At 49.5% G+C, this 243,793-nt stretch overlaps 3 protein-coding genes and 1 long non-coding RNA gene across 16 annotated transcripts; 3 read left to right on the top strand and 1 right to left on the bottom strand.

Annotated features, from left to right (window-relative positions):
- Positions 1-56,645: 56,645 nt before the first annotated feature.
- Positions 56,646-114,013, bottom strand: OPA1 (OPA1 mitochondrial dynamin like GTPase). Of its 8 annotated transcripts, none has more exons than XM_083612753.1 (31): positions 113,802-113,937; positions 110,239-110,557; positions 107,632-107,728; positions 105,745-105,852; positions 104,966-105,019; positions 103,891-103,958; positions 99,038-99,151; positions 95,227-95,280; positions 94,181-94,285; positions 93,719-93,805; positions 93,247-93,360; positions 93,031-93,111; positions 92,257-92,331; positions 92,021-92,092; positions 90,556-90,655; positions 89,040-89,170; positions 87,790-87,862; positions 87,596-87,668; positions 85,769-85,884; positions 84,380-84,444; positions 83,803-83,879; positions 78,795-78,960; positions 77,566-77,718; positions 76,416-76,524; positions 76,060-76,139; positions 75,086-75,226; positions 73,691-73,807; positions 71,591-71,684; positions 70,241-70,351; positions 59,632-59,712; positions 56,646-58,593 (listed from the first exon to the last, which is right to left on the bottom strand). In XM_083612753.1, exons 1-30 carry the CDS (start codon positions 113,828-113,830, stop codon positions 59,645-59,647), a joined length of 3,051 nt encoding a protein of 1,016 aa, XP_083468879.1. In that variant the 5' UTR covers positions 113,831-113,937; the 3' UTR covers positions 56,646-58,593; positions 59,632-59,644. The 8 variants fall into 8 exon arrangements, with proteins under 8 accessions (XP_083468879.1, XP_083468880.1, XP_083468878.1 ...); XM_083612754.1 differs by having other exon boundaries at positions 56,646-58,596; XM_083612752.1 differs by lacking the exon at positions 104,966-105,019 and having other exon boundaries at positions 113,802-114,013.
- Positions 78,969-82,856, top strand: LOC310762292. The gene is made up of 2 exons (XR_014547932.1): positions 78,969-79,592; positions 81,669-82,856. It is a non-coding gene; the product is annotated as an uncharacterized lncRNA (long non-coding RNA).
- Positions 114,014-117,762: 3,749 nt separating the features above from the next.
- LOC310762152 (putative cation-transporting ATPase 13A4) lies at positions 117,763-171,157 on the top strand. Of its 2 annotated transcripts, none has more exons than XM_083612735.1 (30): positions 117,763-117,834; positions 125,509-125,682; positions 126,866-127,003; positions 129,402-129,472; positions 129,556-129,636; positions 130,776-130,845; positions 132,656-132,790; positions 133,784-133,856; positions 138,546-138,677; positions 139,627-139,791; positions 142,350-142,507; positions 148,004-148,192; positions 150,082-150,143; positions 151,385-151,535; positions 151,895-151,972; positions 152,543-152,702; positions 154,546-154,657; positions 155,996-156,120; positions 157,775-157,953; positions 159,548-159,667; positions 160,074-160,153; positions 161,807-161,849; positions 163,080-163,189; positions 163,866-163,962; positions 164,335-164,407; positions 164,515-164,689; positions 164,805-164,998; positions 166,998-167,086; positions 168,405-168,485; positions 170,390-171,157. In XM_083612735.1, exons 1-30 carry the CDS (start codon positions 117,772-117,774, stop codon positions 170,624-170,626), a joined length of 3,615 nt encoding a protein of 1,204 aa, XP_083468861.1. In that variant the 5' UTR covers positions 117,763-117,771; the 3' UTR covers positions 170,627-171,157. The 2 variants fall into 2 exon arrangements, with proteins under 2 accessions (XP_083468861.1, XP_083468862.1); XM_083612736.1 differs by having other exon boundaries at positions 157,775-157,947; positions 159,545-159,667.
- A 15,257-nt stretch (positions 171,158-186,414) lies between these two features.
- LOC310762149 (putative cation-transporting ATPase 13A5) lies at positions 186,415-243,306 on the top strand. Of its 5 annotated transcripts, none has more exons than XM_083612722.1 (31): positions 186,418-186,659; positions 198,703-198,876; positions 200,709-200,852; positions 205,844-205,914; positions 206,007-206,087; positions 207,920-207,989; positions 210,268-210,402; positions 211,254-211,326; positions 212,581-212,712; positions 214,371-214,541; positions 217,929-218,086; positions 218,395-218,583; positions 220,373-220,434; positions 222,850-223,000; positions 224,417-224,497; positions 227,686-227,775; positions 228,356-228,512; positions 229,063-229,180; positions 230,522-230,646; positions 232,050-232,210; positions 232,357-232,476; positions 233,589-233,668; positions 234,897-234,939; positions 235,143-235,252; positions 236,369-236,465; positions 237,513-237,585; positions 238,092-238,266; positions 239,671-239,858; positions 240,935-241,023; positions 241,253-241,333; positions 242,734-243,306. In XM_083612722.1, the coding sequence occupies exons 1-31, from the start codon at positions 186,597-186,599 to the stop codon at positions 243,028-243,030; spliced, it is 3,759 nt and encodes a 1,252-aa protein (XP_083468848.1). In that variant the 5' UTR covers positions 186,418-186,596; the 3' UTR covers positions 243,031-243,306. The 5 variants fall into 5 exon arrangements, with proteins under 5 accessions (XP_083468850.1, XP_083468848.1, XP_083468849.1 ...); XM_083612725.1 differs by lacking the exon at positions 186,418-186,659 and adding an exon at positions 194,936-195,230; XM_083612724.1 differs by lacking the exon at positions 240,935-241,023 and having other exon boundaries at positions 186,415-186,659; positions 239,671-239,788.
- The last annotated feature ends 487 nt before the right edge of the window (positions 243,307-243,793 follow it).

A 243,793-nucleotide genomic window follows, 5' to 3' on the forward strand; every position in this document is an offset into this window, starting at 1 on the left:
TGTGGATGCAGCCTAGAATAGCATCACTTTTTCATAGAATCATAGAATCATAGAGTTGGAAGAGACCACAAGGGCCATCGAGTCCAACCCCCTGCCAAGCAGGAAACACCATAAGAGCACTCCTGACATATGGTTGCCAAGCCTCTGCTTAAAGACCTCCAAAGAAGGAGACTCCACCACACTCCTTGGCAGCAAATTCCACTGTCAAACAGCTCTTACTGTCAGGAAGTTCTTCCTAATGTTTAGGTGGAATCTTCTTTCTTGTAGTTTGGATCCATTGCTCCGTGTCCGCTTCTCTGGAGCAGCAGAAAACAACCTTTCTCCCTCCTCTATGTGACATCCTTTTATATATTTGAACATGGCTATCATATCACCCCTTAACCTCCTCTTCTCCAGGCTAAACATGGCCAGCTCCCTTAGCCGTTCCTCATAAGGCATCGTTTCCAGGCCTTTGACCATTTTGGTTGCCCTCCTCTGGACACGTTCCAGTTTGTCAGTGTCCTTCTTGAACTGTGGTGCCCAGAACTGGACACAGTACTCCAGGTGAGGTCTGACCAGAGCAGAATACAGTGGCACTATTACTTCCCTTGATCTAGATGCTATACTCCTATTGATGCAGCCCAGAATTGCATTGGCTTTTTTAGCTGCCGCGTCACACTGTTGGCTCATGTCAAGTTTGTGGTCAACCAAGACTCCTAGATCCTTTTCACATGTACTGCTCTCAAGCCAGGTGTCACCCATCTTGTATTTGTGCCTCTCATTTTTTTTGCCCAAGTGCAATACTTTACATTTCTCCCTGTTAAAATTCATCTTGTTTCTTTTGGCCCAGTTCTCTAATCTGTCAAGGTCGTTTTGAAGTGTGATCCTGTCCTCTGGGGTGTTAGCCACCCCTCCCAGTTTGGTGTCATCTGCAAATTTGATCAGGATGCCCTTGAGTCCATCATCCAAGTCGTTGATAAAGATGTTGAATAAGACCGGGCCCAAGACAGAACCCTGTGGCACCCCACTAGTCACTCTTCTCCAGGATGAAGAGGAACCATTGATGAGCACCCTTTGGGTTCGGTCAGCCAGCCAGTTACAAATCCACTGAGTGGTAGCATAGTCAAGACCGCATTTTACCAGCTTCTTTACAAGAATATCATGGGGCACCTTGTCAAATGCCTTGCTGAAATCAAGGTAGGCTACATCCACTGCGTTCCCTTCATCTACCAGGCTTGTAATTCTGTCAAAAAATGAGATCAGGTTCGTCTGACATGACTTATTTTTCAGAAATCCATGCTGACTATTGGTGATCACAGCATTCCTTTCTAGGTGCTCACAGACTGTTTGCTTAATGATCTGCTCCAGAATCTTCCCTGGTATTGATGTCAGACTGACTGGGCGGTAATTATTTGGGTCCTCTCTTTTCCCCTTTTTGAAAATAGGGACAACATTTGCCCTCCTCCAGTCTGCCGGGACTTCGCCTGTTCTCCAGGAATTCTCAAAGATGACTGCCAGTGGTTCTGAGATCACACCTGCCAGTTCTTTTAATACTCTTGGATGCAGTTCATCTGGCCCTGGAGACTTGAATACATCTAAACTAGCCAAGTATTCTTGTACTATCTCCTTATTCTGGGCTGTGTTTCCTCTGCTGAATCATTTGCTCCAAATTCTTCAGGTCGGGCATTGTTTTCTTTATCGGAGAAGACTGAGGCAAAGAAGGCATTGAGGAGTTCAGCCCTTTCTGTGTCCCCTGTTTGCATTTCACCATCTTCTCCTCTGAGTGACCCCACTGTTTCTTTGTTCTTCCTTTTGCTACGAACATGCTGCATCACACTGTTGACTTGTGGTCCACCAAGACCCCTAGATCATTTTCAAGCCAGGTGTCTCCATCTTATATTTGTGCATCTGCTTCTTCCTGCCTAAGTGCAGAACCTGACGTTTGTCCCTACTGAAATTCAGTTTGTTAGTTTGGGCCCAGAATCATAGCTACTTGGTTGTTTCTAAATAGGAGCTTCATAACCCAGAAGAACTCTTCTCCCACCCCAAAAGCCTCCATTTGTTCATCTCTATTGCTACATAGAACTTGCTCCCCTCAATTTTCTGCCCACGTTCAGCATTTTGCGAGCTGAAAATGCCTTAGCAGGGCAGTCCCCATGGATGTCCAAGGTAAACAGGCTGGATCCTTTGCTGGATTTGTGTTCCGGCAGTAAAAAGTGGGCTGGGTGGGGGGCACAGGTGCCAAAAGCTTTGGGGAGGGGGCAAGTCTCAAGGAGAACACAGAGCGCCTGTTCAGGAGGTCCTGATCACCGTCTGCACATTAATTCTGACCTCACTGTTTACAATCCTCCCCTCCAACTATATAGATCTGCCACTCACAATTAGGGATGTGCATGAAGTTTGCATTTTTGCAAAATCACTCGTGAAATATCACATAATTCGCTCTTTCGCGTCCTCATAGAAGCAAGTGAGATTTTGTGGGTGTTTGAGGAATCACAATGCCCTGGACTGTCCCAAAATTCATGAAAGATGTTTTCAGATTTTTATTTTGAAAACCTTTGCCCGTGATAATAAATCCTGCCCTGTTAGCTTCCCTTTATGCAACTCATTTCCCTTCCAAAGCTGGTTTCCAAATGGACTGAGGCGCCTGCACCCCCTTCCTCATCGGTTCAGGTTCCGATTACGGGAGTTAAGTGCTCAAGGTCTCCTTCCCTCTTCCCTCTGTCAAATGGGGTGCCCTGGATTTTCTGGAAGGGGGAGCCGGGCGGAAAAACTATGCAAACCCAAACGTGGTATTGCTTATGCAGTCAGGATTCCTGCTCCAAAGCACACATTGAAGCTTTTGAAAGCCATTGGAACATCTTCTGCAGGCGAGGGGCAGAGGGAGGAAAGAGCTTCGCAAAGAAGCCATGAAGGAAGCAAGATGAACGCTCTCAGAAAGCTCTTCCTCTTAGGATATAGTTCCGTTCCACCTTAAAAGGAGCAGGCATGACTGGTGTGTCACCTGCCTGTTTACTTCCAGCACTTGCTGGGAACTTCCCTTTGCGTATAGCTTTTGTGTTTCTGCTGTTTTGCTGGAGACGAAGGGAAGCAGACATGTTTTCCTTTGTTCCTGAACTATGCTGAATAAATGCTGTGAGAAGATATATTCACTCTGCTGACAGAGCGTGCATGAGTCTCTAAATGTATCTGAGGCTCGTTTCGCTGTTTGATGCTGCTCCAAGGGAGACCAGCTGCCAGCTGGTGGCTGGAGCCAGCTGGGGGCCTGCCTGATGCCTGCCTAATGCCCCCATCTTCCCGGCAGTATCCCAACGCTTCCTGATCTTGAGTTAGAACCTCCTTTCTTGTGACCTGTAACTGTGACTGGTATTGACAAGATGGAAGGTGTGCAGAGGAGGGTGGCGCAGATGGTAAAGGGGCTGGAAGCCAAGCCTTATGAGGAATGGTTGAGGGAACTGGGTACGTTTAGCCTGGAAAAGCAGAGACATGAGAGTCATCTTCAGGTATCTGAAGGGCTTATTACGTGAAAGATGTTGGGAAACTGTGTACGTGCAGCTATTCACACAGAGTCAATTAAGGTTTGGCAGACAGCCAGAAGGCAAACTGAAGGAGTAAGTCTGCCTGGTGATAACGAAGGCATGGAGACAGCTCCCTGATTGGTCAAGCTCTCTCAAGGGAGTGATAATTAATGGCCTACTAACTGGAGTTAGTTAGTTAGTTAGTTAGTTAGTTAGTTAGTTAGTTAGTGAGGTTACAGGTTGGTTGGTTGGTTGGTTGGTTGGTTGGTTGGTTGGTTGGTTAGTTAGTTAGTTAGTGAGGTTATTAGTTAGTTAGTTAAGAAGTGAGGTTACAGGGAACCAGGCACAAGGCCTGGAATTAGTTAGTTAATTAGTTAGTTCGAAGTTCAGTAGTTCAGTGTGGGAGTTGAGAGTTGTGTGAGAGAGAGCTAGCAAAAGATCCGTGTTCTGTTCCTGTAAATAGTCCACTGTATATAAAAACACCTAACTCCAAGTTCCTGGTTCCTGCTTCGCCTATCCTGTCTGCAGCCAAGTTGCCAATTGCTTCTGTGGATTCTGCGTGTACTCTGCTAGGTTTGGCTAAGGTCCTGCAACTAGTTGGAAAGTTGTGAAACACCAAATAGGTTTTACAATAAAATATAGGATAGCCAACTATCTGAAGGGTTGACCCATGGAAGATGGCGCAAGCTTGCTCTCTGCTATTCTGGAGGGTAGGACTCGAACCCATGTCTTCAAGTTACAGGAAATGAGTTTCTGACTAAAAGTTAGGAAGAACTTTCTGGTGGTAAGAGCTGTTTCATGGTGGAACAGACGCCCTCCGAAGGCTTTCGAATCCTAACAATAGCAAATTGGGGGGGGGGCGGTGCAGACCTGCAGGTTGTGTCAAAGAGCCTCTTCTCCAGGCCTGATTTTGGTACCCCGGAAAGGGCAACTGTGTCTTGGGCAGCTCAGTGATAAGCGAAACCTTTATCATCAGGAGTATTCAATCTGCTCTGTGGAGCAGGAAGGGGGTTCACTGGCATCCAGGAATGAGAGAGATCCCTTTCCAAGGCCTTGTTTGGGCCTTTCCACCTCCATCATTCTGCCCGGACACGGAGGTCCAGCACTGAGGGCCTTCTGGCGGTTCCCTCCCTGCGAGAAGTGAGGTTACAGAGAACAAGGCAGAGGGCCTTCTCGGTGGTGGCGCCCACCCTGTGGAACGCCCTCCCTTCAGAGGTCAAGGAGATGAGTAATTATATAACATTTAGGAAACATCTGAAGGCAGCCCTGTATTGGGAGGTTTTTAATGTTTGATGTTTTTATTATGTTTTTAGATGTGCTGTAAGTTGCCCAGGGTGGTTGGGGAAACCCAGCCAGGTGGGCGGGGTAGAAATAATAAATTATTATTATTATTATGGCAGGAGATGCATGCCTGGCCCCCCACAGCCCAGCTCTCCCCACATGCCTCCCTGTGGCTGATTATCACGCAAGAGGATTAGCACTCTCTTCCAATATCTGGAAGACAGAGCAAGCTTACTTTCTGCTGCTCCAGAGAATAGAAGCCGAACCAAAGGATTCAGGCTGCAAGAAAGAACTTTTGGAGGGTGAGAGCTGTTCCACAGTGGAACGGACTCCCTCGGAAGGTGGTGGCCTCTCTTTCCTTGGAGGGTTTGAAGCAGAGCTTGGACGGCCATCTCTCAGGGATGCTTATCCAAGATTTCTGCATTGCAGGGGGCTGGACTGGATGACCCTTGGGGTCCCCTCCACCTCTATGATTCTAAGCCTTCCTTGGACTCTCAGCACAACCTGTTCTTGGCTAGATGGGCCTGTGGCTTGATTCCGCTCAGCAGCAGAATGCAGCTCTTCCTGTCAAGAGTGCGTGCAGGAGCCAGGCCCTGTGACCAGTAGAGCTCCGCAGGACTGGGCCTTCCTAAGTTTGTTCTGGAGTGGTAACTCACAGCACCTGGTGGCTAGAGCTGGAAGGGATATAAGGTCAGCATTTCCCTTCAGCTCTTTGCCACAGCAACACATTTCCTGCCTTGCTGCATTTGGCTCCTTGCTTCTCGACCCTCGGACCCTTGATTTTGTGACTCCCTGCTTCCTGACTCTCGGACCCCTGGCTTCTGGACTCTCATTCCTGCTCCCACCCCGCCGTCTTGCCCCTGGTCCCAAAGTCCTCAGCCGGGACTTTGATCGCCCGTAGACCGGACCGTGACACTTCCTGTCCTTGGGGGAAAGAATCCCATCCCCTTGGCTCCCTCTCTGCCGACAACCAAATAAGAGCCCTCCTGAATTTCTCTCATTCTCGCCCTTCAACCCAGATTCTTTGTTCTCTTCCACGGCTGTTCCAGGAAAGCTGCTCCAGAGCTTGAAGAATGAAGCCCCCTGGCCACAGGAAACGCTGAACCTTCCTTACAGCCTAACCAGAAACCAGCCAGATGTTCCCAGCGCTCGCTCGTAGGGATGCTGAGAACATCTGGTGGAACAGCTGAGGAAGGACGAACCAGACCAACTTCTCCCCCTCTGGTTCCGAATCCAGGAAAGTTTATGCCGTCATAAATCTGAGCTTCTGGCCAGGCATTTAGGAGTGCAGAATTGGTGCAAATGTCTGTGTCGGTTCACAAGAAAAATCCAGAAATCCCCATTAGGGCAACACCTTCATTTGTTTGGCTGAAATGTCACATAGCCTTGTGTGAGCTTTTGAGCTCTCTGGAACTTTTCATCAAGCCTTTCACAGAAGCACAGAATTGTGAGGTTGGAAGAAGGGTTCCCATGGGTCATCTAGCCCAACCCCCTTCCCATCACCATAAAACGGTCGGCACAGTTTATGCCTTAAAGCTCCATCCTCCTCCTCCTCCAGAGCTTTCCCCCACAAAAACCCGCTCTCTGCTGCTGAATTTATTATTGAGAAATAAATCAAGTGGGTAGAGAAAAGATTTCCTCTTTCTCTCATAACACTGGAACTCACGGATGGCCAAGGAAGCTGAACGTTGGAAGATTATGGGCAAATAAAATAAAAGTCCTTCTTCACGCAGTGCACAGTTGAACTATGGAACTCCCTGCCACAGGAGGTGCTGAGGGCCACCCGCCTGGATGGCTTCAAAAGAGGATCAGGAAGGTTCATGGAGGAGAGGGGTCTCGATGGCCGCGCTCTCCCTTCACACTCAAAGGCAACGGTGCGTCTGAGTCCCAGTTTCTGGAATCTGCAGAAGGGGAGAGGGCTCTGGGGCTTGGATCCTGCTCCCTAGTCTCCCCCAGGCATCCGCTTGGCCACAGTGAGAACAGAAGGCTGGACCAGATGATGATCTTCTGATGTTCTTGTGCATGTTATGCTCCAAGAAGAGGGAAGTTGGAGTTTGCAGTCCCTTTCAGAGCAAGGAGACCTTCATCTCTTTCCAGCACAGATTCCCCCCTCCCTCCCGCCTTGGGCTCCCGCTTGCCCCTGATAAAACACAAGGTGCTTAAAGCCCCCCACCTTTCTTTTCCCAGGGCAGGTGCAGGCTGTGTGTGCAAGGAACATAAATCATTCTCATTCAGGACCCTCACAGACTTTATCTGGTTTTTATCAGCCTCAAAGAAACACCCAGGAGACCAAAAAGAGCAATTTTCTAGTTAAGCAGTAACTTATTCCTTTTCTCCCTGGAAATATGGCTCCTCATCCCCAAGTTTGGCTTGCTTGGGAAGAACAGTTTGTAAAGGTGTTGGGGAGCGAGGAGTTCCTCATCCACCGAAGGTTTTGGGGGCCAGAGATGGCCATGCCAGGGTCCTCAGGGGACGCAGAGCAAAATCCCAGGCCTCCCTGCTGCTCTGCAATGCCCAGTTGCTTTTCCTGGACGCGGCAGGCAAGAGAGGGGGCAGGGAGGGGGCAGAGCATTCTCCCGGCCCCACTGTTTAGAGAAGAAGACATTGCACTCTGCATTGCGGGATCCTTTCCCTCTGCGAATCCAAAAGCATCTGTGCTGGCAGGACCAATGACTGAGCACCGCCGGACAGGCTATGGGATTTTCCCAGGGGTCGCTCTACTGTCTCAAGCAGGGACCTAGGTGCACATGGCAAGCTTTGTGGAGCCAGAGCCTGGCCAGCGTGACTAGCAGAGCCGAGTCCTGGTCGAGAGGACATTTTAAAGTATATTTTCTTATTTGTGAATTCAACAAGCGGGGAGGGGAGGAAAAAGCTGCAAAGAAAATTCAGTGGGACCTTGGTTGTCAAATACCTTGGTACTCATACATTTTGGCTCCGAAACACAGTGGACCTGGAAGTACCGTATTTTTTGCTCTATAAGACTCACTTTTTCCCTCCTAAAAAGTAAGGGGAAATGTGTGTGCGTCTTATGGAGCGAATGCAGGCTGCGCAGCTATCCCAGAAGCCAGAACAACAAGAGGGATTGCTGCTTTCGCTGTGCCGCGATCCCTCTTGCTGTTCTGGCTTCTGAGATTCAGAATATTTCTTTTTCTTTTTTTCCTCCTCCAAAAACTAGGTGCGTCTTGTGGTCTGGTGCGTCTTATAGAGCGAGAAATATGGTAAGTGTGCCGGCTTGTGAATGTTTTTCGGTAGCCAAATGTCCAACAGGAAGCTCCTACAGCCAATTGGAAGCCGCGCCTTGGTTTTCAAATGGTTCTGGGAGTCGAATGGCCACCTGGAATGGATTAAATTTGACAACCAAGGTACCACTGGAATGGCGATGAGTGAACTCCGATTCCTGCATGGCAGGCAGTTGGACTAGAGGAGCTTTTTGGATTCTGTCCTTATTCCAAGCCAAGCTGAGCTCCTGCTTCCTGGCCACCCTTAGATGCTCAGCTTGGCCAGAGAGCAGGTGGTCTTTGAGAGCTCCTTCCTTGCAGGGGGAATTAAGAATAGCCAACTGAAGCAGAATTGCTCATGTCAGCAGTAGGTTCAGTTCTGGGGAGGGGGGGGCTTGCCTATATGACCTCCTGGGTCTCTCTCCCCCCAGAGGATCTCTCTGACAAGGAGCAGGAATTCCTTGATATTGTAGGAAGTTGGAGGAAATGAAAACGGCACTGTTTCTTTTCACCCGTGTGGCCCTTGTTTTCACTTCTCTGCCTCTCCCAATGCAGAGAGGGGTGGGGTGGGTGGAAATCAAATAATTTTCAAAACCCCGCAGATGTCCGGCCTGTTTGATCTCGGGCCCTGAATAGAAACAAAAGAGTTTGAAGTCCCTGATTATGGAAAGGCTGTTGCAGAAGCAAAAGAGAAAGGAAGAAAGGAAAGGAGGCTGAGAATATTTGGGAAGGGAAGTCGGGAAGGAAGGCTTCCGCCTTTGATCTCCCCATTGAGAGCGCTGAGTGGGGGCTGCTCCCCCTTTATCCCTCCCCAACCCCTGCTCTCGCCCCCTTCGCAGGGTCTTGGGAGCAACAGTCTACATTGTCCGCTCAAAAGGAAGTCACTTGAGATGAGAGCTCCATCCTTTTGACGGAAGAAAATATGATCCCGGCCTGCCATTGATGGAGGCCCTTGGGAAGTCAAGGAGCCCTCCCCCCACTGCAACCTGTTCCCCCTCTTCTGCCCCTTTGCACCCCTTCCAAATCCTCCTTTGCACACCTCTGGACCAGCCCAGACCAGCTGACAGGTGGCATTTGCTAGAGCAGCGAAGGACCAGGCCACCCTGAAACCTCTCGTCTTCTCATCAGCTTGCCAGCCAAATTCTATCAAATGGTCAGAATGGCATTGCCAAGTCAGGCCAACTCTCCATCTATACCAGTTCTCCATATTCCATAAGGGGACCAGCCAGCCTAATGCCCAGAAGTTCAGGGCGGCAGCAGCAGCCCCAAAGATGACCTTTTCTGTGGCTGCAGTCGCCTCTGTGTGGTGGTCCTCCCTCTCCACCCAGTTGCATCTGGCCCCTTAAGAACATACAAAGAGGCTGCTGGATGCGGCCAGTGGCCCATCTGGTCCAGCATCCTGTGCTCACTGTGGCCAACCAGATGCCCCAATGGGAAACCTGCCGCAGGATCTGAGCCCAAGAGCCTCTCTCCTCCTGAGGTTTCCAGCAACTGGGATTCAGAAGCATCGCTGCCTCTGACTGTGGAGCCAGAGCAGAGCCAGGCTGGCTGGGAGCCATCGATAGTCCTCTCCTCCTCCATGGATTTGTCCAGTCCTCTTTCAAAGCTACCCAAGTTGGTGGCTGTCAATGGCTCCTGTGGGAGGGAGTTCCATAGTTCAGCTATATGCTGCATGAAGGAGGACTTGGTTTATTCACTATTCAGTGACCAGCGAATGCTGAAGATGCATCTCCATGCCTGGGCCTTGGACACCCGAGAGGTATATTTGAGGACCATCCCTACCATTGTGACTGTAAAGGTAAAGGGACCCCTGACCATTAGGTCCAGTTGTGGCCAACTCTGGGGTTGTGGCGCTTTACTGGCCGAGGGAGCCGGCGTACAGCTTCTGGGTCATGTGGCCAGCATGACTAAGCCGCTTCTGGGGAACCAGAGCAGCGCACGGAAATGTCGTTTACCTTCCTACCAGAGCGGTACCTATTTAGCTACTTACACTTTGACGTGCTTTCGAATTGCTAGGTTGGCAGGAGCTGGGACCGAGCAATGGGAGCTCACCCCAGCGCGGGGATTCGAACCGCCGACCTTCTGATCGGTAAGCCCTAGGCTCTGTGGTTTAACCCACAGTGCCACCCGCATCCCAGCTGCCAACCTAGATGGCTTTAAAAGAGGATGATGATGAGAAAAATTGATGGCTCCTAGCCAGGCTGGCTCTGCAATTGTTGTATTAATGTTGTTGTGACCTGTCTTAGAACCTTTGGGTGGAGGGTGGGTAATACCGTATTTTTCCACATATAAGATGCCCCCTATTTTGGGGGACTAAATTTAAAGAAAATGAGGGGAGGTGGCCCAAAGTTGTTGAGCATTTTTTAGAGGGAATTGCATGTGTGCCGTCAACCCAGCAGGGCCGTTGCTGGGGGTGGGAAAAGTGGGCAGCTGCTCCCCCCTTGCCACTGTGGGTGAGAAACACTCCCTAGAGTCAGGGGTGAACAAAGGCATCATGAAACCCAGGGCAGGGCATCGCCACGTAGGGCGCATGTGTGGCATCATTACGTACGTTGCATGCGCTGTATGTAGCAATGCCGCACATGTGCTGTACATAGCAGTTTGCTGGCGCCGCTGCTCCAGCACCATGCGGACGGTGCCAGCATCCTCTGCTCACGACTGCAGCCGCAAATGGAGTGGCGACAGAGGGATCCCACCGCTGTCTGTATGGCGCTTGAGCGGCGCCAGCGGCAAACCGCTATTTACAGCGCATGTGCCACATCGTTACATACAGAGCATGCATGCGGTGCTGCGCATAGCGGCGCCGGGATCCTCTGCTTGCGGCTGCAGCTGTGGGGTAAGGTGGGTGGGGCTGGCCGAGGTCTACACTTCGTCCCCACCAGATCTGCAGGTGGCCAACATGGATGGCTTTAAAAGAGGAGAGAATGGAGGAGGAGACGGCCCTTGATGGCCCCTGGCCAGGACGGCTGTCCTTGTTTCTGAGTCCCAGTTGATGGAAACGACAAGAGGGGAGAGTTGCTCTTGTGCTGTGGTCCTTCTTGCTGGTTCCCCACTGGGGCGGCTGGTTGGCCACTGAGAGACCGGGAGGCTGGACTAAATGAGCCAGGGGTCTGATCCAGCAGGACTCACCTGGTCTTCTTGCGAAAAAGAGGAGTTCTTCTCCTTCTCTCCTAACTCTAGAACTGGTAGGCATCCAATGGAGAGTCAGGGCGGATAAAGGAAAGTTAAAAGATGTTAAACTTTGGAACTCCCTCCCACAGGAGACAGGGATGGCCACCAGCCTAGATGCCTTGAAAAGAGGATTTGATAGATTCGTGGAGGAGGAGAGGCTGTCTTTGGCTCCACAGCTGGAGGCAGAAATGCTTCTGAAATTCAGTTGCTGGAAACCCCAGGAGGGGAGAGATGCTTCTAGGCTCAAGTCCCGTTTGCAGGTTTCCCATTGGGGCATCTGGTTGGGCACAGTGAGAAGAGGAGGCTGGACCTGGTGGGACACTGGGCTCCCCCAGCAGATGCTCTTCTGCTCTTCTTGGTGGAAGGATGTGCAGGCGGCTCTCCCAGTTGCGTTTCAACAAATCCAGCCAGTATTTGGGCTCCTGGGCCCTGGGGGCATGTCAATGACTCTCCCAAGACTCCTTACAGATTGTTCTTTGCTGAAAGAAAATTACATGAAAATGATGTATAGATGGTATCTAACACCAGTGCAGATAGGAAGAATGTATAAAACTGCTTCAAATATATGGTGGAAATGTAAGGAAAAAGAAGGGACTTTTTATCATATGTGGTGGGATTGTAGTAAAATAATTTTTTTTTTTTTGGGAAATGATATACAATGAGTTGAAGAAAATGTTCCAATTAACATTTGTAAAAAAGCCTGAAGCACTCTTGTTAGGGATTGTAGGAAAAGACCTGCCAAGGAAAGTGAAAAACATATTCATGTACGTGACAATGGCGGCAAGAGTCTTAATAGCACAAGGATAGAAATCCCGACCAAAGAACTGTGGCAAGAGAAACTGATGGATTAAGCGGAACTGGCGAATTTGACACACAAACTACGTGATAAGGACAACTGTGATTTTAAAGAAGAATAGGAACCTTTCACAAATTACTTAAAGAAACAACAAAATGAACTGGACTCCTTGGCAGGTTTTGAATAAACATACACAAACTTTTTATTGGTAACATTTATATATATAGATAAATTGAGGATCTTTACAATTTTATAACATGCAGAGAATTACAAGTGCTGAAAAACCAGAGAGAGGAGCTGAGGGAAGTTGGGAGGGGGGGCTTTTCTTTTTTGGGGAGGGGGGGATGAGAAAGGGTGTTGCCTGGTAAACACTGTGTGCTGTCTCTCCCCCCCCTCCCTTAAAGAGAGAGAGAAAAGAGCCTGTGATTAATGGATCTCATTATCTCCCTCCCTCCGCAGACTCCATTCCGGCTGGATATTTAATGGCTTCAAAGGGTCCTTGTGCCAACAGACCAACCCAAACTAGGATACAAGATAATCCCCTCCCCTCCCCTGCAAAATCTCCTCAGTGGGGCCTTCCGGAGAGTCAATATTGACAAGACCTTCCCCCCCCCCCACGCCCAAATCCAGGGGGCTGCGCTGGGCCTCTCCAGTGAATGGGGAAGAGATTCTCCAGGAACTGCTCCAGGTGGGTGGGGGGCAGAGAGCAAACAGGAGGGGTCTCCGGGCATGTTATACTTCAACTAGCAACCCACAAAACACCCCCTCCTCGCCCCCCCTTGATGCTTCTCAAAAACTAAGCCAGGTTTCCTCTCAAGAGACGGTGGCTTCAGGACAGCCAAAGGAAGATGAGAGATGGTAGGAAAATAAGAATATCGGGAGAAATGGCAGGATCAGGCCAGTGCCCCCCCCCTTGCAGCTGAACAGAGAGAAACCTGCAAGCAGGATTCAACCACAAGAGCACCTCTCCCCTCCTGTGGTTTGCAGTGAGTCAGAGCAGGGACATCCTGGCTAGTGGCTGTGCATGGGCTTTTCTTCCTCCATGAATTTGTCCAATCCTCTTTTAAAGCCGCCCAGGTTGGCAATTGGAAATTGCCAGTGGCGTAGCGTGGGTTGTCAGCACCCGGGGCAAGGCAAGTAATTTGCGCCCCCTAACCCGTGGATTTGCGCCCCCTAACCTGTGAATTTGCACCCCCTAACCCGTGGATTTGCGCCCCCTAACCCTAACCCCCAGATGTTGCGCCCGGTGCGACCGGCCCCCCCTGCACCCCCCACGCTACGCCACTGGAAATTGCAAGAAATACCGACAACAGAAGAATGGCAGATGAAGATGATGGGCTTTTCAGAGCTGGCTGACCTGACTGGAAGAATCCGCGACCAGAAAGAGGAGGAAACACAAGAAGACTAGAAGAAATTTAAAGAAGATTTAGTGAGACACTGTAATATAAGATAATTAGGAAAGATAATTAGGAAATCCCTAGAAGTAACAGATTAGGCTAAGGGATAGAAAAAAAGATTAATAATAAAGATTATTATGGATGACAATTGGAAGTAAGGTTAAGAAGTTTGTAATGAAAGAAGATACTGATGTTATAAATATGAAATTGGGAACTGCTAAATATGTAATATGATGAAATCCAGATTGGAGGGTGTCGAGGAAGTCTTTTAGCAATGTAAATACACCAGGGAATAAGAAGGAAAAAAATTATTTTGTGTATTTTTATTGTTAAGTTTTTATGTTGTGTCAAATGTAATGTTTTTCTTTTGTGTTTTTGTCTATGTGTTATAAGAGAAAACTAATAATTTTTTTGGAAAAAAATAATAATAAAGCCATCCAGGTTGATGGCTCTTGCTGCCTCCTGGGTTTCGTAGTTTAACTGTGCGTTGCATAACTTCGGTGTTTGGGCACATTTAATTTTGAGAGAGTAAAAGCGCAGCATGCAGAAAGTGGATAGAGAAAAGCTCCTCTCCAAACATGAGAATCTGTAGACATCCGAGGAAGCTGAAAGTTGGAAATTCAGCACCGACGAAAGAAGAATGGCAGACAAAATTGATGGACTGAGCAGAATTGGATAAAATGACAGGAAGGTTTCAAAACCTGTGGGACCAGAGATTTACAGAAGATTGGAAGTATATGAATTATTTGAAGAGCAACTGTAATCAACAAATTATGCTAGTAGGACTACAAGAAGTTTTGTAAGGAGAAATATATGAAATATTGCAAAGAAGAGAAAGAAGAGAGATATTAGTTATGAGATTTAAATGTAATAGTGAAAATAAGAAATGTATATCAAGAGAAAAGATTGGAAAATTTTCAGATGTGATTGACGGAAGTCAAAAAAATTGTATAAGATATAAAAGTCTGTTTAATAATTGTTGAAAATGATATCTTAAAAAACTAATAAAAAATATTAAAAAATAAAGAATGTTGGAAATTTAGCAGGACAGGACAGATAAAAGAAAGGACTCCCGGGGGGGGGGGGAGGAACCCTGACATTCGGAAAAACCTTCTGACAGTAAGAGCCATTCGGCAGTGAGAGGTTGTGGACTCTCCTTCCTTGGAAGTTTCCAAGCAGAGGTTGGATGGCTTGAGCTGAGATTCCTGCATTGTGCGGGGTCAGACTGGATGACCCTTGGGAGCCCCTTCCAACTCCACAATTTTATTTTTTTAAAGTGTTTATTAATTTTCCAATAAGAACATGTAATTAACATATCAAATCAAATCTAATAAAAATAAAAAAGTAAAATAAAAAAGTCTAATTGTCTTCCAAATTGTAATCTTAATTTTCTGACTTCCCACGGTCTGACTTCCAAAGTGTTTCCAACATCATAGTCCTGCGTCTTGTCCAACTCCACACTTCTATGGTGCTAGGCAGCATGTAGTTCAGCTCTGGAACTCCCTCCTGCAGGAGGCAGGGATGGACCTTCACCTGGAGCTCTGCTCTGCTTCCGCAGTTGGAGATGGTAACACGGACATAAACTGGCCCCGTCAGCATGAGCAAGAGTGCAGGAGCCATTTTTCCAGGAAAAGACCTGCCAAGGAAATTGAAGAATATATTCATGTACGCGACAATAGCGGCAAGAGTCTTACTAGCACAAGAATGAAAGAACGAGGAAATCCCGACCAAAGAACCGTGGCAAGAGAAACTGATGGACTACGCAGAACCGGCAAAACTGACACACAAACTACGTGATAAGGACAACTGTGGCTTTAAAGAAGAATGGGAACCTTTCACAAATTACTTAAAGAAATAACAAGATGAACTGGACTCCTTGGCAGGTTTTGAATAAACATACACAAACTTTTTATTGGTAATATATTGATAGATTAATTAAGGATCTTTACAATTTTATAACATGCAGAGAATAGCAAGTGCTGAAAAACCAGAGAGAGGAGCTGAGGGAAGTCTGGGGGGGGGGTTCTTTTGGGGGGGGAGGGAAAAATGGGGGGGGTGAGGATGATGCATTTTTGATAAATTGTTATTTTGAAATTCCTAATAAAAAAAATTAATTAAAAATAATTTTATAAAGAGTGGAGGAGCCAGAGGGTTGAGCTCTGGAGAAAGGGAGGCTGGAGAGCCATTTTTGTGTTAACTGTGCACCAGAAAAAAGGGGGGGGGAGGAGGCGTTGCTGCTTCCAGGCCTGGCTTTGAACTGCTGGAGCCTCCGGAGCAGAGAAGCCGGCGCATTAACACCCCACATGAAAAGCAGAGTCCTCTTCCACGGCTCTGCTGGGCAAGCTCACCGCCAGCCAAATATTATTTTTGGATCCTGGCGGCTCCTGCCCCTTCCGCTCCCAGAGCAAGGACACGGGCAGACTCCAGAGGCTCCGCTCTCTCTGCCTTAAGAAGAGGAGCCTGGCTGCAGGATCAGGCCCCAGGGGGCCCATCTAGTCCAGCCTCCTGTTCCCACAGGGGCATATTCTGATTTTCCAGGAAGAGTCCCGGAATTACGAAAGCCACCCTGGCTTCCAATTTGAACCCAGAATGCCCGTATTTTCCTCACCAAAGCTGCCTGCTAACTCTAAAGTTCTGTGATTCTAGGACAGGCGTAGGCAAACTCGGCCCTCCAGCTGTTTTGGGACTACAACTCCCATCATCCCTAGCTAACAGGACCAGTAGTCAGGGATGATGGGAATTGTAGTCTCCAAACATCTGGAGGGCCAAGTTTGCCTGTGCCTGTTCTAGGACTTTAACTTCCCGGTCTCTTTCATGCCCTTTCCCATAAGGGAACATTTTCCACAGTAAGAGAAGTAAGCGTCTTGATTTGTTTTTCCTTCCTTCCTTCCTTCCTTCCTTCCTTCCTTCCTTCCTAAACTAATCTATCTTGAGTGGTGACTTAGCTGCCTCATTTCCTCTTCTGCTCACAGCACCCCAAAGCCCTGGGCTGGAGCCACATCCGTTTCCAGATCTGTCACGACCAGATTTGTCTCCTCCTCTCGGTCATGTCGAAAAGAAATGTGTGACTTTGGGCTTCCTTCAAGTCTCCTCCCATTTCATGTCATGTATTTAGGGATTTAGCTGTGATTCCTGCACTGCAGGGGCTTAGCGGAGCCACGTGGATCTAGTCCAGCCTCCTCTTCTCACTGGGGCCAGACAAGTGCCCCAAAGGGAAACTCGCAAGCAGGACTCGAACACAGGACCGACTCTCTCCTTCTGTGGCTTCCAACAGCTGGGGTTCAGAAGCATCGCTGCCTTCGGCTGTGGAGGCAGAAGAGAGCCGTCCTCGCTAGGAGCCACTGATATTCCTCTCTTTCTCCTCCTTGAATTTGTCTCTTTCAAAGCCATCCAGGTTGGTGGCCATCACTGCCTCCTGTGGGAGAGAGTTCCACAGATTAACAATGTGCTACGCGAATAAGTCCTTTCTTGTATCTGTCCTGATAGTCTAACATTCTAGCGTCATGAGAAATGGAGGCATTTGGGGAGTTGATTTCTCCTCCTTCTCCACCCTACTGATGCTTCTAGAGGCCATAGAAGGAGGGACTAAATGGGCAGATTTCATTCTTGACCATCTGGTTAAATATATATATATATATATATATATATATATATATATAGTCTTGAAATCTCACGGCATCCCTAGATGGGGCTGGGGGTGGTGACAGTTGAGGGAAGGAAAGCAAAGTGCAGCAGTCCAATTTATGGGAGAATTCCTTCCCCCAATCCCTCTTCCCTCCCCATCCCATAATTCCAGCAGAGGGAGGGGAGGGAGGGATGGCAGACCCCCTTCCACTGGACTGGAAGAGCACTAACCATATTGCAGCCCCCCTCCCCCCTCCTGCTCCTCCTCAGGTGAATGGCCAGGTGCCCAGTGTGGCAAAGTCCAGGGTGGCAGGAGAGGATATATTGTTTATTAATATTCTTCCTAACTTGCGCTAGCAAGTTCCTTTACTTAGCAGAGTTTACATTCCCCTTTTTACATGCACAGCAGATAGCTGGTTGCAGGCTCGTGTAAGCCTCTCACTATTATTCAATTGAGTCTGTCTAAGACTGAATTGTACGTTCCTGGTAACTTCCCTTGAATCCCTCTTAAAAGAATAAAGAGACCACAATCTTATTCATTATTTTTTTTTAATATAGATTTTTATTAAATTTTCTTTTACAAATTAATCAACACATCCTAATCTCATATTTCACATTTTTTGTACTTCCACCAGCTCCTCCACCAATCATCCATGTTATCTATTCATTGCGCATTTTCCATTTCTCATATTGCCAATTAATACTAACTTGTTAAGTATTTTTTCTTTTACAATACATCTTTAACCTTCACAAAGCTTCTTTAAAAGACCACAATCTTATTCAAAGTCAATAAAAGAAGTTTACTCACATCAGTTCACAGTTGGATTCCTGAAGGCAGACTTAGTTACAAATATGTACATGTGAATCTACCCCATATGGGGGAATAATCCCAGGGCCTCTGCCAGCTGAGAGCTAGCAGAGCAGTCCTAGCTAGAAGCTGGTCAAATGTAGAAGGAAGTCAAAGAGAGAGAGAGAGAGAGCTGCGTGACTCGTTCTTTTGTTACCTGGACAGGTAAGGTCACGCCCACCTTCTATCACATGCAAAAGGAAGGATGCTCCAGCCAGGAGGAACAGGAAGTTTCAACTGGCTGGACCAACACCCCCTTGCATGTCCACTCTAGGAAAACAAGGAATGTTGTGCTTGACTGCCTCTCATGGATCACATCCCACACCAGGGACGTTTTAGCAGCAATTCCTGCCTGCCAGGGGGTTGGGCTAGATGTCCTTCAGCGTCCCTTCCACCTCTACCATTCTGGTTCCTCCTTTCCCTGCTCCTACAGGGCGGCTGCATTTCCCCTCCCTTCCCCACCAACCCCCACCCCGGACGGATCCAGTGACAGCCTACAACCTGCTGCAAAGCCAGCGGTAATGGAGACACGAGCTGAGAGGGAGCGAAGAAACCAGAAGCCTCTCCTGGCACCCGGGAAAATAATCCTCTCTTCTCCCAGCCTCCCCCCCCCCGCCTCCTCCAGAACTCGACAGGCCAGCAGGTGCAGAGGACATTTGTGCCACTTCATGGACATCTTCGGGGGGGGGGGGGCGTGCTGTTGAGAAGGGAGAGGCTTTTGCCTCCTTGGCCAGGATATTCCTTGCTGAATATTAGAGATTCAGGACAGTTAGAAGAAAGGACTTTCTTCACGGAGCACAGAGTTAAACTGTGGAACTCCTTGCTGCAGGATAGTCACCAGCTTGCAGGCCTTTAAAAGAAGACAGGGAAAATTCATGGAGGAGGAGAGGGCTGTCGATGGCCGTGTTTTCTCTCCGCAGTTGAAGGCAGCCATGCTTCTGAATCCCAGTCGCTGGAAACCACAGGAGGCGAGAGTGTTTCTCGCACTCAGGTCCTGCTTGTGGGCTTCTTCCCATGGGGTCGGTCCTTTTGAGAACAGGATGCAGGACTAGATAGGCCGCGGACCTGATCCTGCAAGCACTTCTGGCGCTCTTCACAGGTCCCTCTGTGGACCACAGGGCAATGGCAAGGGCAAGAACCTTTCCTCTGGAATTATTCCTCTTAGCTTTATTTCAACAGCACTTTAAATTTTGAAGAAAACAGTGACCAGAGATTTACAAAAGATTGGAAGAAGTATATGAATTATTTGAAGAGCAACTGTAATCAACCAATTACGCTAGTAGGACTACAAGAAGTTTTGTAAGGAGAAATATACAAAGTGTTACAAAACAGAAAAAGATAGAGATATTGGTTTTGAGTTTAAAATGTAATAGGGAAAATAAGAAATGCATACTAAGAGATTAGACTGGAAAATGTTCAGACTGATGGAAGTCAAAAAAATCGAATAAGATGTAAAAGTATGTTTAATTACTGTTGAAAATGATATGTTAAAAAACTAATAAAAAATTATATATATATATAAATTTTTTTTGAAGAAAATAACAAGCATCAAAGCGGTTTATAATGAAACATTCCGAAATAACACTTAGCATGGAAGGTACATTTTTTCACCTATGGTGGACGTGCCCAAAGATCAAGGCCTTCTGGGAAATGATTTATAATGAAATGAAAAAGATATTTAAGTATACTTTCCTGAAAAAACCAGAGGCTTTTCTCTTGGGTATAGTCGGCCATTTGGTGCCAAAGAAGGACAGAATCTTTTTCATGTATGCTACAACGGCAGCAAGAATACTTATTGCAAAGCACTGGAAGACTCAAGATTTACCCACTCTGGAAGAATGGCAGATGAAGTTGATTGACTGTATGGGACTGGCAGAAATGACCGGCAGAATCCGCGACCAGGGAGAAAAGTCAGCAGAAGAAGATTGGAAGAAATTTAAGGAATATCTACAGAAATATTATAAAATTAATGAACTTTGAAAAGATGTTGGTTTGAACTTTGGTGGTCTCCAGCTGTTATGATAAAGATAATGGGGATTATAATGGTTTTTGTTACTAAATTTAAAAAAAAAGTTGAGTGGAAAATAAGGTGATATTTTAAAAGGAATGTTAAGAGATTAGGATTTGCTGAATTAACAAATTGAACTAGAGAACAAGAAGGGGAGGTATGAGGAAGTCAAAGAAACATGGGACTGAAAAACTGTTACTGAAACTGAATTGTTTTTAATATTTTTCTTTTTCTTTTTCTTTTTGTTGTTATATAAAATTGGAAAATTTAATAAATATTCATTTAAAAAAAAACACGAAATAACACTTAGCGGAAGAAGATCAAATACAAAACATACGTTCAAAGCAACCTAGCCAACAGGAAACCGAAATATTGTCTTAGAAGATATCAGGAGGAGACCTGGAAGGAGACACAGCACAACAGAAGGAGCTGCAAGAACTCTCCCTCCCTTCCTGGTTGGATTTGTGTGTCAGGGACCTGCTTCTCCCAGGATCCTGGCCTGCCCAGGTGTGTGCCTGTGCCCTTTGGCTCCTCAGCAGCTGCGAGGGCATCTCTGCTGCCCCCCGGAAAGCCCCTTCTTGGCCAGTCCAGGCGGCTGATGGCAAGAGTCAAAGGCCAGTCCATGCCCAGGTGGACAGAGGATGGTGAGGGGTCAGAGCAGATGGGCAGCCCCCATGTTGAGGGGTGGGCGGAGGGGGTGGCACACAAGACCATCCTACGTTTGAGAAGGACTGATCGCCAAATGACCAGCGGGTCCAAGGGGGGGGTCCTTTTATGGTGCAAATCAGGAGAGGGGGCCGCCTCCGCCCCCTCTCCCCCAGCTCTGACGGCTGCCACTCATCTTCAGCTGCAGCAGCTCCAGAACGGACAACAATGGAGATGTTTCTTATTTTGAAAGCACCTCCCGTGCCTGCAGCAAAAACCTCCAATTGCCTCATTGTCTCATGTTGCCAGAACTGTACGTTTAGGTCCTGCTCTGAATCGCTTTGCTGGTTGTCGCTGTTGCAGCTGTGCTCAGCCTGAGCTGCTGGTCAATGGCTCCCCAGGTCTGTGGGGAAAACCCTTTGACTGGGCAAAGCCCTTGCCAGCTCTCCGGTTTTGCCAGGTGCTTGGACCCGTGCAAGAGCACTCCGCAAGACCTTTTAAAAACACAACTAACTTTTAAAAATAGGATGCTTTTTGAACGAATAGTCTGCAGCTCCCCCCCCCCAAAAAAAAACCCCAGACCAGTTGGCTCTGGTCTTCTTCCACAGTCCGAGGCAGCGATGCTTCAGCATCCCAGTGGCTGGGAGGGGAGAGGAATCTTGCGGTCGCATCCTGCTTGAGGTTTTCCGACTGTGAGAACAGGATGCAGGACCAGACGGGCCCCTTTGGCCTCATCCGGCAGGCCCTTCTTATGTCCTCCAGTTAAGCACACCCCCTGTGAAGAACATGGTCTGAATGGTGCCCACCTCCTGCCTCCTATGGAATTTGCACAGAACCCTTTCACCATTAAAAAAAAGAGAGAAATGTTCCAACAGACATGGAGAAATGAGGAATATCACAGGCAGGAGACTTGGATGCGGGGGGGGGGGCGAGTTTCCCCCTTTCCAAAGTAAATACATAGAGGGAAGGGAAAACAGAGTGAACAGGGTCACGTCTATGCGAGGGCTAGACAGGATCCCTCCTCCCTCCAGAGATCCAGAGGAGGAGAGGAAAGCTCCGAGCACCATCCACTTAACCCTGGCAGCTCAGCTCAGCTCCCCAGAGGAGATTCAGGTGATTCCTCGGCAGCCCTCAATAAAAGCAAGTCCTCTGCCGGAGGAGGAGGCTGCAGAAGCCCAGGGGCTCTGGGGGGCTTTTGCCCTGGGCAGGTGGGAGGCTGAGCATCCCTGAAAGCGACTCATGAGCTTTGGCGGGCTCCGCTGCCCTCTAGTGGGTCTCTCTGCCCCTGCTGCTGCCTGCCTGGGAAGGGTTGCAGAGAGAGGCAGGCTGACCTTCCTGGAGAGCAGGGTGGGAGGAAGCAGCAGCAGCACACAGGGGGGCAAAGGAGAGCTCCTCAGCCCCCCCCAACCGCGGCCCATCTGGGAACTGGGGGACCAGACAGGAGCAGCTGACTCAGAGACGGGGGCTGCCATCCCGCCTGCTCTGGGGACAGAAATCCTCTAAGAGTCATGGAACTGTAGGGCTGGAATGCTTCCTGACAAAGCTATTGTACTGCCAACCATACTGTACGCTTGTGAAACATGGACCACTTCTAAACACCATCTCCAATTCCTTGAAAGATTCCATCAACGGTTTCTCCGAAAAATTTTATGCATCACTTGGGAAGACAGGCGAACTAATATCAGTGTACTGGAAGAAGCAAAAATCACCAGTGTTGAAGGAATGATTCTTCAACATCAACTTCGTTGGACTGGTCACATTGTGTGGATGCCTGATGATCGTCTTCCAAAGCAACTACTCTATTCCAAACTTAAAAATGGAAAGCGTAATGCTGGTGGTCAACAAAAGAGGCTTAAAGATCTCAAGGCAAATAAAAAAAAATGTAGTACAAACACCAACAATTGGGAAACACTGGCCTGCAATCACTGCAGTTGGAGAACAGCCTTGACCAAAGGTGTCCTGGGCTTTGAAGACACTCGAACTCAGGACGCAAGGAAGAAACGTGCTAAGAGGAAGACACGCTTGGCAAATCCACACCGTGATCAACTCCCACCCGGAAACCAATGTCACCACTGTGGAAGGATGTGTGGGTCCAGAAATGGCCTCCATTGTCACTTACGGACTCATTGTTAAGACCGTGTTTATGGAAGACAATCTGGCTCGGCTACGAGGGATCGCCAAAGAAGAAGAAGAAGGGTTGGAATGAACACCGAGGTTCATCTAGTCCAACCCCCTGCAATGCAGGAGGAAGAAGAAGAAGAAGAAGAAGAAGAAGAAGAAGAAGAAGAAGAAGAAGAAGAAGAAGAAGAAGAAGAAGAAGAAGCCATCATCATCTACCCCCCCCCCATGAGAGACTTCCTAGGGCGCCCTGGGAAAGCCCCCTTTGTGGTGGTGCAACTCCTCCACGGCAGGAGCAGCAGCCCCCGCCTTTCCAGCCCCCAAGCTTCTGCCTCTGGTGTCCACCCCACCCCACCCCCCACCCCCCGCCAGCAGCCAGCTGAGCTCAGCCACAGAATCCCCCCAGTCTGCATCCCATGGTTCAAGAGCGCCCTCTGTAGGCTGCAAGGAAAACTGCGTGCATAAGGACCTGCAGAGAGGTGGCTGGATCAGGCTGATGGCAGATCTCGTCTCATCCTGCGGGGAACCTGCAAGCAGGATTCAAAAAACAAGACGAAATCTCCCTTCCTGGGGTCTCCAGATTCTGGGATTCAGAAGCACTGCTGCTTCTGGAAGCAGAGCAGAGCCATCCTGGCTAGTTGGCCCAGATGACACTTGGAGTCTCAAGACTGCAGTCATAGAATCATAGAATTGTAGAGTTGGAAGGGGCCCCCAAGGATCATCCAGTCCAACCCCTGGCAATGCAGGAATCGCAGCTCAAGCATCCAGGACACATGGCCACCCAACCTCTGCTTAGAAACCTCCAAGGAAGGAGAACCCACCACCTCTCGTGGGAGACTGTTCCACTGCCAAATGGCTCTTAGTGTCAGAAGGTTTTTCTGAATGTCTAGCTGGAACCTTTCTTGTAACATCAAGTCCTGCACTCCAGAGCGGGAGAAAACAAGCTTGTTCCCTCTTCCATATGACAGCCCTTGAGATATTTGAAGATGGCTCTCCTATCTCCTCTCAGTCTCCTCTTTTCCAGGCTTTACATACCCAGATCCTTCAACCGTTCCTCATATGGCTTGCTTTCCAGAGCCTTGATCATCTTGGTCGCCCTCCTCTGCACACCTTCCAGCTTGTCAACATCCTTTCTACACTGTTTTGCCCAGAATTGGACACAGTATTCCAGGTGTTTGCCTGACCAAGGCAGAAGAGAGTAGTACTATGACTTCCCTTGATCTGGACACTTCTGTAGATGCAGCTTAGAACAGCATCACTTAGAATCATAGAATCATAGAGTTGGAAGAGACCACAAGGGCCATCGAGTCCAACCCCCTGCCAAGCAGGAAACACCATCAGAGCACTCCTGACATATGGTTGTCAAGCCTCTGCTTAAAGACCTCCAAAGAAGGAGACTCCACCACACTCCTTGGCAGCAAATTCCACTGTCGAACAGCTCTTACTGTCAGGAAGTTCTTCCTAATGTTTAGGTGGAATCTTCTTTCTTGTTGCTGCATCAAACTGTTAACTCACGTGAACCTTGGGGTCCACCAAGACCCCCAGATCCTTTTCCCATGTCCTGCTAGTAAGCCAGGTCTCCCCCATCTTATATTTGTGCATCTGGTTCTTTCTGCCCAAGTGTAGAACTGTATATTTGTCCCTTTTGAAATTCATTTATCAATCCTACAATTCTATTATCTTTTCATTGCATATGAATGCTCAAGGGGTCTAACATTACGTGTAATTTATTGATTGTGTAAATCAAACCATGAAACAAATATTAAACACAAACAGAGAGTGAGAAAACAGCAAGAAAGTAGATCAGGGAGAATTTGCTGGTGGTAAAAGTTGTTTGACAGGGGGAGGGTCTCCCTTGGGAGGTGGTGGACCACAAAAGTGCAGTTTCTTTTCCAAAGCGGATTTGTTGCCCTATCTTCGGCTTTAATTGCGCAAACCAACATTTTCAGGATGCGCCTGAATTCCTCCCATGAAACAATGTCAGTCTGGAGGCACCCAATTACGGCTCTTTCCCCCACATGTCCTCTCCACAGCAACCTTGCAAGGTAGGTTAGGCTGAGAGGCAACACCTGGCCCCAAGGCCATGCCCAGTGCGCTTCATGTCTGGGCTGGATCAGGCCAGTGACACATCCACTCCAGGTTCGTGGCCTCACAGTGGCCTCTTCCTGGAAATATGAAAGCAGGATTCGTGCTCAAGAGCAGCTCTCTCCCCTCCTGTGATTTCCAGCAACCGATATTCAGAAGTAGTGCTGCCCTTCATAGTGGAAACGCGGTCTAGCCATCCTGGCTAAAGGTAAAGGTAAAGGGACCCCTGACCATCAGGTCCAATTGTGGCCGACTCTGGGGTTGCGGCGCTCATCTCGCTTTACTGGCCGAGGGAGCCGGCATACAGCTTCTGGGTCATGTGGCCAGCATGACTAAGCCACTTCTGGCGAACCAGAGCAGCGCACGGAAACGCCGTTTACCTTCCTGCCAGAGCGGTACCTATTTATCTACTTGCACTTTGACGTGCTTTCGAACTGCTAGGTTGGCAGGAGCAGGGACCGAGCAACGGGAGCTCACCCCGTCGCAAGGATTCGAACCACCGACCTTCTGATCGGCAAGTCCTAGGCTCTGTGGTTTAACCCACAGCACAAAGCCCTCTCCTCCTCCATGAATTTGTCCTCTTTTAAAGCCCTCCAAGTTGGTGTCCCTCGCTGCCTCCTGTGGCAGGGAGTTCCACAGTTTAAACATGCCCTGCATGAAGAACGACTTCCTTTTCTCTGTCCTGAATCTTCCAACATCTGGTTGGAATAGGATGCTGTACTGTGACCACTGTGAGAACAGGATGCTGTCCTAGATGGCAGGTTCTTATGTTCTTTGTGCCCTCAAGAGGTTTTTGAATTAGTTTGGGACTATTTTAAAAGAAACCTTTTGGAATTGTCTTCTCCAGCCAGGTCTATGGTGCCCGTCCTGTGGGGCTTCCTTGTGGAAGCTGAGCAGGGTTTTCTCTTCCCTTCCTCTCACAAGTCCCAACTTGGTGTGGCTTTAATTTTTTAAAAAGGAATCTTGCCATTCAGAAATACAGTAAAGTGAACTGCTTTGGTGAGGGGCTGGAGGGGCGTCTGCATTTTAATTCCCCTCATTAAGATCAATGGGTGTTTTTATGCATTTCCACCCAGAGCGAGAGGGGGAAATATCCTGCCTATCGATTCCCAGCACTGGAGAGATGAATAACGGGGGAATGTGCTGGGCGAGTTCTTTGTGGGTCTTGTGAGAGCCGACACCAAGGAAATGTAGATGCATACAGAGGTTGTGATTATGCTAACGAGGCACTAAATTAGTGCATTACACGCCCCATTAAGTCCGACTGTGCCAAACCTGAAAGTACTAATAAATTTTGTTTCTAGGGTCGGGAATAATTAAATGATGGATTCTCTGCCATTACTTAGCCTGGAAATTAAAGTTTGACAGCTGCTTGTCTGTTCCAATTTGCTTAAATGGCAGACTTCCATCGGGAGGGCCGGGTCGGGGCTGGGAGCTGGAGATGTTTCTCAAGGGGGGCATTTTCTCCAGCAGAGATACCCCCCCCCGAAAGACTCAAGGCTCACCCACACTGTCTTTTGTGTATCAGGTCCGGCCTTTCCAAGCGCATGTCCCAGCAAGTTCCTTTCTTGTCCCGGTTATTCTGCAGATTGACTTTTCCTCCACCAGTGCTAAGGAGCAGGTTTTCCTGGGGAAAGTGGCAAGACAAAAAAAATCAAGCTGCTTGGACCTTGACCTGGGAAGGCCAGCTTGTGCCTAGAAAGTGCAGATGAGCCTTTCCATGCTGAGATCTGGTGGATCCATTCGAGGGGCCGCCAGTGTCGTTGCCTCCTAACATTGACCGGCTGCTGGTCCAGCTGCACCCCCATCTGGCTCTGGTAAGCTCTAGGCTGGATTACTGCAACACGTTAGATGTAGGGCTGCCTCTGAAGACAGTTTGGAAACTTCAGCTGGTGCAGAATCCAGTGGCCAGGTTGCTCACAACTGCGCTGGCTCCCCATTCGTTTCTGGGCCCAATTCAAAGTGCAGTACCGCAACACCCCAAGGACCTGAGTTCCCTTCTTCTCTTTCCATCCCCGCATATTTTACAAAAACTATACCATTCAGTCAAAACAAAAAAAAATTTTTCCTTCCAGTAGCACCTTAAAGACCAACTAAGTTAGTTCTAAGTTAGTTAGTTGGTCTTTAAGGTGCTACTGGAAGGAAAAAATTTTTTTTGTTTTGACTATGGCAGACCAACACGGCTACCTATCTGTAACTATACCATTCAGTATTCCACTATTGCATCCATCAAAACTTATTTACACTGTTGAATTTATCTTGATGCTGCCAGTGTTTTCAGCTGTACACAGTTATTTCCCATATTCGGCTACGAGTGATCACCAAAGAATAAGAAGAAGATACATTTTCCAATCTTCTTTAAACATATGTTCTTCTTGTTCTCCTATTCTATATGTTAAGTCTGCAAGCTGAGCATATTCTGTCAACTTAAGTTGATATTCTTCTTTGGTTGGGACCTCCTCATTTTCCATTTTGGGGCTAACAAAACACGGGCCACAGGAGTAGCACACATAACCTTTTTTGACAGCTGGGAATGACAGTCTGAATGATCCCCCACATGAAAGGACTTTGGTTTTTTGGGGGAAAGTACTTTTAAACATTTTTTTCAATTCATTATGGATCATTTCTCAATGCTCTTTTACCCTTTTACAAGTCCACCACGTATGAAAGAAGGTTCCCTCAACCTCTTTGCATCTCCAGCACTTCCCTGATTCAGTCTTATACATCTTAGCAAGCCTACTCGGAGTTGAATACCAGCTGTGAATCATTTCCAAGGACCACTTTCCTATACCTTCTGGATAGCCCAGCTGATAAAGCCAAGGTTGCCAAAGTTGGAACCCTGTACGGGACAGCTGCATATTCCTGCATTGCAGCTGGTTGGACCCGATGATCCCAAGGTCCCTGATTCTAAAGCTTCTATGTGAACTGCCCCAGATCCTGAGACCATCCTCTGAGACCCTTCTTGGTGTGCCCATGAGAGTTCCGAGGGTGGCATCCCAAGAAGGGGCCTTTTTTGCAGGGGCCCCCCATGTGTGGAAGTCTCTCCCCAGGGAGGCTCGCCTGGTGCCTTCACCCAGGGCCAGCCAAAGATAGATGAACATCCAAGGTGTGCATCGCCGCTAGGGAAGAACAAGGGAGTTTGTGGGAATGTTCAGGGAGGCAGGAGACAATATATTGTTTATTACTATCCTTCCTAACTTGTGCTAGCAAGATCCTTTACTTAGCAGAGTTTTACATTCCCCTTTTAAATGTACAGAGGGTAGCTGGTTGCAGGCTTGTGTAAGCCTGTTACTATTATGTTCCTGGTAAAGGTAAAGGGACTCCTGACCATTAGTTCCATTGTGGCCGACTCTGGGGTTGCGGCGCTCATCTCGCTTTACTGGCCGAGGGAGCCAGCGTACAGCTTCTGGGTCATGTGGCCAGCATGACTAAGCCGCTTCTGGCGAACCGGAGCAGCGCACGGAAACGCCGTTTACTTGCACTTTGACGTGCTTTCGAACTGCTAGGTTGGCAGGAGCAGTGACTGAGCAAGGGGAGCTCACCCCGTCGCGGGGATCTGAACCGCCGACCTTCCGGTCGGCAAGCCCAAGAGGCTCAGTGGTTTAACCCACAACGCCACCCGCAACCTGGCATGTTCCTGGTAAGTTCCCTTTATATCCCTCTTAAAAGAATAAACACACCACAATCTTGTTTAAAGTCAATAAAAGAACTTTACTCACATCATCAGTTCACAGTTGGATCCCTGAAGGCAGATTTAGTTACAAAGTATATACGTGTAGATCTATCCCATATGGGAATAATCCCAGTGTCCTCTGTTGGCTGAGAAGCAACAGAGCATTTCTAGCTAAGAGAAGCTGCTCCTACGATGGAGGAAGTCAAAAAGAGAGGGTGTGCTGTGTGCCTTGTCCTTTTGTTACCTGGACAGGTAAGGTCACGCCCACCTCTAGCTACATGCAAAGGAAGTATGTCCCAGCCAGGAGGAAACAGGAGGTTTTTGACTGGCTGGACCAAACATTCCCCTGCATGTCCGTTCTAGGAAAACAAGGAATGTCGTACTTGACTGCTACTTATGTAGCACATCCCACAGAATTAAGATCTTGGGACCAGAGGGTGGGGGTGGGGGTGAAGCTCTGCATGCACCTTGTCAAAAGCTTTTCGGAAGCCCAAAGTTCATTTTGGAAGTGCAATAGGTCACTGCCTGCTCAAAAACTTATGCGTGCCAAATGAATTGTAATCAACCAGCATAAAACTAAAACAGATTAGACTAAGCATGTAAATATAAGCATCTTAATCTGCAGTATGTTTATATGCATATGCATGTATGTATATGAAGAATTTGTAAATGAAGTACTACATCTAGAAGGAATTTCGCCCAGCCCTGACTCTGGTTGTTTCCTAAACTTTTAAAAAGGATGAACTACCACACAATACATTTATGAACTGAATAAATGGGATGCAGCCGCTAGAATCCCTGATGGATTAAGCTTAAACCCACTGCTTCCTCCGTTTATAGGAGGCACAGGAAATAATTGTGGGTTTAAATGAAATAAAATGTTGTTGTCAAACCCATAGGTCAGGGCGAAAGACAAGAGGGAGGCACAGCAAATATGATCAATTCGGAACAATTGCTAGAAGTTCAGAAAAATTGCTGAACAGCACCGGCATCAATTAATAACGCAACCTGTCTCAGTTTTAGTCATGCAAAGAATCAATCATTTCGGCATCTAAAAATGTCTGGTAGAGTTAAGATGCCAAGCTGCGAAAGCAGGCAGATGAAGACTTTCCACTGCCGAGAACAGGAGCAGAATGAACTCCAAATCTCAGCTCAGTATTTCATTTTGACAGATTTCGTTTGCCTGCAATTCTGCATTTCAGGGGGCTGGACTAGAGAACCCCTGGGGGTCCCTGCCAAATTTACAGTCCTGTGGTTCCAAGATTTACCTGTCCGGGACAACGGAGCCAAAGGCTCAGGGTGGAGACACTCAGGAACTTTGGCTCCGCATATAAATAACATAACAGCTAAAACAAAAAAAAAAAATTTCTTTCCAGTAGCACGTGTGTATCTGACGAAGTGTGCATGCACACGAAAGCTCATACCAAGAACTAACTTAGTTGGTCTTTAAGATGCTACTGGAAAGAAAAAAAAAATTTTTTTTGTTTTGACTATGGCAGACCAACACGGCTACCTATCTGTAACTGGAACTATAACAGCTAAACAGAGAGAAAATATTTTCAAGCAAAATGCAATAAAGGGAAGGAGCACTGTGGCAACTGGCGCCACACACACCCCGGCTCATTAGCATATTTTTTCTTTATTATTTGTTCTTTTTTTTTAACGATAATCTTTATTGATTGTATGATTACATACTATACATATACACATTACTTTACATTTACATTTACTCCTAAGATTTGACTTCCCCCCTTCCCTCTTCTGGCTTTTTTATGTCGTCTCTAAATTTTTCGCATTGTCTTTCTCGATTTTGTATATTGTTGTTCCTCTTTCAACTTTATCCATACAGTGTCTATATACAAATAAATCTTTCTGTACATACACATCTTGTTGTTTCTCTATATTCATTTACAGATACAATTAGTTACCTTGATTGTATTTTACATTTGAATTCATATTGTCATTAACATCCAATAAAGGTAAAGGTAAAGGTACCCCTGCCCTTCGGGCCAGTCTTGCCAGACTCTAGGGTTGTGCGCTCATCTCACTCTATAGGCCGGGAGCCAGCGCTGTCCGGAGACACTTCCGGGTCACTTGGCCAGCGTGACAAAGCTGCATCTGGCGAGCCAGCGCAGCACACGGAAACGCCGTTTACCTTCCCGCCAGTAAGCAGTCCCTATTTATCTACTTGCACCTGGGGGTGCTTTCGAACTACTAGGTTGGCAGGCGCTGGGACCGCACGACGGGAGCTCACCCCGCCGCGGGGATTCGAACCGCCGACCTTTCGATCGGCAAGCCCTAGGCACTGAGGCTTTTACCCACAGCGCCACCCGCGTCCCAACATCCAATAAAGTTTCTTTTAATTCCCCATTATAAGGTTTATTTCCATTCTACTTTCACTATTTCACCTTATCGTATGTATAACATAAATTTTTCCCATTCTTTTTGAAATGTTTCATCGCCCTGTTCTTGAATTTTCCCCATTAATTTGGCTATTTCCGCATATTCCATGACCTTGTACAGCCCATATTTGCTCATTATTTCATAGAAATGTAGAATCATAGAATGGTAGAGTTGGAAAGGATCCCAAGGGTCATCTAGTCCAACCCCTTGCAATGCAGGAATCTCAGCTGAAGCATCCAGGACAGATGTTTCCTTAGCAAACAAGCCGACTGTCACGAGAAAAGCCTTTAGCTGCCCCCACAAATATAATTTTATTGATTTATTTATTAAACGTATACGCCACCTTTCATCTAAGGATCAGACTGCAGGCATAGGCAAACTCGGCCCTCCAGATGTTTTGGGACTACAACTCCCATGATCCCCAGCTAGCAGGACCAGTGGTCAGGGATGATGGGAATTGTAGTCCCAAAACATCTGGAGGGCCGAGTTTGCCTATGCCTGGATCACAGGGTAGTTGAACAATATGAAAACATGTTATTTTAACGTTTGTTTAAAAAACCAGAAGCTTTTTTATTAGGAATTATACATACCGAGATTCCAAAATACCAGAAAAAAACTTTTCATGTATGCGACAACAGCTGCACAGATGTGATTAGCCCAGAGATGGAAAAAAAAACAATCCTGACCAGGGGAAAATGGCAAATCAAGTTGATGGACTATGCTGAAATGGCAAAATGAACTGGAAAGCTCAGGAACCAAGAAGACAGGAACTTTAAAAAAGAGTGGGGAAAGTTTATGATTTATTTAGGAGATCTTTGTAAGCAGAAGAAAACATTAGCAGGAGTTTAATCTCGCTTGTAAGGTCACAAAGACTATGGACAATTTAGATGGATAAAAAGGTGGATAACAGACTGATAGGCAGATGTAAATATTGACATACATGAAGGGGATGGGAGGGAGTCATGAGATTCAGAGTAATCTCATTGTAAGGATTTTTAATTGAATTTGTTATTAGTTTATATTTTTAAAATTCAAATAAAATTATTTTTTAAAACAATATAAATCATACCCTCCTCCCAGTTTGTAAGGCCATAGAGTGTTGAATCAGCCCAAGGCCTGGGAGAAGAGGAAAGTTTTCACCTGGTGCCTAAAGATTTGTAACGAAGTAGCCCAAGGGGAGAGCATTCCACATATAAGGAGCCACCACAGAAAAGGCCCATTCTCCTGTTGCCACCTGACGGACCCTTCATGCACGGGGCACGCAACAAAGAGCATCAGGTGACAAGCACAGGATCCGGCTCTCTCTGGGAAGGGAGGATCCTTGGGAAGTAGGGACGTCTGGAGAGTCTGTCCTTCAGAGGAGTATAGCAGGCCAGCTCCCCGCTGCCTTTTCTGAACACCACCTGTCAGGGGCTCCGGAGCAGGAGCACTGGGGAGAGAGGATTGGGAGAGCGAAGGGGAAGAATCCGAGGGCAGCGTAGGGGAGTATGACAGTGACCCGAGAGATTCCATGAGCTTCTCCAGCGAATCAGAAGATTCCCAGAAGGGGGCGCCGATGGTCAGGGCAAGGGGGGTCCCAGGGGGAATGCACCAGAAACAAGGAGACAGAGGGGAACCCCAAAGCAGCAGTGGGGGATTGGGACCAGTTTCCCCACCAGAGCGTAGTGGGGGGGAAGAGTCACATGTGTCAGGACCAGCGTCTCCTCCAGCGGGGAGAGAGAGTGAGTCAGGGCTGACCACGCCTCCAACGGAGGGGAGGTCAGTTGCAGCTAGCCTCCCCGAAGGGCGAAGCAGTGACAGCAGCAGTGAAACGGTCAGGAGGAAAGCTGCTGGCTGGGCGCGCGCGCCAAGTTCAAATGTACAGGCGCGGGGAACAGCAGGAGACCCGGATGGGGAGCCAGCTCCTAAAGCCCGCCGGAGGGAGGGGGAAGGCTCAGGGGATTCAGCGTCAGAAGAGGCTAGAAACCCCAACGGCCAAGCGGAACCAGAGGCGGAAGGAACAGAGGAAGAGGTGGAGCAAGGCTAGAGTCTTAAACTGGTGTCTGGGGGGAGGAGACTCAGACGGAGCATCAGCGGTCTGACAGTTGAGACGTAGAGCTGCGCGCTGCGGCTGTGGAAGTGAAACTGAACTTCAATAAAGACTTTTGTACTTAACAACGAAGCAGCGTTGGTCCTTTGTGAGCTGGGACCTCGGGCAGCTCTGACACCACCCATCTTATTCTTCCCCCCACCTGCATCCAGGGGGAGCTGGACTGGAGTCTGCTAGGACAGAAGAGCGAGAGAAATTCCAACGAAAGAAGAATGGCAGACAAAATCAAGGGACTATGCAGAATTGGACAAAATGACAGGAAGGATTCGAAACCTGCAGGAACAGAGATTTACAGAAGATTGGAAGAAGTATACGAACTATTCGGAGAGCAATTGTAATCAACAAATTACGCTAGTAGGACTGCAAGAAGTTTTGTAGGGAGAAATATACGAAGTGCTACAAAGCAGATAAAGAATAGAGATATTGGTTGTGAGTTTAAATGTAATAGGGAAAATAAGAAATGCATACTAAGAGATTAAATTGGAAAATTTTCAGACTGGACTGATGGAAGTCAAAATATTGAAGAAGATGTAAAAATATGTTTAATTACTGTTGGAAATGGAATGTTAAATATATATACATGACAGAAGAGCAAGAGGTGGGAGGCTCAAGACGTCCCAGGAGGTTTCCCGTCCTCCGCCTTCGCCTGCAAGAGCCCATGAGGGTCTCCAGCCCCCCAGCGTGGCCTCGGAGGTGGCCGCAACCGGCCTTTTGTCTCCCCAAACAAAGCCGCTTTCTGCTCCGGCGGCTCCAAACAATAGTCTCCATTAACTCTGGCCCTGGCTGCAGCCGCACGTGCAAGAGGCAGGCCTTTAGCGGCTCCTGCAAGATGGAGACAAGCGGCCGAGGGGCGGCTCTCGCAGGCCAGACTCATCGGCTGGGTGTCACTGCTGTTAGAAGAATTTAAGGTCTCAAATATCTAAATTAAATGTTCCTAAATGTACAAGGCAAACACATACATGAGTATGTAAACCACGTGTCTGAAATAGTACAGGAGAGAAATCCTGAAGCCATTTTGACTCTCCCAAATGGACCTCAAATGTTTCTCTGCAAGGAGGAAGGAAATGGGAAAAGATTCCCCACTGCCTCTTTGCTCACAAATCCTGTCTTAAGGGCGTATCTGTGTATGAATAGGGTGAGCCTGTGACCTGGACTCAGGAATTAAAGTATTTACCATCACAAAAGTTACTGCCCAAATAAGCAATCAGTGACCATTGTCAGGTATCCTGGCAGACAGGATTTTTGTTGTAGAAAGCCTCTTTCTGTTATGTATGTATGATGTTTTTGGGGGTGGTCTTGAGCTACAGGGTGGCAGTTTCAAAAGTCCATATAAGGGCTTGCGCACCTTTGTTCTGGGTTCCTCCTCCCTCCTGCGTGGGGTGAGTGGGGACCCTGCTGCAACAGTTAATAAAGATCAAGCTTACTAGCTGCTTTGCTTCTCAATATTCTCTGGTTGGCCTCAGTTATTTTCTCCTACCAATAGGGAAGCCACTTAAGGGCCTTCTCGGTAGTGGCACCCGCCCTATGGAACGCCCTCCCACCAGATGTCAAAGAGAAGAACAACTACCAGACTTTTAGAAAGCATCTGAAGGCAGCCCTGTTTAGGGAAGCTTTTAATGTTTAACAGACCACTGTATTTTAATACTTTGTTGGAAGCCGCCCAGAGTGGCTGGGGAAGCCCAGCCAGATGGGTCGGGTATAAATAATAAATTTATTATTATTATTATTATTATTATTGACTCTATATGGGCTCTTGGGTACTCCAGAAGGGAAAAGGAGCAGATTCTGTTTACACCACTGCCTATATTCTCCTCCCCGGGAGCCTATTCAGGGCCCTTTGGGCAGTGGGGTGTCAACATGGAGGGCAGAGAAGGCTGCCTGCGTCGCCATGGCAGCAATGTAGGAGGGGATGGCAGGAGGAGGAAGGGGGAAGAGGGGAGCCCAGTGGGAAAATCCCCAGAGAGCCCCCCACCCCACCAAAGGGCCCACCAGAGTGTTAGAATTCCTGCTCCCTGATTGCAGTCATGGGATTGTTGTCTATCACATGACGGTGTATGTTTTGACTCCACAGAGTGGGAAGTGACGGAGACAGGATGTTTGTGTTACTGTGTTCCGTGAAGTGGGACTATTGTCCTTTGTTCTTTTTCTCTTTGCTTTCTGATGCTAGAGAGAGAGGGAGCCACGTTGCAGTGCTCCGTGTGTTTAGATGTAAATAAAGTAATTAGTCAAAATGCTGAGTTGCTGAGGTCTGTCACGCAAGCTGTGAAGACTCTGCGGATCCCGAAGTGTGCCGATGTCTGTTGGCATTGGTCGCTGTGATGGACGCTGAGACGTTGCTTTCAATATGCCAGTAAGATGATAACAATGTGTTGCCATGTCCGAGTGTCACTATTTGCTTATATCAAGTTTTCTTGCCAATAAAATTCCATAAACTGGAAAAGAAAAGAAAAAAGAAAGGCTCTTGCCCTGGGCTGCATCTTTGTGCCCAGCAGGAGTTGTTGCCAGCTCCCTTCTCTGCCACATGGGCATTCACAGCCACTCCCAGGGCCCACCTGAGAGCCCCCAGTGCCACTGTGTGCCGGGGAGACAACTTGCCATTAAAGCTGACATTGTTCTTGCAAAGAGAGGGAGGGAGGGAGGGAGGGAGGGAGGGGGAAGACACACCAAGACTTTTCTCACATCCAGCAATTTAGGTCACTGAGTCCCCCTTGGGAGCAGGGAAGAGAGCCCTGGCTGAGAAGCTAATGAAGATCTATGTTCCCGGCAAGGCAGCGCTCAGGGCAGGGAGAGGCCTCATCGCAGCCGCTCTCCGCAATTAGAACAAAATGCCAAAAGCCTCCCAGGGCAAGGATGCTCTTTGCAAAAGCTGGACACCCCCAGACCACCCCCTGGAGAGAGATGTCCAGGAGGCCGTCCCCAGAAATCTGAAATCCCCTTTGCATGCTCCCCACCACACCCTGAAGAGCATCTCTGAATTGCCCCGGGTCAGTTTCTGTTCCCACAGGAGGAAAGGGGCGATGCTTTGGTTTCTGACTTCCTTGCATTCCCCCCCCCCCACCTTCCCTTTTTCAGATAGCCCTTTCTTGCTATGCAAAACGAACAGAAAGAAATTAGAGGAAATCAGACAGTCAGGCCACTCTCAAACCTGCTCCCCCCCCCCAAAAAAAGGGCAGGAACAGAAACAGATTGGAGCAATTCATAGAGGCTGTTTAAGGACAATTAATAAGCTATTGTTCATCCAGAAGTTTGAAAAATGGGCTGAACTCTACAGGGAGGAAACTTGGGATTAATTAGGAGCAGGGGTGCCACTTCGCCCTTGGGATTGTGGGTACCCACCAGCGCAACACGGATGTGCGAGTGCGACATCACATGCACATCTGCTCAAAGATCTCCAACGAAGAAGAGTCCACTACCGGTCTTGGTTCCCTCCCTGCAAGAAGCCAAGTTACAGGGAACCAGGCAGAGGGCCTTCTCAGTGGTGGCGCCTGCCCTGTGGAACACCCTCCCACCAGATGTCAACGATATGAACAACTATCTGACATTTACAAGACATCTGAAGGCAGCCCTGTTTAGGGAGGTTTTTAATGTCTGATGTTTTATCGCTTTCTTCTTATTATTATTATTAATATTCTGTTGGAAGCCGCCCAGAGTGGCTGGGGAAACCCATTCAGATGGGTGGGGAATCAATCAATCAATCAATCAATCAATCAATCATCATCATCTGGTAGCCCACAGCCGAAGGCTGGCACAGCGGGATGGAGAGTAAAAGGGAACAGAAGCACTTTCCACTTTTCCAGAATCACAGAATTGTAGAGATGAAAGGGACCCTGAGAGGCATCTAGTCCAAGCCCCTGAAATGCAGAAATGGCAGCTAAAGCATCCAAGAAGACAGATGAGTTAGGGAAACATTCTTTTTTTTTTTTTTTTTTTTTTTTTTTTAATAAACTTTATTGTTATTCCAATAGTTAAAAAGAAAAAAAGCACATACAAAATATTTCATCCATAGAAGCAGCAGAAAAGAAAACAAAACGAAGAAAAGAAAAAAGAACCAAGTTCAAAATCCATACCATCTAAGTACTGGATCATTACTTAGGTCTATAACATTCTCTGACTTCCCACCACCACGGCGCGAGCTGTATTTCAACAATATCTTCAGCAGTATCTATAATACCCGTTATCACTACCTCACAGTTTTTATATTATGCCTACTGAGAATTTAATGTTCCCTAAAGTTGTCTCCATATATACAAAAAATTTGTTCCACTCATTAATAAATTTGGTATTTTTCTGCTGCCTGATCTTCTGCGTCATTATTGCTAGTTCAGTGTACTCAGTTAACTTGGTTTGCCATTCTCTGATTGTTGGGATGTTAGGTGTTTTCCACTTCTTTGCTAACAGTATCCTAGCGGATACTGTTGCATACTGAAACAGGGTTTGGTCTTCTTTCCTGATTTCAGCCCCCACCATTCCTAGAAGGAATGCCTCAGGCTTTTTTGGGAAGGTGTACTTTAAAATCTTTTTTAGTTCCTCATAGACAGCGCCCCAGAACTTTTTCACCTCCTCGCATGTCCACCACATGTGGTGGAAGTCTCCCTCTTTCTTCCTACATTTCCAGCAGGTCTTATCCCCGGTTTTATACATCTTTGCTAGCTTTGTTGGGGTGATGTACCAACGGTACATCATCTTTTCTATGTTCTCTCGGAGTCCGACACAAGCTGTAAATTTCATGTCTTTGTTCCAGAGTTTTGTCCATCTTTCGTATTCTAGGGGATATCCCAAATCTATAGCCCACTTAATCATAACCTCTTTAACCTCCTCATCCATGGTGTCCCAATCTAATAGTTGGTTATACATTTTAGTTAAGAGTTTTGTATTCCCATCTAATATTTCCAGTTGATACTTGGATTTATTCTTACTCATTCCGACTTTTTTATGTTCATTCCAAAGGGCCCCTATTTGATGGTATTGTAGCCACCCCGATAATTTATCTTTTAGCTCTTCATAGGGCCTCAATTTCCAACCTTTATCGGAACTTATCAGAAGGTCTGTGTACGTCAATCTTTTGCCTTCCATATTTAATTTTTTATTGGCTAAAATATCTATGGGCGACAGCCACCAAGGGGTGTCTTTTTCTATTATCCTCTTGCATCTATTCCATACTTCTAACAGCGCCCCTCTTATTATATGGTTTGAAAAACCCCTATGGACCCTTCCCTTATCATGCCATAGGTACGCGTGCCACCCAAATCTGGCATTGAAGCCCTCCAGGTCAAGCAGGTCGGTGTTATCCAGAACTACCCATTCTTTAATCCAGCAGAGGCACGAAGCCTCATAGTATAGTTGTAGATTCGGTACCGCAAACCCCCCTCTTTTCCTTTTGTCGGTGAGCAACTTAAATTTAATTCTGGCTCTTTTACCCTGCCAAATAAATCTTGACAGGGTCTTCTGCCAGTCCTTAAACATTGATGTACCTCTGACTACCGGGATATTTTGAAATAGGAATATCATTCTTGGAAGAATATTCATTTTAATGGCAGCCATTCTCCCCTCCCAAGAAAGCTGTAATCTATTCCAGCTGTCTAGATCTTTTTTGCACTCCCTCCAGATTCTATTATAATTGTCCTCCACTAGGTTTATATTTTTTGGGGATACCCAAATACCCAAATATTTAACCTTTTTTGTTATCTTTATCCCTGTTTCATCTTCGATCTTATTTTTTGAGTTCTCATCTACATTCTTTACCAGCATCTTGGTTTTAGTTTTATTTAGTTTGAACCCGGATAGTCTTCCAAAATCCTCCATTAACTCAATAACTTCATTTATTCCTTTTAAGGGGTCTTCTACTGAGATTATTAAATCGTCGGCGTATGCCTTTAGTTTATATTCTTTTGTGCCAATTTTGATCCCTCTTATTTCAGGCGTCTCTCTTATTTTATTCAGTATAACCTCCAGGACCATGATAAATAACAGGGGGGATAACGGACACCCCTGTCTTGTACCTTTTGTTATTGTAAACGAATCTGTTAGATTGCTATTGATGATCAGTTTTGCCCTTTGATCTGTGTAGATAGCTCTTATGCCCTCTAGGAATGGCCCTCTTATTCCTATCTTTTCCATCGCTTTTAATAGGAAGTTCCACGAAACATTATCAAAAGCCTTTTCGGCGTCTATGAAGATTAACGCAGCCGGGACATCATTCCTAAGTTCTAAGTATTCGATTATATTAACTACATGTCTCACATTATCCTTTAGTTGCCTTCCGGGCAGGAATCCGGCTTGGTCTTTGTTTATTATTTTGTTCAAACATTTCTTTAGTCTATTCGCCATTATCCCTGCAAAGATCTTATAATCATTATTAAGCAATGATATTGGCCTGTAGTTTTTTATGTCAAGTCTGTCCGAGTCTGCTTTAGGTATTACTGTAATATGCGCCTCTCTCCACGAATCCGGAGGCTCCCCACCTTGCAGAATATTATTACTTACATTACATAGTATCGGGGCTAGTTGTTCCTCTAGTGTCTTATAATATTTTGAAGAAAGACCGTCTGGGCCTGGGGCCTTACCGGATTTCATATTCCTGATTACATACCTGACCTCTTCCACCGATATTGGATCGTTTAGAAATTCCTTTTCCTCCTCTGTCAATTGTACCCCTCCATTCCTATCCAGGTACCTCCCTATCTCATTTATATCTTCATCTTCCTTCCCTTTGTATAGGACTTCATAAAACTGGAGGAACTTTGCTTTTATTTCACTGGGGTCTTCTATTATTTGGCCTTCCAATTTAATTTTGTTAATCATACTTTGTTTTTTCCTTTTTCTCAGTTGCCATGCCAATAGCTTGCCCGTTTTGTTTGCCGACTCAAAATACTTTTGTTTCATCTTTTTTATTCCCCATTCTATTTCTTCATTTAACAATGTTTCATGTTGGATTTGTAGAAATCTATAGGTTTGTTTGATCTTCTCATCCCCAGGGTTCCTTGTCAACTTCCCTTCTACGTTTTTTAGCTGTTTAATTATTTCTTCCTTCTTTGCCTCTCTTGTATTCTTTCTATGTTTATTCTGCTGGATCAGGAAGCCTCTAAGTACTGCTTTACTTGCATCCCAGACAACATTGATTTTAGTTTCCCTATTCAGGTTCAGGTCAAAATATTCTTTTAAGGTGCTCTTTGCTTTATCGATGATCTCATCCTGATCCATTAAATAATCGTTCATTCTCCATCTATATGGTCCTAGTGATTTACACTTTATTTCCAGGAGAATTGAGTTATGGTCTGAGAACGTTCTGGGCTCTATTTCGCACTTCGCTGATCTTATCGTAAGCTCGCTGGAGATCCAAATCTGGTCTATTCTTCCCCAGCTTTGGTGTGGCCCCGAAAAGTGCGTAAATTGTCTTCCTGTTGGATTTTTAAACCTCCAAATGTCAGTCAGATCCAAATTTTCTTGGAGGTCATTAAAGGTTTTTGGGAGCTTCCCTTGCTTCCGTTTCCTTATTTTCTCACTTCTGTCTATCTCGGGTTCAGGGACTCCATTTAAGTCTCCCAATAAAATTAGTTTATGGTTTTCTAATTCTAATAATATTTGTTCCAATTTTTTGAAGAACACCGTTTGGTTTGTATTAGGGGCATAGATTGTTACAACATTAAATTTTTCCCCTTGATGGGTGATTTGAATCCCCAAAATCCTCCCCTCCTCATCTTTGCAGATTATTTTAGGATCCAATTTCTCTTTGGTGTAGATCACCAACCCTCTTTTTTTGTTCACATCCGAATTAATAAACTCCATTCCCAACTTTTTGTTGACCAATATATGTTTGTGTTTTTTAGCTACATGGGTTTCTTGACAGCAAACCACGTCACATTTTTTATTCCTCAAAACTTTCTCTATTTTATTCCTTTTTGATTTTTCATTCAAACCGTTAACATTCCAAGATAGAAAGGTTAAAGACATTGTTAAAATTGGACGCCGATTTATATCTAACTATCAATTCCCTGTTTTTTCCGCTTCTTCTGTCCCCTCCTCTTCCTCTGCGCCCTCCTCCTCCTCTACTTCTTCTCCCCCCTCTCTACCCTCCTCCCTCTCCTCCCCCCGCGTCCCTCCATCTCCGTCACCCTTTCTATTTGATACTCTATCCTCCATCTTACCAAGCTCTTTCTCGTATCTTCTCAGGAACTTTTCTACTTCTGATATACTTGTCAGTTTAAATCTCTTGTCCTTGAAGAAAAAAGCAATCCCTTCGGGAAATTCCCATCTAAACTGTATATTGTTTCTTCTCAGGGCGCCTGTTATTTGTCTATATCCCTCCCTTTTGCGCAACAGTCTGACCGGAATTTCCTTAAGGACAGTAATTGGTCTGCTGCCTATTATTAATTTTTTATGATAACTCGTTTTGAGTATCAAATTTCTCATTCCTATTGAGTTAAACACTACTAGGCAGTCCCCAAGGGGTTTGCTAACCCTGTTCTGGTATGTTCTCATTTTAATCCTGAAAGCATTTTCAATCGTACAAGCGACTTCCTCTTCATTCATCTCTAACCACCTTGCTAGTTCCTTAATTATTCTCTCCTTAATGTTCTCTCTCGTTTCTTCTCCTATTCCTCTAAATTTTAATTGTAGTTGTCTCTGTCGCATTTCTGTCATCGCGATATTGTCCCAAATCTGTTCCTGTGCCTTATTCAACTCTCTCATCTCTCCCCTCACTTTTTCCGTCTCCTTTTTCTGTTCCCTCAGGTCTTTTTGAATTTTTTTGTTCGTCTCCTCAACTGTCTTAGTTTTAAGCGCTAGTTCTTGGATTTTATTCGAGAGCTCCCCTATTGCTCCCTCTATTCTCTTATCTATCGTCTCTTGCATTTCTTCTAATTTGTTTTCTATATGACTTTCGTTCTGTTTGAGTTCCTCTTTAATTTTTAACCACAAGTAATCTAAATCTTTGATTTCTTCCTGTCTGGATGCTTTTCTTTCACCTGGTGTTCCTCCTCCTCCCCTTTTCCCGTTCTTCCCCTGCATTTTTCCTAATTCCCTGTTATGTTCTTCTAGTGTTGCGTTCTCTCCCCTTAGGGGCTCACAATCTCCTTGCTCCCACGTCTTGGGACCTTTCCGTCTAGCCCAGCTGGTTAGACCAGTTAAACCGGATATGTAATCCGAGATATGTAGCCCGGGGTTTACGGTCTGTAACGCTTCTTCCCTTCTCTCCAGGGAGTTGTGCGTATCGCCTTCCGCTGCTAACCAATAGTTGACCTTGGACTAAATTACACAAAGGAGGGACCAAAAGAAGGACAAAGTTCCAGTACACTTCCAGATACAAAAGCCAATTCTGACCTACAATCTCTGATAATTATATCAATTAAATATTCCGATTAATTTAAAGGTTAACGTTCCTTCTAGTGCCACTAGGGAGTCTCTATATAATTTTCCCAGACCTCTACCAATTGTCCCTCCACGTTTACCAACGCTTAACAACTTAACCAAATACCACAGTAAGTGTAGACCCCTGAGGACTTAACCAAGTACCTCAGTAAATATTCCTTTTTGGGGTATTAAGGAGGTGAGTCAGTTCTTAATATTATGAGAGGCGGGGGGGAGGTGGAAGTGGGTTAAGGGTAGAATAGGTATGTAAGGTTACAGAGGGGGTAATGATGGCAGAAGGGGTCAAAAGTCAGGTATAACTATAACCAATGAAAAGCAAATGGAGGTGGGGTGAGGAAACCTTGGGGGGGGAAGCAACCAATAAGTACTAAACAAGTACTAAACAATAAACCACTTTGGTCGGCTAAAGTGGGGGAGGGTAATTAGAGTGCTTTAGACAATTATCTGTCTTTCAGCGTCTTTTGCACCGCCCTCTTATAAAGTTATAAAGTTAAAGTTATGAAGTTCTTATGAAGTTTCTTCGTGTGTCTCCAATGTCTTTAATAAAAGTTGGTTACCGACTTTTTATAATCGACGTCCTAGCAAGAGTGTCCGCGGTTGCTTCTTATCTCTGTCCCCTCAGAGTTTTTCTTGTCTTGATTCCCAATTCTGTTATATGTCTCTATTGGGGGTCGGTTAAAGAGACCGCCAGACCTTTAACAATAACCTCAAATCAAAGTCTCAAAAATCAGAGTCCAAACATAGTCCCAGACCTAAATCCACCAATAAATCCGCGCTGAATCTCAAACCGTAGAAGCTCAACTGAGGCACGCAGTTTTATAACGTTCCATAAATAAAGGTTCGTTAAATCTTGTTGGAAAAGATATCTCTCCTCGCTCCGTGCTTACACAGCTCGGCCAGTAGTAATTACTCCCCTTCACTCGCTGCCTGTGATTCTAAGACCTGCGCCATTTTCGCTCTCCGCCGGGTGGGATCCGTACATAAAAAGACTGTACCAACCAGGACTCACCCATCTGTAACCCTTAACTTCAGTATTGTCTTAAGTCCAAACACGACGGGGTGTCCATTTTAAGCCTATGAAGGTTCGTCGCCTTTCTCGGTGGAAGCCTGAGGCATCGTAACTCGGAGACGGGACTTTCCCCTGTTGCGCTTGCGGCCCCGCCCTGAACTCGCTCTTCACCAAGGAGAGTGAGCCACAGAGGCAAAAACGCCGCTCCACGCTGCCGGGAAACCTTCCTCCAGGGGTTCCCCCCCTGGACTTTTATTTTTTGGGGGGCGCAGTGCCCTTGCGACGCCCCAAAATCTCCGAATTACTCAGAAAGCCTTTACGTGGCTTTCCGCGCTTCCTCGGCGTCCGCGACCGGAACCGGAAACATTCTTTAAGAAACAGATAAACGTTCCTGGAGCTTTAAAGAGGCTTCCAGAATTTTCTTTAGTGCATAGGAGTGGCACTCTAGGCTTGATTGGTGTCAGCTGGAGGTGAAAATAAAAGGAGGAAGATGCAGGCTGCTGCCAGGAGTGCATGCAGGAGCCAGGTCCTGTGACCAGCAGGGCTTCGCAGGACTGGGGCCTTCCTAAGTTGTGGAGAGGCAAAGCACGGCCGCACAGGTGAGGCCGATTGGTAACTCACAGCACCTGGTGGCAAGAGCCGGGAAGGGATATAAGGTCAGCATTTTCCGTTTGGCTCTTTGCCACAGCAACACGTTCCCTGCCTTGCTGCATTTGGTTCCTTGATTCCTTGATCCTCGGACCCCTGACTTCGTGACTCCTTGCTTCCTGACCCTCGGACTCTTGGCTTTCTGACCCCTGGCTTCTGGCCTCCCGTTCCTGCTCCTGCCCTGCCATCGCGCCCCCAGTCCCAACGCCCCCAGCCAGGACTTGGATCGCCCGTGAACCGGACCGTGACAGCTGCAATTTCTGCACAAGTAAAGTAAAGTAAGACCATTTGTGCTGCTGGTACTGTGAGTTTTGCTGTGTCGGGATTGTTAATTACTGGGCTGAGATTATACCGTGCTGGAGAGATAAAGAAGGAATGTCAATAGCTTGTATATAAAAGTAGCAGAAATGCTTGTGCAGTGAAGAAGCTCTTGACTGTGAATTTGAGTATGACTCCTGGTCTTGTCCTCTGCCTCCGGGGAAAACTCTGCTGCAAACCGTAAGAAGCGGTTTTACCCAGGTGCCACCACAGAAGCAGTTATGTACTGAGTTGGATAGGATCCAAAAGGCAGCAGTCTGATTGGTCCTAGAACAATAGGATCCAGAATGCAGCAGTCTGATTGGTCCACAGGAGCCACCCAATCCAGCTCCAGGTGGAAGGGAATCCGCAACCTGATTGGCCTACAGGAGAATCCCAGAATTAGCCAATCACATGGGGCCCATTGTGTAAATAATCTATATAAAGCAGACATTCTGGGGGAACTTCCATTCCTCCTCACCACTATGAGCTGAATTTGTTGTTGTTTAGTCGTGTCCGACTCTTTGTGACCCCCTGGACCAGAGCACTCCAGGCACTTCTGTCTTCCACTGCCTCCCTCATGCTGGTAGCTTTGAGAACACTGTCCAACCATCTCATCCTCTGTTTTCCCCTTCTCCTTGTGCCCTCCATCTTTCCCAACATCAGGGTCATGAGCTGAATAAAGAGCATGAAATCCACTCTCAACTCAGGGTTTATTTCAGAAGCAGAAAAGCGCAGCAGAAGTGTGTGGGTGGTAATATCTAAAAAGATGGTCGTTCAGCCTCTGCTTAAATACCTTCAAAGGAAGTCCATTCCATCCTCATGGCCAGAATGTTCTTCCTTGCGTTTAGTTGGAATCTCCTCTTATAATTTGTGCCTGTTGTCTTGGTCCTCCCCTCTGGAGCAGAAGAAAACAGCCTTGCTCCATCTTCCTTGGGACAGTTGAAGGCATCTATCCCATCTCCTCTCAGTCTCTTCTTCTCACGGCTAAACATCCCCAACTTTTCCTTGAAGGCTTGGCTTCCAGACCCTGATTTCCAGCACGCCTCTCCACGGCTGCTTGGAGGAGCATTTTGGAGGCCTCAGGCAATTACCACCCTTCAAGAGTCGATCTGGGCCCCCCGGGAGCCTCTCCCCACACCCCCAGGGGCCCATTTTCCAGCATTTGCCGAGGACGGTAATTGAAAAGGCACGGCTTGCTCTCCCCGGCGAAAAAGGGGAACCCTGCAGCTGCCTGCGATTATCTGACGGGGGGGGGGGGGTGGCAGCACTGCATAACTGCAAGGGCTGGTGGATCATTTTCTGCCTCCCTCCCCCCAACCCAAACAGTTAATTGCTAAATAAACCAAGCCAGCTTTCAAGCTGATTAGGCCAGATTAATGGGCGGCTGGGTCTTCGGCTGGCCGCAACCATTCATCATGCTGAAGCTACAGGCCTTTAACGACGCAGGTACCTGGGCCCACCGAGGGGGTCCCCCAGCCCAGCCCAGTCCGTGGCCTCCAATTGCACTTAATTGCCCTTCGGAGTCCGTGACCTGCAAAAGCCCAGTGACAGCCCCCCATTAGCGCAGGCCAGCTTGCTGCTGTGGGATCGCCTGTCACCGGCTCCTGGGGAAGCCGCCTCTGCGGACTTCATTACCAAGATATATCGGGGTCAAGAGTTTCCCCCCTTGCCTTGCACCGCTGGCCCAGGTTGTATCTCAGCCCAAACAGGTTGACGCAACCTGCCTGCAATTCATTGGGGTCCTTTCTGGCCTCTTCCTCTTCCATCCCCACCCACCCACCCACTGCCTGCAAGCTTTTAATCAGGTTTTTTGAGAAAGGTGCTTGCACGTGTCTGAAAGCCAAGCCGCCCGCCCTTTCCTGGAGGTGTTAATTATAGCCCATTTGCAGCAATCTTGGCGTGACAGCGGCTGCCATTCTCCGCTGCCATTACTTATGAAAAGCCTTTTCATGGCTCTCTCTTGAAAGTCGCTGGAATAAAACCCTTAAGTGGGGCCCTTAATTAATATTAAGCTGGGGGGGGGCTCTCTTCGAGGTGCAGAGTCCCAGGAGCTGCTGTTGCTACTGCTGTAAATGGGGGGGGGCAGACGGGGGGCAGGCTGCCTTTTCAGCCCACCACCCCGTGTGACACAGGTTGTCGACCGCATTTTGATCAGGCTTCCTTAGGAACCTAAGTCTTGCATATGGAAGATGGAGCAAGCTTGTTTTCTCCTGCTCCAGAGCGTAGGACTCGAACTCGTGGCTTCAAGTTGCAAGGAAGGAGATTCCGACTCAACATCAGGAAGAACTTTCTGACAGTAAGACTGTTTGACTGTGAAACAAACACCTTCGGAAGGTATAATAATAATAATAATAATAATAATAATAATAATAATAATAATATAATTTATTTATACCCCGCCCATCTGGCTGGGCTTCCCCAGCCACTCCGGGTGGCTTCCAAAAAAATATTAAAATACTGCAATATATCAAACACTAAAAGCTTCCCTAAACAGGGCTGCCTTCAGATGTCTTTTAAAAAGAAGATAGCTGCTTATTTCCTTGACATCTGATGGGAGTGCGTTCCACAGGGCGGGCGCCACCACTGAGAAGGCCCTCTATCTGGTTCCCTGTAACCTCACTTCTCGCAGGGAGGGAACCGCCAGAAGGCCCTTGGATCTGGACCTCAGTGTCTGGGCAGAATGATGGGGGTGGAGACGCCCCTTCAGGTATACTGGGCCGAGGCCGTTTAGGGCTTTAAAGGTCAGCACCAACACTTTGAATTGTGCTCGGAAACGTACTGGGAGCCAATGTAGGTCTTTCAAGACTGGTGTTATGTGGTCTCGGCGGCCGCTCCCAGTCCCCAGTCTAGCTGCCGCATTCTGGATTAGTTGTAGTTTCTGGGTCACCTTCAAAGGGAGCCCCACGTAGATCAAATCCTGCTTGCATGTTTCCCAAGAGGTGGTGCATCTGGTTGGCTGCTGTGTTGCAGCAAGATGGAGGATCCTTTAGATCTCCTTAGACCCATGGGCATAGCAAGAGGGGGCAGGGGGGCAGCAGTCCCCCCCATCAAGTAAATAAATAAAAATAATTAACTAACTGACCAATTGTGTTGCTGATAACTGGGTACTGGCCCCCCAACAAGAAGTCTGCCCCCACCCAGTAAATCCTGGCTGCTCCCAGGCTTGGACCCCCACCTCCTAGCCAGCCAACATGGGCCAATGACCAGGGACTTCATAAAATTAACACACCACTAGATTTTGTTTTATTATTTCAAAAACCCTCAAAGGAAGAGGCTGGATATTGCTTGCTTTGCAAGGTCACGAAGCAAATATGGAACCTATTCTTTGAAAAGCTTATATATTTTTAACTGCTGCTATACCTGAATTGTCTCTGTTATACCCAATTGCAATTCAATGTATTCCTGTTGTGTTTTATAATTTTCCTTCCAGTAGCACCTTAAAGACCAACTAAGTTAGTTCTTGGTATGAGCTTTCGTGTGCATGCACACTTCTTCAGATACACTTCTGAAGATACTTCTTCAGATATTCTTGCATGCACACGAAAGCTCATACCAAGAACTACCGGTAACTTAGTTGGTCTTTAAGGTGCTACTGGAAGGGGAAAAAAAATATTTTTTTTTGTTTTGACTATGGCAGACCAACACGGCTACCTATCTGTAACTATAATTTTCCTGATATTGTAAGTGAGCCAGAACTGGTCTGTGACCATAATAATAAACTTCAATTCAATTTGAAAAGCTCCTCAAAGCAGGACCCCTTCTGTGTTGCTTCCCTGGCCTTGGGGAAAGAAGCTCTGAGGATGCTGAGCGCCAGAGCAGGATTCTGGGGGGCCAGTGCTATCCCACAGGGCTGCTTCCTGCAATGGGGTGCTTAACATCAGGGGGAGGGCAAGCTTTTCTGCCCGGAGCCCCACCCGGCGCAAGAGACACGGGGAGGGACCTCCTTGCCATCGCTAGACTCTGGGGCTAGGATTTGCTGAGTGCTTGGCCAGAGAATAGGAGATTGACAGAAAGGCCTTAAGGACGCATAAAATATGTGGGGGGCAGGAAAGTGTGAGTGTCTTGGAGATGTTGAGGAGGAAATCCTTTCCAAAACCGCTAGACATTTTCCGTGGCAGGAGCTGCAGTGGAGCAGCCTCCACAGCCATCCTCCATGGTGGCACTGCTTGTTTCTCTCTGGGTAGCCCACCCTGCTGCCCAAATGCCTTCCCACCTGCCTGTTCTGTGCCCCTCAGGACAATGTGGCCCCCCAATAGCCCTGCTGGCCTTGCAGGTGCCTCTCCCCCCTCTCAGCCATCTCCTTTGGCTTTCTCTAGGCCATCATCTTGGACCCCAAAGACGGAGAAAGGATGACAGCATCCGCAGGGTGCTTTGGGGCAGAGAAAGGCTCTTCTGTGCCTGCCTCCAGCGCCCACTCATCCTCTCCTCCTGCCCCCAAATGCCCCCTTTTTATGAAAAAAAGAGGGTGGCTTTGTTGTGGGGAGAAGAGGACCCTTCTCCTCCCCTGGCGGTGCCCTCCTCACAGGGACACAGCCAGCCTTGTTCTCCCCTGAAAGCCAGAGACGCGCTTTGTCCTGGGGGGCCCCCCAAGGCTCCGCAGCTGCTTTGGTGGTCGGAGGAAACGGGGAGACAATGGAGGCAACTCATTGGAAATACGGTTGCTTGTCACTAGCTGCCAAAAGGGGGTGCCCACATGATCAATGAGGGCTGGGGGGGAGCAGTCAGGCCGGAAGAGTGATGGGGGGGCTGCCAGGGGAGGAAGATGGGTGCCTCCACCTCACCCCGGCTCCTGCTTCCCAAGGCCTCCTTGCCACAAGGCAGAGAAGGTTTGTTGCCCAGCTGGGAGAAGATGGAGACGGGCCATGGAAGAGGATTGGGACCAAAGGGGGTGGGCCAGGGACGCTGATGCCCCAGGAGGTGCAGGGGGAGGGGGGCAGAGGCCACAGAATGGCCCCAGCCATTTCCCCATGCAAAAAATCCCCCTGTCCCCATCCTGGTTGCTTGGCACCCAAAGTGGTCTGCCTACCTGCCTGATCCCCTTTCAGCAACACAGACAGGTGTTAACAGAGAAATCTGAGGGCTCCCTTACACACAAAAAAGGACACCAGCCAGGAATACCAGAGCAAAACAGCAGCCAGTAGGCTTGGTCTTTACCTGCCACAAGGTGAAACAAGATGGAAGCCCAGAACAAAAGAGCCCCCAAACTTTTATTAGCTACTAATCCCCATGTTACACCCCCCAAACTACATCACTCATACATCATGGTTACATCATGAAAGGGGAGGTCTGGTGGCCGTAATCTGAGCATCCTGGACCCTGCCCCATGGTTCCCCTTGCCCTCCACCAAACACCCATCAAGTGTAACAAGAGATATTTACATTTCCCTGTTTCCCAGCCAAGTTCATCCCACCCTTTTGTCTTCATCTGGGCTTGTTATTTCTGGAATGGCTACCTGTCTGGCCCTCAGGTATCAGGATGCCAGGGATTATCACTCAGGCAGAGGGGCTCCTAAGTAGCTGAGCTCACATGTCTAGATGAATTTCTGAAGTTTTCCCAGTGAGCCAGTACATAGAGACATTTATCAGTGAATTCTTACATTTGGTATCGTGCAGCAAAGGCCCTTTGAATAGATAGGAAGAAACTGTGATGAAGTGTTTTGTGGGGACAAATCACAAAAGTCACAAAAGTGATGGTGCTGGTTTTGGTAGTGGGCTGCATGCGCATGATATCTGCTGGAGGGGCAACCCCCCCCAACCTATACATCAATTCCTGCAACACAGGGAATGTCCCCTGACCAAGGCAGCAGGCAGAGAGGCTCCCAGCTCCAGCTGCCCACTTCAGGAGCAACCTTGCTCTGCTTACGGGACCCCCCTCCATTGCTAAAGCGCAGGGAACTTCTATTGACATTCCCATAACTTGGCCTCACTGCCCAGTTGCACCTCTGAAAATCCTACCGCTGTTGCTACTAATCAATATTTCTCCTCCTCCTTTTGTTGGTTCTCAAACGCACAAAAAAGGCAGACTGCAGGTCTCTGCGGTGAACCTTCACGCCCATTTGCTGCCAGGAGCGGCTTGTTTCAGGGTTGCTCGGACGTAACCATGGCAGGCCGCAGGGCTGCAGGCGTTTGGCTTCGCAGAGGAGGCGGAAATGTTCTAGTGGGAGAGCAAACATCAGGGGCTCTGCCTGGCCCTCGCAGGGTGTTGACACAGAGAGCATTATTCCAGGATCCATCGCCAAGTTGCACTTCAGGGGGACAAAAGGAGACAACCCTGTAAGCAGGCTCGGGGGGGCAGGACGGGGTTATCAAGCTCAAGATGTTAGTTCAATATTTGCCGCTGGACGGAAGGCGTTTGGGGCTTCCAGGAGTGTTGACATCATGCTTGGCCAGCTCAAGATGAACATATTCAGGAGAGCAGAGAAGGGGCGCCTGAGTGACACACGGCGGCAAAGAAAGGAGGCATGGGTTAATAAAAGCTGTTGCTGGAGCTCGAGGCTGGGTCAGTCTTCCTGCCCTCCCACTTTTATTTTTGCAACAGCCCCGTGAGGTAGGATAGGCTGAGTTAATATGTGCTCATAAGCAGCGATTGTTGTCAATAGATGCAGGAAGAGAGGATGGAGGGGCCCAATCAACCTACAGGGCACCAGTCGCAGGAACCCCTCTTGGCATCTCTACTCAGAGGGATGGAGCAAAAGCTTGCAGGGTTTCAGACTCTTTAGTTTAGAGACAAGGTGAATAAGAGGAGTTGATAAAATTAGGCATGGCAGGGAGAAAGGGGGCAGAGGAACGTTTCCCTCCCACTCCCATAACACAAAAAAACTTGTGGAAGATGCAGGACAGATGACAGTCCTTCTATGTGCAGCACAGAGTTGACTATGGAACTCCCTCCCACATGAGGCAGTGATGGCCACCAAGTTGGATCTCAGTAAAAGAGGGCTGGGCCAATTCATGGAGGAGGAGAGGGCAAGCGAGGGCTTCCAGGGCTTCCAGCGATGTTCTGCTGCAGAGTCAGAGGGAGTGAGGCTTCTGAACCCATTTCTGGAAAGCACCAGAGGGGATGGCATTGCTCCTGTGTTCGACTCCTCCTTGCTGGTTCACCCCAGGCATCTCTGGTTGGCCACCGTGAGAAGAGGATGCTGGACTCCCTGGGCTGATCCTGCAGGCCCCTCTGGCTGCACAGATGTGCTCAGAGCCTCTTCGCATCCCAGCCGAAAGCAGAGCTCTCCTCCAGGCACACAAAAGGCCTCCTCCGGCCGCTAAGCCCCCACTTGAGAAAGCCGAGTCAGATCACCAGACCCCCAGTTGGCGCAGGCAAAGCTCTTGGGGGATGAAGAGACACGAGGAGAGTCCATGAAGCTGGCTGGGATGGGGGTGGGGGTGTTTGTCCAAAGGATGAGGACCCCCCCCCTTTCTCTGTGTGTGACCCACTGATCCTCTAGACCAGAGCCATGAATATTCCTGTAATCTCTTCCAGAGGCTCAACGGCCTCGGGATCTTTTCATGGAGCAAAGCCTCTTGGGGCACCAGCAGCATCCCATGGCCCCACAAGTGTGGGGAGGAGGAGAGAGCCATCAATGGCTACAGGGGCAAAAGAAGACTTCTCCTCACCGTGGCCAAAGACCCAGTTGGGCACATTTGCATCCACACACACAGACACAGGCTGGGAGCCTCAATGGAGCCCCTCGGGATGCTTCACCTGGGCCGAAAATCTGGCTAGCCCCTGCCCCCCCCATAACTATGGCACTGTTCTGCTCTGTCTCCACAGCTGGGGGGCACCAATGCTTCTGAATACCAGTAGCTGGAAACCACAGGAGGGGGGCTGGTGCTCTGGTGATTGGATTCTGCTGGCAGGTTCCTTGCTGGGGCATCTGGCCGGCTGCTGTGAGACCAGGCTGCTGGCTGATGTAATAAACAAAAACCTGCCCTTATTCCCTTATGGGGACACAAGAGCCCTTATAGAGTCCTTTGCAGGTTCTCTATCGGTAGGAGAAAAGAACAGAGGCCAAGCAGAGAATATTGAGAAGCAAAGCAGCTAGGAAGCCTGATCTTTATTGAACTGTTGCAACAGGGTGCTCCCCTGACACGTAGGAAAGGAGGAGGAATAGGACCCAGAACCAAGGTTGGAGTCCAAGACCACCCCCAGAAACATCACACCTACATCACAGAAAGGGGTGGTCTACAACAGAAATCTGAGTGCGTTGTTTACCTCATAATCTGAGTGCGTAGTTTCTCTCCTGTCTGGCAAGTTACCTGTTAATGTTTACTGGGTTGATACCCTGGGGAGCCTGGCCAGTCTTTTGTAATGATAAATACTTAGTTCCTGAGCCAGATCACAGGCTCACCCTATTCATACACAGACATACCCTACAGACAGGATTTGACAATGGGGAGGCTTTTCCATTTGACTTTGCAGAGAAAACACCTGGTCAGTTTGGGAGTCAAAATGGCTTCATGGCTGTTCTCCTGTGCAGCTTGAGACATGTGGTTTATATATTTATGTACATGTTTGCTTGGTACATTTATGAACCTTTATTATATACGTAAGACCTTAATTTCTTTATTTCAATGAGATGGGCTCCTTTAGGCCGGATCCAGCTGGGCTCTCCATGCATTCTTAAGTGGGCTCTTCCCCCCAGACACAGGGCAGCCCCTGTTGCTCACCCCCACAGCTCATGCTCCCTGGCAGAAGGCAGGCAACCTCTCAAAAGCCACCAGGGAATCTCTCCTGCCTTCCCGCGAAGGAACAGGTTGCAGGAGACAAGAGCAACTCTCAGGGTGCATCTCACTCGTCCGCTAGAGGTTTCTAAGCAGAGGTTCAATGGCCAACTGCCGGGGATGATTTTGCCGAGATTCCTGCATGACAAACCACAGCAACTGGGACTCTTCCGGCAGCGTGGGAGGGAAGTTGCAGAGGGCCCACCCAGTAGAAATAAAGAGGAGGGGGATGCCCACTGACATGGGTGGGCCTTCGACTTCCCTGGAATGCAACGGGGAGGAGGATCGGGACCACCTGCCAAGGGAGGGTAGAAGAACAGAAGTTTAGCCCCCCAGATGCAGAGTGGCCACTTGGCTGAACAATATAAGCAAAGTAGTTGCCCACACTCACCGAAACTGCCATTGCCGCAGCTGCTAAGAAGCGGGGCTGGATTTCTGCACCAGCTCTCAGGGATATTCAGCTCTGGGATAGCCAACCTGGTGCCCTGCAGATGTTGTGTGGATTCCAGTGACCATGGCTCAGTTGTCAGGGATGATGATGGGAGCTGGGGGTTCAGCAGCGGCATCTAGAGGGGCCCCACACTGGTGACCCCTGGCTCAGGTAATTAGGCTGCTCATGCCCAAGGCCTCCCTTTTCCACCAGCAAACTGCAAGTCTGTAACTCAGCGGCCTTTGCCAACCTGACGCCCTCCAGATGTTTCAGGCTGCAATTCCGATCAGGCCCAGTGACTAGTCCAAAACAGCTAGAGGGAACCAGGTTGGCAAAGGCTGGATTATCGGTACTGGACTGGGAGCTGTTAATGACAGGTCAGCAAGATCTGGAGGGCAGAGAATTGGGCTATTATTTGGCAGTTGAATCAACCATGATCAACTCTCTAATTCCCCCCACCCTCACTAATGTGGGCGGGGGGCTGTACCTTGTTCTGTGCAGAGAACAGCGGCTGCGATCTGGAAACCAAGCCTTACGAAGAAGGGTTGAGGGAGTTGGGTATGTTTAGCCTGGAGAGGAGAAGACCGAGAGGTGGTAAGAGAGCCACCTTCAGATATCTGCAGAGTTGTGCCCTCGGAAGATGGAGCAGGCTTGATTCGAAGGACCATAAATGAGATTCCAACTCAGCATTTGGAAGAACAGTGAGAAAAGTTCAAGAGTCGAATGGACTCCCTACTGGACTCTCCTTCCTTGGGAGGTTTCATAGAAGGGACCCCAGGGGTCATCCAGTCCAACCCCCTGCAATGCAGGAATCTCAGCTAAAAAATCCCTCACAGGAGGCTGTTCAACCTCTGCTTAACCATCTCCAAGGGAGGAGAGTACCAATTTGGAACAGCTCTTACCATCAGAAAGTTCTTCCTGATGTTTAGTTGGAATATTTTTTTCCCCTTGCCATTTGAACCCAGTGGTTGGGGTCCTACCCTTCGGAGCAGCAGAAAGCAAGCTTGCTCCACCTTCAGTCTGGCAGCCATTTAGATATTGGAGCTCTGTTTTTAAGCAGAGGGTGGATGGCCGTTTTGACGAGATTCCTGCACTGCGGTTGCTTGGACCAGACAGCCCTCGGACATCCCTTCAAACTTCTTTTCCGCCTTCTCCCCAAGCCATCTTGCGCTCTCTTCTCACGCACATCATTCCAAAGGATCTCCTGCAAGGGGACAGGTTGTTCCCCAGATGTGAGTCTCCTTCCAGAGGGCTGGAGTTCAGCGGGGGGAGCAGGAGACGCCTGCAGCCCCGGCCTGTAAACAGGCCATCATTCATCGCAGAGGGAGAATGGCAGGCAGCTGCGGAACAGGTGTGCAAGCCCTTGTGCTTTGCTGAAACCTGAGCAGGGGGCTCTGGGGGCTCCTGCCTGCCCCCCACCCCTTTAACCTGACACTTCCATGCAGCCGCTCTCCCCAGCAGCGCCAAGCGCGCCCGCCTTCTACCCAGGCTGTTTTCTGCTTGGCTGGGTGCAGACATGGCTTGCATTAACTCCCCAACCTGCCAGGAAATTATGGGAAACAAAGGGCCAGAGATGTCCCTCAGCCTCCGACAAGCCCCAAAACAAATGGTACAGGAGCAGGGTCACAAAGGAATCCGACGCCCACCGCCCGCCCTGGAATTAATTTACCTACCTCAGAGCCCATTCAGGGGAGGGGGGGGCGGCTGCGACATGACAAGATCGGACAGGCCTCTGCCCGCCTCTGGGCTCCTTTGTGTCCCCCGCATAATAGACAAGGCGAGTGCATTGCAGGAGGGGTGGGTGGGCACCGTGTGGTCCCCCCAGCGATGGAGCAGGGCCTTTGCAAATGCTAATGGCCTTGGAGCAGGACGGAGGATGTTGGTTTTCACACAAAAACAGAAAAGAGGCGTTGTGGGGAGAGGCTGGCAATAAACGTGTCATATCTGCGCATCAAAGGCTCTTGCAGGCCTCTCTCTCTCTGGGCAAATGATGCTCTCCTAGCGCTGTGCCAAAAATGTCTCCCTCGGTGTGCGTTTTCGTCTTCTTTTACCATTCTCCATTGGTTTGTGAGAAACGATGTTGCATCCGAGAAGGAGGTGTGAACATTTCGGGGGGCATTTTCATGGGTGGAGGGGCTGCAGGCAAGGAGGCGGAAGGAAGTTGGTTCCCTTTGGACTTTCCAAAGCGGTAACCTGGCCATCCTTTGGAAGCCGCCCTCCTCCAGGTTTTGCAAGCAACATATAGAAAAATAGATGCGCCAGGATAAACTTTGCACTAAAATGCTGGCCAGTTTTCACAGGGACTTATTTGAAAAACAAGACATCATAAACTGGATTGAGTTTCTCTCAGTGGATCCATTTGCCCATAAGAAGAGCCTGCCGGATCAGGCCTGCGCCCTGCCTAGTTCAGGATCCTGTTCTCAGACTGGCCAACCAGCAAGCAGGATTTGAGCCCAGGAGCCACTGGGATTCAGATCTGCCTGGAATGAACAGCCCCCCCCCCTTCCGTTAAAAGTGTCCATCAAACTGGTTCTGCAAGTTCATGGGCTGGATTGATGGACAAACTCCCGAGTAATGCACTATAATTTCTGTGTTCAAGCAAATCTTAAGATAATTAGGGTAATTTTGTTTTAATACAGTTTCAAGTAAAATGTAGTCGGCTGCCCTTTTCTTGATATGCTGGCTTGGGATAATTAAAAGGGGGGGTGGAATCCATTTTCTTTGCACTCGGTGATCAGTATGAAATATCCAGCACTTCGCTGTTTTACCAAATGCAATCCATCTTGGCTAATTGAGGGGCTGAAATATGAGTGTTTTAAGAAAAGGCCAAAAGCTGTTGCGTGCTTCTGGAATTCACGAGAGAGAGAGAGAGAGAGAGAGAGAGAGAGAGAGAGAGAGAGGGAGAGGGAGAGAGAGAGAGACGCCCCCCTGCCCACCGCTGAGAGGGGTCCTGTGACAACAGAGCCTTCACTTTTCTAGCACACAAACATGGAGCATCTCCCTCTTGAATTAGGGGGGCTCTTCCAAGATGCAGCTTCACTGTTGGGTCCAGGCAGCATGGCCAACAGCATGGGAAGATGGGCGCTCTAGTCCACCAACATCTGAAGGGCACCACGTTGCCTACCCCTGGTCCGGGCTGACTGGCAGAAAGGGCTCTTGGGGGTTCCCGGCAGAAAGCCTTTTCCCAGCCCTGCCCGGAGGAGCCACGGGGGAATTGAACCGCCTGGGGCACAGCAGGTGCTCTGCTGCTGAGCTGGGGGTCCTGCCCCATCACCTGAGCCCTTGGGGCAGATGGGAGGCATGCAAATAAAGAAGAGAGTAAGGAATTTAAGTGCTCAAAACCTCTCTTTATTTTGTTTTCCTTCAATGACATCTGCATTCAATAAATAACTTCCACGGGATACATCATGCTAAACGTCAGGTCGGCAACAGAGGCTTAAAACTGAAAAGTGGACCAGACAGAAGGAAGTACAAGAAGAGGATTGGGGGGGTGGGGGCAGTAAGAGACGGGTCTCGGTGCAGCACCCCTTTTTGAGAAGGATCCCCTTCTGGGATCCTGAAGTTGCCTCTAGGAAGGCCAGAGCAGCTAAGAGGCTTTTGCGTCATTGAGGGCACAGAATCTCTGGCGTGCGGCCGAAAGCATTTGCTACACACACAAACACACAAAATGCCATCTCATTTTATTTTTTTAATAGCAGAGGAATGAGGATTGCTCTCTCCCATCTCCCTCATTTTGGTTCTTGGCAACAGCTGCCTCTCCCTGCCCATCTTGTTTCCAGATTTCACAGAACACCATGCAGAGGAGGGGGGGGGGCAGCAAAGGCAGCATCCCCTTCGCCGAAAAAAACAAAACAAAACCCCACCTCCCACCTGTGAAGTGCAGCAAGGCAGGATCCCCGGAGGACGAGGGGAGAGAACTTAAAGGCAGCACTGCGTAGCCCATCAAAGGAAGCAGCCCACCAGCAAGTCTCTTGTGCAGAGGTGGAAAGGCAGACAATGCAGATGTGGGGAGAGGGAGGGGGAGAGTGGGCACGAGGACATTTGGAAAGATACCTCAAAAAGCGGGACAGGAAATGTTACTGGTAATGTACATTTCTGCATTTAGGGCTGGCGCAAAACGACAGTCAACCCACAACGGATGCTTGGAGCTGCTCAACGGGGGTGACAAGTGTCTGCACAGAGGAGGCCGTTTCTTCCACGATGTAGAGAGGAGACGGCTGGGTTTAAAGGGGCTGTGTGTGGAGGGCCGTGACCAGCACACGGCAGGGTCCCCTCTCCCGGCCGAAAGCCACCGGAGCCTTGCAGCATTAAAAAACCAAACTGGGCGAGTCCCTGAAAGGAGCTTTCCCTCCAGAGTCTGCCCCTGCCACGCAGGCCAAGAGCAAATTTCTTGGGAACTTCTTCCCCCTCTCTAAGGCGCTTATTCAACGTGTCTCAAAAGCGGCTGATGCGCAATGATTTATCTGGAACCTGCCACTGCCGGTGGGATACTCAGGAAGGAGTCCCTCTCAGCAAGCATAAAAACAAAAAGTGAAATGGAGCTGGCCAAAGTCCCACCCCAAGAGCAAACTGCAGTGAAATGGATAGTGGAGGATGCTGTTCTTGGAGCCAGATGCCCATGAATGGGCCCCGGGTGCCTGTTTGGGCACGGCCTAGGAGCCCCCGCCAGGCTCACTCCCCCTGCCCAGCTTCTCTCCAGTGCCTCAGTCAAGATCTGGCTCCCCAGAAGAGCATTGAAAGGCAGCTGCTCTCACTTGCAGGGCCCCTCAGTGCGCTGCGTCACACAAACAAACAAACATTACGTAGGAGGTGTTGTCGACGTATGTACAAAGGCTAAAATTTTATTTCAAGCCCCTCGGGTTCGCCACGCAAAGGAGCCCCCGACCGGCTAAAACCACTAGAGGCGGCGGAAGGGGTCTTGCCACCCCAGAAAGAAAAACCCCCTACTTCTGGCCCCTCCCTGGAAAAAGAGAGAGAGGGAGCACTTGCAGAATCTGGACACCCCCCTCAAGGCATCATTTCCAGGTAAGAAAGCGTAGGTTTCTGTTGCCAGGCTTGCTTCCCTCGTCATTATTACTGCCACCTTCACCCAAAGGGCAGGTGGCAGCCAGGACCTCTCGTTGCCTCCTGCCAATTGTCTCCTTTCCCTGGGAGACGTTCTGGGACACCCCTAAAAAGTGCAAGAGGGAGGAGAGCAGGACCAGGAGGCGCCGTGTGGCCATTTCTAGTGCTTTGTGTGTTCCAGAAGAGGGGCTTTGTCTTCCTGTAGAAGCTCTGCTGAAACACAAACACAAATGGACTGAATTTGCAGAGAGAGACTGGACAGAGGACACCCCCCTCGTTCCCCCCTCCCAAGTCATTTTTGCCATCCCAGGTTGCTGTTCCCTTGCCAGGTATCTCAATCAAGATTCCTCAAGCCAAACCCAGAAAGGTAAAAGAGCAAGAGGGAGAGATCAGCCCAGATTGAATGTCTTGCCCTCGGCTGGATTTGAGGCACGATTCCGACAGATTCCACATGAAAACGCTTACAGCCCTGTAGAGATGGCAGCACTGAATTGGTGGCGCATGCCCTTCTGGCTTGCACTCTTTTTAAAGACTTGTGGAATGAGATTATCACCTCTCTTTTATCGTCCATTCTGGGTCGCCCAGCCACTGCCACAGTCTCCTTTCTCTTGGCAGATCAAGATGAGCAGGCAAGGTTTTTAGCTGGGGCAATCAGAATAAGGTCCACTATTTGACCACTGATTCAAAACCCCAAAATGTATTTTATATAATTGGCTTTTTATTTCTATTCTTTGGATATTGTATTGTTGTTTTATTGCTATGGCCGATGGCTGACGCAAATGAAGATTCATTCGTTCAGATTGGCCCAGAGCACGGGGCATCACAGGGCACAATGCCCCCCAGCCCCCCGGTGTGCCATGCTGGAACCGGGAGGCCCAGATTCAAATCTCCAATCAGCTAGGAAGCTTGTTAAGGTGGCTGAGGGGTCAAGAGGCGATTCCGACCATTTGGACGGTCAGGACTCTTCAGCAGTGGAACAGGCTCCTTCGCCAGGTTTTTAAGCAGAGCTGGGTGGCCAAGATGACCCTTGGGGAGCATCTTAAAATTCTGTAAGACTTGGATGAAGCAGCAGGAGGATTAACTGAACAACCTTTTAGGGCCCTTCCAGGCAAAGATGGAGGCACACAGTCCCTTGGCAAGATGAAAGGGGCTTCCTGCTTTCTGGCTGTGTTAACAAGAGCAAGACGGGCCCAGTTTGGGCAGTGTCAGAGCGCTGCAGTTGCTCAGTGACCACCCAGAGCTCCTTACCTGTGCGGACCAGCTACTTCTCTTCTTGATGGAGGGCTTCAATGAAGACTTCAAGCTTCTCCTGGATCTCCCGAACCTTTTCTGGAAAAGTTAAGGTGCTGCTGTCAGGACGGATGTTTCCAGGCACAAATGGCTCCTCTCCCAAGTGGAAACAGGCCTGGCCTCCCTGAGGAAGGCTGTGGGGCTGGGCCCCCATCCCTTCCCTGCCCCACAGGTGCCTCAGAGGCCTCAACAAGCCTGCCTCATCCGCAGCCAGGAGCCTCCTCCGAAGCGGAGAGGGTGCCAGCACTCAGACTAAGGACTGCATTGCTGTATTAATAATACTGTATTAACACGTCATAGTTAAACTGCATTAATTAAATTTCCATCTTTTATTGCAGACTATGGTGCTGGAGGAGACTCTTGAGAGTCCCATGGACTGCAAGAAGATCAAACCTATCCATTCTGAAGGGAATCAGCCCTGAGTGGTCACTGGAAGGACAGATCCTGAAGCTGAGGTTCCAATACTTTGGCCACCTCATGAGAAGAGAAGACTCCCTGGAAAAGACCCTGATGTTGGGAAAGATGGAGGGCACAAGGAGAAGGGGACGACAGAGGATGAGATGGTGGGACAGTGTTCTCAAAGCTACCAGCATGAGTTTGTTTGTTTTTTTTTAAAGATATTTATTAGGGTTTTACAAAAAACAGAGGCAGAAAACTCAAAGCAAGGAGCCGCCCAAAGCTTGAGGAAGGGCAGAAGGGCAGCCCAATCTCTGCCCAAGCAGACCAGCCCCCAGGTGCCCAGCCTGCACCACTGGCTTGGACTTGGGGGTATCTCCAGAAAACCTTCTCCCTCGGAGGCTTTGCTTACTTTCTAGAACATTATGCCGTCCTCTGTTGCTGAACGGCTGGACTAACTTAGCCAGCTAGCGCTGGTGATCATCTCATGTTTATTGGATGGATTTCCCCCCTAAATTGATTTTTGAATTCTGAATTTATTGTTATTCATGTTCTATACTGTATTTTATGCTGTTTTTTCTTGCATCAATTAAGTGTTTTAAATTTGTTGTTAGCTGCCTTGAGCCCGGTTTTCTGAACTGGGAAGGGCGGAGTATAAATAAAAAATTATTATTATTATTATCATGGAAGATCACAGAGCCACAGAACAGTAGAGCTGGAAGGGACTCCGAAGGCTCATCTAGCTCAACCCCTTGCAAGACAGGAATCTACGCTTGAGCATCCCTGACAGATGGCAACCCAGCCTCTGCTTGAAAACCTCCAAGGAAGGAGAGCTCACCACCTCCAGAGGGAGACCATTGCTCTGCCAAAGAGCTCTGACGGCCAGAAAGTTCTGATGTTAGGCAGAATCTCCTTTCTTGCAACTTGAAGCCACGGGTTTGGGTCCTTCCATGTAATGGAGCAAGTTTGGTTTCTGCTGCTCCAGAGAGGAGGACCTGAACCCGTGGCTTCAACTGCAGGGGCTGGGCTGGATGACCCTGGGGGTCCCTTCCAACTCTACAGATTCCATGAACTTTCCCACCCCAAACCTTCTCCTGTTTCCTCCCCGAACTCTCAGGGCTCAGCACCCTCTCGCTGCCTTGCTTCCTCCCGACCTCTGCGCCCCAAAGTTGCTCCGATGGCTCCTGCACAAACAACGTCCCCTTTGATAGCTTTCGGCACCGAGCGAGAGATACGGAGAGCCTGGTTCTCGTGACACCTGTTAAACAGCCCCGCCTGCAGCTTTGCAACAATGACGCAGGCCCCAGTGAATGGCCATTCTCCTCCCCATTTACTTCGTGTTTGCTCAAAAGATGAGCCGTTTCCCTCCACCAATTCATCCCGGGGTCCCTGATCTGGGTCATGAATATTCCCATAATCCCCTCTCCCAATCTCCCATAAACCCCCGGCTGACACAGAATGAAGAAATCCTCTATTCAGAGGCCTCAAGAGAGCCATTCATCCTTGCGGGGCTCTTTATCTGCACATGAAACAACACCCACAGCCCCTCTCATTTTCTTTGCATTAATCCTCTGATACCGGCTCCAAAGGGGCTCAAAAACAGACTAATTGATCTGTAATTACGATCTGAATACACACCGTGAACACAGAAAACAGAGGGGGGCGGGAGGGGGGCGGCAAGGTTTGCTGGTAACTGGGGGCACAGGATGGAACAGGATAGAGCGAGGGCTGGAAAAATAAAGAAAAAGCCACCTCACAGCACCCCCGTTCTTAGAGCTACTTCAACCCCCAACTTCTGCAGTGCTGCCCTTTGCTTTGCCTGTTTCAGATCCCGCCCCCCCCCCAGCTGGGGAAGTGGGCAAGGGACCGAGCAGAGGGCTGCCAGACATTGCCATCCATGATGGCATCACGCAAGAACGTACCATACAAAGAGGCTGCAGGATGAGGCCAAAAGGCCCCCCCCAAGCCCAGCATCCTGTTCTCCTATTGGCCAACCAGGTGCCCAGCATGCAGGATTCATGCCCAAGAGCGGATCTCCCTTGCTGTGGTTTGCAGAAACTGGCACTCAGAAGCACTGCTCCCTCTGACCCTGGAGGCAGAGCCATCCTGGCCAGGAGCCATCAAGAGCCCTCTCCTCCTCCATGAATTTGTCTCACCCTCTTTGAAAGCCATCTGGGCAGATCACCATCACCATAAACTTCACTGAACTAGCCAAAGATCATGGCATCATCCACAAACACCACCCAAGCAGGTGCCCATCACGCCTCCTGTGGGAGGGAGTTCCATAGTTTAACTCTGCGTTGAGCGAAGGAGGACTGCCCTTATCCATCTGGAAACTTTCAATGTTCAGCTTACGTCAGGGGACTGCCATCGGAACAGGGCAGGGAAGCAGAGGGGCAGTTGGATTACAGGGAACCTCCAAAAATCTTGCCACGCAGTTCCTCTTCCTGTGGTGAGGAAAGCCACACCTCCAGTGGGGAAGGGACCAGAGGATGCTGCTGGGAGCCTCAGCACCGCTCCTGGCCAAGCCGGTCAGGAGGAAAGCACGCTCCTTCAGTCACCCACCTTGCGCAGAGGTGTAAAATGCAAAGAAGGGAGGAAAAGGCGGGGGGTGACTAAGCTCTTATGTTGGGAGAGGTCCCGGAAACGACCACTCCCGGATTCTGCTAGCGATTGAGGCAGACATGAACTGATGGCTCTGCACTGTGAATAGTTTTGCACCAAAATAAAACCTGTAAAAGACAGGTCGGAGTCCTGACTGATTACTCACGAGCAACCACCACTGCCGTCTGACAGCTTAGTTACAGGTGCACAAGTTCTAGTGTGAGGAGAGAGGGAGGAAAACATGTCTCTCTCCACTTTCTCTATGCCATGTGCAAATTTACAAACTTCTGTCATGTCACCTGCTACCTGTCTTTCTCTCAACCGAAAAGTCCCAAATTCTGAAACCTTTCTTTGCAGGAGAGTCTCTGGATCATTTCGGTTACCCTTTTCCGAACCTTTCCAACCCTACAATATCCCTTTCGGGGCGAGGCGCCCAGAACCGTCCTTGCATGCCTTTCTGCAGCCGCACAGAGAGACTGCAGGCTGCCTGAACCGGGTGATCTGAGCTCGGGTCGTGCCCTACTTCATTTCCCACCCCCTTCCTTTTTTCAGAAACCACTTTACATTAATGCCTCGCATTTTTGAACCAGTTTCCTCTTGCTCACATACCGCGCCGACCGGCAGGAAAAAGCAGAACTTTAAAGAGAAAGCCACCCAGGCTGCCCTTAAAGAGACAGATCTCCATCGATCACTTGCAGAGACAGATTTATAATAAGAGGGCCCCCCCTCTGTTTCTTTAAGGCTGCAAAACCAGATGGGAAGTGAATGGACAGCCAGCGGGTCAAGAAAACACAGGGGAGGTTCCGCTTGTCTGCCGCATTTGTGTTCCCCGCAGAGAAAGGGGGTCAAGACGGAAGCAGCACGGCCGGCGGATGGAAAGGGCCTCCTTTCTTCGCCCGCCTACAAAGGCCGGCGCTGTTCCCCTCGCCCCGCTGTCAAGCGGGGAGAAAGATTGGCTTGTCAAAAGGTCCCCGGCAGCCCCGGCTTCCCAAAGAGGCAGAGGCAGGCAAATGAATCCGGGGAGATTGTTAAACAATTAGCTCATTAGCGCCACGAAAGCGCCAGACAAAGGGCTGCCGAGCGGAAGGCGCTGGAGCGGGATTTATAGCAGTTCAGGGAGAGTCGCCCCATGAATCACGGCAGCGGAGGCTGTTGCGCAGGATTAAAAGGGAAAGCTCGCAGGAGAGGCGAGGGAAGTCCGAGGAAGCGTGCGCGGCCGGCGAGGAGCACGCTCAAAGGGCGCATTGTCAGCAGCGCGCAAGGAGGCCAATCGCTGCCCTCCTGGGAACCCCTGAATTGCAGAAGCAGAACAGAGCAGGGCAGCCACCAGCCAAGGCAGCACAAGGGCGGGCCCAGGTGGGCTCTCCAAACTGCAGCTGGAAAATCAGTCCCCACTCACAGTTTCAATGCGGCTCTCCCCCCTACTTGGCGCCAGCTGGGTGCTTCAGACTACAACGCCCATCCCAAAGTTGCGCAGGCTGGTGCAATTCGGAGAGCACCCAGTGTAAGAAGGCTGATTTAACCTAGGAACCTGCATGCACCTATGTCAACACCACCCCCAATATCCCCTTGGCATCCTGGAAGCCTCCCTAGGGACCTTGAGGAAAGACGGAAGCAAGGAGTCCTGGGCGGGGGCACGAAGGAGAATCACAAAACTGCAGCTGGGAGGGACCCCAAGGGCTGTGCCAACCCCCTGCAATGAAGGAAGCGCAAAAGGAGCTCTGCTTTGCACCGTAAATAAATGGGCCGGTTGTGAAAGGACCCTGAGAAACACCTGCATCTCTGAATCTCTCTTTGCTGCCGCCACCTTTCAGGGCAGGAACAAAGACAGGACTCCCAAGACACAGTCCAGAGCACCTGGGATTCCCTTCCTGACCCTTTCTCTTCCCAATAACCCTGTAAAGGGGGTCAGCTTCATCAGTGAGCTTGGCTCCCTGCCACTCAAAGCCGCCAGCCCCCCCTTGCTGGTTTCCTAGGAGAGACCCCTTCTTGACACCTTCGGGAGCCACTGCTGCCATCCTGAGCTAGTCATACTGTTACAATGCGGCTGGGAACTGAGAGCGGCCGCCGAGACCACATAACACCGGTCCTGAAAGACCTTCATTGGCTCCCAGTACTGTAACTGTGCCCCTGAAGGACCAGGTGCGCAGCCTGGGAGTCATTTTGAACTCAGCTGTCCATGGAGGTGCAGGCCAATTCTGTGTCCAGGGCAGCTGTCTACCAACTCCATCTGGTACGCAGGATGAGGCCCTTCCTGCCCGTGGACTGTCTCGCCAGAGTGGTGCATGCTCTGGTTATCTTCCGCTTGGACTACTGCAATGCGCTCTATGTGGGGCTACCTTTGAACGTGACCCAGAAACTACAACTAATCCAGAATGCGGCAGCTAGACTGGTGACTGGGAGTGGCTGCCGAGACGACATAACATCGGTCTTGAAAGACCTACACTGGCTCCCAGTACGTTTCTGAGCACAATTCAAAGTGTTGGTGCTGACCTTGAAAGCCCTAAGTGGCCTCGGTCCAGTAGACCTGAAGGAGCGTCTCCACCCCCATCGTTCAGCCCGGACATTGAGGTCCAGCGCTGAGGGCCTTCTGGCGGTTCCCTCGCTGCGAGAAGCAAAGCTACAGGGAACCAGGCAGAGGGTCTTCTCGGTTGTGGCGCCCGCCCTGTGGAACGCCCTCCCATCAGATGTCAAGAAAATAAGCAACTATCTGACTTTTAGAAGACATCTGAAGGCAGCCCTGTTTAGGGAAATTTTTAATGTTTGATGTTTTATTGTGTTGGGAGCTGCCCAGAGTGGCTGGGAAAACCCAGGCAGATGGGTGGGGTATAAATAATAATAAATTATATTATTATTCTGAGTTAGTATGAGAGCAGCCTCCCGGAACCACCTCAAGGGCTGTGTCCGAGCGCAAGGGAAGAGCTCCTGCTAGCAGCCCCCGCCTGCCTGTGTGTGGCCAGGCCTCTCCCCGTGGGAAGGGGCCTTTGTGCAGAACAAAGTCTCAACTCGCCTGCGACACCTGCCCAGGTGCCAGCATTTCACGGACTAACAATGCCTTGGGGGGGGGGGGGGCTGGACACCCTCTCGCCGGCACGTCTCAGCTTTCCTGACAAGCTTTCCCTCTCCTGCCCTCCCTTCCCATCAAGCACAGGCCGTTCTACGTAGCCAGGATTCAGAAAATCTGAAGCTGGAACAGTCCCTTGATCGAAAACAGATCCTGCATATTTAGGAAGCCCACTTCCTCTTCACGGCATCGGCAGATAAACACTCTCCCAAACCATCACCACTTCCAAACTAATATCGGAATCAATGCAAAATCTGTGGCTATTGGGAGAAAGCAGAGTGGAGCGGAATGAGAGGAAACCAAAGGAGCTAGACTAATGAGAGACTCTGCTATCAATGCCCTCTTGAAATAGCTCAGCGAGAGGCCAATAGCTCTGATACCTCTAGGATAAAGGCTCCCAATTGGTGGTCTGCGCACCCCCTGGGGTCTGTGGCATCCTTCACATAACAAAAACTAACACAGAGACATAATTTTTTTCAAAAGTATGAGGTCCATGGCTTGGCTACTGAAAAACAGGCACTCTGGAGTACTTAGCTAATTTGGCAACACTGTATTCGGATATCCTATACGCTTCGAACCTAAAATATTCCCACTTGATTATCTGAATGATGTTATTCCAGAAAATGATCAAGAAATACAGTGGTACCTTGGGTTAAGTACTTAATTCATTCTGGAGGTCTGTTCTTAACCTGAAACTGTTCTTAACCTGAAGCACCACTTTAGCTAATGGGACCTCCTGCTGCTGCTGCGCCACCGCTGCATGATTTCTGTTCTCATCCTGAAGCAAAGTTCTTAACCCGAGGTACTATTTCAGGGTTAGCGGAGACTGTAACCTGAAGCGTATGTAACCCGAGGTACCACTGTACTGTTTAACCTTAAAACTGCTGCTCAAATTACAACAGCTAAAATTTAGGGGGGGGGAGCACACCTCAACCCTCCGAAAGGATCGAGGGAAAAACTGGTCCAAGGGAAAGCAGCCCAAACTTTCTCAATAGTCTCCCCCAAAGGCCAGAGGATTTGGCAGCTTGGCAACGGCTGTGAAGGCAAGGCGCAAGCCGCTTGCTGCGTCCTCCCCCTCCAGGAGGAAAGCCTGGGCATGCGATGCAGCTGTGAGGAAGGGCTTCCTCCAGAGAAGCCGGGAAAGGCGGTGGCAAGCCCAGGCAAGCCCCAGAGAAAGGAACTTGGAAATGCACAAGCTGTCTCTGGGGGCAGCGGCTGCCTGGGAGATGCTGCAGCCTCCGCAAGTGACAAAGGAGGGTAAACAGAGGCAGGAGGTCAGCATGCCAGCAAACCCGCCTCCCTCTTTCATGGGGATCCTCCGAAAGGCAGCCACCTGCTGCCCCCTGAAGCGGGGAAAAGGCACTGCTCCTTCTGAGGCATTTCACGAAGGGTCTCTGCCTCTCCGGGAGCAGGAGGAGAAGAAGAAGAAGAAGAAGAGTTTGGATTTGATATCCCGCTTTAGTGGCTCACAACCTCCTTTCCCTTTCTCCCCCACAACAAACCCTCTGTGAGGTGAGTGGGGCTGAGAGATTTCAAAGAAGTGTGACTGGCCCAAGGTCACCCAGCAGCTGCAGGTGGAGGAGCGGAGACTCGAACCCGGTTCACCAGATTATGAGTCCACCGCTCTGAACCACTACACCACACTGGCTCTCAGGAATGACGACAAGAGTGAAAATACCTCCAGTTGACTGCAGAGTCGCACCTGACTCAACTTTTTCTGCTCATGCAAACACAAAAAGGAGCTGAAAAGTTTGCCTGGCATCGCGAAATCCCCACTGAAGCTGGGCAAGATTCTGCACATTGAGGCTTTTCAACCAGCTGCCACCAGGGCTCTGAGCCGCATCCTGCTCAAGTCCTGAGTGAACAGGCTCTCAGACTCATCTCTCAGGAAGGCCTTTGAGAAATTAGGCTGTCCCCCACCCCCCGGCCACTGGGAGAGAAATACGAGAGAGAAACCGCAGCGAAGAGCCTCGCTACTTCCAGGTCTTGGGAAATCTGATCCTTTCCCAGAATAATTTCCAAGAGGCGACTAATTCTGGAGGGAGAGTGAACAAAACAGAGACACAGGAGCAGGCTGCTCAAAAACCCACAACTAGGCATATTGCATGCATGACTGAAATTTAAAAAAAAGGTTTTTAAAAGAATACACACACAGAGAGAGACAGACAGACAGAAATATCAGGACTGGGACTGCAACAGGCAGGTTAACCCTCCTCAGGAAATCTTAGTTATGTGGCAGCACAAACACACAGGGAGGAAATAAATTCCCACCTGGCCTGGCCCTGGAGGGATGCTTCATTCAGCCTCCCAGGGCAAATGGCAGCTTTGGAGGGCAAATTTAGCCAGCACTATGGAGTAGGGGGCGAGGCTCAACTCTTTAAAAATCAAATGCCGTCAGGCGTTTAGCACATGGTTAGTTTGGTCCTAGGGAACCAATTTCTCTCGGAGGCAGCAAGCCCCGGTCTCCATCCTGCAAATGTGTTATGCAGGGCAAAGGCATGGCTAGACGAGCGCGGAGCAGGACCCAACCCATTAAAAGCTAATTCCTGGACAGATGCTTATGTAACTCATTGGCTGTAAGTAGTACAGACAAGCCAGGATGTTTGGGTGAATATTATGGCATGCAAGCATCTTTGCCCCCGCCTTTCCCAGATGTTCTGTGGCCATAAAACTTCATACTTGATCCTGACCCAACAATATTAGCACAGAAACTATTGACATTCCAGAAGGCCACGGTATATTTATTAAGTTACTAAAAATCATATTTGAAGTTTTCATCCTCCCATAAAACACCTGGATTAGTTCTGTGGTATGGAAATTATTTTTAATAGTCTGCGCTCCTTTGCTTTTTTGAGGAATTTCTTCACTAGCAGGGATTTAACAGCCGTCATCGTAAGGGGGGGGGGGGAATTAGCGCCCTAAGAAGAGGGGGCTCAACACGGAAGGCTCCACAGGCCGAAGGAAAGTCCAGAACAAAAGGCTCACATGAAACGGGGCACTGAGTACCTGTCTGCCTCATGGCAGCCTCTTGACAGCAGAAGATGCTGTCCAAGAGCATCTCAGAGCCATGCAAACCATGACAAAGCCCCTCGGACAACCCAGCGTCATTCAGCGCTGACGTCTCCCCGCAGCAGAGCAAGACTTCTGTGTGAGTGCCTGGAGGCGGCTGGAGGATGGATGGCGACTAACGGGTTGATGTTGAATCCTGGCAAGACAGAAGTACTGGTGACTGGGACCACATAACACCGGTCCTGAAAGACCTACATTGGCTCCCAGTACGTTTCCGAGCACAATTCAAAGTGTTGGTGCTGACCTTGAAAGCCCTAAGTGGGCTAAGCCCTGTATACCTGAAGGAGCGTCTCCACCCCCATTGTTCTGCCCGGACACTGAGGTCCAGTGCTGAGGGCCTTCTGGCGGTTTCCTCATTGCAAGAAGCCAAGTTACAGGGAACCAGGAAGAAGGCCTTCTTGGTGGTGGCGCCCACCCTATGGAACGCCCTCCCACCAGATGTCAAAGAAATAAACAACTATCTGACATTTACAAGACATCTGAAGGCAGCCCTGTTTAGGGAAGTTTTTAATGTCTGATGTTTTATCGCTTTATTATTATTAATAATAATATTCTGTTGGGAGCCATCCAGAGTGGCTGGAGAAACCCATCCAGATGGGCAGGGTATCAATCAATCAATCAATCAATCAATCAATCAATCATCATCATCACCAAACAAAAGAGGCGCTTGCTGGCCAGCAAATGTTTCCAATTACTTCCAACCAGAGATTAAAATACAAGTGCTGGAGGAGGCAGGCGAGGGAGAACCTCCCCAATTGCTGCCGCGTGTCACACAGGCCACGTTATCACCTGCGCCTTTACCGCCAGAGGTGCCATGGTCGGCGAAAAAGTATTACGGCCTCCCACCTCCACCCCCTTGCTACAAAGGAAACGTCAAAAAATGCCTTCCAGATGTGATCTGCTCCTGCCGTCATGGAAAGAGGCACAGCATTCGCTCCTACAGCCAGGGAGGCGAAACCCTGACCGATCCAGAGGGCATCTTTTCTTTGCACGAAATGCCTTTACGTGTGTTTTTTTTTCTGGCTGGGCAACCAACTCTAAAGCTTGCTAGCCGAAACTGTCACAGCTGTTGGGGCCGCTCAGTGGTGTCATGGGCCAGGAAGCTAGAAGGCACTGAGCCTGTAGTAGGACAGCTTACTTGGAAAGGAACAGAGAAATGAATAAATGTAGGGGTGGGGCGGTGTTCCCCTGAGCAGGCACCCCAGGGCAACCTTGCTTTGATCAGGTGGTTCCTTTAGCAGGGGGTGATGGTTCTGGCTTTAAATTACAGCCAAGCACTTTCTGGATTTTTAAGCATGCACCTAATAAGAACCAACCAAATCTCTAACCCTAAGCAGAATTTCCAGAACAAAGGACCCAGCTTCTGCAGCAGGAGAGGGCCTTTTCCATGCGCTGCTGCAGCCACTGCAGCTCCTGGGCCAGAGAGATACTCACTGAGGTCCTCGGCCAGCTGGACTCTCTTCCCCGTGAGCAGCTTCATCTTCTTCTCGCAGTCCTCAGCAAAATCCTCCAGCACCTCTTTCACGTTCTTCTCCAGGCGCCTCACTGTCAGGGGGGAAACGGGAATTTAAAATATATTCATTTCTATTTCTACATCTGGGGTTGGGGTGAGGATAATAGTAGAGGGAGCGCTTGTACAAATCTTACATTCACGTGAAATACCTGTTGGAAGGGACAGGCCATGCCTGAACGATGCAAAAACAGCATCACCCCACCCCAGTGCCAACCTCTCCAGAAGGATACCCAAGCTGTTGAGTCCAGGAGTAATCTGAGAGATGGGGGGTTAAGGATCTCCTGGCTCCCTCAAGGCTTGCCATGGGCCATCCCTACTGTCTTCCTGGATTTGATCTCAACCAAACCAGCTGAGCCACAGACAGTGGATACTCAAAAAGGAGCACTGGAGACTTCATTTTACACGTCAGTAATGAACAGCTGAAACAATCTCTTCCAATGAACTTAGGAAAAATATAGTTTTTGAGTCACATGCCTTTTCAGCTCCTTACTGACTATGCTTTTGTTTTTCAATACAGCTTCCAAAAAATTGTGATTCATTTAAGTAATATACACTGGTACCTTGGTTTAAGAACAGCTTAGTTTATGAACAACTTGGATTAAGAACGCTGCAAACCCGGAAGTAGGTTTTCCAGTTTTGAACTTTGCCTTGGAAGCAGAACATGTTCTGCTTTCTGTTGAGTGTGTTCCATTTGTAAATTGAGTCCCCCACTGCTATGGGAAAGCACGCTTTGGTTTAAGAACGCTTTGGTTTAAGAACGGACTTCCGGAACGGATTAAGTTCGTAAACCAAGGTTCCACTGTATGGTGGACCTGATATAATTTCCCCCACTGCTTACTTTCAGTCTCCATCGTGATCCCATCCAGTCTGACCGCATTGACAAACCTTATGCTTGGCATTGTTTTTAATAATAATAATGATGATGATGATGATGATGATAATGACATTTCTTAAATCCCACCCATCTGACTAGGTTGCACCAGCCACTCTGGGCGGCTTCCAACAAAAAGGCACAGGAAAAGAACAACAACAACAACAACAACTACACCATCAAACTTTAAAAACTTCCCAAAACAAGAAACTTTGATGGGGAGGAAAAGGAGGCTTTGGAGAGGGCCAAAACTGCCTGCGCAGCCGGGGTCCGGGAGGCCAACGGCACCGCCAGCATCCAGCCAGGCTTCCACCAAACTAAGGAAGAGCTTGCAGCATGTGGCCGGCCCAAGCAGGCTGGGGCGAGTGGCCCAGCAGGGCAGCCTCCGCAGGCCTCTCACCTTCCGTGTTGGTCAGCTGCTGCCTCAAGGTGTTGGCCGTGATGCCCAGCATCCGCTGAATCCGCCAGAACAGGACCACATCGTTGCACTCGAGCTGGAACCACACAGTGAGGAACAAGGGAGCATCAGGGAAGCAGCAAAGCACCCACTAGGCCACATGGCGTCTTCTGTGGCTTCATTCATCATTTCTTCTCAATCCAAGCCAAAAAACGGTTTGATAGGCAAAAACCAGCACCTGCAATTTGGCCCAGAAGCAGCCAGCAATGCTGGCTGGGTACCTCTCTGTGCTTATTACATGCTCAAACCTTTCCGTGCTTATTGCAAGACCACCTAAAGCATCCGAAAACAATCCTTAGGCAGTCATCCCAGAAACGAAGCACAGCAACTGATCAGTGATGCTGTCAGTGTATGATGTATCACTCTTTTATGGTGCTACACTGGAATGGCTTTTCAAATGCATTTTCAGAATCTGAAGCTGTTTTTAAAAAAGAAAAGTGGCATATAAATGCTTTTTTAAATAAAATATGAACAAGCAAATCCAACAGAAGACAAAGGGCACTGAAAGCTTGGTAATAGGGAAACAGGCACTGGTTATTCAAGGAAGAGCAGCTTAGCTGTGAAGCATTTAAAAAAGGTCAAGGACCCCTGACAGTTAAGTCCAGTCGCAGACGACTCTGGGGTTGCAGCGCTCATCTTGCTTTACGGGCCAAGAGAACCAGTGTTTGTCCGCAGACAGTTTTTCCAGGTCATGTGGCCAGCATGACTAAGCCGCTTCTGGCGAACCAGAGCAGCGCACGGAAACGCCGTTTACCTTCCCGCTGGAACGGTGCCTATTTATCTACTTGCACTTTGACGTGCTTTCGAACTGCTAGGTTGGCAGGAGCAGGGACCGAGCAACGGGAGCTCACCCCGTCGCGGGGATTTGAACCGCCGACCTTCCGATTGGCAAGCCCAAGAAGCTCAGTGGTTTAAACCACAGTGCCACCCACGTCCCTTGAAGCATAAAAAGGGGCACCCAAAAGGCACAGAAGGGCACCATCTCCCTGCATCTCCCAGGGCAGAGGGCATCTCATGGCCCGGGGGCTGCCCTGCAAGGCGGCCCTAACCCTCATGCCCCTCACCTACCCAAGCAGCTAAGCTTCTGCTGGTGGAGACCTCAAGCCTGGTAACATTTAGCAAGGCCCCTTTGATTTTCAGTAGGAAAAGAGGAAAGAGCTGCGGTGTCTGTACGCAGCCTCAGCAAGTGCCTTGCTCACAGCCAGTGGAATGCAGGATCCTATCTAACACCACAAACTGGCATCAAACGCAAAATGTCCTGCTTCAGCCGGCTGGTGGCGCAGCGTTTTCTATGTCCATATGCCTGAGGGGGAAACGAAGGCTGCAAAGCCTCACCCTGCTAGACCATCAAGGGCGGCCATCTGTCAGGGATCCTTCACCTGCGATTCCTGCATTGCAGGGGGTTGGGGGCCGGGCGAGACGACCTTTGGGGGCACCTTCCAACTCTACAAGTTCACAAGGGAGTTGTGGAAACCGAGGGAGGGCACAAACTGAATCAGAACCAGAGATGCCGTGAAGAAGGGCAAGGGCAAGGGCAAAGCAGCAGCAGCAGAAAGGAAAATGCCCAGCGTCTGCAAGAACTCCAGTTCATCGGCCCTGACAAAAGCCACTTCTTCTCTGGCGTGCAAAATACTTTTAGAGTCCAACCCTTGAAGTCTTCCATCTTCTTCTTGGAAGAACTGCGTGGCCCACACAGCAAGGCTTGGCCTTGGGGGCTTCTCGGCCCTTCTACTGCTGCAGAGGACTCACATGGGACACATGTGGGGGACAAGGGGGGCCCCTCAATCCCAGCTAGAGAGCCAGCCCTCTTTCTTGTGAGTCCCAGGAACTCAAGAGGGGCAGCCCCATGGAAGAGCGAGAGGCGCAGGGACCAGATGTTCATCCCAAGACTACCACCTAGTGGAGCGTCCCAAAAATATCATAGAGAGAGAGAGAGACGGGGGGGGGGGGCTGAGTGAGACCCCTCGCCTTTCCTGGCCAGACATCAGGGGAGGGCGGCTGCCGTTTCCTAAGAGCTCGTAACCCGCAAGTTCTTCCACTTACCTCAGAGTCCACAAAATGCCTCTGGTAGTAATAAAAGCCTCTCCGGCAGAGGTTGCAGTGGCCCAGGGCCTTCTTCAAGAAATGCCGCCTGTAAACCTGGTGCCAGGTGTCTTTAATCTGGGACCAAAGGGAGAGAGGAACATCTGGTTATCGTTGGCCCAAATCCGGACGGCCCCGGAGCACGTGCCGGCTGGCAGATGTTGCGCGGTGCTCAGAAGCTCAGCCTTTGCAAGCAGCTGAGAGAGAAGCTGGGCTGTCAGCAGAAGGGGCCCTGCTGGCTCACATGGACACCACCTTCCAAGAAGGGGAGGAGGAAAAGCACCAAGGTCTGCTTTGGGGTGGTTGTTTTTACTGAAACCTGTCCAGCAGCCGCCTATTCCCTGGGGGGAAAGTGCTCCTGCAAACGGAGAGCGCGGAAGAAACGTGCTCTCCTGAATCACGGCTGAAGCAGCATCTAGCACAGGGGTCAGCAACCTGTGGCCCGTGGGCCATGAACAGCCCACGGGGGTCGTTTAAATGGCCCCCGAACTGCGCCACCCGCTCGGCGAGTCCCTGCGTGCTGCGCTAAACCGGCCCAATGCGGAGCGCGGACTCGCTTCCACAGCGCCGGAAATCACATCTACACAGACGCCGAAAATCATGTCTGTGCAGATGTGATCTGGTCCACGAAGTGATCTCCGCAGGAGTGAACCGGCCCAGGTGAGGTAAACATTGCGGACCCCTGATCTAGCTTCCCCCCCTCAAACACAGTCTTCAGCTAACTGCATCCTCACAAGAAGTCTGGGAATTTAGGAAAGGGTTACAGCTCAGGGATGCAGCAGTTGCTTGGCATGCAGAAGGACTCAGGCCCAGTCCCTGGCAGCCTCTCCAGACAGGGCTAGGACAGACGCCTGTCCAAAATACTGGAGGGTCACTGACAGCGCAGACAACACCGAGCTGGATGGACCAATTGGTCTGACTTCTCTGTTCCTTGCTCAAGCTACTTACCAAAAGTGGGAAATCTTGGGTAGAGAATTTGACTCCCCCATGGCCAAAACCAACATGCTATGAACTGCACTCCCTAAGAGTAGCCCAAGAAAACACACAGCCAGCTTTTGACGCCAACGTCTTACTCAGAGAGAGGGAGGGAGAAAGGGAACGAAGGAAGACATGGCACTTCTGCTAAGCCTTTCCCCTTATTAGGACCATCAAACACCCCCCACACACACATACTCTGACCCCCCCCAAGAATGTCTGGCAGCTTAACTTCCCGAAAAGCAACCAGCCATTTTGGCAGAACAGCAAACATTCACAACGAGCCTTGCTGGGACTGTTCAGAGCCGATGATAGTTTCCATATTCAGAGCCCAGCCTTTCCCTGTTACTGGAACGGAGAGGAGCTGGCAGAGCTTCTTACCAGGCAGGGGTCCACGGCCACCCCGCGGGCCTCCAGGTTCTTCCGGACGGTTGTGACCTCGTCGTTTGCAAGGTAAGCCGGATGCTCTTCGTTGCATTTTATCATCTTCTCAAGTTCGTTTTTCGTTTCATTGCGGATGGTCTTAAAACAAAAGAAATGCCATTGCTTTTTTTATTTTAAAGTCTCACTCTTGCCCTAAGCAGAGTGGGGGAAAATGAAAGCAAGATTCTGGTACACCTTGCATGTTTAAGTCTCCCAAAAGATAACGCCTAGCCAAGGCACAAAAGTTGAGCAAAGTTATAAGCACAAAAGCAGGGACAGAATGTTCCCGGCTTCTCTCCTCCTTGCTCCTGACTCACACCCTCCCAACCCAATAAGCTGGTCCAAGATGAGGGACTCCAAAGGCTTCTGGAAACATGGAAGCCTTAACTTTAGTCAGTCTTGGGGGGGGGCATTTCACAGCAGCAGAGCTGCCACCAGGAGCCCTTCCCTAGAGAGGGTATAGAAAAACTGTTAAGTAAATAATAAAATAATTAAATAGGCTGAGACTATATAATCAAGAGGGGGGATGATCTCAGGGCCTCTTTGTCTAAACACCCTCCCCCAATTTGGTTACTATGATGCTTCAGTGGCACCAGGACTCCACATGCAGGGAATACATATTTCTATATTGGGGGAAATTAGCACAAATAGCCACCGGCTACCCTTGTGCAACTGCAACGAGAGACAAGGTGGCAGGCAGCCCCGGAGAGGTGTGGCCTTGGGGTCACTCAGGTTCTCTGGAAAAGCGCCTTGATCTGGGCACACCTCTGTAGACCCAGGAATTGCAGAGCAAGGGCTCTCTCCTTCCATGTTTTGATCAGGCTTCTTCATTTCAGCTAACGTTACTACAGACAGCCAAATATATATATATATCTATATTGCAGCTGGGCTGAGCCAGAGAATCTCAGGGCATCACCTGGGCAGCTTTTTACCTGTTCTTTGGTGCGCCCCACCCAGTAGAGCCACCTTTTCTTCCAGTCTGGGCCCACCATGTCTTCAATGACTGATTCAGCTGGAGAAGAACACAAAGAGCACAGCACTGAGTACGCAACACCACACTGGGATTCTCTCCCTCCCTCTCGTGGTGAGCAACCACTGATTTAACAAGCAGCATTCTGGACTGCCTGCAAAGGGAGGAGCAGCTGCAGGAGGAGGAGGAGGAGGACGGGTCAGGGCGGAAGAGACAACAGCGACCAGACCAAGAGGCGACCAGGAGGATTTAATGGTAGCATCCGGTGGCGAAAGCTCAGCTCCCGAGAAAGGCAGCCAAGGAGAGGGGGGCACTCACTGTCTTTCAGGCGACTGTGCAGGGTCTCCTCCATGAACTGAATCGCTGCGTCCCACTGCTGCTTGTCGGAGATGGAGCGGTCCTCCAGGGCGTTGTGCTGGATCACTCTCTGCCAAAGCACAGGGGAGCCGTTAGGTCCCCAAACGGGCTCTGCTTTTTCTCCCCCTTAAAGCAACCCAGCTTCCACATGTGCAGCAAAAGCGCCAGATAATTCAGAAGCTTGTTCCTCAAGAATTCTCAGAGCAAAGCTGCTGGAAGAGCCGACGTGCTCCAGGCCAGCTCAAGTGAGCTCACTGCAAGTGGCAGCAGAGCAGGGGAAAGGGAGTCCCTGTGAACTGATTTCAGATCCCTCTCTTTCTGGGAAGGACAAGCTTGGAGTTATGACGGACAGCGAAATGGATTCAGCCTTCTTCAGGTGTTTCATTTGACCCCATAAGGGCAAAACGCATGTAAGAGGGAGAACACCTCTATACTCACAGCTTCTGCATGAAGATCAGGAGTTGAGGGGTGGCCTGCGCGCCCCCAGCCAGCATTACACATTTGTTGCCTTGGTCAGACTGAATACTGCCCAAAAGACATTCGAACGTTTGGCTGAGCGTCACTGTAGCATTTTGAGTATACAGTGATACCTTGTGTTGCGTTCCGCTCTCGTTACGGACTTTCAGCTTACGAACGCAGAAGTGCTTGATTGCGCCATGCACATGGGCAGAAGAGGCGCTCTAGCTGTGGACTTTTCGGGGTGCGAATGGCACCCCAAAATGGATTAAGTCTGAAACTAGAGGTACCACTGTAGAGATGTGAAGGCCAGGAAATGACAACAACAATAAAGGAAAAAACATTTCGTCCTCTTTCCACTTTTTCTGGGTTTTCATCCGATATTTCTGTTTCCCCCCCAGGCCTTCACATGTCTATCCTGGTAACGATATGGATTCAATTAATCTAGTCAATGAACAAATTTCTGAGCAGTGATGCCAACGCCACCACTGGAAGCCCCACCAACCAAAGAAAGGCTCTGGCAACTCCTTCGTCCGTGCATAAAGAGACAATATTTTAAAACCAGAAAAGCGCACACAAAGCTTTGTCAAAAGAGAGAGGGATTCGTTTTTTCCATGCCATGGAAATATATTAAGGGAAAGGATTAAGGCCCTACCAGGCTGTCTTCCGCTCTCTCGTTCCACTTGTGGCGCTTGATGCTCTCGTCCTTCACGGCTTGCTTCAGTTTGTCAAAGATGTCGTCGTGCTCTTTGCCCTTCTCTTCCGTCATGAAGCGAGCAAACTCCTCCTGGAGGGTCTCCCAGGCAACCTGCAGATTGGGAAACAGAGTCCGGCCTTGAGAAGCGGCTCAACGCTGGAGGCACCAGACTGGGCTCAGACAAGCGCTGAGGCCAGCAGAGGGAGCAGATCTAACACGAGATGCGGAAACAGACTCACATCAAACACATCAACTCACATGCCCTGTGCAATAATGGGGGGGGGGGGGCGGGGACCGCCTGTGCCCTGACACTGAAGATGCCCAACACGGAATGATAACCGACAGAGCCACTTCCGTGAGGGAAGTGAAAGGTTGAACTGGAGAGGGTGGGTGGGGCGCAGAGGAGACATCAGACAGAATATGAGAAGGGGCTGTTTCCAGGGCTGTGCAGAAAGGGTTGTTATGCAGGAAGAGAGGTGAGGTGGGAAGAGATGCCAGAGGCAGGTGGAAAGAAGGGAGGGGGCAGCCTGTGAGGCTGGCGGAGGAGTAGAGTGGGTGGAAGAGGCACTTTGAAGGACCACAACTGGTGATGGCACAGAACTGAGGTGTTGGGTGGCAAGGACACCAGAAGAGCCTGCTAAATCAGACGAGCATCCTGCCCCCGCAATGGCCAACCCGATGCCCACAGTGGGAATCCCGCAAGCAGGACATGGAGGGTGTCAAGAAGAAGCCTTCAGCCATACGGGGCGCATTGAGACTGCAGGGCTCCAGGAAAGCGGCCTGGGTGCCCACACGCTCTCTCTCAAAAGGGAGAATGGATTTCCCAACGGACCTGAGCTAGCCAGCTGCAGAGCTCTGCAAAGAGGCATGCACCTCTGAATCCGCTCCAAGGACATGGCTAGCCTTCACACACTTGCCACTGTGGGCAATCCTTTGCGTAACCCTAAAATAAACCTATGACAGGCTTCCTCAACCTCGGCCCTCCAGATGTTTTTGGGCTACAACTCCCATGATCCCTAGCTAGCAGGACCAGTGGTCAGGGATGATGGGAGTTGTAGTCTCAAAACAGCTGGAGGGCCGAGGTTGAGGAAGCCTGATCTATGAGAATCGGGGGGGGGGGGGGGGAGAGAAGGAGATTCAGCCGAGGCACCCCTCTGCTTACGCACGTCAACCCCAAACGGTCTCACCTCCACGGCCTTGTTGGGCAGCTGTTTGTCTGTCCACTGCTTCAGCTTGATGTCCACCGTGGTGTTGAAGGTGCCCGAGTTTGTGGTTTGTGCTGCCGGGAGGTAGATGTTTTCTATCACGTGCGTCGAGACCCTGTCCCACAAGGTCTTCTGAAGGATCTCTTCCCTAAAGGGGGGGAGGGACAACCAGAGGTCACTTTGCATCCCCACAGGTGAGAGGCCCAGAGAGAGACCCAGGGGCAAAAAGAGGTTTGTTCCCCAGGAGAGATGCCCCCCTCCCCAAGCCCCCACAAGGGAGACCAGCAAGTAGCGGGAGAGGCTGCGACCTTTCAGTTTCAAGCAGTTCTGGACTCGCTCAGTGCTGAGGACCGTGCTTTTGCTTTTCTGTGTTCATTTGGTTCTAGAACAGGGGTACCTCTGGTTGCGAACGGGATCCGTTCCAGAGGCCCATTCGCAACATGAAAAGAGCTCAACCTGCAGTGGTGCGTCTGCACACACGTGGGTTGCGATTTGCCACTTCTGTGCATGCACATGACGCCATTTTGCGCTTCTGCGCATGCACGAGCGGCGAAACCTGGAAGTAACCCTTTCCGGTACTTCCAGGTCGCTGTGGGATGCAACCTGAAAGAACGTAACATGAAGCAAACGTAACATGAGGTATGACTGTATATGTGTGGCTGAGCGTTTTTTTAATTGCTCTGCAAGCAAGAACTCGGTTCCAGGGGGTCTGAGTATGGGCATTTTTGTCTATACGCACAACCAGTAGACAAAAATGTGCCGGTACATCTAGAAAAAGAGGTGTTGGCAGACTTCCGGGGTGGCGCCATCGGCAATGGCGGACTCCCTCTGAACCGGAGGGACCAGCTCCGCGCGAAACGGGTCTTTTCCGCTACGGCGAAGCAGGGACCCTTTAAAAAATCACAGGCGGATGAAGCCTGTGACCATGGGACTCGGCGGGCACCTTTAGCGCCCCCCCAACCCGCAAAGGAACCCATAAACGGGCTCTGAAGCGAAGAGGGGGGAAGTGGCGCGGTGCTGTGAGTCTACTGCTTTTTCCGTGGAGCGAAGCCGCATAGCCGTTGCCAGAGAGCGCTGCCTTTTTCCTGGGACAATTTGGCATCTAAAGAATCACCCGTGAGTACTTAAAACTCGAACAATTGGCCTTTAAATAAGGATCGGCCAGCAGAGAGGAATTGGACTTAAAATTTACTTCAATTTGGTACTGAAACGGGAAGGTCTAAACAGGAAGTCAGCCTTCCGTTTCTTTGTAGTCAGAATAAAGCAAAGACAACGTAACTAGAGCATAGAAATTCACTTTTAAAGGACTGACTTTCATCATTTAAAATCGTGGAACCCCCCTTCGGTAGCAGGAGAACAAGAGGGATCTCTTTTTGGATTGTTTAAACCTGCAGAAGTGAGTTTAAAGTAAAGTAACTTTCCACCGTCCTGATCCTGGAGCGGAGTGTCAGGACTGACGTTTGAAGCTCATTGACCAGAGACAAATGTTTTTGACAGACAGCTAAAAGAAAAGTAACACAGTGATTCCATTGTTTCCTTTCGCATTTCAAAGGAACAAATATTGTCTGAATATTTTAAAAAAGAAACTTTGTTGCTATTGTTCTTAAAAGAAAGAATAAACAAGTTGTCCCCCTAGAGGGAGACTGTGAAATTGTAACCAACTTCAGGAGCTTGCAGCTGTTACAGATTACAATCGTGGGAAAGGACTCGTGACCTTGCAGGACAATGTTTTCAGAAGCTCGGTTGGGTGCTTTCTGTAAAATAAATGCCCTATTGGACCAGCTAAGCCAGAAGACGGATTTGATGACTAATGCGGCCAGAAATTTTGAACAGGCAGTAGGAAACTACATGGAGCCTACCCAGGAACTAAAACAGGAGTGTGCCATGACAGCACAGATGAGAGAAGAGGATATTGCTGAACCCTGGGTGTCAGAAATGGAGGGAGCTGCGGCCCTGCAGGATCATGAGCCTCTGGATTCGATAAATGAATTTGGAAAAAACCAGATGTGGAAAGATAAAGTTAGGTTTGGTTTGGAAATGGGGGGTTGGAATGACCCTCCCATGCCGGGATGTTTGGACTTTCTGAGTCTGGTAATGGGCCGTCAGATGTTTGGAGCTGTGGGGGCTTTTAATTTTGGAGGGAATCTGAAACAGGTGTTTAAATATCACATGGAGTTTAGTCTGGACTATGGAAATGGGGCTGATTTGTTGAAAAGGGTAAAAAATATTACTAAGCTGGAGTTCCTACGAGTGGAAGGAAAATATGAAGAAGAGTCGCGGAGGGGACATGGAAGAGACTTGAGGGCCTCGGATATAAGGACACCAGGTTAATGCGCTAGATAAATGGGACAAAAAGGACTGACAAAATCCTGAACCAGGAGGAAGGGACGCTGGATGAAGATTGGATTGTTTTACTTGTTTTTCTTTTATCATTAGGACTGCTTTAAAATAATTGATGAATGCTAGAAAAATGTTGAAGGGGAACTACTTGGTTCTAGTAAAAATGTTTAAAGAATTAGGTTAATGGTATGGTTATGAGAAGTCGGTAAAAATAAGATTTAAGTTCTAAGTTTTAAGGTTTGCTATAAGACAAGATGAAAATAGATCAAGATAATGTAAGGACAAATTATTATGAACTATGGATAGGATTTGCTGTGATAATTATTAACCAGGATACAAGAAAGGGGAGGAGGAGGAGGTCAAAGAAAGAAGGTAATGAAAGTTAAAAACTTGAGAATGATGGATGTATTTTTTCTTTCCATTTTTGTGTTTTGTCTTTTTTTTCCTTTTTTCTTTTTTATAATTTTAAAAAATCTTTAATAAATATTATTTTAAAAAAAAAGAAAAGAAAAAGAGGTGTTGGTACTGCGTACCAACCAGAAAAAAGCACTGCACACAACCCTTGGAACTGAACCCTCACATGAATTCAATTGAATTGATTAATTTTGGTCACAGACCAGTTCCAGTTCACATATAATATCAGGGAAGTCATAAAACAGGATAAGGATACATTTGAATTTCAATTGGGTACAACAGGAGCAATACAGATATTGCAGCAGTTAAAAATATATGTTAAATCTTAATCAGTAAAATATAACCTAAAATTGTCATTTAAGGCCTTAGTCATTACGGTAGCACAGCTTGTTCCCTAAGTTTTATGGCAGTCGCACAGAATTTGGCCACCCTTAGCTTGATCTCTGGATCCTTGTTCTCTACCAGAGATTTCAGACACTGAAGTTCGGACCCATTTGCAGATTTTTGTATAACAGGGATGATAACTACCAAATGTATATCCCTGTAGAAACAACAGTGTAACAAGACATGAGAGACAGTTTCTACCTCCATCAAGCCGCAGGTGCAGACTCGTTCTGCATATGGTTTACCCTCGAATCTGCCCTGCAATAAGGCAGATGGCAGCACGTTGAATCTAGCGAGGGTGAATGACAGTCTGTATTTAGGTATTTGTAATTTTGACAGCTATATTGCTGAGGTAAACCCTCTCCCATTATCTTTTATCGCTGGGTGTTTATTCATCTCATGCACGTGACATTGCAGTTCCACATCCCAAATTCGTTGGCGGATTATTGCTCTAGCTTTCTCATAATCTACAGCACCCTCACATGAGACGCCACCGTACTATACTGCATGGAGCAAATGGATGAGAGCGTAGCCTGCTGGAAACCAGCTTGACTGCAGCTTGCTTCCCAAGGCAAGAAGCAGCAGCAGCAGGAGCAGGAGCAGGAGCCGATCCCTGCACTCCTCTCCTGTGATTGTGAGGATCATCCAGCAGGATCACTGGAAACCCTTTCTGCTCCTTCAGTTGCGTCCTAGTAAGGCCAGCTAAACTCCAGCCTTTGCTTGATTGCTACGGAGAGCGTCTCTCTTTCGTGCTAAGCTCAAAATTGCCAAGTGAGCCCAGATGGGTTCAGACTTGCTCTGCTCTTTAACAGTAGAGCAGGCAGCCAGGTTTTCAAACCTTGTAAGAGTTATTTATGAGAACTTAAAAGGAACTGAAGAATTTAAAGAAAAAGCAAAACCAAAGAACCCTTCTAAAAGCATGGATTACTATTGTGTTTGGCCAAATGATGGTTTACGTCAAGTTCTGGCCCAAAGCAAATTAATCCGTTCAGCGAATGCTGTTCCCGGAACGCAACACAATTCAGTTCATCCATCAAAGCCTCCAGGCCTGATCTGGCAGGAGAGGATCTAAAAGGCACTGCGCAAAACGCTCCACAAGGAACCGCCTGCCTGGAAGAAAAGAGTCTCCAGCGAGAAAACACTGTGTTGCTAAAACGGAATCAAAGAGGGTCAACTTCCTGGCGGTCCCCAGCCCTGAAGGCTGCAAAGGAGGACTGGGCCAGTGCTCCAGCAGCACTTCCTTGTGAAATTGCCGGAGGGGCTGCACATGCACACATAGCCCTGCAGCCATGCCCAGGTCCTGGTTTGGTCTTTGCCCTAAAGGCCGGCGAAGGGAGCCAAACTGGGCAAAAGATGCACACAGACACAGCTTTCCATGCTGAATAGAGGCCTTTCGTAAAGTCCAACTTTTCAGGGCGCAGACTCTCCCTCTTTCCTTTTTTCTTTTGGTTTTCATTTAAGTAAAGAGCAGAGTATTTACGGCCTTCTGCAAAGGGTTGCTTTTGCCTATATTTAGAAAAGACTCTCCCCTCTCTGGTGGCTTCTATAACTCATGGACGAAGAACAGTCAGCAACAGACGCTAGGATTTCTCTTAAGAGAGCGGCAAACTTGCCAGTCCTCCCCCAGAAGGGCCAGGGGTTGCCAAAGTCAGACACGCAGAACCAATAAATGTTTTACAGGGAGAAAGGAGTGGATGGATCCCAGATGGGCTTTTCTGAGATATACGGCATCATCACAGGATCACGGAGAACGCAGGGCAGCCTATTTTAATCTTCGCAGAACCTGCTCTATAAACCGAAAAGCCAGACAGAACAAAGAAGCAAAATAAAAATCTCCAACTAATTACTGTACCAGTGCTTTGGTGTCACCTGGCTCAAGCTTATGACTTCATCGAGGATCTCGTTCTTTGCTTTTTCAAACAGTTCATTCTAGACAGAAAAACGAGAAGCATTTGTAGCCATTGAGACGCTTGCGATAAGTCAGACGGATGAACGTACACGGACATGCTGTGCGGATTCAGAGCCCTGGGGCTATCAAGCTCAAGGATGGGCAAACGATAGGCTGCTCCTTCAATGAAATTAACTGGGGGCCCTTGAGTGGCCCCCTTCAAACACAGAGACCCCTCAAGCAGCAGTTCTGATGTTTGGTTGAGCTGCTCAAGATGCCCCGATTCCCCTCCCAGGTCCAGTCCTCCCTCCTGCCCCCACCAGGCCATGTGTGTCCCAGGACAAAAGCACAAAAAGCTACGCAGGGATACTGATCAACAGGTCTCACTGAGGAAGCTACTCCATAACTGCAGCAGCAGTGCCAGCAGGACGGGGCTCCCAGCCCAGGTAAAACACAGGCCGACCCTCTCCCATCAAAGCTCTCCCAAAAAGAGGATGGAGATCAAGGCCCCCTCTGGCTCTCAGCCAGGAAATGGACTTACCCGGTCAAGTTCTCGCAAGCGGGGGTAGTTATTCTTCCACTCAGTCTCCAGATTAAAGCGGGTTGCTATGGGGAGAAATTCAGGGGAAGGGAGGTCAAATCCGTGGCTAGTTTATCTGGAGCCAGAGATTCACCCTCAAAAGTGAGGGGGGAGCAGCCGACTCCTGCCCCTGCTCCTTTCGGCAGCAGCTCCTTTCCCCACAAAGGCTCCCATGGGGACCCGACTGACTGAGCTGCGTCAATTGTGGAATTGGGGGGGGGGGGCTTTCTGTGCCTGGAGCCCACACATACGGAAGGTGCCTCCACGCCATTTTCATGCCTCCCCCTCAAGGGAGCCCGGGGGGGGGGGCTGCCAGGGAAAGAAGGGGGCTGGAAAGTCAGTTTCCACCCATCCTCTTCTGCAGGCGAGATCCAACCCGGCTTTTCTTCTTATGGGGGGCTCTAGACCAGGGGTCAGCAAACTTTTCCAGCAGGGGGCAGGTCCACTGTCCCTCAGACCTTGTGGGGGGGCTATATATTTTTTTGGGGGGGGAATGATGCAAGAGCACCACGAGCCCTGGGGGCTGCTTACTTGTGTCTTGCGAGTGGCAGGGGATGGTGGCAGCAGCGGCGGGACGATGAGCGGCGCACAAAAGGGCTCCAGAGAGGGGGCTCCTTAAAATTGTGCTCATCCAGCTCAGCCCAGCCCCCTTCCTCCTCTAGGCAGGGCAGGGAGAAGCCAGGAGGAGGGAGGGAGGATGCACAGCCTCTGCCACCATGTGAGGGAAAGAACGCGCGCACTGGCGATCCACAGGGCCCAGACTGTCCACAGGCCAGATCCAGAAGGCAATTGGGCCTGATCCGGCCCGCGGGCCTTAGGTTGCCTACCCATGCTCTAGACAATGCATTTCCTCCCTGGATGCAAAACACTGCCCACGCCTGACGTTTCATCCAACTCTAACAATGCACATGGCATGCTAAAGAACCAGGTTGGGAAACATGTCCATTCCAACCCCCCGGCACACGTTTTGCCTTCATACAGAGAGGCAAGTGCATTCCGACACGTGGATCCTGTCCGTCAACGGTGTGTCACCCGCAAACTGCTGCGTAGCTTAAAATGTTTGCAGAGCACAGATTTCTATTGATTGCATACAATTTGTACACAAACTTCAAAGCAGTTTACAAAATCGGTAAAACAATAAAATTGTCAGTAAGGAAAAATGACCACCATTCAAAACGTTCAAAAAGCTAAAATGACAACAGACTAACATTCCAACTTTTTTGGATAAGTCCAGAAAGCTGTTTCCAGTAAGAATCCTGAAGAGGGCCCAGCAATACTCCCCATATCCAGGGGAATCAGACACCAGGACAAGAGACGGACTCTTCAGTCCAAGGCCAGCACAACCGGTACCTTTGAAAGCGTCCGCCTGCTGCTCCACAGACTCTCGCACCATTTTCCAAAAACAGTCCGACACGGCAAGGCTGAGGTTCCGCGTGGTCACCTGGTGGGCCTTCAGCATACAGTTCCTGCAAAGGACACGACAGCGACACAAACACTGGGGCGGACTTGCGAGCAAGAGAACACCTTCTCCAACAAAAAAATTAAAGAAGCAAGTACGGGGGAAAGGGGAAAACTGGTATTGGTGCTGGGTGGGGGGAATCACATTGTAGCCCACACCTCAAAATACACCAGAGTAGACAGTCCCATTTCACAAATGTTTGAGGTTTTATTGCTTATTCTTCTTCTTCTGTTGGGGGCCACCCAGAGTGGCTGGGGAAACCCAGCCAGATGGACGGGGTATAATTAATAAATTTATTATTATTATTATTATTATTATTATTATTATTATTACTCGTAGTAGTAGTAGTAGTTGTGATTCCTGCATTGAAGGGGGTTCGACTAGGTCAGGGGTCAGCAAACTTTTTCAGCAGGAGGCCGGGCCACTGTCCCTCAGACCTTGTGGGGGGCCGGACTATATTTTTTTAGGGGGGGGGACTGAACAATTCCCATGCCCCACAAATAACCCAGAGATGCATTTTAAATAAAAGGACACATTCTACTCATGTAAAAACACACTGATTCCCGGACCGTCCACGGGCCGGATTGAGAAGGCGATTGGGCCGGATCCAGCCCACGGGCCTTAGGTTGCCTACCCATGGACTAGGTGATCCTGGGTGTCCAACTCTGCAATTCTATGGTTTTCCTCTGGAGCAAAGAGGCTGTATAATTTCATTTAGGAAGGAGGACCTTGTGAGACGTCAGAAACAGGGATCCACACATTGGTGGCTCCTGGGCCCTGCTGTTCCCCCAAGATGGAGAAGGGGCATATAGTCCCCCAGTTTCACTGTGCAAAGCTGGGGATGATGCCCACCCCATGTCCCCCCATTAAATCCAAACTGGGGCTCATCGTACGGTCCAGAGAAAGGAGGGCTGCTGACCAGAGGGCGTGAATTTGAGAAGCCTGCCCAGAACTAACGGAAAGACGGGCAGAGCCCTGTGGCAGGATGCAACTTCTCAGCCAGAATGAAGCTCCAGCCCTAAAGCTCCAGCCCTAAAGGACTAAGGACAAGGGAGCAGACACAGAAGGACCTGGCCCAGGGCTGGACCTTAAAGGAAGGGAGAGTCCATTCACCTGCGGTTGTATCCAGTGGTAGCTTTGCATTAATGGAAATCATTTGTGCTCATGCAAAGGCCATGTGCCCCAATTTCTGCTGATCTTTCCCACCTACAGAAGTTCTCCCACACTGTTACCAAGAGTCCCTGAACCCCAGGGGGCAGCTTTCCGAGACACGAAATGTTTTCCATTAACACAAAGCCATTGCTTGGATACAACTGTGTTAGGTTTTCCTATGAATTATCTTCAGGTTGAAATCCCTCCGGGAATGTTGCACACAACCGCTGCATTTCTCCAGATCAGAGGCTGGGAGTTTCTGGATTATTCCCAAGGCATTTCCACTGGGCTCTCGCACAGGATTAACCCTGCACTTGACATTTCTGAGGGCTGAAAGGCACCCATTTGGTGACGAAAGCTTCCACTGCTCATCAGGGAAGCCACGTGGAGTCGGAAAGTCTTTCAGGATGGCCCGTTCAAAGCAACCCCTCAGGCGATCACACTTTGCTCCTTGACAAACCATTTCAGCCTATGTTTCACATAACCCACCCCCTAAAGCCTGCACTGCCCACTGGCACTAAAACCAGCAAGAGGCACTTCAAAAACAAGAACAAATATTGGCATACTTGAGTAGTTTGGAGTTTTGGAAAAATTCCTCTTCGTACTCTTTAATAGATTCAATACTTTCGCAGCTATTTCCTAGAGGCAGCCGGATTGGCGGGGGCAGGGGGAGAGGGAGAGAGAGGAAAAAAAGCACTCAGCACTGTCCAGCATATGCACTGTGCCTCCACCCGCTGGCCCAATGCAAAGCTAGGATTACCTTTTCCTGTGACGACTGCAAAATACCCAAGAGCCTTCATTGGGAAGAGCTTGCCTTCAATTATCTGCTGGATCTGTGAAAATGGGAAAGCAGAAAAGCTGATCTAGTAGGAGTTCTCAGCTTTACTTTACTCAAACAGTGAAACAAGATACAAAATAGGAAAGAGCGGTCAGCGGGGCAGGGGGGGCATCCTAGCCTGGCAAAAGCCATGAAAGCCAGTCCTGAATCAAGTTCTGGGACTTTAAAAACCCTCTGCAACAGCCCAGCGCTGATGCATGCTTTAACTAACTGCAGAGTGCTTTAAGAATAAGGAGCAGGCTCTTTTGTAAAAGGAGCAATTAGAACACTCTTACACACAAAAAAAACCTGAGAACATTTAAATATTGGACTATCTCCCAGGTAGCAACTTTTCTCGTAAGCTATAACTGTTTTTATCAAAGAAAAAGGAAGAAACCGTTCCACATACACACTCCTGGGGGGTTGGGGGGGCCCATAAAAGTTTGCTGACTTCAGAAAGCAAGCTTTCCTGGTGCCGCAGTCAGAGAAAAGCCTGGACAAAACCCTCGGCCTTCTCAGTTGTGGCCCCAACCCTCTGGGACTGCCCCCCCCCATGCTCAGCCCATTCAGAAGCAAGTGCAGTGGATTTTAAGCACCTCCCAGAGACTCACCTGTCTACAGGGGCCCTTTCTGGCTCGTGCATCACTGCGGTGATGTATTTTATGTCTGATATAGAAGTAACTTTAAATTGTAATTTCATATAATTTTATGTAAACCACGTAGGGATTCTAAGTATTAAGAATTATAACATGACTAGAAAGAGACGCCGACTAATCATTAAGAAGAACTTTCTGACATTAAGAGCTGCTCAACAGTGGAATGGACTCCCTCAGAAGGTTGTGGACTCTTTTCAACAGAGGCTGGATGGCCATCTCTCACGGGTTGTTTAGTTGTGATTCCTGCTTTGCATAAGTTTTGACTAGATGACCCCTGGAGTCGCTTTCTATAAATATTTGCGATCAATCAAATCATTCCGGAAGCAAAAATCAGAGTCACGCAGTGTCTGCAGAGCAAACCTGACACCTTTGAGAACAGAAGCCATCTAATGACTCCCAAGAGCTCTGGGAATCACGTTGTCAAAATAAGAAGTCCCTTTGGGATCTTCCAGCAGAAGTCTCTCTTCTTGCCCTCCCCGGAGGCCCTGTCAGCATCTGCTGGACAAAATCATTCCTCCACACCCTCCTCTTCCTCACCCTGCTTGGACTGGCCACGTTTTTCTCGGCGAGGTCCACTTTTGTCAGAACAAAGATTGTCCTCTTGCCCTGAGGGTCCATTTGGCTGACCAGGTCGGTGACGATGCTGCGCTCGGCGTCCACAGACCCATCTGGAAACCAAGCAGATTGGCCATAACCTCACAGAACATGCAAAGCGTTTCCACCAACGAGGCAGGAGCTGAACAACTCATTTAAAGTCGAAATAAATAAAATGTGGTGCAGTAGCACCTCAGAGACCAACTAAGTTTGTTCTGGGAATCAGCTTTTGTGTGCATGCACAGTTCTTCAGATACACTGAAACAGAAGTCACCAGACCCTTATACAGTGGCACCTCTGGATGCAAACGGGATCCGTTCTGGTGCCTTGTTTGCATCCAGAAGCGAACGCAACCCGCGTCTGCGCATGCCGCGTTTTGCCGCTTCTGTGCATGACGTCATTTTGAGGGTCTGCACATGCGCGAGCGGCGAAACCTGGAAGTAATGCGTTCCATTACTTCTGGGTCACTGTGGAGTGTAACCCGAAAACGCTCAACCTGAAGCAACTTTAACCCAAGGTATGACTGTATATGAGGGACGCGGGTGGCACTGTGGGTTAAACCACAGAGCCGAGGACTTGCCGATCAGAAGGTCGTGGTTCGAATCCCCATGACGGGGTGAGCTCCCGTTGCTCGGTCCCTGCTCCTGTCAACCTAGCAGTTCAAAAGCACGTCAAAGTGCAAGTAGATAAATAGGTACTGCTCCAGCGGGAAGGTAAACGGCGTTTCCATGCGCTGCTCTGATTCGCCAGAAGCGGCTTAGTCATGCTGGCCACATGACCCGGAAGCTGTATGCCGGCTCCCTTGGCCAGTAAAGCGAGATGAGCGCTGCAACCCCAGAGTCGGCCACGACTGGACCTAATGGTCAGGGGTCCCTTTACCCTTTATGACTGCATATAGTATGAGGGTGGGGTGGGGTTTTTCTCAGAACGGTAGTAGGAGATGGGTGATTGGCTCAATGGGTATGGTAAACCTGTAAACAGTCTTTAACAGTGGTCAAAAGGTTTACAAACTTCGTTGGTCTCTAAAGTGCTACTGGACAATTTTTAATTTTTTTAATTTATTTCAACTGCGTCAGACCAACACGGCTACCACCTGAATCGAAACTCATTTGAAGGTAAGAGCTAAACCCAGAACATGCCTAGTGGCTCAACTTGGGGCCCCAGAAAGCACAACTGATTAACAGTGTCCCAAAGCCAGAAAAAAGAAGAGGCGGGCCAGAAAAAAGAGGCGGCGGCCAGAAAAAAGAAGAGGCGGCCAGAAAAGAGAAGAGGCAGCCAGCTAATTCCATCCGTCTGCCCTGCCCTGCCCTCCACAACCCCAACCACAAAGAAGGAGCAGGCGTGGTCTGTGCCCACAAACAAGTCTCCCAAGAACCAGAGGGAACGATTGGTGACATTGCAGGGATTCATTAACCAAGACACAAGGACATTCCAGTTGCTCTCCGACTTCCTCCTTTACCTTGAATGCAAAGGATGATGGCGTTGGGATTCTGCATGTAGGCTTTGCTGATGCTGAAGATCGTCTCCTTTGTGTCCGGGGCCATCCCTGACGTCACCGTCTGGGGAAAGAGATCAAGAAGGGCAGGAAAAGAGCAACAGGTGGTGTCAAAAAACTGGGAGGAAGCAGATGGATCAGATATCCCTGGCTGGTGCATACCCAACTTTTTAAAAAAGCTATCCTTGGAAGGAGATTCCACAGCGTCTCTCGGCAGCTGATTTCAAGAACTGCTCTCAAGTTCTTGAAGGCAGTAAGACCATAAGAGCGGCCCTAACATTATGATATGTATGTGTGAGAGAAAGTGTTATCTATAAATATGAGCCAAGCATTTTCCCACCTCCCTGTGGTTATTAGGAGAAATTGAGGGCAACCAGGCAGCTGATGATAGTGGAAGAACACATCTATAGTTTATAGTTTTTCAGTGTCCAGGACAGCTGTCTCCCAGCTCCATCTGGCACACAGGCTGAGACCCTCCCTGCCCACAGACTGTCTCACTAGAGTGGTGCATGCTCTAGTTATCTTCTGCTTGGACTTCTGCAACTAGAAGGTGACCCAGAAACTGCAACTATTCCAGAATGCAGCAGCTAGACTGGTGACTGGGAGCGGCCGCCGGGACCATATAACACTGGTCCTGAGAGACCTGCATTGGCTCCCAGTACGTTTCCAAGCACAATTCAAAGTGCTGGTGCTGACTTTTAATGCCCTAAACGGCCTCGGCCCAGTATACCTGAAGGAGCGTCTCCACCCTCATCGTTCAGCCCGGACACTGAGGTCCAGCTCCGAGGGCCTTCTGGCAGTTCCTTCACCGCAAGAAGTGAAGTTACAGGGAACCAGGCAGAGGGCCTTCTCGGTGGTGGCGCCTGTCCCGTGGAATGCCCTCCCATCAGATGTCAAGGAAAGAAACAGCTATATGACTTTCAGAAGACATCTGAGGGCAGCCCTGTTTAGGGAAGCTTTCAATATTTGAGGAATCATTGTATTTTAATATTCTGCTCAAAGCCGCCCAGAGTGGCTGGGGAAACGCAGCCAGATGGGCGGGTTATAAATAATAATAATAAATGTATTTTTATTTTTATTATTACTACTATTATTACTATTACTATTAATATTATTATTAAATCACAATTAGTAATAAGGCTGGGAAAGGAGTGTACGGATGATAAAACAAATCATATCAAAACTAAACGCAAAAAAAAAGATTGCAAAAAAATTCCACCTCCCACCAACCTTCCTGTAAAGACATGTTCACTCTGCACCAAAATTCAGTTAACCACGTTGTCAGGTGGGCGATTCCAAAGTGAAGGCGCCACCACTGAGAAGCCTCTGCCTGAAGTCCCAGGTGGACCCAGGAGCCTGGGAAAAGTCCACTGCAGCCCATCTCAAAGGAACGGGGAGCATCAGAGGAGGAGACGCATCGCCTACTCACGCTAATGACGCCCGGCAAATCCACCAGCACCATCCTTTGCAGGCCAGGACCCTTAACGCTGAGGGAGATGGTCTGCAGAAGGAAACAAGGAAGAGCGATTTCCACGTCAGGGAGCCTCCTTTGTAAAGAAAAATACTAGGTAGAAAACAATGCTCAGGCGCCCCACAAGCAATTACTGGATGGGGACCCAAGGGAGCTCTGGGACCAGCGGAAAGAAGTCAGCAGCCAGGCCTCACCTCAGTGCTGACGGTGCAGCCGTCACTCACGCTCTTCCTCATTCTGATCTCAATCTCATTCCTCAAGGCTGCCAGCTGTTTAAGCACAAGCAGAGAAACCAGGCACAGAGAGGAAATTTAAGGACTATTTGAATAAATATTGTAATATAAAAAATTAGAAATTACTTGAAAGAAACAAATAGGCCTAGGATTAAACTAAGTTACAATTAAATAAATGGGATATAGAATGTTAAGAAAAGTGAATAAGATGGACTATAATTGGAAATTGTTTTAGTTTAATAATGATATTGGAAAGCTGTTACTTTTAACTACAAGGAAACTCAGAAGGGAGGGACTTGAGGAAGTCAACCAAGATGTTTAAAAGGTTGGATTTGTGAAGAATCAAGTTTGATGTTATTGTTTATCTGTTTATTGTTCCTTCCCACCCCCCTTCTTTCTTTCTTTCTGTTTTTGTGTATCATTCTGCTTTGTGGTTTGTGTTATCATTGTGGAAAATCTATAGAAAATTTATAGATAAAAATATATAGAAAATTTATAGATAAAAATCTATAAAAAATTTATAGCTAAAAATCTATAAAAAAATTTTAGATAAAAATCTATTAAAAAAAGAAAGAAAGAAACCAGGCACAGCACCATTTCAACAGGTGTCCAGTTCTATTTTCTTCATTTTAACAGGGAAAGGAATGTTCAAGACACATGTCTATCTCGCCCCCAATGAAAGTGATCAATGCAAATGATTTCCACAGCTGCAAAACGTTATTTCTTTCAACTTACATCCTCCTCCTTGGTCAGATCAAACTCTCGAGAGCTGTCCTTGAACATGGCCACGTGGTGGGGACCTTCGCTGAGGGTGACCTAGTGGACCAAGGGGAGAAACAGCAGGAGGCAGCAATTAAAGCAAAACCCTTGGAGCAAGTTTGACGAGAGCCACACAAGGAGGGTGACGGATGCCTTTTGTGCCTCCAACACTTGCTAATTCGGTGTTCTCACCTTAACGGGCGAACGAGTCATCATTTCCCCAGAGCCTCGAGGGAAGATCCGGGCTTGAGCGATCATCTCCAGCACACTGGTTTTGCCAGCGCTCTGATCTCCAACCACTACAACCTTAAAGGGAAACATTCGAATCACCAGCTTTTAACCAAAACTCATGCGCCACCCACCCTCGACCCGTGACAAAGTGCACTTTTTACCAGGCTACTCCAGATTATATATTAGGAATTGGCTTCCTTAGTTGTTTGTTGTTGGGGGGAGGTTTTCAGAAGATAAATTCAGAAGACCCCATTGTATTTACATAGAAAATGTAGAAACTAGTTATTTTTTACTTAAGATGTCCCCAAATCAAGCAAAACGTTGCCTATCTACCGTTAAAAAACAACAACACATGTGGTTGAACTGGAGGGCATTAAACTATGCCAGCCTTTATTGCAAATGTGAAATGGTTGAATACTGATCACTCACTTACCCGAGGTAAATGATCATGGGTATTATAGCTGGCATCGTAATCCGACAGAGTATCCAGGACTTCAGAATACATGTCAATCAAAGATTTCTAAGAACAAAAGAGTGAAAGAAAGAAAGCTAACTTGAACTGTGCCCAAAGCACCAGAGAGGCTTCCAGCAGCACCGAGAAGCAAGTGTCTGTCTGTTCTCTTATCCCTGCAGCTCAATCTAGGAGACCAATAATGGCAGAGCACGCTGCGTCTTACACTGGAACCAGGATAGGACATCAGGATAGGATCACAGAATCCAAACTGGCATTTCTCTTCAGAAGGAGCACAAATCACTCAAGGGAATGGTTTTTTTTTTATTAGTCACAAAAATTACTGCTGAAAGGGGCAAGCTCAGATGAGCAAAGATGCAATAGAAGGCCCAGAACTGGGGACACTGGTGAAGTTTTGCATGCCGGGGGGGGGGGGCGGAATACCTTCAGCTTCCTCTGGTGGATGCCTTTGTCATCTTTCTGCAAGACAATCTTCCTGAGCTCTTTGTTCTCCTTCTCTAAACGCTCAAGCATCCGTTGATATTTCAACTGCAAAACAATAATGAAACTTTGAAAACTGGGGGGTAGGGGGTCAGGGTAAGAGGGGAGCATGAAGGCAAAGAAAGGAGACTCGGTGCAAACAGGGCCCTGCTCTCTTGAACCAAATCTGCCCTAGCAGCATAGTTACATCACCACCATCATCAAATAAACGAAATGCTTAATGAAGAAGAGGAAGAAGAAGAGTTTGGATTTGATATCCCGCTTTATCACTACCCGAAGGAGTCTCAAGGCGGCTAACATTCTCCTTTCCCTTCCTCCCCCACAACAAACACTCTGTGGGGTGAGTGGGGCTGAGAGACTTCAGAGAAGCGTGACTGGCCCAAGGTCACCCAGCAGCTGCAGGTGGAGGAGCGGGGAAGCAAACCCAGTTCACCAGATTACGAGTTCACCGCTCTTAACCACTACACCACACTGGTTCTCTGACCTAATGAAATGTAATAGAACAAATTTGAATCAACTGATGAAATTCAACAGAAAGCATGGCATCCTTGGCTGAAATCATAAGCGCAGTCACTTAAGGAAGGATTCTGACTGAATTCAGCAGAAACAGACCAGGATTAAAACTGGGCTGATAGAATGGCTGATAGAATGGAAAAGAAGGAAAAATGGGGGGGGGGATGAAAAGATTTGGGAAGGTCTTTTAAACTTGAATAATGGAACTAGCACACTCGCACAACATCATTTGGAGCCTGAAACGCCTCTTCTCTCAGGTCGCATCCCCATGAATGACACAAACGGGTGGCACACACACAGAGTTGCGCCATCCACCTTTTGTTTGTTTCACTTTTAAATAGTATACCCCCCCAAGTCCTTCAATATGGGGCCTGGTTGACATCAAAGCTCTGGAAGTTAATGAATCTGCAGCGAGTCAGACCCAATTCCTTTGCCCCGTGTGAATTCTGACTGTAACACCAGCAAGGCCACCCTACCTGAGTGCGCAGGAGTTCTTCTTGCAGCTGATCTACCTTTTCTTTGTCAGAAACCTGCAAGAGTCACAAGCACAAATGTCTTGGGATTATTTTATGTTCAGGAGCCAAAGAAAGAACCTCCAATCAAGTTTTCTTTGTCAAAGCGACAGAGAAAGAAACTCAGGTAGGAGAGAGAAGCATCTCTTTAATTCAAGTAACTTGAGATAATGGCTGGTACACTCACTCACCTCTTTAAAAAGAAAAGTCAAGACTTCTTACTATCACCTTACAACCCCATAACGTTACTTGGCAAGGCAGCCTCAGGTGCAGTCTTCGTTAAATCGTCATTCTAGATGCCCCCAAGCGCAGGGTTATTTGCTGAAGCCCCTTGGAACTTGGCGGGTCTCCGATGTGCGCTGATGCCCAGCGGTGGGAGGCATGTGCCAGGACAAGTAAAGACCCAGGAGTTTGGGAAGGAGCCCTTGTTTGGCTGCCAGGCTTTGCTCCATGAACTTCACAGCCCACTAACGCCCCAGGGTCAACCGGGTCTTGCAATGAACTGTTCCAGCGCGGCAAAGCCTTCTGTTCTACTCCACATATGCAGAGAGATTTCTAGAGCTGGTTTTTATATAAAAAAAGGAAGTCCTGGTTTTGCTCTGGCTCCAGAAATGGCAGTCAAGGCCACAAACAACTTTGCTGTCCGGGAGAAGCCGGAGGACACGCAAGATGGAAAAGTGCCTGATCTCAAACATCCCAAGGGCCACCCAGCACATGAGGACAGAGAAAGGACACTGATGTGAGTGGCTGTGGCTCCCACCAAGAGATGCTAGGCATGGCTAGCGACACGCTTCCCTGCAGATGGGCTGGAGGCCCAGCCACTCATCTCGAAGAAGGCCAGCACTTGCCAGCAGGCCTTAGGGCTGGCCATTCTCCCAAGGGGCAGCCAGAAGCAGGAAGCAACTTATAACCACGCTTTGAGCATGTAAAAGGTCCAGTTTTAATGACCAGGAAGAAACAAAAAGCATAACAGCTCCCACGGGCAATTAACAGGCTTGCCTGAGCACACTCAAACACACCCGGAATGGGTGAATTTCCACCTTCAAGAACTGTATTTGTTAGGTGAATAAGAAAACGAACTGCACAGTGAAAACTTGCACGTTTAATTTGCTCTCATATACCGTATTTTTCGCTCCATAGGGCGCACCTGACTATAGGCCACACCTAGTTTTTAGGGGGGGAAATAAAGGGGGGGAATTTATTTTTCCCCCAGCCCCAAAGAGCTCCCGGAGCTTGGGGGGCTGGGGACGGGGGCTTCCCCCGACCCCAGCCCCCAGAACAGGCTATCCGCAAGCCTTCGGAGCACGGCGGGAAGTCCCGCCGGGCTCCGAAGGCTTGCGGACAACAGGCAGCTATCCGGTAATCTCTCTTTCATGCACACATCCATGGGCACACCTCTGAGCATGAATTGGTTTTTTTGGGGGGAGAGCTCCTTTTCCCTTTGGAATCTGAACACAAAGCAGAGGTTGGCTCACACTGCCTTTTATTGAGCTGCCTACTTGTGACCCTGGAGCTTTCGCTCTGTGTGTGTGTGTGTGTGTGTGTGTGTGTGTGTGTTACATGAAGGGACCTGACTTTTGTTTGACAACTTCTGGGAGAGGGAGCTGAAACCCTCCCATTCTAACTTATTTGCCAAACGCTGCAGGTGATAAAAGAAGCAGGCACACGCGCCCCAGGGAGGCTGGTGATGCACCTTTTTAGATTCTCAGGATGGAGGCAGTCGATTGTCCTTTACGAAAGCAAGGAAAGAAGCAGCCACCGACATGCCCATCAGACGTGTCATCTATTATCTAAATAGCGAAGGCTGGGGAGGGAAGCAGAGGTGTCTGGGGGCCCCAGGAGCAAAGAGCAGGAATGGCACACAGCACAGGGGCCAACTGCAAGATCCTGCTCGTTCCATCGCTGCTTGTGCAGCACACGTGCTTTGTGCCTCGTGGCTGCTGTCACATTTTCAGTAGCTCCTGCCAACACCATGGGCAGGCTGGCCACAATCCACGGCTTTGCAGGGCTCTCCGGCACAAGCAGACCTCTGCGCAACGGAGAACGTTTCTCCATGCTGAAGCCAGAGCCAGCTTTGTACACACAGCAGGACATGCAAAGCTGTTCCCAACAGCCGAGCGAAAAGGGCAGCACTCTCTCCCTGCACCGAAGTCAAGGAAAAGCCTGAGCAGACGCCACTCTAGGGCAGTGTGGAACAAGCAGGATTCTGAGGCGCTGGTCCAAACGCAAGCAAGCCCAGGCGCTCCTGGTTTCTGAAGACATTTCTGCTTCTAGCAGTTCCCCATTTCTACAGCTGCTCCTCAGCTTCACAGGATTTGGTCCCCACTCGCAAATAGCACGCAAGGGGGCTCCGATGAAAGGTCATAATACCTGTGTACTGTGTCTATAATGGGCTCTGTTTTATGGGGCCATTGCTCAAATTTGCAGTCGCTCCACCATGAATGGATATCTGTCAACTCGCCCACAAGCAGAGGAGTTATGTCCTACATCGGTCATATAAGCCAGCAAGCCCATCGCAGCCCCTGCTTAAAAGCTGCCCGAAGCAATTTCCCTGTTCAAAATTATGATCAAGAAGAGTGTGAGGAGGAGAGCTGCGCTGGATCGGACCAAAAAGGGTCTCTCTTACTTCCCGCAGGGGCCAACCAGGTGCTTCCAGGGAGCTCATAAAGGCATCCAGCCTCCCCTTTGTTTCCAGCACTGGGGATTCAGAGAGAGAGATAGGCAGGGACCGTCTCCCTTGATAGAGCCATTTGACAATGGGCCCTCCCTCTGCCATGCGTGCTGTAGCTGTGATTCCTGCACTGCATAAGCAGGGTGGATTTGATTTAAATCATGATTTAAATCACTAGTCAGTAAGACTTGATTTATATCATTTTTTTACAGACTCATTCTTGCTGGTATAATCTTAATATTTACAAGCAGATGAAGGTTTCGTTTTTGGAATAATAAATTTTCAGAGTAGTTTATACAATTATATCAAAAAGTACTGATTTGGTTATACTATTAGAAATACATAGACAGATAATTATTAAATTACTGTGAGGTTTAATAAGTTAACTGTTTATATTTGGACAACTTTTCTGCTGTACGTTACTGGAAGGAGAAAATTAATCATTTCAATAACAATTTAAACTATTTAACTAAAACAATAATGTTATAGAATATGTATCCATGTTTGTTAACTGGTGTGGTTAAACAATTAAAAAAACACACAACTTAGACTGAGTTTTAGCACACAATTAAAACTGAAAACAAATCCTTATTTCCTGATGAATAGCCTTTGGACTATAATGTAACTTAAGTAGAAAACTATCTTTAGAAAGATTTTTCCTCCAAAAGCATTTTATTTTAAAAATCTGATTAAAATTTTTTTAAAAAAAAAATCCGATTTTTTTTAAAAAAACAACATTGATTTTTAGCCACCCTGCGCCCGAGGTTGGGCTAGATGACCCTCAGTGTCCCTTTCAGCTCTATGAGGCTATGAATATTCAGGTAAAAGTTAGAAGAACAAGTTAGTGGGGTTCCAGAAACAAAATTAAGTGCAGGAACATCAGTTTTGATCACAGCATTAAAACCCCAGAAATCACCATGCTGAAAGACAGTGCTATGAGAAAACTTCCACAGACAAGGAACTGCTGCAGGATCGCTGCCAGGGCCCACAACCAGAGTCGAACCAAGGATTCATTGGTTGGTATCAAATCACAGCGTCCGATCGGGATGGACTGGATTAGATCAGAACCGATTTTGGGGAGGGGGAGTGCCTTTCAGCCATCACCTTTCGCTTCTGCTGGGAGGAGCCTGGGCCCAATTGGTCAGTGACTCTGCGCGCCTCCTCCTCTTCGTGCTGCTGGATTTGCTGCTGCAAGAGAATGAGTTCGCCCAGAAGACCCTGCCGCAAGTTTACAACGAGGAGGAGAAGGGAGAAAAATATGGAGGTGAGGGGAGCGATAATGGTCAACCAAAGGGTGCAACACAAAGGCAGGCGGGGGCACGGAAAAGGGGGGGGGCTCACACAGACACAAGAAGAGAGGAACAGAAATCGAGGCGCCACAGCTGCTGCTTCCTAGGGACATTTAGGGCCCCGTCAGACGTCCTTTTTATTGTGCATCCATGGCGATTCACGCTCACGATGCTATCAGGGAGGTTATACTGCTTCAGCTGCAATCGGCGCCTGTCCTGCAGTTTGCTGCGAAAAATGTCCTATTACTGCATCCACAATGTGCAGCTGCAAACGCCCACAATGAAAGAGCAGCCTGGGGAGGCCCTCAGAATTAAAGTTACAGATGTTTTAAACAGTGTTGTCAAGACACAGGTGCTTTGAAGGGACAACTGTCACTGGAATGTAGGAAGCTGCTGCCTTGTGCCAACTCTGAGCATTGGTCCATCTAGTTTAGTATTGTCTACACAGACTGGCAGCAGCTCTCCAGGGCTTCAGGCAGAGGAGATACCCAGCCAAAATTGGAGATGCCAGAGATTAAACCTGGCAGATGCTCCGCCACTGAGCTCCAGCCTGTCCCCTTGTCCCCAGTGCTGCTTAGGGAAATAGGCAACTTCCAAGCCACAAGAAAACGGGGGATGTCTGAAGAGCTTTTTAAAACCCCAGAAGCCAAGAAGCTGTGGAATAACAAGGAAAGCGAATCTTTTCTTACTTGGGAAGATCATGCCTTCAGCATGAAACTGAAATACACACATCAGCATACCAATTCAGCTATGCCACAAATGTGTGCAGATGCAACTGAACAACTGATCCAATATTGCAAAAAAAGTAGTAATAATGTCATTTCTCTGAACTCTCTTAAACAGCCCCATGGCTAGAAAACTACCGGTACTTTAGGGTGGGGACACAGCACACACATGCACAGACACAAGAAGGTACACATGGAATCAAAATGCACTCTCCTGGGAGATGCATTTTGCAAACACAAACACAACAGGCCTGGAACAAGAAGCCTTAAGAAACAAAGTTCACAGATCCTTGCTATACTCCCAAAAAAAGGTCAGTTGTGTTAGCAGTCTTCTACAACTAAGTGGCTCTGTATCTTGGCGACTGCTCTGAACGAGAACCTGCCTTCCATTAGGAAACCCCTGTTGACGAAAAATAAGCCACATGTCACAGCACCAGACTGTTTCGTGCATGGCCCTTTCGTCAAATGCCATCACTGGCAACCTGCATCGGGAGGAGGTCCTGGAACAGCCTCCGTTTCACTGGGCGGAAGGGGAGGGAGAAACTCAAAGGAAGTGGAGCAAGCAAGAGTGACTTGGGTGGGTGGGCAGAGCCAAGGCTGCGGGTTTGTTCAAAGGACGCAGGTCAGTCAAGCAGCCTTCGTAAGATGCCAAGGGAAGTGCTGGGGATCATGCGGCAGGACAGACCCAGGCAAGCGTTCCACTGAGGTGAATGTGCTATTCTTTTTTAAGCCATATATGAACTGCCTACAGCCATATATAGCATCTCAGAGTCCAGCTCAAATTTGTTTTGGAAAGAACGCTTTTAATCTTCATGCTTGCAGGAGGTCTTTGCCAGCCTACTGGCCACTCCTGAAAATTCCCATAATGCTTAAGGGTGCTGCAAGCATCACACTAGTGTGAGACCTCTATGGTACCAGGAGGAATCGATGCTTGTTCAAGGTCTCTTCTAAATTTCTCCCTGACTTTCTCTGCTTCTGTGGTGGAAAGTATCAGGCTCTCCTGAAAACTGGGGAACTACAACAGAGTTGACCCGTGCAAACAGTTGTAGTGCGTAGACAGAAATGATGCAGTTTCACCTGTGAAAAACTGGTGATGCCACAGGAACAAATAAACAATCTATAAGAAAAAAAGCAAGTGGGGGGGGGGCTACAAAAAGGTAGAATGAAAACCGGCGCAACTTCTCGGCCACGCGGCACCATCTCTCAGGCCTTTCGAAGTACTGGTGGCCTTATTTTAACTGCAGGGCCAGAGAGAAGGCAAAGAGTGATCATTTTGGAACACAAACCCAAATGCAGTTTCCCACACAGATCAGGAGTACAAGCCAGAAGGAGGTAGGTGTGCCCTTGGGACTGCGATTCCTGCATTCCAGGGGGTTTGGTGAGATGATCCTTGGTGTGATGCTATGACCCAGCCATTCCCACCCGGGTGAAACACAGTTCAGTTTCCCTAGGAAGCACTCGGCATTTCCCTTCGCCTTGGAAAGAAGAAAACGTCTCCACAATCTCTCTAGCAGCAAATTTAAGGGTCTCTACTCAACTACTGAGGGACGTGGGTGGTGCTGTGGGTTAAACCACGGAGCCTAGGACTTGCCGATCAGAAGGTCGGTAGTTTGAATCCCTGCGACGGGGTGAGCTCCCGTTGCTCGGTCCCTGCTCCTGCCAGCCTAGCAGTTTGAAAGCACATCAAAGTGCACATCAATAGGTACTGCTCCGGCGGGAAGGTAAACGGCGTTTCCGTGCGCTGCTCTGGTTCGCCAGAAGCGGCTCCGTCCTGCTGGCCACATGACCCGGAAGCCGTACGCTGGCTCCCTCGGCCAATAAAGCGAGATGAGCGCCGCAACCCCAGAGTCGGTCACGACTGGACCTAATGGTCAGGGGTCCCTTTACTTTTACCTTTTGCTCAACTACTTGGATAAGGCAAGTAGTTGTGATGACTGTTTACTATCTCTAATACTGGAGGCTGCCCAGCTCTAAATGGCACTTGCTGGGAATCACAAGGGTGTTGTTGCTGCCCTCGGGTCCTGCTTGGGGTATCCTGCCCTGGACACCTGGATGGCACTATGAGAACAGGAGGGTGGACTAGATGGGCCCCCTCTGGCCTAATCCCGCAGCTGCAAGGCTCTTCCTGCGCATGGATCTGTGCAGGCAACCTTGTTTCACAAGAGACTGTAGAAACTGAAGAGGGATTTTTGCTCTCTCCTCTGGCTGGAACTGCCACTCGGACAGAATTTATGGAAAATTTGACTCTCTGGTGGACTGCTGTGCCAGAGCAAATTCTTCTAAGCAGCCTTTCCGACTGACTAACGTTGCTTGCGTAACCCATCCCCTTGGCCATTTTAAGATCCCATGCCAGGAAAATGTATAGAAAAATTTTCATTAAAAAAGTCTTCAGAGTAGCTTACGAAAACTAAACAAAATCCAGATAAAAAGACCAATATACATATGCCCATGAATGAATGGAGAGCAACTAAAAATCCAACATCACAGCAACCAAGTCTCATCAGCAAAAGCAGGCCTGCTCTTCCTCACAGGCACACAGAATACCAGCAGAGGCAGCCTGTAGAAAGGAGTGTGCGGGTTTCGTGTGTGCTTGCCTGCCTGCCTGTCTGCGGACGGGCTGGCTTCTTTTGCCTTCCAAAAGTATTACATAACGGGACACACACTAGAGTCACGTCGCTCCTGCTTTTCCTACAGAGGTCCTCTTGCCCCGACAGTTCAGTGCTAAGACACTGTGGGGAAAGGGTAACCAAGGCAACCCCCAATCCCAGAACTAAGTAAAAGGTATTTGGGCTATTTGCTAATTTGACGAGAGAGGATGATGCGGAAACAAACAGGCTACTCCACATTAACAGGCCTTGATGAAGGGTGGAAACAGCCACGCTCACCCTCCCAGGATCTAGGCCACGGGGTGCAGTGGTTAGAGTGCTGGACCAGGACATGGGAGACCAGGGTGGTTCAAATCCCCACTCAGCCGTGAAGTTCACTGGGTGACCTTGGGCCAGTCCCAGCCCCCCAGCCTATCCTAAACCACACAGTTACTGCCTGGGAGCCTCAATTACGAGAGGGCTACTGCGCTAATGTTTTGCTTGCAGGCTTCCCATAAGCATCTGCTTGGCTGCTGCAAGAAAAGAAATGTGGACTGGACGAGCCTTTGGTCTGATCTAGCAGGCCTCATTGTATGCTTGTATCATGGCTCAAGTTGCTGCTGGAACCTGTACATGCTGAAACTGCTTGAGTCTTCCATATCCTTGAGGCTGCCTCTCTCACTCCATGCCACTGGGATAATGAAGACTGACCAGCAAGGCCATCCCTGTGACTCCACCTAGGCGTCAAGGCCAAACAGCAAAGATCCCTCCCTTTGGAAGCTTGCCTGAGCTTGAGCATTTTCTAGGAGTGCTGAAAGATCCGCACTGCATTGGCCAGCATTTAATAACACGGGTAAAGCGGGTGGGGATTAATTTTGGTGCATCCACAATGCTTAGTATTTTAGTTGGGCATTTCACCTTGCCAGTTTTATTGCTGTGTTTCTAAAAGATGGCTATCGACCTGAGAATGGAGCACGTTAGAAAATGAGACACACAAGTCAATGCACTTCTGGCTGGGCTGCACATGACCAGCTAGAAATTTAAAGCAGTATTTCTCTTAACTCCTTCTGGCAATGTGGGAAGTCTTGGTTGAAACACTGAAGGTTGGAAATTGCTCCATACACCAAGTACGCCCAGGCCCGAGTTTTCAAAGCAGATGCGTCCCACGGATTTCTGACTTACATGTTGCCCTGCAGAAGCTGCTGGACTTTGACTTCCGTCAGGGTCAGCGGCCACATGGCCAATGGTGTCGGGATGGAGATAGGAGCTGCAGTCCAGCTACACATTTCCTACCCCTGGCCTGCAATTTCCTTACGCTTGTTTGCCACATAGGTGAGCAGTTCTCCTTCCAAGCTTACCTTCTTGTATTGTTTCTCAGCTTCACTTCCCTGTTCCGTAGCTCGAAAAGCCGTGTCCCCGGGAGAACCTGGGAAGAAAGAGGAAGGACTCACATCACGTGGCACATGTCACAAGAAGAACAAAGGCTCTTAATGCAAGTCTGTTCTTTCTCTCCCTGGTACACAAGAATCTGCCCCCCACATACACACATGGAGAGATCTAAAGCAGGGGTCAGCAAACTTTTTCAGCCGTGGGTCGGTCCACTGTCCCTCAGACCTTGTGGGGGGCTGGACTATATTTGGGGGGGGGAATGAACGAATTCCTATGCCCCACAAAGAACCCAGAGATGCATTTTAAATGAAAGGACACATTCTACTCATGTAAAAACACCAGGCAGGCCCCACAAATAACCCAGAGATGCATTTTAAATTAAAGGACACATTCTACTCATGTAGAAATATGCTGATTCCCGGACCATCCGTGGGCCGGATTTAGAAGGCGACTGGGCCGGATCCGGCCCCTGGGCCTACACATGATCTAAAGCAAGGCTTGCTTGTTTGCTGGGGGTAGTGAAAATGCAGTACAACAGAGAGAACACAGAGGTCACTGCAGCCAGCCTCAGCTATATTCACAGGAAGTATCTCTGCTGATGGAGCAGCAATTCACTGCCAGGCTAGTGTGACGTGCTCAACATTCAGGAAGGCAGGCGGGTGGGGGGGGGGTGTCAGACATGCTCCTCACTGTGGCAGGGGAAGGGACTGCCAGTCTGTCAATGGGTGCAGCGAAAGGTTTTCCTTTATGCAAACAACTGAAAGTTTTAAAATGAAGGGTACACATGAAGCACTGATCTTCTGCTCTCCCTCAGGAACTGTTTGCACAAGTTGAAAAACAGAACTATTATGAAAAGCAGCCATATTACCTAGCAGACCAGCTTCACGGCATTCTCAAATCATAAAACTTAAAAGTATCCCATTGTAACTGACGAAACGCCCTTCTACACTTGCCAGGTTTTCCCCGCTTTGCATTGCATTCGGCTTTTTTTTTTAGATGGGGAGGAATGTTAAGGGGCAGGTAAAAAAAGTGCTTTTTACACACCTAATAACAGAAGTAGATCAGAAGCTCCTATGACTTCACTAATCAAATTGTAACCTGTGGAAAACCAGCAAAAAAGGGGAAATAAAAATTATAAATACAAACAAATGGCAAAGCAAATGTGAGACGTTTCCGTCTCAGACACTGCGAGGGCCAGACAGACAGAATGGCAAACTTACCAAACGTGGCAGGCCAACGGATACAGGCAGGTGGGTTGAGAATGATTCACAATGAAGTGAAAATTACAATAGACTTTTTTCTAAAAAAATCTGAAGGCACATAGGAGGATCTCATCTACTTGTCATTAGTTTCCAAGTACGTCCCTGACATTCATCCCACTCTCTGGGCAAAAGAGCAATCTGCTCAGGGAGGGCAAATACTGCTGAAAGGAGACAGAGAGAGGCCGCTGCCCGCTTCCTGGCAAGTTCTGCCCCACAATGGCAGAAGCCTCCAAGTCCCTAAACCAAGAAGGTGCTGGTGACAGAGGCAGGGCCCTGTTAAGCAAAGGCTCAGTACGATGGAAACGGCTGCTGCAGATGTGATAATCTGGGAGGAAGGAGGGAGGACTGCAGGGCCCTGAAAATGTCCAGCAGCCATCACTAAACCAGAGGAGCCCTTTGCCCATGCATGGCAATATGTTCAGATGCTCACGTTTGCATAAATGCCCAAACTGCCCAGGGGGGAGGAACTGGGCACTGCAAAGCAAGCATTCAGGCCAACAGTGTTTAAGTCACCAGAAAGGGCAGGCTTGTATAACTCAACCAGATGAAAAATTCCCTTACCAGGTGTGAGGAAACCCGACAGTGATCTGAGGCTCTCTCCAATCTTGTCGAAATCAGGCAGCAGCTTAGCGAGGTCTTCTGAATCAGGAAGAGCTTTTGTAAGTTTTTCTAGGAAAAGCAAAGGGAAAGTTAGCCCCCCTTGGGGTTGTTTTAGGTAAAAAGAACAGCCTGCCATCTCCCTAGCTGGGGAGTGGCTGGGGAAACCCGGCCAGATGGGCAGGGTATAAATATAAATTATTATTATTATTATTAAATTATTACTAGCTTTAACCTGGACAGTTATGTTCAGAATTTCTTAATGGCTATGTATATACTTTGGCAAGCTCTACTGCAGAAAATTTCTAAATGTGTTTCATAAATGAAACACCATACCTTCCCGATACACAGGAAGTCCTCTTAACACATACGGAAGTCAGAATCCTATCAACATTTAATGGGGCCCAGTCAGCTTTGAGATATAACAATTCAGATGGAAGCACCTCACTATTTTTAACGTATCCTGTGCAACTCGTTTTATGAATGAGAAACTGCAGCTGAGAGATGGTGTTGGCTTCAGAGGTGCTACACTGTTGAACCCAGACCTCCTGGGACCCAAATATAAGAACCGTGCCAACAGAGCTGGAAGAATTATCTTGTTCCTGAAGGAGTTACAGACTTAGCCTGGCCCCTGCACCAGCAAGGATGGCCTTGTTTCTAAGCAGATGGCAGTGAATCAGAAATTCCAGTTCCTTATACTTCTCGTGCAAAACAGAAAACATGCCTATCAGTGACACAGTAGGCTGAAACCCCAGAACCCCGGGAGCGAGGTGTTAACTTCTGGGGAAACTCTGGTTTCCTGGCAAACTGCTTCAGAGCAGGAGTGCAGCAAATCCTGGGGAGACCGGCAGGAAGCTGGCTGCAAGCAATGAGCCATCAGGAAGAGGAGGAGGTCTCACAGGCTGGGAAGTATAAATTCTCCTGGGCCAGCACTGCAAACATTTTAAGGGAACCAGTTCTGTGCTACAGTTAAGGCAGTTCCAGCTCTGCTGCAAAGGCTGACTCCATGATACCAGAGCCTAGGAAGCATTTATAGCAATGTCGTCATTGTCTTCTTCGTCTTCTGCAATCCCTCGTAGCCGAGTAAGATTGCCTCCCATAAACATGGTCTTAACAGTGAGTCTGTAAGTGACTGTGGAGGCCAGTTCTGGATCCACAAGTCCTTCCACAGTGGGGATATTGGTTTCCAGACTAGAGTTGGTCCCGGTGAGGGTTTGCCAAGTGTGCCTTCCCCCAGCACATTTCTTCCTTGTGTCCTGAGTTCGAGTGTCTTCAAAGCCCATGACACCTTTGGTAAAGACTGTTCTCCAATTGGAGCACTCACAGGCAAGTGTTTCCCAATTGTTGGTGTTTATACTACATTTTTAAAGATTTGCCTTAAGACAATGATGCTACTCCCAGCCCGGCAAGAAGAAGCCCACCTCCCATGCCAGGCCAAGGCTCCAAACCAAATGGTTATCTAGCATCTCAATCTGCTTTTCTTATGGCTTCCCCCCACCCTCAACTGCACTCTTGAAAAGCCATCTGTGCTTTTGTACTATTTAACAATACACTGCTTGATTGTTAAAAACCCCCTCAAAGTGGTACACAAAAAGAATATTTTTTTTAATTGGATGGGCTTTCATTGTTTTACTGCTGGAGTATATCCTTTAGTATGGGCCACACAGAGATTTGGAGAGAGTAAAATAAATAATATCAGGGAATATTATGCAATAAAAACGTTTGGAATACTGAAATGTATTTTTTTTAAATCCCCAGAAGAAAGGAACAATGCCTGTTCCTCTGTATAAACGATTATCAAAGTTCCACAACAACTTGGCTTTAGAGGAAAAATGAAAAGCCAGCACCAACCGAAGTCAACGTATTCATCAAGTTCCCATATGAAGTCAGGAATAATCCACTTGTACTCGGTCAGATCAGGCACCATCTCCTTCCATTGGTCATATGTCTAAATGAGAAGTGAGAAAGACATCAACAAACTTTTGCATTAGCTACTACAATGACTAGAACAAAACTGCAAGTCTGCAGGGTACAAGACTGTTCCTTCCTCCAGCCTTTTGATTGAATAACAGAATTGGAATGGGACCCTTGCGGCCATCTAGTCCAACCCCCTACAATGCAGGAATCTCAACTGAAGCATCCCTGACAGATGGCCACCCAACCTCTGCTTGAAAACCTCCAAGGAAGGTGAACCCACCACCTTCCGAGAGAGTCCATTCCACTCTCAAACAGAAATTTCTTCCTAATATTTAGTCAGAATACCCTGTCTTGTCATATGACATATTGTCATATGTCAATACAACCCAGGTGGTTAAGAAAGCCCAACAGAGACTCCATCTCCTCAGAGTTTTGTGAAAGAACGATGTCAACCAACATTTGATGATCTCCTTCTACCGGTCTGCAATAGAAAGTGTCCCCTCTTTTCTGCCCTCAGGCAGAAGATACAGAAGCATGATTAGTCACACCAACAGGGTAAAGAACAGCTTCTATCCATGGGCTGTTAGGCTGCTGAGTGAAAAGATAACAACAGGGCAACTGACTTTCAGGTTTGGTGGGTATGCGCCAGTAAACGAGGGGAATTAAGACTAAGAGAGCTGGGGTGTGTGTGCTTGTGTAATCTCACTGTATGCAAGTTGTACAAGTGACAATAAAGTATTTCAATTTCAAAATTTCAATTTCAATGGGTTGCATTTATGTTTTTAAAAAGTAATTTGTCAGCACCATGTCCCTTTTCAAGTTGCCTTTTGAGTCTGGGAACTTCACATGCAAAACGGGCAGAGGTGCCTTTGATCAGGACAAGGGCCAACAAAGAGCCCCAGGTGGGTGCTCACCTCACAGGCTCCACCTCTGTTTCGTTGACTGGCTTCTCACTGAGCTCCATATGATCAGTGCTCCTCACCCAAGGCTGAGTAAGACCACCTGGCTGGCCCTGCCTTTCTCGCGGTTGAAACCATGGCAGCAGCAGCAGCAGCAGCAGCTGCCTAGAGGTTGCCAGCCTTTGGGCAGACATCCATCTGCTCCTTGTGCTGCTGTGAAGAAAACCAGTCAAACCAAGCTGTGCCTTTTTGCCCCTGGTGAGGAATCTCCTTCCCTGAGGGGTTCTGTCTGCTCAGCAGCTCTCCCCAATAAACTACTTTGCAAATTACTGTGTGTTTGAACTGCACAATAATTGTAGATTGGAGTGTGTTTGCTTTACTGATAAGTTAATGTGCATAATACAACCATATTGTTTTGCTAACAGAAATGCTAGATTTCCAGTGCTTTGGTACTGCTGTGAGTAACTATGAGCTGTGTTGCAGAAGAAACATAATACAGGCAGCTAGAATTCATAGGTGAAAGAGCCCTGACGGCACAGTGAGGCAGACGCACAAGTAGAATAGGGCAGCTCATAGCCCTCGAAAGATCTTTGCCCTCCTGTAATTTGCAAATCATCTCATCAGCCACAATAACCACCTGGTGATAAGAACCATAATCGGCTTATCCAGCTGCTTTAATCCTGAGCTGTGTCTGTTTCAGGGAGTATAATTGGGAGAGAGAATAAAAAACTTCCTCCTTCCCAACTTCAACCTCTGCACATCTTTCATGATTCCACCACCATCAAAACCAAGTTGCTCCTTGCAGCACACCTCAAATTAGGAGATGCCACGACAGCTTGGAGCAGGAGGCAAGGGGGCTTCCCCATTCAGAAAGTAGCAGCAACACTCCAGAGGATTTAACCACTTCTACAGATGCTTCACATGCAGGAAAGGGAAGAAAGGGTAAACTTAGGTCTCCAGCTGTTTCTGAACTACAATTCCCAACATCCCTGACCACTGGTCCTGCTAGCTACAGATGATGGGAGTTGTAGTCCAAAAAACAGCTGGCAACCCAAGTTTGGGAAACACTGATCTAGAGGCCTGGAGCAAGGAGAGCCCCCAGGAAAAGAAAGGGGCTGGCACACATTTGACGAGGGTTGGAGCAAAGGCTGGGGCTTTCCCACACTGAAAAGCAACCCTATTCCACTCACGGATCTGAAGGAATATCAGCTAGGAATTTGGTAACTCTTTCATTGTCCTTTTGCACCATTTGCATAAGACTTTGTTTGCAAGGTGACAACCCACTTCCTAGATCAGGGCCAATCTTGGGGTTCCAACCTGGCCAAGGGTTCCACTGTTACTCAACCACAGGCAACTTCCCTTGGCAGTCCAAGGATTCTTGCACGGCTGTCAGCAACTGAGCCGAACTGCTCAACTGCACCTGTGAAAAAGGCACTCCCTGAAGGCACTTTAAAAAATCCTGCCAGAGTCTGTCACTAAGGTAGCTGATCTTACTTTCTATGAAGCAACTTCCTTGCCTTAGATCAACAACTGTGTATTGTCCATCCCCAAACCTTTAGTTCTTCAGACAATGAGTCTAGAGTCACTGTGCCAACACACCGTACGGATGCCACAAACCAGTCACTACTCCAGAGCTAAGTACCTTTTTGGCTGTGTAGCCACCGCCCACAGCAGATCCTAAGACGAGATAGCGAAGCTTTAGAAGCCTGGAAGCCACTCTGGCTAGCCAAAAGGTCCTGTGGGGTTGGGATCCATGCTTTACAAGGAGGAGTTTGCTGCTGCGCAAGGGAAGGTGATTAAGAGCAGAGAACGGCTGCGCTGAGATCCGTAACGGCAGCCTTTGAAATCTGGAAAGAGGGTGGCGGGAATGATGAATACTCCGGGAAACGAGATGCAGTTTCTGCAGCGGCGACTTCCCTCTGACTCCATAGGTCCCATTTGCTAGGTGTTGACAGACAACGCTGAAGGAGAAGACAAAGAACTTATTTGCACGTGCAACGCTGTTCCAGCCTTAATCAAGATTCTAATCTCCCACCCGCAGAACTACTCAAAACAGACCCTGCACATCAGCATCCCATTCTTCTGAGCACCCCCCAGCTGTCCCTCAACCACCAGCTGCTGACTCCCAAAAAGTAGCACAAGATTTTCAGTAGCAGGTTGCAAGGCGGGGGGGGGGGGGGAGTATTGGGAACGGAGCAAAGGGCAAGGCTTGCTGCACCAACACATAACTACATGGGATTGTGGAAATTGCTCTCTCTGCTGAGGGTCTCCTCAGCATCCTTCACATGAGCACAGATCACAGGTTTCAGAGTCCTCACCCAAGTCTCTGTGAAATCCTGGGATCAGCAACTTATGCGTATGGAGAAGCACGCAAGTGATCATCCTATGTTATCATCTACGTACATCGTGGTTAAGGTACAGTACCTAACCAATACTGAAACCTACATCATAACACAGCAGTTCAATTGTTAGGTCCTAAGCAGTAAGGAATGAGGTAAGCTGCTACATGGCCCTCGTGTAGCTGGCCGGACATGAGGAAAACACAGCCACGTGCTTTTGCTGCTACAGGAACATCACAGCGAGATTAAAGTCTTTATAAAACTCCCGATTCAATGGCCACCGAAACACAGAAAGTTCCTTTCAATCGTGCATTGGCTAAATAAAGAAGATGTCACTGCAACTTGGGACCAGCTGCTTCCTTGCTGCAGAGGTGTGAGGAAAGCAGGCACGCCGATGCTGGGAATAATAAATTATTACTATTACTTATTATTATTATTATATAGACGGGAGGCATCCGCTGTTGTGGCTGGGAGGAACCCCCGGGGGCCCCTCCCAACTCCTCAATTCTATGGCTCTATCATGGTCATTCGTTAAATTTATATGCTGCCCTTCGTCCAAAGACCACAGGGAGGTTTCCACCGTAAAAGCACAAAATGCATAACATAAGAACAGCAGCAAAAAACACCCTGCCTTCATATAGGACAGGCATCGGCAAACTCCAGCCCTCCGGATGTTTGGGACTACAATTCCCATCATCCCTAGCTTACAGGTCCAGTGGTCAGGGATGATGGAAACTGTAGTCCCAAACATAGCTGTCAGCCGTCCCTTATTTGGCAGGAAACTCCCTTATCCCAGTGCCGTGTCCCACTGCTGTCCCTTATTGATGATGTCCTTTAAATTTCCTGGGTTTCATGCTTGCCCAGCTCGGGGTCCTCCGCCATGAAGAGTGCGCGCAGCAGCAGGCGGGCAGGCAGCCCCTCTCTTGCGAGACTTCTGCCGCGCTGCCAGGGGAAGCCGGAGGTGGCAGCAGCAGCTAAGGAGGTGGCCTGAGGGAGGAGGAAGAGGAGGGGATGGGGAGGGATGCAGAAGGGTGTTGCTTCAGCGGCCGCGGCGGCACCGCAGCCGCCTCATGCCGGGCTCACGGGGCGGCGTGGGCAAGAGTCTCTCTCCCTCCCTCTCTCTCGGATGGGGAAGAGCCGATGGAACTCCTCGCGCCAGGATGACAGCAGCCCCGACGTGCTGCTTAGCATCCCCTCCAACCAGTGCAGCATCTTAATGTAGTGATTTCCCCCTCTGCACCCCTTTCCTAACTCTATTTTTATAAATCATTTGTCCATCCATAGTTCAAATTTTTACTACAAGTTCTTTGTCAATCCTACCAATGTATGCAACTCTTTACAACAGCTTTTCAACTAAATTATAAACTTTCCCCATTCTTTATGAAAGAGGTCCTCTTCCAGGTTTCTAATTCTGCCTGTAAGCTTTGCCATCTTGACGTCGTTCATCAGTTTTGTCTGCCCCTCTTCTTTGGTTGGAGTTGTAGACCCTTAGGATCATCTAGTCCAACCCCCTGCAAAACACACTTAGTGGCAGCAAAAGCAGCACTGCTCCATCAGTGCCGGATTCCTGTATAAGCTAAGCCAAAACCCCTTATTTTGGTTGCTGATCCCTTATTCTCAAATCTATAAGTTGACAGCTATGATCCCAAACATCTGGAGGGCTGGAGTTTGCCTGATATAGGAAGTGCATGCGGCCCGAGGGGCGGGGTATAAATGATAAAGTCCTTATTCTTCATAGAATCATAGAGTTGGAAGAGACCACAAGGGCCATCGAATCCAACCCCCTGCCAAGCAGGAAACACCATCAGAGCACTCCTGACATATGGTTGTCAAGCCTCTGCTTAAAGACCTCCAAAGAAGGAGACTCCACCACACTCCTTGGCAGCAAATTCCACTGTCAAACAGCCCTTACTGTCAGGAAGTTCTTCCTAATGTTTAGGTGGAATCTTCTTTCTTGTAGTTTGGATCCATTGCTCCGTGTCCGCTTCTCTGGAGCAGCAGAAAACAGCCTTTCTCCCTCCTCTATGTGACATCTTTTATATATTTGAACATGGCTATCATATCACCCCTTAACCTCCTCTTCTCCAGGCTAAACATGCCCAGCTCCCTTAGCCGTTCCTCATAAGGCATCGTTTCCAGGCCTTTGACCATTTTGGTTGCCCTCCTCTGGACACGTTCCAGTTTGTCAATGTCCTTCTTGAACTGTGGTGCCCAGAACTGGACACAGTACTCCAGGTGAGGTCTGACCAGAGCAGAATACAGTGGCACTATTACTTCCCTTGATCTAGATGCTATACTCCTATTGATGCAGCCCAGAATTGCATTGGCTTTTTTAGCTGCCGCGTCACACTGTTGGCTCATGTCAAGTTTGTGGTCAACCAAGACTCCTAGATCCTTTTCACATGTACTGCTCTCAAGCCAGGTGTCCCCCATCTTGTATTTGTGCCTCTCATTCTTTTTGCCCAAGTGCAATACCTTACATTTCTCCCTGTTAAATTTCTTATCCATGATTCTCCATCATCATCATCCTAAATAGTAATTTATTCTTTCTACCCAGCCCCTCTGGGTGGCTTGCACCAAATATTGCATTTTAATATTCATATTCCTCAGATATGGAAGGCTTCCCTCCCCGGGCTGCGGGAGTCCCGGGGGGCGCATTCACCCCCTCAGGGGCAGGGAGGGAGGGAGGGGCGCGGGGAGCCATTCCACCCCCCCAGCCCCCCACCGCCAGGGAGGCCGCTGTCGGGGCCCCAAGGTCGCCGCCCGGCGGGGCGCTTCATGGCGACCTGAGGCCTCCGGCTCCCTCTCCCCGCAGCAGCCCGCCCGGGAGGCCGCCCCCTCCCTCCCTCCCTTCCCTCCGTCTCACCAGGCGGCGCGGGCGCTGCTCCTCCACATCCCGGCGTCTCTCCCTCCCGCCAAGGGGCTCCCTCGCCCAGTGCGCCGCCCAAAACACGCCGCCGCCGACGCCCGCCACAAGGTTCCGCCGCCCGGAAGCGGAAGGGGCGGGCGGAGCGCTTTGAGGGGGACACCGCGCCGCCAAGGAGACTCCGCCCCCTCAGGCCGCGGGGACATAGACTCACGAAGGACAGAGGGGCGACGCCGCGGACGGGAAGGGGCGGTGGCGGGGAACAAGGCGGAGAGGGCGGGGTAAGGGGAGGGGCTGGAAGGATCACGTGGTGCTCGGTGCTCCTCCCCTGGCAGAGCCTCTCGCCGCCGGAAAGGCGGGATCCTCCCCCCTGCAAGCCGCGAGTTCGAGTCCTGCCCTCGGGACGGAGGAGGAAACGGGCAGAAGAGAGGGGGAAATAATAGTAGTAGTAGTAATAATAATAATAATAATAATTTAATAAATAATAATAAAATAATATAATATAATAATAGTAAGTTATTCAATAACAATATAATATAATAATATATATTATTAATATATTCACTGGTCCCATCACCTCCTGGCAAATAGAAGGGGAAGAAATGGAGGCAGTGAGAGATTTTACTTTCTTGGGCTCCATGATCACTGCAGATGGTGACAGCAGCCACGAAATTAAAAGGCGCCTGCTTCTTGGGAGAAAAGCAATGAGAAAGCAATGACAGCATCTTAAAAAGTAGAGACATCACCTTGCCAACAAAGGTCCGTATAGTAAAAGCTATGGTTTTCCCAGTAGTGATGTATGGAAGTGAGAGCTGGACCATAAAGAAGGCTGATCGTCGAAGAATGGATGCTTTTGAATTCTGGTGCTGGAGGAGACTCTTGAGAGTCCCATGGACTGCAAGAAGATCAAACCTCTCCATTCTGAAGGAAATCAGCCCTGAGAGCTCACTGGAAGGACAGATCCTGAAGCTGAGGCTCCAAGACTTTGGCCACCTCATGAGAAGAGAAGACCCTGATGTTGGGAAAAATGGAGGGCGCAAGAGGAAGGGGACGACAGAGGACGAGATGGTTGGACAGTGTTCTTGAAGCTACCAGCATGAGTTTGACCAAGCTGCGGGAGGCAGTGGAAGACAGGAGGGCCTGGCGTGCTCTGGTCCAGGGGGTCACGAAGAGACGGACAAAACGACTAAACAACAACAACAAATAATAAATTATTATTATTGTTATTGCTGTTGTTGTTAATAAGATTGTTTTTGTTTAAATTATTATTATTATGGTGGGACACTATGACTTCTGTTGATCCGGACACTAGACTTTTGGTTTTTTTTAAAAAAAAATATTTTTATTGAACAATTTTAGCAAACAAATTATCAATCAATTACATTTTCCCCCCTTTTCCCCCTCCCTCTCCCCCCCCAAGAACTCCCTCAGCTCCCCTCCCTGGATTCTTTGCACATATTATCCTCTGCATATTGCAAAATTGTACATATCGTTGCCTTAGCTATCATATATTCAACTGATAACTTTGTGGATGTTTATTCAAAACCTGCCAAGGAGTCCAAGTTGTTTTGTTGTCTTTTTGGATAATTTGTAGAAAGGTCCCATTCTTCCTTGATGTCACGGTTGTCCTTATGACACAGTTTGTATGTCAACTTAGCCAATTCCACATAGCTCATCAGTTTTTCTTGCCACTGTTCTTTCGCTGGGATTTCCTCATTCTTCCATCTTGTGCTAACAAGATTCTTGCCGCTGTTGTAGATTCTTTGGTTTTGGGGGCAGGTCTTGTCCTACAATCTCTAACAAAAATGCTTCAGGTTTCTTTACAAATGTCATTTAAATTTTTTTTTATCAATTCATTATATATCAATTCCCATTTTTTTTAAACTTCTCTACATTCCCACCCCATATGATAAAAAGTACCTTCTTTTTCTTTACATTTCCAGCATATGTTTGACCCTGTTTTATACATTTTTGCCAGACACTAGACTTCGGTTGATGCTGCCTAGAAGAGCATTAGCTTTCCTTGCTGCTGCATCACGCTGCTGACTCATGTTCAGCTTGGGGTCCCCCAAGACTCCTAAATCTTTTTCACATGTACTGCTAGTAAGCCAAGTGTCCCCCATCCTATACAGTCATACCTCGGGTTAAATGTGCTTCAGGTTGAGCGCTTTCGGGTTATGCTCTGCGGCAACCCAGAATTACGGAGCGCATTACTTCTGGGTTTTGCCGCTTGCGCATGCGCAGACGGTCAAAATGACGTCCTGCGCATGCGCGGAAGCAGCGAAACATGACACGCGCAGACGCGCTGTCGTGTCTTACGTTCCATTCCGGAACAGATCCCGTTTGCCTCCCGAGGTACCACTGTATTTGTGCTTGTGGTTCTTCCTGCCTAAGTGCAGAACCTGACATTTGTCCCTATTGATTTATACAAATTATGAAGCACGGCACACAGAAGGGAAGTGCCTTCAGCATATAGTATGGTCTGGCTTGTATAAATCCATCATTCACACACACACATGTATACATATTTATATATATGTATAATCACTATAGGGATGCGGGTGGCGCTGTGGGTTAAACCACAGGGCCTAGGACTTGCTGATTGGCGGTTTGAATCCCCGCGATGGGGTGAGCTCCCGTTGCTCAGTCTCTGCTCCTGCCAACCTAGCAGTTCGAAAGCACGTCAAAGTGCAAGTAGATAAATAGGTACCGCTCTGGCGGGAAGGTAAACGGCGTTTCCATGCGCTGCTCTGGTTCGCCAGAAGCGGCTTAGTCCTGCTGGCCACATGACCCGGAAGCTGTACGCCGGCTCCCCCGGCCTGTGAAGCGAGATGAGCGCCGCAACCCCAGAGTCGGTCACGACTGGACCTAATGGTCAGGGGTCCCTTTACCTTTACCTTTATAATCACCACCTGATTCCTGTAACAAAGAAAGTAAAGAAACCTTGACCAAAGAGCTGCAATCGTAGCAAACCAGTGTTTTATTGTGCTCAGATCCTGCTTGTGAGTTTCCCACAACTGGCATCTGGTTGGCCAGTCTGAGAACTGGATGCTAGACGGAACGCAGCTCCTTTGGCCTGATCCTGCAGGCTCTTCTTACGTTCTCAAGCAGGCTCCGAGTGCGAGAGCAACTCTTCTCTCCTGTGGATTCCAGGTAATGGGATTCAGAAGCATCGCTGCCCCGACTGTGGAGGCAGAGCAGAGCCATCAGGGCCCAGAGCCGCAGACATCTCTCTCCTCCATGAATTCGTCTCATCCTCTTTTAAAGCCATCCAAGTTGGTGACCAGCCCTGCCTCCTGTGGCAAGGAGTTCCACCATTTAACTCTGCATGTGCGAAGGAGTGAATCTTCCACCATTCGACTTCATGGGATGCCCATGAGCTCTACTGTTAGGAGAGATGGAGGAAAAGGTTTCTCTGTCCCCTTTCTCCGTGCCAGGAACCATCGCATGAACTTCTCTTCCTCTCCTGCTCCCTTTTCCGTCTCCTTTCGCCCCGCTGAGGAGGTGGGTCTCTCTCGGTCGCTGAGCCCTGCCAAAGTTTGGCAGCACTTGGCAAAGTTCATTTGTACAGAGAGAGAGAGACGGCGATCAATCAAGACCTGCTTTTCTGCTTCTGACAAACACGCTGCCCGGCTCAGAGAAATCCCATAATCTTTCCTGGCGAAGCACTCCCCTTTTTTGGCCTGTCCCCAGCAGAAGAATGCAGCTGGGCTCCGTCTCCCCACCTCCAGCGCTCTCTCTGAACGGGCCAAGGATCTTCCGGCAGCGAATGCCAGAGCAGGACGGGCCAGGAGGGCCAGGTGGATCCTACCTGGAGCCATGGGGTGGAGCTGTCTGTCTGGAGGAAGGTGTGTCCCTAGCAAGCTTCCTTGGCATATAAGGGGTGACCCATCCCTGGTGTCCTGGCAAGGCTTGCAGCAGTGACAGTGACCCTGGAGAGAGTCTGGGGAATACTTGGAGGCAGCTTCCCATGGGGAGGAAACATGGAGGGAACCACCAGGCTTTGCTCAACGAGGGAGAAGAGGCTGAAATGGTGAGTCCCAGACACTAAAAGTGCAAGCGAGTTGGGTGTGTTGCAGCGGGTTGGGCTGGATGACCCTCAGGGTTCCCACCCAACGCTGCCATTCTATGAGTCCCCCTCTAACAGAAGCGAGCAGGGAGCCAATGGGAGCTTGGAAACGGAAAGGGGAAAGCTGTCTTTTGCCAGCTGCTTTTGTTGACAAGTGTTTCCTTCTGCTCTGGTGGGCAGGACTTGAACCCAGGGCTTCAAGTTACAGGAAAGGAGATTGCGATTAAACCTTCTGACAGTAAGAGCTGTTTGACAGGGGAGGAAGGCGATGGACTCTCAGAGGAAGTTGCTGAATTAGTCAGGCCATTTTCTTTGTAAGGCGGTGGCCTTAGTTGACTCCTGGACGTCCCCCTCAGCATCCCCAAAGAATGAGCCAGGTTGCAAGAGATAGGACTGAAGGAGGGGCCTCCACCCCCTCACCTGTCTGCTAGGTAGGAGAATAAGATCCAGAGAGTTGTGAGTGAGCAGAGCTGGGAGCAGGAGACAGAGACTTGCTTGCTCTGCGCTGGACCCAAAGCTGGGACTACATCCTATGCTCAGGTTGTATCTGCGTGCAGATAAAACCAGATATCCTAAAGGCACCGCAGGGTCTTTCGTTCCAAGGAAACTGAACCCAGGTAAAGTGCCTTGAACCCTGGATTATCTCTCGGCTCAGAAATTGGGGTGGCGCAGAACATTATGTTAAATATGTGGAACACATTCGGCTTAAAGCTTTCCCCATGGAGGCTCCTGAACCAAAACCCTTCTGGGAATACTAAGTTTCTAACTTAGCAGCAGTCCTGCGTTAGCTCTGCTTTGCTTCCCATGGGCAGCTCCCAAGACAGCGCCTGCTGCCCGTTCCTGGCCGCGTCCTGTCTTGTACAGCAGCAGCAGCAGCAGTCCCTTTGAAGGGTTAATTTCTCCAGACATCTTTCAACACAATCATAATCATTGCCCAGAGGGATTATGGCTGCGGTCCTGGGCAAATGTACCTGCGGGCAGGAATCCAAACTGAAATCAGACGGATGGCTGTCTGTCATGGATGCTTCAGTTGGATGTTTCCTGCATTGCTGGGGGTTGGACTAGATGGCCCCTGAGGGTCCCTACCAACTCTACAATTCTCCTGTACAAACCTCTGGGTTGCATCCTCTCCTAGGAGGCTGGTCACATAAGCCTTGCGTTTCCGTGGACCTGACGCTAAGAGCGTCCTTAGAAACAAAGTCTGTTTTGAAAAATGGAAGGAGCAGGAGCGGAGGTCCTGGTTCTCCTCCGGGCTGCTGTGCTTGCAAAGAGGCGCTCTCACCCTTTCGTCCCTAACTGACTCCGGAGTGAGTCACGGCAAGTGACTGAACCAGCAGGACTCACCCCGACGGCTGTTCCTCCAAAGCGGTAACATCAAGTAATGTTGTGAGTCGTACATCCTCATCTCTGGCAACCACAGGGATGCCCGCTGCTGCTCCTCCTGTTGAGCTGGTTCCACTGATTTGGGGGGGAAAGTCGCGTTTCCAACAACAGTGAAAAACAGACTGTAAAAGGAAGTGGAAAGAAGATGAACAGCAATGGAGAACGTCGGAGTCAAAGGATCAGAGGCTAGACTGCAAAAGTTTAAAAGGCTTTGGAGAGCAAAAAGGTCTGCTCCTGCCCCCCCCCCCAAAAATGGAAAAGTAGGCGATTGGTGGTGGTGGTGGGAGCTCTGTTCAAGAGACCCTCCCTGGTTTCCACCTGCCTCTGCTTTCCATCCGGCCCTGCGGGGGCTTCATGACTACAGAGAGTGGGAGCCGCTAGGCTTTGCTTGCAAAATGCTGATGGACAAACACTGCTGCTTGAAACGCCAGCCCTGCAGTGTCCCTTTGGGGCAGGGAGAGGGAGGAGGGCTCGGCCGCTGACTTGGCACAGGCAGAAGAAAATGGCAGAGACCCCGTTTCCTGCCTAGTGCTGGGTTCCTGCTTTGTGCAGCGCCCCAGAAGCTCCCCAAGACCAGCTAGTTGCCCAGGGATCAGGGCCGTCTTACCCATAGGCGCTAGGGGTGTGGGGCACACGGGCGCCGGGCTCTCAGGGGTACCAGGCCGAGAGTCCGGGGCCTGAGAGTTGAGTCCAGGGAAGAGCCTGTCCATCCGTTGGAGTGCCGCTGCGGGATCCTCTGCTGCGGGTGGCTCTGCGCTGCGAGTTCAGGGGCGACCGAGCCAGCGAGACGCTGAGGCGACTGGCCGGCTATGCCCTCCTGCACGCTTGGGACTGGGCAACCGGGGGGGGGCACCAGGCGGATCTTTGCACCCCGGCGCCGCATGTGCTTCAGACAGCCCTGCCAGTGCTCTAGAAGCAGTTCCAAGCCCTGCCCTTACCTGCATGGCACCGTGTGGGGCAGGTGGGCATGGCTTGCCCCCAAACAGTCTCACAGGCCCATTGGGTGAGAGGCTGGCAGGCCAAGATGGGCGAGAGGTTACACCATCGTTTCCAAGTGCCCTGAAAATGCCAGGACTGTCACGAAAACCCTCAAGCCACCACAGCTCCTCACTGTGCCACGCAGAGTCCTGAATTCTGGGTGGGTCAGATATAGGATCTCCCATGTGTTTAGGATCTCCCATGTGCTTAACTATGTTCTGTGTCAAAACAAAAAAAAATTTTTTTTTCTTCCAGTAGCACCTTAAAGACCAACTAAGTTAGTTCTTGGTATGAGCTTTCGTGTGCATGCACACTTCTTCAGATACACTGAAACAGAAGTTGCCAGATCCTTCTATATAGTGAGAAGGTGGGGAGGGGTATTACTCAGAAGGGTGGTGGGAATGGGTGATTGGCAGATAGCTGTGATGAGCCTGTTGACGACTCTTAACGACTGCAATAGGTCTTACAGGAAAAAGCAAGGGGTGAGAAGGTGAAGAATGGCTTTGTCATGTATAATGAGATAAGAATCCAATGTCTTTGTTCAGACCAGGTCTCTCCATGGTTTTAAGTTTGGTAATGAGTTGCAATTCAGCAGCTTCTCTTTCCAGTCTATTTCTGAAATTCCTTTGTAGTAATACAGCTACTTTGAGATCTTGTATAGAATGTCCTGGGAGATTGAATAAACGGACATAAATCGGACATCAAGAATCACAAGAAAGAGAAACCAGTAGGAGAACACTTCAATTTTGTTTTGTTTTGTTTTGACTATGACAGACCAACACGGCTACCTATCTGTAACTATGTTCTGTGTGGAGAAGTACTCCCAGTGCCTGTTTTCCTCTTTCCTCCTGATTCCTTTTTCCTCTTGTGTTACGTCTGTTAGATTGTGAGCAGGGACTGACATATTTTAGGGTGTGCCAAGAGATTGGATAAACTCCAGGAGCTTTGTAATTAATGACGGTGGTAGCATAAACTGAATTTAATAATGAAAAGAGCGATTTTAAAGTGGTGCATAAGAGCCGACGGGAAAGCCTTTTGGAAGTCTCTTGGGAGAACTGCCGCTCTTGCCATGCCTGTTTGGCATGCCGGCCCCCCGAGGATTGACCAGGAGTCAATACGGCCCTCAGCCTTTAAAACCTTGCCCCCCCCCCCGGTGTCTGCTGCAGTTTCAGACGTGGCTCATTTCGTGGGCTAAACTCCCACTTGGTTTTCCTCGAAGACATGCCATCGGGGTCTCTGGCGAACCCGCAAGTCCTGCAACTGCAGCAGGCAGCCGTTCTGCCAACCCATCGACCGCACAGTTTCGTGCAAAAACTGGATTAAAAATGTTTATGGTTTTTGGGTAGTTGTTTCTTTCTGGGTTTGGTATTACTCAGCAGTCTGTGGCATGTGCTTAGCCCACAAGCTGTGAGCCAAAGGAATGATGCAGATTACGCAACTGTTTCCTTTTGGTCGTTTTAATCATCTTTGCGGCCGGATGGAGAGCCGGCCAAGTTAAGGACGGGTGTTGCTCTGCTGCGGCTGGAGGGCGGCAGGATTGTGGCAGGTGGGGAAGGAGGGGCAGAAAGAGTATCTGCCATGCAGAGTATTGCCTTCACGCTGGCATTTGCCTCTGCCTCTCAAAAACTCCGTCACTTGCCAAGTCATAAGCAGATACTGAGCCTGGATTTGCAGTTTTTCTGTCGTTCCCTCTCAACTTCTTGTGGTGGTGGGGAAGACAGATACAGTGCTCCTTCTTGCTACACATAGTGAAACTCTGGAACTCCCTCCCACTAGAAGCAGTGATGGACATCAGCCTGGGTATCTTATGAACAAAAGAGGTTTACAGACTGTCTCAAGGCAAATCTAAAAAAATGTAGTATAAGCATGGACAACTGGGAAACACTTGCCTCTGAGCGCTCTAGTTGGAGAACAGCCTTGACCAAAGGTGTCATGGGCTTTGAAGACGCTCAAACTCAGGACGCAAGGAAGAAACATGCTAAGAAGAAGGCACGCTTGGCAAATCCACACGGGGATCAACTCCCGTCCAGAAACCTATGTCCCCATTGTAGAAGGACGTGTGGATCCAGAATTGGCTTCCACAGTCACTTACGGACTCACTGTTAAAAACGTGTTTATGGAAGACAATCTTACTTGGCTACAAGGGATCGCCAAAGAGAAGAGAGAAGAGGATTAGGCAAATTCGTGGCTGTTGAAGGCTACTAGCCACGAGGGCTTTGCTGTGCCTCCGTCAGCCACTGTGTGAACAGGATGCTGGCCAGGATGGGCCGCTGGCCTGATTCTGCCGGCTTCTCTTATGCTCTTCTGCTCCATGCCCCAAGCTGCTTCTGGGGCAGGATGGTCTCTCAATCTCCTCCACGTCAAGAGGTCTGAAAGACACCTGCTCAAAGAAGCAGATTCATGCAGATTCCATGCATTTTTCATTTGACCCGGGGAACGCAGGAAGGGTGCCTTCCTCCGATTGTGATTGACATATGCAAATGGTTACAACACAGTTAGGAAAATAGGGGTGCAGCTCTACGTGGAGAAGCCATCAGGAACTGAACCTGGATCCTTCTGCATGCCAGACAGACGCTCTTCCTCTTATCTGCCTGCTCTTTCCCGTTAATTTCCAAAGCTCCCTTCTTAGTATTGTCAGGTGTCAGATGCTGGTGGTGGTTGCTCGTGAGTAGCCAGGCAGGATTCCAACCTGTCTTTTACAAGTTTTATTGGGCAAACTATTTACAGTGCAGATCCACAAAGTTCATGTCCGTCTCAGTCACTTGCAGAATCCGGGAGCGGCCCCTTCTGGCTTCTCCCCCCCAACATAAGAACTTCGGCACCCCAAGCCTCCTCCTCCCCTCCTTGCGTTTCACCCCTCTGCGCAAGCTGGGTGACGGAAGGGGCGTGCTTCCTTCCTGGCCAGCCTGGCGAGGTGAGGGGCTGGGACTCTCAGCAGCATCCTTGAGCCCTTTTGTGATGGCCTGGGATTCGGATTTGGATGCTGAACCTGAGGGATCCCAGCCTGCACAGGATTCCCGGCCTCCAGAACCAGCTGAGCCAGGGCTGGGGCATGAGCCTGAAGGGTCCTCACCTGTGCTGGATCCTCAGGTGCAGGCACCAGCTGAGTCTGCTCTGGCTCCTGAGGTGATGGAGGACCCATTGCCTGCAGGTGCTCCACTCTCAGCCCCGTCAGGGGAAGCTGAGGTTGCCTCTGGGTCCAGTAACCCTCCAGCCTCTCCTGAGCTGCAGAGGCTCAGGGCAGAGAAGCGGAGGGAACTAAGTTCCCGCAGGAGGAGTGCTCGCCTCCAGGCCAGGAGAGGCGAGTCACCTGTGGACCGGGGCCGCCCTATGCCTCAGGGCAGATAAAAGCCGGCCAGCCCCAGTCCCAAGTTGTGGGAGCAACGTTGTTGGTAGCCAGTTCCTGCCTGCACCCTGTCCTGACGGATCTCCTGACCTCGTCCGACTCCCTGCCTTGGACCCAGCTTCAGCCTTGACGGACAGCCTCCATGCTGCACCCTCGACCTCGGACTGGACTCGGACCACGCCTCACGGAAACCCAGGGGACCAGCACACCTTTCTTTGCTTGGCTTGCCCCTTCCCTGTCTTCTCCACTGGAGGTGTGGCTTTTCCCATAGCTGGAAGAGGTACTGGTCCTCTGGAGTTTCGGAGGCTCTCTGTATCCCAACAGCCCCCCTGCCTCCCTCCCCTGTTCCGATGGCAGTCCCCTGACATCAGGGCTACCCAGGAAAACATGGTGGGGATGTGTATAAGATCACTCACATGCACACATGGTCAATGAACAGAAATCAGAGAGGAGCTCGTGTGATTTTTCCATAGCCTACAGAATCCCTATGGCTTGGGGTTGGTTACAATTTCAAATTGCATATGAACCTGGGAGGGGAGGGGAAGCACCTCCCCAGGGCCAAAATGTCGAGGTTGGTACATCAAATGTGAAATGGAATCATGGGATGGCAGAGTTGGAAAGGGGCCCAAGGGGGGCATCTAGTTCAGCCCCCAGGAATCACAAACACTGAGGCTCCCTGCAATCTCTCCTTAGGCCAGAGGTCAGCAAACTTTTTCAGCAGGGGGCCGGTCTGCTGTTCCTCGGACCTTGTGGGGGGCCGGAGTATATTTTGTAAGAAAAAAACAACGAACGAATTCCTATGCCCCACAAATAACCCAGAGGTGCATTTTAAATAGAAGGGCACATTCTACTCATGTAAAAACACGCTAATTCCCGGACTGTATGTGGGCCAGATTGAGAAGGCAATTGGGCCAGATCCAGCCCTCAGGCCTTAGTTTGCCTGCGCATGCCATAGGCTTTTCACTCAAGGAGCTTGGAGGTGGAACGCCCAAAACAAAGATAGCAGCCGCTATCAGAATCCCAAATCGGGCTGGAAATTACATCCCCAAAGCTCCTCATCTTTCCGCAGAACGTCCCAGCCTCTGGCGTCTACGCACACCTTGTGCCTTTAATCCCTTTGCCCCGTACATCTCAATATTCTTGAAGATGCAAGCTCCAGCCTCGGAGGGTGTGGGCTGTTCTTAAATTAGCATCTCGGAGGCAGAGAGCGCAATGCAGCCAGGTGAGTTTTGGGTGGGCAGAGATTCAGGAAAGGGGCTGATTCACGAAAGTTGGTGAAATAGACTCGGAGTCGAGAGTGGATTTCATGCTCTTTATTCAGCTCATAGTAGTGAGGAATGGAAGTTCCCCCACAATATCTGTTTTATATACATTATTTACACAATGGGCCCCATGTGATTGGCTAATTCCGGGATTCTCCTGTAGGCCAATCAGGTTGCGCATTCCCTTCCACCTGGAGCTGGATTGGGTGGCTCCTGTGGACCAATCAGACTGCTGCATTCTGGATCCTATTGTTCTAGGACCAATCAGATTGCTGCATTCTGGATCCTATTGTTGTAGGATCAATCAGACTGTTGCATTCTGGATCCTATTGTTCTAGGACCAATCAGACTGCTGCATTCTGGATCCTATTGTTCTAGGACCAATCAGACTGCTGCATTCTGGATCCTATTGTTCTAGGACCAATCAGACTGGTGCATTCTGAATCCTATTGTTCTAGGACCAATCAGACTGCTGCCTTTTGGATCCTATTCAACTCAGTACATAACAGAGGGTGTGGGCTGTTCTTACATTAGCATCTCGGAGGCAGAGAGCGCAATGCAGCCAGGTGAGTTTTGGGTGGGCAGAGATTAGGAAAGGGGCTGATTCACGAAAGGTGGGGAGAGGATGTTTCTTGACCTACCATGCTTCTCATGCCCTTTCATCTGCAGGAGATGTTTGGCTACAAAACCGAAGTCTGCCGGAGGGCCCTGTGCCTCGCTGGGTACGTCCTGTCCTGCGGAGTCCTCCTCCTCCTCTTCTACTGGAAGCCCGAGTGGGACGTGTGGGCCAACTGCGTGCCCTGCGACTTGGAAGAGGCTGACGTTGTCCTGCTCTGCACCACAGTAGGAGGAGATTTTGTTCTGGAAATGTTGGTAGTGGGAAGTTGGAAAACCCAAGGGTCTTGGCCAGGGGTTCTTGAACTATTTGAATCCAAACCCCATTTTGAATGGCTAAATCAGACCTCAGAGGCTGCGTAGGCACCATAAATTCCAAGCACACGGGTCCCCTCAAATAATCCTGGGAACTGCACTTTCCCTCTAGTGGAGCTACAGTTCCCAGCACCCTTAGAATCATAGAATTGTAGAGTTGGATGGCACCACAAGGACCACCTAGTCCGGTCTTTCTCAACCTGTGGGTCCCCAGATGTTGTTGGACTACAACTCCCATCACCCCTAGCTAGCAAGGCCAGAGCTCAGTCATGATGGGAGTTGTAGTCCAACAACATCTGGGGACCCACAGGTTGAGAACCGCTGATAGTCCAACCCCTGGCAATGCAAGGATGTCAGCTATAGCATCCCTGACCGATGGCCACCCAACCTCCAAGGAAGGAGAGTCCACCGCCTTCCAAGGAAGACTGCTCCCCAGCCAAGCAGCTCTTACTGTCAGAAAGGTTTTTCTGAATGTTGAGTTGGCATCTCCTATCTCGTAACTCGAAGCCATGGGTTCGAGTCCTACCCTCCGGAGCAGGAGAACACAAACTTGTTCCCTCCTCCATGGGACAGCCCTTCAGGTGTCTGATGATGGCTCTCGTACGTCCTCTCAGTCTCCTCTTCTCCAGCTCCTTCAACCGTTCCTCATCAGGCTCAGCTTCCAGACCCTTGATGGTCCTGGTCCCCCTTCTCTGCAGACCTTCCAGCTTGTCCATATCTTTCTTAAATTGTGGTGTCCAGAACCGGACACAGGACTCCAGGTGGGGTCCGGCCAAGGGAGGAGAGGGTTCTTAAATGCAGGATTCTTTACCTGTCTTGTGCTTAAGAGGCCCTGTAAGCATCTAGGCCCAAGGGAGTTTGCTCAAAAGGGGTAGAGAGTAAAGTCAGGCGGAAATCTGACTTGCCTGACCAGTGGAATAACCGCAAGGGGATTTGCCACAAGAAGTGCCAGTCTCACCCCAGTAAGTGGTTAGATGCGAGCCTGTGGCAAGGCAGGGCAGGATCCTGCCTCTTTGATCCACCCAGGTCCTCCTCATTACCTGTGCTGTGGTTCCAGGACTCATCATCATTTGGGCTTCTGCTCACGTTTCTCCAGGACGAATTTCACGTCTACACCCGGAAGAAGGTGGTTTGGCTCTCTGTGTCCGCCCTCGGCCGCCTTGACCCCGCGCACCCCCTCCTTGCTGACGAAGGCTCTCTCCTGAACAAAGTCATCGCGAGGCCGGAGTGGAAAGTAAGGGGGAACCCGGAACTGAGGGGGGGGATGGTGGCGTCACACGGGGGCCCCAATTATGACTCCTTGATTTCATTTGCGAATCGCCTCCTGGGAAGCATCTCAAAGCAATTTCACAATACAATAAAAGAGCAGATACAACAATAACACACACACCCCCCCCCCCGTGGTTTAGTTTAATTACGCGTATTTTTCTTTTTTTTATAAAGATATTTATTAGAGTTTTACAAAAAACAAAGATTTACAGAATAAAAGAAAAACCAAGAAAAAGAAAAATTCAAAAATACATAAAGAAGAAGAAAAAAGGAAAATACAAAACACAAATCCATTTTTTGATATTTTTAGGCTCATTTGCTTGTTTCCTTGACCTCCTCACACCTCCCCTTTTTGCATTCCCATTTACATAATCAATTCAGCAAATCCTTACCCTCTTTCATTTATCTTAACTCTATATCCTAACATATTATGTCTCTATCTTTTCATCCATTTATCAATTCATTTTTGCATATTCTTATTAACTTTTGTTGCTAAATACCACTTATTGCCAATCCGAACATAATTTTAACATTCATTAATTTTACAATATTTCTGAAGATATATATTGTAATTACGCGTATTTTTCACTCTATAAGACGCACCAGACCACGAGACGCACCTAGTTTTTGGAGGAGGAAAGCAAGAAAAAAATATTCTGAATCTCAGAAGCCGGAACAGCAAGAGGGATTGCAGTCCTAAGCCTATCTGATATTTGCAAGTTTTTCCAATTAAATTATCTTAGCGTATTTAAGTAAATAGACTTTGAATTTCAACCATTCCTCCTGGTACTCTTCCTTGCCAGGGTGATTTATTGTTATGTTTTACTGCATTAATGCTCCACCAGCTCCCACCCTCTTATGCAGGGGTCAGCAAACTTTTTCAGGAGGGGGCCGGTCCACTGTCCCTCAGACCTTGTGGGGGGCCGGACCTCTGGTTGCGAACGGGATCTGTTCTGGAGGCCCGTTCGCAACATGAGCAGAACGCAACACACCGCGGCACGTCTGTGCACGCACAGGTTGCGATTTACCGCGTCTGCGCATGCGCATGGTGTCATTTTGCGCATCTGTGCATGCGCGAGCGACAAAGAGCAGTGAAACCTGGAAGTAACCCTTTCCGGGACTTCCGGGTCGTCGCGGGATGTAACCTGAAAAAACGTATCATGAAGCAAACGTAACATGAGGTATGACTATATTTTTTTGGGGGGGGGGACCCAAAACAAATTCCTATGCCCCACAAATAACCCAGAGATGCATTTTAAATAAAAGCACACATTCTACTCATGTAAAAACACGCTGATTCCTGGACCGTCCGCGGGCCGGATTGAGAAGGCGATTGGGCCGGATACGGCCCCCGGGCCTTAGGTTGCCGAGCCCTGCTCTTACGCATCCCCCTCCAATGCTGGCTCGCAAGATTTGGAGGATGGCATCCTTCAAGGGATGTGTTTCAGAAGGGGGCTGGGGTGCGGGGCGTCGGTGGAATCCCAACACCCCGAAATAATAGATCAGAAAAATGAATGCATCAGTCGTGGCTTCTGAGCGGAAAGTGCAAAGGGGCTGGACTCTGCCGGGAACAATGTCTCAGCAGAGGAGTTTGGTCCTGCGAGGAAGGCTGGCTGGGGCCGAGGGTCGTTTGGTGGCTCAGAGCCTCACCTGCAGCCCCAGAAGCTCCCCGTTCGAATCTCGCCTCAGCCACCTGCAGCTTTGAGCTTCTCTCGGCCGGGAGAACAGCCAAGAGAGAGGACAGCTTTCCTCCCTCTTTTTTTAAAATAACTTTTTATTTAAAATTAAAACAAATCATATTAGCCAGAAACATATCATCCTTATTTTCCCCCATTTTCCTCCCTCCCCCTCCCTCCCCCCACAGAACCCACCCCCACCCCCCAACTTCCATCAGTTCCAGTCTTTGATTTCTCGAAAAATGCTGTTTTCTGCATGTTACACAGTAGTATAGATCCTCAAACTATTTAGCTGATTATTATCAATAAAAAGTTTGTGAATGTTTATTCAAAACCAGCCAAGGAGTCCAGTTTGCTTTGTTGCGTCTTCAGATACTTTGTAAAGGGTTCCCATTCATCTTTAAAGTCACAGTTATCCTTGTCCCGTAGCTTATAGGTCAGTTTTGCCAGTTCTGCATAGTCCACCAATTTTTCTTGCCATGATTCTTTAGTCGGGGTTTCTTCAGTCTTCCATCCTTGTGCTATTAAAACTCTCGCGGCCGTTGTCGCATACATGAAGATGTTTTTCAGCTTTTTTGGCAGATCTTTCCCTACAATCCCTAACAAAAATTCTTCAGGCTTTTTAACAAATGTTAAATGGAACAGCTTTCCTCCCTTGACACTCGCACCCATTGTTTGGTTTTCCAGGCGAGGTGCCTCCAAGTGCAGAAGATCCGATATGCCTGGGACTTTTCTGCCAAGCGGTTCGTGAAGGTCGGGTGAGTCACCTTGAGCCCGGCAAAGCACTGGGCAGGAACAAAGGCTCTCTTGTGGTGCTATGGCAGGTCTCCTTCTCTTGCAGGGTCCTCGAGGAGACACACACCTGCGCAGAGATCCATGCAAAGTTTGGGTCTGGGCTGACCAGCGCAGAGCAGGGCATCAGGTACTTGCTTCGCAGAATCCTAGAGTTGGACGGGAGCCCCAGCGCTCATCTAGTCCAGCCCCCTGCAAAGCAGGAATCAGAACATGCATGCATCCTATATGGAAGAAGTTGTGGTTGGTCTAAAATCAGCCGCTCAAAGCATCATCATCATCATCACTTTTAGTTTGTATACCGCCTTTCTGTCTTACAATACTCAAGGGGGTTTGCAAGCTGAAGAAACAAAGAATGTACACCTTACAACAATCTAATGCAATACAAAAATGTGATAATAAAACAGCTTTAAAATAAGCAATCAAATAAAGTAACATTAAACAATCATTAGAATAGTATGGAATAATAATATCAGCATATAAAAATTAAACAGAAACCCACTCTTAACAATTACAATAAATAATTTCGAAACTACAATCAGTAAAACAATGGCAAGCCACAGAGCATAAAATATTACAGTAAAAATTGAGAAGCAGAGACTGGAGGGTGGGGCAAGGCAGGTGGAAGGAGGCCTTGCCTGATGGAGTCTCTCCCCTCACCTTGGCAGGAGCGGCGGGGGTCTCCAAAAGGGCAGGCTGGAGCCCCACACAGGGCTAGCTCAGTCGGTAGAGCACGAGACTCCGAATCTGAGTTGTGGGTTTGAGTCCCGTGCTGGATTCCTGCATTGCAGGGGGTGGGGCTAGATGGTGACCCTCGTGGTCCCTTCCAGCTCTTATGGCCCCCACATGCCGTCCCTCTGAGGCGGAAGCCCCAGAGAGTCTGGGGGGAGGACAGAACCCCCACAAGATTGCAAGCAGGCATCCTTCAAAGGGCAGAGCCGGGTCATGTCCCTGATGAACCAGGCCCCTTACGGGGTGGGGAACGTCCTCCAGACGTCCGCCCCCTTTCTGTCCCTTAAAAGCTCCTGCTGTTTCCCTCCAGAGTAGGAAGGGGCGGCAGGTGCCTCAGGAGCCCCTTGTATTTCAATTAATTGATTGTGATTTTATGTAAACTGTCTTCCTTTTGCTGTTGTTGGCAGCTCTGAGCCCGGCTTTGGCTGGGGAGGGCGGGATATAAATAAATTATTATTATTATTATTATTATTATTATTATTATTAGTGGACCAGCCATCCCATGGACTCCCTTTTCTCTCTCTTGCTCATCCGCAGGAGCGTCATCTGTGGGCCCAACGCCATCAACGTCGAGATCGCACCAATCTGGAAGCTGCTCTTCAAAGAGGTGCTTCTTTCTGCCCGGAGGCAGCTATCTCTGCTCATCTATATCTATCTTGCTGCAAATACTCTTATCTTTTTTTTTGTACAGTGTTACCTTGGTTCCCAAACTTAATCCGTTCCCGAAGTCCATTCCCAATCCGAAGCATTCCAAAACCAAGGCACACTGCTTTCCCATGGAAAGGAATGCAAAATGGATTAATCCGTTCCAGACTTTTAAAAACAACACCTAAAACAGCAATTTAACATGAGTTTTACTCTCTCGCAAGACCATTGATACATAAAATGAAAGCAATAATCAATGTACCGTACTATAAAATAAATAAGACAGTATTGCAGATGATAAAAATTAAAATTATTTTTTTTCCTTACCTGCACTGATGATAGTGATTGTTTGGATGGGGGGCTTTTATCCATTTCCTCAGTCACTCAATCAATCAATCAATCTACTGAACTGGGTTCCACACAGTCACAAAAACTGAAAAAGCCTCAAAAAGGAAAACACAAAGTAAATAGCAAAACCAAAAGCGCCAAATACAGTGGTACCTTGGTTATTGAACTTAATCCGTTCTGGAGGTCCGTTTGTCTTCTGAAATGTTTGAAAACCAAGGTGTGGCTTCTGATTGGTGCAGGTGCCCCAGAAACAAGAGCCGACAGCTGCATCGGTAGTTCGGCTTCTGAAAAACGTTCAAAAACCGGAGCACTTACTTCCAGGTTTTCCGGTGTTTGGGAACCAGGGCTTTTGAGAATCAAGGTACCACTGTAAAATGCTTTGAGAGGGGTTTCTTTTGTTTTGTTTTATAATCAAGTGGTGTATAAATCTTTACAAAATGTCATGTTCTTTATTTATTCTTTATTAAATTTATGTACTGTACCTCCGCATCACGGTATCAAGGCCCACGAATGCATCACATAATAGGCAGCTGAAGAATCGTCCTCTCCTGCCTCTTTCCTTGAGGTCCTCCTTGGCTCCTGCTGGTTGGGCTCCGTTAGCTTCTCCCATCTCCAGGGTGACGCTGCCCTGCCGGGAAGCCGAGGCAGGCAGATTAGCCCTTTAATCAACAAGAGATTTAGCCTGCTCCCGCCAGAACATCCTGCTCCCACTCCACAGTCCCGAAACCATCGCCATTCGGAATTTGGAGATTTTGGGAACTGACCAAGAGCCAAGTTGGTCTCATGAAAGCTTGGCTTGCAAAGAGGCCTCTGGAGAGGAATTAGGCCCCCCATGCTGGGCCAAATAGGAGGTGGGGGGGGGGCTTTTCTGCGTCATGGTTGGAGCAAAGGGGGTAGGAAGCAAGTTTCCAGGGGGCAGGGATTCTGAGCCTCAGTGGGGCACCCCAGAAGTTGCCCATCTCCCATCAGCCCCAGGAAGATGCCAGCATGGCCAGGGGTCAGGGAGGGGGAGAAGGAGAGGAGTTGGAGGCCCCCCCCCACCCAATAATCTTGACTTTTCTGCAGGGCAGAAAGATTAAGAGACTCCCCACTTCCTTCCCCTCCAAACCACCAGCCCAGCCCTCTGAAAAGCACCCTAGTTTCTGGTTCCCCCACGTCTATTTCTTTATTTTATTTAGTTCATAAAATTTATATACCACTTGATTGCAAAACAACAATCAAAATCCAGAGAAAATGCTTGCATGCCAGAGAGAAGGTTTTGCTTGGGCTAGTTTGGTCTGGCTAAGAGAGCGACGCCAATGCGTCCAGTGTGGGGTGGGGCTCTTGCCAAGGGGCACAAGGGGTGGGTCGTGGCAGAAAGCCGCCTGCGAGTGCCCCTCACTCAGCCCCCCCACACCTCCTCTCTCTTCTCTGTTGCTGGGCAGGTGCTGAACCCGTTCTACGTCTTCCAGCTGTTCAGCGTCTGCCTGTGGTTTGCGGAGGAATACATTGAGTACTCTGTGGCCATCATCTTCATGTCTCTGCTCTCCATCTCTCTCACCGTGTATGACCTCAGGAAGGTGAGCAGGAGGGAAGGGCCTCGCCCAGGCAGGCGGGGGGGGGGGCGCCTCATCGACCTCAGGCTGTGCCAGAATTACATATAATCTCTAGCTCAGGGCCCCACTCTCTTGGCCCCCCCAAAAAAAAATTAAAGGGAAAAAACCTGGATGTACATTTCCAAAATATAAGATAATAATTTTCATTTATAACCTGCCCTCCCCAGCCAAGACCGGGCTCAGGGTGGCTAACACCTAATAGAAAAACAATTGATTGAAATTCAGCTTAAAAAACAAGATTAAAGTACAACATTAAAACATTAAAATACAGCCTCATTTCAGTGGAAACTCAATCAAAAACTTTTTTGGGGATAAAAACGTCAAGTCTTCACCAAGGCTAACTATCCAAACTGGTCCTACACGGGCCAGAAAAAAGCCAGGGAAGTCCCCAAATATGAGTTCCAAGATTAAAAAAGCAAATAAAATAAAACCTGCATACAGCAGTTTTGTGTTGTGTCGGCTCCTATGATGTAAGTCGTGGGCTCTGTCTGCTCGCCTGGTCCCTGCAGGATCTGATCACAAGAGCAGGACTCTTCCCTCCTGTGGTTTCCAGCAACTGGGATTCAGAAGCACGGCTGCCTCCAACTGGGAAGGGCGTGTGGCCAGCAGCCATCCATGGCCCTCTCCCCCTTCATGAATTTGCCCAGTCCTCTTTGACAGCCATCCAAGTTGCTGCCTGTCTCTGTCTCCAGTGGGAGGGAGTTCCGCAGTTTAACTTTGTGCTGTGTGAAGAAGACTTTGCAGCTGGAATCCTGCGAGGTCGGAAGGGCCCCCTTCAAACCAGGGAGCTGACCTCCCCGCAGCTGCTGCCTGGGCTGTAAACTGGTTGGCTGAGATTCCAATCCTGTTCCCTTTCCTGGCGCTGGAAGCGCAGCAGGGAAACGAGGGCCGGGGGCCGTTGGGCGGCTCCCGGCTGCTTCCCAGAGAGATGCACCTCTTTTCTTTCCATGTCCACAGCAATCCGTGAAGCTGCACCGGCTGGTGGAATCCCACAATGGCGTCCTGGTCAAGGTCCTCAGGAAGGAAACAGGTGAGCCCAGGACCAGGGCAGGTCCCTCTCCCTGCTGCCTGCTGCACCACTCGGGGCAGGGAAGGTCTGGATCTCCTCTCCCCCTCCCTTCTCTGCCTCCCCTCCACCTCCACTGCAGCCCAGGAGTTGGAAGGGATCTCCAAGGGTCCTCTAGTCCAGCCCTCTGCAAGGCAGGAATCGTGGCTGAGGGTGAGGTGCGGAAGGGAACTGTCTTATGTGGGAATGTTGTAGATACTAGGAGAGGATACAGTGGCACCTCTGGTTACAGACGCTTCAGGTTACAGACGCTTCAGGTTACAGACGCTTCAGGTTACAGACTCCGCTAACCCAGAAATAGTACAGTCATACCTCGGGTTAAATGTGCTTCAGGTTGAGCGTTTTCAGGCTATGCTCCACGGCGACCCGGAAGTAACGGAGCGTGTTACTTCTGGGTTTCGCCGCTCGCGCATGCGCAGACGTTCAAAATGATGTCACTCGCATGTGCGGAAGCGGCGAATTGCAGACGTGGGTTGCATTCACTTCAGGATGCGAACGGGGCTCCGGAACGGATCCTGTTTGCATCCAGAGGTACCACTGTACCTTGGGTTAAGAACTTTGCTTCAGGGTGAGAACAGAAATTGTGCTCCGGCGGCGCGGCGACAGGAGGAGGCCCCATTAGCTAAAGTGGTGCTTCAGGTTAAGAACAGTTTCAGGTTAAGAACGGACCTCCAGAATGAATTAAGTACTTAACCTGAGGTACCACTGTATATTGATTTAATAGTATCCTTCCTCTCTCACGCTTGTGAGTCAACAGCAGAGTGCATTCCCCAATACACACAGCAGTGGAGGAAGCTGCAAGGGCGCCTGGGGCGGTGCACCCATGGGATGGGGCGCGCTGTGGGGCGTCTGGAGTCTGCCTGCCTCCTCCCACTCAGCTGCCCTATAGTTGGGGGGGAGGCAGCAGGTGGACCGTTTGGGCAGGAGAGACACATGGCTCAGGTGTGCTACAGGCTCTGTGGTGAGTGCCACCCAGCATTTTGTCACCCTCCTCAGTGGTGACACCCGGGACAAACCGCTCCCCCACACCTCCCTTCCTCCGCCCCTGAATATCTAGCAGGAAGCTAGTTGGTAGATTCATTTGAATCTCTTTACTTTAGCAATCCAATCTGGCTTTGTTCAGATTGGAGTATATTCCTGGTAAGACCCCTTTTATCCCTCCTAAAAAGAAGAAAGATACAAGAAGCTTCTTTTTAAAGTAACAAGAAGTTTACTCACATTCAGTTCACAGTTGGCTCCCTGAAGGCAGGCTTCAGCTTGCAGTTACAGATACAGTGTGGCTGACATCCTTGTGCTGCTGGCAGAGAGCCAGCAGTGCAGTCCAAGAGAAAAAAAGGCATCAAAAGAGGAAGGGTGACTGGAGCTTCTGTGGGGTCTGCAAGGGTCACGTCCATCTACCTGGTCACTAACAGTAGCAGCATTTTCAGCTTTCTTGGGCACATGAAACTAACCACAATTACCTTGAATTTCTGCTTAACCCTCAAGAAAGCAGGGCATTTTTGCTGGCGAGGTTTAATTCAAATCCATCAGACCTCCTTTGGGGAAGGTTCTCAGGCAGGGTGGAAGGAGAAAGAACTTGCCCAGGTAAAGACCACCTGGTGGAAACTCTCACACATATGGTTCTCAGTTGTAAACTATATGCTGATCTCGGTCAGCAATTTTTGGATCAACTCTGTATCCCCAAATGGAAACCAGAGTCAGAGGTCGTACATTTTCCATCACTGGGGAATGATCAGGAGCTCACCAAGTTAGTGGCTGAATATCTCCGTTTGGGGTTTTTTGTTGTCGAAATAAACTGCAGACGTCTGATCTCCCTGGAGACCAAGAGATGTGATGACAGACTGCTCTGCCTCCTTTCTTTTAGCAAATGTTTTGTGGCACTGGGGAAGTGGTAATTCTGTATTGATCTGTTTTGGATGTTTGAATGTTATGCCAATAAAAGGTTTGATGATGATCTACCTGGACACATGCAGCGGAGGATGCTCCAGGAAGTTCAACGGCCTGGACAAACATCCCCCTGTCTGTGTCCACTCTACGCAAACAAGGAATGTTGTATTTGGCTGCTCCAATGGATTACCTCCCACACCCTTGATATGGGTGTTTCTGTTTGCCCATCTGCTCAGCTCCAAGGAAAGGAACGTTTTGTCTTTGTTTAGGTAGGACAATGGAGTAAAGTCAGTAAAGGACTGGGACATTTGCAGGGAAACCAAAATGCTTATTTACAAAGCTATTGTACTTCCCACCTTACTATATGCTTGTGAAACATGGACCACTTCTAAACAACATCTCCAACTCCTTGAAAGATTCCATCAACGGGGTCTCCAAAATTTTTTACACATCGCTTGGGAAGACAGGCGAACTAATACCAGTGTACTGGAAGAAGCAAAGATCACCAGTGTTGAAGCAATGATTCTTCAACATCAACTTCGTTGGACTGGTCATGTTGTGCGGATGCCTGATCATCGTCTTCCAAAGCAACTCCTCTGTTCCAAACTTAAAAATGGAAAGCGTAATACTGGTGGTCAACAAAAGAGATTTAAAGACTGTCTCGAGGCAAATCTAAAAAAATGTAGTATAAACACCAACAATTGGGAAACACTGGCCTGCGAACAGCCTTGACCAAAGGCGTCATGGGCTTTGAAGACACTTGAACTCAGGACGCAAGGGAGAAACGTGCTAAGAGGAAGGCGCACATGGCAAACCCTCACAGGGATCAACTCCCGCCTGGAAACCAATGTCCCCACTGTGGAAGGACGTGGGGATCCAGAATTGGCCTCCACAGTCACTTATGGACTCACTGTTAAAACCGTGTTTATGGAAGACAATCTTACTCGACTACGAGGGATCGCCAAAGAGGAAGAAGGAAGAAGGACAATGGAGGCTGCACTGTTCAGTTAGGGCAGGTGCTGCTACACTAAAAGATCAATTTCCTCCAAATGATTAACCATGGAACCGAAGACCTGATCTGCAGCCCAGGGAGAAGCCCAGTTGCTGCCGCCTGATTTTAAGCAGAAAAACCTGAGGTTCCGAATGCCAGAGGAAATGTACTGATGTGCTAAATGCTTCGGTGGTTCTTTGTTTACATTCACTGGTCCTTCCTGTGCGAGGAGCTCATGTTGGCAGGGGACCCGGGTTCTAATCCTTGCAGCTGCCTCAGGGCTGTTAGCAGAAGCTGCTAGTTGGCTAAGGGTGCTGGGAATTATGGTTGGGGGGGGGGGAAACTACAGTTCCCTGGATTGCCAGGGTGGTGGGGGTGGGGAATATGCTTTAGACGTGTGGGGTGTGTGCAGCCAGAACCCAGAAAGTGTGGGGCATGGCAGACTTTCCTGAGTCACCAAGAGGGTTGAGTGAAGCTGGCACAGTAAGGCTGCATTAAATAACAGTTTGCAGACCAAGTCCTCATGTGGAAGCAGGGAGGGGCATTTTCAGTTTCTATCAGTTTCTCCATTTCCCACATTTCTGCATCAGTCTGCAAATTTTGTTTGTTAAAGTCCAGATAAAAATTCATCAGTGAATAGCACATCAGTATGCAATTTTCCCCAACGCACATTTCTGCAAAGCAATTTCTGTCTGTTGCTTTGACTAATATATGCACTTTTGAGCACACATTACCCAAGCCTGAGCCATTTAAGGCTTTAAACACGAACGGGAACATCTTGGATTGGCTGCCGAAATGAACTGGCAACCAGCCCAGCTGTTTTGAAGGGGGGGGCGTTATACGACATCCAAATTAACTTCAAGTGGAATAAAGCTCTTGTCCCTCTGGCGCAAGAAATCTTCCTTCTGCAGCTAGGAAAGTGACTGGGAAATGCACGGAAAAGTGTGTGATGCACAAACAACAGAAGTTGTCCAATCGCCCCACAAGAGAATTGGGGTGAATGCAGGGGGGGAGGGGAGAGGGGCTCCTGCCCCACAGCTTCTACTCTGCTCCTCTTTTTTTCTTCTTCCTCCAAATAATCTTTATTAGTTTTCCAGTTGCATACTCCACATACACATAATGTGTTGCATTTTACATTTATACTTGCTCCCAAGCGCTGACTTCCCTCCTTCCTTCTTCTGGTTTTTTATATCACATTATTTTCATCCATTTTGTATATTGTTATTCATTTTCCATATTTGTCCATAGTAGATCCATAAATAAATAAATCCTGTTTATACAATTCTTATTGTCTGTCTGTATTCATTTACAACTACTGTTAGTTATATTAATCTCCTTATACATTTTGCTTCTTATTATTTTCATTTATCCATCACTTTTCTTAATCTTTCCTGTTATGAGGTTTATTTCCAGTTCTACTGGTTTCACTGTTTCATCTTATCTTTCCTATATACAACATAATTTTTTCCCATTCTTTTTGAAATGTTTCCTCGCCCTGTTGTATAATTTCCTCTATTAATTTAGCTATTTCTGCATATCCCATTACCTTCTGTCGCCATTCTTCTACTGTTGGTACTTGCTGGGCTAGCAGTAACCTCGCCGCTGTTGTTGCACATAAAAACAATTTCTGGTTGTTCTTGACTAGATCTTCTCCTACGATTCCTAACAAGAATGCCTCTGGCTTTTTCAAAAACGTCCATCTAAAGACCTTTAGTTCATTGTATAGTTCCTCTTGATGTTCCAGAGAAACCTTTGCCTCTCTCCACTCCAACCAGGTGTCCAAGAGGTGGAGTCTCGCCATCTGGTGCCCGGAGACACCCTGGTTTTGGGAGGGGACAAAAGCCTGCTGCCCTGCGACGCCGTCCTGATCCACGGCCAGTGCGTTGTGAACGAAGCCATGCTGACAGGTGAGGAGGAGGAGGAGGAGGGTGGTGTTACCTTGTGCGGCTGAGGGATGCTCCCTGGGGCAAGGGTGCCCTGCCTGGGTGAAGGTGCCCAGGGAAGGTGGCAGCCCCAGAGCCAAGCGCCAGGAGCCAGACTCAGCAGCGCAGGAAGAGGCAGAAGCTGCCACAGATCGGGGCCGGATTGAGGTTGGATGCGGCCCTCAGCTCCTGAAGCTAATCGGGCCCTTTACATGTCCAGCTGTCCTTTGTCAACAACAAATTGTCGCTGTTCTTTTGTGTTGAATATGTGCTATATGGTAATTGATGGACCTCATAGGTATCTCAGGCCATTTGCACATCACAAAACGTGTATTTTATCAAAGCAATTGTTGAACTGAAATACAATTAAGAAGAAGTCTATTAATGGTGAAATAATTATTAAGCTCTAACTTAAAATGATTTTTTATTCATAACAAACTTAACATTGGCATTTGGCAATAACCAAAGTTCCTTTAGGAACACAATTTACAAAGTCTCATAAACTAGTCTCTAGAAACTTGCTATAACATGAAATAATAATAGGTGTAAATATATGATTCAAACTACTAATAATTAAAAATAGCAGAATGTAGGCACCCTATATATAGAAAGGAGCAAACCAGGGATATTTTAGGGAGCAGGCTAGCAGGCAGAGCCCATGACTTGCATCAAAGGAGCCTACACAACACAAAACACTGTAGCTGGATGTAGGTTTTATTTTATTTGGTTTTTATTTTATATTTTGAAAATGTGCATCCAGTTTTTTCCTTTAAATTTTTTTGAGGGCCCCCCAAGAGAGGGGGGCCCTAAGCTAGAGCTTGTTGAGCTTATACGTAAATCTGGCACTACACAGAATCCTAGAACTGGGAAGGGATTCCCAGAGGTCCTCTAGTCCACCTCATCGCCCCTTTAATGCAAGTCTGCTCTGCTCCAGGAGAGAGCATCCCAGTCACAAAGACCTGCTTGCCTGGGGACGACCAGCACAGCGGCCGGCCTTGGCGAGAGAGCTGTGCGGAGGATTTCCGGAGACACCTTCTCTTCTGTGGGACGGAGGTCATCCAGGCCAAGGGTCCAGTGAGAGCCGTCATTCTGCGGACTGGTGAGTGACAGCATTGACCGGGAGCAGGGCGGCGGGGGGAGGGGGCTTCTGCTCGATTTGCTGAGCGTCACCCTGTCACCTCTTGGATTGTAGATCTGTAGAACTGAGAGGGACCCCCAAAGTCCATGCAGCCCAACCCCCGGCAGTGCAGGAATCGCAGCTCAGAAATCCCATCTCCTTCCCTCTCTCCTCCGTCCCCAGTGGAGAGAGGCCTCTGGGTTGGCCCAGTCCAGGCACCAGATCTGAACTGGGAGGGCACGGGGGCCCTTCTCCCAGATGAGCCAGGGGGGCTCTGGCATGGGTTCAGGGCTTTCCAGAATTCCTTAACATAAGGTGACCAACTCCCCCATGGACATGCTCTCTTCATGTGCCCCTCCCCTTCGCCAGAGCACATGGGGGAGTCCTGGGTTTCGGTCTGCAAAGAGGGAAGGGGGTGGGATTCTGCCCTCCAGCAAGCTTCCTAGCCCAATCCATACAGGAGGAGCCAAAAGGAAGACAACTTTGCTATGTTTGTAATTATGTAAATCTTTTCATCTCGTAAGCCGCCTTAGCATTGTTTTAACTGTGGAAAGGCGGCATACAAATAAAAAATGATGATGATGATGAACTTGCCACGGTTTATTTATGTCATTCATCTACAAAAATATTTATATGCCGCTAGTTCACGGAGGGGACGGAACGCGGGCGGCGCTGTGGTCCAAGCCACTGAGCCTCTGGGGCTTGCCAATCAGAAGGTTGGCAGTTCGAATCCCCGCAATGACGGGGTGAGCTCCCATTGCTCGGTCCCTGCTCCTGCCCACCTAGCAGTTCAAAAGCACATCAAAGTGCAAGTAGATAAATAGGTACCGCTCTGGCGGGAAGGTAAACGGCGTTTCTGTGCGCTGCTCTGGTTCTCCAGAAGCGGCTTACTCATGCTGGCCACATGACTCAGAACAACTGTCTGGGGACAAACGTCGGCTCCCTCAGCCTGTAAAGTGAGATGAGCTCTGCAATCCCAGAGTCGTTCACCACTGGACTTAACTGTCAGGGGTCCTTTACCTTCTACCTTAGTTCACAGAGGAGAAAAAGAAAGCGGTTCACAGTATTTCTTGCATAAAGGCATATAGAAAAAACTGTATTTAAAAATAATAATAATTAACCATCAATTAACCATTCAGAGAAACCCAGCATCCACTATCTCCTTATTCTGCTTCTCATCTTCTGACCTGAACCCTCACTTCTGGAACGGCACCCCCAAACTCTCAAGCTCTCCCTAACCCCACCCTCAGCCCAGACCCACTTTTAGGGACTTGTAACTCAGAGCTGTTGGGCGTTGAGGCTCCCCTTTTGCTGTTTGCATTTGGGGTGCTCTAGTTGACCTGTGGAACTCCATCCCACAGGAGGCAGCAACGGCCACTCATCTCAATGGCTTTAGAAAAGGATTGTGCACATTCATGGAGGAAGAGAAGACCAGCCAGGATGACAGATGGTCTGCCCCCAGATATTATTACATTGCATCACATTATTATATGTGGCAGCCATGCTTCTGAATCCTGTGGGAATGATCAGGGTGGCAGGAGAGGATATATTGTTTATTAATATCCTTCCTAACTTGCACTAGCAAGTTCCTTTACTTAACAGAGTTCCATTCCCCTTTTACATGCACAGCAGATAGCTGGTTGCAGGCTTGTGTAAGCTTCTCACTATTATACAATTCAGACTGTCTCAGATTGAATTGTACAGTGGTACCTCTGGTTACGTACTTAATTTGTTCCGGAGGTCCGTTCTTAACCTGAAACTGTTCTTAACCTCAAGCACCACTTTAGCTAATGGGGCCTCCTGCTGCTGCTGCGCCACCGCCGCGCCATTTCTGTTCTCATCCTGAAGCAAAGTTCTCAACCCAAGGTACTATTTCTGGGCTTGCGGAGTCTGTAACCTGAAGCGTATGTAACCTGAAGCGTATGTAACCTGAGGTACCACTGTACGTTCCTGGTATGTTCCCTTGAATCCCTCTTAAAATAATAAGGATGTGACAATCTCATTCAAAATCAATAAAAGAAGTTTACTTACATCAGTTCACAGTTGGATTCCTGAAGGCAGACTTAGTTACGAATATGTACATGTGGATCTACACCATATGGGGGAATAATCCCAGGGCTTCTGCTAGCAGAGCAGTCCTAGCTAGAAACTGGTCAAACGAAGAAGGAGGTCAAAAAGAGGGAGGTGTGCTGTGTGACTTGTTCTTTTGTTACCTGGACAGGTGAGGTCACTCCCACCTTCTATCACATGCAAAAGGAAGGATGCTCCAGCCAGGAGGAACAGGAAGTTTCAGCTGGCTGGACCAAACATCCTCTTGCATGTCCATTCTAGGAAAACAAGGAATGTTGTACTTGACTGCCTCTCATGGATCACATCCCACAAATCCCAGGGAGAGTTGTCCTTCTGCTCAGATCCTGCCTTCAGGCTTTTCCCCACTGAGGCATCTGGTTGGTCACGGTGAGAGCAGGGTGCTGGACGGGGTGGGCCACTGGCCTCATCCAGCCCAGGCTCTTCTCAGCTTCTCCTGCTCTGCCTTCCAGGTTTCAACACAGCGAAAGGCGACCTGGTGAGGTCCATTCTGTACCCGAAGCCCCTGAATTTCCGTCTCTACAGGGACGGCATCCGCTTCCTCCTCTGCCTCATTGGGATCGCGGCCGTCGGGATGGTCTATGCCGTCTGCGTCTTTGTCCTCAACGGGGTGAGCGGTTGGCGCCCAAACAGCGGATCTCCCATGGGATCCTCCAGGGGGAGGGGGGAACCCTGCTCAGGAACCCCTCCCTTCAGAAACCAGGGAGACACTCTTTGCGCAGATGTGACACACACACACACACACAATTTTTATTTATTTTCCATTTAATATTATACATTCACATCATTATTATCTACTTTTCCTCCCTGGCTCTTTAGAGCCTATGGACTTCCTTCCCTCCGGCCTCAAGGCTTTCAAAATTTTTTTATTTTTTTTAATAATAATATTTTATTAGGTTTGACAATAAAAAGATACAACCAAACATAAAACAATAAAGACACACAAAAAATATAAGACACAACAATACAGTTTTTCACAAAAGAGAAAAAACAATCAACACTCAACAAATAAAATAAGGCAAACACAGATCGCTCTTTTCTAGTTATTCATCTTTGATTGACTTATTTTCCTGACTTCCTCACACCTCCCTTTTTTGTATCCCTCTTTAGCAATTAGCTCAGCAAATTCATATCTACTACTTTGTCCTTAAATATTTTATCTCCCAAATTTATAGTTTCAAATTTTTTATCTCTTGTTACTAGAACCTCCTCATTTCTCAAGGCTTTCAAAATTAACCCTTATATCATTGCATTTTATACGTTTTCCAGTTCTAATTACTCTCATTACGAAATGGCTCAAAATTTAAATAAAGGTAAAAAGATAGAAAATTTCTCACTACAAGTCTTCAGACACCCCTGCTGGTGATGTTAATTGCTTACAGTAATCTTTCAGATATCGTATAAATTTACTGCAATCCTTTTGTAATACTTGATCATGCTGGTTTGGGATTTTTCCCATCAGCTTCGCCTGTTCTGCAAAGTGCATCAACTTCATCTAGATGTGGCAGCTGAGTATTTTGCATCATGGCCGTTTTGACATTTTGGTTTTAGTACTTTTCCAGCAGCACCATATTGCTGGTTTCTCTGAGACGCCTGAATCTCATACTAAAATGAAGGCAGGAGGCTTTGATTTTTCCAAACACATTCCAACTTTTGCCCATGTGGCCATTTCCCTTTTTCCTCTGTTCCTTGTATTTGTTGACAGGAAAACACGTGGTCTTTGTTCCCCTAAACAGTCTCGCTGCCATATGTGGTGGACTTGTAAATTTTGGGAACCTTTGCTGGCAGCTTGCCCCATGGAGCCCACACGTTTCGCGGCGCGTCTCTGCTCCAGGCCTCCTGGCTTCCAGCTCCAGTTAGCAGAGATTAAGCACAGCGTCAGAAGCAAGCAGCCTTGTGTGCAGCAATAAATCAGGCAGACGCTCGGTTTCTTCCTTATCTTACATGTAGCTTTAATCTCGTACAAAACAACAGATCGTTAATCTCCCGGTGACATACAGCTCATCTTTCCGGAGCTTCGCAAACTCACACTGCGTGTGTCTTTCTCTCTCTCTCAGAGATACTGACCACTCCCAGTGTTCTAAACACGCCTCCGAAGAATGTGAGGCGTCACTCAGAACTTCTTAACCCTGTAAGTTCTGACTCTCTCAACACCCCCTCTCGCATCACATTCTGAGAGGACTGGTGAACACACCTTTACAGACCTCTGTGTGTCCCACACCTTCCCACCTGCCTGTTGAGTCTCCTCACAAATCTCTGGTTCGCACTGTGTGAGACCAACCCACACATTTGTGACTTGAAACCTCTCAGGTGGAATTCCCTTTGTTGCCCGTGAAGACCGCCTGGGCACAAACTGGGGTTCTTCTCCTGACCCACTGGGGCCAGCAAGTGCGTCTTCTTCATCAGACTCCCCCTCTGACTTGACCCGTCTGTGAGCTTTCTCCATCACTCTAACAGGAGATGAGGGCTCACTCTTGGACACTCCTTTCACAACCTGTGGAGACGCCTCCCCCTGGTGCTGATCCTGATCATCGACCAGATCACCATTACCTGGCTCTCCCTCCTGCTCAGATTCGGATTCAGACAAACAAACTGAGACAGTGTCATGGCTGACTTTGCGCCTTGAACTATTTCCCTGCTGCTCTTTGAACTCAGCATGCTTACTGACCAGAAGCTTGGTCTGATCACCTTCTGGGTACGCAAATCTCCACCCCTTTGTCGCGGGTTCATACCCACAGAAGATCATTTCCTGGTACCTTGGACCACCCTCTTGCTGCAACCACTTTGGTACAGGCACCATGGCCCTGCAACCAAACGAACGGAAGAAATGCACCTGTGGCTTCTGTCCGTTGAGCAAGAAATATGGGGTGTCACCTACCACTGCATTGTAGCACCTGTTCATCGTGAAATTGGCCGTTTTTACTGCCTCCCCCCAGAAACTGTGAGGCAACCCAGAGTCACTCAATAGGACTTCTGAAACTTGGACCAGAGCCTTACTCCTCAGCTCTGCCACGCCATTCTTCTGAGGCGAAGTCACCTTGTGACGTATCCCCCTCTGGCGAAAGAAACTCTTTAGAGCAGACCCAGTGACCTCTGAACCACGGTCAAACTGGAAACCTTGCACCTTGGTGGAGAACCTCTGTTCCACCGCCGCAACCCAATCTTTGATCAGTTGCGTTGCTTCCTCCTGCGATTGCAGCGTAAAAGCCCAGGAGTTCCTAGTATAATCATCGATCAAAATCAGCAGATGCCTGGCTTTGCCCAGACTTGGCTGAGGCATAGGCCCAAACAGGTCTGCGTGCACAAGCTCAAAAGGCTTTGTGGTCACCCTCTCCACCCTGGGATAACTGCATCCCTTGTTTTTGGCTTTCCTGCAAGCCCTGCAATTTAGGGTTGCACCACATTCTCTTACCTTGCACCCTTTGGTGCATTCTGATAACATCTGCAAGTCATCACAAGACCCATGTGCAATCCTCTTGTGCCACACGCATGCACATGAAACATGAGTGTTCATGTTTTCTTTCCCAGCTCCCTCCTTCAGAGGTATTGTTTCCAGAACAAAGAGATTGTTCTGATTTTTCTCAACACGTACCAGTTGCTTCCCCCCTCTGGAAATTGTACAGACATTGTTCTCAAAACAAACCATGTACCCCTCCTGTAAAAGACACGGTACAGACAAAAGACAACAATTCAGTCCCGGCGTCACGTAGACTTCCAGCTGCGCCTGTAGGAAAACAAGGTAAACATTCCCAGACTTTTTTACAAGCCTTTGTGACCCATCAGCAAAACACACTGTTTTCTCAGCTGAAACAGCTCTGCAGTTCTTTATCTGGACACCAGGTGACTCAGGCACGAGATGTCTATTTGCAGCAGAGTCAATGACCCAACGTAACACATTGTCCTTCGTTGCCTTTGCAACAGAGTTCCTTCTGCCCCCCTCCTTAGGGCCTTTACCGGCGTCTTTCAAAACAGCCATCGACGCAAACATCTGATAAGCGCCTCCTTCCCCTTCCGGCCGACCCTGGGACTTTCCACGCTGGCCTCTTCTCCCGGGCTGGTTCCCATGGGAAATGTCCTTGGGACTTTCCTGCCCTTTCTCTCTTTGTGGGCAGCTTCGGCGCAGGTGCTCCGGAGAACCGCAAACAAAACAGCGACGAATGGAAAACTTTTCAAACTTGCCTTTGGACTGCAGTGCCCCCCCACTCTTGCCAGCAGCTCTCCTTGAGGCTTCGCTTTGAGGCTTGGGGACGTGGCTTTTGGCTTCCAGCTCTGTGGTTTCTCTGCAAACCTTCTCCAGCTCCTGCCAAACAGCCTTGGCACTCTCAAGACCCTTGGACTGGCCTTTCTGGCCTGCACCCCCATTCCTGGGTGCATAGCTTCCAGAGGAACAGCTAGCCACTGCTTTCCTCTTCCCAGCTTTCAGCAGCTTTCCAGCACACGGCTGCCTGTCACGTTGGCGTGTCAAAGCATCGCAGCAGCTTCCTGACACGGCTCTAGCCCACTTTGGGCTTCCAGGGCGTCCCACAGCCCCTCCTTGACTCTCTGGGCGTTCCCCAGCTTCTGTGCAGCTCTTGGCCCCCTCTGGGCATCCCTCAGGCTGACTTCTAGCCCCCTCTGGTCTGGCTCCCACTTTCTTCAGTGCCTGCCACTCGACCCAGGGCTCCTTCCCGTTTGCCTCTTCAAAAAGGACTGCACACGATTCATGGCTGTCTGCCATCTTCTCCCCCGGGGCCCAGCTTACTTACGACCAGTAGTAGCTGCTCCCGGCACCCGGTACAGCACAGCACCTCCCAGCGAGCTCCTTGCCTCACGATCAAAGGCACAGCTCCCCAGCTGGCTGGCTTTCCTCTCAGCGTCTCGGCTTGCTTCACAGCGTCAGCTGATCTTTCATAACCTTTTGGGAACCTTTGCTGGCAGCTTGCCCCATGGAGCCCACACGTTTCGCGGCGCGTCTCTGCTCCAGGCCTCCTGGCTTCCAGCTCCAGTTAGCAGAGATTAAGCACAGCGTCAGAAGCAAGCAGCCTTGTGTGCAGCAATAAATCAGGCAGACGCTCGGTTTCTTCCTTATCTTACATGTAGCTTTAATCTCGTACAAAACAACAGATCGTTAATCTCCCGGTGACATACAGCTCATCTTTCCGGAGCTTCGCAAACTCACACTGCGTGTGTCTTTCTCTCTCTCTCTCAGAGATACTGACCACTCCCAGTGTTCTAAACACGCCTCCGAAGAATGTGAGGCGTCACTCAGAACTTCTTAACCCTGTAAGTTCTGACTCTCTCAAAAGAGAGGTAAAAGAGTATTGGGAAATGATCCATAATGAATTGAAAAAAATGTTTAAAAGTACTTTCCCCAAAAACCCAGAGTCCTTTCTGCTGGGGATAATTCAGACTGAAAATCCCAGGTGTCAAAAAAGGTTATTTATGCGTGCTACCACTGTGGCCTGTGTTTTGTTGGCCCCCAAAATGGAAATTGAGCCCCGTCCCAACCAAAGAAGTGTGGCAACTTAAACTGAAAGAATATGCACAACTCGCAGACTTAACATATAGAATAAGGGAACCAGAAGAACATATGTTTAGAGAAGATTGGAAAATGTTTATTGAATATATGGGAAATAAGTGTGTATAGCTGAAAATGTTGGCAGCATTAAGATAAATTCAACAGTCTAAATAAATTTTGACGGATGCAGTAGTGGAATATTGAATGGTATAGTTTCTCTAAAATATGCAGGGATTTATTATATGTAAAATGAACCACAGAAAGAGAAGAAGGGAAGTCATTGAAATCTTAAGGATGTAAAATGAGTATTTTAAATTGTAAAACAGAAATATATATATATATCAGTGTCACTGCCAGTGTCTCCTGGGGGCCCCTGAATTTTGATCCCTCTACTTGGGGGCTGCCATCTTGGTTGGTATCATTAGGAATGTTTTTTTTTTATTGGTTAGTTTTTGTTACTATTATTATTATTATTATTCTTAATCTTATTATTCCTGCTGTGGAGGCAGAGCATAGCCATTGTGGCTGGCAAGAGCCATGGGTTTCACGTGGCCTTTCCAACCTGCCCTGCTGCTCTGGGTGCTAATTCTGCTCCCTTCCCTGAGCCAGGAGGAGGCTGGCGAGGTGGTGAAGAAGGCGCTGGACGTGATCACCATTGCAGTTCCTCCCGCCCTGCCGGCTGCGCTGACCACGGGGATCATTTACACCCAGAGGCGGCTGAAGAAAAAAGGGATCTTCTGCATCAGCCCCCAGAGGATCAATGTGTGCGGCCAGCTGAACCTCATCTGCTTTGACAAGGTGCGCAGGGAGGGGGAGCCTGGCAGGGGAGTCAGCAGGGAGAGGAAGCCCCCTTGGCCTGGAGGATTTTGGGGGGTCTTCAAGGCTCTTGGCTTGGCTGATGGGAAGCTGCAGAATGTTCACAAGCGGTCCAAGTGTGGCCACCTGAAATATACTCAGAGTCGCAAAGTGATTTCATGCTCTTTATTCAGCTCATAGTGGTGAGGAGGAATGAATGAAAGTCCCCTCAAAGTATCTGCTTTATATACATTATTTACACAATGGGCTGCACATGATTGGCTAATTCCGGAATTCTACTGTAAGCCAATCAAGTTGTGGATTCACTTCTATCTGGAGCATGACTGGGTGGTTCCTGCCAACCAATCATACTGCTGCATTGTTCTAGGACCAATCAGACTGCTGCATTCTGAATCCTATTGTTCTAGGACCAATCAGACTGCTGCCTTTTGGATCCTATTGTTCTAGGACCAATCAGACTGCTGCAGTTTGGATCCTATTCAACTCAGTACATAACACCACCCCAGCCTAGTGCAACACCCTCCTTCCGTCCAGCGACCAGTCAGAGGCTTTGGGGAAGCAAATCTGAATTCCGACTGGTCTTCAGAGCTGCAGTGCTCCTGCTCCTGGAGGGGAATATTTCTTCCCAGTTTGAGAGTACGTAGTAGTAGTAGTAGTACAGTCATACCTCATGTTACATCCGCTTCATACCTGAAGGAGCATCTCCACCCCCATCATTCAGCCCAGACACTGAGGTCCAGCGCCGAGGGCCTTCTGGCAGTTCCCTCATTGTGAGAAGCCAAGTTACAGGGAACCAGGCAGAGGGCCTTCTCGGTGGTGGCACCCGCCCTGTGAAACACCCTCCCACCAGATGTCAAAGCGATAAACAACTACCTGACATTCAGAAGACATCTTAAGGCAGCCCTGTTCAGGGAAGTTTTTAATGTGTGACATTTTAGTGTATTTTTGGTCTCTGTTGAAGCCGCCCAGAGTGGCTGGGGAAACCCAGCCAGATGGGCGGGGTATAAATAAAACAACAACAATAATAATAATTCATGTTACGTTCTTTCAGGTTACGTCCTGCGGTGACCCGGAAGTACCAGAAAGGGTTACTTCCGGGTTTCACCGCTCGCGCATGCGCAGAAGCGCAAAATGATGTCATGCGCATGCGCAGAAGCAGTGAATCGCAACCCGCACGTGCGCAGATGCGCCGCTGCGGGTTGCGCTCTTTTCATTTTGCGAATGGGCCTCCGGATCGGATCCCGTTCGCAACCAGAGGTACCACTGTGGTGGCAGTATTTCATTTCTATACCGCTTTATATTTTAAAGAAAAATCTCAAAGTGGTTTACAGCGTATTAAAAGATCCATAAAACATTCTGAAGAAAGTCAAATATAGAGCGTACAGTCAAAGCAACATAATTCAGAGAAAATTAAATATTAAAGATTTCAAAATAAAACGTTACAAGGGAGGTCAACATGTTTAGCACAAAGTTAACCAAAATAAGCTTAAACGTTTCAAAAAACACACACACCACGTTGCTAAGTGAAGTCAAATATAAAATGCACATTTCAAACAGTGTAATTGACTATGAAGCTAAACCACGCTTGCTCTCAGCCTCCACCCTGCGTCCGAAGGAGCACAGCACCCAAGGGAGAAGGGGCCTTTGAGCGCCAAGTGGGAAGCCCTCTAGGAGCCCGGGGGGGGGTGAGGTTACCTCCATGTTGAGCTCTGTGGACGAGGCCCCCGACCCCCAAGGAAGGTCCCCAGGCCAGCTGCCCTTTTCCCCATGGCTCCTCTTCCTCCTCCTCCAGCTTCAGGTCTTGCAATGCCTTGTTTTGTCCTTGCCTGCCATCCTGGCACCCTCTGACCAATTCCCCTGCCCCTCCCCAGACTGGCACCTTAACCGAAGACGGACTGGATCTCTGGGGGCTGGTCCTGGCCAAAGGAAAGAGGTACCTGCCTGTCTCGTATTTCCACCAAAGAAAATCCCCTGTGTTGCAAAACAGAACACTCTAAACAAGAATAAGCAACAAGTTGGCTAATAATATACTGACAGTATTTTTTATAACACTACAGTGGACCCTCTAAGTTACGTAGTGCTCTGGATACGTAACTTTCGGGTTATGAACGCGGCAAGCCTGGAAGTGTATACTTTGGGGTTTCGCCCTGCGTGCATGTGCAGAAGCACTCAATCATGCTGCGCACGTGCGCAGAAGCGGTGCCTCTGCCTACGGACTTTTCAGGTTGCGGACGGACCCCTGGAACGAATTTAATTCGCATCCAGAGGGTCCATTGTTTCAAAATTCATAAACAGAAGATGTATAATATGTGCATGGAGTCACAAACTAATAAGGATCAAATCAATGTTCCATGAACAGGAATGGCAGGAGTGGGAAGTCACTGTCAAAGATCACTGCAATGGAGGCAGAATGCCTTTCCACAGTCAATATCCTACAAACGTGAGATGATGGGTGCTCCTAACGTCGCAATAGGGTGCTCTGAGCACAGAAGCAGACAGGACAGGTCTCCCAGGATAATGAACTGTTTCAATGATAATTCTCCATCCGCTGGCAACAATATAAAATGAAATCCATTATGTTCAAATACAATATAGTCATACCTTGGGTTACAGATGCTTCAGGTTGTGTTTTTTTGGCTTGTGGACCGCTGAAACCCAGAAGTACCGGAATGGGTTACTTTCAGGTTTCGGCAGTCACTCATGCGCACAAGTGCTAAATCACACTTTGTGCATGCACAGAAGTGTCGAATCTCAACCTACACGTGCGCAGACGTGCTGCGGTGGGTTGTGAACGCTGTGAGTTGCGAATGCGCATCCCGCACGGATCACGTTTGCAACCCAAGCATCCACTGTACTGAGATTGAAATGTCAGTATATTATTAGCTGACGTGTTGCTTGTTGTCGTCTCATATTTCCATGCAGCTCTTCAGTTTCCAGGGTGGTTTAGAAGGACTAATAATATGCTGCACTGTGCTAAGATTTCTTCATTGTGGGGGTTGGACTTGATGATCTCTGGGGGGCCCTCCCAGCTGGACGGTTCTGTGATTCTTGACTCGGAGACTTCTTGCAGGCTCAGAAACACACCTGGGCCGCCCTTCTCCAAGGCAGCTGTTGGGCCGGTCCCTTTGGGCACCCTGCTTGCCTCATGCCGCCTGCTCTCCTCTCTCCCCGCAGCTTCCAGGGCGCCCACTGCCTCTCCTCCGGCCCCCCGCTGCCCTGGGGCCTGGCGTGCGGAGCCATGGCCAGCTGCCACTCCTTGCTGCTCCTGGACGGGAAGATCCACGGAGATCCGCTGGACATGAAGATGTTCGAGGCAACCGGCTGGGTGAAGCTCTCTCTTTGCTGTGCAGAAGCTCAGGGCTCCCCTCGGGGGGGGGGTGCCTGCGCTGGGGGGGGGGCGCCGCTTGGCAGGCCAGGCTGGTGGGAAAGCCCTTTGCACCGGGTGGCTCCTTCAGGAGAGCATCCCTCTGCCCTGCTCTCCCCTCCAAGGGCACAGGGATCTCTTTTGGCAGAGACTGCTTTTCAGATAGCTCAGTCGGAAGAGCACGAGACTCTTATTAATATTTTTATATAGATTTTTATTAATTTTCAGCATATCATTTTCAACAGTAATTAAACATATTTTAACATAAGCTATGTTAATCCTAACTGGGATCTGCTGTTGTTTTTATTTTGAATAAACAGGAAATTGAGGATTCCAGCAGAGAAGATGGAGAATGGGCAGGTGCCGTGATAGTCAGGCCAGGAGTCAAGGCCCAACAGGTGAGCCCAGGTGTCTGTCACTCACCTTGGACAGGTAGAGGGGGGGCAGGCAGATCAGGCAGCTTGCTCACCCAGAAGTCTGGCTCCCTCCACTTCTGCATTCCTCTGGGATTAATGAATCTCTTCCTGCCCAAGGAGAGGCAGCGACTAGCCCAAGGTCGCCCACTGAGCAGGGATTCGAACTCAAGTCCAGCACTTTAACCACTGCCCTTGCTCTCCAGGTTCTAGATTTAAATGCCCCCCCAGTCGCTGTCAGGGGGCTTCAGAGTGTGTGATTATAATAGGGAAAACGCTCCGTGTGGGCGGGGGGTTTAATAGCTCCCTCCTCCCGCGGTGCCACGGCCCTGATCCAAGTCGTGCCCCCAGCAGTTGCTCCAGGGCATAGCTGTCAACTTTTCCCTTTTCTTGCAAGGAATCCTATTTGGAATAAGGGAATTTCCCTTTAAAAAGGGGAAACATTGACAGCTATGCTCCCGGGCCCCTGCCCTCCGACCCCTGGGCCCCCTGGGCAGGAGCCCCTCTCCCTCCTCTCTGCACCCGCTGCCCTGTTCCTCTTGCCTGTCTCCCCAGGGTGCTGCTGCCGTGGGCGGCCTGGCCATCTTACGCCAGTTCCCGTTCTCTTCAGCCCTGCAGAGGATGACCGTCGTCGCCCAGGAGTTTGGTGGGGAGCGCCACGTCTACATGAAGGGGGCTCCCGAGAGAGTGGTCAGCTTCTGCTGGCCAGAGACAGGTGACCGACAGCTTTGCAGGCACTGCCCCCTTCACTCCCCCCCACCCCATGCCAGTTTTGGGGGGTGGACTTTCTGGAGAACCTCCTTCCGCAGGGCCTGTAAGACAGAGCTGTTCCGCCTGACTTTCAATTTGAACTTAGCCTGATCTTTTATTCCCCATCCTTCCCTCCCCCTCCCCTTTTATGAAGATTACCCGCTCTGGGATCCCACAGCTAATTCTCCCCTGGTCTCCTCGCTGGCCCAAATAGGACTAATTAGCCAGCTAGCCCTGGTGATCATCTAATGTTTATTGGATGGATTCTCCCCCCTAAATTGATTTTTGAATTCTGAATTTCTTGTTCTTCACATTTTATACTGTATTTTATGCTGTTTTTTGTTGCACCAATTAAGTGTTTTAAATTTGTTGTTAGCTGCCCTGAGCCCAGTTTTCTGAACCGGGAAGGGCGGGGTATAAATAAAAAATTATAATTATTATTATCAAGGCCTCTCAGGACTGGGACTTGCCCCCCCCCCCGGCTAGTCGAATTTGGGGACCTGCCCTGAGCCAGGATCCTGCCCTGCCATAGAGGGATGCTCTCCTTCTCAGCAGGCAGGAATGGAGGAATGGAGAGGCTCTGGACTCAAGCACTCTGCACATGGACAGAAGGGTCTCTCAGGAAAGGCTTTGGGTCCCATCCCTGGGCAGCCCCCCAGTTCTATGGCTTTGCTCTGCCTCCACAGTTGGAGGCAGCGATGATTCTGAATCTCAGTTGCTGGAAAGAGCAGGAGGGGAGATGTGCTCTTGTGCTCGGATCCTGCTTGCAGGTTTCCCTCTGGGGCTGCTGGTCGGCCCCTGTGAGCAGGGCCAGATTGAGGTTTGATGAGGCCCTCAGCTCCTGAAGGTAATGGAGCCCTTAATATGTCCAGCTGTCCTTTGTCCACAACAAATTGTCGCTTTTTTTGTGTTGAATATATGCTGTATGGTAATTTATGGACCTCATAGGTATCTAACCAATGACAAACCTAGACAGCATCTTAAAAAGCAGAGACATCACCTTGCCAACAAAGGTCCGTATAGTTAAAGCTATGGTTTTCCCAGTAGTGATGTATGGAAGTGAGAGCTGGACCATCAAGAAGGCTGATCGCCGGAGAATCAATGCTTTTGAATTCTGGTGCTGGAGGAGACTCTTGAGAGTCCCATGGACTGCAAGAAGATCAAACCTCTCCATTCTGAAGGAAATCAGCCCTGAGTGCTCACTGGAAGGACAGATCCTGAAGCTGAGGCTCCAAGACTTTGGCCACCTCCTGAGAAGAGAAGACTCCCTGGAAAAGACCCTGATGTTGGGAAAGATGGAGGGCACAAGGAGAAGGGGACGACAGAGGACGAGATGGTGGGACAGTGTTCTCAAAGCTACCAGCATGAGGGAGGCAGTGGAAGACAGGAGTGCCTGGCGTGCTCTGGTCCAGGGGGTCACGAAGAGTCGGGCACAACTAAACGACTGAACAACAACAATAGGTTATCTCAAGCCATTTGCACATGTTGCCATGCCATCAGTCTATGCAGAATGTAGGCACCCTATATATAGAAAGAAGCAAAGCAGTGATATTTTAGGGAGTAGGCTAGCAGGCGGAGCCCATTAATTACATCATAGGAGCCTACATAACACAAAACACTGTTGCTGTATGTAGGTTTTATTTGTTTTTTATCTTAATTTTTATGAAATGTACATCCAGGTTTTTTCCTTTCATTTTTTGGGGGGCTCCAAGAGAGTGGGGCCCTAAGCTGGCCCTGCCTGTGAGGGCAGGGCCTGGGGCTGGAGGGGCCACTTCTAGCAGACTCTCTTTCTGTCCTTGCCTTCCCAGTGCCCGACACCTTCCCCAGCAAACTCCAGCATTACACCTCTCGGGGCTTCCGAGTCATTGGGCTGGCGCAAAAAAGTCTGCCGGCGGGAATGGAAGTGGCTTCCCTGACAAGGTAAAAGAGAACGCCTGTGTGTGTGTGTGTGTGTGTGTGTGTGTGTGTGTGAGAGAGAGAGAGAGAGAGAGAGAGAGAGAGAGAGAGATGGGTGTCTAGGATCGCCTGAAGTGGATGCTGCTGACCAAGGCTTTCCGCCTGCGGTCATTCTAAAACATGGGTCAGCAAACTTACCGCGGCTCAGGCCGGTGTCTCCAGCACCAATCGTGCGGCGGGCTGGAGGGCGGGGCAGCGCGTGCCCATATGTGTGCGCACACGCTATTTCAGGTGCCCTTCCGGGTTGGAGGAGCACCAGAAATAGCTTGTGCGCATGTGCATGGGCCTCCTCTGACCCAGCTGTGCACTGGAAATAATGCTTGCGCATGTGCAAATAATGCTTGCGCATGCTCACATAACACTTGCGCATGTGCAAATAATGCTTGCACATGCGCACAAGCTATTTCAGGTGCTCCTCCGACCTGGAAGTGGGCCGCTGCGCAGCACAGCGCCAGTAAGAGCGGGCGGCGGCAGTGGGGGGTGGGGTTCACCATGGGCTGGATAAACAAGTCCCTCGGGCCTTATCCAGCCCACAGGCCTTAGTTTGGAGACCCCTGTTCTAAAAACTAGCTAAACCCACAGGAAGTCGGGAGAAAGTCACGGGTCCAGCAGAGCCAGAAAGCAAAGCCCAGACTCCGTAGCAGCGCCTGAGGAGTTAGAACTCGCCTCTGAGGCTGGAGGTGCTGCCTGTTTTTTTAAGGCAGCAAAATCCATGTGGTTGGTTGGTTCCCACTCCCTCGCCATTTCCACATTTGGAGACATTTGGATTATGCAGCCTTGAAAACTCATGGAGTCCTAAGCCTGTGGGGATGGGTCACCTAGACTCTAGATTCTGCACTGCTAGAATCTCAATTCAAGAAACCCTGGCAGGCAGCCCTGGCAGGAAGGAGACCTCCGCCATCTCAGGGAGGTCCGTTCCCCTCTCTGTTACCATCCAACCGTCATTCCTGATGTTTCATCAGAATCTCCTTCCTTGGTCATCTTGGCTGCCCACTTCTGCCCACAAGCCGAGGCTGGATGGCTGCTGCCGTGAGGTCCGTGGAGGCAACTGGTTGCCCGCAGTGGGAGGCAGAATGCCAGACTGGGCAGCCCTCCCTGGCCTGATCCAGGAGGGCTCCCAAGAAGAGCTCTGCAGCAGGACCAGAGCAAGGGCTTCCCAGGTCCAGCATTGGCCTTTTGCAATCTTCTCTCCTAGTTCAAGGGCAAAGGCCTGACTTATTTTGCTGCCTGCCAGCTTGGCCACTTCAGGATGCGGCCAGCTGGATCTCCGTAGCCCTGACCCGCCTGCTTCTTCCATCCAAGGGAGCAGCTGGAGTCTGGCCTGACCTTCCTGGGACTCCTGATCCTGGAGAACCGGCTGAAAAGCGAGACGAGGCCTGTCCTGGAGGAGCTCAGCGCCGCTTGCATCCGGAGCGTGATGGTTACAGGTGGGATAGCCGGTTGCGGGTGCTGGAAGCCAGAGAAAGAAACGGAGGGGTCCTTTCGGTGCTGAGCTCCCTGCCCCAGTTGCAAAGGCCCCTGGGCTGCCAGAGCTCTCCAGAGGTGGCTGGGAATCCTTTCCCCCAGCACCAATCAGCCTGCAAAGTGCTTTACATCCCTCGTTTCATTTATTTACCCCAAGGCTGTCCCTCAAGCTTCCCAGCTGTGCAGGGCCTTGAACCCGTAACGTGGGCCAATAAACCTGGAACACTTCAGCTTGGGACGGGCTCTCAGAAGAACATGCAGCCTGCCTCTCTCCAATCTGTGGGAAAGTTCAGGGATGCAGGAGAGGATATATTGTTTGATTATAGCCTTTCCAACTTCTGTAAACAGGTTCACAATTTAGCAGAGTAACATTCCCCTTTTTAAATTCACAGCAGATGCATATGCTCAGGCTCGCTAAAGCCTCTGTAATAACTGTTCAGGTATTTTCCCCTTATTCCCTCATAAAAGATAAGAGATGACACAGCCTTCTTTAAAAGTATAAAAAGAGTTTACTCACACAACATTCTGTTCACAATCGGATCCCAGAAGTCAGACTTAGCTTAGAAAAGTAACATACACCTGGAAACTATCTCATAAGGAAACAGTCCCTTTGTCCTCTCTTGACTGGAGGCCAAGAGGGCATCTTTGGCTAAGCAGATGTTGCTTCTTCAATGTCAAAGAGAGAGAGATGGCTGCCCTGCCCTGTGCTTTTGTCATTACCTGCACAGGTGAGGCCACGCCCACCTCTAGTCACATGCAGAGGAAGTCTGTCCCAGCCCAGAAGGAAACAGGAAGTTGACCTGCTGGCTGGACAAACATTCCTCCCCATGTGTAAACATCTTCACTCTAGGGATGTTGTACTTGACTGCTCTTGTGTTTCACATCCCACAAAATCCATCCCTTGTCATTGTCTTCTCTCTCTCGGGCTGCCCACCATCATAGAATGGTAGATTTGGGAGGGGTCCTCTTGCCCAGCCCCCTGACATGTGGCCATCCAGCCTCTGTCCATGAAGGAGAGTCTGCCCCCTTCTGAGGGTGACCGTTCCGTTGTCAAACGGCTCTGATAATAATAAATAAAATAATAATAATAATAATAATAATAATAATAATAATAATAAATTTTATTATTTGTACCTCACCCATCTGACTGGGTTGCCCCAGCTACTCTGGGCAGCTTCCAACATACCGTATTTTTCGCTCTATACGAGGCACCAGACCATAAGGCGTACCTAGTTTTTGGAGGAGGAAAACAAGGAAAAAAATATTCTGAATCCCAGAAGCCAGAACAGCAAGAGGGATCGCTGCGCAGCGACCCCTCTTGCTGTTCTGGCTTTTGGGATAGCTGCGCAGCCTGCATTCGCTCCATAAGACTCACACACATTTCCCCTTACATTTTAGGAGAGAAAAAGTGTGTTTTATAGAGCGAAAGATACGGTATATAAAAACATAATAAACATTAGAAAATTCTTCCTGCTGCCAGAAAGTTCTTCCTGACGTTTAGTCTGAAGGAGTGCAGCCTGTTCCCCTTGGCAGAGCCGAAGAATTTGTGCGGAGTGCCCCCTCTGGACGTCAAGATCCCAACGCGCAGGGGATGACGCCCCTGTCTTGACTTTCCAGGTGACAACATTCAGACGGCAATCACCGTCGCCCGAAATGCCAGCCTGATTCCTCCAGGCAGCCGAGTGATCCTTGTGGAGGCGATCGGCCAGCCTGGGCTTCCCTCGCCCTCCGTCACCTGGGAGCTCCTGGAGGAAAGCAAAGAAGACCAGGGCGACAGCAGCGAGTCCAAGGTAAGGGTCCCGGGGGGCTCCCTGGAGGGGGTTCCTTCTCGCCACTTTTGGATCTTGGGTGGGGCTGGCAGAGCAGAGCAAAGGATGCCAGGCAAAAGAGGGCATGACCCAGGGGTGTCCTAGCTGCCCTCAGCACCTTCTGACGCAGCACAGAGCCCCCAAGTCTGGCCTGGGCATTTGTCCCAGGGCACCTCTGTTTTTTTGGTCTTTGTTTTAATTAATCTTTATTGGTTTAAAATCAACACATACACACAAAGAAAATTCAGAAAAAAGAGCAAAGAAAAAAAGAAAACAAAGACATGACAAAATTATACAAAAGGGAAAAAATATAGAATACATCATTTACAAACAAACAAACAAACAAGAATATGTAACACTGCTTCACAAATGCACAAAAATATTTCCATCACCAACTTTCGACTTCCTTGATGTGGGTCCTTGTTTCCTCGATTCCTTGCCTCTGATTTTCCAATAGATTTGATCTATACTAAATCTTGTTTGTATTCTTTTTACCTTATTTCAATTCGAGAGTTATTCGAACCATTCTAAAGTTTCTATACGGGGACCCTGTTCTTTTAGATACTGTTTATACATCTCCCATTCCTTTTTAAACTTTTGGGTCAATCGATCTCTATTCCCCCCCCCCCCGACATACAGTGGTGCCCCGCAAGACGAATGCCTTGCTAAACGAAAAACCCGCAAGACGAAAGGGTTTTCCGATTTTTTAGCGGCTTCGCAAGACGAATTTCCCTATGGGCTTGCTTCGCAAGACGAAAGCCCATAGGGAAATCTCCGGGGACAGCGGGGAAGCGCAGCGCGCCTTCTCCTCTGTTCCCGGACCTGTCCTGAAGACTTGCGGTGGAAGGAAGGTTTTCCTCCCCACCGCCAACATTCAGAAGGCTGTTCTGAATGTTGGCGGTGGGGAGGAAAGCCCTTCTCCCGCCGCCAGCCTTCAGAAGAGTTCCCCCAGGGCTGCCTAGGCTGCGGATAGCAGCCTGCTTCCCCGCGCGAGGGGCGCTCTGCTTCAGAGCGCCCCTCGCGCGGGGCAGCAGGCTGCTATCTGCAGCTTGGAGAGCCCTGCGGGGAAGTCCTGCAGGGCTCCCCAAGCTGCGAATGTCTGCCCCGCGCGAGGGGCGCTCTGAAGCAGAGCGCCCCTCGCGCTTGGCAGCAGGCTGCTATCCGCAGCCTAGGCAGCCCTGGGGGAACTCTTCTGAAGGCTGGCGGCGGGAGAAGGGCTTTTCTTCCCACCGCCAGCCTTCAGAAGGCTGTTCTGAAGGCTGGCGGTGGGGAGAAAAGTCCTTCTCCCCGCGCCAGCCTTCAGAAGAGGTCCGGGGACAGACTGTCCCCGGACCTGGTCTGAAGGCGGTCTCCATAGGAACCCATTAATTGATTTTCAATGCATTCCTATGGGAAACCGTGCTTCGCAAGACGAAAAACTCGCAAGAAGAAAAAACTTGCGGAACGAATTAATTTCGTCTTGTGAGGCACCACTGTATATGCTAATTCCATGTATTCTGGGTGACCTGCCTCTGCCGGGTGGGATCCTGGTCTGAGGCCACAAGAAGCAGGTGCCTCATCCCTTCCTCCTCTTTTGCAGGAGAGATACCTGGAAGGGGGAGGAGGAAGAGGGCCTGATCCTGGAAGGGGCAGGTACCACTTCTGCCTGGATGGGAGAACCTACGAGGTCCTCAGTCAGCACTTCAGGCACTTGCTCCCAAAGGTGAGTCCGGACCCTGGGGGCGTCTCTCTTGGGGGGGGGCACAGCACATTCAGACAGAGCCCTTTGTTTGGGGGAGGGCAACAGAGCGTCTGTTTGGCATGCAGAAGGCCCCTGCTTCTGCCCTCTAAGGCAGCATCACCAGGTAGGGTTGGGAGAGCTGCTGCTGCCAGTTGAGCGGGCAATACGGCCCAATGCTCTGACTTGGAGCAAGGCAGCACCCTGTGCACCATGCTGTGCTTCCGAGGAGGCTGGTCGGATCCAGATAGGCCTGGGAGCCCCCCCCCCCAGGCTGCCTCTGCCCTTTTGCCCGTCCGCCTGGGCGCTGGCAAAAGCCGCTGCGCCCAACTCCTTCCCCAGCCTGCCCCTGAGGCTGGGCCTGGGCTCTGCGCCCTCTTTCTCCCCGCAGCTTCTCCTGGACGGGACGGTGTTCGCTCGGATGTCTCCTCCGCAAAAGGCCAGCCTGGTGCAGGAGCTCCAGAAGATGGAGTGAGTGAGCCCAAGCTCAGGAAACACACAGTTGGGGGGGGTGGGGAGGCAGTGTGGTGCAATGGTTAGAGCGCTGGGAAACGCCAGGGTCCAAATCCCCATTCAGCCCTGAAGCCCACCGGGTGGGAGGTGGCCTGGTCGCCCGCTCTTGGCCTGGTCTACCTCACAGGGTTGTTGGGAGAATAAAACGGGGACTTGGAGAACCACCTTAAGGTGCCCTTCAAAACCTCCAGAATTTAAGCCACGTGTCTTGAGCTATTATTGCCACCTGGCTGCAGCAGAGGGAACGCAGTGAGCCTGCTCTAGATCATTATATATTATATATTATATATTATATATTTATTATATATTTACTCCAGGCGGCTTACAGATAAAAATAAGAGCAGCTAAAAACATGGGGGGGGGGGTGGAATCATTAAAAGACAATTAAACATTGGTAGAATTAAATCTATCTCTATATCATGTGTTTGGCTTTCCTGATTTTTGTATAAGTGCCCAGGAACATTAGCAGCAGAGGACTGTTAAAGGGCTTCTGTGCCAAAATTCCTGCTGGGTTTCCCGTTCTCTGCTCAGAAGGCAAAAGTTGTGCTGCAGTTTGCCAACGCCTCCCCTGACCTGCGTGATGTTGGGCTTAGCCAGGCTTACTTTTGTACAGCGCTTTCCAGCAACAGACTTCAAAGCTCTGGGTTTTGTTTGGTTTGGTTTTTGCCCTCCGCATAAACCCACGTTATACCACTGAATCAGAGCAAATGTCAATCTGCCGAAAACGCCGTTGCCGTTTGCTCTGATGGCGGGTTTCCCCGGGGAAAGTGCCAGGGCAAATAATAATAGTAGCAGTAGTAATAATAATAATAATAATAATAATAATAATAATAATAATAATTTATTATTTATACCCCGCCCATCTTACTGGGTCTCCCCAGCCACTCTGGGCGGCTTCCAACCAAATATCAAAAACAATACAGTGTCAGACATTAAAAGCTTCCCTAAACAGGGCTGCCTTCAGATGTCTTCTAAAAGTCTGGTAGTTGTTCTTCTCTTTGACATCTGGTGGGAGGGCGTTCCACAGGGCGGGCGCCACCACCGAGAAGGCCCTCTGCCTGGTTCCCTGTAACGTGGCTTCTCCCAGTGGGGGAACCGCCAGAAGGCCCACAGCGCTGGACCTCAGTGTCTGGGCAGAACGACCGAGGCCGTTTAGGGCTTTCAAGGTCAGCACCAACACTTTGAATTGTGCTTGGAAACGTACTGGGAGTCTTTCAAGACCAGTGTTATGTGGTCCCGGCGGCCGCTCCCAATCACCAGTCTAGCTGCCGCATTCTGGATTAATTGCAGTTTCCGAGTCACCTTCAAAAGTAGCCTCATGTAGAGCGCATGGCAGTAGTCCAAGTGGGAGATAACCAGAGCATGCACCACTCTGTCGAGACAGTCTGCGGGCAGGTGGGGTTTCATCCTGTGTACCAGGTGGAGCTGGTAAACTGCTGCCCTGGACACAGAATTAACCTTCGCCTGAACAGGTTAAACAACCCTGAACACTCTGCTCAGACGCGGAGCTTTAAAGCACAAATGCTGTGCCAAGAAAGACGATGCCAAAGGAAGTCTGGGTGAGCCCTTTCTGCATGTCTTTGCGTGACTTTCCCCCCTTTCCTTCCCCAGCTACTTTGTGGGCATGTGTGGAGACGGTGCCAACGACTGCGGGGTCAGTATACTGAACTATATTTTGAAACCTTCCAAAGGGGTCCATCATCTCCAGGGAGGCGCAGCCTCTTCCAGGCCAGGTGCAGGACAGACCAGATCCAAGGTCAAATGTCACCTGCAATTGGTCCTGAGCAAGGCTGAGAGCGGTGGCTCCTCCGAATCCATGGGCTGCTCCGGAGCTCCCAGCTCTTTTCTCCCTCCTGGGCTGCAGAGGCCTGTTTTGCCCAGCGATGCCCATGGACCTGCTGCTCTGCCCTCCTCTTTTAGGGCAGCCTGCACTTTGGAACTCCTTGCTGATGGATATCCGCCAGGCGCTTTTGCAGTTCACTTTCTGGTGCCCACTTAAAGCCCTCTTGCTTAGACAAGCCTGTTCAGGTGCTTGGAAAATCAATGCAAGCTTCAATCTGTTGTAGTCTGCTGCTATTTTAACTTTTCAAAAGTCATAATAATATATATATATATATATATATATATATATATATATATATATATATATTATTAAGTTTTTGAAAAAAATATACATATAAAACAAAACCATTTCAAACATTAAAATACCCTTTGACCGCCTTCCCTCCCTTCACGGGTTCCATCTTTAAGATTAAATTTACTGCATCTTTTACCCTTACCTATCTATTACATAACCATAATTACCATTAAAAAAATCACATTACAAGTGTCTTTACATCCCTGCCAAAGATTTTTAACTGTTTACAGTGGGCTTTAAAATAAATTAGAAAGTGCTTGATCTTCCTGGTTTCGGATCTTTCTCATCAGTTTTTCAAAAGTCTTAGGAGTGCTGCTGTCAATTTATCTTATTGATAATTTTACTTGCTCTGTCTTTTTTTTTTTTTTTGCTTTGTTGCTGTTTTTATTTTTATTTTTACAATCCTAGAACCGTGGATTTAGAAGGGACCCCAAGGACATCCAGTCCAGCCCCCTGCAATGCAGGAATCTTTTTAGCCCACGTGGGTCTTGAACCCACAGCCCTGAGATTAAGAGTCTGATGCTTTACCCGCTGAGCTAACTAAAATAAACTCCCAGGCCTGCTGCACAGTTCCTTCCCCCTCGGCCGCCCCAGAGTATTGCCAGCTGCTTCGAGGGGTTGCTGGCCTGCCGGTTCTGCAGAGCGCAAGGTGGTGTGTGTCTGGGGTGCTGGCAGTCGCCCAGGGGTTCCTGCACCGCAAGCGCGTCCTTCCTTGTCCCAAGTCCTGAGACTGCTGTTGCCTTTCAGGCCCTGAAAGTGGCCCATGTCGGAATCTCCCTCTCTGAGCAGGAGGCCTCGGTGGCTTCCCCCTTCACCTCCAAGACCCCCAACATTGAGTGCGTCCCAGAGCTGATCAGGTGAGCCCCAGAGTCCTGTGGGGAAGGTGGGGCCCTCTCTCCCCCTGGTGAGCAGAGTCAAGCCAGGAGGTGGGGGTGGAGACGCAGCGTTGAGATTTCCATTCCCCCTTAAGGAACAGACGTGTGGGATTGTTACGTGTCACATGCCTGTTTACATTCCAGCACAGCTTGCTGGGAACTTCCGTTGTGTGTATAGCTTTTGCTTTTCCCATTCCCTCTGAGACGACATGAGAGAGAGAGACGACATGTTTCTTTGTCCTGATTTATGATGAATAAATCCGTAGTTGTAGCATGCTTCCACAAGCCTCAGGCCTATTCTGTGTGCGCAGTTCTCTCTGCTGATAGCGTGCCCTGGCTTTGAAGCCCAGGGGCGCTGATTTACGTCGGAGCACGGGCCGATGGAAGGAGACGGCACAGCTGGGGCTTGCCATCTGGCCTCCCAGCCCCCTGCATGCCGACACACAGAGTGGGGGGGGGGCTGAGCTTGCACAGGTTGGCAGGAGGCCGTGCAGAGGGCTGGAAACCCCCCAAGAGACCCCACTTTCCTCCTTTGCCTGGTTCCCAGTTCTCTAAGTTGGAGGGGATCCCAAGGGTCCTGTAGTCCACCCCTGCTGCAACACAGGCCTCTCCAGGCCCTCCTTGCCAACCCTTCTCCCTCTCCCCCTTCTCCCCGCAGGCAAGGCCGTTGTGCCCTCGTCACCTCCTTCTGCATGTTCAAATACATGGCTCTCTACAGCACCATCCAATACCTGGGAGTCCTGCTCCTCTACTGGGTACAGGGCCAGGGGAAGGGGGTGGGCACGGGGGGGGGGTCTCCCCGATGGCCGGGTGTCCTCCATGTCTCATCCGGAGGGCAAGGGAGCTGCTGCACTCCAAACCAAGGGATTCTACCCCCTTTCGAAGCAGAAGTTCTTCCTGATGTTGAGCCGAAAAGTCCTTCCTCGCAACTTGAATCCGTTGGTTTGGGGCTGCCCTCTGGAGCAGCGGGAATCCGGCTGGCTCCGGGCCCCCTTTCCAGCCAGCACAGAAGGGGCCACGTGGCTCCGTTTGGTGTGCGGTCGTGAGAAGCAGCGGCGGGTGGGGCCTTGGGGGTGCCTGGGCCCTGGACTCTCACCTGGCTCCCTCCTGCTCTTCTTCTCTTCCAGCAACTGAACTCCTTTGGGAATTACCAGTTTCTGTTCCAAGACCTGGCCATCAGCACTCTCGTTGGCATGACAAGTAAGCGCTTCCTAGCGACTCCGGGTTGGGGGTCTGGCCCCTCTGGGCTCCGAGGGGCCTTCTGGCTGCCCCAGGGACGTCCCCACCACCCGCCTCTCTCTTTGCAGTGAGCCTGAATCATGCCCACCCCAAGCTGGTTCCTCACAGGCCCCCCGCCCGGCTCACGTCTCCGCCTCTGCTGCTCTCCCTGGTGCTGAACCTCCTCCTCAGCCTGGCCATGCAAGTCTGTGGCTTCGTCTTGGTGCAGAAGCAGCCCTGGTACTCCACCAGAGACCTCCTCAGGTAGGGAGGCCTGGCTGCTGCCTGGTGATGGGCTGGGGGACCCTCCTGGGGGGAAGGTGGGGGAGAGAAGGCTGGCTCCTGGCATCCCTGACTCCATCCCCGGGGTCCTTTTCAGCGCCTGCTCTCCTGGGAACAAAAGCGACGCCGCGTTCCCTGCCTCGCCCAGCAACCGGACGGAGGCCGATGTGGACAACGGGTACAAGAGCTACGAAAACACCACCGTGTGGCTTCTCTCCACCTTCAACTGCCTCCTGGTGGCTCTGGTCTTCTCCAAGGGAAAGCCCTTCAGGCAACCTGTGTACAGAAACCGTAAGAGCAACGAGACCGGATGGTAGGGTTGTGGGTGGAGAGAGACGTGGCCCCTCAGAGACCCCAAGAGCCAGAATCCCCATCACAGGCTTCGTGCCTCCCTCCCGAGAGTCGGAGGTGGGCTGCATCCAGACCCTCCCCGCCTTCCAGAAGCATCGCAAGTCCTCTGCCTTTGGGTTGTTCTTTGGACAATGCTTAGTCCGTTTTTATTTTGACGTGTTCGGTTAGAACTCTAGGACCCTCGTACCTACGGGACAGCCTCTCCCCGTCTGCCCCGCGGAGGACCTTAAGGTCCATAAATAGCAACGCCCTAGAGGTCCTGGGCCCCAAGGAAATCAGATTAGCTTCAACCATAGCCATAGCTTTATCAGCACTGGCTCCGGCCTGGTGGAACGCTTTGTGTGCTGGTCCCGTGGGTTACCCAAGAGGCAAGGTCCAAGTCCGGTCCATGGTCAAAGGTGCAACGTGGAGGCAGTCCGTAGTAGCTGAATCAGGGTGCAGGGCAGGGAGCCGGGTGAAGTCAGGAACCGGCTTGCAAGCGGGGAGCCAGGGCGGGTCAGGAGCTCTGGCAGGAAAGCAGGACAGGGTTCAGACAGGAACTGGCAACCAACAATGTTGCTCCCAAAACTTGGGACTGGGGCTGGCCGGCTTTTATCTGCCCCGAGGCATACAGCGGCCACGATCCTCAGGTGACTCGCCTCTCCTGGCCTGGAGGCGAGCACTCCTCCTGCGGGAACTTAGTTCCCTCTGCCTCTCTGCCCTGAGCCTCTGCAGCTCAGGAGAGGCTGGAGGGTGACCGGACCCAGAGGCAACCTCACCTTCCCCTGACGGGGCTAAGAGTGGAGCACCTGCAGGCAATGGGTCCTCCATCACCTCAGGAGCCAGAGCAGACTCAGCTGGTGCCTGCACCTGAGGACCCAGCACAGGTGAGGACCCTTCAGGCTCAGGCCCCAGCCCTGGCTCAGCTGGTTCTGGAGGCAGGGAATCCTGTGCAGGCTGGGATCTCTCAGGTTCAGCCTTCGAGTCCGAATCCCAGGCCATCACACTCTGCCTCATGAGACCAGGGCCCTACAGGATCTGATTTCTTTCCGCAGGGCCTGTAAGACAGAGTTGTTCCGCCTGGCCTTTGGCTTGGAATCAATTTGATTCCCTCCCCTTCTTTCCTTTTTCCTTTCTCCTTCTGTGATGGAACTCCTATTTGGGGACTTCCCTGGCTTTTTCTGGCCCACGTAGGACCAGTCTGGATAGTTGGTCTTGGTGAAGATTTGATCCCCCAAAAGTTTCTGAAATGAGGCTGCATTTTAATGTTGTATTTTAATCTTGTTTTTAAGTTGTGTCATAATTAACTGTTTTATATCTGGTGTTAGCTGCCCTGAGCCCGGTCTTGGCTGGGGAGGGTGGGGTATAAATAACATTTATTATTATTAAACCATGAATCATGGAATTGTAGAGTTGAAAGGGACTCCGTAGGGATGCAATGCAGGAATTGCAACGGAAGCATCCATGACCGAGGGCCATCCAGCCTCTGCTTAAAAAGACCCATTGAATAACAGAACCATAGAATTGCAGTGTTGAAAGGGACCCCAGGGGGTCATCCAGTCCAACCCTCTGCAACGTAGGAATCTCAGCTGAAGCATCCATGACCGGGCGCCACCCAGCCTCTGCTTAAAAACCTGCAAGGAAGAAGAGTCCACCACCTCCTGAGGAGACCCTTCCCCTGTGCAATGGCTCTTCCTTTTGGAAAGTTCTTCCTCATCTTTATTTGGAATCTCCTTCCTTGTCTTCAGATCCCTCAGTTCAGATCCCACCCAGAAAACAAGCCTGCTCCCTGCCGGCTCTGCAGGCTGCTGAAGCCCCCAGGCCCTCTCTCAACTCCCCGTGATTCCCGCATTTCAGGGGCTTGGGGACCCCCCAACTCTCCAGTTCCATGGCTCTGTGCCCCCCTCTCCCCAGCGGGCCTTCCTCCCCCAGTTCACCCCCAACCGTCTTCTCCTTCCAGATGTCTTCGTCTTGGTCCTGGGGGCACAGCTGGGCGTCTGCCTCTTCTTCCTCTTTGCCCATATCAAGGGTCTCTATGCCACGATGGATGTGAGTAGAAATGCCCCCCCTCGCCCCAAGTGCTGCAGCCCATCCCTAGTCCCCCCTCCCACTGCCCCTCTGGGGGGGGGGTCTCTTGGTAGGCCTGGCGTGAGACCCCTCCCTCAAGCCCTGCAGGGCTACTGTGGGCAAAGCCCTCTTTTAGGCAACTTATAAGGTTCCTTTCTGGGAGGGGCCCCCGCCTAACACCCCCTCTTAAAATATTCCTCCTGCCCAAATGCTTAGGAAGTTATTTAGAAATTTAAACCTGGTTTAGCTTTTTAACTTTTCACACGTTTTAAAGCATTGTGAATTTTTCGGGATCATTTTTTCTTTTTTTAAATAAACCACTTTGAGGGCCCCCCCTTTTACAGTCCAGCAGCATGTTAAACTTATGAAAGAAAGAAATACTTTTTTTAAAAAAAGGATCTGATCCCCTGTGCATCTCCTTTCCTTGCTGTCATCCCAGACATATGTTTAATTGGGGTTTTCAAACAGCACAATTAATCACTAGCTCCTCCCCTGAGTGGATTGAGGGCCAGATTCAGGGCAGGTGGTGCCCCCCATGCCATCTCAACAACCTGCAGTGTGCAAAGGCAGCCACTAGGTGGCCTCATAACAGAAGCGTCCCCTCTGCTCCTTGCAGAGGTCTCTCTGCCTTAGATTTTAAAGCAAGGGAAATGATGCACCGTTCTGTTCTGCACCGCTTTTAAAAACACCCATTTTAAAATGTTTTTACGGTGCATTCGTAAATTGCCTTGAGACACGTGGAGAAGGCGATTCAGGAATATCAGTTAATAACAAGCATAAAAATGAAGAATGGTATCTTTGTAACACTGATGCTCAGGGGAGCTGGTGGGCTTAGCGGTTAGGAATGCTGGGCTAGGGACCTGGGAGAGACCCAGATTCGAATCCTGCCTCCCCGCTCACACATCAAGCTCTCCCTGGGTGGGCCAGTCCCTGCCTCTCAGCCTGACCCAAACTCACAGGGCTGTTGTGGGGGGGGGTTTAGAGACGGGGAACCATGCCCACCCCCTTGAGCCCTTGGGATGAAAGGCAGGATATAAGTGCAATACATGAAATTAAATTGAAATTAATGATAACAGCAACTGATGCAACTACACCCACTGGAGTAAAATAGAGCATCCCAGAGGCGGCGGGGGGGGGGGAGACTGCAAAGTGGGCATGGAAAGGGGGTCTTTGGACTGGGCATGCTTGGCAGGGGGCATGGCTGGCAGTGGGCCCCCCCCCCCCGCTGTCCTGGATGTGCCTTCTCCTCCTCCATCCTCCCATGTCTCACCTGCTTCTGCCTCCACCCCCCCCCCACCAGCTTGTCTGCACTCCCATCCTTTGGAGATTCTCCCTGCTGGGCCTGCTGCTGATCACCTTCGCCGTCTCCCTGGTCGTCGAGGTGAGTTGGATCCATTGGCTTTCCCCGCCCGGGCTGCTCAAGGCCCCCTGAAGGGCTGCTTGGGGTGTGAGAGCCCAGGCCATTCCTCCTCCTCCTCTTGGGATACGCGTGGGAATGTTCAGGGAGGCAGGAGAAGATATATTGTTGAATAATATCCTTCCTAACTTGCGCTAGCGGGTTCTATAACTTAGCAGAGTTCTAACATTCCCCTTTTAAAATGTGCAGTGGTTAGCTTGCAGCAGGCTGGTAATCCCCTTTAAGGTAAAGGTAAAGGGACCCCTGACCATTAGGTCCAGTCATGGCCGACTCTGGGGTTGCGGCGCTCATCTCGCTTTACTGGCCGAGGGAGCCGGCATACAGCTTCTGGGTCATGTGGCCAGCATGACTAAGCCGCTTCTGGCGAACCAGAGCAGCGCACGGAAACACCGTTTACCTTCCTGCCAGAGCAGTACCTATTTATCTACTTGCACTTTGACGTGCTTTTGAACTGCTAGGTTGGCAGGAGCAGGGACCAAGCAATGGGAGCTCAACCCGTTGCGGGGATTCGAACCGCCAACCTTCTGATCAGCAAGTCCTAGGCTCTGTGGTTTAACCCACAGCGCCACCCACATCCCTGTAATCCCCTTTACTCCTCTTTAAAAGGAATAGACACGACACAGTCTTGTGTAAAAAGTATAAAAGAAGTTTACTCACATTCAGTCAGTTCACAGATGAATCCCTGAAGGCAGACTTAGATATAAACAAGTATAAACATGTAGAATCTATCCGATAAGGAGATGGTTCCTTTGTGTTCTGTTGGCTGGAAGCTGAAGAGATGTTGCTTCTTCTATAAATGGAGTCAGAGACAGAGAGAGAGGGCTTTGTGACTTGCCCTTTTGTGTTACCTGGACAGGTAAGGTCATGCCCATCTCTGGTCACATGCAGAGGAAGTCTGTCCCAGCCCAGGAGGAAACAGGAAGTTTTTCTACTGGCTGAACCAAGCATCCCCTTGCACGTCCACTCTAGGAATGTTGTACTTCACTGCTACCTGTGTTTTGCATCCCACAATACAGGGCTTGTCCCGGCTGCACCCCAAGAATGGCAAGGGGGTTCTTCCCAACTGCAGTTATCGCGGCTGCCTGTGTTTTGAATGGATCTCTTTGAAATCCATACAGTGGTACCTTGGTTCCAGAACTTAATCCATTCTGGGAGTCTGTTCGACTCACGAAACCGTTCGGAAACCAAGGCACGGCTTCCGATTGGCTGCAGGAGCTTCCTGCACTCAATCAGAAGCCACGGAAGCCGCGTCGGACATTTGGCTTCTGAAAAACGTTTGCAAACCGGAACACTTACTTCCGGGTTTGCGGCGCTCAGGAGCCAATTTGTTTGGGAGCCGAGTCATTTGAGTACTAAGGTACCACTGTATTTTAATTCTGGTCGTGTTCAGTTACATTTTCATGATCATCTCAGTTTTTGGCACTTTCTGTTTTATCTGCAGAAGCTGCCTTGATTCCTGGGCTGGGGAAAAAGCAGGCTATGGATAAATATTATCTATCATCTATCTATCTATCTATCTATCTATCTATCTATCTATCTATCTATATCTATATCTATATCTACCTATCTATCTATCATCTATCTATCTATATCTATATCTATATCTATATCATCTATCTATCTATATCAGCTTTATGCCAACAGCCATTCGTCCAAAGGACACAGGATAAAAATGCAAGATGAAAACACAAAACACATGACTCAGTAACAAAAACAAAAGCAATCACTCCATTCCCACACACAAATTATTATTGATACTTCTACTACTATTATTATAATTATATGAATATGGGGCTTCCTGAGGCTTCAGTTCTGCTTGCTCCGCCTTTTCCCCACGCAAGGGCCTGATCCCCCCTTCTCTCTTGCAGGAGGCCGTCATTGAGAACAGAGCCCTGTGGGCGCTTCTGAAGAGAGCCTCTGGGTACCAGTCCAGGAGCCGATACCAGAAGCTGCGGAGGGCCCTGGAGAGGGACCCCTCTTGGCCACCCCTCAACCGAACGGACTCCGCAAGCCCCGACACGGTTCGTGTGGCTGGCTTTGGAGCGGCCTACGGCAACCCGGCGTTTGTGAGCCACGAAGAGCCCATCTGCGGACCGAGCGTCTGAAGCGAGGTTGCCGTGTCTGCTCCTCAAGGGCCGCCTCCTTGCTCCCTGGTCAAAAGTGGGTGCCATTAGCAGCAGCAAGGGACAGCCCTGAGGGCAGGATTCCTCGGCCGACGGAGAGGCACAGGCCTTGGCTGCTGCTGTTTGGACAAAGCTTGGGAGGCCAGAGCTGGCTCTGCCACTAGATGCCATTCGAAGCCCTCAAGATGGCAGCCCTGTGCGTGGCCGGCTGGCCAGCCTGCCACCTCCATCACCAGCACAGAAGCAGTGCCAGAATCGAGTCTGAAACGGCACGAGATCCTGCGGAGCCTGTGGGTTCTCTCGCGATCTTGCCCCAAATGGGCACTGATGCCAACTCTGCTTCTCTCCCCGTGGCGGAGGTGGCAAAGCAGGCAGAGAAGCAGGTTCTGCATGCGAGGAGTTTATCCTACGTCACTTCACGCTGTTACCCTGCCCTGCTCCAGAGCAATCTCCTGTCACCCCTAAGAAACCTTGATTTTTCTAAAAAATAAAAAAAGCGAGTTTGTTGCAGAAGCACACCAGATGCAGTTTACTGGCACAGCCTGAAGTTCTTCCTTTGCAGCTCAATCTCACTCTCAATATGACGACTGTCTGGAAGCAGCCTTGGAATCAGACCATAGTTTGTGGCAGCGGGGCGGGGGGGGGGGGGGAGAGGGGCAAGGAGAGCCGTGGGGACTCATGGACAAGTCTCTGAATAAAGCTTCTTCCTGGGACTCGCAGGTGGGGAGATGTGCTTGCGATGTCCCTTTGGGGCTCCTGGTTGTCTACTGGGAAAAGAGGTTGCTGGACCACCTGAGCCATGGACCTGATCCAGTGGAACTCTGTGTACAGAGATAGACTGAGACAGCAGAACCTCTGTGGCAGGAGTAGCCTACCTCTGAATCACTGTTGCTGCGAGGACAGGATCCTGGACCGGATGGGATCCCTGCTTGGGCCAGGCCCAGCTGCTGCAAAGCTCTCTGAAATATACTCAGAGTCGAGTGTGGATTTCATGCTCTTTATTCAGATCATAGTGGTGAGTTCCCCCAGAATGTCTGCTTTATATACATTATTTACACAATGGGCCCAATGTGATTGGCTAATTCCGGGATTCTCCTGTAGGCCAATCAGGTTGCGGATTCACTTCCACCTGGAGCTGGATTGGGTGGCTCCTGTGGACCAATCAGACTGCTGCATTCTGGGTCCTATTGTTCTAGGACCAATCAGACTGCTGCATTCTGGATCCTATTGTTCTAGGACCAATCAGACTGCTGCATTCTGGATCCTATTGTTCTAGGACCAATCAGACTGCTGCATTCTGGATCCTATTGTTCTAGGACCAATCAGACTGCTGCATTCTGGATCCTATTGTTCTAGGACCAATCAGACTGCTGCATTCTGAATCCTATTCAACTCAGTACATAACGCTCTCCTTTTGGCTTCACGAGGTGAAGGGGGGGCTAGTAAGGGGGTGCAGAGCCCACAAGAGGCAGGAAAGCCTCTTGCAGCAATGCAGGGAAGCCACTCGGCCTGAGCAAGAACTGCCTTCCTTTTATTATATATAATAAACAAAAAATTATATTATATATAATATAACAAAAATAAAAGAAAGAAAAGACAAGCAACAACAAACGTAACAACTACAGCATGTAAGAAAACTGTAAATAAAAACAATATCAAATCCATGAAATGGGATTCTCTGAATCCCATGACTTCCTCTCCCCCCCCCCGGTTCCCCCCCCCCCCGCATATCATTTCCAAGAACCGCCTTCCTGAGCCAGGAACACCCGGCTGCTCCTCTGTCTCTGCTGTGTCTACTCGAGAGCAACCAGGAGGGCTGCTGGAGGCCAAACAGGTATAATTTTCCTAGCTCTGTGCTGCTATATAGCATAGGCCTGAAGAGGGCGCTGTTCCCCCACGTCCTTGGGCAGCGGCTGCCCTGGAGGGCCTGGCTCAATTCGAACCCTATGCAGAGGACCCCAGAGACCCCGAAACACTGATCAAGGCTTTGGCCATGCAGTTGATCCTCTGCCGGCCTCACGGTCTTCTATAGGACGTCCTCCCCAGCACCCACCTTGCGCTTACGAGGCTTCCCCTCTGTCCTGCTGTGGCCGCAGAAGTCTAAGCCTTTATTTCTTTTAGGGAAGAACACTGAGAGACATGAGAGCTCATTTAGGAAAGCAGCATGTTCCTGTCTGTGTGCAACAAAGGTCCCAATTCTTCCCCAGCAGCATGCAGGTGGCCCTGATGTTTGGCTCAGAAATGCATGCCAGTCCCAATCTGGACGGCGTACGATGTGGACCCTGGATGCAAACCCAGCAGTCTTTTGCACAGAATTGGGGCCACAAGCAGGTTGCATGCTGCCTGTGCCCCACCCCCTCTGCCAGCCCCACCCCCAGGTCAAGATACTGCCCTCCCCACCTGCAGCCTCCCAGCCAGCCTTTCCACTCTCTGCTCAGTTCCTGCCAGGTCTTCTTTAGCTGTGACCCCTTCGCTGCAGGGGGGCTGGACTAGATGATCCTCAGGGCTATCTTCCCACTCTATGACTCCATGCTTTAGAAGCAAACTTCTCCTACCTGGGCAGTTATCTTTCCACGAGGGCCAACATTGATGCCAAAATCCAGCATCGCCTGAGCTCTGCAAGTGCAGCTTTCTCCCGATTGAAGTACAGAGTGTTTGATGACCGGGACATTGGCAGAGAAACCAAAATGCTTGTTTACAAAGCTATTGTACTTCCAACCTTACTATATGCTTGTGAAACATGGACCACTTACAAACACTATCTCCAGCTCCTCGAAAGATTCCATCAACGGTTTCTCTGAAAATTTTTACACATCACTTGGGAAGACAGGCAGACTAATGCCAGTGTACTGGAAGAAGCAAAGATCACCCGTGTTGAAGCAATGATTCTTCAACATCAACTTCGTTGGACTGGTCATGTTTGTGGATGCCTGATGATCGTCTTCCAAAGCAACTCCTCTATTCCAAACTTAAAAATGGAAAGTGTAATGTTGGTGGTCAACAAAAGAGATTTAAAGATCTCAAGGCAAATCTTTAAAAATGTAGTATAAACACCGACAATTGGGAAACACTGGCCTGCGAGCGCTCCAGTTGGAGAACAGCCTTTGCCAAAGGTGTCCTGGGCTTTGAAGACACTCTAACTCAGGACGCAAGGGAGAAACGTGCTAAGAGGAAGGCACGCTTGGCAAATCCACACTGTGATCAACTCCTGCCCGGAAACCAATGTCCCCACTGTGGAAGGAAGTGGGGATCCAGAATTGGCCTCCACAGTCACTTATGAACTCATTGTTAAAACCGTGTTTATGGAAGACAATCTGACTTGGCTACGAGGGATCGCCAAAGAAGAAGAAGAAGACTCCCTGTTTTTAGAAGCACAAGGGGCTTCAGCAGAGGTAGGGGCAGAGGGGGTGGGCGGGGGGAGAGAACCTAGGGGAGAAATGCACAAGTGTCTCACTGCTGCTCAGTTGCCCAAGAAGGAGAGGAAGAAGGAGGAGCTCCTCTCTGCCGGCTTTGAGGTTGAGATCCAAAGCTATGGGAAAGTGCAGCTGGAAAACACAAGCCTGGTAATTAGGCCAGTTAATCGGCTTGTGCATTTCACATCCTGATTGGCAGGCAAGCGTGGAGGAAGAGAGAGGATTTGCATAGAGGAAATCAACTGGGCATGGGACGCCCTTTTCTTCCCTTGAAGAGCCGGGGAAACACTGATCATAGCCAGAGAACTGTTTAGAATAAATGTGTGCAGAGAGAAAGGTTCTTTTGCTATTAATCCATCGGCGCCTTGATAGCCACGTGCAAAATAATAACAGAACTCTTTCCCTGATGAGCACACAAGGTGTGGCAACACAGAAACCAGCAGTTGGTCCCCAGAAAAGACTCGGAAAGTTGCAGGGATGCTGTTTGCACCGTATTTCCCAATTCTCTGCATGTGACAAGAATCCAGGGGAGCGTCAGGAAGGCATGAGGTCATGGGAGGGTTACTGGTGCCTTGCGACATGTGGTTTATGCGCAGAGAGAGGCAGGTGCGCCTCCCAAGAGGAGGAGAGGGCTCTGTCTCCGCAGTTGCAGGCAGTGATGCTTCTGAATCCCAGTTGCTGGAGAATGTTGCTCTTTGGCTCAAATCTTGCTTGCATGGTCCTATTGGGGGATAGGGGGCGGGCAGGTGTGGAGGACTCCCTGGTCCTGAATGGGGTAACTGTGCGCCTGAAGGACCAGGTGCGCAGCCTGGGAGTCATTTTGGACTCACAGCTGTCCATGGAGGCGCAGGTCAATTCTGTGTCCAGGGCAGCTTACTCCCAGCTCCATCTGGTACGCAGGATGAGACCCTCCCTGCCTGCAGACTGTCTCGCCAGAGTGGTGCATGCTCTGGTTATCTCCCGCTTGGACTACTGCAATGCGCTCTATGTGGGGCTACCTTTGAAGGTGACCCGGAAACTGCAACTAATCCAGAATGCGGCAGCTAGACTGGTGACTGGGAGCGGCCGCCGAGACCACATAACACCAGTCTTGAAAGACCTACATTGGCTCCCAGTACGTTTCCGAGCACAAGTCAAAGTGTTGGTGCTGACCTTGAAAGCCCTAAATGGCCTCGGCCCAGTATACCTGAAGGAGCGTCTCCACCCCCATCGTTCTGCTGGACACTGAGGTCCAGCTCCAAGGGCCTTCTGGTGGTTCCCTCCCTGCAAGAAGCCAAGTTACAGGGAACCAGGCAGAGGGCCTTCTCAGTGGTGGCGTCCGCCCTGTGGAACGCCCTCCCATCAGATGTCAAGGAAATAAACAACTCTCTGACTTTTAGAAGATACCTGAAGGCAGCCCTGTTTAGGGAAGTTTTTAATGTTTGATTCTATTTTAAATATTCTATTGGGAGCCGCCCAGAGTGCCTGGGGAAACCCAGCCAGAAGGTCGGGGTATAAATAAATTATTATTATTATTATTATTATTATTATTATTATTATTATTAGGGGGGAAACTAGGCTTTATTTCACCTGGGTCAGTTTGGCACTCCCTGCATGGATTTGCACACATGCACAAACATGCTGGGAGCCTCAATGGCACCCCTCTGGAGGCTTCATCCAGGTCAAAACTTTTGGCTAGCCCCCCTGTAGCTGCGGACCTGATCCAGCATGGGTCTTACTTTCTGAAGCTGCCTCTTCACCTTTGCTGGGCTGACTCCAACAGAAGCCTCATATTCCCTGCTCCTCCTCAGGCTTCCAAGGGAACTCCCAGGCCGCTAAGATGCTTGCAGAGAGCCCCTGCGCCCGCCATCTCTCAGCCTGACCCTGCGCTCTTCTCAGCTGGGCCTGTGTGTTTTGCATTTTGCACAGACAGAGACTGAGCATATTCTGCAGCTGGAGGAGGGAGGAAGCATCTCGCTCCCTTTCTCTCCCCCAAAGTCCCTCTCCTTCCAGGAGAGCCCAGGCAGAGAAAGCAAAGGGTTCTTGCCAGGCGGCAGGCCGTTCAAGGTAATCTCCACCAGCCCAACCAGTTTGACCAGTCTGGCATGGCCCCTCCTACACTCAAGCGCCTCCGGGCAGGGAGGGAGCAGGAGGTCATCCTCTCAAGCCCCTAATCCTATTAGGGGCAGCAAGCGGAATATTCCTACCAGGGATGGAGAGTTTGTGGTCCCTCACATGTCCCTGGACTCCAACTTTCCCTCTGCCGGCTGGCAGGAAAGAGGCGCACGGCTACCCAGAGGGCAAACAGGGTTGCCAGTCCCTGATTCACACCCCGGTGCAAAGCAGGCAGTTGCATGCCAGCCTGGGAGTCACCTGGGCTTTCGGTGGAGGGGCGGGTGTGACCTCACGCGATGACAAAGAGCCGGATCAGGAAAGAGGAGACCGGGACAGGGGCTGCCCCAGCTTCTCCTTTGGGTCCCATCTTGCCACACAGGGGCTTGTGGGGCTCAGAGGATCTGAATGGATAAGAACCTGCCTCCTTCCATGACGGGATGCAGCACAAGTCATGAGTTCACAGCAGGAGGAAGAAGGAATGCCATGCAAACTCTTCCCAAATGCCACCCCCTTTCTTACGCTGGAGGCTAGGACTTGAACCCATGACTTCAAGTTACAAGACAGGAGATTCCAACTGAACATCAGGAAGAACTTTCTGACACTAAGAGCTGTTTGACAGTGGAACAGACTCCCACAAGAGGTGTGGACTCCCCTTCCTTTGAGATTTTAAGCAGATTTTAGGCAGGCCTCCTAACAGGGATTCTGTTGCTACCGTATTTTCTCGAGTGTAATATACACCTTTTTTGGCCAAATTATGTCGCAAACATTAGGGTGCAGGTTAGATTTGATGGCGGACTTACATTCCTCAGCAGATACTTCCTTGGTTTCAAGGTTTAGAAAACAGAGGTGCACATTCGATTCAATGGTGCATTCAATTAGTGTAAATGCGGCAGGTTTCTTGCAGAGCAGGGGGTGGACCAGATGACCCTGGGGTCCCTTCCAACACTCGCAGGGGAGTCACTCCGCCCCCAGAGCCGGCTTCCTCAGATATACAATTGTTCCATGAACAACTGGGCCACACTTCAGGGAATGTCTTCTTCAGCGTTCAGCAGGCGCAGGGAAATCCCCACTTACGCAGGAGTTCTGTTCCTGGCCGCCGCCCATGTCCCTGGGAGCACGTGAGCGGGGATTCCCAAGCTCTGCGCCCCACCTGCCCTGCCGCCACCTGCTTTCAGCACTGAAAACATGCACAAACTCCACACGAACGTAACACTTCATGCATCAGAAGGCAAGGGAGGCTCTCATCCTCAGAGACTTGGGTGCAAATCGGTTGTCTTTTAAGGTTCACTACAAAAGTCTGGGGTCACCCGCCCTTCTGCTTGCACCGTGCCTAGAAAGCACGGCTCTGAGCCGTAGTAATTGCTTTTCCTGGTAATCACTATATTTCTTCCAATCTTTTTGAAATTTTTGTTTGCTATAACCTCTGATCGCATCTGTCAATCTTGCCAGTTCAACATAACTAAATAATCTATCTTGCCATTCTTGTTTTGTTGGAATTATTTCTCCCCCCCCCCCCAATTTTTCGCTTTGTCATTTCAGGCAAATGTCCAATGGCCCCCTGAGGAACACCACCTGGGAGAACTTAGGGGGCCAAGACCATTCCCCACGTGAGCGTCGCTCGCTGACCCTTCTTTTAAATCACGCAATCGTGCTTTTTGCTTTACAAAAGCAATGTATGCAAGTTAATACATTAGCAGGGTTTTTTTTGGGGGGGGAAACACTTGTAATGTGATAGACAATGTTTAAATTTGGAGGGAATTAGAGATAAAGATTCTATAGACATGTATGAATGAAGATAATACAATGGAACCAAGGGAAGGAATAGAGGGAAGTTGGGGGGTTCAAGTAACCCCAAAATGTTAATATTGATTGAGTATACAGTTGTTATAAATGTTTTATTTTGTGTTTTTATTTTTCCTTTAATGTAAGGATTTTGTGTGTGTGGGTGGAAACTAATAAAAATATTTTAAAATAAAAAATAAATAAACATGGAACCATGGAATTGGAGTTGGGAGAGACCCCAGGGGCCATGCAGTCCACCCCCTCCTGCCGTGCAAGATTCCCGGCTAGTGGATCCCTACCTGGGACAGCCAGGAGTGGCTCTCAGCTGCAAGGACACAGCCAGTCACACATTTCCCAAGCGCCTTGCCTCCCTTGGCTCCTCGAAGCTCAGGTGAACTTCCTTTTGGACAAGGAATACTCACCTAACCTGTCCGGAAGCAAAACTATATACAGCAGCTCCTGCGGGGAACTTGGCAGACAGAAGTTGGACTCTGGTGGCACAAGTTTAAGAGAGATGTAATTATTGTTTAGTAGTGTATGCTTGTGTAAATATTTTTTTTCCTTTTTAAATAATCTGTGTTAATTTAAATTACACACATATACAAAGAATTTACAATCTCATACTACAAAAAGGAAATTAAAGAAAAAACAATGAAGAAGAAAGAAAAGAAGAAAATACAGAAAAAAGAAAGAAGGAAAAGCAGATTTACGTGCATAAAAAAACTTAATCTTCCTAATTAATACTTAAATAAATACTTAAATAAAAAAGACTTCTGACAAAACGAGTCTTCCAATCATTCTCATTGTACTGCTTATACTGTCGTTTTTTCGCACAGTCTTATATTCTTTAATATTATTCCCGTCTACTCCACAAAGTAAGTAAAATGTTTTTTCCTCCAAGGAGTGGGGGGAGAAATGCACAATTTAAAAGGCTATAGCCCACATAGACTCATAGAACCAGACAGCCGGAAGGAAACCCAAAGGTCCTCTAGCCCAACCCTCGGCCGTGCGAAAATGACAGCTACATCAGCTGACGAATTAGCCATGCCCAAAAGATGGGCTGCCCTGGTCCCGGCTGCTGCCTTGCACAGCTGCTTTGGGATGCAGATTCTGGCACAGCGTGGGCAGGATCCAGGCCAAGGCCTCCTTCTTAGGAAGAGCCTGCGCTGCTGCTTTGGGAGTCTGTCTGTGTCAGCAGCGCTGCCCAGTTCCTGGGAAGGGAAGCAACCGCCCTGCGCTGAGTCAGACCAATAAATCTTCTGCGAAATGCACAACAACATTTGAAGAGGCTGATGGCACCAGCCCCAGGGACCCCATCCAGGCCGGGAGCCTTTGCTCACAGGGTGACCCCGGGGAACCCCGCAAGCAGGATTGGGGCTCTCCTGTGGATTCCAGCCACTGGCATTCCGGAGCAGGGCTTCCTTCTGCTATGGAGGCAGAGCGCAGCCTTCCCGGCTAGGAGCCACCCAGGAATTGGTCCAGTCTTCTTTGAAGGCCATCTAGGGTAGTGGTCATCCCTGCCTCCAGTGGGAGGGAGTTCCACAGCTGAACTCTGCACTGAGTGAAGAAGTCCTTCCTTTCGTCTGTCCTGAACCTTCCAGCGCTCAGCAATGGAGGAGGCAACTCTGGGCTTGATAAAGCAATGCCCTTACTAGCCTTAAAAGGTAAAGGGACCCCTGACCATTAGGTCCAGTCGTGACCGACTCTGGGGTTGTGGCGCTCATCTCGCTTTATTGGCCGAGGGAGCTGGCATACAGCTACCAGGTCATGTGGCCAGCATGACTAAGCCGCTTCTGGCGAACCAGAGCAGCGCACGGAAACGCCGTTTACCTTCCCGCGAGCACTACCTATTTATCTACTTGCACTTTGAAGTGCTTTCGAACTGCTAGGTTGGCAGGAGCAGGGACCGAGCAGCGGGAGCTCACCCCGTGGTGGGGAATCGAACCGCCAACCTTCTGATCAGCAAGTCCTAGGCTCTGTGGTTTAACCCACAGCACCACCCACGTCCCTTATTAATTAATTAACTACAGTCATACCTCGGGTTGCGAACGTGATCCGTGTGGGAGGCACATTCGCAACCCACAGCACTGCGTCTGTGCACATGTGTGACACGATTAGGCACTTCTGCGCATGTGCATGACGTCATTTTGCATTTCTGTGCATGCATGAGCGCTGAAAGTGTTGGAGTCTCAGCTTCAGGATCTGTCCTTCCAGTGAGCACTCAGGGCTGATTTCCTCCAGAATGGATACGTTTGATCTTCTTGCAGTCCATGGGACTCTCAAGAGTCTCCTCCAGCACCAGAATTCAAAAGCATCCGTTCTTCAGCGATCAGCCTTCTTTATGGTCCAGCTCTCACTTCCATACATCACTACTGGGAAAACCAGAGCTTTAACTATACGGACCTTTGTTGGCAAGGTGATGTCTCTGCTTTTTAAGATGCTGTCTAGGTTTGCCATCGCCTTTCTCCCAAGGAGCAGACGTCTTTTAATTTGGTGGCTGCTCTCACCATCTGCAGTGATCATGGAGCCCAAGAAAGTAAAATCTCTCACTGCCTCCATTTCTTCCCCTTCTATTTGCCAGGAGGTGATGGGACCAGTGGCCGTGATCTTTGTTTTTTTGATGTTAAGCTTCAAACCATATTTTGCGCTCTCCTCTTTCACCCTCATTAAAAGGTTCTTTAATTCCTCCTCACTTTCTGCCATCAAGGTTGTGTCATCTGCATATCTGAGTTTGTTGATATTTCTTCCGGCAATCTTAATTCCGGTTTGGGATTCATCCAGCCCAGCCTTTCGCATGATGAATTCTGCATGTAAGTTAAATAAGCAGGGAAATAAGCCTTGTCGTACTTCATAGCATTACAGGATGGCAAAATCCCAAAGAAGGGTCGTTCACAAGTAGAGGATTTCTGTGATTGTAAGTCGTTTCAAACTTCTTGTTTCTGTTGTTGTGTTTTAATGTTGCGACCTGCCCTGAGCGGTTTAGGGTGAATGGTGGGCAATTCATGCTGGCACCAGACCTGTTTTCTCTACCCGCTCAGGTGAGGCCCAGGTGAGTCACAGGGGATGAGTGCCAATTGCCTAATCTGCACTTCGCTCATAATTCCTCACCCTCAACATTCCCAGGTGTCGACATCTCTCTCCCACAGCCAGACCTGCTTGGCAGTCCTGGGCTGCCACCCTTAATGATTCCTGGCCCACGACCTCTGCTGGCCCTTGCTGAAAGGAAACCGATCCTCGCAGGAGAGATCAGATCCTCACAGGGAGATCAAATCTCAGGTGCTCAAAGGGATTAGCAGCAGCGAGGGCAGCTCCTCCCTTCAGGCTGGCACCACCTTGGCCTCTGTTTTCTTGAGCACCCAGATCTTAAAAGGAGACAAGGAGACAGAGAGTGAGGTGGGCGGGCAGGATGGGCACCCTGGCAGGGAAGGGCAAGGGATGGGAGTCGTGTGGAACTGGGTGCTGGCTCGTTTGGCAGAAAGCAGGAAAAGCGTTTGTGTCCAATCCTGGCCACCTCGCCTCAAAAAGGACATTGGGGAGTTGAAAAAGCTTCCTAAAAGGGCAACAGAAATGCTAAAAGGAAGGGCTTCTCCATGCAGCACATACCGTATTTTTCGCTCCATAAGACGCACCTAGTTTTTAGAGGAGAAAAACAACAAAAAAAATATTCTGAACAAAACAGTGGATGTATGATTTTTGTGGTTCATGCTGTGGCCACAGACATGTGATTTGACAGTGAGTTTGGATGCAAAAATCCTGTGAATCCATGTGGATCCGTGCTTTGTAACCACGTTTTTGTGCCACTGCGGCCCCAGGAAACAGTGGGTGCGTGGTTTTTTTGGTGCAGGCTGTTGCCATGGACATGCTATGTGATCTGATGGTGAATTCAAGGTGACCCAATGTAAAAATCCTGGGGATCCATGGGCTTTTACCTCCCCCCTCCCAGGCAGCCTCCTTTATCTCTAGCGTCCCTTATCTCTCTCCCAATCCCACCGATCAGCTGCTTCCTTTCAACACCCCCTTCCCTCTTGTTTGCATTAGTGTCTTTTCCTTAGCTGGAGCAGTTTTTTGCTCCTCCTTTTCTTCTAATTTCTCTCCTCATTGATTTAGTCTTCCTGTCTCCTCTCCTTGCAAGTTCGCTTCTCTTTACCTCCCCCCTCCCAGGCAGCCTCTTTTATTGCTAGCGTCCCTTATCTCCCTCCCCGATCGCTTGCCGATTAGTGGCTTTGTTTCAACACCCCTCTTTCAAAAAAAAAAGGATGATCTGCTTTTTGCCCCAGGGACATGCATTCGCTCCATAAGACACACAGACAATTCCCCTTACTTTTTAGGAAGGAAAAAGTGTGTCTTATGGAGCGAAAAAATACAGTAGGTAACTATGGAACTCCCTGCCGCAGGAGGAAGTGGCAGCCACCGACTTGGATGGCTTGGAAAAAAGATGAGACAAATTCATGATGGCTCTGCTCTGAATCCCAGTTGCTGGAGACCACGGGAGTGGGGAGCTGGTCCCGGGCCCGAATCCTGCTTGCAGGCTTCCCTATTTGGAGCATCTGGTTGACCCCTGTGAGAGCAGCAGGCTGGACTAGGTGGTCCCCTGGCCTGATCCTGCAGGGCTCTCCGGATGTTCTTTGTCCCTCCTATGGAGTCCTGGAAGAGCCCCCACTCCAAGGGAGGTCCTTGAGGAAGGCTGCCTCCAAGTCACCTGAGCCAAAGGCTGAGGGCAGGCAATCTGGTAATGGAGGGATACAATCTATTTCAGAGAAACAGACCAGACAAGAAAGGAGGAGGAGTGGCGTTATATGTCAGGGATGTGTATACCTGTGAAGAGATCCAAGATTTAGAACCTCAAAGCCAAAGTGAGAGCATTTGGGTCAAAATTAAGGGAGAGAAGAATAACAGTGACCTCATTGTGGGAGTTTACTATAGATCCCCAAGCCAAACGGAGGACATAGATGATGCCTTCCTGGAACAGATGGCCAAGCATGCAAAAGGAAGGGAGATAGTAGTAATGGGGGACTTCAATTACCCGGATATTTGTTGGATGTCAAACTCAGCCAAGAGCATAAGGTCAAACAGATTCCTCACTGGCCTTGCTGACAACTTCATTGTCCAGAAAGTGGGAGAAGCAACAAGAGGAACAGCCATTTTAGATCTGGTCCTAACCAATGTTGATGACCTGGTTAGTGGGGTAGAAGTGGAAGGATCATTGGGCGCGAGTGATCATGCTCTTCTGAAGTTTACTATACAGCGGAAAGGAGCAGCCAAGCATACTAGGACTCAATTTCTTGACTTTAAGAAAGCCGACTTCATAAAACTTAGGGAAGTGCTGGGTGAGATCCCATGGACAGTAATACTAAAAGGAAAGGGAGTTCATGATGGCTGGGAGTTTGTTAAGAGGGAGATAGTAAAAGCACAACTTCAGGCAATACCAATGAGACGGAAACATGGAAGGTGCCTAAAGAAGCCAGGGTGGCTATCTAAAGAACTTTTAACTGAGTTAAGATTAAAAAAGGATGTGTACAAAAAATGGAAAAGGGGGGAAACCACCAAAGAGGAATTCAAACAAATAGCCAGCACGTGTAGACACAAAGTCAGAAAAGCTAAAGCACAGAATGAACTCAGGCTTGCTAGAGAGGTTAAAAGCAACAAAAAAGGCTTTTATGGGTATGTTCGTAGCAAAAGGAAGAACAAAGAAACAGTGGGGTCACTCAGAGGAGAAGATGGTGAAATGCAAACAGGGGACACAGAAAGGGCTGAACTCCTCAATGCCTTCTTTGCCTCAGTCTTCTCCGATAAAGAAAACAATGCCCAACCTGAAGAATTTGGAGCAAATGATTCAGCAGAGGAAACACAGCCCAGAATAACTAAGGAGATAGTACAAGAATACTTGGCTAGTCTAGATGTATTCAAGTCTCCAGGGCCAGATGAACTGCATCCAAGAGTATTAAAAGAACTGGCAGATGTGATCTCAGAACCACTGGCAGTCATCTTTGAGAATTCCTGGAGAACAGGCGAAGTCCCGGCAGACTGGAGGAGGGCAAATGTTGTACCTATTTTCAAAAAGAGGAAAAGAGAGGACCCAAATAATTACCGCCCAGTCAGTCTGACATCAATACCAGGGAAGATTCTGGAGCAGATCATTAAGCAAACAGTCTGTGAGCACCTAGAAAGGAATGCTGTGATCACCAATAGTCAGCATGGATTTCTGAAAAATAAGCCATGTCAGACTAACCTGATCTCGTTTTTTGACAGAATTACAAGCCTGGTAGATGAAGGGAACGCAGTGGATGTAGCCTACCTTGATCTCAGCAAGGCATTTGACAAGGTGCCCCATGATATTCTTGTAAAGAAGCTGGTAAAATGCGGTCTTGACTATGCTACCACTCAGTGGATTTGTAACTGGCTGACTGACCGAACCCAAAGGGTGCTCATCAATGGTTCCTCTTCATCCTGGAGAAGAGTGACTAGTGGGGTGCCACAGGGTTCGGTCTTGGGCCCGGTCTTATTCAACATCTTTATCAACGACTTGGATGATGGACTCAAGGGCATCCTGATCAAATTTGCAGATGACACCAAACTGGGAGGGGTGGCTAACACCCCAGAGGACAGGATCACACTTCAAAACGACCTTGACAGATTAGAGAACTGGGCCAAAACAAACAAGATGAATTTTAACAGGGAGAAATGTAAAGTATTGCACTTGGGCAAAAAAATGAGAGGCACAAATACAAGATGGGTGACACCTGGCTTGAGAGCAGTACATGTGAAAAGGATCTAGGAGTCTTGGTTGACCACAAACTTGACATGAGCCAACAGTGTGACGCGGCAGCTAAAAAAGCCAATGCAATTCTGGGCTGCATCAATAGGAGTATAGCATCTAGATCAAGGGAAGTAATAGTGCCACTGTATTCTGCTCTGGTCAGACCTCACCTGGAGTACTGTGTCCAGTTCTGGGCACCACAGTTCAAGAAGGACACTGACAAACTGGAACGTGTCCAGAGGAGGGCAACCAAAATGGTCAAAGGCCTGGAAACGATGCCTTATGAGGAACGGCTAAGGGAGCTGGGCATGTTTAGCCTGGAGAAGAGGAGGTTAAGGGGTGATATGATAGCCATGTTCAAATATATAAAAGGATGTCACATAGAGGAGGGAGAAAGGTTGTTTTCTGATGCTCCAGAGAAGCGGACACGGAGCAATGGATCCAAACTACAAGAAAGAAGATTCCACCTAAACATTAGGAAGAACTTCCTGACAGTAAGAGCTGTTCGACAGTGGAATTTGCTGCCAAGGAGTGTGGTGGAGTCTCCTTCTTTGGAGGTCTTTAAGCAGAGGATTGACAACCATATGTCAGGAGTGCTCTGATGGTGTTTCCTGCTTGGCAGGGGGTTGGACTCGATGGCCCTTGTGGTCTCTTCCAACTCTATGATTCTATGATTCTATGATCTCAGCCTGGAATTTCTCCCAACCTTTCACTGCTCCTGTGACTATTAGCCAAGCTGGATGAGAGCTTTGCAAAGGCAGGAAGGAGCAGGGGGAGCCCCTTTGGATGCTGGAGAGTTTAGCATCTTTTCCAGCTCTTTTATCAAAGAAAATGGGGGTCTGTTATCACCCAACCCTTTTCTGCGATGTCTTGTCTCTGCAGTTCAGTCTGTCACACCACATCCCGCTTTCCAGGCAGGAACGACTTGTGAACCACGGAGAGTTCTTGGGGAACATATTATGGTCTGTCAGGGTCCTTAACAACCTCCCCTTTTTTGCAAACTCATGCAAGCAGTTCCGGAAACATGGAACTGGAAACATGAAGCTTCCGTCGATCGCACACCATACATTCAGAGCACATTTTCTCCCTTATTTATTCAGTTTATATCCCTCCCAGGGGTTGTGCTTATTGTTATACTGAAAAAAAAATAATTAAAACATTTACAATATTATTATTATTATTATTATTAGTATATCGATCTCAGGGAGGTTCACAACATAAAAATACCAGTGAAAAACACAAAATACATAATAAAAACAAGAAAATAACAAACCAATAACCCCCACAACACGTTTAACAGGGTGTCAAATGTTGATCATAAACAATATTTAAAATATTATATCTCTCACTCTCAAATGACCCCTTTCCCCCAAGAATCCTGGGTACTGTAGTTTGTTAAGGGTGTTGGGAGTTGTAGTTCTGGTAAACCACCATTCCCTGAATTTTCTTTTTGGGGGTTGGGGAGGGAAGTGCTTCAGATGCACGGCACCTGCACATCTCTCTCCTCTTCTCCTTCCAAGACGTGGCTCTGAGATGCTTCAGCTGGAAGGGCTGAGGGCGAGGCAGCCAAGAGCTGAGCGACAGGAGTCCAGCCAACAGGTGAGCCCTTCTGCATGCCAGGCACCTCCAGGCTGGAATTTCTGTCTCCCTCCTCAGGTGTCTCCTGCAGGGTCTTGCATAACACCGGAGGGAGAGAGGGAGAAAGGCTGAAAGGCTCCAGAGGCTGGAACAGGTTTTTCCCCGCTGCAGGTTTGGCTAAAAGAAGGCGTGTGCTCTTAAAGGCAGGCGGCAACACCATGGAGACAGTGACTGCTCTGCTCCGAGTTCAGATCAGCCGGAGCTTCGGTTGCTGCTGCCATCCTCGGGGGAGAGGACGCCCTGGACTGCTTGACAGCCGCCAAGTTTGATGGGGGAAGACCTTCTGAAGGACCACCGCCGCCTCCTCAACCAGGGACAGGAGGATGAGCTGGTAAGAGGCAGCGGAGAATTGAACTTTCTGGCTCCCCAAATCAGCTGCGTCTTCAGGAACCTCAGGAATTCCTTCCTGCTCTTGGCTCCAGAAGAAGGCTTGTGCCTCCTGGCCCAGGGCTGGCTCACTGGGAAAGCGCCCCTGAGCGCACAGCCGAGGGGCTGGGGCTGGGGGGTGGGACGGGACGACATTGGACGGCTTGCTCTTTTCTCCCCGTGCATTTCAAGGCTTTGGCAGAAATCCACAGGTGGATGCGTCCTCTTTAAAAAGGATGGATTCAGGCCAGACGAGTCGGCTGGTGCCTGCGAGAATGAAAAGGGGGACTGCAGCAAAAGGTTGCAGCATGCAGTGCTTCCAGACGGGCTGAGCAGGAAGTGGGTCCTCAGCTCCAGGGGGTTCTGGATGAAATGCAGAACTGTAAGGTCCATTTTGATCTGAGCCCTGCCTGGGCCACCCTCTTGGGATCTATACCAGGAGGCGTGTGTTGGTTTTCCTAGACTTCTCAGTAGCTTTCAGTCCCATTCAGCACAGTGTCCTTCGGGGTATGTAGTGGGGTTTGGGGTTTGGGGAGACAGCATTGCAGCGGTCCCACTCCTACCTTGAAGGGAGGGCGTAGAAGGAGGTTCTGGGCGACACCTCCTCTGCCCTGCGGGTCTTGTCTTGACTTCCTCACTCCGTTCTTTAAGAGCTACCACAGAGACTGTGCTGTGTGTGGGTGACAGGGCACGCTCTGTATGAGACATCCAGCTCAGGTTGGACAGACGCCTTTCAGGGATGCTTCAGCCGAGATTCCTGCACTGCAGGGGGTTGGACTAGATGACCCCCGGGGGTCCCTTCTGACGCTACAGTTCTGCGATTCTTCCTGCCTCGGTAGACAGGAGACCATCTTGGGCAACTTCTTAACCTCAGTGCTGGACTGGATGCGGGAGAATGAATTTAATCTTGATCCAGAGAAGATGCAGGTGCCTTAGGCAGATTGTTCGGCCGACTTTAATTTTGGACAAATGTTTCCTCGGGGTTTAGGGTAAACGCCTTTGATGGGGTTGCATTGAATCACAGAATTGTAGAGTTGTGGGCTCTTTAGTCTGACTCCCCGCAACTCAGAAATGCCAGCTAAAGAATCCCAGACAGTGGGCATCCAACGTCTGCTTCAAACTCCCCAGTGAAGGAGAGCCCACCTCCTGCCCCCCAATTAAAGAGCAGGCTTGCATTTGGGGAGAGTTCCTGAACCTGGCATTGTTATTTTTGGATGTTTGGGGGGCAGCTGTGGTTGGATGTGCATTCAGCTTCAGGCTACATGGTTACCTTACCTGGGAGTAAGGACCACTGAACACGACGGGGCTTCCCTCGGTGCAGAAATGGGCAAGATTGCATGTTGAGGACACCATCTGTGCCCAAGGCTTTTGCCATGGTTGTGCATGCTGTGGCTGCTTCTTGACTAGACTACTGTAATGCATGTCATGTGGGGCTGCCCTTGGACGCGTTCTGGAAACTTTAGCTGGTCCAGAAGGTGCCAGCACTATTTTTGTCTGGTGCCAGGAGCTGGGAGCAGGCGGCTCTCATCCTTTATGGACTCCACAGTTTGGCACTTTCTGGGCTAAATTCCAGATGCGGCTGCTGATCAAAGCCAGCTGTTACTGCCTGAGCCTGGGATCCTCTAGGGAGCTCCAGGTCCACTAGGTGACCACCACCAGGTCCACCACCGTGAGTTGAGGGCACCAGAGAAGGTCTTCCTCAGGCGCCTCCAGCCTCTGTGGTGAGACTCTCGCCACCAGAGTGAGGCCTTTTGGGTTGCAGAAGACCAGTGAATGTGGTGCATCTTACGGAATGAGATATAAACACCATAACATCCAAGACGAATCATCAGCATATTATACAGGAGTGAGTCTTGGGGAAGGGAAAAGCAAGGAACAGGATATGCAAATAGCAGACGATGATCCATCATAACTCTTAGAGGAACTGTATGCAACTTAACTAAGAACTGTACCCCCGCAGCCAAAGGCCTTGCCCGCATTTCTGCTTCTTACGGTCTGGATGGATAAACACGTCTGGATGGAAAAACGTTTTCTTCAGTTCCACGGCTTCTGGGGTGATCAGCTTCACCGTTCTGGCAGTTTCCCCCCAGTCCCCCAAACTGAGCTCAGTAACACCCCGTTGAGATGAGGAAACGGTCTGTAAGTTTAACTACAGTAGTGAAATTGTAGAATTGGAAGGGATCCCAAAGGCCATCTAGTCCAGCCCCCTGCAACGCATGAACCATACCTTTAAAAAGACCCTGGCAGATGCCCACCCAACCTCTGCCTCAAAACCTCTGAGGGAGGAGAGTGAACCACTTGCTGAGGGAGTCCGTTCCGCCATCGAATGGCTCTTACCGCCAGTGCTGAGTCGGAATTGCATTTCTTGCAGTTTGAACCCACTGGGTCAGGTGGATTCTGAACCAGCAGAAAACAAGCTTGCTCCATCTTCCCTGTGAGGGACAGAGAGAAACACATGAACTCTTTCCACCACCCCCCCCCCCCGCCCAGTGGAAGGACTGGAGACATCTGTCCACACCTTCATTTTTTGGGAGTCATCCGAAGGCCTTGGCTGCTCTCTAATGAAGTTGGAGTTCTTGTTATTAAATATACCAAGAAAAAAGCACACCAAGAACTCTGGCCAGTATAAGTTTCAATAGTGGGAAAAGCTCGAGATACACGTTGATCTACCCACACTTAGTTGTTATCTCTGAGAAATGTAGAAAATAACAGGATTTATTTATTCAAATTCTTCAACTTACATGACCCCTTAAAAATTAGCTGATGAAGGCGAATACATCGAAACAGGGCCCTGTCCTGGTTTCTGATCCATAACTGACTTCTGACTTCTGCTCAAGGATGGAAACTAAGATCTTCATGTCAAATCTGACTATGGACTAACATGAACTTATCTCTACTCATAAACTCTTATCTCTAATACTGTAACAAATGATTGTGTTATACATATCCTTATGAGTTTGAGTTTGATATCTCTGTTTGAGTTTGTAATCCTTGTCAGAATACGTACTTTTGAATGGATTAGTTTTTGCGAGTAGGGACCACTTACATTAGCCAGAGTTCTTGGTGTGCTTTTTTCATGGCTGCTCTCTAACCTGGGAGCGTCACCTGGTGCCTTGATGCCGTGCCAGGGCTGTGCCACGCAGGCTGGCTCTTCCCCTGGGGCAGCGGCGCCACGGCTGGCTTCCTCCACCAGGCTTCCCTCCGCTTTGCCTGCATGCTGCATTGGCGCTTCTGAGATCAGTCGCTTTTTGAAATGGGCTCATTCCCCCCCCCTTCCACTGAAGGATCCTGTCCTGCGGCCCCGATGGTGGGAGTGAGGAAGAGCCACAGGGGCTCAAGTGTTGGGGTGATGATCTGTGGCAAGATGAAGGCAGATCGGAACAACAACTGGGGAGGGGGGAGTTTGTGCCCCAAAGATGGAAGGCTGAGCTTTCCACCAGGCGCTGCTTCAAAGCAAGCCTGGCCACTGTCTTGGTAGCCTCTTGGTGAAGGTGTCTTCCTTCCACCAGCTAAGTGTGGAGGGAAGAGCTCACCTACAAAACAATCCCCCCCCACTTGGCTCTTGGGTGGAATCTACACACATATAAAAAACACTGTGAATATGTTTTTTTAAAAAAAGTTTTGAGAAACATATTGAATTTGACATGGCTCACCATCGCCATCTAGTGTCACAGTTGTGTATTGCCCTTTGCAACACACTTAAACGTTTTACAGTGGTATCTCGGTTTTCAAACGTCTCCACTGACAAACATTTAGGTTTTTGAATGCTGTAAACCCGGAAGTAGATGCTTCTGTTTTTGAACACGCCTCGGAAGTTGAACATTCCGCTGAGCACAAGATCCTGAGGTGGTCAGCTGTTGAGTTTTCGGTTGCCGAACGTAAGAGGCAGGAGGTTGCTGTGGGCTCCCCGGCTGAGTAATGACCAAAGGGGGGGGTTTGAGATCGCTGACCGCACTGTTAGCTTAGTAGCCAGGAAAGGCCAACAGCTGTACCAGCCTAGTAAGTCAGGCCAGACGAACGGCGGTGTGTCACAGTACTAATTCTCGGAGTTGTCCAAATTGAGTCTACTGTGGGGTTATTTATTGTGTTTCCTGAAAAGTGGGGATAAAACCCCGACTGCAGTATAAAAGTAAGAGCTAGCGCTATTAAAATTCTTAAAATGGGTGCACCTCAATCAAAGAAATGAACCCGCAGACTCCTGATGGGAAAGAAGCCCAGTTGGCGCTTATTTCCGGCCTGGACTCTGACAGTCCCCTTCAATTTGTGTTTAAGAAACGTTTTTCTTGTGTTTAAATTGTACTTAGGTAACATCCAGCAGCTGCTTATCTTAAATGTGCCATCTAAAATAAAAATGCAAGCTTGCTCCAAGATTTTAAATCTAAGAAAGCCATGTTGGGCCTTATCAATCTTAAACAAGACAAAAATGAGAATGAAGTGTGCAAATGTTTGTTATTTGAGAGAGGCTCAAAAGAGTCTTCCTCCTTGTATGTACTTCATTAAGCATATGCCTATGAAAGTATGGTCTTCCTTCTAAGGAAAATATCTGAGTTCAGTTTTAACTTTGATTTGGTTGGACAGAAGAGTTATTGTAAGGCTCCTGATATCAGTCTCTATAAGACTTCCTGGCCTCTTTTCTTAGAAAATGCCCCCCCCCCCTTGTTTCATTCTGTCTCTTTCAGGGTTTTTTCCTTCTTACTTCTGTGCCAGGTAAATTTACTCCCGAGTAAGCTTCCTTTAAAGGAAACTGCAAAGGGGGGGGCATAGATTAGGCTTACTATTCCTCTGCAAGTTCAGGAAAAATTGTTCACTTTTGTATTCCTTTTAAATCAAATCTATGGCTGTTTTAACTATGCTTAATAAAAGATCCTCTCCCTATCTTAGAAAAAAAAAACTGTTCACTTAATCTTCCTTTAAAGATAATTTCTCTAGTTACTTGCATTCTTTAGTCTAAGGAAGCAAACTCAAACTATCTCAAGATCTGCTAAAAGGGTTCTGTGTAAAGTTGGGTACTTTTATTTTCCTCTTCCTTAGTACATGATAGGAGCATGGCTTGTGGTCTCCTCCCCAGTTGTGTCTGTGTACATAAGTATGTGTGTGTGTCTCGGGTAGTACAAATCTTGCTATGAACACTGTATTTTAGGGTTGGACTAGATGACCCCAGGGTCCCTTCGTGGTTGCCATCTGTGGTAAATAAAAATATGCCCTTTTCCCTTATGGGGTATCCAAGAGCCCATATAGAGTCCTTACATAGGTTCCCTATTGGTAGGAGAAAATAACAGAGGCCAACCAGAGAATATTTGAGAAGCAAAGCAGCTAGTAAGCTTGATCTTTATTGATCTGTTGCAACAGGGTGCTCCCCTCACGCGCAGGAGAGGAAGAGGACCCCCCAAAAATGCTGTGCAAGGGCTTATAAAGACTTTTGAAATTCCCATCCTCTAGATCAAGACCACCCCCAGAAACATTATGCATTCATCACAGAAGGGGTGTAACCTAAGACCACCCCTCAGATAAGGCGGTCTAAAACAGAACATTTGCATGTTGTTTCCTCCTGTCGCTTTGTTTATTTCCTGTCTGGCAGGTTACTTGATTGGATTTCTTGGGGAGCCTGGGCAGTCTTTTGTAATGATAAGGCTCACACCCTTATTCAAACACAGATTAAGACAGGATTTGTGAAGGAAGAGACAATGGGGAGGCTTTTCCATTTTGACCATGCAGAGAAACATTTACTCGGTTTAGGAATCAAAATGGTTCCAGGTTGGCTTTCCTGTGCTGATCTATGTACGTGTGGTTATGAACGTTGCCATATATCTAAGACCATAAAATTCCTATCACAACGGTCTTCTGGAATGGATTGCGTTCAAAAACCGAGGTACCACTGTATTTGCAGGCTTATAGCTGAGTCCTTACTTTGATTCATCTGGGAGCCTTTTTTGCCACCTTTAAATGTGTTACAAAAAATGTTGCAAATACAAGCCAACCCATTGCTCTTAAACAACTAGCAATGCAGTCCAGTTTTCTTAAGTTCTTACTTGTTGGTCCAGTCCAGAACTCTTCTTTGTTTGGTCCCAGCGAGAGACAGACAGACGCAAGTCCCTTCCCCAACCTGCTGGCGGCTTCTGAGACAGACCCAGACTCTCAGGGATGAGTTGTCCATTAACCCCAGACTCCATCTTAACGAAGACTCCGCCTTCTCCCCACTCCCAGCTGTAACTTCTGCTCCTGTTCTCTGCAAAAATCACAAGACAGAGAAGCCAGGAGGAGAACACTTCAATCTGCTGGGACATTCAATACAGGGTGTCAGAGCAGCTGTTTTATTGCAAAAGAATTTCAGAAACAGACTTGAAAGGCAAGTTGTTGAATTACAACTTATCACTAAACTGAAAACTATGGAGAGAATAGAGATATTGGATTCTTGTCTCATTACACGTGCTAATCTGCATACTATCCCTTGCTTTTTCCATGTAGGACTAACTGCAGTCGTTAACAGTCGTCAACAGGTTTACCATACCCATTGAGTTAATCACCCATCTCCTACTACCCTCCTGAGAAAAACCCCACCCTCCCACTATATATAGTCATACCTCGGTTACAGATGCTTCAGGTTGCGTTTTTTCAGGTTACGCACCAGCTGAAACCCGGAAATACTGGAACGGGCTACTTCCGGTGTCGGCGGTCGTGCTTGCGCAGAAGCACTAAATCGCACTTTGCGCATGCGCAGAAGCGCCGAATCACAACCCGCATGTGTGCAGACGTGCTGCTGCAGGTTGCGGACGCTGCAGGTTGTGAACGTGCATCCCACACGGATGACGTTCGCAACCCAAGCGTCCACTGTATATAGGTCTGGTGACTTCTGTTTCAGTGTATCTGAAGAAGTGTGCATGCACACGAAAGCTTAGATCCAGAACAGACTTAGTTGGCCTCTAAGTTGCTACGGGACAATTTTTTTAATTTTTAAATTTATTTCCTCTGCAAACAAAGCCATTCTGCAAATGCAAACCTCCACCCAAGGTTTTGTGCACATTAAGCATAGCTTTTGCAGAGAGGCCTTATCCCCTGAACCACGTGTCTTTGCTGGAATAAAATAGCCATTTCGTTTTTTGAAGTGGAGAGGGCTGAACCCACAGGTGCTCCACCGCCAGGGCAGGCGATTGCAAGAGATAAAGATCCTGCCACAGAGGCAGGCGAAAGCTGTCAGCAAAATGCAACCATACCAGCCTAGCTTGCTCCTGGCCTTTAACGGGAGCTTGGTATGCAGGAACCAGGAAGGGATTAATTTATTTTAGCAGCTCGAGGTAAGCATTTAATCACCTGCTGATATCTGAAGGCAGAGGAATGTAAACAGAACCTGCTCCTTTTTCCTTATGGGGTATGCAAGAGCCCGCATAGAGTCCAGAAGTGGGTTCCCTATCGGTAGGGAACCTTTATTCTGGGCTCCTCCTCCCTCCTGCATGGGGTGAGTGGGGACCCTGTTGCAACAGCTTAATAAAGATCAGGCTTACTAGCTGCTTTGCTTCTCAATAATCTCTGCTTGGCCTCTGTTATTTTCTCCTGTCAAAAGAGAACCTACTTAAGGACTCTATATGGCTCTTGGATACCCCATAAAGCAGGGGTGGGCAGCCTGGGGGCCGGATGTGGCCCAATCGCCTTCTCAATTCGGCCCGCGGACGGTCCAGGAATCAGTGTTTTTACATGAGTAGAATGTGTCCTTTTATTTAAAATGCATCTCTGGATTATTTGTGGGGCATAGGAATTCATTCACCCCCCCCCCAAAAAAAGAAAATATAGTCCGGCCCTCCAAAAGGTCTGAGGGACAGTGGACTGGCCCCCAGCTGAAAAAGGTTACTGACACCTGCCATAGGGAACCCACTTCAGGACTCTATATGGCTCTTGGATACCCCATAAGCCAGGGGTAGGCAACCTTAGGCCTGTGGGCCGGATCCGGCCCAATCGCCTTCTCAGTCCAACCCGCGGACGGTCTGGGAATCAGCATGTTTTTACATGAGTAGAATGTGTCCTTTTATTTATTTATCTGTGGGGCCTGCAGTTATTTTCTTATAACCCTGGGGGGCTCGCTGGGCTCCTTCCCTGCATCTCTGGAGGCCTTGGCCTGATCCAGTCCCCGGCGGCGTTCCCAAGGTGTGGGTCACGTGTGTTTCGGGCCCCCCTTTCTGCGCTGTCGTGCTGTGGATGGGGGCCAGCGCTCCGATATAAGAAGCCCAAGTCGTCATGGCGATGGAGATGCGGGCGATGGAGACGGATGGGCCGGTCCTCGCTCTGAGCATCCTTCCCTGGGCCCCCCGGCCTCCCTGCCTGGCTCGGATTCTGCCCCGGCGGCTCCTCCTGGCTGTGGGGCCCGGCCGCTGGCACCGTGGAGCCCAGTCCGAGGGGGCTCCGCTGGTTGCTGCCCTGGCCCTGGGGGGCCAAACGGTCGCCGTCGGTGGCCACCGCCAGCTCGCGGGGCCGCCTCCTCAGCATCAGCTTCATCAACAGCGGAGCGGCCCCCTCGACCCCCGAGAGGCTGCCCAGATGCCCCCAAGTGCGTGCCAGCAGGGGGGAGCAGGGGGGACCCCCCAGGGGATGGGGAGACACGGGGGGCAGAGGCTGGGATTGAGGAGCCAACAGGCCTGGGAAGCAGGAGGGGGCGGGGGGGGCTTTGGCAGTGGCTCCATGGGGCGGGCAGGAATTAATAATAATAATAATAATAATAATAATAATAATAATAATAATGTCATTTATATGCCACCCATCTGACTGGGTTGCCGCAGCCAGGAAGCACATGGCCTTGCGCCTCCAGTTATTTTCAAAACAGTTTTTTCAATTGGATTCATCTACAGCCCTAAACCCAGAGGTCCCAGGGCGGTTCGCAGAATAAAATCAAAATAGGAAACCACAAAATACACCATCAAAATAGAAAGCGATCTCCCAGTAGCAACCCCTCCTCCCAAAAAACCCACACATTTTAAAAGGGCTCTCTGATTTCTTTTTCTTTCTTCCCTATTTTTAATGTTTGAAGTTTTCTTCTGTTTAATATTCTGTTGGGAGCTGCCCAGAGTAGCTGGGGAAACCCAGCCTGATGGGTGGGCTATAAATATATTATTATTATTATTATTATTATTATTATTATTATTATTATTGTATTATTACTACAGTGTTATTATTATTACAGTATCATCATCAACATCATCATCATTCCCCCCCTTTTTTGCAGAAGGGGGATTTTTGGTGCCTCTGTAAACGCAAAGACAGCATGAAATATAGAAAGCATAACTGGAAACAAATTCAAAATCAGCCAAACGCCGGCTAGTCAGACACCATGAAGGGATTTCTTGCCTGTGCGTGGAACCCTCTTCAGATCTGAACTGGGCAGATTATCCTACACTGCTTTTCCTATGATTGCAGCTAATTGTTGTGCCAGTGTTTGTCCTTAATTTCGAATTTCCACTCCTGGTGGGTCGCTGACTCGTTTTATTTGTCCCTGTTTTGAGTTTGGGGGGCACCAGGAATACAAACGCAGGCATCTCTGCAACGGTTTCTCTGTTTTAATATTCTCAAACCGCCCCCCCCCCACTTTTACACCCCTTTGAGACTTCTGTCAGTGTAAGCGGGAGAGAAATATTAGCAAATAAATAAATGCTGCGTTGGGGACACTCGGAAGCGGCCAAAGGCATCCCTTCTGACATTTACAAAACATCTGTATTGGGAGGTTTTTAATGACTGATGTTTTTATTTTTTTTAATAAAAGTGTCATCATCATCATCACATTGGTACCTTGGTTTGCATACCTTTTGGATTACAAACACGTCAAACCCAGAAGTGCGTGTTCCGGTTTGCAACCTTTTTTTTGGATTACAACCCCCCCCTTTTTTTTTTGATTACGAACAAATTTTTTGGGAAGCCCCACTGGTGAAAGCGCGCCTTGAGTTACAACCTGTTTTGGTTTACGAACGGACCTCCGGGAGAGATTCTGGTAGTAAACCAAGGCACCGCTGTATTATTATCCCAGGGGCAGCAGGAGGAGTTTGGTTCCTCAGGTTCGGGGCGCATTTCCCTTGAACGCTTCCACCCTGAATGACCTGCCGTGTGTGATCTTCTGATGAAGGGAGGCATACAAATTTAATAAATAATAATCATAATAATAATGCTAGGAATAAGTGCATTTTCTTTGAAATCCTATTGTTTTGATGGATGCAATTTTCAAGGAAGCCTGTTAAGACGGACACCTTATTTTAAATTTTCCCGGTTTGGGATTCAGTTACAATTTGCGTGTGAATAATGCCTTTCCTTTGCGTTGCCAAAAGGGCCCAGAAATTCAGAAGGGAGAAGGGGGGGAACCTTTGTAAAGGATTGTAAAGGAGTGTCTTTCTCCACATAAACTGTTGTAGAAACAGGGTGTGTGTGTGTGTATAAATATATAAAAATATATTTATATATAAATATATATTGTGTGTAAGGGAATTGGTTTCAGTAGGAGTGACACATCAACTCCCTCCCCACCAAAAAAAAAAAGCCATTCTCCGAAAGAGGACTTTTATCATTTTCATTATTTATTAAATTTGTATGTCACCCTTCATCTGTAGATCTCAGGGCAGTCCACAGCATAAAAATACAGGATGAAAACACAAAATGCGGAATAAAAACCAATTTGCCTAACAGCTTCATGTGCTCCTTGGCATGCACCGCTAGATGCACATTTGGAAATCGTTTCTGCAATTGGAACGGAATAGAGAGAGGCTTCCCCTCTCCACTGCCACAAAAGCAGAGGCCAGGTGACTGGTGTGCCTGCTCTCAAGGTGCAAAGGGTGGATCAGGGCCCTTACGGCTGTGGTCCCGAGACAGAGAGAACAAGTGGTTGGGGCTTCTCCTCACTCCTGCTTGCTTTGCGCCAAAGCGCATGGCTCTGAGCACTTTCCCACTTGTCCTGTGCTTTCAAGACATGTGTCTGAGCGGGTTCCCTCACCCCCCCAAAAGTATAATTTTTGTGAAGTTTCCAAAACTTCTCAAATTAACTTCAAATTAGATAGCAACTTTGTTTCCCAGACTGACTTCCCACAGAATTTTTATTCAAACCCTTACCTGTTACGAAAACTGTCTAATACCATTATTTCATCATCATTTCTTCCGGTGAGCGGTTTTGACTTTGGCCCACCGCTTTGCCTCAGAAAGCTCACTCTTTAGCAATAAATCGGAAGGGGCTCGACTAGTATTATGCGCAGGGCCGGATTGAGGTTTGATGGGGCCCTCAGCTCCTGAAGCTAATTGGGCCCTTTCTATGTCCAGCTGTCCTTTGTCCACAACAAATGGTCGCTGTTTTTTGTGTTGAATATATGCTAGATGGTAATTGATGGGCCTCATAGGTACCTAAAGCCATTTGCCCACGTTGCCCTGCAACCAGTCCATGCAGAATGTAGGCACCCTATATATAGAAAGGAGCAAACCAGGGATATTTGAGGGTGGAGGCTAACAGGCGGGGGCCATTACTTACAATGGGGGGGGGCAACTCCCTAGAGACTGTGATCTACTCACAGAGTTAAAAACTGGCAGTGATCTACCCCCTTTTTTGGGGTTCAGGTCCAAGCTGTTGAGTTTTTTCAGGGAGGAGGTAAAATGTTGAGCTTTTTTTAGGGGAGTTGTTCAGTTGTTCAGCTTCTTTGGGGGGAGCCAATGATCTACCAGTGATCTACCGCAGATGTCCAGTGATCTACTGGTAGATCACGATCTACCTGTCGGACATGCCTGACTTACATCATAGGAGCCTAGACAACACAAAACATGGTTGCTGTGTGTAGGTTTTATTGTATTTGTTTTTTATCTTCTATTTTGGAAATGTACATCCATTTTGGGGGCCCCCCAAGAGCATGGGGCCCTGAGCTATACCTTGTTTGGCTTATACGTAAATCTGGCACTGATTACGCGAGAGGGAGGAACACTTCTCTCTGTCCATTTCCTCCACCTGCAGCTCTGATGATGCAGGGACATTGATACTGATATACACTGATCTTCCACCCCAGGATATATTTGGCTACAAGACTAAAGGGTGCCGGAGGGCCCTGTGCCTCGCTGGGTACGTCCTGTCCTGCGGGGGCCTCCTCCTCCTCTTCTACTGGAAGCCCGAGTGGGACGTGTGGGCCAACTGCGTGGCCTGCGACTTGGAAGAGGCCGACGTCGTGCTCTTGCGGACAACGGTGAGTGCCTTTTGCATCTCCCAGGCAGCTTCCCCAAGTTCTCATCCCCAGAGGTTGCAGCCAGGCGGGGAATCGCGGAACTTGGCCGAGTCTCCCACATCCCACTGGGCAGTAACCCGGGAATTGGTTAACCTGCGGAACTCACTCCCACAGGAGGCAGTGATGCCACCAATTCAGAGGGCTTTAAAAGAGGATGGGATAAACTTAGGGAGGTTTTTTTCCTTTCTTTGGTGTTCCCTCATAGCCGAGTAAGATGGTCTTCCATAAACATGGTTTTAACAGTGAGTCTGTAAGTGACTGTGAAGGCTGATTCTGGATCCACACATCCTTCCACAGTGGGGACATTGGTTTCCGGGCGGATCACTGTGTGGATGTGCCAAGCGTGCCTTCCTCTTGGCACGTTTCTCTCTTGCGTCCTGGGTTTGAGCATCTTCAAAGCCCAGGACACCTTTGGTCAAGGCTGTTCTCCAACTGGAGCGCTCGCAGGCCAGTGTTTCCCAGTTGTCGGTGTTTATACTACTTTTTTTAGATTTGCCTTGAGACAGTCTTTAAACCTCTTTTGCTGACCACCAGCACTACGCTTTCCATTTTTAAGTTGGGAATAGAGGACTTGCTTTGGAAGACAATAATCAGACATCTGCACAACATGACCAGTCCAACGAAGTTGATGTTGAAGAACCCTTATCTTTATTAAACTGTTGCAACAGGGTCCTCACTCACCACACGGAGGAGGGAGGAGGAACCCAGAACAAAGGTGTGCAAGCCCTTATATAGACTTTTGAAATTCCCACCCTGTAGCTCAAGGTTGAGTTACCCCTGACCGTTAGGTCCAGTCGCAGAGGACTCTGGGGTTGTGGCACTCATCTCGCTTTACAGGCTGAGGGAGCCGGTGTTTGTCTGCAGACAGCTTCTTGGTCATGTGGCCAGCATGACTAAGCCACTTCTGGTGAAACCAGAGCAGTGCACGGAAACACCATTTACCTTCCCGCCAGAGCGGTACCTATTTATCTACTTGCACTTGACATGCTTTCGAACTACTGGGTGGGCAGTAGCAGGGACCAAACAACGGGAGCTCACCCCATCGTGGGGATTCGAACTGCTGACCTTCTGATCGGCAAGTCCTAGGCTCTGTGGTTTAGACTACAGCACCACCCATGTCCCTCTGTAGCTCAAGACCACCCCCCAAAAACATCATACATACATCACTGAAGGGGCAGTCTACAGCAGAATCCTGTCTGGCAGGAAACCTGTTGATGGGTTTACCTGGAGAGCCTGGCCATTCTTTTGTGATGATAAATACTTAACTTCTGAGTCCAGGTCACAGGCTCACCCTATTCATATGCCTGGAGAAGCTTCCAGTTTGGAAGAATCGTAGAATTTTAGAGTAGGAAAGAAACCCCCTGGGGTCATCTAGTCCAGCCACCGGCCATGCAGGAATCAAAAAGTTCATGGTGTAGTTTTTTAGGCCATCATCATTACATCTGAAATTCATGGAAGTGGACAGTCCAGTACAGTCTGCGATGTAAAGCTCTGTCTCCAAGCCCCCTTTTTCTGTTCCGGAGCTTTCCCCATGAAAACCAGCTCTTTAAAGCTCAATCAGAGCAAACATTAAGCTGAGGAAAACTCGAATGGACATTTGAATCCGATTCAGCTTTGAAGCGGTTTTTGCGGGGAAAATTCCGGGTCAAAACCCAAAAAAACCTCAGCCTGGAAAGAGCAGAAGTTGAGTGTGGAAGAGCCCTCAGGCTTGCATGAATAGCTGCGTGATTTGTCCTGCTTTAACCGGATTGTGAATTACCAACGGGATTCACGCTGTGTTTTCCCTCCCCTAGGATGAGTTTCAGAAGTATACCAGGAAGAAGGTGATCCACCTTGATTTGCAGAGCGTCTTGGACAGTGAAAAGCTGGACCACCTCCTTTTCGGCGCTGACCAGGATTCCGTCATCAGCAGGGCCATCATGAAGCCTGGAATGACGGTGAGCTTTCCTTGGCACAAGCCGGCAAATGAGTGATGGGCACCAAAAAGAGGCTTCTTCCCATCCCCGCCTTCCCTGCCCCTTCCTTTCTAGATCGGAGGAAATTGTTTTCTTCTTTGGCGATCCCTCATAGCCTAGTAAGATTGTCTTCCATAAACACAGTTTTAACAGTGAGTCCGTAAGTGACTGTGGAGGCCAATTCTGGATCCACACGTCCTTCCACAGTGGGGACACTGGTTTCTGGACAGGAGTCGATCCTGGTGAGGGTTTGCCAAGTGTGCCTTCCTCTTAGCATGTTTCTCCCTTGCGTCCTGAGTTCGAGTGTCTTCAAAGCCCATGACACCTTTGGTCAAGGCTGTGCTACCAACTTCCTTTCGTCTGTCCTGAATCTTCCAGCAAAAACCTTCCCTTTGCATCCCAGGGTAGCAGATGCACAAATGAAGCTACAAGGCTGCTTTGCCCCAGAAGCTCTTTCACTGAGCGGATGCAGTGATGCCAGCTGCCCCCTGCCTTGCTTGCTCCCCCAGGATGCTCCGCCAGGGTGGGGGCCGCTCAGGGGCAGGTGCTGCACTTACCTGGGCAGCGTTGCTGTCTGGCTTGACAATGGTGCGGCTCACGCTGCCTTTGCTCTCGTCCGAGCTGGACTCCTCCATTTTCTGTAAGAAGGAAGGAGGAGAACACACATTGCGACTGGGAGTCTCAAGGACCAGATTAGAGGGTGGCAAAGACGGTGAAGGGTCTGGAAGCCAAGTCTTTAAGAGGAATCCTTGAGGGGGCTGGAGATCTTTAGCCTGGCCATCTGTCTTGACACGCTTTGGCTGAGATTCCTGCCTTGCACGGGGTTAGACTAGAGGACCCCTGGGGTCCCTTCCAACTCTACAATTCTCTGTGTCTTTGAGAAGAGGTCCATGTTTGTGGAAGACAATCTTACTCGGCTATGAGTGATCGCCAAAGGAGAAGAAGAAGAAGGATGACGAGTCCTGCTGGATGAGGCCAATGGGGGCCTATCAAGGGCAGTATCCAGTTCTCACAGTGGCCAACCAGATGCCTGGAGGAAATCTGGAATGAGGATTCGAACACGAGATCCATGTTCTCCCCTCTTGTGGCTTCCAGAAGCATTGCTGCCCCTCGACCCCCTCCCCAAATCCTGCCGGCCCTTGTGGGGAACAGGGAAAGGCAACTGTCCTCTGCCCACAATCTTGGGCTGCAACTCTTTCCGTGTTGCCCCGCTGTGGGCTCCCTCCAGGGGCTTTTGCCATGCAGCAGCGGAAGGACGGACACACCAGTAGCACGAGATGCAAAAGCAGGTTCAGCTGATACTGGAGCTTGACAGATTGTGTTGCAAACAGACAGGAAAAACCACGTCCTGGAGCGAAGCCAGAGGGTTTTGCTCTGGCTGTTAGGAGAGGGATGGAGCCGATGGAGGGGACTTCTGGGGCAACGTTCCCACGCTCCTCCCTGCTGGAGGTGGCATGAGGACATGGCCTTCAGCCCCGTGAACGTGCCGTGGAGCCAGTGAATGTGCCCTGGTGCCAGCCACGTGACCGCAAGGGTCAAGAGCCGGGAAGGGCAGCCTCCAAAATCAAGGCGGAGGGTGACGCAATGTTTACGCCAGATTTCCTCTGACAACGGAACAATGGCAGAGGATCTTTGGCACGCCCCAGACTCCTTTCTGAGGAAGCCCCGGGCTTTGCACTGCAAACCACAAGCGCTCTGCTCAGTGGAGTGTCTTGCAAACCACTTGTGTCCCCAGGGCCTCCCTCCATCGCTCAGTCACACCGTCCCAGGGTCCTGGCAGGCCCCCGGTGAGGGTGGCCTTGAATTTCGCGAGGCATGGAAGCAGGAAGTGGGCCAGGAGGAGCAGCCAAACACAGGGCGACTTTCCCCACACTTTGCTAGGCTGGCAAACCGGAGACCCAGGATGAACAAGGGCTGCAGATTCTTGGATGTTTCCGGTCACTGCAGTCAACTCTTCCTCCTGGAAGCTGTCCCTCCCGGGTGACCGTCGGAGGATAAGAGCCTGATGGATCCAGCCAAAGGCCCCCCTGAGCCATCATCCTGTATCCCAGTGGCCATTCAGATGCCTCTGCAAGCTTCCTCTTCTTCTTTGGCGATCCCTCGTAGCCAAGCAAGATTGTCTTCCATAAACACGGTCTTAACAGTGAGTCCGTAAGTGACTGTGGAGGCCAGTTCTGGATCCACACGTCCTTCCACAGTGGGGACATTGGTTTCTGGACAGGAGTTGATCCTGGTGAGGGTTTGCCAAGTGTGCCTTCCTCTTAGCACGTTTCTCCCTTGCGTCCTGAGTTTGAGAGTCTTCAAAGCCCACAACACCTTTGGTAAAGGCTGTTCTCCAATTGGCGCGTTTGCAGGCCAGTGTTTCCCAGTTGTCGGTGTTTATGCTACATTTTTTTAGCTTTGCCTTGAGATCTTTAAACCTCTTTTGTTGACCACCAACATTACGCTTTCCATTTTTAAGTTCAGAATAGAGTAGTTGATTTGGAAGATGATCATCAGGCATCCGCACAACATGACTAGTCCAACGAAGTTGATGTTGAAGAATCATTGCTTTGACACTGGTGATCTTTGCTTCTTCCAGTACACTGGCATTCGTTCGCTTGTCTTCCCAAGTGATGTGTAAAATTGTATACTGCGTCTCGCAGAGGCTAGAGATGCCAAGTGGTCCTCTGGACCCCAAAAGGATTTTCTGAAAATTCTTCCCTGGGGCAAATTTCCTGACTTCTAGGTCTCCAAGCCCTTGTCATGCCAAGGTCACTGTCAGAGCACACCGGACTTTGACAAAGATGACAGGCTTGCACAGTGGGGCAAGGGCCCCATCCTTGCCCCCTGCCGACACGGCAGAGTTATCTGGGGCACAGCAGAGAGGTCCATATCTGCTTATGGGCTGGGATGTTTCAGTGGGCAAGCAGGGCTGTAATGGCTTGGCTCTCCCACAGAAGCGAGACACCGGCAGTAATTATCTCAGGTTCATTGCTCAAACACATAAATCACTCCGGAGCTCCTTCACTCCGTATCTGACTCCAAGTTTGCAGTTGCCGAGTCTAAACTCTGCCCCTTCCTCAGACGAAGTTGATTGACTTTATGGGACTGGCAGAATTGACTGGCAGAATCCGTGACCAGGGAGAAGAATCGGCAGAAGAAGAATGGAAGAAATTCAAAGACTATTGCAAAAATACTGTAATATTAAGGAATATTGAGTGATGTTGGATTGAAATTAAGGGGTTATCAGCTGTAATGGTATAAAAGAATATGAAAAAATAGTTCTTTTTTTGTATATAACTAAAAGTATAAGTTATAATAATTTAAGAAGATGGATAGAAAATAAGGTTTTTAGCTGTAATGCTATGAGATAAGGATTTGCTGGATGAACAATTTGAACTGGAATACAAGAAGGGGAGGCATGAGGAGGTCAGGGAAATATGTTATTGAAAAAAAAGTTATGAAATTTATGTGTTTTTAATATTTTTTCTTTTTAATTTTTTTCCTTTTTTTCCGTTGTTTGTATAAAATGGAAAATCTTAATAAATATCTTCTTAAAAAAAAATAAACTCTGCCCCTTCCTCTTCTTCCAACAGGGGAAAAAACCCCTTCGCTTCCACTCTTTCCCCCTCCTCTCACTGACCTTTTCGCGCCTGAGTTTTTGGGCTAGCTATTCCCGGCCTCTCCCCTTCTGTCTCTGTGCCATCTTCTGCTTGCTCTCTGACGTCGGCTTCCCCTCCTCCCTCTCTCATTCCAGTTCACATTCAGATGTCCTTATCTCCCTTGGCTTGCTTAGATTCCCAGCCTCTGTCAGCTCTGGGACAAGGGCACATTCAGAACCATTGAGCATTGTGGGAGCTGCTTGGGAACTCCACGGGAGGATCAGGAACCCCCCCCCAAAAAAAAAACCCACCTCCCTGTTTACATGGGGAAGGTGGGGGACAACTAATAATAATAATAATAATAATAATAATAATAATAATAATAATATATTTGTACCCTGCCCATCTGGCTGGGTTTCCTCAGCCACTCTGGGCAGCTTCCAACAAGGATTAAAAATACATCAAAATGTCGCACATTAAAAACTTCCCTGAACAGGGCTGCCTTCAGATGTCTTTCACGTTTGTGTACATAAGCATGGGGTTTCAAATGTTCCTGCTTCTTTTTTACTTAATTACAATGGTAACTAAGGAAATGCTGTTCCTCTACTCCTGATCTAACCAAGCCTCCTTCACAACTACCACCCCCTCTCACTCTTCACTCCATCCTCCATCAGTCTCTCCCGAAGAGGCCAAAAACCATCTTGGCTGTGAGTCCTGGAAGACCGTCTCCCTTTCCCCACCTGGCCTGGGAGAGAAGGGCCCAGTGAGACGGATGGAAGGAGAGACTCCAGCTACGAAAGCTGAGGATGCTCAACAGACTCTTTGGCTTAGGATAATTTGGGGGGGGGGTTGCTGTAAGGTTTTGTATATTTATTTTAGATCTTCTTCAATTTGGATGTGTATTCTACTGTTTTATTGTTTACGACTGCTTTGCTATTTATTACATTTGTGTGATGACTTTCACCCAAAGATCTCAAAGGTTGGGTGGCCATCTGTTAGGAATTCTTTTGTTGAATATCCTTCATTGCAGGGCGTTGGAGAAGATGACTCTCGCCATCCAGTCCAATGCAACAATTCAAGCACTGAAGCTACAGCTTTTTAATTTTTAATTTTGGATTCACTAAAGTAGACCAAAGAAATATTCATAAAGACAGCTTAGGGCGGAACATTATCATGAAACTTAATCATTCCGAAACACGAAAAATACCCAAAATTTCCCAAGAAATCTGATGATTTATATGTATTTGCACACATTAATTTATAGGTATTTATAGGTATCATTTCACAATAAGTTAATTTAATCATTGTTCCCATTTGCCCCCCATCCATTCATTTTACAGATGCTTCTAAATAAATAACCATAACCGTAACCATGCATTGTTCTAACAGGTGAGATACATCCATGTACAAAAAATCCGTTATGTCTGGGACCTCACGGAAAAGCAGTTCCTGAGAGTCGGGTGAGTTTTTAACTTGACGGCTGGAGACTCTGAGGGGTCGGAGGGGCCCTGGCAGAAATGCCCTCTCACCTTTCTGCCTTGTCTCCTTCCAGGTCGCTGGAGGACTCCAACACTTGCTACGAAATCCATCACAAGTTTGGAGACGGGCTGACGAGGAAGGAGAAGGCGCTCAGGTGTGGTCCACAGGGCAGAGCTGCTCCTCATCTAGTTCAACCTGCTGCAAAGCAGGAATCAATTTAATCCCTCTTTCTTTTTGTAATACATTTTTATTCCATTTTACAATTTAATATTCAACACATTTATCATATGAAAGAAAACAGAACAAAACAAAACTCTCCCCACTCTGCGACTTCCCTCAACTTCCCCTTCTGGTTCTTTAACTTCTGCTTAAACTTTCCCTTATTTCCCCTCTTTTAGCCGAATGCTCTTACATTCTTATCATTTTCATACCAAATTTTCTTCCAGTTACTTCTTACATTTAATTAATTTCCGTATTGTCGTTTCTTGACCTTAACTCTTGCTTTCTTAATTGTCAGTGTTTTACTCAAACCCTGCTAGTGAGTCTATTTCTTTACAATATTTCTGTAAATATAGCATGAACGATTCCCAGTCTTTTTTAAAATCTCTGTTGTCTTTGTCTCTGACTCTTCCTTTGCTGCCAAGGAGTGTGGTGGAGTCTCCTTCTTTGGAGGTCTTTAAGCAGAGGCTTGACAACCATATGTCAGGAGTGCTCTGATGGTGTTTCCTGCTTGGCAGGGGATTGGACTCGATGGCCCTTGTGGTCTCTTCCAACTCTATGATTCTGTGATTCTATGATTCTTCCTGTGAGTTTCGCCATTTCTGCATATTCCATAATTTTAACTTGCCATTCTTCTTTCATTGGTATCTTGTCTTATCTTGTCTTGTCTTGTCTTTCCTTTCCTTTTTCCTTTCCTTTTTCCTTTCTTTTTTCCTTCCCCTTCTCCTTTTTCCTTTTCCTTTCCTTTCCTTTCCCTTTCCCCTCTCCCTTTCCCTTTCTCCTTTCCTTTTCACCGTTCCCCTTTCCCTTTCCCCTTTTTCCTTTCCTTTCCTTTCCCTTTCCCTCCCCCTTTCCCCTTTCCCCTCTCCCCTGTTCCCTTTCCCCTTTCCCCTCCCCCTTTCCCCTTTCCCTTTCCTTTCTATCGCTTCTTAAATACCATATTTTTCGCCCTATAGGACGCACTTTTCCCCCTCCAAAAATGAAGGGGAAATGTGTGTGCGTCCTATGGGGCCAATGCAGACATTTGCTGAAGCCTGGAGCGCGAGAGGGGTCAGTGCGCACCGACCCCTCTCGCTCTCCAGGCTTCGCGCAGCTCTCCGCAAGCTGTGGGAGCCTGCGCCGGGCTCCCGCGCCTTGGGGAGAGTTGCCTGCTCTGGGGGCTGGGGGTGGGGGAAGCTCGGGCTTCCCCCGCCCCAGCCCTGCGCCTGGGGGGGAAATAATTTTCCCCCCCTTTATTTCCCCCCCAAAAAACTAGGTGCGCCTTATGGGACGGTGCGTCCTATAGGGCGAAAAATACGGTATGTCTCCACGCCTCTGGCACTATCCAGTGGGGAAGGAGCTTAGGAGATAATTTTCTGTGGGGGACCAAGAACTTGGATGGCTGTAAAAGAGGATTAGACAAATTCATGAAGAGAGGACTATTGATGGGCTCCCAGCCAGGACAGCTCTGCTCTGCCTCCACAGATAGAGGCAGCAATGTTCCTGAATCCCAGTTGCTGGAAACCTCAGGAGGGGAGAGAGTTGCTCTTGTGTTCAGATCCTGCTTTAGTTGGTTTCCCTTTGGTGCATCTGGTCAGCCCCTGTGAGAACAGGATGCTGGATTAGTTGGGCCCCTGGCCTGATCCAGCAGAGTTCTTCATATGTTCTTGAGATTGGACAGAAGGAGCAAGACGCCCGCCTTGCCAAATCCCTGCCTGGCCCTGGAGGTCTGGGCTGTTTGTTCCTCGGGTCTTAAGGGGGTCTCCTCATCTCTCCCGTCTTTCTCAGGAAGTTGGTTTGCGGCCCCAACGCCATTGAAATCGAAGTCCGCCCCATCTGGAAATTGCTCTTTAAAGAGGTAACGGGGGTCCCTTTATTTTGGTTATTTGTTAAAGTCACCTTATTTTTCGCTCCACAGGGCGCACCAGCCCCAAAGAGCAGCATACAGGCTGTGCACAACCTCTCCCTTCTGGAGGGGTTGCACGCGGCTATGGGCACAAGCCAAGAAAGCCAGCGGGATGGATCCCGCTCGCTGTTTTGGCTTCCTCTTTATGCCCTGCCGGGAGAGGCTGCGCGGGGCTAAAGAGGAAGCCATAGCCACGTGCAGCCTCTCCCTGCCGGAGGGGCTGTGCGCGGCTATCCCTGAAGCCTGGAGAGCGAGAGGGGTCAGTGCGCACCAATGCCTCTCGCTCTCCAGGCTTCAGCGAAAGCAACACGAAGCCTTTGGAGCACGGAGGGAGCACTCCCTCTGCTCTTCGGAGGCTTCGCGTTGCTATTGCTGAAGCCAAGGAGCCTGCATTCGCTCCATAGGACGCACACACATTTCCCATCAATTTTTGGAGGGGAAAAAGTGCGTCCTATAGAGCGAAAAATACAGTATATACCACTCTTCCTCCAAAGATTGCAGGGAAAGAGGCAGCAGCCATCGCAGTGGCAGGGTGGATGGGTGGGAAGGTTGTGCTAAGGCTCCTGGAAAGACCTGTTTATGTGCGGCACCTTTTCCTCTGAGGAGCTCATGGCTCTTGGGGCCCCACAACAACCCCGTGAGGTAGGCTGGGCTTAGAGGAGGCAGCGACTGGTCCCTAAGGTCACGCCCAGTGAGGAGCATCATCATTTATTATTTGTACCCCACGCATCTGGCTGGGTTTCCCCAGCCACTCGGGGTGGCTTCCAACGAAAGATTAAAATTACATTAAAACATCAGGCATCAGCGGTTGGAGGATGGATGGCAGCTAACAGATTGAGGTTGAATCCTGACAAGACAGAAGTACTGTTTTTGGGGGACAGGAGGCGGGCGGGTGTGGAGGACTCCCTGGTCCTGAATAGGGTAACTGTGCCCCTGAAGGACCAGGTGCGCAGCCTGGGAGTCATTTTGGACTCACAGCTGTCCATGGAGGCGCAGATCCATTCTGTGTCCAGGGCAGCTGTGTACCAGCTCCATCTGGTACACAGGATGAGACCCTCCCTGCCCGCAGACTCTCTCGCCAGAGTGGTGCATGCTCTGGTTATCTCCCGCTTGGACTACTGCAATGCACTCTACGTGGGGCTACCTTTGAAGGTGACTCGGAAACTACAACTAATCCAGAATGCGGCAGCTAGACTGGTGACTGGGGGCGGCCGCCGAGACCATATAACACCGGTCTTGAAAGACCTACATTGGCTCCCCGTACGTTTCCGAGCACAATACAAAGTGTTGGTGCTGACCTTTAAAGCCCTAAACGGCCTCGGCCCAGTATACCTGAAGGAGCATCTCCACCCCCATCATTCTGCCCAGACGCTGAGGTCCAGCACCGAGGGCCTTCTGGCGGTTCCCTCATTGCGAGAAGCAAAGCTACAGGGAACGAGGCAGAGGGCCTTCTCGGTGGTGGTGCCCGCCCTGTGGAACGCCCTTCCAGCAGATGTCAAAGCGATAAACAACTACCTGACATTCAGAAGACATCTTAAGGCAGCCCTGTTCAGGGAAGTTTTTAACGTGTGATATTTTACTGTATTTTTGGTTTTTATGGAAGCCGCCCAGAGTGGCTGGGGAGGCCCAGCCAGATGGGCGGGGTATAAATAAATTATTATTATTATTATTATTATTATTATTATTATTATTATTATTATTAAAAACCTCCCTAAACAGGGTTGCCTTCAGATGTCTTTTAAGGATGATATAGCTGCTTATTTCCTTCACATCTGGGGGGAGGCAGTTCCACAGGGCGGGCGCCACCACCGAGAAGGCCCTCTGCCTGGTTCCCTGTAACTTGGCTTCTCGCAGGGAGGAAACCGCCAGAAGGCCCTCGGTACTGGATCTCAGTGTCTGGGGCATAGCTGTCAACTTTTCCCTTTTCTAGCAAGGAATCCTATTCGGAATAAGGGAATTTCCCTTAAAAAAAAGGGAAAGGGAAACATTGACAGCTATGGTCTGGGCAGAACGATGCGGGTGGAGATGCTCCTTCAGGGATACTGGGCCAAGGCTGTTTAGTGGGGATTCGAACCCTGGTCTCTCCTAGGTCCTAGTCCAGCACTCTAACCCCTGCGCCACACTGCCTCTCTAGTTGGCAAGAGGCCCAGCATGGAGTCCTGGGATGCTTGTCGGTCAGAGATAGGCAGGCAGGCAGACTGACGTTCTCTGGCCCGTGTTCTCTCTGCAGATCCTGAACCCTTTTTACATCTTCCAAACCTTCACGCTGACCCTCTGGCTGGTCCAGGGATACATCGAGTACTCCATTGCCATCATCATCCTGTCCGTCATCTCTATCGCCCTCACGGTGTACGACCTCCGACAGGTGAGTCTGCCACTCCTTTTGCCCTGGTCAGGGCTTCTCCTAACGTAGCTTTCCTCCACTCTTTCCTGGCACGGTTAAAGCTCCATGTCCAAATGCTCTTTTTGTGCTTGGTTTGTTTTTTTTTTGCTCTGGAGATTTCCCAGCAAAAAGCTGCTCTTTAAAGCCAAATTGGAGCAAACAGCAGTCTGCGGAAAACCCCAATGGCCATTTGTTGAGCTTCAGTTTTAAAGAGTGAGTTTTCGCAGGGAAAGCTCTGGGGCAAAGACACAGAACTTGAAAGCCTGGAACTCAGGACAAGAGGTCCCTGCTGCCTTTAATCCGTCAGATTTGTATAGAGCTTTAATTCTAAGCAAAGGATGGGAGTGCCTTAAGCCTCCTGGAAGACCTCGCCCTCTCTCACGCCGCAGGGCACCACCCTCTCAGAGGCACCTCTTCCACTCAGCCTTTGGTTTATTTGGCCAGCTTTTCTGCCTGGCTTTTCCCATCCTGCTGACCCCCTTAGCCATATTGTGCGAGGGCTGATGGAAGTTGCATGAGAGGAAGTGGAAAGAGAAAAGTTTTCCTCCCTCTCTCCTAACGCTAGAATGCATGGGAATGTTGGAAGATTCAGGACATGTTTCTAAAATAAAAATAAAAATCCTGCTTCACACAGCATATGGTTAAACTGTGGAACTCCCTGCCACAAGGTTTCCCACAGCCACCTGCTTGGCCCCTGTGAGAACAGGATGCTGGACTAGATGGGCCCCCTTTAGCCTGGTCCAGCAGGCTCTCCTTTTGCGTGTGATTGAATTTTACCTACTAAAGAGGAGCCGGCTGGAAGGGCTCAGTGCCTAAGTCTCTTCTTTCCGCAGCAATCAATCAAGTTGCACAACCTGGTGAAGGAGCACAACAAGGTGGAAGTCCTGGCCTGGACCAAGAATGAAGGTGTGTGTGTGTGTGTTTGTATTGGGGTCCTGACACAGCTGCCTTCTTCTCCTGCCCCATAGCCTCCTCTTCCTCTCCCGGCACTATCCTGCTTCCCCATCTCCCCGCACTGGGCAGCCTCAAGGCCTTTAAAGGAAGGGTTCCCAAACTCTTCTGGGCCACCTGGAAGATAAAAAGATAAAAAGCAAATACAGTGGCACCTGTATTGTTCCGGAGGCCCATTCGCAACATGAAAAGAGTGCAACCTGAAGTGCCGTATCTGCGCAGGTGCACGGTGCAATTTAGCGCTTGTGTGCATGCGCGAGTGGCGAAACCTGGAAGTAACCCTTTCCAGTACTTCTGGGTCGCCATGGGATGTAACCTGTAAGAACATAATATGAAGCAAACGTAACATTGAGGTATGACTGTACAGTGGTCCCTCGGTATATGAACTTAATCTGTTCCGGAAGTCTGTTCTTATATCGAAACCGTACTTAAACCGAGGCACTCTTTCCCGAATGAGGCCTCCCGCCGCCAGTGCCCTTCTACCATTCAGATTCCGTTCTTAAACCAAGGTAAAGTTTGCAAACCAGGACACTACTCCCAGTTTTGCTGAGTTTGTAAACCGAATCGTTCGTAAACAGGACTTTTCTTAAACCGAAGTACCACAGTAAAATAAAACCTACATACAGCAACAGTGTTTTATGTTGTGTAGGCTCCTATTTATTATGTGCAAATGGCTTTAGATACCTATTAGGTCCATAAATTAATATATAACACATACTCAACATAAAAAACAGCGGCAATTTGTTGTTGACAAAGGACAGCTGGACATATAAATGGCCCCATTACCTTCAGTAGCTCAGGACCTCATCAAACCTAAATCCGGCCCTGGGGCCACTCCACCTTGGTTCCATTAAATCCAAAAACAGATTGGAAAACTGGGCCCAAACCAGGAAATAATAATAATAATAATAATAATAATAATAATAATAATAATAATAATAATATTAATAATAATAATAATAATTTATTTTTTATACCCCGCCCATCTGGCTGGGCCTCCCCAGCCACTCTGGGCGGCTTCCATAAAAACCAAAAATACAGTATTATACCCTGTCTTTCCCCCTGAAATGAATTTCAATAGGGACAAGCATAAGGTTCTATCCAGACTTTTAGGCCCAGCTCAGCGCTTTAAAGCTCTGCGCCTGAGCGGTTGCTGTTGTTGTTTGTTCCTGGGAAACCTGCGCTTTAACAGAGCCCCTTTTCCTGCAGGGAGCTGCAAGGTGGAATCCTGGCAGCTGGTCCCAGGAGATGTCCTTCTCTTGGAAAGCCAGAAGTTTTCTCTGCCCTGCGATGCCATCCTGATAGAAGGGAGCTGCGTGGTCAACGAGGGGATGCTCACAGGTACACAGAACTGTCCTGGCCTCCCTTTGCCCTTCTCCCATGCCCTCCTTCTGCCCACTCTGCTTTCTTTCTCACGCAGGTGAAGGGATTTGGAGGGAGGCGGCCTGAAAGGTGAATTTAAAAGGGGGCAGGTAAATTAACCTGTGGCACTCTCTCCAGCAGGAGACAGTGATTTGGCCGCCAAATAGAATGGCTTTAGAAGAGGATGGCGCAAACTCATGGCGGGGGAGAGGGCTGTCAGTGGTTCTACTCTGCCCCCACAGTCAGAGGCAGCGATGCTTCTGGATCTCAGTTGCCAGAGGAAAGAGGGTGGTTGTGCTCAGATCCTGCTTGCCTGTTTCCCATTGGGGCATTTGAGACCTTCGGGTGTAGGGCAGTGTAGAAATAAAAAATAAAAATAAAAAATTGGATGGCCCCTGTGAAAACAGGATGCTGAACTGGATGGGGATATTTTCACCCCCTCCCATTGCAAGAATCTCCTGATGTTTTCAGAAAGGAGGGGGCGGAAACTGCTCTTCGCTTCTTCCACTCCTGCCTGACTCTGTGGGAGTCTCTGTGTTATCTATGTAGAGATGAGACAGTTGTGGGTCCAGTGCACTTAGACCTGCTTTCCAGGAGTGGAAGGTCTCTGGAAGTGCTCCAGTTCGCCTAATCCAGTTGGGGCAGATCCAGATATGGAGCCAAGTCATTGGCATCGGCTCAAAGGCGTACTGACACTTCTTACCTTCTTATGTACCATATGTTTCACTCTGTAGGATGCACCCGACCATAGGACGCACCTTGTTTTAGAGGGGGAGAACAAGAAAAAAAATTCTCCCGCTCTCTGCACAGCGCCCCTTCAGCGAAGCGGCAGGAGAAATGGAGCCCCTTCCATTTCTCCTCCCGCTTAGCTGAAGGGGCGCTGCGCAGCTCTCCCTCTCCCACCTTCAGCGAAGGCAACCCGAAGCCTCCAGAGCGCAGCGGGAGCGCCCCCTCTGCGCTTCGGAGGCTTTGCGTTGCTATCGCTGAAGCCAAGGAGCCTGCATTTGCTCCATAAGACACACACACATTCCCCCTTAATTTTTGGAGGGGAAAATGTGCGTCTTATAGAGCGAAAAATACGGTACAGCCTTTTCGGCCGAGGGGAACACAACATTCATGGGCACCATCCCCTTGGCAGCTCCTTCCGCTCTCTGCAGTGCCACCTCAGTGTGTGCCATTGCAATGAAGACAACGCTCTTCCCTTGCCTGACCCCACCTTGGTTTTCTTCCCCTTGTATCTCATTGCCGTTTGTAAGCTCCTTGGGGCAGGGCCTCCTTTGAAGCACTGTGCATGTTGATGGTTCTGTGCAAAGTAATCACCATCATTAGTAATAATCCATGCATACTGATTCAAGCTGCAAGAAAGGCAGTTTTGCGTAGACATTAGGAAGAACCTATTCTGGTTCTTCAAGATCCTGTTTGATGGCGGAACGGTCTCCTTCGGGAGGTGGTGGACTCTCCTTCCTTGGAGGTTTCTAAGCACAGGTTGGGTGGCCATCTGTCTTGGATGCTCTAGCCGAGATTTCAGCCTTGCCGGGGGTTGGTCTAGATGACTCTGGGGGTCCCTTCCAACTTCACGATGCCATGATTCTGTGGCGATGTCCACTGAGCGGGTGGGATTTGGGCTGCGTTTGCAGGCGAAAGCGTTCCTGTGATGAAGACCCCCTTGCCCCAGACGGACAACACCAAGCCCTGGAAAGTTCACAGCGTGGAAGACTACCGCCGACATGTCCTCTTCTGCGGCACAGAGGTCATCCAGACCAAGCGAGCGGGAAAAGGCCCCGTCAGGGCCGTCGTGCTGCAGACAGGTGAGTCAAGCAGCTGTTGTGTGAAAAAAACTGCCCCCTTTCCCTTATGGAGTATGCAGGAGCCCCACAGAGTCCTTTGTAGGTTCTCCATTGGTTGGAGAAAATAACAGAGGTCAGGCAGAGAATATTGAGAAGCAAAGCAGCTAGTAATCCTGATCTTTATTGAACTGTTGCAACAGTTTCCCCACTCACCCCACACAGGAGGGAGGAGGAACCCAGAACATTGGTGTGCAAGCCCTTATATAGACTTTTGAAATTCCCCACCCTGGAGCCCAAGACCACCCCCCAAAACATCATACATGCCTCACAGAAAGAGGTGGTCCCCAGCAGGAACTGGAGTGTGTTGCTTCTCTCCTGTCTGCCAGGATACCTGATCCTGCCTTATCTGATTGCCTTTTCTGGGTAGCCTGGCCATTCCTTTGAGGTGGTAAATCCTTAGTTCCTGAATCTCTTACGCATATTGAGAGTGTGCTCAGCTTCACAGATACTTGCCAGACTGTATTTGCAGGGAGGTGTTAGCAGCCCCAACAATTGGAAAGCTTTCCCCATTTCCTTCCTCCTTGCAAACACTGTACTGTTTCAGGCACTACACTTATGCATGTGTGTTTGCCTTGTACATTTATGTATTTTTATATATACCATATATTTCGCTAAATAAGACGCACCAGACCATACGATGCACCTAGTTTTTGGAGGAGGAAAACAAGAAAAAAAATACTCTGAATCCCAGAAGCCAGAACAGCAAGAGGGGGCGCTGCTTTTGCTGCACAGCGATCCCTCTTGCTGTTCTGGCTTCTGGGATAGCCGCGCAGCCTGCATTTGCTCCATAAGACGCACACACATTTCCCCTTACTTTTTAGGAGGGAAAAAGTGCGTCTTATAGAGCAAAAAATACGGTGTGTGTGTGTGTGTGTGTGTGTGTGTGTGTGTATGACCTTAGAATTCCTATAACACAGCTTTGTGATTTTGCACCTCTTTAAGGTAGGGAGATGGGTGACCCTGAGTGTGTGGGGGCGGAGAGAGAAATCAAAGCTATTTTTGCAATTAGGACTCTTGCCAGTTGGTCCCTGGAAAGGTCATGGCCTCCCTTTCCCCTTCCTTCATGCCCTCCTTCTGCCCCCACCCCCGGTTTCTTTCCCATGCAGATGAAGGGATTTGGAGGGAGGCGGTTTTGCAGGTGACAGGGGTGTGGTGGGGGGGTGGAAAGTTAAACTATGGAACTCTTCCTGAAGTCAAGCGTGACTCTCCTTTCTTGAAAGTTGATGGCGCATGTGATGAAAGCATGCAAAATCCTAAATTGAGCTTGTCTCACCTGGTGCCAAGAGGAAGCGCTTTGCTTTCGAATCCTAACAATAGCATCCAGGGAGGTGGGAGAATGTAGACCTGCAGGTTGTCTCAAAGAGCCTCTTCTCCAGGCCTGATTCTGGTGTCCCGAAAAGGGTAACTGTGTCTTGGGCAGCTCAGTGATTAGCGAAACCTTTATCGTCAGGAGTATTCAATCCGCTCTGTGGAGCGGGAAGGGGGTTCACTGGCATCCAGGAATGAGAGAGGTCCCTTTCCATGGCCTTTTTCTGGCCTTTCCACCCCCATTGTTCTGCCCGGACACTGAGGTCCAGCTCCGAGGGCCTTCTGGCGGTTCCCTCCCTGCGAGAATCCAAGTTACAGGGAACCAGGCAGAGGGCCTTCTCGGTGGTGGTGCCCGCCCTGTGGAACGCCCTCCCTTCAGAGGTCAAGGAGATAAAAAATTACACAACTTTTAGAAGACATCTGAAGGCAGCCCTGTATTGGGAGGTTTTTAATGTTTGACATTTCTATTAAGTTTTTAGATATGCTGTATGTTGCCCAGGGTGGTTGGGGAAACGCAGCCAGGTGGGCGGGGTATAAATAAATAAATTATTATTATTATTATTATTATTATTATTATTATTATGGCAGGAGATGCATGTTTGGCCCACCCCACAGCCCACTCTGTGGGCTCTCCCCACCCGCCTCCCTGTGGCTGGTTATCACGCAAGAGGATTAGCACTCTCTTGGAGAGGGAGGCAGGTGGCACTGTGGGTTAAACCACAGAGCCTAGGGCTTGCCAATCAGAAGGTCGGCGGTTCAAATCCCCGCAACGGGGTGAGCTCCAGTTGCTCGGTCCCTGCTCCTGCCCACCTAGCAGTTTCAAAGCATGTCAAAGTGCAAGGATATAAATAGGTACCGCTCCGGCGGGAAGGTAAACGGTGTTTCTGTGCGCTGCTGTGGTTCGCCAGAAGCAGCTTAGTCCTGCTGGCCACATGACCTGGAAGCTGCATGCCGGCTCCCTTAGCCAATAAAGCGAGATGAGCACTGAAACCCCAGAGTCAGCCATGACTGGACCTATTGGTCAGGGGTCCCTTTACCTTTTGTTGTTGTTTAGTTGTTTAGTCGTGTCTGCCTCTTCGTGACCTCCTGGACCAGAGCACGCCAGGCACTCCTGTCTTCCACTGCCTCCCGCAGTTTGGTCAAACTCATACTGGTAGCTTCGAGAACACTGTCTCACCATCTCGTCCTCTGTCGTCCCCTTCTCCTTGTGCCCTCCAACTTTCCCAACATCAGGGTCTTTTCCTGGGAGTCTTCTCTTCTCCTGAGGTGGCCAAAGTCTTGGAGCCTCAGCTTCAGGATCTGTCCTTCCAGTGAGCCCCTTTACCTTTACCTTACCAATATCTGGAAGGAGGAGCAAACCTTCTTTCTGCTGCTCCAGAGAATAGAAGGCTGAACCAAAGGATTTAGGCTGCAAGAAAGGGGGTCCTGGCTCAACCACAGAAAGAACTTTTGGCGGGTGAGAGCTGTTCCGCAGTGGAAGGGTCTCCCTCGGAAGGTGGGGGACTCTCCTTCCTTGGAGGGTTTGAAGCAGAGCTTGGACGGCTGTCTCTCAGGGATTCTTTAGCCGAGGTTCCTGCATTGCAGGGGGCTGGACTAGAGGACCCTTGGGGTCCCTCCCCACTCTATGATTCTATTGCTGGGAAAGTGTGCCTGCCCTCCGGGTTTCTTCCAAGTCATTGTTCTTAGAGCTAGATTCATATGAGGCTGTTTCTGGGACCGCAGGCGCATGTCATCTTACACACTCCAAAGCCATAAGAAATCCAGTCATAGACACCTTTATTAGAATCACTGAACTGCAGAGGGTTGTCTGGTCCTAGCCCCTGACAGCCAGCCAGCTGCATTTGGGCTCCGTGGAGCTTCCTCCCAAGTAAGCACGCAGAGGATCGCAGCCTAAATCCGAGCGCAAGAAGGATGGAATGTGGGGCTCTTACCTTGAATGCCAAGTTCTCTGGGAAGCCAAAGGACAAGGCGTGGGGATAACTCCTTGGGCCGAGTCTGTGTCCTGCGTTCGAGTGTCGCCCATGCCACGTTTTGCTGCAGGTTTCAACACCGCCAAGGGAGACCTGGTGAGGTCCATCCTTTACCCCAAGCCCCTGAACTTCCGCCTCTACCGAGAGGCCTTCCGCTTCATCGTGGGCCTGGCTCTGATCGGCATCCTGGGGCTGGTCTACACCATCGGGGTGTACGTGAGCCGCAAGGTGAGTCTCGGAGAGACAGCACGGTCTAGTGGTTAGAGTTCTGGGCTAGGACCCAAATCCCCATTGGGCCGTGACACCCACTGGTTGGGACCTTTTCTCTGCCCCTCCTACCTCACAGGGCTGTTGTGGGGATGGAAAGGGGAGGAGGAGGATCAGGAGGGGCTTCTTGAGTAGCCTGGAGGAAAAGGTGGGTTTGAATGCAATGAATTAATAGATGGGGCTGGGGGCTTGGATCGAGCCCCTTAAGGCAGAGGTGCATGGCCGACCCGCTGACCACATCTGTCCGGTGTGTGTTTGTGTCCTCCCAGCAACCCGTCTCGGACACGGTGACCATGGCGCTCCTCCTCATGACGGTCGCGGTCCCTCCGGCCATTCCGGCCGCCTTGACCACCGGCATCGTCTACGCCCAGAGGAGGCTGAAGAAGAAGAAGATCTTCTGCATCAGCCCTCAGAGGATCAACATCTGTGGGCAGATCAACCTGGTCTGCTTCGACAAGGTGCCTTCTCTGGGGAATTCCCTTGGGGTTTCAAAGTCCAAATTGGCCAGACTTTGTCATAAAATGGGAGAGTTGGAAGGGATCCTAAGCGCCATCTGCCACAATCCCTGACGGAGGGACACCCCAAGTCTGCTTGAAAGCCCCCAAGGAAGAAGAGACCATCGCCTTCCTCATCTCAACTTGCAATCTCTTTCCTTGTAGTTGGAATCCTTTGGTTCTGGTAATGCGGTAATTTGGGTTTCAGGCACTGAACTTTCGCCAATGCATTGCAGGGTAGAGCCCAGAGAGGACACTTTGCCCTAGGACACAAACTTTATAGGAAAAATATACATCATTTTGGCTCTTTCATCCTCTTCCCAATTGCTGTCTGCCACCCCATCATCTCTCATACAACCAGTTCTTGGAAACACTTTCTCAACCCCTTTTTTAAAAAATGTACATGCAGAGCCCTCCTTGTTCCTTATCAGGAGTTGTTTCTCATTCCTACCTAACCTTCAAGCATTAACAGTTTGGGGGTCTGGCCGCACTCTTGGGTTCGTGACTCTGGCCTTGCTGGTAATGGGTTTTACAGAATTTCTACCTCAGGCCCCAGGAGGGACCATGACTTAGTACAGCGGTCAGCAACCTTTTTCAGCTGTGGGCTGATCCACCATCCCTCAGACCTTGTGGTGGGCCAGACTTTATATTGGGGGGGAATAGTCTTCCCCAGCCACTCTGGGCGGCTTCCACAAAGACCCAAAATACACTAAGGTGTCACACATTAAAAACTACCCTAAACAGGGCTGGCTTAAGATGTCTTCTAAATGTCAGGTAGTTGTTTATCTCTTTGACATCTGATGGGAGGGCATTCCACAGGGCAGGCGCCACCACCGAGAAGGCCCTCTGCCTGGTTCCCTGTAGCTTTGCTTCTCGCAATGAGGGACCCGCCAGAAGGCCCTCGGAGCTGGATCTCAGTGTCTGGGCAGAACAATGGGGGTGGAGACGCTCCTTCAGGTACACTGGGCCGAGGCCGTTTGGGGCTTTAAAGATCAGCACCAACACTTTGAATTGTGCTTGGAAACGTCCTGGGAGCCAATGTAGGTCTTTCAGGACCGGTGTTATGTGGTCTCGGTGGCCGCCCCCAGTCACCAGTCTAGCTGCTGCATTCTGGATTAGTTGTAGTTTCCGGGTCACCTTCAAAGGTAGCCCCACGTAGAGCGCATTGCAGTAGTCCAAGTGGGAGATAACCAGAGCATGCACCACTCTGGCAAGACAGTCTGTGGGCAGGGAGGGTCTCATCCTGTGTACCACATGGAGCTGGTAGACAGCTGCCCTGGAAACAGAATTGACCTGCGCCTCCATGGACAGCTGTGAGTCCAAAATGACTCCCAGGCTGTGCACCTGGTCCTTCAGGGGCACAGTTGCCCCATTCAGGGGTAACTGCCTTGAAGCCTTTGGAAACCCCCAGAGGCACCCTGTGGGTGCCAAGGAGGCTTCACGTCTCCAGTGCTTTCATTCCTGGGACGTTTCTAGTCCTCAGGAAGTCTTTCATCAAGGCTCAGCGGAACCCAGGGGCTGGGCTTCCACTGGGCAAGGAAGAAAGAAGCTCTGTGCCCCACGGAGAGCTTCCCGGTTCCCCCAGGGGCCTTCCTGTCTCTCTCTGCCCCCCTCCCCGCTTTGTGGGTCCATCCCTCGCCTTCACCCACCCACAAGGAGATCTGTGCCTGAGCTGCCCTGCGGCACTTGAGTTGAGCATCGGGGCCTCCGCCTTCTGACCAGGGATGCCCTGTGTCTGTTTCCCCCCACCTAGACTGGCACGCTGACAGAGGATGGCCTGGATCTGTGGGGCGCCGTCCCCTGCGAAAAGAGGAGGTAAGCCGCCTGGAATGGTAGCGTTGCATAGGGAAGTTGGGGTTGTGGTTGTTGCATCCCAGTGATCATCTGGTCCAACTCCCCGGGGTGGCCAGAAAATTCCTTTTAAGTAAACCTGAATACGGAGAAATTAATGAAGAAGCGCTGGCCAGCCAAGGGGGCTGCAAAGCCTCAGGCACAGGGTGCGGCCTCTGCTTGGCTCCAGCCCCAGAGGGAGAGGGAGGGGTTTTTTTGCTGCTATCCAGCTTCTTGCTGCCAAGGAGAGGCTTCAGGGAAATCTAGCAAGCCAGCCCTGCTCCTCTGCAGACTCCGGCAGCGGAGAACAGTGGAAGGTTTAGTCCTCTTGGCAGCGCCTGCTTTGGGGACGGCAGCAGATTCATTTCAGAAGTCTTTCACTTCTTAAATACAAAAGGTTAAGGTGCCAACGGCCCATCTAGTCCAGCAGCACAATAATCTTTCTTTCTTTCTTTCTTTCTTTCTTTCTTTCTTTCTTTCTTTCTTTCTCTTTCTTTCTTTCTTTCTTTCTTTCTTTCTTTCTTCCTTCCTTCCTTCCTTCCTTCCTTCCTTCCTTCCTTCCTTCCTTCCTTCCTCCCTCCCTCCCTCCCTCCCTCCCTCCCTCCTCCTTCTTCTTCTCCTCCTCCTCTTCCTCCCTCCTCCTCCTTCCTCTCCTTCCTCCTCCTCTTCCTCCTTCCTCTCCTCCTCCTCCTCCTCCTCCTTCTACACCCTTTTGGCTCAGCGCCCTGTTCAAGGGAAGCCCTAAATCTTGTTCTGAAGGAGCCACTGTGTGTTTGGCCTCTGGAACGAAAGGATTAAGGAGGTTATGTTGACAGTTTCCAACAAGGGCCGATTGTTTGTGGAGTGAAGACGGGTGCGGAGGGGGTGAGCAATGACTGAAAGGCGGATTTAGGCGCTCCAAAAGCCTTCCTCCTGACTTACCTCCCCCTAACTGGGACCTCCTTCCTGGGAGACCAGCGAGAAAGAGAGAGATGGAAAGGTTTCTGGTCGGGTAGCACAGCTGGAGGCAGGAGCGCTTGCTGGAAACTGCAGGAGGGGAGAGGACTCTTGGGTTGGACTAGATGATCCATGAAAACAAGAAAATCAAGAAAAAATTGCAATACTTCAAAACATTACAAAACGTTAAAATGCTGAAACAACAGCTTCAAAGCACATCAGTATTTCTGAGCCTCTGAATCAGGGAAATCTCTCCACTGGGGAAACAGACATTTTGCATCCTTCCTTGGCCTGTGGGTGGACTAAACTTCATTTTTACTGCTCCCTTTTCCTCGCCCCTGACCTCCAGTCTTATCTTTTCATAGACCACTCTGAGGGTTTGCTGTTCTTGGTTTTTTTTGCAATAAAACAATGTACAAATTTTATGAAACAAATCAATTAACAAATGGATTGGATTATCCCCAGATTGGGCAACCTGCATTTTCAAGGGGGAGACCAGTGGAAGGGCGGACAAGGCCAATGAAAGAGGCTTTCAAAGATCTGCAGCTGCGCAGTCAACTCTGCTGTGGGGCAGCCCTTTGTCTTAGACCCAAAGACGGGCTTCTTCTTTCATCCCTGGCAGCCTTGCTGCTCCAGACAACCCTTTGAGACTCCTCTTGTCCACTTGGGCTGCAGATCCTGGAGCCCAAGCAACATCTGCTGTGTTTTGGGAAAGAGTTTATTATTATTATTATTATTGATACATCGAGAAGAAATAAAAGAAGAAAAACAGAAATGAAAATGAAAACAATATTATTTACAAAACAATGAAGCAAAAATTGGTCTTTGAACTATAGACCTGACCTCCCATCTGTTCCTTACTTCAATTATATATTGCTGGTTGCCAACACACACTTTTATCCAAATTTGACTAATCCTTAATTTATTTTAAATCTGATGTCTTTCTTAAAGCTACTACTGAAATTGCTCGAATGCTGCGACAGAATTTAAACTACAGTAATTATTTTTCAAATGTACTTTAAAGACCTCCTGTTTTGGTTTATTCTTTATTTTTCTGGTAAACTATCTAACTCTGCATATTCTGTCACTTTTTGAATCCATTCATGAATAGAGCGGATTTTATCACTTCCGTTTTGCAGCAATAAGAACTGTTGCTGCAACTGTAGCATATAAAAAGATACCCTTCGGTTTTTTGCCGGATATCCAAATCTATAATTCCCAGCAGATAAGCTTCTGGTTTTCTGTTAAAAGAGATCTTTAACCTTTTTTTGTAATTCTGGATGGATGCTCTCCCCAAATACCTGGGTTTTCTTACACAGCCACCACATGTGATAGAGAGTACCTGATTTGCCTGGGAGAGAGTTTTGAAGGCGCCCCTTGGCTAGTGCGGCTAATCGGCACCCCGGACTCTTTCTCCCTCCGGCAAGAGGGACCCTGGGGCTCATGCTCTGCTTTCCCCCCCAGCTTCCAGGCTGTGCACAGCTTTTCCAGCGGCTGCCCGCTGCCGTGGGGGCCCATCTGCAGAGCCATGGCCACCTGCCACTCCCTGCTGGTCTTGGACGGGAAGATCCAAGGGGATCCCCTGGACGTCAAGATGTTTGAGGGCACCAACTGGGTGAGTCGACTTTCGCACTCAGGGCTGCCGAGCAGGAAAGAGCTGGGAAGGCAGGGAGGCACAGGCAGGGCATAATAATAATAATAATAATAATAATAATAATAATAATAATAATTTTTGTTTAGTCGTGCCCGCCTCTTCGTGACCCCCTGGACCAGAGCACACCAGGCCCTCCTGTCTTCCACTGCCTCCCGCAGTTTGGTCAGACTCATGCTGGTAGCTTCGAGAACACTGTCCCACCATCTCGTCCTCTGTCGTCCCCTTCTCCTTGTACCCTCAATCTTTCCCAACATCAGGGTCTTTTCCAGGGAGTCTTCTCTTCTCATGAGGTGGCCAAAGCCTTGGAGCCTCAGCTTCAGGATCTGTCCTTCCAGTGAGCACTCAAGGGAAAGACGTGCTAAGAGGAAGGCACGCTTGGCAAATCCACACCGTGATCAACTCCCGTCCGGAAACCAATGTCCCCACTGTGGAAGGAGGTGTGGATCCAGAACTGGCCTCCACAGTCACTTTCGGACTCACTGTTAAAACCGTGTTTATGGAAGACAATCTTACTTGGCTATGAGAGATCGCAGAAGAAGAGGAAGCTTGTCTCATGCCACCTCCAGCAGGGAGGAACGTGGGAACGTTGCCCCAGAGGTCCCCTGCCCTCGGCTCCATCCCTCTCCTAACAGCCAGAGCAAAATTCGGGCCCTGTGGCTTCGCTCCAGGACGTGGTTTTTCCTGTCTGTTTGCAACACAATCTGTCAAGCTCCAGTATCAGCTGAACCTGCTTTTGCATCTCGTGCCATTGGTGTGTCCGTCCTTCCGCTGCTGCATGGCAAAAGCCCCTGGAGGGAGCCCACAGTGGGGCAACACGGAAAGAGTTGCAGCCCAAGATTGTGGGCAGTGGACAGTTGCCTTCCCCTGTTCCCCACAAGGGCCGGCAGGATTTGGGGAGGGGGTCGAGGGGCAGCAATGCTTCTGGAAGCCACAAGAGGGGAGAACATGGATCTCGTGTTCGAATCCTCATTCCAGATTTCCTCCAGGCATCAGGTTGGCCACTGTGAGAACTGGATACTGCCCTTGATAGGCCCCCATTGGCCTCGTCAAGCAGGACTCGTCATCTTTCTTCTTCTTCTCCTTTGGCGATCACTCATAGCCGAGTAAGATTGTCTTCCACAAACATGGACCTCTTCTCAAAGACACAGAGAATTGTAGAGTTGGAAGGGACCCCAGGGGTCCTCTAGTCTAACCCCGTGCAAGGCAGGAATCTCAGCCAAAGCGTGTCAAGACAGATGGCCAGGCTAAAGATCTCCAGCCCCCTCAAGGATTCCTCTTAAGACTTGGCTTCCAGACCCTTCACCATCTTTGCCACTCTCTAATCTGGTCCTGGAGACTCCCAGTCGCAATGTGTGTTCTCCTCCTTCCTTCTTACAGAAAATGGAGGAGTCCAGCTCGGACGAGAGCAAAGGCAGCGTGAGCCGCACCATTGTCAAGCCAGACAGCAGTGCCACCCAGGTAAGTGCAGCACCTGCCCCTGAGCAGCCCCCGCCCTGGCGGAGCATCCTGGGGGAGCCAGCAAGGCAGGGGGCGGCTGGCATCACAGCCTCCGCTCAGTGAAAGAGCTTCTGGGGCAAAGGAGCCTTGTAGCTTCATTTGCGCATCTGCTACCCCGGGCTTCTTTGGGACGGAGGCAAAGGGAAGGTTTTTGCTGGAAGATTCAGGGCAGACGAAAGGAAGTCGGTAGCACATAGTTAAATGATGGCTCTCCCTCCCTCAGGAGCCAGTGATGGCTGCCAGAGGATAGGACCGATTTATGGAGGAGGAGGAGGAGAGGGCTATCGATTCTGCTGTGCCTCCACAATTGGAATCAGTGATGCTTCTGAATCCCCATTGCTGGGAACCACAGAAGGGGAGAGTAGCTCTTGTATTCGAATCCTAATTTCTGGTTTCCCATTGGGGCATGTGGTCGGCCACTGTGAGAACAGGATTCTGGGCTCGATGGGCCATTGGCTCTTCCTTTGCTCTTAAGAAATACATAAAAGCCAGCAGGGATCTTCTGTTGCCATTCTGACCTGGGAGGCATGGAAGGAGGCAGTTTAGAGACAGGACCAAGCCAGAAAGAACTTTCTGTGGATAGTTTTGAACAAGGAAAAGTCAAATGCACGACTGCAGGGGGAACAGTGGACCGGCAGCAGCAGCTGGTGGTTGTTCTCTTTTAGGGCAGACTGAGAGCCACACACCTTCGCATCCTGGCACCGCAGTGCTCAGTCAGTTGTCCCAAAGCCCGCAAGGCAGACATGAGCACCATCTCTCTCTCTCCCAAGATTGTGTTCCCAGCCATTGGTGTTCAGAGGCAGGTGATGGTGAGGACTGACTGAATTGATTGCCTGTCCTTCCCTGGCAGGTCCCAGGAGTGGACTGCAACCTTTTAAAATTCAGTATGAAAACAAATTACACGCAGAGGAAGAGGGTGGGTCCTGGCAAAAAACAGAGAAGGTGTCAGGTGCACCTCTGGGGGGGGGGAGTTCCACATTTGGGGGGCTGCTGCAGAGAAGGCCCCCTTCCAGGTTTTCAGCACCCCAAACTTCGGTGGTGGCAGGATTAACCAAGAGGGTCCCCTCTGCCAGTCTTCACACCCAAGGGGGTCTCTAGGGAAGGAGGTGGTCTCTTGTGTTACTTCTGGGTTTCGCCGCTCACGCATGCGCAGGTGGTCAAAATGATGTCACGCGTATGCGCAGAAGCGTCAAATTGTGACCCGCGCACACACAGATGCGCGGAGGCAGGTTGCGTTCGCTTCTGGATGCGAACGGGGCTCCGGAACGGATCCCGTTCACATCCAGAGGTAGCGCTGTACCTCCGTGAATGTGTGCCTTGTCTAGCGTCCATTCCGGCGAATGTCCGTGGCAAACCCAGAAGTACCAAAACTGGTTACTTCTGGGTTTGCCACTCGCACATGCGCAGAAGCGCAGAAGTGCTTTGCCCTGCGTCCGTTTCGGCTATCGTCCGGGGCTCTGGAACAGATCCTGGTCACAAAACAAGGTACGACTGTATGCGGCTGTTTTAAAACGGGGCTTGTGTGAGTTCTGAAGGCAAATCTGAGCACTGCATTTTGAGTCGGTTGATGTTTCCAAGCCATCTTCAAAGGCACATTGCCCTAATCTAATCTGCTCCTTCCTGGACTGGAGAACTCGGGACACACAAGACTTCTGTCTTTTCAGGATTCACTTTCAGTTTGTTGGCCCAAACCCAGCCCACCGCTGCCTCCAAACACCTCTCTGGCATCTCAGCTCCTTCTCCCAATTAGATAGGTCAGAGAGACAGGGCGGGGTGTCGTCTGCGTATCGACAACTCCTTCTTCCCAACCATGGACAGGGCTCTAGAGGCAGAAGCAAAACTGCTGATGTACAGTCTGCCCAGCCCTCCTGAGATGCTCTAGAAGGATGCGGTGGTCCATGGGGCTGAATGTCAGGAGCTCGGCCTACACTTGAGTAGGACCCTGGCAGAAACACATGCCCGACTGTCATGTTCCCTCCCTCCCGGTCGATCATTCGGGAGCATCAAAAGCTTTCTTCTGCCCAAACATCACAGCGACTGATGCCAACAGACACCGGTACACTTAGGGATCTGCAGAGTTTGCGCATTTTGCATGACAGACCTCAGCAACTCAGCATTTTGGCCAATCTACTTTATTTACATATAAACACACGTGGAGCACTGCAACGTGGCTCCCTCTCTCTCTAGCATCAGACAGCAAAGAGAGAAAGAACAAAGGACAATAGTCCCACTTCACGGAACACAGTAACACAAAAATCCTGTCTCTGTCACTTCCCACTCTGTGGAGTCAAAACATACACCGTCATGTGATAGACAACAATCCCATGACTGCAATCATGGAGCAGGAATTCTAACACTGAAAGCCACTGCAAGATCAATAAAAATGCACCCACCCATCTCTCTCCCGACAAATGCCCTCAGCCAGGGCGACCAAGGCAGCCTCCGTGTCCTGGCTGGGCCAGAAGCCTCTAGACTGAACTGGTTCCAAATCTTCAGTCTCCTCCAAGCGCATCTGAAACTCGCCCCCAAAGGGAGATAGTAGCCAATGGGTGAGAATTATCTAATACTTCCGTGTCCAGGGAGAGCTTCTGAAGGAAGGGGCACATCACCATCTCCTTCAAGGCGGGCAATACTTCTCCTTCCTCCTTGGACCCACCCAGCCATGAGGGGCAAGGGGGGCTGGCACTCGGGCACCCTTCTTGAAGCAGCTTCTCTGCATCTTCAGGATGCAATAATATTATTGTTTCATTAGTAAAAATTACAGTGTAGAAAAACCTCAAATCAGTTAATAAAAAAGATAAAGGAATTATCGTCAAAAAAACCGTACAGGAGTAATTTAAAGTTAAAGCCACAGGAAAGCAGATTAAAACTCATGCCAACTTTCTAAGCGTCTGGGTGCAAATCTGAGCAGTTTTGTCCCTAAAGCGCCTGGCAGGGTTTCTACAACCACCAGGGACTCTGGCGGGGTCAGAGCAATGCTCTTTTGGCCAGACGACCCAAACCCGTTGACCGGTCGGAAAAGCTCTGCTGGCCGGCCGCTCAGGGTGGCAGAGGAATCAGCTCTTTGCCGCTGCTGCCGCATGTCCGGGTGTGGCAATGCAGCCTCCCACATGTTGCAGCCATCGACCCTCCTGTTTCGTTGCACGCAGGTCATTAGAGAGCCAAGGCAGCCTACGTTCTTCACAGTGACGGCGGGACCGTTCAAGCGCAGGCCATCCAGGCTACCTCTGATCCTGGAGGTAGTATAGAATCATAGAGCTGTAGGATAGTAGAGTCGGAAGGGGCCTCGGGGGGTCATCTAGTCCAACCCCCTGCAATGCAGGAATCTCAACTCAAGCAGATTCAAAACCTCCAATGAGGGAGAGCCCACTACCTTCCGAGGGAGTCCGTTCCACTGTCAAACGGAGTTTATGGTCAGAACGTTCTTCTGGTGTTTAATCCGATTCTCCTTCCTTGCAATGTGAATCCACTGGTTCGGCTCCTACAGTTTGGACCAGCAGAAAACAAGCTGCCTCCCTCTCCCATGGGGCTGCCCTTAAGATACTGGAAGATAACTCTCATGTCACCTTGCAGTCTCCTGTTTTCGAGGCAAAACATACCCAGCTCCTTCAGGTGTTCCTCCTAAGTCTTGGTTTCCACACCCTTGATCATCCTGGGCGCCCGCCTCTGCACACCATCCAGCTTGTCAAGTTTCTAGCCCTCATCGCACCTATTAGTTCAGCCCCTACGTAGACGCCTTGGGTGTCGTGGTGCTGAATAGAAGCCACCCACTTGCGGGGAGACCTCCCACTAAGAGCCTCCTGTTCCCGCCACTCCCAGGCCCCCTTGGAAGGCATCGCGATCCTGCACCAGTTTCCCTTCTCCTCCTCTCTGCTGAGGATGTCTGTCATCACGCAAGAGATTGGGAAGGATGGCTACGACCTCTACATGAAGGGAGCCCCGGAGACGGTGGTCAGCTTTTGCAAAACCAACACCGGTAAGGCCCCAAGATCCATGTCCCTATAAGGTAAACAAGGTAAAGGACCCCTGGACGGTTAAGTCCAGTCAAAGGCAACTGTGGGGTTGCGGCGCTCATCTCGCTTTCAGGCCAAGGGAGCCGGCAGTTGTCCACAATAAGTATCCAAACAAACAGCTGGGTCAGACTTCAGGGGGAGCCGTTTTAAATATCCATCTCTGAGGGCCTTCTGGCAGTTCACTCCCTGTGAGAAGCGAGGTTGCAGGGAACCAGGCAAAGGGCCTTCTCGGTGGTGGCGCCCGCCCTGTGGAACGCCCTCCAATCAGATGCCAAGGAAATAAACAACTAGCTGACTTTTAGAAGACATCTGAAGGCTTCACCTGTTCGGGGAAGTTTTTAAGGTTTGATGTTTTATTGTGCTTTTAACATTTTGTCGGAGCCAGCCAGATGGGTGGAGTATAAATAATAAATTATTATTAAATCATTATTATTTTAAACAAGCAGATCCTTGGTTAGCCCCTCTGCTGCTCTTTGACTGGCGCCTCTCTTCTCTCCCCCTCCTCCCCGGCAGTCCCAAAGAACTTCCACAGGGAGCTGAAGGGCTTCACGTCTCAGGGCTTCCGCGTCATTGCGCTGGCTCACAAGGAGCTCCGTCTGAACAGGGGCGTCAACCTGGACAACTTGGAAAGGTAAGGCTGGCTGAGGTTGGCCCCCCCCCGGGGGGCTGATGCTGGCCTGACTCCACCAGGCAGGGGCTCCATTTACCATATTTTTTGCTCTATAAGACTCACTTTTTCCCTCCTAAAAAGTAAGGGGAAATGTGTGTGCGTCTTATGGAGCGAATGCAGGCTGCGCAGCTATTCCAGAAGCCAGAACAGCAAGAGGGATTGCTGCTTTCACTGCGCAGTGATCCCTCTTGTTGTTCTGGCTTCTGAGATTCAGAATATTTTTTTCCTTGTTTTCCTCCTCCAAAAACTAGGTGCGTCTTATGGTCTGGTGCGTCTTATAGAGCGAAAAATACGGTATATCGTTCATTATCAAGAGCGCAGTCATCTCCCTTCCGTGTCAGGGGTCATCACCACTTACCTTTCTGCTGCAATTTCCAGGCAGGGTCTGCAGTTTAAGGCTCAGGGTCTGCACGCCCCCCACCCACCCACCTTGCTTCCTGCTCTGGAGCTTTCCTCACAAAAACCTGCATTTTGAAGGTCAGTTGGCGCAAACGGCAATCTGCAGAAAACACAAACTGACATTTGCACCAACTGGGCTTTATAGAGCCAATTTTTGCAGGGAAAACTCCAGGGTGTGTGTGTGGGGGGGGACACCCCATCAGCCCTCAGACACAGAACTTTTAAGCATGGAAAGAGCAGGGCCAAAAGGTAAGTGTTATAGGATTTCTAAGGTCTCATATATATAAATCATATGTTCCTAAATTTACAAGGCAAACACATACATGAGTATGTAAACTACGTGTCTGAAATAGTACAGGAGAGAAATCCTGAAACCATTTTGACTCTCCCAAATGGACCTCAAATGTTTCTCTGCAAGGAGGAAGGAAATGGGAAAAGATTCCCCACTGCCTCTTTGCTCACAAATCCTGTCTTAAGGGCGTATCTGTGTATGAATAGGGTGAGCCCGTGACCTGGAGTCAGGAACTGAGCAGGGCTGTCTTACCCACAGGCACTAGGGGTGCTGTGATCTCAGGGGCACCAGGCTAAGAGTCCGGAGCCCGAGAGTTGGGTCTGGGGAAGAGCCCGTCCGTCGGTTGGAGCTCTGCGGTGGGCTCTTTTGCTGCCGGGGGGCGGCTCTGTGCTGCAAGTTTGGGAGCGAGTGAGCCAGCGAGATGCTGAGGCGGTTGGCACTATTTTTCTAATAACGTGGATGAGCCTCACTGGCAGCCAGCGGCATAGTGGGGGACGACTTCATAGAGGACTCTCTGTGGGGCCGGCCACCTCAAGGCCGTGCTCCAGAGCAGCCCCCAAGCCTCTCTGGGCCTCTTCAGAAGCCCCTCACTCTCCCCTCTTGCCTCCCAGAGACAAGCTGGAGTCCGGCCTGACCTTCTTGGGTCTCCTGGTCATGGAGAATCGGCTGAAGATGGAGACCCAGGCTGTCCTGGAAGAACTCAGCTCTGCTCGCATCCGCAGCGTCATGGTCACAGGTAGGTAGGTTGTGGTTGTGTGTTTGTGCGTTTGTGAAGGGTTTGCAAGGGGTTCTCCCTCTCTGCGGTTTCCCAAAGGCTTTAACTGGGGAGGGGGAGATCAGGCCTTTATTGATGCAAACATACGTGGGGCTCAGTCTCTCTAAAAATCATAGGCGGGGGTGGAGGCAGGCTGGAACTGCATTGCAGTTGACAGATTTCCCAAGAAACGAAGCTTTTCTTTTGTGGTCGTATACTGGCATTTGCAAACCTTTGGCTAAATGCACGCAGCGTTTGAGCTTTCGAGTCCGATTCTCCCAACCGATTAAGCCGTTCTGGATGGTGTCGAATAGAAACAAGATGGTGGTCCAAAAGGGGGGGTTGGTTCAAGTGTTTTCGGCCCCCTGCAGACTGCCAGTATTTTGTGGGATGCTGGTGTGCACGTTTCAAGCCCAGGAAAGTTCTCTCTTGGCCCAGAGCCACAAAGAAACACACTTTTCTTCCCGTTTGGAAAGTGACCGCGAAACCCATTGAAAAATGTGGGCTGAATGGATGATGAATGGCGAGACGTGTCAACACCCTATCAGGATGAGAGAAGTCCCAGCGGCCTTTGGGCCTTCAATAGGAGACCTTCAGTTAGTTACTGGCAATGGGAGGGAGAGTGTGCTGGTCCCGAGGGTTAACCGTGTGGCGAGGTCTGAGTCCAGTCCAAGGTCGAGGGTGCAGTATGGAGGCTGTCCGTCAAAGCTGAAGCTGCGTCCAAGGCAGGGAGTCGGGTGAGGTCAGGAACTCTGGCAGAAGAGCAGGACAGGGTGCAGGCAGGAACGGGCTACCAACAATGTCGCTCCTGCAACCTGGGACTGGGGCTGGCCGGCTTTTATCTGTCCCGAGGCATAGGGCGGCCCCGGTCCACAGGTGGCTCGCCTCTCCTGGCCTGGAAGCGAACACTCCTCCTGTGGGAACTTAGTTCCCTCCACCTCTCTGCCCTGAGCCTCTGCAGCTCAGGAGAGGCTGGAGGGTTACCGGACCCAGAGGCAACCTCAGCTTCCCCTGACGGGGCTGAGAGTGGAGCACCTGGAGGCAATGGGTCCTCCATCACCTCAGGAGCCAGAGCAGACTCAGCTGGTGCCTGCACCTGAGGATCCAGCACAGGTGAGGACCCTTCAGGCTCAAGCCCCAGCCCCGCCTCAGCTGGTTCTGGAGGCGGGGAATCCTGTGCAGGCTGGGATCCCTCAGGTTCAGCCTCCGAGTCCGAATCCCAGGCCATCACAGAGAGGATTACTCCTTTTCAATACACAGAAGCCCAAAGCCCCTTTGGGTGTGCAGAAGGGCAGGCATGGTTTTGGAGATCCTGGGGGCCCAGGGGGAGGCAAATGAGCCCCACAAACAGCCCCACAGACTTTCTTCCTTCCCCTCGCTTCCAGGCGACAATCTTCAGACAGCCATCACAGTCGCCAGGAACTGTGGGATGTTCTCCATCGGCACCAGAGTGATCCTGGTAGAAGCCAGGGAGGCAGAGGGCTCCAACCGGGCATCCGTTACTTGGCAGCTGATAGAGGAGGTGTTCAATTCAGACGAAAGCATGGTAAGGCAGGAGCTCCAGAGCTCTTTGCATAGCTTCAATCTGGGTGGAATGGGTGTGCCCCCAAGCTGCTGACCCCGTTTGGCTGAGATGCTTCCAATTGCACAAATTCTGAAATAAGTCACCGGGGCGTAATTCCTGACTTCCAGACTCCCGACATCTCCATTGACGTCTCTGACGCTAGTGGGAAAGAGAGCGACTTCCACTTCGCCTTGAACGGGGACACCTATCACGTCCTCATGAAACACTTCGGCAGCCTCCTGCCCAAGGTACGCTGTGGGGAAGGTGGTGGGTGGTCCCTAGGGCTGGTGGCAGGGAGGGAATGAGGAATGGACCCCCCGTTGAGACCAGGACGCATCCTTAAGGGCGCTTCCTTGGAACCAGCCTGCAATGCGAGACTTTCTTTGGGCGGAAGGGGCCTCTAGGTGTGTGTCTTGTGAAGCAATGAGCGTTCTGAGCTTTCAGGATGGGCTTGTACTGGACCGTCTTGATCTTCTGTCCACGGCGCAAATGTTCTTTGGCGCTCCCAGATTTCTCCCGCGTCATTGACTCCTCTGCACGGCCTCCCTGGACTCCTCCAGGACACTGTTTCATAGAATCGTAGCATTCCGAACAGGAGGGATCCCCTCAGCGCCATCTAGTCCAGCCCTCTGCAGTGCTAAAGAATCCCAGATAGATGGCCATCCTGTGGGAATGTTCAGGGATGCAGGAGAGGATATATTGTTTGATTATAGCCTTTCCAACTTGTGTTAACAAGTTCACAATTTAGCAGAGTAACATTCCCCTTTGTAAACTCACAGCGGATGCGTTTCCTCAGCTAAAGCCTCTAAAAGAACTGCTCTGGTATTTTCCCCTTATTCCCTCATAAAAGATAAGACAAGACATGACACAGTCTTCTATAAAAGTATAAAAAAGAGTTTACTCACATTCTGTTCACAATCGGATCCCAGAAAGCAGACTTAGCTTAGAAAAGTAACATACACCTGGAAACTATCTCATAAGGAGACAGTCCCTTTGTCCTCTCTTTGGCTAAGCAGATGTTGCTTCTTCAATGCATGTGGGGAAAGAGAGAGAGACGGCTGTCCTGACCTGTGCTTTTGTCGTTACCTGCATAGGTGAGGCCACACCCACCTCTAGTCACATGGAGAGGAGGAAACAGGAAGTTGACCTGCTGGCTGGACAAACATTCCTCCCCATGTGTAAACAGGTTCACCCTAGAATGTTTTACTTGACTGCTCTTGTGTTTCACATCCCACAGATCCAACCTCTGTTTAAAAACATTCAATGAAGGAGACGCCACTAGATGAGGCTTAGAGTCCCTTCAAACTCTACAATTCTATAATTCTGTGTTTATTTGGTGGGTGTTTTTTTCTATCCACAGATTCTTCTGAACGCAACAGTGTTTGCCAGGATGTCTCCAGCGCAGAAGTCCAGCCTTGTGGAAGAATTTCAGAAGCTAGAGTAGGTTCCTTCCTTGCCATCGTGATTCTGGGAGCGGAGCTCAGGGGAGAGGGAGAAGGACCTTTTTGCCGTCACAGTAATGTTTAAGATATTCCTTGAATATAATCCATTCTTGATTTACCTTTTGCATCGAATACCCTCATACCCTCCCTGTCATTTCTGCATTTGCAGATATTCTCATAGTTTAACTTGCCATTCTGATTTTGTAGGTATAGTTTCATTTTTCCAATACGTTGTGTCAGAGCTACCCTAGGTCCCAGCTCACAAAGGACCAACGCTGCTTCGTTGTTAAGTATAAAAGTCTTTATTGAAGTTCAGTTTCACTTCCAGAGCCGCAGCGCGCAGCTCCACGTCTCAAGTGTCAGACCGCTGATGCTCCGTCTGAGTCTCCTCCCCCTTGACACCAATTTAAGATTCTAGCCTTGCTCCACCTTCTCCGCTGCTCTTTCCTCCTCTGGGTCCGCCTGGCCGTTGGGGTCTCGCCCTTTCTAGCCTCCTCTGACGCGGATTCCCCTGAGCCTTCTCCCTCCCTCCGGCGGGCTTTAGGAGCTGGTTCCCCATCCGGGTCTCCTGCTGTCCCCCGCGCCTGCACATTTGAACTTGGCGCGCGCGCCCAGCCAGCAGCTTTCCTCCTGACCGTTTCACTGCTGCTGTCACTGCTTCCCCCTTCGGGGGGGCTAGCTGCAACTGACCTCCCCTCCGTTGGAGGCGTGGTCAGCCCTGACTCCCTCTCTGGAGGAGACACTGCCCCTGACACATGTGACCCTTCCCCCCCACTACGCTCTGGTGGGGAAACTGGTCCCGATCCTCCACTGCTGCTTTGGGGTTCCCCTCTGGCTCCTTGTTTCTGGTGCGTCCCCCCTGGGACCCCCCTTGCCCTGACCATCGGCGCCCCCTTCTGGGAATCTTCTGATTCGCTGGAGAAGCTCATGGAATCTCTCGGGCCACTGTCATACTCCCCTACGCTGCCCTCGGATTCTTCCCCTTCGCTCTCCCAATCCTCTCTCCCCAGTGCTCCTGCTCCTGATTCCCTGACACGTTGCAATAAAAATTCTGGCTGCGGATGTTGCATACATAAAGAGAGATCTTCTTTTTTGATTTCAGTTGACATTATCCCTAATAAGAAGGCTTCTGGTTGTTTTGTGAATGGGATTTTTAACATCTTTTTTTTAAAAAAAAACAAAACAAAAACCTGAACTTTCAAATGATGTTCCCTCCTGTCTCCTAGCTACTACGTGGGAATGTGTGGCGACGGAGCCAACGACTGCGGGGTAGGTAATTAGATTTGTTAAATAATAATAATAATAATAATAATAATAATAATAATAATAAAGCTTGTGACCCACCTGGATCCCTTTCCCCATGGATGTGGCGGGTCCTAAGTGGAAACCAAAAGGCGGTTCCTGTTCCTACAATTCTCTTGATTCCACCTGAGATTGAACGGGGGCGATGGCTGATGCTGCTGCTCTTTCAGGCCTTGAAGATGGCTCACGCCGGGATCTCCCTCTCGGAGCAAGAGGCTTCCGTCGCGTCTCCCTTCACCTCCCAAATCCCAAACATCGAGTGTGTGCCGGAACTGATCAGGTGGGTTTTGCCTGCTTCGCTTCCGTGGCTTTGTTCCCGCCAGGCCAAACCTCTCCGGAGGCGCCTTGTGGGACCCAGCGTGGCTTTCCTCCGCTGCCTCCTTCCTCCTGCTGTAAGAATAATAATAATAATAATAATAATAATAATAATAATAATAATAATAATAAAACGGTCCCCACTCACCCCACGCAGGAGGAACCCAGAACAACGGTGCACAAGCCCTTATATAGATTTCTGAAATTGCCCACCCTGTAGCCCAAGACCCCCCCAAAAAACATCATCCATACATCACAGAAGGACCCGGTCTGCCACACGAATCCTGCTAATAGTCACTGATTGCTTTACCTGGGCAGCCTGGCCATTCTGTTGTGATGGTCAATATTTTAGTTTCCTGAATCCTGGTCACAGGCTCACCCTATTCATACACAAATACGTCTTTAAGACAGGATTTGTAAGCGAAGAGGCAATGGGATGGCTTTCCCCATTTGCCTCCTTTACTGCAGAGGAATACCGTATCTTTCGCTCTATAAGACACACTTTTTCCCTCCTAAAAAGTAAGGGGAAGTGTGTGTGCTTCTTATGGAGTGAATGCAGGCTGCGCAGCTATCCCAGAAGCCAGAAGAGCAAGAGGGATCGGTGCACACTGATCCCTCTTGCTCTTCTAGCTTCGGCGAAAGCAACGCAAGGCCTCTCGAGCGCAGGGGGAGTGCTCCTGCCTCTTCGCTCAAGAGGCTTTGCGTTGCTTTCTTGTTTCTTGTTTTCCTCCTCTAAAAACTAGGTGCGTCTTATAGAGCGAAAAATGCGGTATTTGAGGTCATTGGAAGAATCCAAATGGCTTAAGGATTGCTCTCCCATACTATTTCAGACACATGGTTCATATGTTTAGATATGTGTGCATTTATGATTTTCCCCCTGTATTTGAGACCTTAAAATTCTTATAACGCTTCCTTCTGTCCTGCTGCCGCTGGCACTGCTGCCCTGGCCTCCATGTTGCAGCAGGTACCCACTGGGACTGGCACACTCCTGGCACTTGCCCTGGCAAGCCTAGCCGCTTGCCGAGTCTTTCAGGCCCCGAGTTGTCCTTCTGCACTTGAGCTGCCTCTTTCTCTTCCCCAGGGAAGGTCGTGCGGCCCTCGTGGCCTCCTTCTCGGTGATTAAATACCTGACCCTGTATGGGATGGGCCAGTTCGTTGGCACTGCTCTGCTGTATTGGGTACGTACATATGTAAACATTGATGGGTATAGATGTCAGGAGCTCGTCCTACACTTGAGTAGGACCCTGGCAGAGACACATGCCTGACTGGCATGTTCCCTCCCTCCTGGTCGATCGTTCGGGAGCTTCAAAAGCTTTCTTCAGCCCGAACATCACAGTGACCCATGCCAACAGACACCGGCACACTTAGGGATCCGCAGAGTCTTCACAGCTTGCCTGACAGACCTCAGCAACTCAGCATATTGGCTAATCTACTTTATTTACATCTAAACACACACGGAGCACTGCAACGTGGCTCCCTCTCTCTCTAGCATCAGACAGCAAAGAGAGAAAGAACGAAGGACAATAGTCCCCCTTCATGGAACACGGTAACACAAACATCCTGTCTCCGTCACTTCCCACTCCGTGGAGTCAAAACATACACCGTCATGTGATAGACAAAAATCCCATGACTGCAATCACGGAGCAGGAATTCTAACAGTAGCTTCATCCAAAGGCCAAATGGTGGGTGACTGACAGCATGTGCCCCCAAACTGTAGTTCTAACTTGGAGGTAGACAAGAGTCCTTTCTTTCTTTATTTTTATTACTGTAATTAATTAATATACTAATACTATTAATTACATTCCCTCCAAGGAGCTCAAGGTGGTTTCTATCTTCTCCTCCTCACCCACAGTGAGCTGCATTTCTGAGTGAGGGATTTGAACCCTGGTCTCTCCCCAGGTCACAGCCAGATCCTTGATCCACAGTGGTTCTCGTCTTTATAAAAAGCCTCCACCTAAAGGAGCAATGGGTTTGTTGCCTGGGATCCTGTAAGGCAGGGAAGTGATTTTGCCGCAATGGAGCGTGGACCCGTGTGTGAATCCAGGCCCAGCAAGACATCTTTGGATGCCGTTGCAAAGCCCCATAGACTCTCCCACTCGGTCTGAGTTAATTCCGTAACAATCTGAAGTAACAATCTGGGTAACAATCTGTCCACAAGCGGCAGGACGGAGAGCCCTCCGTGAACTCATTCTCTCTCTCTCTCTCTCTCTCTGCCCCACTTTTAGCAAATACAGATCTTTGGGAATATACAGTACCTCCTTCAAGATGTCGGCATCACCCTAGTCGTGTGCCTAACAAGTAAGCAGATCACTGTGTTATGGGGTCGTGTATTTAGCAGGCGAGTTCCCTTGGGGGTTTGGGGCCGCTGCTACAAGGAAGGTGCACAGTCAGATGTGAAATACACCAATTCCCTCTTGAGCTGAAGGGAGCCTGAATTTGACTTACCCCAACCTGAATGAGCAAGGGACACGGGTGGCGCTGTGGGTTAAACCACTGAGCCTAGGACTTGCCGATCAGAAGGTCGGTGGTTCGAATCCCCGTGACGGGGTGAGCTCCCGTTGCTCGGTCCCTGCTCCTGCCCACCTAGCAATTCGAAAGCACGTCAAAGTGCAAGTAGATAAATAGGTATCTCTCCGGCGGGAAGGTAAACGGCGTTTCCGTGCGCTGCTCTGGTTTGCCAGAAGCGGCTTAGTTATGCTGGCCACATGACCCGGAAGCTGTACGCCGGCTCCCTCGGCCAATAAAGGGAAGGGCAACCTTTTTAAACTCTTCGCTTTCTCCATGCCGTGTCTTCCTCCCCACAGTGAGCCTGACCCACGCCTACCCCAAGCTGGCCCCCTACCGACCCCCCGGGCGGCTCCTCTCCCCGCCGCTCCTGCTCTCCATCATCCTCAACGTCCTCTTCACCCTCACCGTCCAGGTCTTCGCCTTCCTGTATGTGAAGCAGCAGCCCTGGTACTCTGTCCTGCGCAGCCACAGGTGAGGCCCCCATCCAAAGAGCGCACCTCCCAGGGAGAGGCTTAGCGGTGGGCTGGGCTGGGAGGCCAGGGGCTGCCATTTCCCTCTTGCTGGTTTCTAAGGGTAGAGGCTCCCCTTATTCCCAGAGGCAGCAGTGGGAGGGTGGGGCTGGAATCTCCCTTGGAGCTCACCCAGGCCACATCTCATGGAGAATACCCCCAATTTGCTCACGGGGAAGTCATACGAGATCCTCTCTTGGTGGAGCCTTCCTTCTGATCTGTTTGTGGGGAGGTTAGATGCCTCATCCTTTTGAGCTGCAAAGTATCTCCTTAAAATAAAGAATTGGGAGGTGGTGCTGGGTGCTGAAGGGGCAACAGGGTTTAGTGAGCAGGAAGAACCTGTGACGGGGGCAGTTCAGACTCTGAGGCTGAAGCAGAGGAGGGGGTTCAAGAGGCTGCTGCAGAATCCAGAGAGGCTGCGATATGTGAGATGTGCTCCATGAGAGGCAGTCAAGTACAACATTCCTTCTAATGCTAGAGAAGACATGCGAGGGAATGTTTGGTCCAGCCAGTCGAAACTTCCTGTTCCTCCTGGCTGGAGCATCCTTCCTTTTGCATGTGATAGAAGGTGGGCTTGACCAAACCTGTCCAGGTAACAAAAGGACAAGTCACACAGCACCCTTTTCTCCTTTTGACTCCCATCTTCGTTTGACCAGCTTCTAGCTAGGACTGCTCTGCTAGCTCTCAGCTAACAGAAGCCCTGGGATTATTCCCCCATATGGGGTAGATATGATGTACATATTCGTAACTAAGTCTGCCTTCAGGAATCCAACTGTGAACTGATGTGACTAGACTTCTTTCATCATCTTTGAATAAGATTGTGGCATCTTTATTCTTTTAAGAGGGATTCAAGGTAACTTACCAGGAACGTACAATTCAATCCGAGACGGACTGAATTGTATAATAGTGAGAGGCTCACACGAGCCTGCAACCAGCTATCTGCTGTGCGTGTAAAAAGGGGAATGTAAACTCTGCTAAGTAAAGGAACTTGCTAGCGCAAGTTAGGAAGGATATTAATTAACAATATATCCTCTCTTGTCACCCTGAACATTCCCACAAGCTCCCCTTCCCCTGTTCTCCCAGAATAAGGAGGGAAGCAGAACAGAGACCAGAGGTGCTCAAGCGCAGTTTGAGACGGCTTGGGAAACATCCGGGAGAGGAGGAGCCTTAGGTGGAAGGCAGGGACCTTCAGCCTGGCAACGGCTCCATGGGGCCAAGACCTGCTGGGAAGGGTTGCTGAGACCACTAGGCCGAGTTGCCTGCCATTTCTTTGAATGAAGAGTTAACTTGGCCAGCATCTGCCTCTGCCTCTTCATTCTGACCTGCATCTGACCAGGGGTGGGGTGTGTGTGTGTCTTCCTTCCAGGGGGTGCCCTACTGCAGACCACCCTGTGTCCCTGGGCAACGGGACGGCCAGCAACGCCACGGCCCCAGAGCACTCCGTCCTGAGCTATGAGGACACCACCCTCTGGCCACTGGTCACCGTCAACTGCATCATCGCAGCCTTTGTCTTCTCCAAGGGGAAACCCTTCCGGAAGCCCATCTACACCAACTGTGAGTTAAGGGGGAGGGGGCAGCGGACCCTCACGCCCATTTCTGCCTTTTCGGTTCATGATGACGTCTGCCCCACCCAGCCCAGTAGAGACCCCAGAACCAGCCTTGCCAGGGGTCTGGTTGTGGGCACAGCCCAGGTAGCATTTTCCTGCAGTGCTCATGAGCTTTCCATGCATTGTCTCTTTGCTCCTTATCATACTCTGAGGAAGGAAGGAAGGAAGGAAGGAAGGAAGGAAGGAAGGAAGGGAGGGAGGGAGGGAGGAAGGGCTCATCAACATTGTCACTTGACCCATATTTTGACTGCATTTTGTACCAATTATTTTCTTGTTTTTCCATGGCTAGACCTTGTGAAAATCAGATCTTACCTGTTGAATTGAAGCTCAGGGGAGCAAGATTTCTGCTCAGATTTTCCATGCACCTGACTAGGTGTGATTCAACGGGTTCAGTTCTTGGCCCAGGGGAATTAATCAGTGCAGGATGCGAACAAAATATGGGCCAGGCAAACGTGGAAGGAAGGAAGGAAGGAAGGAAGGAAGGAAGGAAGGAAGGAAGGAAGGAGCCCATCATGGTGGCAGCAGGAGCAGCCCCAGTGACCAGTCGCCCTTCCTGAGATCCAGGGGCACATGGGAACCTGCTTGGTTATAATAATAATAATAATAATTTATTATTTATACCCCACCCATCTGGCTGGGCTTCCCCAGCCACTCTGGGCGGCTTCCAACCAAATATTAAAATACAGTAAAACATCAGTCATTAAAAACTTCCCTAAACAGGGCTGCCTTCAGATGTCTTTTAAAGATAAGATAGCTGCTTATTTCCTTCACATTTAAAGGGAGGGCGTTCCACAGGGCGGGTGCCACCACCGTGAAGGCCCTCTGCCTGGTTCCCTGTAGCTTTGCTTCTCGCAGGGAGGGAACTGCCAGAAGGCCCTCAGAGCTGGACCTCAGTGTCCGGGCTGAACGATGGATGTGGAGACGCTCCTTCAGATACTGTTGTTGCCTCCCATCTCCCATTGCTCTTCCTGACCCCCGATTCCTGGGCTTCACTGGGGGCTCTTCCTCTTCTTGATTCCCCAGATATCTTCTCTGGCCTGCTGTGTGTCCAGCTCGGAGTTTCCCTTTTCCTTTTCTTCGCTGACCTGGACCCCGTCTACAGAGGAATGGAGGTGAGTCGGAAGTGCCTAGCGGGAGACTCCAAGGGAGGGTGGATGGTGAACCCGGAGCTCCCCTCAGCCGGCACCAGATTGGAGCGCTATGCTCTCCGCTTGGGGCAAAACGCAGAGCCCTGGGCCGGGCTGCAGGGTTGTGGGGTGCGGAAGGAGGGGGCAGGTGCCAGGCAGGCTGACCTGAAGGCGCTGCAGAAGCCTAACCAGCTTGCAACCTCTTTCCTCACAGTTTCTCTGCACCCCAACCATCTGGAGGGTGTATGTGCTGCTGATGCTGGTGGTGGCCTTCTCCGTCTCGTTCTTCGTGGAGGTGAGCAGGCGAGCGTGATTTCAGGAGTCTGGCTGCTGGCCCATCTAGCCCAACGCTGTCTACACGGACTGGCAGCAGCTGTCCACGGTTTCAGGCAGGGGTCTCTCGGTCCCAGCGGGGATTGAACCTGAGAGCTTCTGCTTGCAAGGCCGACGCTCAGCCTCTGAGCTACAGCTTTTCATTTCCCCAGGAACTGGCTCAGAGTTTTCCCTTCCAGCAGAGCGCTCCCTCCTCCCAGTGCTTGTGGGAACCTGCTGGTGGTGGTTCAGGGGATGTGGAGGGGATTTGGGGGGTTAAAGAGGGTCAGGGCTCAGCATCCTCCTCCTGCTCACCAACAGATGATGATGATGATTAATTAAATTGATATACTGCCCTTCATCTGAAAATCATAGGGCGGTTTACAACATAACAAATACAAAATGAAGACACAGAATCCTAATCCTAATAATAACCCCAATAACCCCCCTACCCCAAACACATTTTAAAGGGCATAGCATGTTGTTCATCCCAACGCCTGGTTGAAGAGGACCCTTTTCGCCTGGTGCCTAAACATGTGTAATGCAGGTGCCAGGTGAACTTCCCTGGGGAGAGCATTCCATAAGCGGGGAGCCACCACAGAAAAGGCCCCGTTCTCATGGGGCCACCCCTCTTGCGGAGCGGGCACACGACAACGGGCCTCAGAAGATGATCTTAGGATCCAGGTCGCTTCACGTGGGGAATATTGTGGTCCTGAGCCATTTCAGGCTTTAGAGGTCAAAAGCAGCGCTTTGAATGATGCCCGGAAACTAAGTGGCAGCCGGTGCAGCCGGGCCAGGATCGGTGCAATAGGCTCAAACCGTCTTGCCCCCGGTGATTAAACTAGCCACTAAATTCCCAATGAGGCAACTTTCCCCTCATAAAACAAGGACCGCAAATAGAGCAATATTGGACCTCTGAGAAGTAAAAGCATGCATATGTACTCAGTATTTGGTTTGGGCCCCTTTTGCATCAATTACTGCCTCAATGCGGCATGGCCAATCAAGCACAGTAATCCCATGGGCATTGAACAAGGTTTTGGTACTTTTGGCAGTGTGGGCAGGTGCCAAAGTGCTGCTTTGAAAATGAAGTCAGCATTAGAATTAATATTCTAATATTCTGAGATTGTTAATTTGGGGTTTTCATCAGCTGTATGCCATGATCATCACAATTATAACAAATAAAGGCTTGACGTTTCTCGCTTTGCATGTCATGAGTCTATCTCATATATTAGTTTCACTTTTCAAGCTGAATTACTGAAATAAATGAACTTTTCCACGATATTCTAATTTTCCGAGTTTCACCTGTATAATACCAAGTAAAAATGCTTCTGGTGTTTTTAAGAATGGATGGGCCCCTTTCTCATGCTCCCATGTTCTTTGCAGGACGGCATCCTACAGAACCACCGCCTCTGGCGTCTGATCAAGGCCCTCTTCCGCTTCCGCTCCTCCAGCCAGTACCGGAAGCTGCAGCGGCAGCTGGAGGAGGACGCAAAGTGGCCGCCCACCAGCCAGAAGGACTTTGCAGAAGAGCCCAAGAGTGGCACTTACGTCAACCCCGTCTATGATGAGGCAGGAGAGAACGAGCTGGGGAGGCCGCAGGCTGGCCCAGGAGGACTTGCCAAAAGGGACTTTTTGTGTGTAGAGAGACTGATGGAAACCCACAGGAGATCGTGCTCCTAGGAAGCCCCTCTGACGGTGCGCACAGAGCCTGCCTTTGCTCATCCAGCTCAAGGAGGTTTGCCAGGGGGGCATTTTGCTGTTGGCTCTGCCTGAGTGAGGAAATCTAGGGCTTGATCCCTGTGCCCACGCAAGAGATCCCAGCCTCTTCCACGGGGATCCAGGCTGCTCCAGCGGAAGGGACACACGAGGGAACACCATCCGCCGTGTGGAAAACAAAGACAACTCTGTATTTTTGCTTTCCCCAAGAGAATAAAGTGGGGTGTTTTTTTTCTTTTATGATCGTGGTCAGCCATTTATTTGGAGTTCTGCTGCTTGCAAAAATGTGCCGCAGAGTTGGTGCATCTGTGTGTATATGGAGGGCAGGACAAGATTTGGGGGGCTTGGGGAGGAGAGGGAAGACTTCACGGGCATTAAGATGAACGTCATTGAGTTGTCGGGTTGGAAGGGACCCCAAGGGTCATCTAGTCCAACCCCCTGCAAGGCAGGAATCTCAGCGACAGAATCCCTGAGAGATGGCCGTCCAACCTCTGCTTAAAAGCTTCCAAGGAAGGAGAGTCCTCCATCTCCCAAGGTCATTCGTTCCACTGTCAAACAGCAATCACTGTCAGAAGCCTATTCTTGATGTTGAGTCGGAATCACCCTTTTGGTAACTTGAAGCCCTGGGTTCGGGTCCTTTCTTCTGGGGCAGCAGAAAACCTTCCATGGGGCAGTCCTTGAGGTGTTTGAAGATGCCTCTCATGTGGCCTCTCAGTCTCCTTTTCTC

This window comes from Podarcis filfolensis (assembly GCF_964270895.1).
Source record: "Podarcis filfolensis genome assembly, chromosome: 5".
NCBI classification, from domain to species: domain Eukaryota; kingdom Metazoa; phylum Chordata; class Lepidosauria; order Squamata; family Lacertidae; genus Podarcis; species Podarcis filfolensis.

What these genes read in the sequence shown, in the direction of transcription:
- OPA1 (XM_083612752.1), bottom strand. Translation starts at nt 114,007, where the DNA reads ATGTCCCCGCGGCCTGAGGGGGCGGAGTCTCCTTGGCGGCGCGGTGTC. An exon ending in CAAAACTCCAAACTACTCAA is followed by an intron (nt 85,885 to 87,595) that starts GTATGCCAATAT and finishes TGTCCTTTGCAG; the next exon opens with GAACTGTATGCTGAAGGCCC. An exon ending in CCAGCTGGCCGAGGACCTCA is followed by an intron (nt 59,713 to 70,240) that starts GTGAGTATCTCT and finishes TAACTTTTCCAG; the next exon opens with AAAAGGTTCGGGAGATCCAG.
- LOC310762152 (XM_083612735.1), top strand. Translation starts at nt 117,772, where the DNA reads ATGGGGAGGAAACATGGAGGGAACCACCAGGCTTTGCTCAACGAGGGA. An exon ending in GAACGAAGCCATGCTGACAG is followed by an intron (nt 138,678 to 139,626) that starts GTGAGGAGGAGG and finishes GCTCTGCTCCAG; the next exon opens with GAGAGAGCATCCCAGTCACA. An exon ending in GTCCTGGCCAAAGGAAAGAG is followed by an intron (nt 150,144 to 151,384) that starts GTACCTGCCTGT and finishes CTCTCCCCGCAG; the next exon opens with CTTCCAGGGCGCCCACTGCC.
- LOC310762149 (XM_083612722.1), top strand. Translation starts at nt 186,597, where the DNA reads ATGGGGGAAGACCTTCTGAAGGACCACCGCCGCCTCCTCAACCAGGGA. An exon ending in TCATGAAGCCTGGAATGACG is followed by an intron (nt 200,853 to 205,843) that starts GTGAGCTTTCCT and finishes TTGTTCTAACAG; the next exon opens with GTGAGATACATCCATGTACA. An exon ending in GGCCGTCGTGCTGCAGACAG is followed by an intron (nt 214,542 to 217,928) that starts GTGAGTCAAGCA and finishes GTTTTGCTGCAG; the next exon opens with GTTTCAACACCGCCAAGGGA.